The sequence below is a fragment of the Ranitomeya variabilis genome, chromosome 4 (assembly GCF_051348905.1).
Source record: "Ranitomeya variabilis isolate aRanVar5 chromosome 4, aRanVar5.hap1, whole genome shotgun sequence".
Taxonomy (NCBI): Eukaryota; Metazoa; Chordata; class Amphibia; order Anura; family Dendrobatidae; genus Ranitomeya; species Ranitomeya variabilis.
In genome coordinates, this window is record NC_135235.1 from 313,112,935 (window position 1) to 313,401,292 (window position 288,358).

The following is a 288,358-nucleotide window of genomic DNA, read 5'->3' on the forward strand; positions in this document are numbered from 1 at the left end:
AGATCACGGTCAAGTTTCAATACCCTTTACCTTTGCTTTCCGATTTGTTTGCTAGGATTAAGGGGGCTAGTTGGTTTACGAATATTGACCTTCGGGGGGCATATAACCTTGTTCGTATTAAGCAGGGTGATGAATGGAAAACTGCGTTTAATACGCCCGAAGGCCATTTTGAATACCTTGTGATGCCATTCGGGCTCACTAATGCTCCATCTGTTTTTCAATCCTTCATGCATGATATCTTCCGGACTTATATTGATAAATTCTTGATTGTATATTTGATCGATATTTTGATTTTTTCCGATGATTGGAAGTCTCATGTGGAACAGGTCAGGATGGTATTTCAGATCCTTCGTGACAATGCCTTGTTTGTGAAGGGGTCTAAGTGTCTCTTTGGGGTGCAGAAGGTTTCTTTTTGGGGCTTTATTTTTTCTCCCTCATCTATGGAGATGGATCCGGTTAAGGTTCAGGCCATTCATGATTGGATTCAACCCACATCCGTGAAGAGTAGTGTTGAGCATTCTGATACCGCAAGTATCGGGTATCGGCCGATACTTGCGGGTATCGGAATTCCGATTCCGAGATCCGATACTTTTGTGGTATCGGGTATCGGTATCGAAACAACATTAATGTGTAAAAGAAAGAATTAAAATAAAAAATATTGCTATACTCACCTCTCCGACGCAGGCTGGACCTTACCGAGGGAACCGGCAGCGTTCTTTGCTTAAAATGCGCGCGTTTACTTCCTTCCGTGACGTCACGGCTTGTGATTGGTCGCGTGCCGCCCATGTGGCCGCGACGCGACCAATCACAGCAAGCCGTGACGTAATTTTCAGGTCCTGAATGCCTAATTCTAGGCATTCAGGATTTGAAAATTACGTTACGGCTTGTGATTGGTCGCGTCGCGGTCACATGGGCGACGCGACCAATCACAAGCCGTGACGTCACGGGAGGCATTTTAAAATTACGTCACGGCTTGTGATTGGTTGCGTGCCGCCCATGTGACCGCGACGCGACCAATCACAGCAAGCCGTGAAGTAATTTTCAGGTCCTGAATGCAGAATTAGGCATTCAGGACCTGAAATTACGTCACGGCTTGCTCTGATTGGTCGCGTTGCGGTCACATGGGCGGCACGCGACCAATCACAAGCCGTGACGTCACGGGAGGCAGGAAACGCGCGCATTTTAAGCAAAGAACGCTGCCGGTTCCCTCGGTAAGGTCCAGGCTGCGTCGGAGAGGTGAGTATAGCAATATTTTTTATTTTAATTCTTTCTTTTACACATTAACACTAGAAGTCCCAGAGACGGGTCATTTGACATTTCTACCTTTGAAACCCAGAGAAGGGTCAATTGACCTAAAGGATTTTATCAATAGCTTATCTTATCTCTATTCACTGTCTTTTGTTCTGTAATTAAGGCCATTACTGTTGCACCACAGGAGGTTGTTTGCTGTTTTCCATGGAGTTTACCCATGTAGTTTCAAGTTTCAAGTTAGGGTACTGTCACACAGTACCATTTTGATCACTACGACGGTACGATTCGTGACGTTCTAGCGATATTGTTACGATATCGCAGTGTCTGACACGCAGCAGCGATCAGGGATCCTGCTGAGAATCGTACGTCGTAGCAGATCGTATGGAACTTTCTTTCGTCGCTTGATCACCCGCTGACATCGCTGGATCGTTGTGTGTGACAGCGATCCAGCGATGTGTTCGCTTGTAACCAGGGTAAACATCGGGTAACTAAGCGCAGGGCCGCGCTTAGTAACCCGATGTTTACCGTGGTTACCAGCGTAAACGTAAAAAAAAACAAACAAACAGTACATACTTACATTCCGGTGTCTGTCCCCCGGCCTCTCAGCTTCTCTGCAGTGTAAGCGCCGGCTGGCTGGACGTCTGACGTCACCGCTGTGCTTTCCGGCTATGGCGCTTACACAGTGGAGAGAAGCAGAACGCCGGGGACAGACACCGGAATGTAAGTATGTACTGTTTGTTTTTTTTACGTTTACGCTGGTAACCAGGGTAAACATCGGGTTACTAAGCGCGGCCCTGCGCTTAGTTACCCGATGTTTACCCTGGTTACCGGGGACCTCGGCATCGCTCCAGCGCCGTGATTGCAACGTGTGACCGCAGTCTACGACGCTGGAGCGATAATCATACGATCGCTGCGACGTCACGGATCGTGCCGTCGTAGCGATTAAAATGGTACTGTGTGACGGTACCCTTAGTTCTGTTCAGTTTATTGTATTTGATAATATAAAGACTATGCATATTGTATTTAGTTTAGTTTTATTTGAGCAAAAAAGCGCTGAAACAATGAATTATTTTTTATATATTTTAAATAGAGAATTAGAAATTTTAGAGCAAGGTACAGCTGTGAGTAATGACCAGAAGCATTTGTGTCTAAGGCTATGTGCACACTTTGCGGATTCCACTGCGGATTTTTCCGCAGCGGAATTCCAAAATCCGCAGTGAAAACCCGTTGGGGTTTTTACTGCGGATTTATCGCATTTTTTACTGCGGTTTCTTCTGCGGATTTTCATCTGCAGTTTCCTATTGGAGCAGGTGAAAATACGCAAAAAAGAAGTGACATGCTGCGGAATGTAATCCGCAGCATTTCCGCTCGGATTTTTCCGCAGCATGTGCACAGCGTTTTTTGTTTCCCATAAGTTTACATTGTACTGTAAACTCAGGGGAAACTGCTGCGGATCCGCAGCAGTCAAAGGTACCGTTACATGTTACAATCTCGTCGACGATATAGTTAGAAATGTCACGTGATCACATCGTTCGTGCAATCAGTTTCACATCGTCCAAGAGGCGTCACAAGCAACTATCTTGTTAACGATGTAAATTTTGGCTCCGCGTTAGCCTCATTGCAAACGTTTGCAGAACGATTTTTCACAATGGCAGGAATAGGAGAATTTAGACTGACATCGTTCATCTCAGCGTTACACTGAATGATGCTGCACATCTTCTGACACATAATTGGACGAGGATCGTCAGATTTGAGATCCTGACCTCAAATCTGCGATCAGCGATCCAACGATGTGTTCGTCCGATATCTTCACGTTACACGCAACGATGTGAAAACGACATCGCATGAACGACGTGATCACGTGACTTTTCAAACGATATCGTCAATGAGATCGTAACGTTTAACTGTACCTTTAGGCCTCAATCACACTAGCGAAAAAAAAAAACGCAGCATGTTCATTCTTGTGCAAATTTGGCCGCGAAAAAAATTTGCACAAGAGGACTGAATTTTAGTGTGAAAAATATACAAAAGAACAACTGTTATTTGTTTTGATGCTTTTTATTTTTTTTTAAAAACCAATAAGATTTTTTTTTCACTAAAGGGTTATTTCACACCAACATCAAACAAATAGTCACATTTTCAAGATGAGCAGTGTATAAGCGGCATGGCCAAACAAATGTGATAAAACAGTGAACAAGAATAATCAAATTATACAACAGGGAGGGATGTTGGTGGAGGAGTGGGAAGAGGGGAGGGGGGAAAGGGTAAAGACAAATACATGGGGAGTAAAGGAGCACACATCAAAGGATGCTTTTTATTTTTGTTATAAAAATGTACAAAAAATACAAGGAATAAAACAATTCCACACATATTTTCAATAGGCTGCAGTGGGGGGCTGTGTGTGTGTGAGTGGCATGTCCTTGTGTGACTAGCATTTCAGCACTCACTCAGCAGTCTGTCTGAACATGTCAGAACATACCTGGCACTGCCTGGGTATGTCCCTGGTACATTTGCCACACGTGTATTTGTAGCAGTCAACACATCTCTCAGTTGCACAATTGTTCGTGCATTGATGTTTGACCTGACACTTCACCCTTTTGCCAGGGCTGGGTGTGGAAGGAAGTTGCCAAAGGAGTTTCTCCTTGCGTGCCTTCTTTTCAGTCACATGATGGCCACCTAACTCTTTTGCAAGCTCAACCAGGAAGTCCACCCGTCTCTCCCGCACCCCAGTGCATGCCTGATAAAGAACATGAGCATTGAGTGCTGCCATGTCAATCATGTTGTAGAACACGGCGACTGGCCATCTCCGTGTTCCTGCACGCACGCTGTACTCCCGCACCATTTGGTCCATTACATCCACACCGCACTTTGTGTGGTTGTATTGTGTGACCGTGTTTGGCTTCCTTTTGTTGGTATCCTCAGTCTCAACCACGCTGTGCATGCTGCTGAGAATGTAGACGGCCTTCTTTTGTTTGGGTGCATACACTGTCAGTGTGGCACCAGTGGTTGAAAACACCTGAGTGGTGAATTCAGTGCGGTCCATCTGTCTAGCGGATTGAGGAATTTCCCGGCGACTCTTGTTTACTGTGCCAAGGATAGTGGTTTCCCGGCTAAGCAGTCGTTGTGCAAGTGACAATGATGTAAAGAAATTGTCCGTGGTTACAGTTCTGCCCTTGTCCATGAATGGTTCCATCAGTCTCATCACTACAGTTTCGGACAGTCTCTCCCCGCTGGGACGACTGGGGTCCTTGCCAAGATATGGGTGGACATTACAGATGTACTTTGATTTCAAGTCGCAAGCCACCCAAAACTTGATGCCAAACTTGTCTGGTTTTGTTGCAATGTATTGCAGAAAACAGCAGCGAGTCTTTGACGGGAAAAGCTGTTCATCAATAGTGATGTGTCGACCAGGGTTGTAGGATGCGATGAAGTTGGTGACAAACGATCTCCACACATCGGAGATTGCAGCAAACTTATCGGTCTCCACTCGCTCACTGCGCGTGAACATGTCATCAAAGCGTAGGTGTTGCATGATGTCTTGAAAGCGGTTTCGGGTCATAGTGGCAATGATCCTTGCGTTTCCCAGGTTTGCTGACCAGCTGTCACGTAGTGATGGAACCTTGGTCACCCCCCGCAAGATAATGACTGAAATAAATGCCATTAGTTCCGGGAGACCCATGAACCAATCCACCTGCTCCGTGTGACGTGCATGTTGAGTAGTCCATTCTTCAATGCTACGAAGCATGTCAAGACTGATAAAACAGAGGAAGCTCTGAAGGCGACTCTGGACACTTCGTCTGGCCTTAGCACTTGGCTCTCCATCTGTAGGGTACGGTTCTATTGGGGTCAAATGGAGATGTTTCCCCACTTGTACTTCATGCCACACTGTGCCATCTTTTGCGGTCTCTGTCGGCTCACTCGCCAACCGAGCTCTCTTTTTTGGTAGAGGCGGAGTCTCCTCATCTGCAAGATAAATAATTTCAAATAAGCATTTTGTTTTGGTTCAAAATAAAAAAGATAGTCAGGAAATAAAATAGGTAACACACTGCCTTTTTTGGCATCCTGTTCTGTCCGTTTTTGAAACAAGCAGAACAGGATCCCTTTTGGCCCACATGCACCGTGGGTGATGTCCGTGTGCTATCCGTGAATCCACAGATAGCACTGTCTGCTGTCACCACATACTCACCTCCCTCCAGCGCCTCTTCTCCTCTCACTTCCGGTTCACTCTTGGGCTCAGTGAAGTGAATATTCATAAGCCTAATGAGCGGCACCGGAAGTGAGAGGAACTGTCAGCGCTGGACTGAGGTGAATATGAAATTCTTTATTTTTAGGCTTTTCACTTTCCTCCGTGGTCCGTGCACACGGAAGTCACCGACCCTTATCTGCACCAACCCCTGCAAAACATAGGAGCCAAATGAACAGGCAAAAAAGGGAGTGTGAAGCCAGCCTAACCTGAAGACTGCTCAGAGTCCGAATCCGGTTGAAGGACTATGTCTTCTCCATCTGAGTCAGAAGGGTTTATGTTGCTCAGAATCAGTTCCAATGCCTCTTCAATGGTGTGCCTTCTCTCCATTTTCTTTCCTGTGAACAAAATAGGTTTCTCCCCCACAGCACATAAAGCTGCATGCAAATTTGCTAATGCAATGCAGCTGGGGGGGGCAGACACTCAGGAGAAGCTCACATTCTCACAAGCAGCCCCCACACTCAGGAATAGCTTGCATTCTTCTGTTTACACACTCTTATCTTAGATAATCCCCCCTGCAGATTCCTCAGGCAAGAGCACATTTACAAACAAAAGGATGCTAATTAAGGTGTCAATATGGACTGAGGGTCATTTGACCCTCTCTCAGGACTTCAGGGGGGATCTTGAAATTCCCGGGACTTCTAGTGTTAATATGGATCCCAGGGCCTGAAGGAGAGTTTCCTCTCCTTCAGACCCTGGGAACCATCAGGGATACCGTCCGATACTTGAGTCCCATTGACTTGTATTGGTATCGGGTATAGGTATCGGATTAGATCCGATACTTTGCCGGTATCGGCCGATACTTTCCGATACCGATACTTTCAAGTATCGGACGGTATCGCTCAACACTAGTGAAGAGCCTTCAGAAATTTTTGGGTTTTGCAGATTTTTATCGCCGTTTCATTGCTAACTTCTCCAGCGTGGTTAAACCCTTGACTGATTTGACGAAAAAAGGCGCTGATGTGGCGAATTGGTCCTCTGCGGCTGTCTCTGCCTTTCAGGAGCTTAAACACCGATTTACTTCTGCTCCGGTGTTGCGTCAAACAGATGTTTCTCTTCCGTTTCAAGTTGATATTGAAGCTTCTGAGATTGGGGCAGGGGTCCGTTTTGTCTCAGAGGGATTCTGTTGGTTCTTTGATGAAACCGTGTGCCTTCTTCTCCCGCAAGTTTTCGCCTGCTGAACGCAATTATGATGTCGGCAATCGGGAGTTGTTGGCTATGAAGTGGGCGTTTGAGGAGTGGCGACATTGGCTTGAGGAAGCTAAGCACCGTATTGTGGTCCTGACCGATCATAAGAATTTGATTTACCTCGAGTTTGCCAAACGGCTGGGTCCTAGACAGGCTCGATGATCCTTGTTTTTTTCCCGTTTTAATTTCAAGGTTTCGTATCTTCCGGGTTCTAAGAATATTAAGGCTGATGCCCTTTCTAGGAGTTTTTTGCCTGATTCTCCTGAGGTCCTTGAACCGGTCGGCATTCTGAAAGAAGGGGTGGTCCTTTCTGCCATTTCCCCTGATTTACAGGAATTTCAGGCTGATAGACCTGACCGCTGTCCTGTGGGGAAAATGTTTGTTCCTGACAGATGGACTAGTAGAGTGATTTCTGAGGTTCACTGTTCTGTGTTGGCTGGTCATCCTGGTATTTTTGATACTAGAGATTTGGTTGGTAGGTCCTTTTGGTGGCCTTCGTTGTCACGTGATGTGCGTTCTTTTGTGCAGTCCTGTGGGACTTGTGCGCGGGCCAAGCCTTGTTGTTCCCGTGCTAGTGGGTTACTTTTGCCATTGCCGGTCCCTGAGAGGCCCTGGACGCATATTTCTATGGATTTTATTTCTGATGTTCCGGTTTCCCAGAGGATGTCGGTTATCTGGGTTGTTTGTGACCGGTTTTCTAAGATGGTTCATTTGGTGCCTTTGCCTAAATTGCCTTCCTCTTCAGAGTTGGTTCCGTTGTTTTTTCAGCATGTGGTTCGTTTGCATGGTATTCCGGAGAATATTGTGTCCGACAGAGGTTCCCAGTTTGTTTCTAGGTTTTGGCGGCCCTTTTGTGCTAGGCTGGGCATTGATTTGTCTTTTTCTTCTGCATTTCATCCTCAGACAAATGGCCAGACCGAGCGAACTAATCAGACTTTGGAGACTTATTTGAGATGCTTTGTGTCTGCCGATCAGGATGATTGGGTGGCCTTTTTGCCATTGGCCGAGTTTGCCCTTAATAATCGGGCTAGTTCGGCTACTTTGGTTTCGCCTTTTTTTGTAATTTTGGTTTTCATCCTCGTTTTTCTTCTGGGCAGGTTGAGTCTTCTGACTGTCCTGATGTGGATTCTGTGGTGGACAGGTTGCAGCAGATTTGGGCTCATGTGGTGGACAATTTGGTGTTGTCTCAGGAGGAGGCTCAACGTTTTGCTAACCGTCGTCGGTGTGTTGGTTCCCGGCTTCGGGTTGGGGATTTGGTTTGGTTGTCTTCCCGTCATGTTCCTATGAAGGTCTCTTCCCCTAAGATTAAGCCTCGGTTTATTGGTCCTTATAGGATTTCTGAGATTATTAATCCGGTGTCTTTTCGATTGGCGCTTCCGGCCTCTTTTGCTATCCATAATGTCTTCCATAGATCTTTATTGCGAAATATGTGGTGCCCGTTGTTCCCTCTGTTGATCTTCCGTCCCCTGTTTTGGTTGATGGGGAGTTGGAGTATGTGGTTGAAAAGATTTTGGATTCTCGTTTTTCGAGGCGGAGGCTTCAGTACCTTGTCAAATGGAAGGGTTATGGCCAGGAGGATAATTCTTGGGTTTTTGCTTCTGATGTCCATGCTGCTGATTTGGTTCACGCTTTTCATCTCGCTCGTCCTGATCGGCCTGGGGGCTCTAGTGAGGGTTCGGTGACCCCTCCTCAAGGGGGGGGTACTGTTGTGAATTCTGCTTTTGGGCTCCCTCCGGTGGTTGTAGGTGGTAATGCAGTTGCCCCTGAGTTGCAGTCCTGGTCAGGTGTATCTGCTGATTGCAGTTCTGACTGGGGTATTTAGGCGTGCAGGATTCATTAGTCCTTGCCAGTTGTCAATTGTTGTTGGGAGGTGTTGGACCTCTGCTTGGTTCCTCCTGCCTTTCTGCCAAATCAGCAAAGATAAGTGTCTGTTTTTTTTTCCTATGGCACACATGCTATGTGCTTCACAATTCAGTGCTATTTTTTGTGTTTTCTTGTCCAGCTTAGATTGTGTCAGTATTTTCTCAGTCTTGTTGGATTCTCTGGAGTGGCAGATATACATTCCATGTCTTTAGTTAGATTGTGGAACTTTTTGCATTATCTGCTGTGGATATTTTTGGAAGGGTTTTAATACTGACCGCCTAGTAATCTGTCTGTCCTATCCTTTCCTATTTAGCTAGAGTGGCCTCTTTTGCTAAATCCTGTTTTCTACCTGCGTGTGTCTATTCTTCTCCTACTCACAGTCATTATTCGTGGGGGGCTGCCTATCCTTTGGGAGTCTGCTCTGAGGCAAGGTAGCATTCCTATTTCCATCTATAGGGGTATTTAGTCCTCCGGCTGTGTCGAGGTGTCTAGGGTATGTTAGGCACACCCCACGGCTACTTCTAGTTGCGGTGTTAGTTCAGGATTTGCGGTCAGTACAGGTTCCACTGACTCCAGAGAAAGTTTCATGCAGCTCCAAGGTCACCAGATCATAACAAGTATCCCTCAACTGTCTGACACTTCCTGAACCGAACACTAACACTCAGTTATCTTTACCAAACTGGGCCTGCCATTACAGTTAACCCTGCCTAAACTAGACTGCAGCCCCAGTGAATGTTACCCTTCTATAGCATGCATATATATAAAATATATTTAACCTTTTAGAGTGTCAAGGAGCAGAACATCAGTTCCACCACTCCTACATCGATACCAGCTGCCAGTGGAGGCACATGGTGAAAACCCTCCAGTGACCACAATAGAACTGAAGTATTAGTGGCACCAGGGACTGAGCTTCGGTTTGCACAGCTTGGTGAATACTTTGGGGCCCCTTTAACAATATATGTGGCCCCTTTAACACATACCACAATTCATGTTGCACAGATATGGCAGATAAATAGAGATATAGTACAATGCCACAGATTTCACTTCTCACATTACATGAGTGATATCTATTGTGCATTTTACAATAGCTCAGAAACCAGACAGTATAGTTCTCCATACAGTATTATGGGCTTCACACAGAATATTGAGCCTCATATATTGCTCCACACAGTGTTAGGGGCACCACATAGTGCTTCATACAGAATAATGAGCCCCATATATTGCTCCATATAAAATAGTTAGCCCCATATATTCATCCATACAGTATAATGAACCCACATATATTGCTCCATACAGTATTATGAGCACCACATAGTGCTCCATGCAGAATAATGAGCCCCATATAATGCTCCATACCGAATAATGGGCCACATATATTGCTCCATACAGAATAATGAGCAGCATATATTTCTCCATACAGTATATAATAGGCCCCATATATTGCTCCATACAGTATAATGAGCCCCATATATTGCATCATACTGTATAATGGGCCCCATATAATGCTCCAAAAAAGATTAATGAGCCCCATATATTGCTCCATACAGTATAATGAGCCCCATATAATGCTCCATATGGTATAATAAAACCCTTATATTGCTCCATACATAATGGGTCCCATATAATGTTCCATACGGTATATGATGGGTCCTATATATTGCTCCATACAGTATAATGAGCCCCATATATTGCTCCATACATATTGGGTCCCAGATAATATTCTATACAGTATATGATGGGCTCCATAAAATGCTCCATACAGAAGTATATACTGGAGTATATGATGGGCCCCATATATTGCTCTATATATAATGGGCCCCATATAATGCTCCATACAGTATAGGATGGGCTCCATACAGTATAATGAGCCTCATATATTGCTCCATACAGTGTAATGAGTCCCATATAATGCTCTATACAGTAAATGATGGGCCCCATATATTGCTGCATACAGAATGGACCCCATATAATGTTCCATAAAGAATGTGCCCCATATATAATAGTCCTTTTATAATGCTCCATATATAATGGGCCCCATATATGATGCTTCAGTGTATGCTGGACCCATATAATGCTCCTTATATAATGGGCCCCATATATGGTGCTCCAGTGTATAATGGGCCCCATATATGATGCTTCTGTATATGATGGTCCCCATATACATTAATGCTCCAAACATAAAAAAATTAAATACTCACCTCTACCCGCTGGCTGTTACTCTGCCCCTAACTGCTTGGCGTCGGCGTCTTCCGGCTCTCTGCACTGTGACTGCTCAAGCAGAGGACGTATAGACGTGATGTCATCGCGCCCTCTGACCTGAATATCAGAGTGCAGAGAGGAGGAAGACGTCGCAAAGTTGGAGCGGGGAGAGGTAAGTATCGCAAGTGTCGGGGCCCTGAGCAGGCAGGGAGTGCCCACTCACGGGCGCCGACACTGGTACAGGTACACTCCCATGGCACGCTGATCTTTCCAATAGGGAGTGGGTCCCCCGCCTGCTCAGGGCCCTGGCACTTGCCCAGGTGCGACAGGTGCTGACACCAGCACAGGAAACATCAGCTCACAAGGTAAAAAAGAAAAAAAACAAAAACAAGTTGTCACACAGCTTAACTCATGGAAAAGTAAAAAATGTTACAGGTTTTAGAAAATAACAAAAAAATGTAAAATTGGTCATACTGACCTGGAGAATCAGTCTTCCAGGCCATTTGTACCATAAAATCTACGCCATAAAAATAAAGATGGAATTGCTTATTTTTCATCATTGCATCCCACTTTAAATTTTGTTCACATTATTTTGCAAATTGTATGGTATAATGAATGTCTTGTTCAGCCATGTTAGGACACATGCAAAAAAAAGTTATGGCTTTTGGAAGGCAAGGGGTAAAACTGTAAAGGTAAAAAATTTAAAATTGTCTGGGAGTGAAGAGGTGAAAGAGACTATGTATGAAGTCTTAGAGTGTATTCCCACAGATTTAGATTTTGAATGAGCTCAAAAACGATAAGTTTTCAATTGCAAGGGTACATATGGGGTACATATCCTGGTGTACATATGTGGGTTGCAGGGCTATGTGGGGGATACATGTGTGGATTGTAGGGCTGTGTGGGGGTACATATGGGGGTTGCAGGGCTATGTGACGATACATATGCAGGGGTACATGTGGGGGGCACATATGAGGGTTGCAGGGCTATGTGAGGGGTACATATGGGGATTTCAGAGTTTTGTGGGGGTACATATGGGGGTTGCAGGGCTATGTGGGGGGTACATATGAAGGGGGTACATATGGGGGGTTGGAGGGCTATATGGGGGTTTATATGCAGGGGTACATATGGGGATTGCAGGGCTATGTAGGGGGTACATGTGTGGTTTGCAAGGCTATGTGGGGGGCACATGTGAGGATTGTAGGGCTATGTGGGGGGTACATATGGGGTTGCAGTGCTATGTGGGAGTACATATGCAGGGCAGTGGGGTTGCAGGGCTATTTGCGGGTAAAGACTGATTAGTAGTTTGCACCTTGTGGTAAACTCTCTTTGCTGTCATGAAGTCTCCTCTTTATGATAGACTTAGACACTAAACATCTTCTTCCTAGAGAATGTTCTTCCCTTGGGTGGATGTTATGAAGGGGTTTTTCTTCACCATGGAAAGGATTCTGCAATCATCCACCACTGTTGTCATCAGTGGATGTTCAGGCCGTTTTAAGTTCCCAAGCTCAACAGTGCCCTCTTTTTTAACAGAATCTACCAAACTGTTGATTTGACTACTTCTAACATTTCTGCTATCTATATCATGGATTTTCTCTTTTTTTCATACTAATGATGGTCTTTTTTACTTCCGTTGAAAGCTCATGTTGTGGGTTCAGCTTGTAAATGCAAATGCCTCACCAGGAATTAACTCCAGACATTTTACCTGCTTAATTGATGATGGATTAAAGAGGGAAAAGCCCATACAGTCCATTAAAGAGCTTTTGAGATAATTGTCCAATTACCTTTTGTTCCTTGAAAAAGAGGCAGCTACATATGAAAGAGCTGTAATTTCTAAATCCGTACTCTAAATAGTGAATGTTCTCAAATTTATGCTGAGAGTCTGCACTTTAACTTATTTTATGAATATGTGTAATTCTGGACTTGATCATGCAGCCAATCATCCTAAAAGTCACTGATGCAGTTGCTGACTAGCTGCAGTGGTCACAAACCATCTAGACAAGAAGAGAATGAGAAGATAATGCTGGGGACCCAGCTACAGGGAAGGTGGAGTTGAGTGGGTTCTCTTTATTAGTTTCAGACCGCACAGGAGCCATCCAGTAATTACAAAAAAAGGATCGAAAGTCCTCTAACAATATCTTCAATTGGAAAGACAATATAAGACCGGCTTCACCTGTACTGTTTTTTGAAGAAAGTAGCCATGGTTTCCTCATTCATGAAGGAGAATTAAGGCGTATTATATACATTTTTCCTCCACCATGACATTACCTTTTTCTCCAATTGGTCCCAGTTTTCCCATTTGGCCAGGGACTCCCTTATCGCCTAAAGTTAAATAAAATAATTGTAAGAAAAAGATTTGATATATTTTTCATAGCCTCTTAAGGGAAATGAGAAGCCCCCATCACCATCACTAATGAGGTCGGAGACCTTCTACCCTATTCCTCTTGGTCTGAGCAGACATAAGTGCAGGAGTGGAGAGGTCGCCTATCAGAAAAATGTCTCCGCTTTCAATAACATTTTACCTGTGGAATTTATTTAACTCAAAATCACCCTCTGAGTGATCCCAGCTCTCTGGATATATAAATTCATGGGTGCAGGAGGTCTCCAACAAAATCCATGTCCATACACATAGCATGAAGCAGGAGATTCAGTATACAACCTCTGTATTAGAAGTCTACATATCAGGACATTACCTTTCTCTCCAGTTAATCCTCAGTCTCCTGCTTTCCCTGGAGATCCCAGCTCACCTTCACTAAGAAAAAATACATATTAGAATACACTGAAGTAGGCCGAAAGAAACTGAAGTAAAAGCTAAAAGGTGACCTGTCAATTGCCATATATATGTAATTATATTACCTGGTGTAAATACCGCTGTTCTCCTGAATCTGTGGCTGTATTTCTTTTGTTCCTGCGCCTCTCTATTCCTGAGATATGGCCTCTTCTTCACTGCATAAATGTAGTATTTATAGCCAAGTGGGCGTGATCATTAAATCTTCACTGTGGGTGTTTTCTTTAGAAAGACACCCAGTTGACTAATAAAACTAGATCTATATACAAGAAGAGGAGGCCGTATCTCAGGAACAGAGAGTCGCAGAAACAAGAGAAAAGCAATGCCGGATTTAGGGGAGTGTCCACATTTATACCAGGTAAAACAAAAGTGCATTTATTATTTAAAGCAGGGCTTGAGTATCCTCTAATTCCTCTGGCACAATAGTACACAGTGGAAATTCCTACGTGGTCTAGATTCAGGAACGTGGTTACCAGCCACTGTCCATTAATACACATATGACTTCCCTATCTCAGCTACCCCATACACACGAGAGCCAGGCCAAGCGCTTATGTGTTTCACTTGGGCTGGAAGAAAAGAAATCTGCTCCCAGACTCCTCTTATTTCACCTGAAAACAAGAGAATCGGACACTCGAATGTTGACTGCCCAATCCTTATCTCCCCAGGGTTCAGGTCTTCATGGACATCAGATGTCTGGTTACTAGTGTTGAGCGATACCTTCCGATATTCAAAAGTATCGGTATCAGATTGGATCGGCCAATATCCAAAAAATATCGGATATCACCGATACCGATACCCGATACCAATGCAAGTCAATGGGACACAAATATCGGAACATAAATAAGCCTTTTCTGTCCTTCTATATGCTGTTCCACAGGGGGGAAGAGTGTGGGTGGTGCGTTTGCGGACACTGTGAGTGCCTGTGTGTATGGGCGGGGTCTGTGCGGGCCTGCCAGGGATCTAATTCTATGCAGGGCTGTATGTGGGCTGCCTGGGCTCTATGCGGTGTGGGGGGGTCTCTGTGCGGTGTGGGGGTCTCTGTGCGGCGTGGAGGGGTCTCTGTGCGGCCTGGGGGGGGTCTCTGTGTGGGGGGGTCTCTGTGTGGCGTGGGGGGTCTCTGTGCGGCGTGGGGGTTCTCTGTGTGGCGTGGGGGGGTCTCTTTGTGGCGTGGGGGGTCTCTGTGCGGCGTGGGGGGTCTCTGTGCGGCATGTTGGGGCTCTGTGCGTGAGTGCAGGCATCGTCCAATGGGACTACAAGTCCCATCGGACGATGCCTGCTACACTGACAGTGATTGACACATTAGCCAATGATGGGACAGTAATAGTCCCATCATCCGGCTAATGTGTTGAATGAAAAAAAAATAAAAAATACTCCATACATACATGCTACATACATACTACATGCATGCTACATAGATGCTAAATACATGCTACATGCTACATACTTGCTACATACATGCTACATACATGCTACATACATGCTACATGCTACATACATGCTACATACCTACATACATGCTACATACATGCTACATGCTACATACATGCTACATACATGCTACATGCTACATACATGCTACATACATGCTGCATACATGCTACATACATGCATACTACATACATGCTACATACATGCTACATACATGCTTCATACATGCTACATACATGCTACATACATGCTACATACATGCTACATGCTACATACATGTTACATACATGCTTCATACATGCTACATACATGCTACATGCTACATACATGCTACATACTACATACATGCTACATACATTCTACATACATACTACATACACTGTGTTCCAAATTATTATGCAAATTGGATTTAAGTGTGATAAAGATTTAATTGTTTTGTTTTTCAAATAAACTCGTGGATGGTATTGTGTCTCAGGGCTCAATGGATCACTGAAATCAGTCTTAAACACATGGGATAATTAGTTTTCCAGGTGATTCTAATTAAAGGAAAACTACTTAAAAATGATGTTCCACATTATTAAGCAGGTCACAGTTTTCAAGTAACATGGGAAAGAAAAAGGATCTCTCTGCTGCTGAAAAGCATCAAATAGTGCAATGCCTTGGTGAAGGGATGAAAACATTAGAAATTTCCCGAAAACTTAAGCGTGATCATCGTACTGTTAAGAGATTTGTGACTGTTAGTGTTGAGCATTCCGATACCACAAGTATCGGGTATCGGCCGATACTTGCGGTATCGGAATTCCGATACTGAGTTCCGATATTTTTGTGATATCGGAAATCGGAATCGGAAGTTCCCAGTGTATGGTTCCCAGGGTCTGGAGGAGAGGAGACTCTCCTTCAGGCCCTGGGATCCATATTCATGTAAAAAATAAAGAATTAAAATAAAAAATATGGATATACTCACCCCTCCGGAGGCCCCTGGACCTTACCGTTGAAACCGGCAGCCTCCGTTCCTAAGAATGAGGAGTTTAGGACCTGCGATGACATCGCGGCTTGTGATTGGTCGCGTGAGCGGTCACATGAGCAGTCACGCGACCAATCACAAGCCGCCATGTCATCGAAGGTCCTAAACTCCTCATTCTTAGGAACGGAGGCTGCCGGTTACATCGGTAAGGTCCAGGGGCAGCCGGACGGGTGAGTATATCCATATTTTTTATTTTAATTCTTTATTTTTTACATGAAAATGGATCCCAGGGCCTGAAGGAGAGTTTCCTCTCCTTCAGACCCTGGGAACCAACCAGGATAGCTTCCGATACTTGTGTCCCATTGACTTGTATTGGTATCGGGTATCAGTATCGGCGATATCTGATATTTTTTGGGTATCGGCCGATACTATCCGATACCGATACTTTCAAGTATCGGAAGGTATCGCTCAACACTAGTGACAGTATCTGAGCACAGATGTGTTTGTGCTGATAAAGGCAAAATGAGGAAGATTTCTGCCAGGCAAGTTCATCGGATTAAGAGAGCAGCTGCTAAAAAGTCATTACAAAGCAGCAAACAGATATTTGAAGCTGCAGGTGCATCTGGAGTCCCTTGAACCTCAAGGTGTAGGCTCCTTCAAAGGCTTGCTGTGTTGCATAAACCTACTAATTGGCCACCCTTAAACAGTGTTCACAAGCAGAAATGGTTGCGTTGGGCCCACACATACATGAAGACTAATTTTCAAACATTCTTGTTAACTGATAAGTAGTGTTGAGCGATACTTTCCGATATCGGAAAGTATCGGTATCGGAAAGTATCGGCCGATACCGTCAAAATATCGGATCCAATCCGATACCGATACCCGATCCCAATGCAAGTCAATGGGACGAAAATATCGGAATTAAAATAAACCCTTTATAAACTTGTAGGTTCATTCTACATGAAGGAAAACAACTAAGAATAATGTAGGATGTATTGGGGGACGTGGCGGAGACATTAAAGGCACAGAGGTTTAGCCCAATGTAATAGAATAGCAGGATTTTGGGGTTTTTTTATGACGTTCGGCGGTAGAAAGATTTTGACTATGTTAATTTTTTTTTTTATTTTGTCAGATATTGATGTTTCACTACTTCCACGCCCTTCACCTTCTTTTTTACTTCTCCCACACTTTCTTCTTCATTATCCTCATCATCAGCTTCTTTGACATCAACTTCTTCACCTTATTCATCTTCTTCTTCATCTTCTACCTATTATTTTTTTGGTTACATTGTTCATATTCTTTTTATTTTACTATTATCTTCATCATATTCTACTTCTTCATCATATTCTTATTTGTGACAGGCATTCCCGTAGTTGTTATCTATAAAAGTTTGAAGATTACACCTTCCGTTCTGCCTGTCACAAAAGAGTTACATTTGTCCGCGTTCAGTTTGGCCTGCAGCATCAGGCTTTATCCAGGGGCACCACGAGGAGGAACGGACTCACCCCCATACACTGCTTAGTCTTCTTCTGCTTATAATTTAGATAATATTTTTTGCTCTGATATTTAGTGTTATGCTTAATGTTCTTCTGCTCTTTGTTCTGCAGCCTCTTGTTCTTCTGCTTCTCGGTCTTCCAGGTCGTCGTCGTCTCCAGGGTCGTCGTCTCCGGGGTCGTCGTCATCGGGGTGGTCTTCAGGGTCGTCGTCTCCGGGGTCGTCGTCATCGGGGTGGTCTTCGGGGTCATCGTCTCCAGGGTCGTCGTCATCACGGTGGTTGTCGTCTCTGGTGTCGTCGTCATCTTAGGGGTGGTCTTCCGGGTCATCGTGTTTAGTCTCTTGAACTTGGAAATGTAGCAGAAGGTACAAGAAGGCTGAGAAAATGCCGAGAACCAGCTGATGGAACTGGAACTCGGATGGCTACCCGAAGGTCCAAGAGCCAATGGAACTACCGAGGACCAGCTGACGTTACTGGAACCCGGTTACTAAGCAGGAGGTACCCATGCCTGAAAGCACTACCAAGGACCACCTGATGTTGGTGGAACTCGGATACCCAGAGGGAGGCACCTAAGCCAAAGGCTCTGCCCGGAACCAGCTGACGGTACTGGAACCAGGATGGGGAGCAGAAGGTACAAGAGCAAAAGACACTGCCGAGAACCAGCTGACGGTGCTGGAACCCGGATGGGTTGCCGAAGGTCCAAGAGCCAATGGAACTACCGAGGACCAGCTGACGTTACTGGAACCCGGTTACTAAGCAGGAGGTACCCGTGCCTGAAAGCACTACCAAGGACCACCTGACGTTGGTGGAACTCGGATACCCAGAGGGAGGCACCTAAGCCAAAGGCTCTGCCTGGAACCAGCTGACGGTACTGGAACCAGGATGGGGAGCAGAAGGTACAAGAGCAAGTGTCTGCGTGGCAGTTGCAGGACACGTTGCCGGCTGCACAGCAGGGGAACAGCTGGCGGTGCTGAACCCCACTGACACATTGGCTGGTGTTTTTCTCTGTGCAGCTAGCAGTACCGGGCCCCAACTGGCGGTGTTGGAGCCCGGGGTCAGCAGGAGGAGGAGATGGAGCAGAGTGTAGGCCGAAGCCTGCACTGGCGGCAGCTTTTGGGTCTGTTGTGCCTGCGTGGCAGTTGCAGGACACGTTGCCGGCTGCACAGCAGGGGAACAGCTGGCGGTGCTGAACCCCACTGACACATTGGCTGGTGTTTTTCTCTGTGCAGCTAGCAGTACCGGGCCCCAACTGGCGGTGTTGGAGCCCAGGGCTCTGCAGGGGGAGCAGAGTGTAGGCCGAAGCCTAATTGAACCAATTTCAAAGGTAACCTTTAACCCCCCCTCAGGGGTTACAAAGTAGAAGAGCCACAGCTTATGCAGCAGTAGTGCTGCACAAGTCAAAGGTTGCTCTTTTAATTTCGCTCCTTGCACACGCTGAATGAAACACGTATAACATTTAGCCCTTTAAACAGTCAAACTGTGTTGGAGGCGCGAGTTCCCTTTGTAATGAGACGCAGCACAGATGTCAAGAATCCCACCTTGGTGCTGGGTGCAGCCTCCTGAGCGTTGTTATTTGCTGTACAGGAGTCTGCGCTGTCGTGTGATCCCCTGGCCTAGCGCTGTTAGCGCTGCCCATGTTCTGGCATCATTTAATGTCGGCCGGTGCGGTTCGCGATGACCATGAATCCCAGCCCCGCAGTGTCTTAACATTGTTAAAACACTGCGGGGCTGGGATTCAGGGCCTGGCGCAGCACATATGTTCGCCTCTCACACTCGGGTCCTTACACCCGCTTCAGACTGTGCGGCGTCATCTGATCCCTTATCGCATGCCACGGCCATGAAGCCGCACAGTCCGCAGAAGGCGGAAGGAGATGAGGGACAGGCGAACTGATGCACTGATCATGCCCGTCAATCACACCCTCGCAGTCCCAATAAATAAGACAACGCGGGGCGTTGTGTGGGTCAGGGTGGCCGCAGAGGCGCAGGCAGCCAAACAGTGATGCCAGAAGACGGGCAGCGCTACCAAGGGGGTTGCAGCGTGTCATTACAAAGGAAAGTCACACCACCGGGACGGTTAAATGGTCACACAGAGGACACATTTTAGACGTGTTTTCAGTTCCACATGTGCGAGGAGAATACGTTTATGAGCCACCTTGCACACATGCAGCATTACCGCTGTACAAGGTGGCCTTTAAAACGTACAAACGCCTGGGGGAGGGGGGACAGGTTCCCTTCAATTTCAGTTCTTGTGTCTGCGTGGCTTTTGCAGGACACGATGCCGGCTGCACAGCAGGGGAACAGCTGGCGGTGCTGAACCCCACTGACACATTGGCTGGTGTTTTTCTCTGTGCAGCTAGCAGTACCGGGCCCCAACTGGCGGTGTTGGAGCCCGGGGTCAGCAGGAGGAGGAGATGGAGCAGAGTGTAGGCCGAAGCCTGCACTGGCGGCAGCTTTTGGGTCTGTTGTGCCTGCGTGGCAGTTGCAGGACACGTTGCCGGCTGCACAGCAGGGGAACAGCTGGCGGTGCTGAACCCCACTGACACATTGGCTGGTGTTTTTCTCTGTGCAGCTAGCAGTACCGGGCCCCAACTGGCGGTGTTGGAGCCCAGGGCTCTGCAGGGGGAGCAGAGTGTAGGCCGAAGCCTAATTGAACCAATTTCAAAGGTAACCTTTAACCCCCCCTCAGGGGTTACAAAGTAGAAGAGCCACAGCTTATGCAGCAGTTGTGCTGCACAAGTCAAAGGTTGCTCTTTTAATTTCGCTCCTTGCACACGCTGAATGAAACACGTATAACATTTAGCCCTTTAAACAGTCAAACTGTGTTGGAGGCGCGAGTTCCCTTTTAGTCCATGAGCCAAGAACCAAATTTGACGATATCGGTACCAAGCGGAGTGACTAATTCTCTTTGGTATTTTTAGGTAGATGCATGTCTGTAGTTTATTTTTTGATATGATAGCCCTTACATATACGTAGCTTATTAACCCCTTCAGCCCTAGGCCTATTTGTACCCAAGTGCCTAAGCCAATCTGACCTGTGCCACTTCATGGGCTAATAACTTTGGAACGCTTTCACCTATCCAAGCCATTCTGAGATTGTTTTCTCGTGACATATTGTACTTCACGTCAGTGCTAAATGGGAGTCAATATATTTTACCTTTCTATATAAAAAAATGCTAAATATTCGGAAATTTTGGAAAAATCGGCAATTTTTTAACTTTGAAATTCTCTGCTTTTTACAAAAATACTGATACCCCCCATAATAGTTATTAATTTACACTCCCCACATGTTTACTTCATATTGGCATCATTTTGAAAATGAAACCTTATTGTTTTACGACGTAATAGGGCTTATAGTTTTATGCGCAATTTTTCACATTTACAGCAAAACCCACTTTTCAAAGGACCAAGTCACTTCTGAAGTCACTTTAAGGGGCTTACATAACAGAAACCACCCATAAATTACCCCATTTTGCAAACTACACCCCTCAAGCTGTTCAAAACTCATTTTTAAAAACTGTTAACCCTTTAGGTGTTCCACAGGAATTTTAGCAGAATGAAGGCGAAATTTCAAAATTTCATTTTTTTTCCAGATATTACATTGTAATCCAATTTTACCTGCAACCTAGCAAGGGTTAACGGCAAACCCAAACTTGGTTACCCTAATTCTGCAGTTTATAGAAACACCCCACATGTACTCGTAAACTAAAGTATGGGCACACAGCACAGCTCAACACGGAAGGAGCGCTATGTGGTTTTTGGGTGGCGGATTCACTGGAAGAAATCTAGGGGGCCATGTCACATTTGAAGGCTGCCTGAGGTACCCCCACAGTGGAAACCCCAAAAAGTGACCCTATTTTGGAAACTACACCCCCAAGGAATCTTTTAGGGGGTATAGTGACCACTTTGACCCAACCAGTGTTTCACAGTAGTTGGAAACACTTGGTTGAGAAAATGGAAAAAGTGCATTTTTTACATGAAGGTGTCATTTTAGGCTCATTTTTTTATTTTTAAGAGGTGTACCAGCAAAAAATGCACCCCACTATTTGTTCACCAATCTCTCCCGAACACAACAACACCCGATATGTTGTCGTACACTGCAGTATTGGGGAACGGCAGGCCTCGGAAGGGAAGGAGCGCCAAATGACTTTTGGAGTGCAAATTTTACTGGAAGAAATCTAGGGGGCTATGTCACATTTGAAGACACCCTGAGGTGCCCCAACACACGCACACACACTGACACATACACGTTCTGTGCTGAACAGGACTCTCCGGTCTTCTCTGCAGAGCTCCTATCTCCCTCTGTAGAGGCTGACACCTCCCAGGCTTGTGACTGATCACATGGCCGTGACATCACCACAGGTCCTGTAGTCCTGTACTGTGTGCTGCTGCTGGTAAGGAACTTGTGGAGAGAGGGGGAACAGTCACCTAGCACCAGCGCTCCCAGCTCTAAGAACGAGCGCCTCATGAAGGTGGGCCCCTGCCTCCTCCTTCCCTGCGCGGCGGCCTTTCCCCCCGGCGGCTGTATTCGGCGTATAAGACAACCGCCCTCTTGGAGCCATGTTTTTCATGGCTAAAAAGTCGTCTTATACGCCAGGAAATACGGTAAATAAAATTTTAATGTTTTTCTTTGTGTTTGCAGGTGTTTACTGACTATCTAACGGCATGATGGAAGTACCAGCAAGGAAGAAATCACGGATCGACTGTATCATACACTGCTCTAATGATGACAGCGATGATCTGGCGTCCCTTAAGGATTTGGACTCCTGGAAAACATTGCTTAGGGCTGCAGAGATCAGGCAGCATGAATCAGTCCTGGTAGCAGCTAAGGGCCTTGAAGAAGGAGAAATACCACACATACAATATCACCGTAAATGTCGTAGTATCTTTACAATGAAGAAGTCACTGGATTCTATCCTTGGCAAGGGTGTCAATGTCGAAACAGCAAGCAAAATCTCCATGAGGAAGCTACCGAGGGGTGCCCCCAGTGATAGCAGGGTGTATGCCAAAGTATGTATCTTCTGTGAGAAGTCAAGCAAGTACCTAAAAGGAAAACAAACAAGGGAGCCAATTGTCCAGTGTGTTGAGCTACGAGCAGATGAGACGATCCGCAGAGCAGCGATAAGGAAAGGCACACAGAGAATACTTGGTTTACTTAGCAGAGACCTTGTTGCTGCAGAGGGGCACTACCACAAGTCGTGCTACAAACTATTCACAAAAGATGATTCCCAAGTGGCCTGTAGGTCTAGTGCAGCTGAAAATCAGGTCGAAAGCGAGGAAGTACGCTACGAAGAGGCAGAGAAAGAGGCCCTTGAAGAACTCTTCTTGTATATAAGGACTAAATTGTTCCCAAACCCAGAAGTACTGCCTATGATAAACCTCACATCTAGGCTTGAGAGAGAGAGAATTAATGCTACCGATATACAATGTTGGGCAGCGGGGAGAGCCACCCAGGATTGAGACTTCGAATGTTAACACTACCAAGGAGGTCCAGGATTCAAAAACCAAAAACCATATCTGGCTTCTGGCTAGAATGTCAGACCATGAGGATCAGACCACCAGCAGTTGGACTGGGTTCAACATAAAAATCCGCAGCGACATTGTAGTGGCCCAGGACACTGTAAGCTACCTGCCCACTATCAATGCTCCTGCAACAGCCATGTCCACTGTGAATGAAGTCTTGGAGCAAACACATGCCATCATGCAGACCCTGAAGCTTAACAGAATTGTGTGTGTGTTTGATCAAGCACTCTATGCCAAAGCTGCCGAGGTTATCTGGAAACAGGAGAAGTTCAAGAACATTATAATTAGAATGGGTGTCTTCCACACAATCTGTAATCTCCTCTCTATCATAGGGAACAGATTTCAGGATGCAGGCCTTAGAGATCTGTGTGTTGAATCCGGTGTAATCGCTGAAGGATCAGTGTCTGGAGTGATGGACGGCCGGAGGTACAACAGAGCAGTGAGACTACACAAGCTGGTCTATGAAGCACTTATGAGGCTTGCATGGAAAAACTTCCTTCCATGGCTAGAAGAAAACCATGCAAGGGACCTTCACCATCTGGATGAAACACTGAAGAACATCACAAACTTTCGCATCAGTGTGTCGCAGGGATCCTTCGAAAAGCTCTTGGATAATGAATCTTGCACACTTACCCTGAAGCTCTTTCAAGTTTATCTTGAGACCCTCAGAAATGAACAACTCTCAGCATTCTGGATGTCATACTTGGACATGGTCGAGACCATGCTGGCCCTGGTTCGAGCTTCAAGAGAAGGCAACTGGATGCTTCACCTAGGAGCAATCCGACAGATGATACCATGGTGTTTTGCCTATGACAAGGTCAACTATGCCCGATACCTAACCTATTACTATGCCACAATGTCTCGGCTGCCCATAGAACACCCAGAGGTCCATGAATACTTCATGCAAGGTGGCTTTTCGGTCCAGATCGGTAGCAAGAATCCTTTTGGACGAATTCCTGTGGACCAGACCATTGAAGAGACAATCAACAAAGACACCCAGACACCAGGGGGCACAAAAGGCTTCAGCCTCAAAGTTGGAGCTGTTTCCAGGTTCTACCTGACATCAGAGTACCGCAGTATGTACTTGAGGCAGCTGAGGGCCCTGGTAGGCCAACAATATACTGACTTCAGCCATTCAGACCTACAGGTGTCTAGGATTAGAAGAGATGAAGCCGATGTCCAATCTTTCGTTCAACTGCTGGAGACAGGTTGGGTGAACCCCTTCAACAAAGAGCATAATGGTGAACTTATCAGTTTGTCAACAGCGACTGTAGCACCACCAGATGTAGCCAAAGACCTTCAAGGGGCATACAGTATAGGAGAGGATGCATATCAAACATTCAAGGATGAGCGTTTGGGTACCGATAAGCCAACTACATTGTTTCATGACAAGATGACGAAGAACAAACTTAAAACGTTCTCTAACATCCAAATGAAGACACGCAGACAAGGTCTTGGCAAGGAGGTAATTTTGAAGGCTGACAGAAACCTATTTGGCCAGATGATACTTGTAGCTGAGAACAGAAAGCTACAAATGAGTGATGTCTTGACTCATCCCCTGGGTCCATTGCCATGGGCACTTGCCAATGGTGATGGGTCTATCCGCAAGACCAACAAGGCTGCCCTCGCAAGGGAGTTGGAGAGGAATGCTCGTCCTGCAGAAGTGATCCCCGAGCCCTCTGCAACCATCATTGATGGGATGAGCCTGGTTCAGAAACTGAAGGGAAACAATGCAACATTTGGCCAGCTAGCAGGCACAGCAATGAGTCGCGCTATCCATGAGGGTGCTAAGAGCAAGCGCATTGATATTGTCTTTGACGTCTACAAGGAGACATCCATCAAAGATACAGAAAGAGTCAACAGATATGAAGGCACAGGGATCCATTTCAAGAACATTCAACATGGGCACAACATCCAGCAGTGGAAAAAGCTTCTAAGTAGTTCCTCCAACAAGGCAAGTCTCATAAAGTTTCTGGTAGAAGAATGGAAGGCGAAACACCACAGGGAGAAGCTTGAGGAGAAGGAGCTGTATGTCACATGTGAGCAGCTCTGCTTTAAGATCACCAAAGAACAGTGGGAAGAGGCTGCTGACCTTAAGTCAAATCAAGAAGAAGCAGACACACGCCTCCTTCTCCATGCTCTTCATGCAGCAGAATCTGGTTACAAGTCGGTCATCATCACTTCGGAGGATACTGATGTCATGGTCCTGTGTCTGGGCATGTGCCACAAAATCCCATCCCACCTGTTCCAGAAATGTGGTACACAGAACCGGACAAGATTCCTGGATATCACCACTCTGAGCCGAACATTGGGAGGCAGCGTATGTGATTCATTGATTGGTATGCATGCATTTACAGGCTGTGACACCGTCAGTGCATTCGCTGGCCGTGGGAAGATGACGACACTCAAGCAGTTGAAGATGAACAAGACATACCAGGATGCCTTTCAGGAAGTTGGTCGTTCATGGGAAGTGTCTACCGAACTTTTTGAGAAGTTACAGGAAATCACCTGCCACATGTACCTGCCAACTACCCAAACAACTGAGGTAAACAGGCTCCGTTATCAGCTGTTCTGTGCCAGACGTGGAGTGGTAGAGTCAAGTCAACTCCCTCCTTGCCAGGACTGCCTTTTCATGCATGCACTGCGTGCAAACTACCAGGCTGCGATCTGGAGGAGAAGTCTGCAGAGCCAGCCATGGGTTGCAAACCCAACAGACTGCGGTTGGATGATAGATAACGACGGAAAGCTTGTTGTCAAGTGGATGCAAGGGGCACCAGCACCAGAAGCTATTATACAGCTACTGTCCTGCAAGTGTGTGCGGTCATGTGAACTTCCTCAGTGTACTTGCCTCAGCAATGGCCTGAAGTGCACAGACATGTGCAGATTACAGACATGCCAGAACAAGGGTACTGAAGACGAGCCAGTAGAACAACAGTCAGATTCAGAGTCCGATGTTGAAGATATTATGGAGTAACATATATATATATATATATATATATATATATATATATATATATATATATATATGCACATGACATGTTCAGTGTGTATTTACATAACTTGGATTAAATTTTGTTACAAATACTACATCTAGTCACTCCGGGTGGTACCGATATCGTCATATTTGGTTCTTGGCTCATGCTAAAATTCCTGTGGAACACCTAAAGGGTTAACAGTTTTTAAAAATGAGTTTTGAACAGCTTGAGGGGTGTAGTTTGCAAAATGGGGTAATTTATGGGTGGTTTCTGTTATGTAAGCCCCTTAAAGTGACTTCAGAAGTGACTTGGTCCTTTGAAAAGTGGGTTTTGCTGTAAATGTGAAAAATTGCGCATAAAACTATAAGCCCTATTACGTCGTAAAACAATAAGGTTTCATTTTCAAAATGATGCCAATATGAAGTAAACATGTGGGGAGTGTAAATTAATAACTATTATGGGGGGTATCAGTATTTTTGTAAAAAGCAGAGAATTTCAAAGTTAAAAAATTGCCGATTTTTCCAAAATTTCCGAATATTTAGCATTTTTTTATATAGAAAGGTAAAATATATTGACTCCCATTTAGCACTGACGTGAAGTACAATATGTCACGAGAAAACAATCTCAGAATGGCTTGGATAGGTGAAAGCGTTCCAAAGTTATTAGCCCATGAAGTGGCACAGGTCAGATTGGCTTAGGCACTTGGGTACAAATAGGCCTAGGGCTGAAGGGGTTAATAAGCTACGTATATGTAAGGGCTATCATATCAAAAAATAAACTACAGACATGCATCTACCTAAAAATACCAAAGAAAATTAGTCACTCCGGGTGGTACCGATATCTGGCCCGGCTCATGGACTATTTGTAATGAGACGCAGCACAGATGTCAAGAATCCCACCTTGGTGCTGGGTGCAGCCTCCTGAGCGTTGTTATTTGCTGTACAGGAGTCTGCGCTGTCGTGTGATCCCCTGGCCTAGCGCTGTTAGCGCTGCCCATGTTCTGGCATCATTTAATGTCGGCCGGTGCGGTTCGCGATGACCATGAATCCCAGCCCCGCAGTGTCTTAACATTGTTAAAACACTGCGGGGCTGGGATTCAGGGCCTGGCGCAGCACATATGTTCGCCTCTCACACTCGGGTCCTTACACCCGCTTCAGACTGTGCGGCGTCATCTGATCCCTTATCGCATGCCACGGCCATGAAGCCGCACAGTCCGCAGAAGGCGGAAGGAGATGAGGGACAGGCGAACTGATGCACTGATCATGCCCGTCAATCACACCCTCGCAGTCCCAATAAATAAGACAACGAGGGGCGTTGTGTGGGTCAGGGCGGCCGCAGAGGCGCAGGCAGCCAAACAATGATGCCAGAAGACGGGCAGCGCTACCAAGGGGGTTGCAGCGTGTCATTACAAAGGAAAGTCACACCACCGGGACGGTTAAATGGTCACACAGAGGACACATTTTTGACGTGTTTTCAGTTCCACATGTGCGAGGAGAATACGTTTATGAGCCACCTTGCACACATGCAGCATTACCGCTGTACAAGGTGGCCTTTAAAACGTACAAACGCCTGGGGGAGGGGGGACAGGTTCCCTTCAATTTCAGTTCTTGTGTCTGCGTGGCTTTTGCAGGACACGATGCCGGCTGCACAGCAGGGGAACAGCTGGCGGTGCTGAACCCCACTGACACATTGGCTGGTGTTTTTCTCTGTGCAGCTAGCAGTACCGGGCCCCAACTGGCGGTGTTGGAGCCCGGGGTCAGCAGGAGGAGGAGATGGAGCAGAGTGTAGGCCGAAGCCTGCACTGGCGGCAGCTTTTGGGTCTGTTGTGCCTGCGTGGCAGTTGCAGGACACATTGCCGGCTGCACAGCAGGGGAACAGCTGGCGGTGCTGAACCCCACTGACACATTGGCTGGTGTTTTTCTCTGTGCAGCTAGCAGTACCGGGCCCCAACTGGCGGTGTTGGAGCCCAGGGCTCTGCAGGGGGAGCAGAGTGTAGGCCGAAGCCTAATTGAACCAATTTCAAAGGTAACCTTTAACCCCCCCTCAGGGGTTACAAAGTAGAAGAGCCACAGCTTATGCAGCAGTAGTGCTGCACAAGTCAAAGGTTGCTCTTTTAATTTTGCTCCTTGCACACGCTGAATGAAACACGTATAACATTTAGCCCTTTAAACAGTCAAACTGTGTTGGAGGCGCGAGTTCCCTTTGTAATGAGACGCAGCACAGATGTCAAGAATCCCACCTTGGTGCTGGGTGCAGCCTCCTGAGCGTTGTTATTTGCTGTACAGGAGTCTGCGCTGTCGTGTGATCCCCTGGCCTAGCGCTGTTAGCGCTGCCCATGTTCTGGCATCATTTAATGTCGGCCGGTGCGGTTCGCGATGACCATGAATCCCAGCCCCGCAGTGTCTTAACATTGTTAAAACACTGCGGGGCTGGGATTCAGGGCCTGGCGCAGCACATATGTTCGCCTCTCACACTCGGGTCCTTACACCCGCTTCAGACTGTGCGGCGTCATCTGATCCCTTATCGCATGCCACGGCCATGAAGCCGCACAGTCCGCAGAAGGCGGAAGGAGATGAGGGACAGGCGAACTGATGCACTGATCATGCCCGTCAATCACACCCTCGCAGTCCCAATAAATAAGACAACGAGGGGCGTTGTGTGGGTCAGGGCGGCCGCAGAGGCGCAGGCAGCCAAACAATGATGCCAGAAGACGGGCAGCGCTACCAAGGGGGTTGCAGCGTGTCATTACAAAGGAAAGTCACACCACCGGGACAGTTAAATGGTCACACAGAGGACACATTTTAGACGTGTTTTCAGTTCCACATGTGCGAGGAGAATACGTTTATGAGCCACCTTGCACACATGCAGCATTACCGCTGTACAAGGTGGCCTTTAAAACGTACAAACGCCTGGGGGAGGGGGGACAGGTTCCCTTCAATTTCAGTTCTTGTGTCTGCGTGGCTTTTGCAGGACACGATGCCGGCTGCACAGCAGGGGAACAGCTGGCGGTGCTGAACCCCACTGACACATTGGCTGGTGTTTTTCTCTGTGCAGCTAGCAGTACCGGGCCCCAACTGGCGGTGTTGGAGCCCGGGGTCAGCAGGAGGAGGAGATCGAGCAGAGTGTAGGCCGAAGCCTGCACTGGCGGCAGCTTTTGGGTCTGTTGTGCCTGCGTGGCAGTTGCAGGACACATTGCCGGCTGCACAGCAGGGGAACAGCTGGCGGTGCTGAACCCCACTGACACATTGGCTGGTGTTTTTCTCTGTGCAGCTAGCAGTACCGGGCCCCAACTGGCGGTGTTGGAGCCCAGGGCTCTGCAGGGGGAGCAGAGTGTAGGCCGAAGCCTAATTGAACCAATTTCAAAGGTAACCTTTAACCCCCCCTCAGGGGTTACAAAGTAGAAGAGCCACAGCTTATGCAGCAGTAGTGCTGCACAAGTCAAAGGTTGCTCTTTTAATTTTGCTCCTTGCACACGCTGAATGAAACACGTATAACATTTAGCCCTTTAAACAGTCAAACTGTGTTGGAGGCGCGAGTTCCCTTTGTAATGAGACGCAGCACAGATGTCAAGAATCCCACCTTGGTGCTGGGTGCAGCCTCCTGAGCGTTGTTATTTGCTGTACAGGAGTCTGCGCTGTCGTGTGATCCCCTGGCCTAGCGCTGTTAGCGCTGCCCATGTTCTGGCATCATTTAATGTCGGCCGGTGCGGTTCGCGATGACCATGAATCCCAGCCCCGCAGTGTCTTAACATTGTTAAAACACTGCGGGGCTGGGATTCAGGGCCTGGCGCAGCACATATGTTCGCCTCTCACACTCGGGTCCTTACACCCACTTCAGACTGTGCGGCGTCATCTGATCCCTTATCGCATGCCACGGCCATGAAGCCGCACAGTCCGCAGAAGGCGGAAGGAGATGAGGGACAGGCGAACTGATGCACTGATCATGCCCGTCAATCACACCCTCGCAGTCCCAATAAATAAGACAACGAGGGGCGTTGTGTGGGTCAGGGCGGCCGCAGAGGCGCAGGCAGCCAAACAATGATGCCAGAAGACGGGCAGCGCTACCAAGGGGGTTGCAGCGTGTCATTACAAAGGAAAGTCACACCACCGGGACGGTTAAATGGTCACACAGAGGACACATTTTAGACGTGTTTTCAGTTCCACATGTGCGAGGAGAATACGTTTATGAGCCACCTTGCACACATGCAGCATTACCGCTGTACAAGGTGGCCTTTAAAACGTACAAACGCCTGGGGGAGGGGGGACAGGTTCCCTTCAATTTCAGTTCTTGTGTCTGCGTGGCTTTTGCAGGACACGATGCCGGCTGCACAGCAGGGGAACAGCTGGCGGTGCTGAACCCCACTGACACATTGGCTGGTGTTTTTCTCTGTGCAGCTAGCAGTACCGGGCCCCAACTGGCGGTGTTGGAGCCCGGGGTCAGCAGGAGGAGGAGATGGAGCAGAGTGTAGGCCGAAGCCTGCACTGGCGGCAGCTTTTGGGTCTGTTGTGCCTGCGTGGCAGTTGCAGGACACGTTGCCGGCTGCACAGCAGGGGAACAGCTGGCGGTGCTGAACCCCACTGACACATTGGCTGGTGTTTTTCTCTGTGCAGCTAGCAGTACCGGGCCCCAACTGGCGGTGTTGGAGCCCAGGGCTCTGCAGGGGGAGCAGAGTGTAGGCCGAAGCCTAATTGAACCAATTTCAAAGGTAACCTTTAACCCCCCCTCAGGGGTTACAAAGTAGAAGAGCCACAGCTTATGCAGCAGTAGTGCTGCACAAGTCAAAGGTTGCTCTTTTAATTTCGCTCCTTGCACACGCTGAATGAAACACGTATAACATTTAGCCCTTTAAACAGTCAAACTGTGTTGGAGGCGCGAGTTCCCTTTGTAATGAGACGCAGCACAGATGTCAAGAATCCCACCTTGGTGCTGGGTGCAGCCTCCTGAGCGTTGTTATTTGCTGTACAGGAGTCTGCGCTGTCGTGTGATCCCCTGGCCTAGCGCTGTTAGCGCTGCCCATGTTCTGGCATCATTTAATGTCGGCCGGTGCGGTTCGCGATGACCATGAATCCCAGCCCCGCAGTGTCTTAACATTGTTAAAACACTGCGGGGCTGGGATTCAGGGCCTGGCGCAGCACATATGTTCGCCTCTCACACTCGGGTCCTTACACCCGCTTCAGACTGTGCGGCGTCATCTGATCCCTTATCGCATGCCACGGCCATGAAGCCGCACAGTCCGCAGAAGGCGGAAGGAGATGAGGGACAGGCGAACTGATGCACTGATCATGCCCGTCAATCACACCCTCGCAGTCCCAATAAATAAGACAACGAGGGGCGTTGTGTGGGTCAGGGCGGCCGCAGAGGCGCAGGCAGCCAAACAATGATGCCAGAAGATGGGCAGCGCTACCAAGGGGGTTGCAGCGTGTCATTACAAAGGAAAGTCACACCACCGGGACGGTTAAATGGTCACACAGAGGACACATTTTAGACGTGTTTTCAGTTCCACATGTGCGAGGAGAATACGTTTATGAGCCACCTTGCACACATGCAGCATTACCGCTGTACAAGGTGGCCTTTAAAACGTACAAACGCCTGGGGGAGGGGGGACAGGTTCCCTTCAATTTCAGTTCTTGTGTCTGCGTGGCTTTTGCAGGACACGATGCCGGCTGCACAGCAGGGGAACAGCTGGCGGTGCTGAACCCCACTGACACATTGGCTGGTGTTTTTCTCTGTGCAGCTAGCAGTACCGGGCCCCAACTGGCGGTGTTGGAGCCCGGGGTCAGCAGGAGGAGGAGATGGAGCAGAGTGTAGGCCGAAGCCTGCACTGGCGGCAGCTTTTGGGTCTGTTGTGCCTGCGTGGCAGTTGCAGGACACGTTGCCGGCTGCACAGCAGGGGAACAGCTGGCGGTGCTGAACCCCACTGACACATTGGCGAGTTGTTTTTCTCTGTGCAGCTAGCACATCTGGGCCCCAACTGGCGGTGTTAGAGCCCAGGGTCAGCAGGAGGAGCAGGGGGAGCGGAGTGTAGGCCGAAGCCTGCACTGGAGCAAGTTGAAAGGAAACCTTTAACCCCCCCCCCCCAGGCGTTTGTAGCTGGAAGAGCCATCGTGTACACCACTAATGCTGGAAAAGGTAAACTTAGCTCTTTTAATTATGGTCCTTGCAGATGCTGAACCTAACACTTATGAAATGTGTCCCCTCACAGCGTTCAACCGTCCGGTAGGTGGAACTTTCCTTTGTCATGTGACGCAGCACAGCCGTCAATTTTACCCCCTTGGCGCCGTGCGCCGCCTCCTCAGCGTTGTTTGAATCTGTCCCGGAGCCTGCGCTGTTAGGTTACCCCTTGGCCATGCACACATTTTGCGCTGCCCGTCTTCTGACATCATTTGCTGTCAGGCTGGCTGCGCCTGTGTGGGTGCGCTGTCCGAGATTCAGCCTCGCGGTGTCGTCTAATGTAATCCCAGCGCGGGCCTGGGATCCGTGGCCATGCGCAGTGCATATCCTCACCTCTCACTCCCCTCCCTACGGCTTCTTCAGACTGTGCGGTGTCACGGCCGTGGCATGCTATTAGGGATCAGCTGACACCGAACAGTCTTGCCACACACACAGCAGGGGAACAGCTGACGTTACTGAACCCCAATAACAGAGGAGCGACTGTTGACTGTGCGTACAGCACTTCTGGACGGCAACTGGCGGTGTTGGAGCCCAGGGACAGGTGGAGGAGGAGGAGGTTGGAGGAGGTAGGAGGGATTGCCACACACACAGCAGGGGAACAGCTGACGTTACTGAACCCCAATAACAGAGGAGGGACTGTTGACTGTGCGTACAGCACTTCTGGACGGCAACTGGCGGTGTTGGAGCCCAGGGACAGGTGGAGGAGGAGGAGGTTGGAGGAGGTAGGAGGGATTGCCACACACACAGCAGGGGAACAGCTGACGTTACTGAACCCCAATAACAGAGGAGGGACTGTTGACTGTGCGTACAGCACTTCTGGACGGCAACTGGCGGTGTTGGAGCCCAGGGACAGGTGGAGGAGGAGGAGGTTGGAGGAGGTAGGAGGGATTGCCACACACACAGCAGGGGAACAGCTGACGTTACTGAACCCCAATAACAGAGGAGGGACTGTTGACTGTGCGTACAGCACTTCTGGACGGCAACTGGCGGTGTTGGAGCCCAGGGACAGGTGGAGGAGGAGGAGGTTGGAGGAGGTAGGAGGGATTGCCACACACACAGCAGGGGAACAGCTGACGTTACTGAACCCCAATAACAGAGGAGGGACTGTTGACTGTGCGTACAGCACTTCTGGACGGCAACTGGCGGTGTTGGAGCCCAGGGACAGGTGGAGGAGGAGGAGGTTGGAGGAGGTAGGAGGGATTGCCACACACACAGCAGGGGAACAGCTGACGCTACTGAACCCCAATAACAGAGGAGGGACTGTTGACTGTGCGTACAGCACTTCTGGACGGCAACTGGCGGTGTTGGAGCCCAGGGACAGGTGGAGGAGGAGGAGGTTGGAGGAGGTAGGAGGGATTGCCACACACACAGCAGGGGAACAGCTGACGTTACTGAACCCCAATAACAGAGGAGGGACTGTTGACTGTGCGTACAGCACTTCTGGACGGCAACTGGCGGTGTTGGAGCCCAGGGACAGGTGGAGGAGGAGGAGGTTGGAGGAGGTAGGAGGGATTGCCACACACACAGCAGGGGAACAGCTGACGTTACTGAACCCCAATAACAGAGGAGGGACTGTTGACTGTGCGTACAGCACTTCTGGACGGCAACTGGCGGTGTTGGAGCCCAGGGACAGGAGGAGGTTGGAGGAGGTTGGAGGAGGTAGGAGGGATTGCCACACACACAGCAGGGGAACAGCTGACGTTACTGAACCCCAATAACAGAGGAGGGACTGTTGACTGTGCGTACAGCACTTCTGGATGGCAACTGGCGGTGTTGGAGCCCAGGGACAGGAGGAGGTTTGAGGAGGTTGGAGGAGGTAGGAGGGATTGCCACACACACAGCAGGGGAACAGCTGACGTTACTGAACCCCAATAACAGAGGAGGGACTGTTGACTGTGCGTACAGCACTTCTGGACGGCAACTGGCGGTGTTGGAGCCCAGGGACAGGTGGAGGAGGAGGAGGTTGGAGGAGGTAGGAGGGATTGCCACACACACAGCAGGGGAACAGCTGACGTTACTGAACCCCAATAACAGAGGAGCGACTGTTGACTGTGCGTACAGCACTTCTGGACGGCAACTGGCGGTGTTGGAGCCCAGGGACAGGTGGAAAAGCAGAGGAACACAATGTAGGCCGAAGCCTGAGAAAGTCGAAAGGGAACCTTTAACCCCCCCCCAAGGCGTTTGTAGCTGAAAGAGCCAGCTTGTGCAGCACAAAAGATGCAAAAGGAAAAGGTGGCTCTTTTCATCATGCTCCTTGCAAACACAGAACTAAACACTTATAAAATGTGTCCCCTGCAACCGTAAAACCGTCCTGGAGGTGGGACTTTCCTTCGTAATGTGACGCAGCACAGCCGTCATTCCTACCCCCCCGGCGACGCGCACCGGCTCCTCAGCGTTGTTTGATTCCGTCCCGGAGCCTGCGCTGTTATGTTATCCCGTGGCCAGGCACACTTAGCGCTGCCCGTCTTCTGGCATCATTTGGTGTCAGGATGGCTGCGCCTGTGCGGCCGCGCTGGCCGAGAGCCCGCCTCGCAGTGTCTTCTGATTTAATCCCACTGGGGGCCTGGGATCCATGGACATGCGCAGTGCATATCCTCGCCTCTCACTCCCCTCCCTACGGCTTCTTAAGACTGTGCGGTGTCACGGCCGTGGCATGCTATTAGGGACCAGCTGACACCGAACAGTCTGAAGAAGCCATAGGGAGATGAGTGAGAGGTGGAGGTTCAGATATGCACTGCGCATGTCCATGGATCCCAGGCCCCCAGTGGGATTAAATCAGAAGACACTGCGAGGCGGGCTCTCTGCCAGCGCGGCCGCACAGGCGCAGCCATCCTGACACCAAATGATGCCAGAAGACGGGCAGCGCTAAGTGTGCCTGGCCACGGGATAACATAACAGCGCAGGCTCCGGGACGGAATCAAACAACGCTGAGGAGCGGGTGCGCGGCGCCGGGGGGGTAGGAATGACGGCTGTGCTGCGTCACATTACGAAGGAAAGTCCCACCTCCGGGACGGTGTTACGGTATCAGTGGACACACTTTATAAGTGTTAAGTTCTGCGTGTGCAAGGTGCTAAACAAAAATAGCTACCTTTTCCTTGTGCAGCATTACTGCTGCACAAGGTGGCTCTTTCAGTAACAAATGCCTTGGGGGGGGGGACAGATTCCCTTACATTTCAGTTGTTGTGTCAGCGTGGCGGTCGCATGACACATTGCCGGCTACACAGCTGGGGATCAGCTGACGTTACTGAAACCCAATAACACTGGGTCGTATGTTTTGACTGTGCAGACGGCACTTCTGAGCCTCAACTGGCGGTGTTGGAGCCCAGGAATTTAAGTTCAGGTGGTAGAAAGATGAACACAACAGGAGACCTGGATAACGTATACAGTGACCTAATTATTTAATCAGGAGGAGGAGTGGCAAATTCCTGCGAGATCCAGGCCTTGTTCATTTTCAGGAAAGTAAGCCGGTCAACGTTATCGGAGGATAGTCGCATGCGACGGTCAGTTAGTACACCACCTGCAGCACTAAAGACACGTTCCGATAATACACTGGCCGCAGGGCAAGACAGCACCTCCAATGCATACTGGCTTTGCTCTGGCCATGTATCCAGCTTTGAGACCCAAAACTTGAAAGGGGAAGAGCCGTCTGGGAGTACAGCAAGAGGGCAAGACATGTAGTCTGTCACCATCTGACGGAACCGTTGCCTCCTGCTGACTGGAGCCGTCTGTGATGGTGTAGACTTTTGTGGGGGGCACAGAAAACTGTGCCACAGTTGGGCCATACTGGTCTTGCCTTGGGCAGAGGCACTGCTTCTGCTCCCTCTTTGTGCAGAGCCTCCACCACTGCTTGGACGCACTGAGCTGCTTTGGAATGCACTAGCAGAACTTCTCTCAGTTGGAATGGAGAAGATGATGGAATTGACCAGTGTGTCTTGGTACTCCCGCATTTTTCGCTCCCGGTTCAACGGTGTGATGAGGCTTTCTACGTTGTCCCGGTAGCAAGGATCGAGGAGGGTGAACACCCAATAATCAGACATGTTGAGAATGTGGGCGATGCGGCGGTCGTTTCTCAGGCACTGCAGCATGTAATCCACCATGTGCTGCAGACTGCCAACTGCCCAAGAAACGCTGTCCCCTGCTGGAGGCGTGATCTCTGCCTGCTCGTCATCACCCCACCCTCGCTGTACACACTGAGTACTGGACAATTCGGTAACTCCCTCCTCTGGACGGACGTCTTCCTCCTCCATTGACTCCTCCTCATCCTCCTCACAAACTGTCCCCTGCCTACGCATTTGTGAGGAACCACGTGGCGCTGACTGTCCAGAAGATGATGGAAATGGTGAATCCTCATCCTCCACCTCTTCCACAACATCATCCCTTAGCGCTTGCAGTGATTTTTCAAGCAGGCAGATAAGGGGGACAGTCATGCTGACTAGTGCATCATCTGCACTCGCCATCCGCGTGGAATAATCAAAGGGACGCAAAACCTGGCAGACGTCATTCATAGTGGCCCACTCTGTGGTTGTGAAGTCTGTACGGCGCTGACTGCGACTTTTTTGCGCCTGAAGCAGCTGGTACTCCATTACAGCTTGCTGCTGCTCACACAACCGCTCCAACATATGTAACGTGGAATTCCACCTGGTAGGTAGGTCACATATGATGCGATGTTCCGGCAGGCGGTGTCGGCGCTGCAGAGCCGCAATGCGCGCTTTTGCCGTGCTGGAACGCCGCAAGTGAGCACACTCTAGGCGGACCTTGTGCAGCAGTGCATCAAGATCCGGATAGTCCCTCAAAAAGCTCTGCACGACCAAATTGAGCACATGTGCCAGACATGGGATGTGAGTGAGGTTGCCGAGGCCCAGAGCTGCCACCAGATTTCGGCCATTATCACACACTACCATGCCTGGCTGGAGATTCGCTGGCACAAACCACACATCGCTCTCCTGCTTGATGGCATTCCAGAGCTCCTGCGCTGTGTGGCTACGATTCCCCAAAAAAATTAATTTCAACACGGCCTGTTGACGTTTGGCCACGGCTGTGCTCATGTCGGTCGTAACAGGTACACGTTCATCACGGGTCCATGTGGAGGTGGACTGTGACGGCTCCTGCAGCGATGATTCTGAGGAACTGGTGTAAGAGGAGGAGTCAATGCGTACAGAATGGATTCCTGCAATCCTTGGAGTGGGCAGGACACGTCCTGCGCCACTCGCACGGTCTGTACCCGGCTCAACGACATTAACCCAATGGGCAGTGAGGGAAAGGTATCGCCCCTGTCCATGTTGACTGGTCCACGCATCGGTGGTGAGGTGGACCTTGCTACTGACGGCGTTCAGTAGCGCGTGTTTTATGTGTCCCTCCACATGCTTGTGCAGGGCAGGGACGGCTTGCCTGCTGAAGTAAAAGCGGCTGGGCACATTGTACTGTGGGACTGCCAATGACATCAAGTCACGGAAGCTGTCAGTCTCCACCAGCCTGAATGACAGCATTTCCAGTGACAGAAGTTTGGCAATGCCTGCAGTCAGAGCCTGTGCTCGTGGGTGGTTTGACGAGAAAGGCTGCCTTTTCTCCCATGCCTGTACTACCGATGGCTGTAGACTGGGCTGGGAGTGTGTGGATGACTGGGAAAGTGGTGCTGCGGGTGGAATTACAGCGGGTCTCTGGACAACAGGGCCAGAGGTTCTTCCACGGCGATCCTGGGAGGAAGCCGAACCAGCTGCGTGTGAGCTAGAGGAAGAGGCAACACGAGCTGAAGAGGTGGTAGCTGCCGCTGTTGGTTGGCCTACCTCTTCAGTGTGTTTTTCTAACTCCGCCGGGTGCCTGTTGCGCACATGTTTCCACATGTTGGAGGTATTGAGGTTGCTGACATTTTTCCCTCTTTTGACTTTTTGATGACACACCTTGCATCTGACATAGCAAATGTCATCTGCAACTGTGTCAAAAAAGGACCAGGCACTGCAAGTCTTGGGAGCGCCCTTTTTGGCTTTTGGAAGAGACATGCTCCTAACGGGTGCCAAAGCGGAGGCTGCAGGATCCGCAGTCTTCCCCCTCCCTCTCACTCTTTGGGCCGTACGGGGAATCTCTTCCTCAGAGCTGCTCCCACCACCTTCCTGTCCCTCACGCCAAGATGGGTCGAGGACCTCATCATCTACACTACCCTCTGCCCCCAACTGCTCCTCCTGGGTAGTCTCAGCAGCAGAGCACGCACCAGTAAGTGGCACCTGAGTGTCATCATCAGCTGATGCGGCCTGCGATGTGGTGACCGGAGCCACTGGCCCACCCACCTCTTCAGAGGAAGACAGAAAAAGCTGTTGGGCATCACTGCACCCTGCCTCTTCTTCCATTTCTCCAATGCTGCTTGGCTGGCCCCCTGTTTCCAAGCCAAGAGATTCAGAGAACAGAAGTAGAGACGGCTCCTGTCCTGGGCTCTCTGTCTGCCTGGGCAATTTGGCAGGTGGTGAAGAGACAGATGGCTGCTCTCCAGTGCTCTGTGTCTGAGAGGATGTGGCACTAATGGAAGTTGATGCATTAGCTGCCATCCATCCGACAACAGCTTCAATTTGTTCTTGACGCAGCAGCGGTGTACGGCGCTCTGACACAAAGCTGCGCATGAACGACTGTTGCCTGGTGAAAGTGGGTGCTGATGAGTCACCGGTGCCCGCAGCAGGCACAGAATCCCCACGTCCCCTCCCTGCTCCGCGCCCACGCCCACGCCCACGTGCCTTACTCACTGCCTTCTTCATCTTGGTTGACTGATAAAGATAAGCAGAAAAGTACTAACGGATTTGTGTGCTTATTCCTGAGCAACTCCTCCTAACAGGTATAAGAAACACTAATTTTCTAAAGTGTGGACTAGACTTTAATATGAGCTAATGTGGCCTACACAAATGTAAAGTGGTGTAACTGGTGTGTTTGGTGAACTTTATTATTTATTTCTTTTTTGGGGGCTGAACTGACAACAGATAGAGCTGCAGTCACACGGAGACCGTGCAGACAGACGTAAACGGCGCTGCAAGGCCCAAAAACCCTCCTCTACGTTATCCTATGTAGTGTTTTTCCACAAGTTAGCTGGAGACGGGTGGAAAGACACTAATAGGATTTTTTTAAATAAATTAGCAGCAACCTACACTACTTGAAAAAAAAAGAAAATTGATTTGGCGGTATGACGCAGTGAACAACCCTGAGCTGGAGACAACCAGGCTATGGCTGCTCACAGACTACAGGGCGAGCTGCAATCACACGGAGACCGTGCAGACAGCCGTAAACGGCGCTGCAAGGCCCAAAAACCCTCCTCTACTTTATCCTATGTAGTGTTTTTCCACAAATTAGCTGGAGACGGGTGGAAAGACACTAATAGGATTTTTTTTAATAAATTAGCAGCAGACTACACTACTTGAAAAAAAATTAAAATTGATTTGGCGGTATGACGCAGTGAACAACCCTGAGCTGGAGACAACCAGGCTATGGCTGCTCACAGACTACAGGGCGAGCTGCAATCACACGGAGACCGTGCAGACAGCCGTAAACGGCGCTGCAAGGCCCAAAAACCCTCCTCTACTTTATCCTATGTAGTGTTTTTCCACAAATTAGCTGGAGACGGGTGGAAAGACACTAATAGGATTTTTTTAAATAAATTAGCAGCAGACTACACTACTTGAAAAAAAATTAAAATTGATTTGGCGGTATGACGCAGTGAACAACCCTGAGCTGGAGACAACCAGGCTATGGCTGCTCACAGACTACAGGGCGAGCTGCAGTCACACGGAGACCGTGCAGACAGCCGTAAACGGCGCTGCAAGGCCCAAAAACCCTCCTCTACTTTATCCTATGTAGTGTTTTTCCACAAATTAGCTGGAGACGGGTGGAAAGACACTAATAGGATTTTTTTGAATAAATTAGCAGCAGACTACACTACTTGAAAAAAAAAAAAAAAAAAAAGAACAGTATGAGGCAATGAACCACCCTCCCTGAACTGAATACAACCAGCTATGGATGGCCTATGTGGCTGCACTCAGACTAGAGAGTGGGCTGCACTCACACACACACACACACAGACCTTGCAGATCGCTGTGAAAACAGCGCTACAAGGCAAAAGCAAGGTGAATAGTAGGTGAACACAGCGGTTGCTAAATTAGCCTTTGGAAAGCACAAAGAAGCAAATCGCTATCTCTAAACTGGCCCTCAGTCAGCAAACAGCGTCCTGTCACTAACTGAATTCACAGCAGAGTGATCGCAAAATGGCGCCAGCGACTTTTAAACTGCAGCATGACATCATTTCAGCAGCCAATCACAGCCTTGCCAGGAGTTTCATGCCCTCCATGCTAAACAGGATGTGCCCACACTTGGAATCATTCTCATTGGCTGAATTTCTGCATTTTGAATCTTGGAACTTCCGATTCCGGTATCCGATACGCGGCAAGTATCGGAATCCCGGTATCGGAATTCCGATACCGCAAGTATCGGCCGATACCCGATACTTGCGGTATCGGAATGCTCAACACTACTGATAAGTGTTGAGCAACCCTGGATGGTCCAAATGGATGGAGTAGTGGATGGTTGGTGTATGGCCACCATGTCCCAACAAGGCTGCAACAACAGCAAGGAGGTAGACGAGTCATGTTTTTGGCTGGAATCATGGAGAAACAGCTGGAAGGGCCCTTTAAGGTTTCTGAAGGTATGAAAATGATGTCTGCAAAGTATATAGAGTTTCTGACTGACAACTTTCCTCCATGGTATAAAAAGCAGAAATGTGCCTTCAGGAGCAAAATCATCTTCATGCATGACAATGCCCCATCTCATGCTGCTAAGAATCCCTCTGAGTCATTGGCTGCTATGGGCATAAAAGGAGATAACCTCATGGTGTGGCCACCATCTTCCCCTGACCTCAACCCTACAGAGAACCTTTGGAGTATCATCATGAGAAGATCTATGAGGGTGGGAGGCAGTTCACATCAAAACAGCAGCTCTGGGAGGCTATTCTGACTTCATGCAAAGAAATACAAGCAGAAACTCTCCAAAAACTTACAAGTTCAATGGATACAAGAATTGTGAAGGTGATATCAAAGAAGGGTTCCTATGTTAACATGTAACTTGGGCTGTTAGGATGTTTTGGAGTTAAATAGCTTTTTTGTTCAGTGAATGTGACCTCCTAATGCTGCAAATTCCACAAATGAGCATTTTCAGTTCTTTAAAACATATCAAATGTTTAGAAATTCTACTGTGCCTAATCATTTGGAACAGTGCATTTTAAGTTTTTATTCATTTTGGAGATTATACTGTTATCATTGGGAGGTTTATTCAATAAAATTCAATGTATACTCTAACGGGTGATGACTTTTATTGGACTGACTGTCATTTGCACCGACCATTTAGGAAAATCAGAAAAAAATGTCATTTGCATAATAATTTGGAACATAGTGTACATACTGCATACATACTACATACATACATCCACACATACTACATACATGCTACATACATACTACATACATACTTCATACATACATACATACTACATACATACTACATACAATACATTTATACATTACATACAATACATACATATAGACATACAGTACATTAAACATAGATTACATATTCACCATTACTTGTCACTTTGTTCCCTGAAGCCAGTGTCATCTGTAAAAAAAATGAAAAAAACAAACAACCAATATACTCCTTGTCCGCAGAAATCCACGAGTGTCCCACGACGATCTCCCGTGGAGAACGGCAGCAACAGCTGTTGCAACCGCTCTCCAGGGGCCCCAGGAACACAATGACGGGAGGATATTGTGTTCCTCCGCCGCTGTAAAAAAAAGTCCCTAGTCTCACTTTATGGCATTGCTGTATGAGAAATTTTCCCAGGCAGCAATTGCCATAAAGTGAGACTTTGAACTCAGGTAACCTCAGTGATGCACTGCAGGAGCCATTGTCACCTGTCAGTGTGTCACTGAGGGTCCTATAGAGCAGTGACATCACCCGATGTCACTGTTCTATAGGGGAGATCGTCATGGGAGACTCGTTATTAATTGGACTACGGTGGCAGGTAGTATACGGTTTATTATTTTACGTTTTTTTGCAGGCCCTGAATTATGGAAAGTATGGTGAAATTAAGAATATTAAAATACTTTTTCCTAATGTGTGGTGTTTTATTAACCCTTTCTTACTATTGGAATAATAATGGATAGGCTTCTTATTGACGCCTCTCCGTTATTAACCCAGCTTAATGTCACCTTACAATACCAAGGTGACATTAACCCCTTATTACCCCATATCCCACCGCTACACGGGAGTGGGAAGAGAGGGGCTAAGTGCCGGAATTGGCAGGCTACAAATATTGGCCCCCAGCCGTTGGCTTTTCCCTCTGGCGCAGAAAATTGAGAGGGAGCCCACGCCGTTTTTTTCCGTTTTTGTTTTTTTAAAATTCAACGCTCATAAAGGACTGTTTCACACTTGCTTCGGTATGGGTCCATCGCTATGCGTTGGCCCGAAGTACCGACGCACGTTGTGAAATTTGTGCACGACGTGGGCAGCGGATGCAGTTTTTCAACGCATCCGCTGCCCATTCTGAAGTGCGGGGAGGAGGGGGCAGAGTTTCTGCCGCACATGCGCGGTAGAAAATGGCAGATGCGATGGACAAAAAAACATTCACATTTTTTGGTGCCGACGGTCCGCCAAAACATGACGGATCCGTTGCACGACGGACGGGACGTGTGGCCATCCGTCGTGATCTGCCGCTAATACAAGTCTATGGGAAAAAAACGCATCCTGCGAGCACATTTGCAGGATCAGTTTTTTCCGCCAGATCCGTTTTTTTCCGCCAGATCCGTTTTTTCCACCGGATCTGTTTTTTTCCGCCAGATCCTTTTTTTTCCACCGGATCCGTTTTTTTCCGAAAGATCCGTTTTTTTCCGAAAGATCCGATTTATTCTCATAGAGTTGTATTAGCGCCGGATTGCAGCTGATGGCCACAAGTTTCATCCGTTTTTTGCAGGATCCGTCAAAAAAGCTGTTTCTGCCGGATGGAAAACACATACAGAAGAACGGCTTTTCTGTCCGGTGAAAAAAAAGCACAGCGACGGATCCAGCAAAAACGGATGAAACAGATGTGAGATGATGAATCCGGCCTCTGAATCCGTTTTTCCATGCATTTTTCCATTCAAATCATGAAGATTTTCCTTTTATTTATTTCCAAAAACTGCATCAAAACCGGTCAAAAAACGGAACGAAAACTGCACCAAAAACAAGCATCAAAACCTGCACCAAAAACTACATGTCGTGTTTTGGCGGACCGTTGGCACGAAAAAATGTTCAAGTGAACGTTTTTTTGTCCATCGCGTCCGCCATTTTCTACCACGCATGCGCTTCAGAAACTCCGCCCCCTCCTCCCCGGACTTCAGAATGGGCAGCGGATGCGTTGAAAAACTGCATCCTCTGCCCATGTTGGGCACAAATTTCACAACGTGCGCCAATACGACGGCCCGACGCATAGCGATGGACCCGTACCGACGCAAGTGTGAAAGAGGCCTTTATGAGCGTTGAATTATAAAAAAAAAAAAAAAAAACGGTGTGGGCTCCCGCGCAATTTTCTGCGCCAGAGGGGGAAAGCCGATGAGCGGGGGCCAATATTTGTAGCCTGCTATGAATATCAGCCCGCAGCTGTCTGCGTAGCCTTTACTGGCTATTAAAATAGGGGGACCCCCCAAAAAATGACGTGGGGTCCCCCTATATTTTATAGCCAGAAAGGCTACGCAGACAGCTGCGGGCTGATATTCATAGCCTAGAGAGGGGCCATGGATATTGCACCCCTGGCTACAAATACCAGTCCGCAGCCGCCCCAGAAATGCGCATCTGTAAGATGCGCCAATTCCGGCACTTAGCCCCTCTCTTCCCACTCCCGTGTAGCGGTGGGATATGGGATAATAAGGGGTTAATGTCACCTTGCTATTGTAAGGTGACATTAAGCCGGGTTAATAACGGAGAGGCGCCAATAAGACGCCTATCAGTTATTAATCCAATAGTAAGAAAGGGTTAATAAAACACACACACATTAGGAAAAAGTATTTTAATATTCTTAATTTCACCATACTTACCGTACTTCAGCACCTGCAAAAAACCTAAAATAATAAACCGCATACTACCTGTCCGCCGTAGTCCAATTAATAACGAGTGTCCCACGACGATCTCCCCTATAGAACAATGACATCGTGTGATGTCACTGCTCTATAGGACCCTCAGTGACACACTGACAGGAGACAATGGGGCCCCTGGAGAGCGGTCGCATCAGCTGATGCTGCCGTTCTCCACGGGAGATCGTCGTGGGACACTCGTGGATTTCTGTGGACAGCGAGTATATTGGTTGTTTGTTTTTTTCATATTTTTTACAGATGACACTGGCTTCGGGGATCAAAATGACAAGTAATGGTGAGTATGTAATCTATGTTTAATGTACTGTATGTCTATATGTATGTATTGTATGTAATGTATGAATGTATTGTATGTAGTATGTATGTTGTATGTATGTAGTATGTATGTATGTATGTATGCAGTATGTATGTAGTATGTATGTATGTATGCAGTATGTATGTATGGAGTATGTATGTATGTATGTAGTATGTATGTAGCATGTATGTAGTATGCATGGATGTATGTATGTAGTATGTATGCAGTATGTATGTTGTATGTACGTATGTAGTATGTATGTATGTAGCATGTATGTAGCATGTATGTATGTAGTATGTAGCATGTATGTAGCATGTATGTATGTAGTATGTATGTAGCATGTATCATGTACGTAGCATGTATGTATGTAGTATGTAGCATGTATGTATGTAGCATGTATGTAGTATGTATGTATGTAGCATGTATGTAGCATGTATGTAGCATGTATGTATGTATGTAGTATGTAGCATGTATGTAGCATGTATGTAGCATGTATGTAGTATGTATGTATGTAGCATGTATGTAGCATGTATGTATGTAGTATGTAGCATGTATGTAGCATGTATGTAGCATGTATGTATGCAGCATGTATGTAGCATGTAGCATGTATGTAGCATGTATGTAGTGTGTATGTATGTAGTATGTATGTAGTATGTATGTATGTAGCATGTATGTAGCATGTATCATGTAGCATGTAGCATGTATGTAGCATGTATGTATGTATGTAGCATGTATGGAGTATGTATGGAGTGTTTTGTTTTTTTTACATTCAACACATTAGCCGGCTAATGTGTCAATCACTGTCATTGTAGCAGGCATCGTCCGATAGGGACTTGGAGTCCCATCGGACGATGCCTGCACATACGTTTTATTTGCACATACATAAAGACCTCCGGCAGGCCGCACAGACCCACCGGTCAGCCGTACAGACCCCGGAGAGGCCACACAGAAACCCCGGCAGGCCGTACAGACCCCAGAGAGGCCACACAGACCCCCCGGCAGGCCGTACAGACCCCAGAGAGGCCGCACAGACCCCCCGGCAGGCCGTACAGACCCCCCCAGCAAGCCGCACAGACCCTGGAGAGGCCGTACAGACCCCCTGCAGGCCGTACAGACCCCCCGGCAGGCACGCACAGACCACCCACGGTCCCGCACAGACCCCATCCGCTCAGAGACACGCAGTCTCCGCCCACGCACACTCAATTATACTGCATTTTTGCACTGTGGGAACTTCCGATTCCGATTTCCGATATCGCAGAAATATCGGAACTCGGTATCGGAATTCCGATACAGCGAATATCGGCCGATACCCGATATTTGCAATATCGGAATGCTCAACACTACTGGTTATCAAAATCAGCAGGTTTGACGGACTTATTTAATCTGTGTGTGGGGGGAACTTTACTGTAGCAACAATCATAGGGAGCAGAAGGACTTAAAGGGATGCTATAATTAGAAAATGCACTCAATACTTGGTCAGGGCTCCTTTTGCATCAATTACTGCATCAATGCGGCGTGGCATGGAGGCGATCAGCCTGTGGCACTGCTGAGGTGTTATGGAAGCCTAGGTTGCTTTGATAGCAGCCTTCAGCTCGTCTGCATTCTTGGGTCTGGTGTCTCTCATCTTTCTCTTGATAATACCCCATAGGTTCTCTATAGCGTTAAGGTCCAGCGAGTTTGCTGGCCAGTCAAGCACAGTGATATTGTTGTTTTTATACCAGGTATTGGTACTTTTGGCAGTATGGACAGGTGCCAAGTCCTGCTGGAGAATGAAATTTCCATCTCCAAAAAGCTTGTTGGCAGAAGAAAGCATGAAGTGCTGTAAAATTTCCTAGTAGACGGATGCGCTGACTTTGGTCTTGATAAAACACAGTTGACCTACACCAGCAGATGACATGGCTTCCTAAACCATCACTGATTGTAGACACTTCACACTAGACCTCAAGCAGCTTGGATTGTGGCCTCTCCACTCTTCCTCCAGACTCTGGAACAGAGGCGTAGCTAGGGTTTCAACTTAGGGGGGCGAAACATCTGAGTGGGCCCCTAACCAGCAAACCCTGATTACAGTTACGGTTGCGCACTCTAATTGTGAATATAGTGGAACCTCAGAATATGACCGCTCTGTTATTGAAAATAAATCTATATACAAAAACGAGCATTGATTTTCCTGCCATATTGTGACGATATGCAAATTTGATGGTCACAATACTCTGAGTGCCCCTATAACACTACAGTAATGCTTAAGTGCCCACTTTACATTTAATAATGTCCCTTAAAGTTCCCTCATGTACTGCTCCATTATACACAGTATGGTGAGCTCAAAGCTTCCATATACACAGTATAAGGCCCCCACAGCTCCCCTATACACAGTTTGGTGAGCTCAAAGCTTCCCTATACACAGTATAAGGCCTCCACAGCGCCCTTATACACAGTATAATGATTCTATAACTCCCCGATACACCGTATGATGTTCTCACTGGTCCCTTTATACAGTACAATGCTGACAGAGCTCCACTATAGAAAGTATAATGCCCCCCTATATACAGTGTAATGGGCCAATAGCTCCCATATGCACAATATGCCTTCACAGTTCCCTATACATAGTATGGTGGGTCCACAGCTCCCTTATAAACAGTATGATGGACCTGCAGCTTCCGTCAAACAGTATGATGTCCCTCACAGTTCCCCTGTACATAGTATGATGGAGCCACAGCACTCTTATACACAGTATGATTGGCCCACAGCTCCCTTATACACAGTATGATGAGCCCACAGCTCCCTTTTACACAGTATGATGGGCCCCCAGCTCCCTTAAACACAGTATGATGGGCCCGCAGCTCCCTTATACACAGTATGATGGGCCCGCAGCTCCCTGTCATGATTTGGCAGTCTGCAGTCACAAAGTAACTGCAGACATTTATTCCAAGCCTTTATCAACTTTATAGTAATAAATTGCTTATTATTAAATTATTAAAGCACAACTCTAGCAGGGTTTTTTTTTCCACCGCTGGAGTGGTGTTTTAAGCGCAAGTCCCCTGCCCTGGTCATTTACTCATCCTCCGGCATATTCACTATTTTGTGGCACTGCTGCAGTGACGCTGCTCAAACTTGTGAGCGCAGCTTCTGACTGGCCAGAAGTTAGAAGCTATGTCACAAGTGCTCAATGTAAGACTATGAGGCTATGTGCACACATTACGGATTCGTGTGCGGATTTTTCCACACCGTTTTTGCAAAATCCACAGGTAAAACGTGCTGCGTTTTACCTGTGGATTTACCGCGGATTTCCTGGTTTTTTTTGTGAGGATTCCTCCTGCGGTTTTACAGCTGCGGAATCCTATACAGGAGCAGGTGTAAAACGCTGCGGAATCCGCACAAAGAATTGACATTTTGCGGAAAATACAACGCAGCATTTCCGGGTGGTATTTTCCGCACCATGGGCACTGCGGATTGGTTTTCCATAGGTTTACATGGTACTGTACACCGCATGGAAATCTGCTGTGAATCCGCAGCGGCCAATCCACAACGTGTACACATAGCCTGAGAGTGAGCCTTTTGTGGCTTACCCTCCGTGTGGAGTGTGGTAATGACTGCCTTCTGGACATCTGTCAAGTCAGCAGTCTTCCCCATGATTGTGGAGCTACTGAAACAGACTAAGGGACCTCTTTAAACGCTTAGGTAGCCTTTGAAGGTGTTTTTTGTTAATTATTCTAATTTAATGAGATAATAACTTTTGGGTTTTCATTGGCTGTAAGCCATAATCATCAACATTAACAGAAATAAACATTTGAAATAGATCACTATGTTTGTAATTAATCTATATAATATCTGAGTTTCACTTTTTGTATTGAAGAACTGACATAAATTAACTTTTTGTTGATATTCTAATTTAGTGAGAAGCACCTGTCCATGTGCTATTACCTGAAACAATAGGAAGTTAGTGTCTAAAATGCCCAAGTGGCCAGTGTGAATATTGCAAGGTTTATATTTTTATTTTTAATACAGATTGTGATGAGTAAAAAAATGCCAAAAATATAAAAAAACCTGATTTTAACAATTGATCATTTTCTGATGATAGCTTCAATTTAACCCCTTCCCGACCTGTGACACAGCGTATGCGTCATGAAAGTCGGTGCCAATCCGACCTGTGACGCATATGCTGTGTCACAGAATGATCGTGTCCCTGCAGATCGGGTGAAAGGGTTAACTCTAATTTCACCCGACCTACAGGGACAGGGGGAGTGGTACTTCAGCCCAGGGGGGAGGCTTCACCCCCCGTGGCTACGATCGCTCTGATTGGCTGTTGAAAGTGAAACAGCCAATCAGAGCAATTTGTAATATTTCACCTATGAAAAGTGGTGAAATGTTACAAATCAGCCATGGCCGATGCTGCAATATAATCGGCCATGGCTGGAAACCCTGATCTGCCCCCTGCCACCGCCATCGATCTCCTCCCCGGTCCTCCATTCTGTCCCATACTCCCCTCCGTCCTCCTGCCGCTCCCCCTCCTGTCCGCTCCCCCCGTGCTCCAATCCACCCCCCGTGCTCCGATCCACCCCCCGTGCTTTGATCCCACCCCCTCATATTTACCGAGCCTCCCGGTGTCTGTCTGTCTTCTCCATGGGCGCCGCCATCTTCCAAAATGGCGGGCGCATTCATTCCAGGTACATTTTGATCACTGTGATAAAACCTATCACAGTGATCAAAATAAAAAAATATAGTAAATGAACCCCCCTTTATCACCCCCATAGGTAGAGACAATAATAAAATAAAGAAAATATATATATTTTTTTTTACCCACTAGGGTTAGGGCTAGGGTTAGGGCTAGGGTTAGGGTTAGGGCTAGGGTTAGGGATAGGGCTAGGGTTAGGGTTAGGGCTAGGGTTAGGGTTAGAATTAGGGTTAGAACTAGGGTTAGGGTTAGAATTAGGCTATGAGCACACGGTGCGGATTTGCCTGCAGATCTGCAGCGGATTGGCCGCTGCAGATTCGTAGCAGTTTTCCATCAGGTTTACAATACCATGTAAACCTATGGAAAACCAAATCCGCTGTGCCCATGGTGCGGAAAATGCCACGCAGAAACGCTGTGTTGTATTTTCTGCAGCATGTCAATTCTTTGTGCGGAATCCGCAGCGTTTTACACCTGTTACTCAATAGGAATCTGCAGGTGAAATCTGAACAAAAAACACTGGAAATCCGCGGTAAATCCGCAGGTAAAACGCAGTGTAATTTACTTGCGGATTTTTCAAAAATGGTGCGGAAAAATCTCACACGAATCCGCAACGTGGGCACATAGCCTTAGGGTTAGGGTTGGAATTAGAATTAGGGTTGGAATTAGGGCTAGAGTTGGAAATAGGGTTAAGATTAGGCTTGTGGTTAGGGTTATGGTTAGGGTTAGGGGTGTGTTGGGGTTAGGGTTGTGGTTAGGGTTGGGATTAGGATTAGGATTAGGGTTAGGGTTGGGATTAGGGTTAGGGTTGTGTTGGGGTTAGGGTTGTGGTTAGGGTTGAGATTAGGGTTAGGATTAGGGATAGGGTTGGTATTAAGGTTAGGGGTGTGTTGGGGTTAGGGTTGTGGTTAGGGGTGTGTTGGGGTTAGGGTTGTGATTAGGGTTATGGCTAGAGTTGACATTAGGGTTAGGGGTGTGTTGGGGTTAGTGTTGGAGTTAGAATTGAAGGGTTTCCACTTTTTAGGCACATCAAGGGTCTCCAAACGCAACATGGCGCCACCATTGATTCCAGCCAATCTTGCGTCCAAAAAGTCAAATGGTGCTCCCTCCCTTCCGAGCCCCGACGTGCGCCCAAACAGTGGTTTACCCCCACATATGGGGTACCAGCATACTCAGGACAAACTGGACAACAATTATTGGGGTCCAATTTCTCCTGTTGCGAAAATAAAAAAATGCTTGCTGAAAAATAATTTTTCATTCCTCAAAAAATATTTTTTATTTTCACGGCTCTGCGTTATAAACTTCTGTGAAGCACTTGGGGTTTCAAAGTGCTCACCACACATCTAGATAAGTTCCTTAGGTGGTCTAGTTTCCAAAATGGGGTCACTTGTGGGGGTTTCTACTGTTTAGGCACATAAGGGGCTCTGCAAATGCAACGTGACTCCCGCAGACCATTCCATCAAAGTCTGCATTTCAAAAGTCACTACTTCCCTTCTGAGCACCAACGTGTGCCCAAACAGTGTTTTACCCCACATATGGGATATCAGTGTACTCAGGACAAACTGGGCAACAACTATTGGGGTCCAATTTCACCTGTTATACTTGTGAATATAAAAAATTGCTTGCTAAAACATCATTTTTGAGAAAAGAAAAATGATTTTTTCTTTTCACTGCTCTGCGTTGTAAACGTCTGTGAAGCAGTTGGGGGTTCAAAGTACTCACCACATATCTAGATAAGTTCCTTAGGGGGTCTAGTTTCCAAAATAGGGTCACTTGTGGGGGGTTTCTACTGTTTAGGCACATCAGGGGCTCTGCAAACGCAACGTGACACCCGCAGACCATTCCATCAAAGTCTGCATTTCAAAAGTCACTACTTCCCTTCTGAGCCCTGACGTGTGCCCAAACAGTGGTTTACCCCCACATATGGGGTATCAGTGTACTCAGAATAAACTGGACAACAACGATTGTGGTCCAATTTCTCCTGTTACTCTTGTGAAAATAAAAAATTGAGGGCTGAAAAATAATTTTTGAGGAAAGAAAAATTATTTTTTATTTTCACGGCTTTGCGTTATAAACTTTTGTGAAGCACTTGGGGGTTTAAAGTGGTCACCACACATCTAGATTAGTTCCATGGGAGGTCTAGTTTCCAAAATGGGGTTACATGTGGGGGAGCTCCAATGTTTAGGCACACAGGGGCTCTCCAAACGCGACATGGTGTCCGCTAACGATTGGAGCTAATTTTTCATTCAAAAAGTCAAATGGCGCTCCTTCCCTTCCGAGCCCTGCTGTGTGCCCAAACAGTGGTTTACCCCCACATATGAAATATCAGTGTACTCAGGAGAAATTTCTCAATAAATTTTAGGATCCATTTTATCCTGTTGCCCATGTGGAAATGAAAAAATGAGGCTAAAATATTTTTTGTGTGAAAAAAAGTACTTTTTCATTTTTACAGATCAATTTGTGAAGCACCTGGGGGTTCAAAGTGCTCACTATGCATCTAGGTAAGCTCCTTTGGGGGTCTAGTGTCCAAAATGGGGTCACTTGTGGGGGAGCTCCAATGTTTAGGCACACAGGGGCTCTCCAGACGCGACATGGTGTCCGCTAACGATTGGAGCTTATTTTTCATTCAAAAGTCAAATGGCGCTCCTTCACTTCCGAGGCTTGCCGTGTGCACAAACAGTGGTTTGTGACCACATATGAGATATCAGTGTACTCAGAAGCAATTGCCCAACACATTTAAGGATCCATTTTATCCTGTTGCTCATGTAAAAATGAAAAAAATTGAGGATAAAAGAAATTTTTTGTGAAAAAAAGTACTTTTTCATTTTTACAGATCAATTTGTGAAGCACCTGGGGGTTCAAAGTGCTAACTATGCATCTAGATAAGCTCCTTTGGGGGTCTAGTTTCCAAAATGGGGTCACTTGTGGGGGAGCTCCAATGTTTAGGCACACAGGGGCTCTCCAAACGCGACATGGTGTCCGCTAAAGATTGGAGCCAATTTTTCATTGAAAACGTCAAATGGCGCTCCTTCACTTCCGAGCCCTATCGTGCGCCCAAACAGTGGTCCCCCCCCACATATGGGGTATCAGCGTACTCAGGACAAATTGTACAATAACTTTTGGGGTCCAGTTTCTCTTTTTACCTTTGGGAAAATAAAAAAATTGTTGCTAAAAGATAATTTTTGTGACTAAAAAGTTAAATGTTCATTTTTTCCTTCCATGTTGCTTCTGCTGCTGTGAAGCACCTGAAGGGTTAATAAACTTCTAGAATGTGGTTTTGAGTACCTTGAGGGGTGCAGTTTTTAGAATGGTGTCACTTTTGTGTATTTTCAGCCATATAGACCCCTCAACCTGACTTCAAATGTGAGGTGGTCCCTAAAAAAAAAATGGTTTTGTAAATTTCGTTGTAAAAATGAGAAATTGCTGGTCAAATTTTAACCCTTATAACTTCCTAGCAAAAAAATTTTGTTTCCAAAATTGTGGTGATGTAAAGTAGACATGTGGGTAATGTTATTTATTAACTATTTTGTGTCACAGAACTCTCTCGTTTAACAGAATAAAAATTCAAAATGTGAAATTTGCGAAATTTTCCAAATTTTCGCCAAATTTTCATTTTTTTTACAAATAAACTCAGAAATTATCGACCTAAATTTACCACTGAAGCCCAATATGTAAAAAAAAAATTCTCAGAACCGCTAGGATCCGTTGAAGCGTTCCTGAGTTATTACCTCATAAAGGGACACTGGTCAGAATTGCAAAAAACGGGCAGGTCATTAAGGTCAAAATAGGCTGGGTCATGAAGGGGTTATTAAACATGCAGATAAGGAATTCAAACAAATAGTAGCGAATATAGTTTTTACCTTTGAGACTAGGCTGTTAATTTACTAGATTTACCTTTATGTCCCTGGGCATCTCCTTAGAATAGCCAATTTGTCTGATTCCCCAACATCCAACAGTTTTACATCTGATGGGAAATAAGAAAAACTTGTCACATGTTCTATTACTGGTTGACGATGTCTCGTTTATAAAACCTATTTTAAAATACTAATTTTTACCAATAAATGAGTAAAATTAATATTCACTCCTTTACATGCCCATAGGGGTGTGGGGAAGCGTGAATAATCATTTCTCTTAAGCAGCGGGAAGAGGCTCCTGCCATCGGGCAGGCTCTCCTGGCTAAGGGGCCCCATAGCAGCTGGGTGTGCCACTTTTAGAGCCACTAGGGAACCCAGTCCAACCCTGTATATATATATATATATATATATATATATATATATATATATATATATATATATATATATATATATATATATATATATATATATATATATATATATATATATATATATATATATATATATATATATATATATATGTACTAATCATCCTCCCTTTCTCAAGCTAAAACATACTTGGTGCCGCTTCATACTTAAAAGTCAAAGCAGTGTGAAACCATACAGTAAATGTCATAAGAAAAAAATGAAAAGATCAGAATGAACATTTTTTATTTCTGCACCTTGCTTTAAAAAATGTAATAAGAAATAATCCATACAGTCCAAATGTATCCTGAAATGATCCCAAAACTACAGTTCCACACAAAAAAGAAAAGTTCTCATGCAGTTCTGTCTATGGAGAAATAAAAAAGTTATGGGTCTCAGAAAATGGTTACACAAGCCACCCCTTTGATGGATTTAACGTGTTCCACATGTCTGCTAGATTCTTTACAAGCAGATTAGCAAATTGCAGCCACTTGGATAAGACTGAATATGATACAGATAACAGTGGGTAAAGGTTAGCTGATGTTTCAGTGGCAAACAACAAGTTACTGGCTGTTTTTTCTCAGAATACCTTTTATTCATGGCACTGTAAGGCTGGAGCTACCTGGTGACTTAGGCCGCGACACGTCAGGTGACCAACCATAGATAGGTGTTACTGCTGCATCGCAGCATAATACAAGTGAACCAGGTCGCATTGCAACCCTAATGGTAATGTGACCAATGACCATGACAAACAAGACACAAAAATCATACCCAGTTGAATTTTTTGCAATGGGTTTGTCTCAGTACCCTCGCAGTTGTAATGCGATACTTGTGTTGTGATTGTGCTACACGACTGGTGTTGCTGCCAAAGTCACCATGTTTACACGTTGGAGCGGAGGACTGTTCCTCTGGGCCAAAACTTTCAGCGTAGACATGGGCTGTGGCCATGCTTTGGAAGAAAACAAGGGTGGATAGTATGGCGAGCACATGAAGGGCACTAAGGGACTCACTTATGAAGGTCTTGATGTCTAGCGGCAAATACTGGTGACCCCCATTACTGCCAGTGTAACAATCAAAGCCGCTTGTAGAGAATACGACAGCAACATGTCTAGTGTTAAGTGTGGCGGCTATTGAGCTAAGACAGAAAGGCATAAATAATCCTTTGACTTTTGAACAATAAAAATAATGTATACAAATAGAACGTTGAATGAGATATTGCATTTAGATTAGTAAGTGTCTTAAAGTACAGTACCGCTCTTATAGTCATTACCCCTAACATTGTTTACCTGCCTTTATCCATATATATATATTAGTGATGAGCAAGCATGCTCGCCACTACTCGTTACTCGCCCGAGTATCCGTGTACTCAGTGTACTCGCCGAGCACTGAGCATTACCAGGATTACTCGGTGGGAACTGGAGTCTCCACCCAGAATTTTTGGTGGACTTTAGAGACCCAATCACGCTGCAGGGACTGTCTGCCAGGCTATGAAATGCCACCGCCATCTTTGTTGTGGTCGTGCAGTGATTGGCTTGGCTGCACAGCGTCATCCCGAGTATAAGAGACCTGGCGCCGCCCTGCTCCCCGCATTCAGCTCTGGATTCAGAGAGTGTAGGGAGAGCTACTGCCGAGATAGGGTCAGAATAGTGCTTTTAATAGTTAGTGTAGGTCTGCAACTGTTAATTCCACAACTCCTGAGAAACCAACAGTCCTTTTTAGGGCTAATTCGTGGGTCCCGATATTGCAGCGCTAGGTAAGCAGGGCACAGCATATCCACATCAGTGCAAGGCCTGAAGGCACTGTATGTGCGTACATAGCTTCCACTGCATCCTTCCCAAAGCTCCATAATCCATAACTGTCTGCTGCTGCTTATTTACCATATACGTAGCTGTATTTTCTTTTTCTTTTTTTAATTCACCAAAAAAAAAAAAAAAAATGTAGACAGTCTGTTATGTCAGACTGAGTCCTGGTGTATCTGTTTTTGAAAAATCATATTTCCGCAGGCATACGTAACATATTTCTGTGTGCTATCGTTCTTCATTTTTTTTTGTTAAATTCACCAAAAAGCAAAAAACACATTAATACAGTCTGCTAAGTCAGACTGAGTCCTGGTGTGTCTGTTTTGAAAAATCGTATTCCCGCAGGCATACGTAACATATTTCTGTGTGCTATCGTTGTTCATTTTTGGGGGGTTAAATTCACCAAAAAGCAATAAACACATTAATACAGTCTGTTAGGTCAGACTGAGTCCTGGTGTATCTGTTTTGGAAAAATCGTATTTCCGCAGGCATACATAACATATTTCTGTGTGCTATCGTTGTTCTTTTTTTTTTTTGTTAAATTCACCAAAAAGCAAAAAACACATTAATACAGTCTGCTAAGTCAGACTGAGTCCTGGTGTATCTGTTTTTGAAAAATTGTATTTCCGCAGGCATAAATAGCATAGTTCTGTGTGCTAGCTTTGCACCACTCTTTTTTTGGGTTTAAATTCACAAAAAAAAAAAAATGTAATACAGACCGTTATGTCAGGCTGAGGCCTGGTGTCTCTGTGTTTGAGAAATCGTAGCTTTGCAGGCATACTGATCAGATATAATATAGCTACAAATAAATACATTTGTGTTGAGCTTTTGAAATAGTGCAGTAGTCCTTTTAAAATGGGCAAGGCAAGGGGCAAGGGACGGGGAAGTGGGCATGATGCTGATAGTGCATACAGAGGACGAGGCCATGGCCAAACTGAAAGTGGGCCACAATAAAGACCAATCCACGTCCTTGTCCCAGCATAGCCTTCAGTAGTCTATACCCCAGTCATTGGAACACAAGCGGAAATACCCAGCCAACGCCCCACAGGCCACAGTCCTAAATTCTAACATTTCACTTCTGCTTGCGCTCTGAAATTTGCCTTTTAGGCTCGTTGAGATGGAAGCTTTCCGCAACCTGATGACAGCAGCCGTCCCAAGGTTCTCGGTCCTCAGTCACCACTATTTCTGCCGGTTTGCCATACCGGCATTACAGATAGTAGCTGGACTCTAGATAATACAAGAACCAAAATATTCCCTCAAGCAAAAAATCCTGAGTAATAAGTATTAAAATGTAACTTTTACTAAGATTCTAAAAAAGTGCAAACATATAGTGCTGACACAAAGTGCTAGGTGCATACAAACAAACAAAAGACACATAAAAAAGGGAGTGTCACCGCCAGAGAGTAATGTCCGATTTAAAGTTTGATACTCGGTCTGTCTTATATATCAAAATAGTGCTTCTGGATAAATAACCATAATAACAACAAAGCGAACAGTCTATATGTTCACAAAGAAGGTAAATTCACTAAATCTTGACATATATCTTTCATGGTAAAGGGGAATCATGACAATAACACTTGTCCCATTGCACATATAGCTATATTGAAACACATAAAGTGGTTGACACCTCCCAAACTACCACTTTTAAACAATTGTCATGTACCTCCTATTACCCTTCATAGCGGTGGTAACATTTTTATATAACAGCATGCTCATAAATGTGAGAATATATCTCCTTACGTATAGCGACCACACAGCCAAGAAGTAAACAGGATACCCCTTCTGTCATCAAGGGTACATACTTTCACATACGCTGTCACGTGCGCTTCCAGTACATTTGAGGTCATTTTATACTCATCTGCCTTCTAACGGACATCTCACTGACTCGGTACGGCTTGAGTTAGTATAGATCCTTTCAGCGTTTTCAACCTATATCCACATTATTCTTTAAAGGTCCATCTTGATGAATAGTGCCTCCCAACGCATTTCATACAGCTTAGAATCATCAGGGGAATGCGTCACCATCATGTATACCAAATGAGCATCTCGCTATCGCGGCCTCTATCCCGCTGTCTTTTTATGCACTACTCACCGGCGTTTTGCAGCCACGTGCTTCCGGTCGCCGGGAGCCGAGTTTCCGGTCTGTTCAGCTGTGTGCACCCTGAATAACCGTGTGCACATTACTTCCGGGCACACTGATGTCGGCAGACCATGCCGTAACGTCATGTCCGGTGGGCGGACACCTCTACCTTTGTACCGCCTCATCCATAGTGATGTGCACAGAGCGCATTACGCTAAATAAGATACAGAGTACCGCCATTCCAATACGCCTTTCACACCTGTATCTTAATGTAATCTTTCAGAAAGAAGCACTAGCCCCCTCCTGAGCCCCCTAATTGGCATGTACAGGTAAATTAACCATATTTCAATACTCATACCACCGCAGATCGAGGACTATATAGAGCTTCAGAATTGGGTATTACTCTTCACTCAATAAGTACTATCCACAATCAAATGAAATTCAAAGATACAAAAAAGGAGTGAATAACATTACATGACACAGCGGATCTTTACCAGAAGGAAAGATAGAAAAGTAGGCAGCTATCAATAACCCTAAAAGGCCCTCCCTAACCTTACTCCTACCTAACGCGGAGGTTGGCACCCTATTCCTGTGCAGTGGCGCCCCCACTCAACGGCGGCTATCCCTATTACAGGTGTGCCCTATTAGTCCCTGTCTCTATAGGAAGGAAGAAAAGCTAAGTTGGTCATTTAAGCCCCACGGTGTTGCCATTTGGAGGCGGAATATCCACTTGCTCTCCCTTTGCAGAATGCTCTTATCCCAGTCACCCCCTCTCTGGGGCTGGTACACCCTGTCAATGCCCATAAAGTTGACCACTTTTAAGTTACCCTGATGCATTCTGTTTATGTGGTTTGCAACCGGGGTATCTCTTTTATTTATTGTATCCCGATGGTGTTCACCAACTCTTCTTCGTAGCTCCCTACTCGTCTTGCCAATGTATTCTACCCCACAGTCGCATATCATCTTGTAAATCACGCCTTTCATTTTACAATTTATAAAATGGTTGATGCAGAAAACTCTTCCTGTTACGTTCCTCATGAAATCTTTCCCCTGACGTATAGCCCCGCAGCACTTACAGTTTCCACATCTATAACATCCCTCAACCCGGCTACCCAACCAAGTAGGATGTATCTGGTGAAGGGGAGGTAAAATGACTGTGGACACAGGGTCTTTTAAGGAGCGGCCTTTTCTGAAAGTAATCTGTGGGACAGGGGTCAAAATCCCTTTCAAATCATCATCCATCTGCAAAATGGACCAGTGTCTTTTCATGATTTCACGTATATCATCTGTCCCATTGGTGTATCTGGTAATTAGCCTTACATTATTTTCATCCTCCTTCTTAGGTGTTGGGGTCAAAAGATCTTTCCTCTGTCTCTTGAGAGATGACTTATACGCCTCTTTCAGGATTTTTCCGGGGTAACCCCGTTCCAGGAAGCGCTCTCTAAGATCGTTAGCTTGTCTTTGGTGCACCAGGTTGTCAGAGCAATTCCTCCGTACCCGCAGGTACTGGCCTTTGGGGATGCCTCTCTTAAGCATTACTGGATGATTAGATTCCCATCTTAAGAGGGTATTGGAGGCCGTTGAATTCCTAAAGGTACTTGTAACCAGTTGGCCATCTCTCCCCCTCTCAATTAACACATCCAAAAATGGTAATTTCATCGGGTTTGACTCAAAGCTAAAGTGTAAGCCCAGCTCGTTACAGTTCAGGCCTGCTACAAAGGAGATAAAACTGGCCTTGCTCCCTTTCCAGATGACAAAAACGTCATCAATGTAGCGTAGCCGAAATATGACGTTACTCTCAGCCAATGGTGTATCCCCAAAAATGACATTCTCCTCCCACCAGCCCAGGAGCAAGTTGGCATACGAGGGGGCCCAAGGGCTCCCCATCGCGGTGCCCCTGAGCTGGTGGAAGTATTTACCATTGTACAGGAAGTAGTTCCTGGTAAGGCAAAATTCTAAAGCTTGTTTCACAAAGCTGTTATGTTCAGTATATTGCCGCCCTCTCATACCCAGGTAGTAGTCCACAGCCATGATACCTTTACTGTGCGGGATTGAAGAGTAGAGTGCCTCTACGTCTATAGAACTTAACAGCATGTCAGCGTCCAGTTCAACGTTTTCTAGTTTCAAAAGAAGATCCGCTGTGTCACGTGTATAAGAACTTAAAGAGACCACAAAAGGTCTCAAAATCCAATCTACATAAAGGCCCAAATTTTGGGTGAGACTCCCGATTCCCGAATCTATGTCTTCCCTTAAGTGGGCTGGTACCCTTGTGTATTTTCGGTAGACAGTAGAATGTTGTGACTACCGGATGTGTAGGTATAAGGAAGTCTCTCTCGTTCACATCAATAAGTTTTTTATGAAATGCTTCCATTACCATTTCTTTGAGATGATCAAGGTACACCATAGTGGGATTTGACTCGAGTAACTCATAACCCATCTCTTTTTGAAGAAGGGAGTAACATAGGGCCCTGTACTGTGTCACGTCCATGACCACCACGTTACCCCCTTTATCTGAGGGTTTTATCACCCTTTCGTGATCTCTCTCCAATTCGCATAGACCCTCCATCTCTTTTTTGGTCAGATTATGCGAGCGTCTCTTATGGTTTTTCGATTCAAGTTCCAGTAGTTCGTTAGTTACCACATTTAGAAACATATCAATAGGGCTCAAATCCCCTGAGACTGGAGGCATAGAATTACTTTTATTTTTAAGATTTGTAAATGGTCCCTCTCCCATGTCGTTCGGGTCAATGCCTCCCAAATGAAATATTCTCACATTTATGAGCATGCTGTTATATAAAAATGTTACCACTGCTATGAAGGGTAATAGGAGGTACATGACAATTGTTTAAAAGTGGTTGTTTGGGATGTATCAACCACTTTATGTGTTTTAATATAGCTATATGTGCAATGGGACAAGAATTATTGTCATGATTCCCCTTTACCATGAAAGATATATGTCAAGATTTAGTGAATTTACCTTCTTTGTGAACATATAGACTGTTCGCTTTGTTGTTATTATGGTTATTTATCCAGAAGCACTATTTTGATATATAAGAGAGACCGAATATCAAACTTTAAATCGGACATTACTCTCTGGCGGTGACACTCCCCTTTTTATGTGTCTTTTGTTTGTTTGTATGCACCTAGCACTTTGTGTCAGCACTATATGTTTGTACTTTTTAGAATCTTAGTAAAAGCTACGTTTTAATACTTATTACTCAGGAACCCGCTTTTTTGCTTGAGGGAATATTTTATTTCTTGTATTATCTAGAGTCCAGCTACTATCTGTTTAATATTGGGTATGGCAGGTTTTTTGTCCACGGGTATAGATACCAGTGCATGGATAAACGAGGCTAAGAGCGTTTTTTCAGATGGGGCCTTCACTCAAAAAAAGTACACACCATCTTTCAATTTGGCTTTTAAGGAATTGACTAAACTTTATAAAGAGCAAACTACATCATGGTGGGAGGTGCAGAGTCTCGACAGCTACATTAAGGCAGGGATCATACCGAGACATCTGAGAATTCCTATCCCTCTGGGGTATAGGTACAAAAGTACAGAACTCCTTAATAAGTGGGAAAAAGAGGTCACTGACAGCTCAATAAGACTGATGAGATTACTTCTGGAGGAAGAGAGGTTGATGCTTGCAAAACTTAACGATAGCCTAAAAAAACAGATAGAAATTACGAAAAAATTCTCTACCGAGCCAGAGTTTGGCGTGAAAGAGAAAAGTTTACAATATACTATTGAAAAATTTCAATTTCACCTGAAAGAAAAGAAACATAAATTTTTCATAAGGGATTTACAGGACTTCCGGGATAATAAGGCCTACGACAACCGGAGTTTTACATCAAACCCCAAACAGCCTAGACCTCAAGAGACCGATTTGTCATCCTCTGAGGCCAAATTTTCAGATTCGGAAATTAGGTATAAAAATCCAAGGGGTAAATCAAGAGGAAGAGGAGGCACAGGAGGAGGAAGAGGGGCCAATAGAGGTTCACCCCAAGGGGATCGTTTTTTAGACCTCAGCTATCCCTTGAGGAACAGGTTCAATCCCGGAAATCCCATTTAGACAATTAATCTGTCCTCTAAACCTCTGAGTGGGGAACAAATGTCTGTTTTAAGTAAAGGCGTATCCTTCGTTCCCACAACAGACTATGAACGTTTTGAAGCAGTGAAAGATCTCAACCTTTTTGTCCGACGGTTAAAATGGAGAAAGTTCTTCATTAGCGAGGACAAAAAACGTTGTACTGAGCTAGGTATAGATGAAGATCTCCTAAGGGACGTCAGATTTTTATTTCATTTGGGAGACATTGACCCGAATGACATGGGAGAGGGACCATTTACAAAACTTAAAAATAAAAGTAAACGTATGCCTCCAGTCTCAGGGGATTTGGGCCCTATTGATGTGTTCCTAAATGTGGTAACTAACGAACTAATGGAACTTGAATTGAAAAACCATAAGAGACGCTCGCATAACCCGACCAAAAAAGAGATGGAGGGTCTATGCGAATTGGAGAGAGATCACGAAAGGGTGATAAAACCCTCAGATAAAGGGGGTAACGTGGTGGTCATGGACGTGACACAGTACAGGGCCCTATGTTACTCTCTTCTTCAAAAAGAGATGGGTTATGAGTTACTCGAGTCAAATCCCACTATGGTGTACCTTGATCATCTCAAAGAAATGGTAATGGAAGCATTTCATAAAAAACTTATTGATGTGAACGAGAGAGACTTCCTTATACCTACACATCCGGTAGTCGCAACATTCTACTGTCTACCAAAAATACACAAGGGCACCAACCCACTTAAGGGAAGACCTATAGTTTCGGGAATCGGGAGTCTCACCCAAAATTTGGGCCTTTATGTAGATCGGATTTTGAGACCTTTTGTGGTCTCTTTAAGTTCTTATACACGTGACACAGCGGATCTTCTTTTGAAACTAGAAAATGTTGAACTGGATGCTGACATGCTGCTATGTTCTATAGAGCAAACTCCTATAAATATCCCTAGTATGCTGCCATGAAGGAAAAATGCAAAACACCAAAAGAATCAACCTTCACACCAAGGCAAAAAAATAGAATAAAAACAATCTTTATTCCAATATAACACATATACATTAAAATCAATTGTTTTTTTTGTTTTTTTTATGTTCTATAGAGGTAGAGGCACTCTACTCTTCAATCCCGCACAGTAAAGGTATCATGGCTGTGGACTACTACCTGAGTATGAGAGGGCGGCAATATACTGAACATAACAGCTTTGTCAAACAAGCTTTAGAATTTTGCCTTACCAGGAACTACTTCCTGTATGATGGTAAATACTTCCACCAGCTCAGGGGCACCGCGATGGGGAGCCCTTGTGCCCCCTCGTATGCCAACTTGCACCTGGGCTGGTGGGAGGAGAATGTAGTTTTTGGAATACACCATTGGCTGAGAGTAACATCATATTGTGGCTACGCTACATTGATGAAGTTTTTGTCATCTGGAAAGGGAGCGAGGACAGTTTTATCTCCTTTGTAGCAGGCCTGAACTGTAACGAGCTGGGCTTACACTTTAACTTTGAGTCAAACCCGATGAAATTACCATTTTTGGATGTGTTAATTGAGAGGGGGAGAGATGGCCAACTGGTTACAAGTACCTTTAGGAAGCCAACGGCCTCCAATACCCTCTTAAGATGGGAATCTAATCATCCAGTACCGCTTAAGAGAGGCATCCCCAAAGGCCAGTACCTGCGGGTACGGAGGAATTGCTTGACAACCTGGTGTACCAAAGACAAGCTAACGATCTTAGAGAGCGCTTCCTGGAACGGGGTTACCCCGGAAAAATCCTGAAAGAGGCGTATAAGTCATCTCTGAAAAGACAGAGGAAAGATCTTTTGACCCCAACACCTAAGAAGGAGGATGACAATAATGTAAGGCTAATTACCAGATACACCAATGGGGCAGATGATATACGTGAAATCATGAAAAGACACTGGTCCATTTTGCAGATGGATGATGATTTGAAGGGGATTTTGACCCCTGTCCCACAGATTACTTTCAGAAAAGGCCGATCCTTAAAAGACAGGGTGGTCCACAGTCATTTTACCCACCCCTCTCCCCAGATACATCCTACTTGGTTGGGTAGCCGGGTTGAGGGATGTTATAGATGTGGAAACTGTAAGTACTGCGGGGCTATACGGCAGGGGAAAGATTTCGTGAGCAATTTAACAGGAAGAGTTTTCTACATCAACCATTTTGTAAATTGTAAAATGAAAGGCGTGACTTACAAGATGACATGCGACTGTGGGGTAGAATACATTGGCAAGACGAGTAGGGAGCTACGAAGAAGAGTTGGTGAACAACATCGGGATACGATAAATAAAAGAGATACCCCGGTTGCAAACCACAAAAACAGAATGCATCAGGGTAACCTAAAAGTGGTCAACTTTATGGGCATTGACAGGGTGTACCAGCCCCAGAGAGGGGGTGACTGGGATAAGAGCATTCTGCAAAGGGAGAGCAAGTGGATATTCCACCTCCAAACGGCAACACCATGGGGCTTAAATGACCAACTTAGCTTTTCTTCCTTCCTATAGAGACATGGACTAAAATGGCACACCTGTAATAGGGATAGCCGCCGTTGAGTGGGGGCGCCACTGCACAGGAATAGGGTGCCAACCTCCGCGTTAGGTAGGAGTAAGGTTAGGGAGGGCCTTTTAGGGTTATTGATAGCTGCACCCTTTTCTATCTTTCCTTCTGGTAAAGATCCGCTGTGTCATGTAATGTTATCCACTCCTTTTTTGTATCTTTGAATTTCATTTGATTGTGGATAGTACTTATTGAGTGAAGAGTAATACCCAATTCTGAAGCTCTATATAGTCCTCGATCCACGGTAGTATGAGTATTGAAATATGGTTAATTTACCTGTACATGCCAATTAGGGGGCTCGGGAGGGAGCTAGTGCTTCTTTCTGAAAGATTACATTAAGATACAGGAGTGAAAGGCGTATTGGAATGGCGGTACTCTGTATCTTATTTAGCGTAATGCGCTCTGTGCACATCACTATGGAGGAGGCGGTACAAAGGTAGAGGTGTCCGCCCACCGGACATGATGTTACGGCATGGTCTGCCGACATCAGTGTGCCCAGAAGTAATGTGCGCGTGGTTATTCAGGGTGCACACACCCGAACAGACCAGAAACTCGGCTCCCGGCGTCCGGAAGCACGTGGCTGCGAAACGCCGGTCAGTAGTGCATAAAAAGACGGCGGGATAGAGGCCACGATAGCGAGATGCTCATTTGGTATACATGATGATGACGCATTCCCCTGATGATTCTAAGCTGTATGAAACGCATTGGGAGGCACTATTCATCAAGATGGACCTTTAAAGAATAATGCGGATATAGGTTGAAAACCGCTGAAAGGATCCATACTAACTCAAGTCGTACCGAGTCAGTGAGATGACCGTTAGAAGGCAGATGAGTATAAAATGATCTGAAATGTACTGGAAGCGCACGTGACAGCGTATGTGAAAGTATGTACCCTTGATGACAGAAGGGGTATCCTGTTTACTTCTTGGCTGTGCGGTCGCTATACGTAAGGAGATATATTCTCACATTTATGAGCATGCTGTTATATAAAAATGTTACCACTGCTATGAAGGGTAATAGGAGGTACATGACAATTGTTTAACCCCTTAGTGACAGAGCCAATTTGGTACTTAATGACCGAGCCAATTTTTACAATTCTGACCAGTGTCACTTTATGAGGTTATAACTCTGGAACGCTTTATCGGATCCCGCTGATTCTGAGATGGTTTTTTCGTGACATGTTGTACTTCAAGTTAGTGGTAACATTTCTTCGATATTACTTGCGATTATTTATGAAAAAAATGGAAATATGGCGAAAATTTTTAAAATTTTGCAATTTTCAAACTTTGTATTTTTATGCCCTTAAATCAGAGAGATATGTCACAAAAAATAGTTAATAAATAACATTTCTCACATGTCTACTTTACATCAGCACAATTTTGGAAACAATTTTTTTTTTTGTTAGGGAGTTATAAGGGTTAAAAGTTGACCAGCAATTTCTCATTTTTACAACACCATGTTTTTTTTAGGGACCACATCACCTTTGAAGTGATTTTGAGGGGTCTATATGATAGAAAATAACCAAGTGTGACACCATTCTAAAAACTGCACCCCTCAAGCTGCTCAAAACCACATTCAAGAAGTTTATTAACCCTTTACGTACTTCACAGGAACTAAAACAATGTGGAAGAAAAAAATGAACATTTTACTTTTTTTTGCAAACATTTTAATTCAGAACCATTTTTTTTAATTTTCACAAGTGTAAAAACAGAAATTTAACCATAAATTTTGTTGTGCAATTTTTCCTGAGTACGCCGATACCCCATATGTGGAGGTAAACCACTGTTTGGGCGCACCGCAGAGCTTGGAAGTGAAGGAGCACCGTTTGACTGTTTCAATGCAGAATTGGCTGGAATTGAGATCGGACGCCATGTCGCTTTTGGAGAGCCCCTAATGTGCCTAAACAGTGGAAACCCCCCACAAGTGACACCATTTTGGAAACTAGACCCCCCAAGAAACTTATCTAGATGTGTGGTGAGCACTTTGAACCCCCAAGTGCTTCACAGAAGTTTATAACGTAGAGCCGTGAAAATAAAAAATCGCATTTGTTTTCACAAAAATGATTTTTTCGCCCACAAATTCTTATTTTCACAAGGGTAACAGGAGAAATTAGACCACAAAAGTTGTTGTGCAATTTCTCCTGAGTACGTCGATACCCCATATGTGGAGGTAAACCACTGTGTGGGCGCACCGCAGAGCTTGGAAGTGAAGGAGCACCGTTTGACTTTTTCAATGCAGAATTGGCTGGAATTGAGATCGGATGCCATGTCGCGTTTGGAGAGTCCCTGATGTGCCTAAACAGTGGAAACCCCCCACAAGTGATACCATTTTGGAAACTAGACCCCTTAAGGAACTTATCTAGATGTGTGGTGAGCACTTTGAACCCCCAAGTGCTTCACAGAAGTTTATAACGTAGAGCCGTGAAAATAAAACATCTCATTTTTTCTACAAAAATGATCTTTTTGCCCCCAAATTTTTATTTTCACAAGGGTAACAGGAGAAATTAGACCACAAAAGTTGTTGTGCAATTTCTCCTGAGTACGTCGATACCCCATATGTGGAGGTAAACCACTGTTTGGGCGCACCGCAGAGCTTGGAAGTGAAGGAGTGTCGTTTTACTTTTTCAATGTAGAATTGGCTGGAATTGAGATCGGATGCCATGTCACGTTTGGAGAGCCGCTGATGTGCCTAAACAGTAGAGACCCCCCACATATGACACCATTTTGGAAACTAGACCCCTTAAGGAACTTATCTAGATGTGTGGTGAGCACTTTAAACCCCCAGGTGCTTCACAGAAGTTTATAACGTAGAGCCGTGAAAATAAAAAAATCGCATTTTTTCTACAAAAATGATCTTTTTGCCTCCAAATTTTTATTTTACCAAGAGTAACAGGAGAAAATGGACCCCAGAAGCTGTTGTACAATTTGTCTTGAGTACGACGACACCCCATTTGTGGGGGTAAACCACTGTTTGGGCGCATGGCTGAGCTCGGAAGCAAAGGAGCGCCATTTGACTTTTCAATGCAAAATTGACTGGAATTGAGATCGGACGCCATGTCGCGTTTGGAGAGCCCCTGATGTGCCTAAACAGCAGAAACCCCCCAAAATGACCCCATTTTGGAAACTAGACCCCCCATGGAACTTATCTAGATGTGTAGTGAGAACTTTGAATGCCCAAGTGCATCACAGAAGTTTATAATGCAGAGTCGTGAAAATAAAAAATATATATTTTTTAACAATAAAGATTTTTTAGCCCCCAAGTTTTTATTTTCACAAGGGTAACAAGAGAAATTGGACCCCAAAAGTTGTTTTCCAATTTGTCCTGAGTATGCTGGTACCCCATATGTGGGGGTAAACCACTGTTTGGGCGCACGGCAGAGCTCGGAAGGGAAGGAGTGCCATTTTGGAATGCAGACTTTGATAGAATTGTCTGCGGGCGTTATGTTGCCTTTGCAGACCCCTAATGTACCTAAACAGTAGAAACCCCCAACAAGTGACCCCATTTTGGAAAATAGACCCCCCAAGGAACTTATCTAGATATGTGGTGAGAACTTTGAATGCCCAAGTGCTTCACAGAAGTTTATAATGCAGAGTAGTGAAAATAAAAAATATTTTTTTTCCCACAAAAAAGATTTTTTTAGCCCCCAAATTTTTATTTTCACAAGGGTAACAAGAGAAATTGGACCCCAAAAGTTGTTGTCCAATTTGTCCTGAGTATGCTGGTACCCCATATGTGGGGGTAAACCACTGTTTGGGCGCACGGCAGAGCTCGGAAGGGAAGGAGCGCCATTTTGGAATGCAGACTTTGATAGAATTGTCTGCGGGCGTTATGTTGCGTTTGCAGACTCCTAATGTACCTAAACAGTAGAAACCCCCACAAGTGACCAAATTTTGGAAACTAGACCCCCTAAGGAACTTATCTAGATATGTGGTGAGAACTTTGAAAGCTCAAGTGCTTCACAGAAATTTATAATGCAGAGTAGTGAAAATAAAAAAATATATTTTTTTCCAACAAAAAAGATTTTTAGCCCCCAAGTTTTTATTTTCACAAGGGTAACAGGAGAAATTGGACCCCAAAAGTTGTTGTCCAATTTATCCCGAGTACGCTGATGCCCCATATGTGGGGGTAAACCACCGTTTGGGCGCACGGCAGAGCTCAGAAGGGAGGGAGTACCATTTGACTTTTTTAGCGCAAAATTGGCTGTCGTGTTTGGAGACCCCCTGATGTACCTAAACAGTGGAAACCCCCCAATTCTAACTCCAACCCTAACCCCAACACAGCCCTAACCCTAATCTCAACCCAATCCATAATCCTAATCACAACCCTAACGATAATCACAACCCTAACCCCAAAACAGCCCTAATCTCAACCCTAACCATAACCCTAATCAAAACCCTAAATCCAACACACCCCTAACCCTAATCCCAGCCCTAACCCTAATCCCAACCCTAATCCCAAACGTAACACTAATCCCAACCCTAATCCAAACCCTAACCCTAATCCCAACTCTAACCCTAACTTTAGCCCCAACCCTAACTTTAGCCCCAACCCTAACCATAACTTTAGCCCCCGTCGTCACAAAAAAAGTTCAATGTAACCTTTATTTTGTACGTCGCGTCCGCCATTTCCGCGGATGCGTGGCCGTAACTCTGCCCCTTCCTCCCCAGGACATAGACTGGGCAGCGGATGCGTTGAAAAACTGCATCCGCTGCCCACGTTGTGCACAATTTTCACAACGTGCGTCGGTACATCGGGCCGACGCATTGCGACCGCCCCGTACCGACGCAAGTGTGAAAGAAGCCTAAGGCTACTTTCACACTAGCGTCGTACTCGGCCCATCGCAGTGTGTCGGGCCGACGTACCGACGCTAGCGTTGTAAGCGCCGCACAACGGGTGCAGCGGATGCTGTTTTTTCAACGCATCCGCTGCCCCATTGTGAGGTGCGGGGAGGCGGGGGCGGAGTTCCGGCCACGCATGCGCGGTCGGAAATGGCGGACACGTCGCACAAAAAAGTTACATGTAGTTTTTTTTGTGTCGACGGTCCGCCGAAGCACGACGCATCCGTCGCACGACGGATGCGACATGTGGCAATGCGTCGCTAATGCAAGCCAATGGAGAAAAAACGCATCCTGCAAGCACTTTTGCAGGATGCGTTTTTTCTCCAACGACGCATTGCGACGGAAGCCAAAAAACGCTAGTGTGAAAGTAGCCTAACCCTAACCCTAGCCCTAACCCTAACCCTAAATTTAGCCCCAACCCTAACCCTAACCCTAACCCTAACTCTAACCCTAACCCTAACTCTAACCCTAACCCTAACCCTAACCCTAACCCTAATTTTAGCCCCAACTTGTCTTCTCCTGCCGGCCGGCAGATGGCAGCAGATGGCGGGCGCACTGCGCATGCGCCCGCCATGATGAAGAAGCCGGCTAGCAGGAGAAGACAGAAGAGGACCCAGGGACCCCGGGTGAGTATGATAGGGTCCCCGAATCCCCCTATTTCTCTGTCCTCTGATGTGCGATCACATCAGAGGACAGAGAAATAACTGATCGCTTTTTTTTTTTTTTTTTTGCGGTCGCCGGTAAACTGTTAATTACCGGCGATCGCAAAGCAGGGGTCGGTGCAAACCGACCCCGATCATGTTCTTTGGGGTCTCGGCTACCCCCGGCAGCCGAGACCCCAAAGAACATCCGGGTGCCGGGCGGCGGGCGCACTGCGCGTGCGCCCGCCATTTTTTCCCGGAAAAAAGATGGCGGCGCCCATGGGGAGACACGAGGAGCACCGGGGGAGGTAGGTAAGTATTGGGGAGCTATTGGGGGCCATCGGGGACCACATTTCTCTGTCCTCCGATGTGCGATCACATCGGAGGACAGAGAAATTAAACGGCAAATCGCGTTTTTTTTTTTTTTTGTTGCGACCGCTGGTAAACGGTTAATTACCGGCGATCGCAACTCGGGGGTCGGTAAAAACCCCCCGAATCATGTTCTCTGGGGTCTCGGCTACCCTCGGCAACCGAGACCCCAGAGAAAATCCGACTCTGGGGGGCGCTATTCACTTTTTCCACAGCGCCGTTAATTAACGGCGCTGTGGATTAAGTACCCTTAGCGGCCGCCGTTAAAAGGAGTATCGGCGGTCGTTAAGGGGTTAAAAGTGGTTGTTTGGGAGGTATCAACCACTTTATGTGTTTCAATATAGCTATATGTGCAATGGGACAAGTGTTATTGTCATGATTCCCCTTTACCATGAAAGATATATGTCAAGATTTACTGAATTTACTTTCTTTGTGAACATATAGACTGTTCGCTTTGTTGTTATTATGGTTATTTATCCAGAAGCACTATTTTGATATATAAGAGAAACCGAGTATCAAACTTTAAATCGGACATTACTCTCTTGCGGTGACACTCCCCTTTTTATGTGTCTTTTGTTTGTTTGTATGCACCTAGCACTTCGTGTCAGCACTATATGTTTGCACTTTTTTAGAATCTTAGTAAAAGTTACGTTTTAATACTTATTACTCAGGATACTGGCATTACACCAGCATCTGTCCCACAAAATTACCCATTCCCTGTAAATGCTGTTACAGGGAAAATCCACCTAAACCTGGACACATGGACAAGTGCTTGTGGCCAGGAACTGTAAATCTCACCGACAGCACACTGGGTTACCATAGTGGAATCCAGGACCCAGTCAGACCTTGGGATGGAACACATCCTCCCCAGGCCGAGGATTGCGGGCCCTACGTCAATCAGGGTGGCCCCCACAGTCTACAGCTCCTCCTCCTCCTCTTCAGCCTCCAGCTCTGACATCAACACATCAGTCAGAAGCTGGAAGCACTGCAGAACTGCCTCAGCCAAGAGGCAGCAGGCTGTGCTGAAGCTAATCTGCATAGGAGACAAACCGCACAATGCAGAAGAGTTGTGGACAGCGCTGAAAGAGCAGTCAGATATTTGGATGACACCGCTGAACCTACAGCCAGGCATGGTCATGTGTGACAAAGGCCGGAACCTGGTGGCGGCTCTGAGGCAAGGTGAGCTCACACACTTAACTTGCTTGGCCCATGTGCTTAACCTCATGGTTCAATGTTTTCTGCAAAGCTACCCGAATCTGCCGGATCTGCTAGTGAAAGTACGCTGTATGTCTGCCCATTTTACGCTGCATATGTTGGAAAGGATTTGTGAGCAGAAGAGGGCAGTTGTTGACTACCAACATCAACAAGGCCATCGATATGAGGAGGAAGTATGTTGTGCTGCATTTCACGCGACCCTTGCATTATAAAAATTTTTGGTGACACTCATTACTGGTTGGTGACACTTCCAGACCCAACTACAAGGAGAACTTTCAATCTCTTCTGCCAGAGGCCGAGAGGTGTTTTAAAATGTTGCAGTGCCAGAAGGCCCTTGTGAGAACGCTGGCAGCAGACGTCAGAGTTTGTTGTACAAACAAGGAGTCCAAGCGAGAGAGACAGAAGTACAATCCAGCTCAGGCAGGGGAACACTGGCAAAGTTCTGGGTATGTTTTTAATAAATGTATCCCCCTTGGGGAAATGTTTTCCAGCCCATGCACTGCGTGTATGGGCATTACAAGTCTAGGAAACCCAATCCTTTAAATTGGGACTAGTTTTTGATGAGGCCTTCCTCCACCTTTCATCATTTTTCACCACTAGATCACCAGGGTTCACGTGTTCCGTGCTGCTACAGACAGTCAACTTTTTGGAAAGGGTTTCTATGATCCCCATGAAATATTTTTAGAAAATTTACCCCCCATGGGCAAATGCTTGTCAGGTCATGCACTCCATTACAAGTTTGAGACCCACACCCCTACATTGGGCCTACTTCTTAACTCTTTTTCCTGCAATGTCTCTTCCTTACATGCCACTAGATGACCAGGGTGAATGTGCTCTATACTGTTATAGGCCAGTGAATTTTGGGCAAGGGGGCTGTGATGGCACTATTTTATTTATTAAAAAAGTACCCCCCATTGGGGAATTGTATGTCAGCTCATGCACTCCATAACAAGTCACAGAGACCCACACCCCTATATTGGGCCTACTTCTTAACTTGTTTTCCTGCAATGTCTCACTGTTATAGGCCACTGAAGTTTAGGCAAGGGGGGCTGTGATGGCAATAGTATATTTTTTAACCCCTTCCCGACCCATGACGCCACGTAGGCGTCATGAAAACCCATGCCAATCCGACCCATGACGCCTATGTGGCGTCATGGAATGATCGCGTCCCTGCAGATCGGGTGAAGGGGTTAACTCCGATTTCACCCGATCTGCAGAGACAGGGGGAGTGGTGCTTCAGCCCAGGGGGGGTGGCTTCACCCCCCCGTGGCTACGATCGCTCTGATTGGCTGTTGAAAGTGAAACTGCCAATCAGAGCGATTTGTAATATTTCACCTGAAAAACTGGTGAAATATTACAATCCAGCCATGGCCGATGCTGCAATATCATCGGCCATGGCTGGAAACACTATTGTGACCCCCCCACCCTGCCGATCGCCCCCCCAGTGCTCCGTTATGGGGTCCGGTCCCCTCGGTCCTGTGCTCCGCTGCCCCATGCTCCTGCCCGCTCCCCCCGTGCTGCCATGCCACCCCCCTGTGCTCCGACGCCCCCCCCCCGTGCCCCGATCTCCCCCCCTTATACTCACCGAGGCTCCCGGTGTCCGTCCGCCTCCTCGCTGGGCGCCGCCATCTTCCAAAATGGCGGGCGCATGCTCAGTGCGCCCGCCGAATCTGCCAGTCGGCAGATTCGTTAAAAGTACATTTTGAGCACTGTGATAGGTTCTATCACAGCGATCAAAATAAAAAAAAAGAATAAATAAACCCCCCCCTTTATCACCCCCATAGGTAGGGACAATAATAAAATAAAGAAAATATATATATATTTTTTTTCTTTTTCCACTAGGGTTAGGGTTAGAACTAGGGTTAGGGTTACGGGTAGGGTTAGGGTTAGGGGTAAGGTTAGGGTTACAGGTAGGGTTAGGATTAGGGGTAGGGTTAGGGTTATGGCATGTGCGGATTTGGCTGCGGATCTGCAGCGGATTGGCCGCGGATCCGCAGCGGATTGGCCGCGGATCCGCAGCGGATTGGCCGCGGATCCGCAGCGGATTGGCCGCTGTGAATTCGTAGCAGTTTTCCATCAGGTTTACAGTACCATGTACACCTATGGAAAACCAAATCCGCTGTGCCCATGGTGCGGAAAATTCCGTGCAGAAACGCTACGTTGTATTTTCCACAGCATGTCAATTCTTTGTGCGGATTCCGCAGCGTTTTACACCTGTTCCTCAATAGGAATCCGCAGGTGAAATCCGCACAAAAAAACACTGGAAATCCATGGTAAATCCGCAGGTAAAACGCAGTGCCTTTTACCTGCAGATTTTTCAAAAATCATGCGGAAAAATCTTACACGAATCCGCAACGTGGGCACATACCCTTAGGGTTAGGGTTGGAATTAGGGCTAGGGTTGGAAATAGGGTTAAGAATAGGCTTGTGGTTAGGGTTACGGATAGGGTTAGGGGTGTGTTGGGGTTACAGTTGTGGTTAGGGTTGGGATTAGGGATAGGGTAGGGATTAGGGTTAGGATTAGGGTTGGAATTAGGGTTACGGGTGTGTTGGGGTTAGGGTTGTGGTTAGGGGTGTGTTGGGGTTAGGGTTGGGATTAGGGTTATGGCTACAGTTGGGATTAGGATTAGGGGTGTGTTGGGGTTAGTGTTGAAGTTAGAATTGAGGGGTATCCACTGTTTAGGCACATCAGGGGCTCTGCAAACGCAACATGGCGCCACCATTGATTCCAGCCAATCTTGCATTCAAAAAGTCAAATGGTGCTCCCTCCATTCCAAGCCCCGACATGCGCCCAAACAGTGGTTTACCCCCACATTTGGGGTACCAGCGTACTCAGGACAAACTGGGCAACAACTGTTGGGGTCCAATTTCTCCTGTTACCCTTGCAAAAATAAAAAATTACTTGCTAAGACATAATTTTTGAGGAAAGAACAATTATTTTTTATTTTCATGGCTCTGCGTTATAAACTTCTGTGAAGCACTTGGGGGTTGAAAGTGCTCACCACACATCTAGATAAGTTCCTTCGGGGGTCTAGTTTCCAAAATGGGGTCACTTGTGGGGTGTTTCTACTGTTTAGGCACATCAGGGGCTCTGCAAATGCAACGTGACGCCCGCAGACCTTCCCATCAAAGTCTGCATTTCAAATGTCACTACTTCCCTTCTGAGCCCTGACGTGCGCCCAAACAGTGGTTTACCCCCACATATGGGGTATCACTGTACTCACAACAAACTGGGCAACAAACATTGGGGCCCAATTTCTCCTGTTACCCTTGTGAAAATAAAAAATTGCTTGCTAAAACATCTTTTTTGAGGAAAGAAAATTGATTTTTTATTTTCACGGCTCTGCGTTGTAAACTTCTGTGAAGCACTTGGGGGTTGAACGTGCTCATCACACATCTAGATAAGTTCCTTGGGGGGTCTAGTTTCCAAAATGGGGTCACTTGTGGGGTGTTTCTACTGTTTAGGCACATCAGGGGCTCTGCAAATGCAATGTGACGCCCGCAGACCATTCCATCAAAGTCTGCATTTCAAATGTCACTACTTCCCTTCCGAGCCCTGACGTGTGCCCAAACAGTGGTTTACCCCCACATATGGGGTATCAGCGTACTCACAACAAACTAAGCAACAAATATTGGGGTCCAATTTTTCCTGTTACCCTTGAGAAAATAAAAAATTGCTTGCTAAAACATCTTTTTTGAGGAAAGAAAAATGATTTTTTATTTTCACGGCTCTGCGTTGTAAACTTCTGTGAAGCACTTGGGGGTTGAACGTGCTCACCACACATCTAGATAAGTTCCTTGGGGGTCTAGTTTCCAAAATGGGGTCACTTGTGGGGGGTTTCTACTGTTTAGGCATATCAGGGGCTCTGCAAACGTAACATGATGCCCGCAGACCATTCCATCAAAGTCTGCATTCCAAAATGTCACTACTTCCCTTCCGGGCCCCGGCATGTGCCCAAACAGTGGTTTACCCCCACATATGGGGTATCAGCGTACTCAGGAGAAACTGGACAACAACTTTTGGGGTCCAATTTCTCCTGTTACCCTTGCAAAAATAAAAAATTCTGGGCTAAAAAATATTTTTGAGGAAAGGAAACACATTTATTATTTTCACAGCTCTGCGTTATAAACTTCTGTGAAGCACTTGGGGGTTCAAAGTGCTCACCACACATCTAGATAAGTTCCCTTGGGGGTCTAGTTTCCAAAATGGAGTCACTTGTGGGGAGTTCCTACTGTTTAGGCACATCAGGGGCTCTGCAAACGCAACCTGACGGCCGCAGAGCATTCCATCAAAGTCTGCATTTCAAAACGTCACTACTTCCCTTCCGAACCCCGACGTGTGCCAAAACAGTGGTTTACCCCCACATATGGGGTATCAGCGTACTCAGGAGAAACTGGACAACAACTTTTGGGGTCCAATTTCTCCTGTTACCTTTGGGAAAATAAAAAATTGTGGGCTAAAAAATCATTTTTGAGAAAAGAAAAATTATTTTTTATTTTCACGGCTCTGAGTTATAAACTTCTGCGAAGCACTTGGGGGTTCAAAGTACTCACCACACATCGAGATTAGTTCCTTGGGAGGTCTAGTTTCCAAAATGGGGTCACTTGTGCGGGAGCTCCAATGTTTAGGCACACAGGGGCTCTCCAAACGCGACATGGTGTCCGCTAATGATTGGATCTAATTTTCCATTCAAAAAGCCAAATGGCGTGCCTTCCCTTCCGAGCCCTGCCGTGCGCCCAAACAGTGGTTTACCCCCACATATGGGGTATCATCGTACTCAGGACAAACTGGACAACAACATTTGGGGTCCAATTTCTCCTATTACCCTTGGGAAAATAAAAAATTCTGGGCTAAAAATCATTTTTGAGGAAAGAAAAATTATTTTTTATTTTCACGGCTCTGCGTTATAAACTTCTGTGAAGCACCTGGGGGTTATAAGTGCTCACTATGCATCTAGATAAGTTCCTTTGGGGGTCTAGTTTCCAAAATGGGGTAACTTGTAGGGGAGCTCCAATGTTTAGGCACACAGGGGCTCTCCAAACGCGACATGGTGTCCGCTAACGATTGGAGCTAATTTTCCATTCAAAAAGTCAAATGGCACGCCTCCCCTTCCGAGCCTTGCCGTGCACCCAAACAGTGGTTTACCCCCACATATGAGGTATCAACATACTCAGGAGAAATTGCCCAACAAATTTTAGGATCCATTTTATCCTGTTGCCCATGTGAAAATGAAAAAATTAAGGCTAAAAGAAATTTTGTGTGAAAAAAAAGTACTTTTTCATTTTTACGGATCAATTTGTGAAGCACCTGAGAGTTTAAAGTGCTCACTATGCTTCTAGATAAGTTCCTTGGGGGGTCTAGTTTCCAAAATGGGGTCACTTGTGGGAGCGCTCCAATGTTTAGGCACACAGGGGCTCTCCAAACGTGACATGGTGTCTGCTAGCGATGGAGATAATTTTTCATTCAAAAAGTCAAATGGCGCTCCTTCCCTTCTGAGCCTTACCATGTGCCCAAACAGTGGTTTACCCCCACATGTGAGGTATCAGTGTACTCAGGAGAAATTGTCCAACAAATTTTAGGATCCATTTTATCCTTTTGCCCATGTGAAAATGAAAAAATTGAGGCTAAAATAATTTTTTTGTGAAAAAAAAGTACTGTTTCATTTTTACGGATCAATTTGTGAAGCACCTGGGGGTTTAAAGTGCTCACTATGCTTCTAGATAAGTTCCTTGGGGGGTCTAGTTTCCAAAATGGGGTCTCTTGTGGGGGAGCTCCAATGTTTAGGCACACGGGGGCTCTCCAAAAGCGACATGGTGTCCGCTAAAGATTGGAGCCAATTTTTCATTGAAAAAGTCAAATGGCGCTCCTTCCCTTCCGAGCCCTGCCGTGCACCCAAACAGTGGTTTACCCCCACATATGAGGTATCAGCGTACTCAGGACAAATTGGACAACAACATTCGTGGTCCAGTTTCTCCTTTTACCCTTGGGAAAATAAAAAAAATTTCACTAAAAGATCATTTTTGTGACTAAAAAGTTAAATGTTCATTTTTTCCTTCCATGTTGCTTCTGCTGCTGTGAAACACCCAAAGGGTTAATAAACTTCTTGAATGTGGTTTTGAGCACCTTGAGGGGTGCAGTTTTTAGAATGGTGTCACTTTTGGGTATTTTCAGCCATATAGAACCCTCAAACTGACTTCAAATGTGAGGTGGTCCCTAAAAAAAATGGTTTTGTAAATTTTGTTGTAAAAATGAGAAATCACTGGTCAAATTTTAACCCTTATAACTTCCTAGCAAAAAAAATAATTGTTTCCAAAATTGAGCTGATGTAAAGTAGACATGTGGGAAATGTTATTTATTAACTATTTTGTGTCACATAACTCTCTGGTTTAACAGAATAAAAATTCAAAATGTGAAAATTGCAAAATTTCCATATCGACCTAAATTTACCACTAACATGAAGCCCAATATGTCACGAAAAAACAATCTCAGAACCGCTAGGATCCGTTGAAGTGTTCCTGAGTTATTACCTCATAAAGGGACACTGGTCAGAATTGCAAAAAACGGCAAGGTCATTAAGGCCAAAATAGGCTGGGTCATGAAGGGGTTAAAAAGTTACCCCCATTGGTGAAACCACATCCTTGTTGGCAAAGACTTCATAACATTTGTGTACCTTAAAGAGCTCACTTGAAAAGCTCCTTTTTGTGTTGCCTGGTTGCTCACATTGGACACAATACACTTCATATAAATTTGATAAAGCAATGCTGTTAGGCTGGTTTCACATTTGCGTTTTTTGCAGCTGCGTTTTAGCGCAAAAAAAGCATGTGTTTTTTTCCTACATTTAACATTAAAAACGCATGCGTTTTTTTGTATGCATTTTGCCGCGTTTGACAACGCATGCGTCGTTTCTATGCTTGCATTTTGTTGCGGAAATGCAACATGTAGTAATTTCTAGAGGCGTTTTTTGCGGCAAAAAAACGTATTGCTGTCTAGGTAAACACATGCATTTTTAAGCACATGCGTTTGGTTGTGTTTTTAAACACATGCGTTTCCATAGAAAAAAACAAGAATACACACTGATAAGCCACCCCCCACAATCAAGGTGATAAAGGGATCCAAACCCTAACCCTAACCCTACCCCTAACCCTAACCCTACCCCTAACCCTACCCCTAACCCTAGGGATACTAACCCTAACACTACCCTTACCCCTAACCCTAACCCTACCCCTAACCATAGGGATCCTAACCCTACCCCTAACCCTACCCCTAACCCTAACCCTAGGAATCCTAACCCTACCCCTAACCCTAAACCTACCCCTAACCCTAGCCCTACCCCTAACCCTAGGGATCCTAACCCTACCCCTAACCCTACCCCTAACCCTTACCCTTACCCTAACCCTAACCCCAACCCTAGCTATTTCTATTTATAGTGGGTTTTCTTGTTGATTTTGATGATTGGCAGCTGTCACACACTTCTCAGCATGCGTTTCAAAAACGCAAACGCAGGAAAAAACGCATGTAAACGCGGCAAAACGCCGCTTCTTTTACGAAAAAACACAGCGTTTGCACGCGTTTACATGCGTGTTTTTCACCACCAGCGTTTGTGTTTTAAACGCTGCGTTTTTAAACGCAAATGTGAAACTAGCCTTAGTTTGGCTCAGTAGTTCATTAAAAATATTTCTTTATCCACTATATTATTTTCTCTCCTTGAGAGCCATAACTTTGGCTGCATCAATATACAAATGTCGAATATACAAATGGCAATTTGGAATCCAGATTGAAATATACCGAATTCATTCAGACAATTACATAGCTGCATTTCTTGTGATACATTTACAGATGTGACAGACAATGCTCATAGTGACACAATCTTGAGAAATGTTTGTTTATTCACTTCACAAACAGTTCTAAGCTTCTATATGTTTGTTGTTTGTCATTTTAAAACATGAATGTTTACTAAAACTCTGCCTGTGGTGTTTTATCTAAATCCTTGTGGCTTTTATATTCTAGGTATTTATGGCCCCTTGTCTGATGACTCCATGATATATCAGTTTCAACCAACCTTGAAAGCTGGCCACTTGAAGGGCTGGGTGACACTAGAGTTACTACATAGTGTAAATCACTATATAAGACCACAGAAACATGACTAAGGCAGATGCAAAAACTGGGATACCTGTACATGTACAGTTGCTCATACCTGCATAGTTGGGGATGCACATGCAGTGTAGTGAATCTCCCAGGGGTTCTCTGTCTTGGTGTTGCTTCTCTGATATTCCAGATGGATGATGTTTAAAAGCCTCTTGGTGATGATGTAAGTATACTGTATGTAGTTAATCTTTATATATACTTAATCATTATATGTATTTAATCCTTATATGTACTTAACCTTTGTATGTTAACATATACAAAAGTGTAAGCACTCATACTAGTCAATCATACTATTCCTATAGTTTTGTACTTTGCAATAAAATTGCGTTGTATTGCAAGTATTAGCCTTACCGACCTCCGCCGTACTATTACTGTGGAGGTCGGATCCCCTGCTTTGATGTGGGCTCCGGCGCTGAGCCCACCTCAAAGCCGGGACATGTCAGCTGTTTTGAACACCTGACATGTGCCCGCAATAGCAGCGGGTGAAATCGCGATTCACTCACAGCTATTAAGTAGTTAAATGCCGCTGTCAAATGCTGGCAGCGGCATTTAACCGGCGCTTCCGGCTATTGGGCCCATATGAGTGCATCGCCGACCCCCATCACATGATCGAGGGTCAGCGATGCGTCTGCATAGTAACCATAGAGGTCTTTGAAACCTCTATGGTTGCTGATGCCAGATTGCTATGAGCACCACCTGGGGTCTGCTCTCATAGCAATGCAGGAATTCAGCTACATAGGAGCGATCTGAGGATCGCTCCCATGTAGCTGAGCCGATCGAGTTGTGCCAGCTTCTAGCCTCCCATGGAGGCTATTGAAGCATGGCAAAAGTAAAAAAAAAGTTTAAAAAAATATGAAAAAAAAAAAAAAATATAAAAGTTTAAATCACGCCCCTTTCGCCCCATTCAAAATAAAACAATTAAAAAAAAAATCAAACCTACACATATTTGATATCGCCGCCTTCAGAATTGCCAGATCAATCAATAAAAGAAAGGATTAACCTGATCGCTAAACAGCGCAGCGAGAAAAAAATTAGATACGCCAGAATGAAGTTTTTTTTGGTCGCCGCGACATTGCATTAAAATGCAATAACGGGCGATCAAAAGAATGTATCTGCACCAAAATGGTATCATTAAAAACGTCAGCTTGGCACGCAAAAAATAAGCCCTCAACTGATACCAGATCATGAAAACTGGAGACGCTACGGGTATTGGAAAATTGCGCAATTTTTTTTAATTTGTTAGCAAAGTTTGGAATTTTTTTTACCACTTAGATAAAACGTAACCTAGACATGTTTGGTGTCTACGAACTCGTAATGACCTGGGAAATCAAAATGGCAGGTCAGTTTTAGCATTTAGTGAACCTAGCAAAAAAGCCAAACAAAAAACAAGTGTGGGATTGCACTTTTTTTTGCAATTTTACCGCACTTGGAATTTTTTACCGTTTTCTAGTACACGACATGCTAAAACCAATAATGTGATTCAAAAGTGCAACTTGTCCTGCAAAAAAACAAGCCCTCACATGGCCATATTGACAAAAAATAAAAAAGTTATGGCTCTGGGAAGGAGGGGAGTATAAAACGAGAACGCAAAAACGGAAAAGGGCAAGGTCGTGAAGGGGTTAAAGCCGTATCTGAACCTTAGTGTTAAAAACTTGGCTAATAAAATTGCCAAATTCTCCTGTAAATAATTCTGCAAAGAAGGAACCGTCATACCATTTAAGGATAAAAAAAAATTGATCATCCTTTAATGTAGTGCATCCTGCTCTCAATATATTGTCCGGATTTCATTACCTTTTTAAAAGGGTTTGACAGCTTGAGGTTTCATTGTACACAATATATTTTTAAAAATAAAATAAAATAACAGTCTCCTGCCTCCAATCACGTCATTGAGACTGCATTGTTGGGTATTATCAAAATCTTAACTTAAAACAGACATCATTTTGTGTCACATTAGTAAACTTTATAGTCTTGCATGGATTTAAAGTATTCTGTTTCACTTGCTTTTGGACTAATTGGTGATATTTTTATCAGCTACAACTCTGAATTTTTAGCAGGTTTTCGTGGAAGAGTTACAGATTCTTTCCTTTTTTTCCTTGCAGTCAGTTCTCCTTAACTCTGTGTGATTTTATATGTGATTTTTTATTTGAACATTGAGAAATGGATTTGGTAGGGGAAGATTGCACTTTTCTGACATTTGAAAAAAATCTTTTGGAACCATGCCTTGTTTAACGGCCACCATCTTGCAATGTACGATCTTTGCCTACAGTTAAACAGTTCAATGAATGCTTTTCTTTTCCATCAGAAGACGATTTCATGGAATCAACATTATTTTCTTTATCAGATACAATAACAGTCGAATGATCTTCAAGTGTTTCTGTGGAGAAAACTAACACTTTGCATGGAGGTGTCATTAATTTTTTTGGCGTGGAAATGCCATTTACTTATATATGTTGGAAATCTTGCACTAAAGCCCCATTAATAATCACTTGAGTAGATTAACTTAGACCTTTTATGAATATCATTGGTGACTTCTGGATGTACAAAATGCATATTGTGAAGTGGATTTTCATGGGCCCATCCAGTATGTGGGTTCCAAGGCATAATGAGGTGCATATGACTATGCAACAGGGCTGGCCTTGCTGCCAATGTGTGAAACAAAGGAGTACAGGAGTACAAAATGCATATTGTGAAGTGGATTTTTATGGGCACAATGGGGTGGATATGAATTGGTAGCAGGGCAGGCTTTGCATTCAATGCAAAATTTTTTCAGGAGGCCCTCCTGGACATCTTATGAAAGGAGTATTGTGGTGCGTCGTAATTCTTGGTAGTCCATCCACTCACAGCATAGGCTGCAACAGTTTAGGAGACCCACAGTTTAATAATGGCCCTTTAAGAAGATGAATGTCGCCTGATGCACCAGTAAAAATAGTCTCTGTGATTTTAAGAGTCCCTCCTTCATAAATGAAACAAGATGGGTCTGCTTATGTGTCACACACCACATGGCCAGCTAGGGTTGTTAAATGTTACAATGACATTTCCCAGTGAATGCATTTGTAGTGGTTGAAAGCAATGTTAAAGTTGAAAATGCTTCAAAAATGCTGTGTCTGAACTAAGTCCAAGTGGGGGAGGAAATTTTCAGTCTGGGGTTAATTATTTGGCCTTACAGGCAAGTCATTAACCTGCAAATGATGTACCTTAACATATTTCCCAGCAAAATCCGTTTTGGTTTTGTTTTAGTGTGTTTTTTGTGGCACCGGGAAAAATGGCATGAATCTCGGAAAAAATGTTTACAGCTGTGACCTAGGAATAAGGATTGCTTCCAGGGGCGATCCCCATGATGTGCCTGTGTCATTTGAGCAGTGTTTCCATCATTTTCAGATGTTTTAAGACCTTAAAAGGACCCCCGGGGGGATCGCGGTAAAAATACTTGGGTTTCCCATAGACTTACATTGGGCTCGTTGCTCGGGTCGAGCAGATTGGTATACTCATGTACTCGACTCGAGCAACGAGCCCATTGCTCGAGTCAAGTACCTGAATATACCAATCTGCTCGACCCAAGCAATAAGCACCCGAGCATTTTAGTGCTCGCTCATCACTAATAGTTACCTTTTGGTCTTTGTTCCATCGGGTCTGGTCCTTATGTCTGTATGGCTCCTTTTGCTGATGTTGTGGATATGATATGGAGAATTATCGCCTTTGCCTGTCCGAATTTCTAGGTCATGAATTGCATGAACAAAGTTTACATGAGACATCCAACATACATAACTCCATGGACATGTATATATAATATGGAGAAATGTTTCCCTATTTTATTTTGTTTTCTGACTTTGTATTTATATTTCTATGGATATATTCATTATTCATTTGATACTTTTGACCTATCAAGGGAAAGATATAATCCTTAATATATTTCTTTTAAACATCATGCACTTTATCTTATGTATCCTTTTGTCCTTTTTTAATATATAGAAGTATTATACATGATTTTGTAATTACAAATTTTATATCTATATATATATAATTGTCTAAGGTCCACTTCTGCCTGTTTGTCTGTCACGAAAATGCCATGTCGCTGATTGGTCGCGGCCGGCTGGGCGTCACCAATCAGCGACAGGCACAGTCCGGCCGTGAATTGGCCCCTCCCATAGCATTTTAGCAGTCCGTTAAGCATTCTGCGTTACCCCATGGCATAATGCGGTGTAACGCAGTCCATTAACGCTGCCATTAACCCTGTAAATATGACCAACTTTTTATTATGGATGCTGCCTATGCAGCATCAATAGTAAAAACATATAATGTTAAAAATAATAATAAAAAAAAATCATTATATTCTCACCTTCGGCGTCTGCGGCAGCCTTTCCCATTCCTCAAGACGCTCCGGTACCAAGAATGCTACATCATCACGGGTTATTGCCGAAAGGCATTACTGGGAACGGAGCGTCGCGAGGAGCATCGCTAAAAGCCTGTGCTGGTTCCGGGGGCCTCCGGAAGTTGAGTATATAACTATTTTTTATTTTAATTATTTTTTTAATGGGGATATGGTGCCCACATTGCTATATACTACGTGGGCTGCATTATATACTATGTGGGCTGTGGTTTACACTGCATGGGCTGTGTTATATACGGCGTGGGCTGTGTTATATACGGCGTGGGCTGTGTTATATACTACGTCGCTGTGCTATATACTATGTAGGCTCTGCTATATACTATGTGGCTGTGCAATATACTACATCGCTGTGCTCTATACTACGTGGTTGTGCTATATACTATGTGGCTGTGTTATATACTACATTGCCGGGCTGTGTTATATACTGTGTGGGCTGTGCTATATACTGCGTCGGCTGTGCTATATACTACATGGCTGTGCTATATACTACGTGGACTGTGTTATATACTGCTTGGGCTGTGTTATATACTGTGTGGGGTGTGCTATATAATATGTGGTTGTGCTATATACTATGTGGCTGTGCTATATACTACGTGGACTGTGTGTTATATACTGCATGGGCTGTGCTATATACTATGTGGGCTGTGCTATATACTATGTGGACTGTGGTATATACTGCGTGGGCTGTGCTATATACTACGCGGCTGTGCTATATACTACATGGCTGTGCAATATACTACGTGGATGTGCAATATACTACGTAGCTGTGCTATATAATATGTGGCTGTGTTATATACTACGTAGCTGTGCTATATACTATGTGGCTGTGCTATATACTACATGGGATGTGTTATATGCTATGTGGGCTGTGAGACTCTTTTGCCCGGGGCCCTCAAAAACCTGGAGCTCGCCCTGGCTTCAATGATTGATCACGCCTGGCTGACAGATGCAGTGCGGCCGTGAATTGGAGCGGGATTTGAACCACGCTTCTGGAGCACCCCCAAGGGCAGTGGGGTACGTGGTAACGAGCCCTTCGTTTCACGATGGTAGTGCAAAGTAATCACATCATCAGTATTCAAGTCAATTTTAAAGGTGACATGAAGCGAGAGACCCGTGATGAGCCCCCAACGTTGGGCTTGGGTGGGCTACAAGACGTGTATCCTGACCCGGAATTCTGCCACACCAATGGGTTTTTCTTCAGGTCTATAGAGCAAAGCAGTTTTTACAGCAAGATTAACAGCAGTTTCTGTTAGAGGCAGTCTCTGTAAAAGCCTCCTTTGTAAAACCAGTAGGAAGCACCCTTAAGAAGGTGCCAACTATTTACAAGGACAGTTTGTGATCATGCACAGTTCATGATTCTGCAGTTCTTGGAAACAATGATGAAACTTTGTGCAAAAGTAAGGATCCCCTTAAGCATGGGACCCCTTTAAGAGTTAAGCCAGGATGGGTTTGAAGTAGAAAAAGGTAATGTTTATGAACTATGTACACTCTTTTCAGTCAATTCTCACTTGGACGGCTTCCAGGGCTTTACCTGGCATGTAATCCTTCCTGGCCTGGGAAGGGTAGAGTCCAGGGTTACACCCGGTGCCAGATAAACCCCATTGTTCTGTCTTTCTTGGATAGTTAAGTCATACACAGTGATGGAGGTCTGCGTAGCTTGAGTATGGGCATTTGCTGCAGCAGAGGTAGCGGCTGCAACAGGGCCTATCAGCAGTCCCTCTGTCACCGGGGCAGGGTCAGCGTGTTACCTGCCACCTCGGTGTCGGTTGGTTCTGCTGGCGGCGGCATCTGCAGCGGTGCTGGCGGCGGCTCTGGAAGTGGTGCAGGGAGCGGTGTTGGAGGCAGTGCCGATGGGTCCTCCGCAGGCGTTGTCTGGCATGCGGCCATGGGGTTCACCCGCAGCTGCAGGAGCTGGTCGATTTGCTCTTCCACTCCGGTCTGCAGGAAGTCAGCGCCAACTGTGGATGCCTGGTTGTGGTGCCTCTCCAGGTGGCTGGGGGAGTCCTCTGCTCTGACCCCATGCTCTGGTTCCTGGCGGCTCACCATGGCGTCCTCCACATTGCTGGCTCCTTCCTCATCCTTTTCCCGCCCTCTTCTCCGGGGGCAGTTTCGTTTTCTTTGTCTCCGCTCACCATTGAGGATCAGGAGGCGGATCTCGGCTGCTGACGGACACGTCCTCAAGGTACAAAGATATTTAGATTGGGCTGCCATTATTTTTTGCGCTTCTCAGTTAGTTCACACTCACAACACCATGCCCTTCTTCTTCTCCTGTGCTCCTCATGGTGCGATAATGGCGGCAATTTTGGCATGAATTTTGGCGGTCTTTTGCAATACACAGTCTTTTAGCACAAACAGTTCAAATACAATTCTGGCACAGTTCTTAGGCTCACATGACCCGATTTTCAGGCTTAAGTAGATTATGTTCGTGATGCCAAAAGATTGGAGAACCCCCAAGGGCAGCGGGGTACTCGGCTTCACCCCCTGCGGTTCACGATGGGGATGTCACGGTGGCTGACCCGGTCCGTGGCCCTAGGGAAAACCGTTGTAAAATAAGGGAAAGGTCTTTAAAGGGATAATGTTCATGACGCCATCTGTGGTATTCGGTCAGGGTGACCGATGCTGCTTAGGGGTCCGCTGGGGTGATGTTATGGCAGCCAGATGGTATACCTTCCAACAGGTGAAGTATGTCCCCATGGCTTCCCAGTGTGTAGATGGTGAATGATGTAAGGCACGGTGAAGTACGAGGACACAAGGTTGCAGTCTCTTTACCTTTACTGAAGGCTTCAGCATCCACAGTCTAGAGCACCAGATCACAGGGCAGGCAGAGTCCGGCCAGTCCAAAGGCAAATCCAGAATCCCCTTATCAAGGTGGAAATCAGTAGCCTTCCTCTAGCGCCTGGGTGTTGTAGTACCTTCCTGCTGAGCATCTCGGTAAGGTCCTCATAACTGCTATAGATGTTCTAGATGTTATGTCTCTCTCTCTCTGTCCCCCTGATGGTAAGGATAGGACAAACCCGTATGACTGGTGGCCTGAGGCTTTTTACAGGGTCTCTAGCATGCTCCGGCCCCCACAAGTTGCCACCGTGCCTCCTGGGTATGGGTCGGGCAGATAAAATGGAATTAGCTGTCCTGCCAGTCTCTGGAGCAAGGCTTGGAGATGATTACTCCCTCGGTGTTCCGGCTACCGGATCCTGCGCCTCAGAAAGGAGGCAGCCTTTTGCAGGGCAAAACTCCTTCTGGTTTCCTCTCCTTTTGCTATGACTTCGTTTCTCACTCTCTACAATACAATTCGCTGTTCGTGTCTCTTTCTTAGGCCGGGGTCACACTAGACCGTAATACGGACGAGTGCTATGCGATAAAAAATCGCATAGCACTCGGCACAATGTTAATCTATGGTGCAGCTCCCATCATCCGATATTTTCTCCACCGTATTTCGGATCCGAGGGAACTCGCAGCCTGCTGCAATTGTCAGCGTATCTCGGCCGAGACTCGCCAATGCAAGTCTATGGGTGTGAGAAAAAATCGGATTACACACGGACCATGCGTGTGCATTGCGAGAAATACGGAAGACTTCTCCAGGTGACAGGAAATTGAATCATCCATCATCAGGAAGCTTTGGAATGCTAATTTATGCCCCACGCTGGATTGCAAACCAGGAAGCACGCCTCCACGGAGTGTACTGTGTAGCAGCATGGCCAGACATATAAATGTGGAGATGCTGATTGCTCTGGTCCATGATAGACCAGAGTTATGGGACCAACGCGATGCACATTATGCTGACCGCGCACGAAAAGACGCAGCATGGAGGGCAATCTGTCGCCACATGTTCCCCGATTTTGATCAGCGACCTCAAGAGGTTCAGCAAGAAATTTGTAAGTACCATTCTTTACACAAAAAATGTGCTTTAACATTTTTGGAACGATAAAAATAGGCGTGAACACATCATATGTGGTGTGTTTTGGAGTGATGTAAATGTTCCAAGCTCTTGGTTGAGGCTACAAAAACATTAACAAGACACACCAATATGGTTCCAATATATTAGCTACAGTCCTTTCAGATCTTACCAAGGGAGTTTTAGGTCCCCTTAGGCTCCTGGGCCTGTGTGTGCTTGCAAACCCTGAACCTGTTGTAGTTATGTGATTGTGCAGCATGGTGGCTCACTGGATATGAGTCCTGGGTTAAAATTCCACCAAGGCCAAAAGATGCAGAGTTTGGATGTTCTCTCCGTGTTTGCGTGGGTTTCTTCTGGCCACTCTGCTTTCCTCACACAATCCAAAGACATACTCATAGGGAATTTATATTGTGAGCCACATTGGTGACAGCAATGATAATGTTTGTTCCAAACTGCCGAATATGTTATCGTTATGTAAAAATACAGATTCTTTCTTATTATTTGTTATTCCCCAAACAACTTTTTCTTCTTTGCAGTGAATGATGTCACTAGACGCTGGCGGAGTTGCCGGGAACAATACCGGCGGGAACGTCAAGTTTCGGGGCGGAGTGGTGATGCAGCACCCAAAAAAAGAAAATATCTTTATTTTGATAGGCTGAATTTTCTTGCCCCGGTGATGGAGCTCAGACCGTAAGTGGATGCATGTCCAAAAAACTTAGACACATCTTCTAATCGAATCTGTTTATAATTTTTGCCTCTCAAATCATTTTTGAAATACAGAACAGAGTCCAATCTGACAGAAAGAGAGACTGCATCTGACTCGGAGTTGGTGATTGACCCCATTGGTGAGGATTCCGAAAGGGCTGGACCCTCAGAGCAAGCACAAAGCAGCAACCAACCACAACCAGCAGCAGCGTCTTCTGCCACACAGGAGGCCAATCCAGAGGTTGAGGAAGGAGGCCAGAGCAGCAGTCCAACCTTGGCTCTGGATACATCACCACAGCCTACTACCAGACCAAACCGTGGTCGGCGCAGAAGGGTGGCTTCTAACACTGGCACCAGGAGGCAAGTGGATACAGGGGTGTTGGACTATTTGGCAAGGGCTGCACATGACGATGGGGAGGAAGCGTACTTCCGCAGTCTTGCCCGCTATTTACGCCCCATTCCACGTTCGCTCAGGCTGCGTACCAGAGGTTGTATACAAATTGTTATTGATGCGGCAACACCCCCAAACAACCCCATTCGTTTGTTCAACTACCTAGAACAGTGGCAAATGTCACCTACAAATGTTCTGGCGGTGCAAGACCTTCCAGAGGAACCCAACCAAACAGTTGCAGCACCCTCCTTGCCACGTATAGCTCCACCACACCAGCCTGCCCAAAACACCCACCAACAAACAAACAGGGCAATGAATGAATATCCATCCACTGCCCAATCTGACCACTTGAACAGACACATGTTTGGAGGCTGGTCCCACCATGTGTCTGCTCGACATGGCCAGATTGGGGGTTATGACCAAATGGGTCAATACAGTACACAGGACTTTATGCCCTTCTACCCTCAACATCCAGTTTTACCTCACACTCAGGAACGAAACGTGCAACAACACCCTTCATATATATCTGCCATACCACAGGTTGACAGTCTGGTTGGTCCACCACCTAGGCCAAGTTCAGCACATGCTGGACACCCGCCATCATCATCATCGCCACCCCCAACCTACCAGAACCTGTAAGTTCCGGCCCAAAAGTTTCAGCATGTCATTTAGTTTTGTTAATTTTATTATTGTGCGCCATTGGCCTGTTATTTTTTCATTTTGACTCTGGTTACTAGGCCTAAAATTACATATGATGTGAATATGTTTAGGCCAAATATATATATATGCTTGGAGCATTAAAATTGTTGCCCAAAATATGAGTGTTGTGTATTCTTAGGACTACAAAGGTGATGTTGCAACTTTCTCTTTTTTTTGGAAAGTAAAAGAAGATACATACTACACAATTCAAACATGAACATTAAGCTATTTATTACCTAACAATATAAAGAAAATTTAAATCACAACAGCATTGTCTTGCCAATCAGTCGCTCCCTCTGGTGACACAAAATAATTTGTTAACACATCTCGAACTTTTAGGCCTGAGGGCTGACGACGAGAAGGAAGAACACGTGGAGTAGGCAATACAGTATTAGCATAATCAATTTCATCAGCAGCAGATGATGGGCAATCATGTTTTCTAGTAAAGTTGTGAAGAACAACACATGCTTTGATTACACCATTTACATTGCCTTCACTCAGTTGTATTGCGGACTGAAGGACCCGCCATTTAGCAGTGAGAATGCCAAATGAGCACTCTACCAGACGGCGGGCACGTGAAAGGCGCAAATTAAAAATTCGACGCCGGTAGTCCAGGCCTCTCCGTGGATATGGCCTCATGACGTTCCGGGATAATTGAAACGCCTCATCTGCTACCATCATGTAAGGCACCACATCTAAATTTGCCCCTGGTAAGTTACTTGGGGGTGGGAGATCCAAATCATTGTTGCGCAGCCGCCGACCCATTAAGGAAGAACTGAAGACTCTAGAGTCTCCAGTTCTCCCATAGGCCCCAATATCTACAATTATAAACCTGTAGTTGCTGTCGACCAGGGCCAACAGCACTACAGAGAAAAACTGTTTATAATTATAGAATTGTGTCCCTGAGCCCGGCGGCTTACGCACACGGATGTGCTTTCCGTCAAGAGCACCAATACAGTGCGGAAACTGGCAGGTGTCCTGAAATCCTTGGGCAATCCGTAACCAATCGGACATTTTCGGCTCAGGCATCACCTCTTGATGGAGTCTTCGCCATATTTCCGTGCATGTATCCCGCACAATTCCTGAAATTGTAGATTTTCCAAGTAAAAACTCTAAATGCAGTGCCGCATATGATAGTCCAGTGGCAAGGAAGCTAAAAGAAACAAGATAATTTGTTTACCCGACAAAATTCAAACATTCCAGTGTTCTCTGTGGAAAAAATACAATTGTCAAAATAATATGCCAGGATTCCACAAACATTAAGGACATGCGATGGCTTTGATGTTCGATTTGCTCAAATATTCCAAATTTAGCCCAAATTACGTTGTTTTATGGCTGATATGACTAATTTTTAACCCCAGAAAAACTCATAGAAAGTCGGGGGTCGTCTTATATGACGGAAACTACGGGTATGTTGAAGTTTAGGAAACATTTAAGTAGCTATTTTTCACAATGGGCAATACCCTTAAACACAAATCTTTGTTGGGAAACAGAGGATTGATACATACCGTAAAGTAAGGATAAGGCGCTCCTCTGCACAAATTGATTTTCGCATCCTGGTGTCCTTCTTGGTAATCCCTGGTCGCAAAATCTCCAACAAAATATCAAAGGTTTGGATCCGCATCCGACAATAGTTGAAGAACTTGTCTGGATTGGTCCTCAGAGCAGCATACAGACGTTGGAAATGTCCTTTCTTGATCCGTTGCTTCATAAGTGGATGTACCCACATCCGTCTCCGCCTCCTCGGATCAACAATTACTGGGTATGGCTCTCCAAAACGTTGTGAAAGTACCCAGTTGTAAAGCACACGCTCTGTGGTGTTAAAAGTCAGTAGATCCGACATGTTGCTCATCAAGCAGAAGTGCACCAACACAAGCAGGGACTCTGCTGCCTTCATTGGTGGCTGCCACCTGTTTTAGGGCCCTTAAATCATGGTCTGGGTGATGATTTAAATTTCTTCAGGTGCCAAAACCGTTATATGTCCATTTTGCAAGCTTGCGTGAAAATCTCGGCATACGGATGCCATACGGATGTCACACGGATGTCACACGGATCATTTGATGCGAGGAAAACGCATCCTCGCACGGCACACGGATCACTGTTTTTGAAACATTTGTGCGATTCTCGGCCGTGAAAAACGGACCGTTTTTTTATACGTTAAGTGTGTCCCCGGCCTTAGGATGCTGCCGCACGTCGGGCTGACGCAGCTCCGTGGCCTTCTGTCTAGGCCTCTGACGAGATCCCACCCCTGTCAGGGACCCACTACCTGAGTGGAGTTCAGAAAGCAGCTAACTGGGTGAAGCCCAGCCAGCTTCTGCCTAACTTCCTATCCAGACCACCAGTTTTACCTAATTGTAAAGAGTGCCCTAATAGCACTCCCCCTGGCATAGCTCCCCCTGGTGGACTGGGGTGTGAAGTGTGTTGTGTTGTTTGTGATACCTGGTAAAGTGATCTCCTTTATTGCCTTCAGATGTACCATCACTCCCCCTGGTGGAAGAATGACATTACTGCAACGGCCAGGACCCTGGGGCTCTGCACTTCGCTAATTGGTCGCGCCCGGCCAGCTGAATCCTGTGTATTCATTGCATTATTCTGAAATCTTCATAAATAAACTACATGCATATTCTAGAATACCCGATGTGTTAGAATCGGGCCACCATCTAGTTAATATTATAATCACTTAATTATTAATATTAATCACAATTATTTTAATCATATACTTTCACCTCATTAAGCAGTAGCTGATTACAATCACGTTATTTTCTAATTCACGACACATAATACAGTTTTATATATAGACTAGATGGCAGCCCGATTCTAAAGAATCGGGAGTCTAGAATCCATATATACTTTATTTATTCAAATGTAAGAATAATACAATTAATAAATAATAGTAAGAAAGAACAAAAAATGGCTGCACTCACCAGCTCTTGACAATTCTTGTTATTTAAGGTACAGTTACACAGGATCCATGAACATGCTTATGAGGGGAGTGATGAAAGACATCAGACAACAACTTTGCATGTTGTGGCAAATGCCACAACAACGGTTCTTTGCTTAAGAACAATAATGTAAATAATAAATAATATGTATCAATAACTATGTATATTGGTATGTTCTTTCTTGGCACAAATTGCAGGAAGTAGTATTCTAGGCAATTATATATTAGATGGGCATTTCCTGAAGGAAATACATGGTGCTTGAACAGCGCTACCAGCTTTACAGCAGCACTTTTCACACACGGGACTGGGGGGCGCGCTTACTTTTGCACCCGGGGCCAGGGGCGCGCTTACTTTTGCACCCGGGGACTTACTTATGCACCCGGAGGCGCACTTACTTTTGCACCCGGGGCCGCACTTACTTTTGCACCCGGGGGCGCACTTACTTTTGCACCCGGGGGCGCACTTACTTTTGCACCCGGGGGCGCACTTACTTTTGCACCCGGGGGCGCACTTACTTTTGGGGCCGCACTTACTTTTGATGGGCGGGGCTCCTCGGCCTCCGATTTGGTTGGTGGGGCCCCTCGTCCTCCGATTTGGTGGGTGGGGACCCTCGGCCTCCGATTTGGTGGGCGGGGACCGGCCTCCGATTTGGTGGGCGGGGACCCTCGGCCTCCGATTTGGTGGGCGGGGACCCTCGACCTCCGATTTGGTGGGCGGGGACCCTCGGCCTCCGCTTTGGTGGGCGGGGCCCCTCGGCCTCCGATTTGGTGGGCGGGGTCCCTCTGCCTCCGATTTGGTGGGCGGGGACCCTCGGCCTCCGCTTTGGTTGGCGGGGCCCCACGGCCTCCGATTTGGTGGGCGGGGTCCCTCTGCCTCCGCTTTGGTGGGCGGGGCCGCTCGGCCTTCGATTTGGTGGGCAGGAACCCTCGGCCTCCGATTTGGTGGTCGGGGACCCTCAGCCTCCGGTTTGGTGGGCGGGGTCCCTCTGCCTCCGATTTGGTGGGCGGGGTCCCTCTGCCTCCGATTTGGTGTGCAGGGACCCTCGGCCTCCGCTTTGGTGGGCGGGGCCCATTGGCCTCCGATGTGGTGGGCGGGGCCCCTCGGCCTCCGATTTGGTGGGTGGGGACCCTCGGCCTCCGATTTGGTGGGCGGGGACCCTCGGCCTCCGATTTGGTAGGCGGGGCCCCTCGGCCTCCGATTTGGTGGGCGGGGACCCTCGGCCTCCAATTTGGTGGGCGGGGACCCTCGGCCTCCAATTTGGTGGGCGGGGACCCTTGGCCTCCGATTTGGTGGGCGGGGCCCCTCGGCCTCCGATTTGGTGGGCGGGGCCCCTCGGCCTCCGATTTGGTGGGCGGGGCCCCTCAGCCTCCGATGTGGTGGTCGGGGCCCCTCGGCCTCCGCTTTGGTGGGCGGGGCCAGGCCCCTCGGCCTCCGCTTTGGTGGGCGGGGCCGCTCGGCCTTTGATTTGTTGGGCGGGGCTCCTCGGCCTCCGATTTGGTTGGCGGGGCCCCTCGGCCTCCGATTTGGTTGGCGGGGCCCCTTATCCTCCGATTTGGTGGGCGGGGACTCTCGGCCTCCGATTTGGTGGGCGGGGACCCTTGGCCTCCAATTTGGTGGGTGGGGACCCTCAGCCTCCGATTTGGTGGGCGGGGCCCCTTGGCCTCCGATTTGGTTGGTGGGGCCCCTCGGCCTCCGATTTGGTGGGCGGGGACCTTCGGCCTCCGATTTGGTGGGCGGGGACCCTCGGCCTCCAATTTGGTGGGTGGGGACCCTCGGCCTCCGATTTGGTGGGCGGGGACCCTCGGCCTCCGATGTGGTGGGCGGGGCCCCTCGGCCTCCGCTTTGGTGGGCGGGGCCAGGCCCCTCGGCCTCCGCTTTGGTGGGCGGGGCCGCTCGGCCTTCGATTTGGTGGGCGGGGCCCCTTGGCCTCCGATGTGGTGGGCGGGGCCCCTCGGCCTCCACTTTGGTGGGCGGGGCCAGGCCCCTCGGCCTCCGCTTTGGTGGGCGGGGCCGCTCGGCCTTCGATTTGGTGGGCGGGGCTCCTCGGCCTCCGATTTGGTTGGCGAAGCCCCTCGGCCTCCGATTTGGTTGGCGGGGCCCCTCGGCCTCCGATGTGGTGGGCGGGGCCCCTCGGCCTCCGATTTGGTGGGCGGGGCCGCTCGGCCTCCGATTTGGTGGGCGGGGCTCCTCGGCCTCCGATTTGGTTGGCGGGGCCCCTCGGCCTCCGATTTGGTTGGCGGGGCCCCTCGGCCTCCGATTTGGTGGGCGGGGACTCTCGGCCTCCGATTTGGTGGGCGGGGACCCTCGGCCTCCGATTTGGTAGGCGGGGCCCCTCGGCCTCTGATTTGGTGGGCAGGGACCCTCGGCCTCCGATTTGGTGGTCGGGGACCCTCGGCCTCCGCTTTGGTGGGCGGGGCCCCTCGGCCTCCGATTTGGTGGGCGGGGTCCCTCTGCCTCCGATTTGGTGTGCAGGGACCCTCGGCCTCCGCTTTGGTGGGCGGGGCCCCTCGGCCTTCGATTTGGTGGGCGGGGCCCCTCGGCCTCCGATTTGGTTGGTGTGGACCCTCGGCCTCCGATTTGGTGGGCGGGGACCCTCGGCCTCCGATTTGGTGGGCGGGGACCCTCGGCCTCCGATTTGGTGGGCGGGGACCCTCGGCCTCCGATTTGGTGGGCGGGGACCCTCGGCCTCCGATTTGGTGGGCAGGGCCCATCGGCCTCCGATGTGGTGGGCGGGGCCCCTCGGCCTCTGATTTGGTGGGCGGGGCCCCCCGGCCTCCGATTTGGTGGGCGGGGCCCCTCGGCCTCCGATTTGGTGGGCGGGGACCCTCGGCCTCCGATTTGGTGGGCGGGGACCCTCGGCCTCCGATTTGGTAGGCGGGGCCCCTCGGCCTCTGATTTGGTGGGCGGGGACCCTCGGCCTCCAATTTGGTGAGCGGGGACCCTCGGCCTCCGATTTGGTGGGCGGGGACCCTCGGCCTCCGATTTGGTGGTCGAGGACCCTCAGCCTCCGCTTTGGTGGGAGGGGCCCCTCGGCCTCCGATTTGGTGGGCGGGGTCCCTCTGCCTCCGATTTGTTGTGCGGGGACCCTCGGCCTCCGATTTGGTGGGCGGGGCTCCTCGGCCTCCGATTTGGTTGGTGGGGCCCCTCGGCCTCCAATTTGGTGGGTGGGGACCCTCGGCCTCCGATTTGGTGGGCGGGGACCCTCGGCCTCCGATTTGGTGGGCGGGGACCCTCGGCCTCCGCTTTGGTGGGTGGGGCCCGTCGGCCTCCGATTTGTTGGGCGGGGCCCCTCGGCCTCCGATTTGGATGGTGTGGACCCTCGGCCTCCGATTTGGTGGGCGGGGCCCCTCGGCCTCCGATTTGGTTGGCGGGGCCCCTCGGCCTCCGATTTGGTGGGCGGGGACCCTCGGCCTCCGATTTGGTGGGCGGGGACCCTCGGCCTCCGATTTGGTGGGCAGGGACCCTCGGCCTCCGATTTGGTGGTCGGGGACCCTCGGCCTCCGATTTGGTTGGCGAAGCCCCTCGGCCTCCGATTTGGTTGGCGGGGCCCCTCGGCCTCCGATTTGGTGGGCGGGGACTCTCGGCCTCCGATTTGGTGGGCGGGGACCCTCGGCCTCCGATTTGGTGGGCGGGGACCCTCGGCCTCCGATTTGGTGGGCAGGGACCCTCGGCCTCCGATTTGGTGGTCGGGGACCCTCGGCCTCCGCTTTGGTGGGCTGGGCCCCTCGGCCTCCGATTTGGTGGGCGGGGTCCCTCTGCCTCCGATTTGGTGTGCGGGGACCCTCGGCCTCCGCTTTCGTGGGCGGGGCCCCTCGACATTCGATTTGGTGGGCGGGGCTCCTCAGCCTCCGATTTGGTTGGTGGGGCCCCTCGGCCTCCAATTTGGTGGGCGGGGACGCTCGGCCTCCGATTTGGTGGGCGGGGACCCTCGGCCTCCGATTTGGTGGGCGGGGACCCTCGGCCTCCGCTTTGGTGGGTGGGGCCCGTCGGCCTCCGATTTGGTGGGTGGGGACCCTCAGCCTCCGCTTTGGTGGTCGGGGACCCTCAGCCTCCGCTTTGGTGGGCGGGGCCCCTCGGCCTCCGATTTGGTGGGCGGGGTCCCTCTGCCTCCGATTTGGTGTGCAGGGACCCTCGGCCTCCGCTTTCGTTGGTGGGGCCCCTCGACCTTCGATTTGGTGGGCGGGGCTCCTCGGCCTCCGATTTGGTTGGTGGGGCCCCTCGGCCTCCAATTTGGTGGGCGGGAACCCTCGGCCTCCGATTTGGTGGGCGGGGACCCTCGGCCTCCGATTTGGTGGGCGGGGACCCTCGGCCTCCGCTTTGGTGGGTGGGGCCCGTCGGCCTCCGATTTGTTGGTGGGGCCCCTCGGCCTCCGATTTGGATGGTGTGGACCCTCGGCCTCCGATTTGGTGGGCGGGGCCCCTCGGCCTCCGATTTGGTTGGCGGGGCCCCTCGGCCTCCGATTTGGTGGGCGGGGACCCTCGGCCTCCGATTTGGTGGGCGGGGACCCTCGGCCTCCGATTTGGTGGGCGGGGACCCTCGGCCTCCGATTTGGTGGGCGGGGACCCTCGGCCTCCGATTTGGTGGGCGGGGACCCTCGGCCTCCGCTTTGGTGGGTGGGGCCCGTCGGCCTCCGATTTGTTGGGCGGGGCCCCTCGGCCTCCGATTTGGATAGTGTGGACCCTCGGCCTCCGATTTGGTGGGCGGGGCCCCTCGGCCTCCGATTTGGTTGGTGGGGCCCCTCGGCCTCCGATTTGGTGGGCGGGGACCCTCGGCCTCCGATTTGGTGGGCGGGGACCCTCGGCCTCCGATTTGGTGGGCAGGGACCCTCGGCCTCCGATTTGGTGGTCGGGGACCCTCGGCCTCCGATTTGGTTGGCGAAGCCCCTCGGCCTCCGATTTGGTTGGCGGGGCCCCTCGGCCTCCGATTTGGTGGGCGGGGACTCTCGGCCTCCGATTTGGTGGGCGGGGACCCTCGGCCTCCGATTTGGTGGGCGGGGACCCTCGGCCTCCGATTTGGTGGGCAGGGACCCTCGGCCTCCGATTTGGTGGTCGGGGACCCTCGGCCTCCGCTTTGGTGGGCTGGGCCCCTCGGCCTCCGATTTGGTGGGCGGGGTCCCTCTGCCTCCGATTTGGTGGGCGGGGACCCTCGGCCTCCGCTTTTGTGGGCGGGGCCCCTCGACCTTCGATTTGGTGGGCGGGGCTCCTCAGCCTCCGATTTGGTTGGTGGGGCCCCTCGGCCTCCAATTTGGTGGGCGGGGACGCTCGGCCTCCGATTTGGTGGGCGGGGACCCTCGGCCTCCGATTTGGTGGGCGGGGACCCTCGGCCTCCGCTTTGGTGGGTGGGGCCCGTCGGCCTCCGATTTGGTGGGTGGGGCCCCTCGGCCTCCGATTTGGATGGTGTGGACCCTCGGCCTCCGATTTGGTGGGCGGGGCCCCTCGGCCTCCGATTTGGTTGGCGGGGCCCCTCGGCCTCCGATTTGGTGGGCGGGGACTCTCGGCCTCCGATTTGGTGGGCGGGGACCCTCGGCCTCCGATTTGGTGGGCGGGGACCCTCGGCCTCCGATTTGGTGGGCAGGGACCCTCGGCCTCAGATTTGGTGGTCGGGGACCCTCAGCCTCCGCTTTGGTGGGCGGGGCCCCTCGGCCTCCGATTTGGTGGGCGGGGTCCCTCTGCCTCCGATTTGGTGTGCGGGGACCCTCGGCCTCCGCTTTCGTTGGTGGGGCCCCTCGACCTTCGATTTGGTGGGCGGGGCTCCTCGGCCTCCGATTTGGTTGGTGGGGCCCCTCGGCCTCCGATTTGGTGGGCGGGGACCCTCGGCCTCCGATTTGGTGGGCAGGGACCCTCGGCCTCTGCTTTGGTGGGTGGGGCCCGTCGGCCTCCGATTTGGTGGGCGGGGCCCCTCAGCCTCCGATTTGGATGGTGTGGACCCTCGGCCTCCGATTTGGTGGGCGGGGACCCTCGGCCTCCGATTTGGTGGGCGGGGACCCTCGGCCTCCGATTTGGTGGGCGGGGCCCCTCGGCCTCCGATGTGGTGGGCGGGGCCCCTCGGCCTCCGATTTGGAGGGCGGGGACCCCCGGCCTCCGATTTGGTGGGCGGGGACCCTCGGCCTCCGATTTGGTGGTCGGGGCCCCTCGGCCTCCGCTTTGGTGGGCGGGGCCGGGCCCCTCGGCCTCCGCTTTGGTGGGCGGGGCCGCTCGGCCTTCGATTTGGTGGGCGGGGCTCCTCGGTCTCCGATTTGGTTGGCGGGGCCCCTCGGCCTCCGATTTGGTTGGCGGGGCCCCTCGGCCTCCGATTTGGTGTGTGCTCTGCCTGGGGCCACTGTGCTCTGCCTGGGGCCCCATATGCTGCCTGGGGCCCCTGTGCTCTGCCTGGGGCCCCATATGCTGCCTGGGGCCCCTGTGCTCTGCCTGGGGCCCCTGTGCTCTGCCTGGGGCTACTGTGCTCTGCCTGGGGCCCCATATGCTGCCTGGGGCCCCTGTGCTCTGCCTGGGGCCCCATATGCTGCCTGGGGCCCCTGTGCTCTGCCTGGGGCCCCTGTGCTCTGTCTGGGGCCCCATATGCTGCCTGGGGCCCCTGTGCGCTGCCTGGGGCCCCTGTGCTCTGCCTGGGGCCCCATGTTCTGCCTGGGGCCCCTATGATCTGCCTGGGGCCACTGTGCTCTGCCTGGGGCCCCATATGCTGCCTGGGGCCCCTGTGCTCTGCCTGGGGCCCCATATGCTGCCTGGGGCCCCTGTGCTCTGCCTGGGGCCACTGTGCTCTGCCTGGGGCCCCATAGGCTGCCTGGGGCCCCTGTGCTCTGCCTGGGACCACTGTGCTCTGCCTGGGGCCCCATATGCTGCCTGGGGCCCCTGTGCTCTGCCTGGGGCCACTGTGCTCTGCCTGGGGCCCCATATGCTGCCTGGGGCCCCTGTGCTCTGCCTGGGTGTAGGACACTGGTGACGTCACTTATCTCCGGACATTATCTCCGGACATTAGCTCCGGACATTAGCTCCGGACATTATCTCCGGACATTATCTCCGGACATTAGCTCCGGACAAAGCCACGGAAGTTGGCACAAATTGCAGGAAGTAGTATTCTAGGCAATTATATATTAGATTCATAATGTTGTTGTTGTTTCACAAGAACAGATCCGTTTATTGAATATTCACTTTCACTTTAAAATGTATTCATTGTACATAAGGTAGCTTATGAATCCCCTCATAGTCCTTGGTATTGTTCTCATACTTATATTTTCTGTTGGTCAGACTTGCAGTAAATGAGCGCACTTGTTTTTCTGTAAAGCACAGACTTGACCTGTCTCTGGCAACTTGGTCCTGCTGCTAAGCATAGCAGCCATTATCATGACGACCTGGATGCTAGTGGCCCAAACACTGGAGATGACGAGTCTATTTCCGGAGAGTGGTCTGATGACATAGCGCACTGCGTCCTACTGCTGGCAACTCTGACCATGCACGTGAGGCTTAGTATCCTGTTCATTGGCACTCCATACATTTAAAAGGTCCGATGTCCCTCTTCCCCGACACGCCCCCTAAAGAAGTGTGGACAAAATGCGCGTCGGGGTATAGGGACGCAGTATGGACCCTGCATTACTCTGTAAGTTGCTTAGCATGGGCAGTCTTGTCCGTATGTACTAAGCCACTTATTGAGTGTCATTATTCACTTATAGTGTTGAGCATTCTGATACCGCAAGTATCGGGTATCGGCCGATATTTGCTGTATCGGAATTCCGATACCGAGATCCGATACTTTTGTGATATCGGGAATCGGTATCGGGATCGATATTAATGTGTAAAATAAAGAATAAAAATAAAAAATATTGATATACTCACCTCTCCGACGCAGCCTGGACCTTACCGATGTAACCGGCAGCTTCCATTCCTAAGAATGAGCGCTTGAAAGACCTTAGATGACGTCGCGGCCTGTGATTGGTCGCGTGAGCGGTCACGTGACTGCCACGCGACCAATCACAAGCTGCAACGTCATCTAAGGTCTTTCAAGCGCTCATTCTTAGGAACGGAAGCTGCCGGTTACAGCGGTAAGGTCCAGGCTGCGTCGGAGAGGTGAGTATATCAATCTTTTTTATTTTTATTTTTATTCTTTATTTTACACATTAATATGGATCCCAGGGCCTGAAGGAGAGTTTCCTCTCCTTCAGACCCTGGGAACCATACAGGATACCTTCCGATACTTGGTGTATTGACTTGTATTGGTGTCGGGTATCGGTATCGGCGATATCCGATACTTTTCGGGTATCGGCCGATACTATCCGATACCGATACTTTCAAGTATCGGACGGTATCGCTCAACACTATTCACTTACATATAATCTGCCCTAAGTCTTTACATGTATTAGCCCCATTCTAAATAGCTCTAATTTCATAGTTCCTAGTCCTATTATGGCACTGGCTTATTTAGGACGAATTTCTATATGAATTATATACCTAGGATTATGACACTGTTGTGATTACATATTTTTGATCATCGACTCATTTGTCTGCACTTTTTAATCATGTTTTTAATTTTTTCCACCATATGATTTTTACTCCATATGCACAGGCACTTTAGCATATCTTAGAATCCGAATGGATTGTTTGCACTCTTTTTATGGGATGATATTCATATCAAACATTATTGTAATTGCCATCATACATGTTTAGCATTTTATTTTTTACAATTATCTAATCAATGATCTATTAATGACATGCACAATTGTAACGTTTTCTAGAGTGAATGTTTAGTAGGGTCCCTATCCATAGGCGTACTTCACAAAAGAGGCGCTTGTTTTACTAGGTATTTTTTTGTTATATTTTGTTTGTTGCAATAAAGACTGTACATTTTATAATCCTCCGGTCATCGTCTTTGTTGCTGGCCACTATGTACCGCCCAAAGTGGGGAGACATGGTGACAGTCTGGTTTATAATGTCTTAATAACACAATATAGTGTATGGATCACACCCCTTTTGATTTAAATATGTGCATGGAACCTAAAGTTTGAAAGCCTTTTTTGAGGGTTATATACTGTGGAGAAACGGGGTCACTGGGTGCTCTCGTCCGCTGGCCCGGCTGTCTTTAGCAAGACTGCATGGACCACGGCTCATACCACTGAATGCCGACTCTATCTCCCCGTGGGCAATACACTACACAGACAACACAGGGTTAAGGTAAAACAGTGTGGCAATACTTTATTGAACCACAACACACAATAGCAAACAGATCAATCCCACCATGACTGGAATTGTTTGGTTACATGGGCGCATATAAAATATCACCTCTTCTCCACGTATTTCCAGTATGACACGATGTCGAAGCACCCAGGGTCCCATGAGCGCATATAAAAGATCACTGCGTCTCCATGTATTTCCAGTATGACATGATGTCAGAACTCCCAGGGTCGCTACTCCATCTGTGGATGAACGCACAGAGAAGGGGTAACAACAAGCATAGGGAGATGACCAAGAACTGTCCATAGAGTCCATACAAAGTCCACAGCCAGTTGACATGATGTCAGAGCTCCCAGGGTCACTACTCCATCTGTGGATGAACGCACAGAGAAGGGGTAACGACAAGCATAGGGAGATGACCAAGAACTGTCCATAGAGTCCATACAAGGTCCAAAGCCAGGTGACACGAGAGTCACCACCTGGCTTATCTGACCATCTCCATGGATCCAGGTGACCAGCGGGTACCAACCCTGGCTTTCTCCAAACATATCCATGGTTCAGCGATGGTCACTGGATCAGATCAGTGTCCTTCCAACCGGAGCCGAAAACCCCTAGGTTGTATCCTATAGAATCCTAGATCAGTGTCCCTCGTGATGGTGCCATGATGAATTGGCTGCAGTCCTTTCTCTTGTCTGTTGGGTGGTTTTCAGAATGTCTGGCTGGTAGCTCTGTATTACTTCAGACTCCCAGGATGTGATCTCTAAGGGTACTGTCACACAGTGGCACTTTGATCGCTACGATGGTACGATCCGTGATGTTCCAGCGATATACATACGATATCGCAGTGTCTGACACGCTACTGCGATCATGGACCCCGCTGAGAATAGTACGTCGTAGCAGATCGTTTGAAACTTTATTTCGTCGCTGGATCTCCCGCTGTCATCGCTGGATCGTTGTGTGTGACAGCGATCCAGCGATGCGTTCGCTTGTAACCAGGGTAAACATCGGGTTACTAAGCGCAGGGCCGCGCTTAGTAACCCGATGTTTACCGTGGTTACCAGCATAAAAGTAAAAAAAAAAAAACCGTACATACTCACATTCCGGTGTCCTTCAGGTCCCTTGCCGTCTGCTTCCCGCTCTGACTGACTGCCGGCCGGAAAGTAAGAGCAGATCACAGCGGTGACGTCACCGCTGTGATCTGCTTTCACTTTACGGTGGCACTCAGTCAGAGCGGGAAGCAGACGGCAAGGGACCTGAAGGACACCAGAATGTGAGTATGTATGGTTTGTTTTTTTTTACTTTTACGCTGGTAACCAGAGTAAACATCGGGTTACTAAGCGCGGCCCTGCGCTTAGTAACCCGATGTTTACCCTGGTTACCCAGGACCTCGGCATCGTTGGTCGCTGGAGAGCGGTCTGTGTGACAGCTCCCCAGCGACCACACAACGACTTTCCAACAATCACGGCCAGGTCGTATTTCTGGTCGTGATCGTTGGAAAGTTGCAGAGTGTGACAGTACCCTAATTCTTTCTATACCCAAGGCATGTAAGCTATTTTTAGAATTACCCAGGGTCTTTCAGTCCAACATCAAGATAAGGTAAACAATGGTGATGGGATTAAGTAGCACTGTTAGCATATAAGCACACATCAATAAACAAAGCTTAACCCACTCAATGTACAGTCACTATTACAGACTTACACAGTATGTTAGATAGTATATCATTGGGCAAGTCTGTCTTCTTGACCCACCAGACATAAACACTTAAATTCACAAGCCAATATACAGATAAAAAGCCAGTTCTTTTGTTTTTGCAAAACATGGTTGTCTGGGAAATTAAGATACAATCTGGTTTCTTCACATTCCTCCCCCATCTTAATTAACCAGACATGATAGGCCTCCAATCATCCAGTTTCCTTAGAGCATATTCCATATGCTCCTTACGAAAATAAACTCCATACGTAATTGAAGAGTAACAACTTGTGTTACGGGGTCTACCGTGCTGGGGTACCTCTTTCAGCACCACCCTGTGGCTCAGGAGGCCCACTCTGCCCTGGCTGGAGTCTGAATGAAGGACACTGGCTGGAACTCCTTGGACACATGGACGCATATAAAAGATCACTGCTTCTCCACATATTTCCAGTGCGACAACACTCCACTCACAGGACACAGAATATAAGGACGCTGGCTGGAACTCCTTGGTTACATGGACGCATATAAAAGATCACTGCTTGTCCACGTATTTCATAGCTCCTGCATTAAATTCTATTCAATCCGTTGAAGATGGAACATCTCCTGTAGTTTCCGTTTCTTGTTGAGGTCATATAGCTACTCTGGTCCTTTTCCCAAGGCCGATTTAGTGGGGTTGGATATAGTGGCATCCGAAACCTGCTGTGCATGCCTCATCAATGGTCTGCTGGGTCTGTCTGTATACCTCCCTGGTTGTGAAGCCCTGGACGGTGTCTATGAACACCAGTCCCCTGCAGCTCCCCGATTCTGCCGGGCTGAGTAGTGTCCCACTGCTGCCACCAATTGTGGAGAAACGGGGTCATTGGTGCTCTCATCTGCTGGCCCAGCTGTCTTTAGCAAGACTGCATGGACCACGACTCATACCACTGAACGCCCGCTCTATCTCCCCGTGGGCAGTACACTACACAGACAACTTAGGGTTAAGGTAAAACAGTGTGGCAATACTTTATTGAACCACAACACACAATAGCAAACAGATCATTCCCACCATGACTGGAATTGTTTGGGTACATGGGCGCATATAAAATATCACTGCGTCTCCACATATTTCCAGTATGACACGATGTTGGAGCTCCCAGGGTCCCATGAGCGCATATAAAAGATCACTGCGTCTCCATGTATTTCTAGTATGACTTGATGTCAGAGCTCCCAGGGTTGCTACTCCATCTGTGGATGAACGCACGGAGAAGGGGTAATGACAAGCATAGGGAGATAACCAAGAACTGTCCATAGAGTGCATACAAAGTCCAAAGCCAGTTGACATGATGTCAGAGCTCCCAGGGTCACTACTCCATCTGTGGATGAACGCACATAGCTCCGGCTATGTGATTGGTTGCGTCGCAGTCACATGGGCGACGCAACCAATCACAGCAAGCCGTGACGTAATTTCAGTTCATTCAGTATTTTAAAATTACATCCCGGCTTTGTGATTGGTTGCGTCGCAGTCACATGGACGACGCAACCAATCACAAGCCGTGACGTCACGGGAGGCTGGACACGCGCGCATTTTAAAATGCGCGCGTGTCCAGCCTCCCGTGACGTCCCGGCTTGTGATTGGTTGCGTCGCTGTCAACCAATCACAAGCCGGGAGGCTGGACACGCGCGCATTTTAAAATGGCTTCCCGGCTTGTGATTGGTTGACAGCGACGCAACCAATCACAAGCCGGGACGTCACGGGAGGCTGGACTCGCGCGAATTTTAAAATGCGCGCGTGTCCAGCCTCCCGTGACGTCCCGGCTTGTGATTGGTTGCGTCGCTGTCAACCAATCACAAGCCGGGAGGCTGGACACGCGCGCATTTTAAAATGGCTTCCCGGCTTGTGATTGGTTGACAGCGACGCAACCAATCACAAGCCGGGACGTCACGGGAGGCTGGACTCGCGCGAATTTTAAAATGCGCGCGTGTCCAGCCTCCCGTGACGTCACGGCTTGTGATTGGTTGCGTCGCCCATGTGACTGCGACGCAACCAATCACAAAGCCGGAGCGTAATTTTAAAATACTGAATGACCTAAAATTACGTCACGGCTTTCTGTGATTGGTTGCGTTGCGGTCACATGGGCGGCACGCAACCAATCACAAGCCGGGACTTCACGTAAGGAAAGAAAAGCGCGAATTTTAAGCAAACAACGCTGCCGGTTCCCTCGGAGAGGTGAGTATAGCAATATTTTTTATTTTAATTCTTTATTTTACACATTAATATGGTTCCCAGGGCCTGAAGGAGAGTTTCCTCTCCTTCAGACCCTGGGAACCATCAGGAATACCGTCCGATACTTGAGTCCCATTGACTTGTATTGGTATCGGGTATCGGTATCGGATTGGATCCGATACTTTGCCGGTATCGGCCGATACTTTCCGATACCGATACTTTCAAGTATCGGACGGTATCGCTCAACACTAGAGATGACCAAGAACTGTCCATAGAGCCCATACAAGGTCCAAAGCCAGGTGACACGAGAGTCACCACCTGGCTTATCTGACCATCTCCATGGAAGCAGGCGACCAGCGGGTACCAACCCTGGCTTTCTCCAAACATATCCATGGTTCAGCGATGGTCACTGGATCAGATCAGTGTCCTTCCAACCGGAGCCAAAAACCCCTAGGTTGTATCCTATAGAATCCTAGATCAGTGTCCCTCGTGATGGTGCCATGATGAATTGGCTGCAGTCCTTTCTCTTGTCTGTTGGGTGGTTTGCAGAATGTCTGGCTGGTAGCTCTGTATTACTTCAGACTCCCAGGATGTGATCTCTGAGGCCATGTGCACACGTTCAGTATTTTTCGCGTTTTTTTCGCGTTTTTCCGCTATAAAAACGTGATAAAAACGCGAAAAAAACGCTTACATATGCCTCCTATTATTTTAAGTGTATTCCGCATTTTTTGTGCAAATGTAGCCTTTTTTTCCGCGAAAAAATCGCATCGCGGAAAAAAAAGCAACATGTTCATTAAAATGCGGAATTGCAGGGGATTCCGCACACCTAGGGGTCCATTGATCTGCTTACTTCCCGCACGCGGCTGTGCCCACGATGCGGGAAGTAAGCAGATTATGTGCGGTTGGTACCCAGGGTGGAGGAGAGGAGACTCTCCTCCACGCACTGGGCACCATATAAGTGGTCAAAAAAATAAGAATTAAAATAAAAAACAGTCCTATACTCACCCTCGATGTCTTCCCGCCTCCACTGCACGCTGCCGTTCGGTTCCTGTAGCTGGTGTGCGGCGAAAGACCTGCCGATGACGTCACTGTCCTGTGATTGGTCGTGAGCGGTCATGTGACCGCTCACGTGACCGTGACGTCACGGAAGGTCCTGTGCGCACAGACCAGCTATAGGAAGAGGAGCCGGACACCGCTGAGGAGATGTCTGGGTGAGTATAAGCATTTTTTTATTTTTTTTATTATTTTTAAACATTCTATCTTTTACTATAGATGCTGCATAAGCAGCATCTATAGTAAAAAGTTGGTCACACTTGTCAAACGCTATGTTTGACAAGTGTGACCAACCTGTCAGTCAGTTTTCCAAGCGATGCTACAGATCGCTTGGAAAACTTTAGCATTCTGCAAGCTAATTACGCTTGCAGAATGCTTAAAAAACGCGAACAAAACGGAAAAAAACCGCAAAAAAAAAAATGCGGATTTCTTGCAGAAAATTTCCGGTTTTCTTCAGGAAATTTCTGCAAGAAATCCTGAACGTGTGCACATACCCTGAGTCTTTCTACACCCAAGGCATGTAAGCTATTTTTAGAATTACCCAGGGTCTTTCAGTCCAACATCAAGATAAGGTAAACAATGGTGATGGGATTAAGTAGCACTATTAGCGTATAAGCACACATCAATAAGGCCATGTGCACACGTTCAGTATTTTTCGCGTTTTTTTCGCGTTTTTTCGCTATAAAAACGTGATAAAAATGCGAAAAAAACGCTAACATATGCCTCCCATTATTTTCAGTGTATTCCGCATTTTTTGTGCAAATGTAGCCTTTTTTTCCGCGAAAAAATCGCATCGCGGAAAAAAAAGCAACATGTTCATTAAAATGTGGAATTGCAGGGGATTCCGCACACCTAGGGGTCCATTGATCTGCTTACTTCCCGCACGGGGCTGTGCCCACGATGCGGGAAGTAAGCAGATTATGTGCGGTTGGTACCCAGGGTGGAGGAGAGGAGACTCTCCTCCACGCACTGGGCACCATATAAGTGGTCAAAAAATAAGAATTAAAATAAAAAATAGTCCTATACTCACTCTCTGATGGCCCCCGAAGTGTTCCCGCCTCTGTGCTGCACGCTGGCTTCGGTTCCTGTAGCTGGTGTGCGGTGAAGGACCTTGCCGAATGACGTCACTGTCCTGTGATTGGCCGAGACCGCTCACGTGACCGTGACGTCATGGAAGGCCCTGCGCGCACACATCAGCTATACGGAACGGACGCCGGTGAGGAGATCTGATGTCTGCGGGTGAGTCTAAGCATTTTTTTTATTTTTTTATTATTTTTAAATGTTCTATCTTTTACTATAGATGCTGCAAAAGCAGCATCTATAGTAACAAGTTGGTCACACTTGTCAAAAGCTATGTTTGACAAGTGTGACCAACTTGTCAGTCAGTTTTCCAAGCGATGCTACAGATCGCTTGGAAAACTTTAGCATTCTGCAAGCTAATTACGCTTGCAGAATGCTAAAAAAACGCAAAAAAACCGGAAAAAAAACGCAAAAAAAAAAATGCGGATTTCTTGCAGAAAATTTCCGGTTTTCTTCAGGAAATTTCTGCAAGAAATCCGCAACGTGTGCACATACCCTAAACAAAGCTTAACCCACTCAATGTACTGTCACTATTACAGACTTACACAGTATGTTAGATAGTATATCAGTGGGCAAGTCTGTCTTCTTGACCCACCAGACATAAACACTTAAATTCACAAGCCAATATACAGATAAAAAGCCAGTTCTTTTGTTTTTGCAAAACATGGTTGTCTGGGAAATTAAGACACAATCTGGTTTCTTCACATATACCACTAAATGTACCAAAGAAGAATGCAATACCCTAAAAATCAGCAATATAATACTGACAAATTTTCAACAAATTTTTTGAGGGTTATATACCAACGAAATGTACTCCAGACCATGGAATAGTCTATGGGTGATCAATATATTAATGATAAGATTTTGACTATTTTTTTTAGGCTTACATAGTAATGAAAATGTAATACCCTATGGATGAGCTATATAATACCCATTACATTTTGAATGAGATTTGCGAGGGTTATATGCTAAAGATATGTTCTCCAGACCACGGAATAGTCTATGGATGCACAATATAATACCAATACATTTTTGAACAAGTTTTGTAAGGCTTTTAAAGCAAATAAATATACCCAAAAGATATAAAACCCTATGTGTGAGAAATATAATACCAACAAATTTTGAACACGTTTTTTCAGGCTTTTATACCATCAAAATGCACTCCAGTGCACGGAACAGTCTATGGGTGAGAAATATAGTACTGCAATAAATGTGAACACGTTTTATGAGGCTTACATACAGTGCTTTACGAAAGTATTCGGCCCCTTGGAACTTTTCAACCTTTTCCCAAATACCATGCTTCAAACATAAAGATACCAAATGTACATTTTTGGTAAAGAATCAACAACAAGTGGAACACAATTGTGAAATTGAACAAAATTTATTGGTTATTTTAAATTTTTGTGGAAATTCAAAAACTGAAAAGTGGGGTGTGCAATATTATTTGGCTTCTTTAACTTAATACTTTGTTGCAACACTTTTTGCTGCGATTACAGCTGCAAGTCACTTGGGGTATGTCGCTATCAGTTTTGTACATCGAGAGACTGAAATTCTTGCCCATTCTTCCTTGGCAAACAGCTCGAGCTCAGTCAGGTTTGATGGAGATCGTTTGTGAACAGCAGTTTTCAGCTCTTCCCACAGATTCTCGATTGGATTGAGGTCTGGACTTTGCCTTGGCCATTCTAACACCTGGATATGTTTATTTGTGAACCATTCCATAGTAGATTTTGCTTTATGTTTGGGATCATTGTCTTGTTGGAAGACAAATCTCCGTCCCAGTCTCAAGTCTTTTGCACACTCCAACAGGTTTTCTTCAAGAATGGTCCTGTATTTGGCTCCATCTATCTTCCCATCAATTTTAACCATCTTCCCTGTCCCTGCTGAAAAAAAGCAGGCCCAAACCATGATGCTGCCACCACCATGTTTGACAGTGGGGATGGTGTGTTCAGGGTGATGAGCTGTGTTGCCTTTACGCCAAACATATCGGGCATTGTTGCCAAAAAGTTTGATTTTGGTTTCACCTGACTAGAGCACCTTCTTGCACATGTTTGGTGTTTCTCCCAGGTGGCTTGTTGCAAACTTTAAACAACACTTTTTATAGATATTTTTGAGAATTGGCTTTCTTCTTGCCACTCTTCCATACAGGCCAGATTTGTGCAGTGTACGACTGATTGCTGTCCTATGGACAGACTGTCCCACCTCAGCTGTAGATCTCTGCAGTTCATCCAGAGTGATCATGGGCATTGTGGATGCATCTCTGATCAGTCTTCTCCTTGTTTGAGATGAAAGTTTAGAGGGACAGTTGGGTCTTGGTAGATTTGCAGTGGTATGATACTCCTTCAATTTCAATATGATCTCTTGCACAGTGCTCCTTGGGATGTTTAAAGTTTTGGAAATCATTTTGTATCCAAATCTGGCTTAAAACTTCTCCACAACAGTATCACGGACCTGCCTGTTGTGTTTCTTGGTCTCCATGATGCTCTCTGTGGTTCAAACAGAACCCTGAAACTATCACAGAGCAGGTGCATTTATACGGAGACTTGATTACACACATGTGGATTATATTTATCATCATTAGTAGTGTTGAGCGATACCGTCCGATACTTGAAAGTATCGGTATCGGAAAGTATCGGCCGATACCGGCAAAATATCGGATCCAATCCGATACCGATACCCGATACCAATACAAGTCAATGGGACTCATGTATCGGACGGTATTCCTGATGGTTCCCAGGGTCTGAAGGAGAGGAAACTCTCCTTCAGGCCCTGGGAACCATATTAATGTGTAAAAGAAAGAATTAAAATAAAAAATATCGCTATACTCACCTCTCCGACGCAGCCGGGACTTCAGCGAGGGAACCGGCAGCGTTGTTTGTTTAAAATTCGCGCTATTACTTGGTTACGTGAATTCCCGGCTTGTGATTGGTCAGGTCGGCCATGTTGCCGGGACGCGGACCAATCACAGCAAGCCGTGACGAAATTACGTCACGGCTTGCTGTGATTGGTCCGCGTCCCGGCAATATGGCCGCCCTGACCAATCACAAGCCGTGACGTCACGGGAGGCTGGACACGCGCTCATTTTAAAATGGGCGCGTGTCCAGCCTCCCGTGACGTCACGGCTTGTGATTGGTTGCGCCGCGGTCAACCAATCACAAGCCGGGAGGCTGGACGCGCTCATTTTAAAATGGGCGCGTGTCCAGCCTCCCGTGACGTCACGGCTTGTGATTGGTTGCGCCGCGGTCAACCAATCACAAGCCGGGAGGCTGGACGCGCTCATTTTAAAATGGGCGCGTGTCCAGCCTCCCTTGACGTCACGGCTTGTGATTGGTTGCGCCGCGGTCAACCAATCACAAGCCGGGAGGCTGGACACGCTCATTTTAAAATGGGCGCGTGTCCAGCCTCCCGTGACGTCACGGCTTGTGATTGGTCAGGGCGGCCATATTGCCGGGACGCGGACCAATCACAGCAAGCCGTGACGTAATTTCGTCACGGCTTGCTGTGATTGGTCCGCGTCCCGGCAACGTGGCCGACCTGACCAATCACAAGCCGGGAATTCACGTAACCAAGTAATAGCGCGAATTTTAAACAAACAACGCTGCCGGTTCCCTCGCTGAAGTCCCGGCTGCGTCGGAGAGGTGAGTATAGCGATATTTTTTATTTTAATTCTCTCTTTTACACATTTTAACATTAATGTTGTTGCGATACCCGATACCCGATACCACAAGAGTATCGGAATCCCGGTATCGGAATTCCGATACAGCAAGTATCGGCCGATACCCGATACTTGCAGCATCGGAATGCTCAACACTAATCATTAGGCATTTAGGACAACATTGGATCATTCAGAGATCCACAATGAACTTCTGGAGTGAGTTTGCTGTACTGAAAGTAAAGGGGCCGAATAATATTGGACGCCCCACTTTTCAGTTTTTGAATTTCTACAAAAAATTAAATTAACCAATAAATTTCATTCAACTTCACAATTGTGTTCCACTTGTTGATTCTTCACAACAAATTTATATTTGGTATTTTTATGTTTGAAGCATGATATGTGGGAAAAGGTTAAAATGTTCCATGGGGCCGAATACTTTCACACTGTATATACCAAGAAAATTGACACCAGACTAGATTTCAGCAAACCCCTGGATTTTGGGATTCGGCAAACAGATGAAAAAAGGTTCGGTTCGCCTACCAGAACAATACTTGAGCCTGAGCCCGTACCGGAACCCAGACCCCATTCACTTGAATGGGGGGTCAGAAGATCCAGTGATTGCCATGCAGTCATGTGCATGACAGCGCAACATATACTGCCTCTGATCGGCAGTAATATCATTGCTGATCAAAGAGCTGCGGTACCCACGCTGTCAAATGACAATGTGAGAACGCAGCTGTGATCAGAGGAAAAAAGTTTACCTCCGGTTACTGATGTCAGCTATTGGCTGCAACCCTCAGCTGTCAGCGATAGCAAGGCTGAGGGGTTCCCCTCATTTTTGACAGCCAGCCAAGCTAAAGCAGACAGTTGGGGGTTGATATTCTCAGGCTGGTAAGGGGCCATGGATATTGGCTTCCCCAGCCTAAAAATAGCAGCCCCCAGCCACCCAGAAAAGGTACATCTATTACATGCGCCATTTCAGATGCTCTGCCCAGCTCTTCCCACGTGCCCTGTGGTGGTGGCAAGTGGGGTTTATATTTGGGGTACACTGACTTTCCTCTTCTCCTGCCCAGCACCTTACCCACAGTGTCGCAAGGCAGCAGCCACAAATCTAGTTGGGCAACGTTCTCTGAGTCCCCTGGATTCTATACGGCTGCCTTTTTGGTGAAGCATGGGTGGATGTGGCTGTGCTTCTTGCAAATGCCACAGCCTCCGGTTTCTTAACTGAACTTTAAGTATTCCACTAAGTTGAGGCCGGTCCCCTGACTGCGACCTGGCCCCTCCATGTCTGGATGCAGGCCCCATGGGTGGCTTCTGCACTTCCTATGCCCCTATGACCCCTTCTAACCTCCTGGGAGCTTCCTTCAATCTCTCCCTTTTCAATTCTCCCTTCTGCTCTGCTCTCTCACTCCTTCTCCTTCGGTCTCCCAGTACCAACTGCTCTGCACACAGTCTTTGCAATCTCTCTCTAGCTCCCTCTGACAGGGAGCTTCTTCTCTGGTTGTCTGTCAGGAGCTGCAGACCCTCACGTCTGCTCAGCCCAACTCCTCTCACAATCTGACTAACTTTCCCTACTAATTAGCTCCTCCTCCTAATTACTCACAACACCAACACCCTCTACCTAGTTACCCTCTCCAGACTGGGATAAAGCCATCCTCCCTTAGGGTATGCCCAGATGCCCTGACTGGAGTGGTATCGTGTTGGACTCTGGTGTTAGCGTCCTGGGTAGTGATCCCTCCTTACCTGAGAGTTGGATACCACACCTCTGGGTGAGGTGCAGTAAGTCTGTGGTAACTGGACCCCAGGGGCACCACATGGGGCGATGAGACTGGACCGTGTGGTAGACTGGGTAGTGCTGCCAAGCCTGCTTGAAGCATTATCTGCTTTCCCATCGACCACCTGTTGACACTGCTCTGGCTTCAGAAGTTGCGTACCGTGCCTACCTGCAAAGTGGGACAGGAACCTATGTGTCGTGGATGGAAGTGTTTCTTGTGCTCCAGCAACAGGCTTAGTTGCACCTGCCCAACTTCATTGGCATCTGCATGCAACATCATCAGCACTTCCACTTCCCCATCCCTAACTGCACGCTTTACGTGGGAACCACAGGTCTCTGACAGGCAGTAATTATCTTACCATTGATCAGATCGGCCGGTGATTCTCGCGCAGATGACAGCGTGGGAAACACCCAATGTTCTGGGTGTCCCGAACCCGAACAGTAACATGGACTTCATGGAGAAGTCTGTGTACGGGATCCATACCCAAACACTAGGTGTTTGGCACGGAACACTAACTTTACTGTTCGGGTTCGTCCATCTTTAGCTTTGACGTCTTACAATTTGAACCCCTTCACGCCATAGCCATTTTCTGTTTTTTTCATATTAGTTTTCTCCTCCCCTTCTTTCATGAGCCACAACTTTTTTATGTTTAGATCAATATAGCCATAGGAGGGCTTGTTTTATGTAGGACAAATTGTGCTATTGACTCACACATTGATTTTATCATATCGTGTACTAGAATATAGGATAGAAATTCCAAATGCGGAGGAATTGCAAAAAAAGTGCAATTCCTCAATCTTTTTGTGGATTTCTTATTTGTCATGTTCACTATATGGTAAAATTGACCAGGGAAAATTATTCTCCAGGTCAGGACAAGTACGCAAATGCCATATATATAGTTTATTTTTTATTTTATCCCTTAACGACCGCCGATACACCTTTTAACGGCGGTAGTTAAGGGTACTTAAACCACAGCGCAGTTAATTAATAGCGCTGCAGAAAAAATGTATAGTGCCCCCCAGAGTGGGATTTTCTCTGGGGTCTCAATTGCTGGGGGTAGCCGAGACCCCAGAGAACCAGATTCGGTCAGTTTTTACCGACCCCCGGGTTGCGATCGCCGGTAATTAACCGTTTACCGGCGGCCGCAAAAACAAACAAAGCGCGATTTGCCATTTAATTTCTCTGTCCTTTGATGTGATCCTACATCAGAGGACAGAGAAATGGGGTCCCTGATCGCCCCCCGATACTAACCCGTGCCCCTCGGTGCTCCTCATGGTTCCCCATGGGCATCGCTATCTTCTTCCAGCAAAAAAATGGCAGGCGCATGCGGAGTGCACCCACCGGCCGGCATCCGGCATATCTTTGGAGTCTCGGCTGCCAGAGAAAGAGCATGATTTGTGAACGACGGTAATTACCGTATATACTCGAGTATAAGACGAGATTTTCAGCCCAAATTTTTGGGCTGAAAGTGCCCCTCTCGGCTTATACTCGACTCATGATCGGCGGTGGGGTCGGCGGGTGAGGGGGAGAGAGGACTGTCGCATACTCACCTAGTCCCGGCGCTCCTGGCGCTCCCCCTGCCTGTCCCACGGTCTTCGGTGCCGCAGCTCTTCCCCTGTTCAGCGGTCACGTGGGACCGCTCATTACAGTTATGAATATGGACTCCACTCCCATAGGGGTGGAGCCGCATATTCATTCCTCTAATGACGGTAACGGTGACCGCTGACAGAGGAAGAGGCTGCGGCACCCGGAGACCAGCTGTCCGGGATAAGGAGCCAGGGACGCCGGGAGCAGGTAAGTATGTCATATTTACCTTCCCTCGTTCCACACGCCGGGCACCGCTCTGTCTTCCGCGTCCTCTTGCTCTGACTGTTCAGGTCAGAGGGCGCGATGACACACTAGTGTGCGCGCCGCCCTCTGCCTGAACAGTCAGTGTGGAGAGACGCCGAGACGGGACGCTGAGGAGCTGTGGGCAGCAAGAGAGGTGAGTATGTCATTTTTTTTTTATTGCAGCAGCAGCAGCATTATATATTGCACAGATTTATAAGGAGCATCTATGGGGCCATAATGAACGGTGCAGAGCTTTATATATGGCACAGCTTTCTATGGAGCATCTATGGAGCATCTATGGGGCCATAATGAACGGTGCAGAGCATTATATATGGCACAGCTTTATGTGGAGCATCTATGGGACCATAATGAATGGTGCAGAGCATTATATATGGCACAGCTTTATAAGGAGCATCTATGGGGCCATAATGAACGGTGCAGAGCATTATATGTGGCACAGCTTTATGTGGAGCATCTATGGGGCCATAATGAATGGTGCAGAGCATTATATGTGGCACAGCTTTCTATGGAGTATCTATGGGGCAATAATGAACGGTGCAGAGCATTCTATATGGCACAGCTTTATAAGGAGCATCTATGGGGCCAAAATGAACAGTGCAGAGCATTATATATAGCACAGCTTTATAAGGAGCATCTATGGGGTCATCCTGAACGGTGCAGAGCATTATATATGGCACAGCTTTATGTGGAGCATCTATGGGACCATAATGAACGGTGCAGAGCATTCTATATGGCACAGCTTTATGTGGAGCATCTATGGGGCCATAATGAACGGTGCAGAGCATTATATATGGCACAGCTTAATATGGAGCATCTATGGGGCCATACTGAATGGTGCAGAGCATTATATATGGCACAGCTTTCTATGGAGTATATATGGGGCCATAATGAACGGTGCAGAGCATTATATATGGCACAGTTTTATAAGGAGCATCTATGGGGCCATAATGAACGGTGCAGAGCATTATATATGGCACAGCTTTATGTGGAGCATCTATCGGGCCATAATGAACGGTGCAGAGCATTATATATGGCACAGCTTTATGTGGAGCATCTATGGGGCCATACTGAACAGTGCAGAGCATTCTATATGGGGCACAGCTTTATGTGGAGCATCTATGGGGCCATACTGAACAGTGCAGAGCATTCTATATGGGGCACAGCTTTATGTGGAGCATCTATGGGGCCATAATGAATGGTGCAGAGCATTATATATGGCACAGCTTTATGTGGAGCATCTATGGGACCATAATGAACGGTGCAGAGCATTATATATGGCACAGCTTTATGTGGAGCATCTATGGGACCATAATGAATGGTGCAGAGCATTATATATGGCACAGCTTTATGTGGAGCATCTATGGGACTATAATGAACGGTGCAGAGCATTATATATGGCACAGCTTTATGTGGAGCATCTATGGGACCATAATGAACGGTGCAGAGCATTATATATGGCACAGCTTTATGTGGAGCATCTATGGGACCATAATGAACGGTGCAGAGCATTATATGTGGCACAGCTTTATATGGAGCATCTATGGGGCCATAATGAACGGTATGGAACATCTATTTTTATTTTTGAAATTCACCGGTAGCTGCTGCATTTTCCACCCTAGGCTTATACTCGAGTCAATAAGTTTTCCCAGTTTTTTGTGGCAAAATTAGGGGGGTCGGCTTATACTCGGGTCGGCTTATACTCGAGTATATACGGTAACCGTTTACCGGCAACCGCAAAAATAACGATGTGTCTGTCATTCTCTGTCCTCTGATGTGATTGTACATCAGAGGACAGAGAAATAGGGGGATCGGGGACTCTGTCATATTTAGCGGTGTCCCTGGGTCTTCCTGCATCCCCTCCTGGCCGCCGGCTTCTTCCTCAGGTAAGAAAATGGCGGGCGTATGCGCAGTGCGCCCTCCGTGATCTGCCGGCCTGCAGAGGAAGATTCTTCCTCTTGTTTCATTTTGGTCACTGTGATAGATCCTATCACAGTGATCAAAATAAAAAAAATAGTAAATAACCCCTCCTTTATCACCCCCTTAGTTAGGAAAAAATAACTTTAAAAAAAGTATGTATTTCCATTTTCCAATTAGGGTTACAGTTGGGCTAAACTGAGTTGGGCTAAAGTTAGGGTTGGGGTTAGGGTTGGGGCTAGGGTTAGGGTTAGGGTTGGGGCTAAAGTTAGGGTTATGGTCGGGCTAAAGTTAGAGTTAGGGTTGAGCTAAAGTTAGGGTTAGGGTTGGGGCTAAACTTAGGGTTAGGGTTGGGGCTAAAGATAGGGTTAGGGCTAGGGTTGGGGCTAAAGCTAGGGTTAGAGTTGAGATTAGGGTTAGGTTTGGGATTAGGGTTTGGATTAGGGTTAGGGTTGGAATTACGGTTAGGGTTGGCATTAAGGTTAGGGTTGGGATTAGGGTTAGGGGTGTATTGGGATTAGGGTTGGGATTAGGGTTAGGTTTGAGGTTAGGGTTGAGATTAGGATTAGGGGTTTGTTGGGCTTAGGGTTTTGATTAGGGTTATGGTTAGGGTTGGGATTAGGGTTAGGGGTGCTTTGGGGTAAGGATTGTGATTAGGGTTATGGTTAAGGTTGTGATTAGGATTATGGATCAGGTTGGGATTAGGGTTAGGGGTGTGCTGGGGTTAGGGTTGGAGTTAGAATTGGGGGGTTTCCATTGTTTAGGTACATCAGGGGGTCTCCAAACGCGACAGCCAATTTTGCGCTCAAAAAGTCAAATGGTGCTCCCTCCCTTCTGAGCTCTGTCGTGCACCAAAACAGTGGTTTACTCCCACATATGGGGAATCAGCATACTTAGGACTAATTTGACAACTTTTGGGGTCCAGTTTCTCCTGTTACCCTTGCAAAAATAAAAAAAATTGGGGGCTAAAAAATCAAAATATTTTTTATTTTCACGGCTCTGCGTCAAACTTCTGTGAAGCACTTGGGCATTCAAAATGCTCACCACATATCTAGATAAGTTCCTTGGGGGGATCTAGTCTCCAAAATGGGGTCACTTGTTTCTACTGTTTAGGTACATCAGGGGCTCTGAAAATGCAACATGACACCCGCAGACCATTCCATCAAAGTCTGCATTTTAAAACATTACTACTTCCCTTCTGAGCCCCGATGTGTGCCCAAACAGTGCTCCTCCCCCACACATGGGGTATCAGCGTACTCAGGACAAATTGGACAACAACTTTTGGGGTCCAATTTCTCCTGTTACACTTGGGAAGATAAATATGGGGGGCTAAAAAAATCATTTTTGTGGAAAAAAAATATATTTTTTATTTTCACAACTCTGCATTATAAACTTCTGTGAAGCACTTGGGGATTCAAAGTCCTCACCACACATCTAGATAAGTTCCATGGAGGGTCTAGGTTCCAAAATGGGGTCACTTGTGGGGGGTTTCTACTGTTTAGGCACATCAGGGACTCTGCAAACGCAACATAATGCCCGCAGACTATTCTATCAAAGTCTGTATTCCAAAACGGCGCTCCTTCCCCTCCGAGCTCTGCCATGCGCACAAACAGTGCCCCCCCACATATGAGGTATCAGCATACTCAGGATAAATTGAACAATAAAGTTTGGGGTCCAATTTCTCCTGTTACCCTTGTGAAAGTAAAAATTTGGGGGTCAAAAGATCATTTTTGTGGAAAAAATATGATTTTTTATTTTCATGGCTCTACATTATAAACTTCTGTGAAGCAGTTGGGGGTTCATAGTGCTCACCACACATCTAGATATGCTCTTTGTGGGGTCTAGTTTCCCAAATGGGGTCACTTGTGGGGGGTTTCTACTTTTAAGGTACATCAGGAACTCTGCAAATGCAACATGACGCCCGCAGAGCGCAGACCATTCCATCAAAGTCTGCATTTTAAAATGTCACTACTACCCTTCCGAGCCCCGATGTGTGCCCAAACAGTGGTCCCCCCCCACATATGGGGTATCAGCGTACTCAGGATACACTGGACAACAAATTTGGTGTCCAATTTCTCCTGTTACCCTTGAGTAAATAAAAAATTGCAGGCTAAAAAAATTATTTTTGAGGAAAAAAAAGGATTTTTTATTTTCACGGTGCTACGTTATAAATTTATGTGAAGCACTTGGGGGTTCAAAGCGCTCACCACACATCTAGATAAGTTCCATAATGGGTCTAGTTTCCAAAATGGTGTCACTTGTGCGGGAGTTTCCACTGTTTAGGCACATCAGGGGCTCTCTAAACGGGACATGGCATCCGATCTCAATTCCAGCCAATTCTGCATTGAAAAAGCCAAACGAACTCCTTCTCTTCCAAGCTCTGCCATGAGCCCAAACTGTGGTTTACCCCCACATATGGGGTATCGGCATACTCAGGACAAATAGCACAAAAACTTTAGTGGTCTAATTTCTCCTGTTACCCTTGTAAAAATAAAAATTTAGGGGTGAAAAGATAATTTTTGTAGAAAAAATGTGATTTTTTATTTTCACGGTTCTACGTTATAAACTTCTGTGAAGCACTTGGGGGTTCAAAGTGCTCAACACACATCTAGGTAAGTTCCCAAAGGAGTCTAGTTTCCAAAATAGTGTCACTTGTGGGGGGTTTCCACTGTTTAGGCACATCAGGGGCTCTCCAAACGCGACATGGTGTCCGATCTCAATTCCAGCCAATTCTGATTAAATCAGCTGTCATGTGTAGGGAAAGATGTGGGCTCAGCGCCGGGATCCACATCAAAGTCGGGGACAAGACATATGACATAAATATATGTCATATGTCTTGTAGGGGTTAAAACACCCTAAAATGGCTCCTGCATTCGCTGGCCAATCTTTCTAAGGCACCAAAATGCCATGTCCCATACCTGGGCACAAAGTCCGGTAAAACACTTAAACAGCCAAGTTTCTCCTACCCAAATATAATAAAACAAAGCACCCAAAATTTTTTTTATTTAGTTCTGCAATGAAGACATGTTCAACACTAGATGGACATGTTAGATATACAGATACTATCATTCTGTGAAAACAGTGGAACAAACGGCCATATTTTCAAAAATTATTTGTGCCATGATTTGATGTTTATCATTGGTTTGGTCATCCTCATGCAGTTGAAAGAATAATTAAGACTGGGTTATTCATGTTCCTTCATCCGTGTTCTCCACTGTATAATGTATTTTTTATGGCAACAGCCTAGATTTGAAAGTAAAATTAATTAACCAGCAATATAATAGGTTTTAAAATGGTAGCTGACAAGCACAAAAGCCACACATATTTATTTTTAAATGGGGATAATCAAGCGACAGTATTAAGACATTTTTGGCAATTTCAGAAAATATGTTTTGGTCTCCTTGGGACTTAGCACTGATTAAAACCTAACTATAAACCAATGACACTGCAATAAATCAAGGTTAGGTTAATTACAAAATGTCTGCTTTCATTTGTTGTCGAGTATTAGTGTTGTTGTTTCTTTTGTTATTACATTGTGGAATTAGTACAATCTATAAAAGAGAATGAATAAAACTAGGTAAAGCTTAAACAGTCAAACAGATCATCTCATGATTAATATAAGAAGCAATAAAACCCATTCTTGGTACTCACCATATGACAACTATGACATCTGTGCCTCTATTGGTTTAAATCGGGAGTACACTGATGAGCAAAAGGGTAACAATGTTTAGAACTTTTGACTTTCAGACTCCATATTTCATCATCTATTATTGTTTCCAACATGAGACAACCATTATTTTATAGACTATTATCTTTGGCTATCTCATACATAAATGTGACTTATAACTATTTAGCATATGATTAGTTATGCAGATTCTTGTCATGTCACGGCTTTGTTACAGTTTTGCTCCTGGTGGTGGAAAACTCTTTTCTTTTCTGTATTCTACTAAGTACAACAAGTGATGGGCAGACCCCTGGATGTTCGGGACTGAACAGTTAAAAAAAGTTCGATTCGGTTACCAGAATAGTACCCGAACCTGAACCCGGACCCAATTCAGTAAAATGGGGGTGCAAATATTCAGCTCTTGCTGTTATTAGAGGCAGCAGACGTGAGAACCGCAGTGCTCTGACCGGTAGTAATAATTTTACGGCAGATCAGAGCCACCGGTGTTTCTCACACTGTCATGCATATGACAGAGTGAGAAACACTTGGTATTTGGGGTGCCGAACCCGTATAGTAGTACGGAGTTCCTGGTGAAGTCCGAGTTTGAGGTCCGTGCCCAAAAAGTAGGTGTTCAGTACGGATCCCCAACTTTACTGTTTGGGTTCCAATTTCTAATTACAATCTGTTCTCACATTTCCTAATAGATGAGTGAGCTATTAGGTTTCCAAGAGAAAGGTCACTGGTTCAAATAGAGGAGCAGCCATGAAGAAGAGAAACAGCATCAACCAGCTCATCAATAGTGGACTATGAAGTAGAGGTGCTGAATTGGCCCTCATAGTCCCCAGTAGTGATGAGCGAATATACTCGTTACTCGAGATTTCCCGAGCACGCTCGGGTGTTCTCCGAGTATTTTTTAGTGCTCGGAGATTTAGTTTTCATCACCGCAGCTGAATGACTTACATCTCTTAGACTGGTTTCACACTTGCGTTTTGATCTGCAGCGCTTGTAAAAAAAACGCATGTGGTGAAAAAACGCATGTAAACACGTGCAAACGCTGCGTTTTTTAGACGCATGCGTTTTTGCATGCTGTAAAAAAAGCGGCGTTTTTACGCATTTACATGCGTTTTTTCCTGCGTTTGCATTTTTGAAACGCATGCTGAGAAGTGTGTGACAGCTGCCAATCATCAAAATCAACTAGAAAACCCACTATTAATAGAATTAGCTAGGGTTAGGGTTAGGGTTAGGGTTAGGATCCCTAGGGTTAGGTTTAGGGTTAGGGGTAGGGTTAGGGTTAGTGTTATGGGTAGGGTTAGGGTTTGGATATCTAGGGTTAGGGTTAGGGGTAGCTTTTAATTAGAATAATGTCCTGGTCACCAGGTCACTGATAAGCCACCCCCCACCATCAAGGTAATAAAGGGATCCAAACCCTAACCCTAACCCTACCCCTAACCCTAACCCTAGGGATCCAAACCCTAACCCTACCCCTAACCCTACCCCTAACCCTAACCCTACCCCTAACCCTAACCCTAACCCTAACCCTAACCCTAGGGATCCAAACCCTAACCCTACCCCTAACCCTAACCCTAGGGATCCTAGGGATCCACAGGGATTGGCTATGATGTTGACCTGGAGACCAGGACATTCTTCTAATAAAAAGCTTTGTTCAATGTGGACACCCCAAGATATACGGTATTGCTATAGAGTACTAAAAATATAAACTCGGAGAGTATTCACTGTCATATTGTTAGGGTTAGGGTTAGGGGTAGGGTTAGGGTTAGGTTTAGGTTTAGGGTTAGGGGTAGGGTTAAGGTTAGGGTTAGGGTTTGGATCCCTAGGGTTAGGGTTAGGGTTAGGGGTAGGGTTAGAGTTAGGGTTAGGATCCCTTTATCACCCTGATGGTGGGGGGTGGCTTATCAGGGTGTATTCTTGTTTTTTTCGATAAAAATGCATGCGTTTAAAACGCAAGCAAACGCATGTACGCAAAAATGCATGCGTTTCCATAGACATCAATGTATTTTTTGCCGCAAATCAAACGCAAATGAAAGCATGCGTTTTTTTGCGGCAAAAAAAAAGCCTCTGAAAATTACTACATGTTGCATTTCTGCAAAAGAACGCATGCAGCAAAAAAACGCATGCGTCGTTAAACGCAGCAAAACGTGTACAAAAAAACGCATGCGTTTTTAATGTTAAACATAGGGAAAAAAACACATGCGTTTTTTTCGGTAAAAACGCTGCAGATCAAAATGCAAGTGTGAAACCAGCCTTAGCCAGCTTGATTACATATGGGGATTCCCTAGCAACCAGGCAACCCCCACATGTACTTATGCTGGCTAACAGATGTAAATCATTCAGCTGCGATGATGAAAACTAAATCTCCGAGAACTAAAAAATACTCGGAGGACACCCCAGCGTGCTCGGGAAATCTCGAGAAAAGAGTATATTCGCTCATCACTAGTCCCCAGACTTCAATCCAATAGAACACTTGTAGGCACACTTGAAGCAAAGGATGTATACATGGCCAAGTGTGTCAACCAGTATGCACCAACTTTGGGAAAGTGTAGAAGAGATCTAGGATCAGATTTTGATCGAGACATGCTTGAATCAGAGACAAAAATGGATTTACAAAGTACTAACAAAATAATAAAAATGAAAATGCAGTGACATAACAAGAATCTGAATAACCATTTGTATACTAAATAGTTGCAAGTCAATCTTATGTATTAGATAGCCAAGATGATTGTCTATAAAATGATGCAGTCTCATGTTGGAAGCAGTAGTGGATGGTGAGATATGGAGCCTTAAAGTCAAAAGTTAAAAACATTTTTACCCTTTTGCTCGGTAGTGGAAATAGGAAGATTTACTCTCAATCCTACTCGTTTACCGGTGGGCGCGGCCATCTTTCCTGTGGCCGCGCGTGCGCAGATGGAGCGCTCTGCTGCCCGGGCTTCAGGAAAATGGCTGCGGGATTCCGCGCGTGCGCAGATGGAGATCGCGGCGGCCATTTTCCTGAAGCCCGGGCAGCAGAGCGCTCCATCTGCGCATGCGCGGCCACAGGAAAGATGGCCGCGCCCACCGGTAAACGGCGAATAGCGAAGCCCGCGCTGTTTTGAATCTCCTGGGCAGTGGATCTTCGCTTTGGACATGCGCACACCACTACGCCACCAACGTAATGATGAGCAGGTTTCTGGGGGAGAAACAGCGCTGTAACCACGCCCATCCGACCTGACCAACTTGAGTGACAGGACAAAATGGCCACTTCACACAGGTATTTCGGCAGCCTAACGGGGGAATAAAGGCAACAAAAAGGCACTAATGTAAAGCCCAGCTCTGCCCCTATTTCACACTATTTTTATCTAATCTTTAAAAAACGGGGTGATAGGTTCCCTTTAAAGAGGGTGTCCACTATTAGAACAACCCCTTCACAATCAGCATGTTTGCACCCAATAATAATATAGCAACACTCATATTCACCTCCAGTAACAGCACTGTTCCAGGTGTGTCGGCACTCTCTCTCTTCATTACTTATGATAAAAACATGATATTACCCATGATGGAACCCATGAAGTATTTCATAGTAGAACCCATGATTGAAGTCTTAATTGAATTAATGAAGGAATCAATTATGTGGTTCATTATGGAACCCATGGTGATATCCATGGAAGAACCCATAATGGAGGCCATGATGAAATACAATGTGGAACTCATGATGGAAGTCCTAATATAAACCATGATTTAACCCATGATGTTACTCATGAAACCAATTAAGTAACCCCTAGTTAAACCCATAATGAAAGTCATAATGGAATTCATGATGAAACCAAATATATAACCCATTAAATAATCCACGTTAAAACCTATCATGGAGCCCATGATGAAAGCTATGATGTGATCTGATAATTGTTAAAAAAATTTCAATAAAAATGATGTTTACTCATGAAAGAATTCATGATGTAGCCCCTGACTAAAACCATTAATATGGTGAGTAAGGATGAAAATCCACTGAAATTAACCTTTTATTCACTGAAGCAATATTTCATCCAACATGAAAAATACCATTGGAGCTGAAATGTCATATGGGTAAATAAAAGGTTCACTTCGCTGGAGGTGTTGGCTCAATCTCCACACTTGTTGATTGTTGTTAATTGCTGGATCAAGTCCATAGAGACTGGACACCTCTTTCAAAATGGCAATGCTATTTCTTTTCTTTTAATTAATTATGAAAATAAACCATGATGTTACCCATGATGAAACTCATGAAGTACCTTATAGTAGAACTCATGATGGAACCAATTGCCTAATCCATTATGAAACCCATGTTGAAACCCATGATAGAACCCATAATGTAATTCAAGGTGAAAGGTGTAGAATCTTTTATTGAAGTCATGGTGAAACCAATTATGAAATCTTTGATTTAACCAATAATAAAAACCCTTGATGTAAACAGTTCCTGATGAACTTCATGGTATAGTCCACAATAGAATGATGGATTTTACCACTGTACATCAAAAATTTGGATTATTGTTGATTATTTCTACTTTAATGTCCACATTTTGGCTGGATATACACACAATGCTTTCAGCATCTCCTCAGATGTTAGGTATAAGGAGAAAGAAGAATCAGTAACGCTGCCTATCTACATATTTGAATTTGTGTTCCCAGATAATATAAGCCACTGGGAGAAAACAAAAATGTATTAGAGTATTGTATAATTAGAGTATTGTATAATCTTTTATGATATGAAAAAAAGCCTTTACTTGCTGTGACTGTAATATCCATTTAAGGCTAGGCTGCACAAATAATCATTGATACAACTATCAACAAGATGATTTTTTTTTACCAGATAAAGAATTATTGACGATAATGTAATTTAAAGCTACTGACTTTTCATTTTCTATTTTAGTAAATTTGTGTATTTATCGTAAAACAAAGCCAGGAGTGTTAATCCATATTCCTCCTGAAAATATGTGAATAAATGGACAACTGTCCTTCAACAGTGGCATAATTAAAGTCCAATGGGCCCCGGTCGAAAATTTGGACCTCTCGCCCCACCCCCACATGTTGGTCAGATGTGTGGGCCCTTGTAGAATTCTAAATCCTACAAATACATACCCGTAGTAATGTCCCTCATCTTTTACCAATTTATATATGTCCCCAAACCTGGTATCTGCCCCCTTTTCTGCCAATGTTCTCTAACTCATAAAAAATGTAACAATTCTACTCATCTTACCTCCGCTCCCACTCTGCATGGGGTCCTCTTCTGAAACCAGCAGCTGACTTCTGTGTGCAAGCGACGTTCAGCACATGAAGTCACCGCCATGCGCAGAATGTGACTGGATCGCCGATGTCAGCTGCCGGCCTCTGATTGCATGCCGGCATGTATTGCTGCACAGGGAGCCAGAGGGTCTCTGCGCCGCAATATACTGCAGCTGAATGTGTAAACTGGGATGTACATCAAGCTAAATTATGTGCTGGTGTCGGTGTCCTCTGCGACTGCAATCGTTACACCACTGCCCCTCAATTCTTTGAAATAGAACAGGACAAGAGGAATGGTACCACAGTGGTAACAATGAAAGCTCTAAGAAACAGAGTTCCAGAATTGTTGTTTAATGGGGAGTACAAGCATTTCCTAAAGCAAACTTTTCAGAATCTCGTTACATCCTGTGACATCTGTAGCCGCTGTAAGTACTGAGTATTTTACCGCTACACATGTAGTTTGCTCTATATATGACTAGTACGGACAGTTCTGAACTTTAATTTTAAGCTGCAAAAACTTTTCTTTTCCTATCAGAAATCAATTATACATTACGGTCTATTACCAACCCACCTTTTCAGATCAGCCTAACGGGAGAGACATTCCTGACTGCTAAACCTGTACTAATGTGGACATTAAAAATACATCCTCTCTGTTTGGTCAGGCCCGAGGGTTAGGTGTGACACCTTAATCTGAACCTGTTCCTGTTGTCCAGGGCGAGTGACTGTTTTGCATTTTGCCTCTATGTTAAATATTCAATCATGTAAAGATCTGCGGTGCAGCATGAGCACGTTATATATTATTTACTGTCCCTTCCTTCTAATAAAACACATTGTGGCGGCATTTTGCATTTTGCCTACATTTTATTTCCATTAGTCTCTCTTTAAAGTTTAAAATCTGCTTTGTTTCTCTGCACTCGCGATTTACATAACTGCTCTGCCGGGTACATACATTTGTACTTGTTGACGTGACAGAATAACACAGTGTAGCGAAATGGAATCTTGATAGGCCGAAATAAAAGTTAAGCCGCAGTTATGGCTCAGCTGTCATGTTTGTTTAGTGCACTCTACCTTGTTCAGACTCCAGGCTGCAAAGGTGAACAGAAAATCCTACCTTGATAGAGTCAGGGTTTATGCACATGAACATAATATTGTAATAGATCCCTACTGTACTTCTCTATGCCTCTGATTTCATATCATATCCATCCATCTATCTTTCTATCCTACATATCTATCTATCTATCTATCTATCTATCTATCTATCTATCTATCTATCTATCTATCTATCTATCTATCTACAGTTGTGCTCAAAAGTGTACATACCCAGGCAGAATTATTGTTTTCTTGACCTTTTTTTCAGAGAATATGAATGATAACACCAAAACTCTTTCTGCACTCATGGTTAGTGGTTGGGTGAAGCCATTTATTGTCAAACTACTGTGTTTTCTCTTTTTAAATCATAATGACAACCCAAAACATCTGATAACAAGCACAGAAGTTGACACAAATGGGTTTGAATGACTGCTAAAGGTAAAATCTTCACCAGTGACCTCTTTGCTTGTAATCAGTGTGTGTGCATAAAAGCTGAGTGAGTTTCTGGGATCCAGACAGACTCTTGCATCTTTCATCCAGCCACTGACATTTCTGGATTGTGAGTCATGGGGAAAGCAAAATAATTGTCCACGGATCTACAGGAAAAGGTAGTTGAACTGTATAAAACAGGAAAGGGATACAAAGCGATATTCAAGGAATTGATAATGCCAGTCAGCAGTGTTCAAACTGTGATTAACAAATGGAAAATCAGGGACTCTGTAAAAACCAAACCACGGTCAGGTAGACCAACATAAATGTCATCCACAACTGCCAGGAAAATTGTTCAGGATGCAAATAAAAACCCACAAATAACATCAGCTGAAATACTAGACTCTCTGAAAACTAGCGGTGTGGCTGTTTCAAGATGCATAATAAGGAGGCACTTGAAGAAAAATGGGCTGCTTGGTCGAGTAGCCAGAAGAAAGTAATTACTGCGCAAATGCCACAAATATGCAAAACAGCACAGAGACAAGCCTCAAAATTTCTGGAACATGGTAATTTGGAGTAATGAGACCAAAATTTAACTTTTTGGTCACAACCATAAACTATACATTTGAAGAGAGGTCAGCAAAGCCTATGATGAAAGGAACACCATTCCTACTGTAAAGCAAGGAGGTGGATTGATGATGTTTTGGGGATGTGTGAGTGTGAGCTACCAAGGCACAGGAAACTTGGTCAAAGTTGAAGGAAAGATGAATGCAGCACATTAACAGCAAATACTGGAGGCAAATTTGCACTTATCAGCCCGGAAGCTGTGCATGGGACGTATTTGGATGTTCTAACATGACAACGATCCAAAAACACAAGGACAAGTCGACTTGTCATTGGCTACAGCAGAACAAAGTGAAGGTTCGGGAGTGGCCATCTCAGTTTCCTGACCTCAATATCATTGAGCAACTCTGGGGAGATCTCCAGCTCCCAGTTCATGCTAGACAGCCCAGGAATTTACAGGAACTGGAGGCTTTTTGCCAAGAAGAGTGGGCAGCTTTACTATCTGAGAAAATAAAGAACCTCATCCACAACTACCACAAAAGACTTCCATTGATGTTAGAGAAGGCAATACACGGTATTAAGAAATGGGGTATGTGAACTTTTGATCAGGGTCATTTGGATGTTTTAGGTTGTCATTATTATTTAAAAAGAGAAAGCACAGTAGTTTGACAATAAATGGCTTCACCCAACCACTAACCATGAGTGGAGAAAAAGTTTTGGTGTTATCCTTCATATTCTCTGAAAAAAGGCCAAGAAAGTAAATATTCTGCCAGGGTATGTAAACTTTTGAGCACAACTGTATCTATCTATCTATCTATCTATCTATCTATCTATCTATCTATCTATCTATCTATCTATCTATCTATCTTAAACTCTGGCAGCTGTCCAAAATCTGATGATTAAAAAATTTGATTTTAATTAGCCTGTTTAACTGTTTGACACAAATGGCCCTTTAAGTGTTATTGACGCAATTTTTGGAAAAAGGCTCGCTATTTTAAATCAAAACATTGCATAGGCTAATAAGATCCATTTTACATCATCAGATTTTGAAGTGCTACCTCATTTTTTTTAGAAGTAGAAAATCTGGAAAGCAAAAAAAGCGCAAATAGGGTCTTAACTGGTTAAAAACACAGGGGGCATCGGGGGTAGGTATGCTCACCTTGTTTATTTGCAACTAAGCAAAATGTAAGAAGCATGGATCAGCTGCTACAGGACACAGGTCTAAAGACCGAGGATAATGGTAAAACCGGGTGTACGTGTCCAAATCTGTGCTGCTGATAAAGATGGATGGCAGCTGATATTCTTCAAACTTTTATTTGAAAACAGGATAACAGTCAACGTGTTTCGAGGTAATGCAGGACCTGTTCATCAGGACAAGGTAAGGTGAGGTTTTGTCCTGAGGAAGAGTTTCTGCATGATCTCGAAACGCATTGACTGTTAACCTGTTTTGAAATAATGGTTTTAAGAATATCATCTGCCATCCATCTTTATCAGCAGCACAGATTTAGACATATACACCCGGTTTCACCATTTACCTTAATTTTTTGGCGTTTTATATGGATAAAAGTAGTTTGGTGAGAACCTTCACGGATTTGCAACCATCTTTGTATGGAAAGGCTTCTTGAAAAAGACTCTAGTCCGATGTTGAAATGCGTTGTGGAAATAAATAACGTTCAACTCATCTTGGACCTAAGGATTCTTTATTACAGTAGCACAGACCGGTATCGTGTTATCTTCCAAATTGGTCATTCTATTATTCTAATCAGCCATTAGGTATCTGTTAATTTATCAAACCATCTGTAATCATTTTTTATTTCTCTAATTATCTATTCATTTATTTATTCACATGCTGTTTATTTATCCTTACATCTAACAAAAATCTGAAAAAATAACAATAAAAAAGGTACATAATCACCCCCAAAACTCTAATGAGAAGCCGACTTTTGTGTAATACAATTTTATTTCAGGAGATATTTAAACCCTGAATCACAAAAGAACAGCACGGGACAGTGAAGAATGTCTCATGTATTTTCATGTATTCACTTTTACACAAATACAACAGAGACTCATTGTTTCTACTCAAGAAAAGTTGTAGAATTTGACTGTCTTGATGATATATCTAACCTGTACATTTTTCTAAAATTCCAAAAGTTTATTTTTTTGCTCAAAAAAATGTATTTTATATATTATTTATTCACCCTTATATTTCATATCTAATTAAATTACAATACACCTACTATGATTTACTTATATTTATCATGCTATAGTACACTCAAGTAAACCCCCGTATATATAGAAAAATAAAATAATACAAAAAAAACAAAAATAAAATAAATAATGTCTGTTACCCAAAAGGGAACTTTGGTGCACTTATAACAGACAGACAATTTAAAAAAATATACATGGGTGTATTTTTTTAATTGATAAAATATATGTACATATGTATAAGTATATATATATATATATATATATATATATATATATATATATATATATAGTATATATACATATACAAAACTTCCATATGTTATGCATATATAGACTAGTGTTAGGATTTAGTTTCCAAAATATATTATTATAAGAGCCTGGAGCAAGTATAATTTTTTTCCTCCCCGACAGAACAATAGCGAGAGGAAGTCTTATTTTCCCCTCTTTGTGATTCTGGAACAATCATGTTTTGAGGAGAAAAAAACAGGTTTGGGATAAAGGTGGGGAGTGACGTCGAAAATGACAGTGCCTGAATACTACATGCAGAACAAAGGGATTAAATCACATATTTCTCAAGCTTATTGAAGAGAATGGACAGGGAATGCTGGGATAAATTGGGGCCAAGCATGATTATGGGGCGCTTTTACCACAGAGTAATAGTAGAATTTGGAGCAACCTGTCATCTGTGTTGTTTTCCCTGACATGACAAAGATTGAGAACACGGGAAAAAAAAAAGGAAATGTTCCATGTGTCATGAACTCGCAACTCAAAAACAACTACAATTAATCTGTCATAGAAAAGAATAAGTCAACACACTGTAATGTAAATGGGCTCTTATCAAGACAAGCTCAAACCTTTTAATAAGCGCAGATACAAAGAACTTTCTGCCAGAACTTTCCCCGCAGATAACTTTTGTCTGCTATCGATGGTGACCATTAGGTTCCTGCTATAAACATTCATTTCTCATTCATATTGAAATTTTTCTGTTTTTGCATTTGATTGCTTGAATTTTTGAGTCTCTGCTGAAGGATTTTATTAAAAGTTTTAAATTACAGGGATATAACAAAGAAATTTCAAAAACTGTAAAACTTCTCTAAATGTAATATTTCTTTACTTAATTTATATAATAATCATTTATGAGTATTTATTATCTATCTATCTATCATCTATCTATCCATTTATCTATCTATTATCTATCTATCTATCTATCTATCTATTATCTATCTATCATCCATCTATCTATTATTAGTGTTGAGCGATACCTTCCGATATGCAAAGGTATCGGTATCGGATTGGATCGGCCGATATCCAAAAAGTATCGGATATCGCCGATACCGATACCCGATACCAGATACCAATGCATATCAATGGGACACAAAATATCGGAATGGTTCCCAGGGTCTGAAGGAGAGGAAACTCTCCTTCAGGCCCTGGGATCCATATTCATGTATAAAATAAAGAATAAAAATAAAAAATATTGATATACTCACCCCTCTGACGGCCCCGGCTCTCACCGGTCCAAGCGTCTGCCTCCGTTTCTAAGAATGCAGAGTGAAGGACCTTTGATGACGTCACGGCTTGTGATTGGTCGCGTGACCACTCATGTGACCGCTCACGCGACCAAACACAAGCCACGACGTCATCGAAGGTCATTCACTCCCTGCATTCTTAGGAACGGAGTCACCACTAAGAGCAGGGGCCGCCGGAGGGGTGAGTATATCATTATTTTTTATTTTTATTATTTATTTTTTACATGAATATGGATCCCAGGCCCTGAAGGAGAGTCTCCTCCCCTCCAGACCCTGGGAACCATACACACCGCACACTTCCGATTCTGATTTCCGATATCGCAAAAATATCGGAACTCGGTATCGGAATTCCGATACAGCAAATATCAGCCGATACCCAATATTTGCAGTATCGGAATGCTCAACACTATCTATTATCTATCATCTATCTCTCTATCTATCATCTATCTATTATTTATCTATCTATCACTCTATCACTCTATCTATCTATTATCTATCTATCTATTTATCTATTTATCTATCTATTATCTATTTATGAAAATGAAGGCAGCACTACCAAAATAGAAAATTTGAAAAATTTAATAGCCCATAGTGATGGCAATATTTTGGTCCAATTGATGACCTCTCTCAAGCCTCAAGTCCTCGACTGAACCAAAACATTGCCGTCACTATGGGCTATTAAATTTTTCAAACGTTATACTTTTGAATTGCTGCCTTCATTTTTGCATATAGTGGGGGATTGGTTTATGACCTTGAGGCTCTGCACCCCTGCCCTCTATTTTGCCGATGGTTCCTTGATTTTTTTTCTATCTATCTATCTATCTATCTATCTATCTATCTATCTATCTATCTATCTATCTATCTATCTATCTTTCATCATAAAAAACAGCACTAAACAAAACTGATAATAAAAGGGTTGCAATCTATTTATCTGTCGATAAATATGTGGGACAACTGTAATTTCAGATGTATTACCATTTATCAAAGGTTCAACTATTTAACTGGTAACTGGTAAACTGGGTTTTAAGATTGGCTCCCAGGTTCATTTCAGCCCACAATTATTTTATGACCCTAATCCATCAATCCGTTGATAGAGTGGATACTTTACCTATAATTATGCTACCAGTTCCTTTCTTTGTGATCACAGTAGACTATCATGGCACTAAATATCCCCTTTTCGAATATCATAGGCCAAACAAGCCCAATTCCAATGTTACGGGTCAACGTTTACCCAACTTTCTGAGCATTTAGTCAAAACAAAACATGAATAGAGTAACAAAGATTCTTATTATTTGTCTTGAAAAAAAAAAAGGACTTAGAATCTCAATTTTTCTAGTGAGGAGTATCAAACTTCAAATGCCACAGGAATGCCACTTCGTAGCCAACTCATACCTTTTAATTATGGTTTGACATGATCAAGTTATTTTGTATCCATTAAGTTTTTTTATCCTTTTTTTGTGCTTTTCATTTGGGAAAAAATATTATTCATTCTATATTCTTATCCAGAGCTTACAAGGAAGAGGATCTTGGAATCTCAAAAGCTGAAGCAGCAGATTTTTCATTTAGACTAATATTTTTGGTTGATTAAAGAGTTATGAAAACATGGACAAAGTAACGGAATGCCTGGTATAAAAAATGATAGTTTCTCCAAAAGAAGTAAAAAATATGATGGTTCACTGCTAAATACATTAAGGGTCAACTCATATTACGTCACTTTGAGCAGATAATCATGAGAGGCAGGTGCTCCTCATGCCGATATTTGGTAATTAGACAAGGATCAGCCCACTGAAGTGTTTGGGATCTCCATATTCACCTGATGAATCCGTTTTGGAGGAAACGCATTGGGAGGACATTAGGGACATGTAAAAGGTCAAATAAAAGTGCTCCATGGTGGAGTCCTGGTGATAAGAATGAGGAAGAGTAGATGGACTCCGATGAGTCTAGTATGGAAGTGTTATTCCTCGTAAAGATTGCTGCTCCTCCTGTTAAAACCAACAGACTGGCTCATGAGAATAATTGCGAGGCAAAAAATTTGAGAAAAATGTTGTGGTGGGAGCAGTCATGAAGAATGATGAGGATGAGAAGGTGTAGGAAAACAACAAGCATTATTTAAAAGACGGCAACAAGTTTCAAAATCTATCTAAGGAAGAAATCAGATCGGTTTTGAAACGCGTTGCTGTCTTCTAATTAATGTTCGTTGATTTTCTCCACCTTCTCAACCTTGTGTTCATCATGACAGCATCCACCACAACATTGATTTCTAATTTTTTACCTCGCAATTGTTAGGGACAGGTAAATCAAGCAGTTGATAGGGATAGGTGTGGACTGCCATTGTTAAGTGGGAACCTTTGGGGTTTACAGGGATATAACAGCTTCTGAAGGGTAAAACAGGGCGTTTACTTTTACTGGGGGACATCCTGCTAACCAGAAGGAGATCCCGCTAAACCCTGCGGAACCTTTATGTGATGCTCAATATGGAATACGTGTGAGATCATTTCTTTTTCATCGGTTTGACTGCAAGCTGTGGAGTTTGGATGACCTCCAGATATTGCAACACTATTTTTCAGCTCATCGATATGTGACAAAATCACCTCCTCATTACATTAGAGGGGGATAACACTTTTTTCTTTGTATATATAATTGTTATTGTGCCTCTTTAGTAATAAGAGGTAAGGTGTTTTTCTTTGGATCGAGTTTTAATATTTATATTAGAGGTCAAATTTTATTCATCGACCCTTACACTATTGTTTAATTTTACCCCATTTGAGAGCTGCAAAATGTAAGGGTAGAGACCTTGACTACAGCAATGTGTCATTTACTGAGCTGTTTGTTGTCATTTTGACAAAATTACAGTTTTATCTGTTGTAGATCTCTGAATGTTGACTCCACCCACATCAGTGATAGGCAGCTTTCTGCCTATGCACGGTGTACACTGATATCTGCCAATCAGTGGTGTGGGCGGGGTCATATACAGCTCATGCATATGACTGACTAGCTGGAAAGAAATTTACCAATCCTGCTGATAAAACACATCTCTGGCATGAAAGTCGCTGTCTCTGCCTTATGCTGCTCTCAGATTAGGAGGCAAAAACCTGGTAACACAAAGTGGCCCCTGCTAGGACCCCCAGTGATCAGCTATCACCAGTGAGGAAATCTGGAAGCAAGGGTTCAATTTGTTTGTAGGTCCGTTTCTTTTGTTCATTTAATATATACAGTGCCTACAAGTAGTATTCAACCCCCTGCAGATTTAGCAGGTTTACACATTTGGAATTAACTTGGCATTGTGACATTTGGACTGCAGATCAGCCTGGAAGTGTGAAATGCACTGCAGCAAAAAAGAATGTTATTTCTTTGTTTATTTTTTCTTAAAATTGTGAAAAGTCTTTTCAGAGGGTCATTTATTATTCAACCCCTCAACCCACCAGAATTCTGTTTGGTTCCCCTAAAGTATTAAGAAGTAGTTCAGGCACAAAGAACAATGAGCTTCACATGTTTGGATTAATTATCTCTTTTTCCAGCCTTTTCTGACTATTTAAGACCCTCCCCAAACTTGTGAACAGCACTCATACATGGTCAACATGGGAAAGACAAAGTCGCATTCCAAGTTCATCAGAGACAAGATCGTGGAGGGTCACAAGGCTGGCAAGGGGTACAAAACCCTTTCCAAGGAGTTGGGCCTACCTGTCTCCACTGTTAGGAGCATCATCCGGAAGTGGAAGGCTTATGGAACTACTGTTAGCCTTCCACGGCCTGGACAGCCTTTGAAAGTTTCCTCCCGTGCCGAGGCCTGGCTTGTCCGAAGAGTCAAGGCTAACCCAAGGACAACAAGGAAGGAGCTCCGGGAAGATCTCATGGCAGTGGGGACATTGGTTTCAGTCAATACCATAAGTAACGTACTCCACCGCAATGGTCTCCGTTCCAGACGAGCCCGTAGGTACCTTTACTTTCAAAGCGTCATGTCAAGGCTCGTCTACAGTTTGCTCATGATCACTTGGAGGACTCTGAGACTGACTGGTTCAAGGTTCTCTGGTCTGATGAGACCAAGATCGAGATCTTTGGTGCTAACCACACACGTGACGTTTGGAGACTGGATGGCACTGCATACGATCCCAAGAATACCATCCCTACAGTCAAGCATGGTGGTGGCAGCATCATGCTGTGGGCTGTTTCTCAGCCAAGGGGCCTGGCCATCTGGTCCGCATCCATGGGAAGATGGATAGCACGGCCTACCTGGAGATTTTGGCCAAGAACCTCCGCTGCTCCATCAAGGATCTTAAGATGGGTCGTCATTTCATCTTCCAACAAGACAACGACCCAAAGCACACAGCCGAGAAAACCAAGGCCTGGTTCAAGAGGCAAAAAATCAAGGTTTTGCAGTGGCCTAGTCAGTCTCCTGACCTTAACCCAATTGAAAACTTGTGGAAGGAGCTCAAGATTAAAGTCCACATGAGACACCCAAAGAACCTAGATAACTTGGAGAAGATCTGCATGGAGGAGTGGGCCAAGATAACTCCAGAGACCTGTGCCGGCCTGATCAGGTCTTATAAAAGACGATTATTAGCTGTAATTGCAAACAAAGGTTATTCCACAAAATATTAAACCTAGGGGTTGAAGAATAATTGACCCACACTTTTATGTTTAAAATTGATAAAAATTTAACTGAGCAACAAAACTTTTTGGTTTGTAAGATTTATGCATCTGTTAATAAATCCTGCTCTTGTTTGAAGTTTGAAGGCTCTAACTTATTTGCATCTTAATAAACCTGCTAAATCTGCAGGGGGTTGAATACTACTTTTAGGCACTGTAGTTATGTTCTTTGAGAGAGACTGTGGACATAATATATAGAATTGAGGGGTGGGTTTAGGGCAAAAAAATAGTTTGGAAAATACTTAGTATTGAGCACAGCAATGTGACATTGGTGAACTCTACAGACCGAAATGGACCAATATATCCAGAATAGAAGTGTTAAAGAGCTCTGCACATGTCTGTTTAGGAGTGACACCAGAATTTTTTGAATGAAGAAAGTATGCAGCTAAGTGAAATGGGGGGGGGGGGGGTGTCATTCATAACAGTGGCACTTAGACAGCAAGACTTTATGCTTATTGAGTGCAAAATCACTTGTGTGCTCCAGTGGCAATATATCCAGCTGCATCAGGAGGGTATAATTTGCCAAAATTGACCTTGGACCTATTGAGACAAATGTCGTCAGCTAGTATGCTGACTCAAAAATGTGACTGTGCTTCATTTTGTCACAAGGAGGCAATTTCCAACCTAGAGATTGATTGCTGACTAAGTGGCCAAGAAAAGCCTGGGAACTGCGCTCATGACTAAGTCCACTAAATGGTGGTAAGGAAATAGTAAGATTGATATCATGCAGTACAACATGAGCACTAAACCCTACTGAAAGAACTGTGCCCATAAGGCTTTATTGTTTCATGCTGTGGTTTCTAAAGACTGCCAATTTTGTGTGAGCAACCATCAAGATCTGTGCCTTTTTGGAAAAACATAGACTTCTGTAATGTGCACCAATTTTAGGTTTGTGACATCCTGTCGGATAAACCACTGCATCCTGTACTGCACATCACACCACCAACCACCACAGTGGAAACTACGCATTGGCCATTAAGCCCTTCACCCCCAAGGGTGGTTTGCACGTTAATGACCAGGCCAATTTTTACAATTCTGACCACTGTCCCTTTATGAGGTTATAACTCTGGAACTCTTCAATGGATCCCGGTGATTCTGACAACATTTTCTTGTGACATATTGTACTTCATGATAGTAGTAAAAATTCTTTGATATTACCTGCGTTTATTTGTGAAAAAAATGAAAATTTGGCAAAAAAATTGAAAATTTTGCAATTTTCCAAATTTGAATTTTTATGCAATTAAATCACAGTGATATGTCACACAAAATACTTAATAAGTAACATTTCCCACATGTCTACTTTACATCAGCACAATTTTGGAACCAAATTTTTTTTTTGTTAGGGAGTTATAAGGGTTAAAAGTTGACCAGCAATTTCTCATTTTTACAACACCATTTTTTTTAGGGACCATTTGAAGACATTTTGAGGGGTCTATATGATAGAAAATACCCAAGTGTGACACCATTCTAAAAACTGCACCCCTCAAGGTGCTCAAAACCACATTCAAGAAGTTTATTAACCCTTCAGGTGTTTCACAGGAATTTTTGGAATGTTTAAATAAAAATGAACATTTAACTTTTTTTCACACAAAATTTACTTCAGCTCCAATTTGTTTTATTTTACCAAGGGTAACAGGAGAAAATGGACCCCAAAAGATGTTGTACAATTTGTCCTGAGTACGCCGATACCCCATATGTGGGGGTAAAGAACTGTTTGGGCGCATGACAGAGCTCGGAAGCGAAGGAGCGCCATTTGACTTTTCAATGCAAAATTGACTGGAATTGAGATGGGACGCTATGTTGCGTTTGAAGAGCCCCTGATGTGCCTAAACATTGAAACCCCCACAAGTGACACCATTTTGGAAAGTAGACCCGCTAAGGAACTTATCTAGAGGTGTGGTGAGCACTTTGACCCACCAAATGCTTCACAGAAGTTTATAATGCAGAACCGTAAAAATAAAAAATCATATTTTTTCACAAAAAATATATTTTCGCCCCCAATTTTTTATTTTCCCAAGGGTAACAGAAGAAATTGGACCCCAAAAGTTGTTGTACAATTTGTCCTGAGTACGCTGATACCCCATATGTGGGGGTAAACCACTGTGTGGGCGCATGACAGAGCTCGGAAGCGAAGGAGCGCCATTTGACTTTTCAATGCAAAATTTACTGGAATTGAGATGGGACGCCATGTTGCGTTTGGAGAGCCCCTGGTGTGCCTAAACATTGAAACCCCCCACAAGTGACACCATTTTGGAAGGTAGACCCCCTAAGGAACTTATCTAGATGTGTGGTGAGCACTTTGACCCACCAAGTGCTTCACAGAAGTTTATAATGCAGAGCCGTAAAAATAAAACAAAAATTTTTTCCCACAAAAATTTTTTTTTAGCCCCCAGTTTTGTATTTTCCCAAGAGTAACTGGAGAAATTGGACCCCAAAAGTTGTTGTCCAATTTGTCTTGAGTACGCTGATACCCCATATGTGGGGGGAACCACCGTTTGGGCGCATGGGAGGGCTCGGAAGGGAAGGAGCGCCATTTGGAATGCAGACTTAGATGGAATGGTCTGCAGGCGTCACATTGCGTTTGCAGAGCCCCTAATGTACCTAAACAGTAGAAACCCCCAACAAGTGGCACCATTTTGGAAAGTAGACCCCCTAAGGAACTCATCTAGATGTGTTGTGAGAGCTTTGAACCTCCAAGTGTTTCACTACAGTTTATAACGCAGAGCCATGCAAATAAAAAAAAAAATTTTTCCACAAAAAATATTTTTTAGCCCCCAGTTTTGTATTTTCCCAAGGGTAACAGGAGAACAGTGTTCACTGAAGGGGTTATTTAGGAATTTTTTTTTTATTTTTCTTTTACACATGTGGGAATTTTTTTTTTAAACTTTTTTACTTTGTCCCGGGGGGGACATCACAGATCGCTGATCTGACAGTTTGCACAGCACTCTGTCAGATCACCTATCTGAGTTCCAGTGCTGCAGGCTTACCAGAGCCTGGTCTGCACCCGGAAGTAATCCCTGCAGGACCCGGATGCAGCCCCGCGGCCATTTTGGATCCGGGGCCAGCAGGGATAGGAGGTAAGAGACCTTCACAGCAATGCACTCACATCGCGTTGCTCCGGGGGTCTCAGGGAAGCCCGCAGGGAGCCCCCTCCCTGCGCGATGCTTCCCTGTACCGCCGGCACACCGCGATCATGTTTGATCGCGGTGTGCCGGGGTTAAAGTTCCGGGGGCGGTCCGTGACCACTCCTGGCACATTGTCATGTTCTCAATGGCAAGAGAACATAGCATCAGCATATATAGGAACTAGCTCTTGGAAGATGGGAACTGAGCTGACCATGAACTAAACCTAACGCACAACTAGCAGTGGCCGGGTAGCATGCCTACGTTGATTCTAGATGCCCAGCACCAGCCGGAGGACTAAATAATGCTAGCAGAGGAAAATATTAGTCCTAGCTCACCTCTAGAGAAATACCCCGAAAGGAGACAGAGGCCCCCCACATGTATTGGCGGTGAATTAAGATGAAATAACAAACGTAGTATGAAAATAGGTTTAGCAAATTTGAGGTCCACTTACTACATAGCAGAAGACAGAAAGGACACTTTCATGGTCAGCTGAAAACCCTATCAAAACACCATCCAGAAATTACTTTAAAACTCTGGCATTAACTCATAACACCAGAGTGGCAATTCCTGTTCACAAGAGCTTTCCAGACACAGTAACGAAACTACAGCTGTGAACTGGAACAAAAATGCAAAAACAAACAAGGACAAGAGTCCAACTTATCTAATAGTTGTCTAGGAGCAGGAACAAGCACAGAGAGGCTTCTGATAACATTGTTGACCGGCAAGCAACTAACAGAGCAGCAAGGTTATATAGCGACTCCCACATCTTGATGGGAACAGGTGAACAGAGAAGATGAAGACACCAGTTCAATTCCACCAGTGGCCACCGGGGGAGCCCAGAATCCAAATTCACAACAGTACCCCCCCCTCAAGGAGGGGGCACCGAACCCTCACCAGAACCACCAGGGCGATCAGGATGGGCCCTATGAAAGGCACGAACCAAATCAGAGGCATGAACATCAGATGCATTCACCCAAGAATTATCCTCCTGGCCGTATCCCTTCCACTTGACCAGATACTGGAGTCTCCGTCTGGAAACACGAGAGTCTAAGATTTTCTCCACAACGTACTCCAACTCACCCTCAACCAACACCGGAGCAGGAGGCTCAACGGAAGGCACAACCGGTACCTCATACCTGCGCAATAATGACCGATGAAAAACGTTATGAATAGAAAAGGATGCAGGGAGGTCCAAACGGAAGGAAACAGGGTTAAGAATCTCCAATATCTTATACGGGCCGATGAACCGAGGCTTAAACTTAGGAGAAGAGACCCTCATAGGGACAAAACGAGAAGACAACCACACCAAATCCCCAACACAAAGCCGAGGACCAACACGACGGTGGCGGTTGGCAAAAAGCTGAGTCTTCTCCTGGGACAACCTCAAATTGTCCACCACCTGCCCCCAGATCTGATGCAATCTCTCCACCACAGCATCCACTCCAGGACAATCCGAAGATTCCACCTGACCAGAGGAAAATCGAGGATGAAACCCCGAATTACAGAAAAACGGGGACACCAAAGTGGCAGAGCTGGCCCGATTATTGAGAGCGAACTCTGCCAATGGCAAAAAAGCAACCCAATCATCCTGGTCAGCAGACACAAAACACCTCAGATATGTCTCCAGGGTCTGATTAGTCCGCTCGGTCTGGCCATTCGTCTGAGGATGGAAAGCAGACGAAAAAGATAAATCTATGCCCATCCTAGCACAGAATGCCCGCCAAAATCTAGACACGAATTGGGTCCCTCTGTCAGAAATGATATTCTCAGGAATACCATGCAAACGAACAACATTTTGAAAAAACAGAGGAACCAACTCGGAAGAAGAAGGCAACTTGGGCAGAGGAACCAAATGGACCATCTTAGAGAAACGGTCACACACCACCCAGATGACAGACATCTTCTGAGAAACAGGCAGATCTGAAATAAAATCCATCGAGATGTGCGTCCAAGGCCTCTTAGGAATAGGCAAGGGCAACAATAATCCACTAGCCCGAGAACAACAAGGCTTGGCCCGAGCACAAACGTCACAAGACTGCACAAAGCCTCGCACATCTCGTGACAGGGAAGGCCACCAGAAGGACCTTGCCACCAAATCTCTGGTACCAAAAATGCCAGGATGACCTGCCAACGCAGAAGAATGAACCTCAGAGATGACTCTACTGGTCCAATCATCAGGAACAAACAGTTTATCAGGTGGGCAACGATCCGGTCTATCCGCCTGAAACTCCTGCAAGGCCCGCCGCAGGTCTGGAGAAACGGCTGACAATACCACTCCATCCTTAAGGATACCTGTGGGCTCAGAGTTACCAGGCGAGTCAGGCTCAAAACTCCTAGAAAGGGCATCCGCCTTAACATTCTTAGAACCCGGTAGGTATGACACCACAAAATTAAACCGAGAGAAAAATAATGACCAGCGCGCCTGTCTAGGATTCAGGCGCCTGGCGGTCTCAAGATAAATCAAATTTTTGTGGTCAGTCAATACCACCACCTGATGTCTGGCCCCCTCAAGCCAATGGCGCCACTCCTCAAAAGCCCACTTCATGGCCAAAAGCTCCCGATTCCCAACATCATAATTCCGCTCAGCGGGCGAAAATTTACGAGAAAAGAAGGCACAAGGCCTCATCACGGAGCAGTCAGAACATTTCTGCGACAACACTGCCCCAGCTCCGATCTCAGAAGCGTCGACCTCAACCTGAAAAGGTAGAGCAACATCAGGCTGACGCAACACAGGGGCAGAGGAAAAACGGCGCTTAAGCTCCCGAAAGGCCTCCACAGCGTCAGGGGACCAATCAGCAACATCAGCACCCTTCTTAGTCAAATCGGTCAATGGCTTAGCAATATCCGAAAAACCAGCAATAAATCGACGATAAAAGTTAGCAAAGCCCAAAAATTTCTGAAGACTCTTAAGAGAAGAGGGCTGCGTCCAATCACAAATGGCTTGAACCTTGACAGGATCCATTTCAATGGAAGAGGGAGAAAAAATATATCCCAAAAAGGAAATCCTCTGTACCCCAAAAACACACTTAGAACCCTTCACACACAAAGAATTAGACCGCAAAACCTGGAAAACCCTCCTGACTTGCTGGACATGAGAGTCCCAGTCATCCGAAAAAATCAGAATATCATCCAGATACACAATCATAAATTTATCCAAATAATCGCGAAAAATATCATGCATAAAGGACTGGAAAACTGACGGAGCATTTGAAAGACCAAAAGGCATCACTAAATACTCAAAGTGGCCCTCGGGCGTATTAAATGCGGTCTTCCACTCATCCCCCTGCCTGATTCGCACCAAATTATACGCCCCACGAAGGTCAATCTTAGAGAACCACTTGGCCCCCTTTATGCGAGCAAACAAATCAGTCAGCAACGGCAATGGGTATTGATATTTAACAGTGATTTTGTTCAAAAGCCGATAATCGATACATGGTCTCAAAGAGCCGTCTTTTTTTGACACAAAGAAAAAACCGGCTCCTAAGGGAGATGACGATGGACGAATATGTCCCTTTTCCAAGGACTCCTTTATATATTCTCGCATAGCAGCATGTTCAGGCACAGACAGATTAAACAAACGACCCTTTGGGTATTTACTACCCGGGATTAAATCTATGGCACAATCGCACTCTCGGTGCGGAGGTAACGAACCAAGCTTGGATTCTTCAAAGACGTCACGATAGTCAGACAGGAACTCAGGAATTTCAGAGGGAATAGATGATGAAATGGAAACCACAGGTACATCCCCATGAGCCCCCTTACATCCCCAGCTCAACACAGACATAGCTCTCCAGTCGAGGACTGGGTTGTGAGATTGCAGCCAAGGAAATCCTAGCACCAAATCATCATGTAGATTATACAGCACCAGTAAGCGAATAATCTCCTGGTGATCCGGATTAATACGCATAGTTACTTGTGTCCAGTATTGTGGTTTATTATTAGCCAATGGGGTGGAGTCAATCCCCTTCAGAGGAATAGGAGTCTCCAAAGGCTCTAAATCATACCCACAGCGTTTGGCAAAGGACCAATCCATAAGACTCAAAGCGGCGCCAGAGTCGACATAGGCGTCCGTGGTAATAGATGACAAAGAGCAAATCAGGGTCACAGATAGAATAAACTTAGACGGTAAGGTGCAAATGGAAACAGATTTATCAAGCTTTTTAGTGCGCTTAGAGCATGCTGATATAACATGAGTAGAATCACCACAATAGAAACACAACCCATTTTTCCGTCTAAAATTCTGCCGCTCGCTTCGGGACAGAATTCTATCACACTGCATACTCTCTGGCGACTTCTCAGTGGACACCGCCAGATGGTGCACTGGTTTGCGCTCCCGCAAACGCCTATCGATCTGAATAGCCATTGTCATGGACTCATTCAGACCCGCAGGCACAGGGAACCCCACCATAACATCCTTAATGGCATCAGAGAGACCCTCTCTGAAAGTCGCCGCCAGGGCGCACTCATTCCACTGAGTAAGCACAGACCATTTACGGAATCTTTGGCAGTAAATTTCCGCTTCATCTTGCCCCTGAGATAGGGACATCAAAGTTTTTTCTGCCTGAAGCTCCAAATGAGGTTCGTCATAAAGCAACCCCAAGGCCAGAAAAAACGCATCCACATTGAGCAACGCAGGATCCCCTGGTGTCAATGAGAAAGCCCAGTCTTGAGGGTCGCCCCGGAGCAAGGAAATCACAATCCTGACCTGCTGTGCAGGGTCTCCGGCAGAGCGAAATTTCAGGGACAAAAATAATTTGCAATTATTTCGAAAATTCTGAAACCCAGATCTATTCCCCGAGAAAAATTCCGGCAAAGGAATTCTCGGCTCAGATACAGGTGCATGACAAACAAAGTCTTGCAAATTTTGTACCTTCGTGGCGAGATTATTCAAACCTGCAGTTACACTCTGAAGATCCATTACAAACAGGTGGACACAGAGCCATTCAAAGATTAGAAGGAGAAAAAAAAAAAGAAAAAAAATCTCAGCAGACTTCTTATTTCTCTCCTTTCTCAGCCAAGGATTTTAACCCTTTAGTGGGCCGGTCAAACTGTCATGTTCTCAATGGCAAGAGAACATAGCATCAGCATATATAGGAACTAGCTCTTGGAAGATGGGAACTGAGCTGACCATGAACTAAACCTAACGCACAACTAGCAGTGGCCGGGTAGCATGCCTACGTTGATTCTAGATGCCCAGCACCAGCCGGAGGACTAAATAATGCTAGCAGAGGAAAATATTAGTCCTAGCTCACCTCTAGAGAAATACCCCGAAAGGAGACAGAGGCCCCCCACATGTATTGGCGGTGAATTAAGATGAAATAACAAACGTAGTATGAAAATAGGTTTAGCAAATTTGAGGTCCACTTACTACATAGCAGAAGACAGAAAGGACACTTTCATGGTCAGCTGAAAACCCTATCAAAACACCATCCAGAAATTACTTTAAAACTCTGGCATTAACTCATAACACCAGAGTGGCAATTCCTGTTCACAAGAGCTTTCCAGACACAGTAACGAAACTACAGCTGTGAACTGGAACAAAAATGCAAAAACAAACAAGGACAAGAGTCCAACTTATCTAATAGTTGTCTAGGAGCAGGAACAAGCACAGAGAGGCTTCTGATAACATTGTTGACCGGCAAGCAACTAACAGAGCAGCAAGGTTATATAGCGACTCCCACATCTTGATGGGAACAGGTGAACAGAGAAGATGAAGACACCAGTTCAATTCCACCAGTGGCCACCGGGGGAGCCCAGAATCCAAATTCACAACAGCACATAGTGCCAGATGTCATCTGCGATAGGCAGCTGACACCCGGCCGCGATCGACCGCGCTTTCCCCGTGAGTGCGACCAATCGTGCTGGATGTACTATTCCATCCTTGGGAATTAGGGCCCACCGCACATGGACGGAATAGTATGTCCAATGGCAGAAAGGGGTTAAAATGATTTCTTTGTCTATTTCAGAACAGGACAGGAAAAGTGCTGCCAAGTGAGCAGTGTTGTTTGAAACTGCTCGGCTCTCTGGCCAAAAGTTAAAAGGCAAAGCTTTATTAATACAGAACTCGTTTAAAATGTAATATAAAATGCATTCTCTAAACTGGACTACACCATTAATACTCAGTTGTCACTTTCTGAGAAGGGCTGGTCTCGGCTCATTCACTCCTTACAAGGCGTACTGACAGTGCGCTCTGTTATAATGATAATCTTTATTTTTATATAGCGCTAACATATTCCGCAGTGCTTTACAGTTTGCACACATTATCATCGCTGTCCCTGATGGGTCTCACAATCTAAATTCCCTATCAGTATGTTTTTGGAATGTGGGAGGAAACTGGAGAACTGGGAGAAAACCCAGGCAAACACGGGGAGAACATACAAACTCCTTGCAGATGTTATCCTTGGTGGGATTTGAACCCAGGACCCCAGAGCTGCAATGCTATCCACTGAGCCACCATGCTCTGTTGCTGGGTCATCACCTCGAATTCTAATTAGAGTCGGCGAGGGAACGCACTGTCACTGTGCATTAAAAAGAATGATGCACAGTGACAAGGGAGCTTGTACTGAGCATAGGTTGGATATTCACAACCAACGCACTCTCAGTACAGCAGGGACTAGCCCAGCCCCTGAAACTGACGTCATTGATGATATTTCATTGTTTACCGATTCTACATTTTCTTTAATTATTTACTCAAAGCAAGGCAGTATTATAAAAATTATATGTGTACATAGGGAGAAGGATTATCATAATTGTTTTCTTGTCCATAGAAACAGACTGACAAGCAAAAAGTTAACAATGCTTTGAACTTTTGACTTTCAGGTTCTATATTTCGCCATCCACTACTGCTTAGAATGTGAGACTACCAACATTTTATAGACAATCGTCTTGGCTATCTCATACATAAATTTGACTTGCACCTATTTAGCATATGAAATCTCAAAGAGTGTATACCATGCCTAGATCCATGGCACTTCTAAACATTATATAAATAAACAAAATAGACGGGAAGCTATATGCCATAAAATTACACAAAACTTTTTATTGATGCAATATTAAAAGATTAAATGTAAAACCAGTAAGTAATGGGACAGCAATAAGCAAAAAAAAAAAACAGCCAAAAAAGGTGCACAAATTACAGGTGAATTATCACCTTTAAGAATGGAGCTGTTATTAGAATTAAAGTGAAGATTAAGTATTTATAAATTTGTGAAGCAATGAAGCTTCCAAAAATCTTTTTATATATCATACACATGATCGTGTATGGCCAATATGGCTCCTTCTTACCCACAAAAACGGCCAGTTTATTAACAAACAATAACAAACATTTTCTTTAACCCCTTCACCCCAAAGCCTGTTTTCACCTAAGTGACACGTCCAATTTTTAGAATTCTGACCACTGTCATTTTATGAGGTCAGAACTCTAAAACGCTTCAACGGATCCTGGTGATTCTGACATTGTTTTCTCGTGACATATTGTACTTCATGATAGTGGTAAAACTTCTTCGATATGACTTGCATTTATTTGTGAAAAAAACAAAAATTTGTCGAAAATTATGAAAATTTAGCAATTTTCAAAATTTTAGTTTTTATGCCCTTAAATTAGAGAGTTATATCTCATAATACAGTTAATAAACAACATTTCCCACATGTCTGCTTTACATCAGCACAATTTTGGAAACATAATTTTTTTTTTTGTTAGGGAGTTATAAGGGTTAAAAGTTGACCAGCGATTTCTCATTTTTGCAAGAAAATTTGCAAAACCATTTTTTTTACGGACCACCTCACACTTGAAGTGACTTTGAGGGGTCTATATGACAGAAAATGCCCAAAAGTGACACCATTCTAAAAACTGCACCCCTCAAGGTACTCAAAACCATATTCAAAAAGTTTATTAACCCTTCAGGTGCTTCACAGGAATTTTTGGAATGTGTACAAAAATTGAACATTCAACTTTTTTTTCACAAAAGTTTTACTTCAGATCCAATTTGTTTTATTTTACCAAGGGTAACAGGATAAATTGGACCAAAAAAGTCGTTGTACAATTTGTCCTGAGTACGCCGATACCCCACATGTTGGGGTAAACCATTGATTGGACACATGGCAGAGCTCGGAAGGGAAGGAGCGCCATTTGACTTTTCAATGCAAGATTTGCTGGAATTGAGATCGGAACCCATGTCGCGATTGGAGAGCCCCTGATGTGCCTAAACAGTGGAAACCCCTACAAGTGACAACATTTTGGAAAGTAGACCCTCTAAGGAACTAATCTAGATGTGTGGTGAGCACTTTGAACCTCCAAGTGCTTCACAGAAGTTTATAATGTAGAGCCGTAAAAAAAAATTTCATATTAATTTTCACAAAAAATGATCTTTTTTCCCCAAATTTTTTATTTTCCCAAGGGTAACAGGATAAATTGGACCCCAAAAGTTGTTGTGCAATTTGTCCTGAGTACGCTGATACTTCACATATGGGGATAAACCACTGTTTGGGTGCATGGCAGAGCTCGGAAGGGAAGGAGCGCCATTTGACTTTTCAATGCAAAATTGGCTGGAATTGAGATCGGAACCAATGTCGTGTTTGGAGAGCCCCTGACGTGCCTAAACAGTGGAAACCCCCACAAGTGACACCATTTTGGCAAGAAGACCCCCTAAGGAACTTATCTAGATGTGTGGTGAGCACTTTTAACCCCCAATTGTTTCACTGAAGTTTAGAATGTAGCGCTGTGAAATTTAAAAAATCATTTTTTCTTTCCACAAAATGATGTTTTAGCCCGCAATTTTTTTTTCCAAAGGGTAACAGAAGAAATTGGACAACAAAAGTTATTGTCCAATTTGTCCTGAGTATGCTGATACCCCATACATTGGGGGGAACCACTGTTTGGGCGCACGGCAGTGCACGGAAGGGAAGGAGTGCTGTTTGAAATGCAGACTTAGATGGATTGGTCTGCAGGTGTCATGTTGCATTTGCAGAGCCCCTGATGTACCTAAACAGTAGAAACCCCCCACAAGTGACCCCATATTGGAAACTAGACCCCCCGAGGAACTTATCTAGATGTGTTGTGAGAACTTTGAACCAACTAGTGTTTCACTACAGTTTATCACGCAGAGCCGCGAAAATAAAAAATATTTTTTTTCCACGAAAATGATATTTTAGCCCCCACGTTTTTATTTTCCCAAGGGTAACAGGACAAATTGGACCCCAAAAGTTGTTGTCCAACTTGTCCTGAGAACGCTGATACCCCATATGTTGGGGGGAACCACTGTTTGGGCGCACAGGAGAACCCGGAAGGGAAGGAGCACTGATTTAGTTTTTCAAAGCAGAATTGGCTGGAATTGAGATCGGACGCCATTTTGCGTTTGGAGAGCCCCTGATGTGCCTAAACAGTGAAAACTCCCCAATTCTAACTGAAACCCTAACCCCAACCCTAACCCCAGCCCTAACCCTAGCCCTAACCCCAACCCTAGCCCTAACCCTAGTCCTAACCCTAGCGCTACTTTCACACTAGCGTTTTTTTGCATACGTCGCAATGCGTCGTTTTGGCGAAAAAACGCATCCTGCAAAGTCATCTGCAGGATGCGTTTTTTCCCCATAGACTAACATTAGCGACGCATTGCGATGTATCGACACACGTCGCAACCGTCGTTCGCCGGTTGCGTCGTGTTGTGGCGGACCGCCGGCAGCAAAAAACGTTACATGTAACTTTTTTTGTGCCGACGGTCCACCATTTCCGACCGCGCATGCGCGGCTGGAACTCCGCCCCCACCTCCTCGCACCTCACAAAGGGGCAGCGGATGCGTGGAAAAACATCCGCTGCCCCCGTTGTGCGGCGCTTGCACGCTAGTGTGAAAGTAGCCTAACGGGAAAATGGAAATAAATATATTTTTTAAAATTTTATTATTTTTCCCTAACTAAGGGGGTGATGAAGGGGGATTTTATTTACTTTTATAGCGTTTTTTGGCGGCTTTTTATGGTTGGCAGCCATCACACACTAAAAGACGCTTTTTATTGCAAAAAATAGTTTTTGCATCATCACATTTTGAGAGCTATAATTTTTCCATATTTTGGTCCACAGAGTCATATGAGATCTTGTTTTTTGCGGGACGAGTTGACGTTTTTATCGGTACCATTTTCGGGCACATGGCATTTTTTGATCGCTTTTTATTCCGATTTTTGGGAGGCGGAATGAACAAAAACCAGCAATTCCTGAAATTCTTTTAGGGGGGGCGTTTATACCGTTCCGCGTTTGGTAAAAAGGATAAAGCAGTTTTATTCTTCGGGTCAGTACGATTACAGCGATACCTCATTTATGTAATTTTTTTATGTTTTGGCGCTTTTACACAATAAAAACTATTTTATATTAAAAAATAATTGTTTTTGCATCGCTTTATTCTGAGAGCTATAACTTTTTAATTTTTTTGCTGATGATGCTGTATGGCGGCGTTTTTTTGCGGGACAAGATGTCGTTTTCAGCGGTACCATGGTTATTTATATCCGTCTTTTTGATCGCGTGTTATTCCACTTTTTGTTTGGCGGTATGAGAATAAAGCGTTGTTTTTTGCCTCGTTTTTTTTTTTTTTTTTTTACGGTGTTCACTGAAGGGATTAACTAGTGATATAGTTTTATAGGTGGGGTCGTTACGGACGTGGCGATGCCAAATATGTGTACTTTTATTATGTGATTTTTTTTTTATTTAGATAAAGAAATGTATTTATGGGAATATTTTTTTTTTCTTTATTTAGGAATTTTTTTTTTCTTTTTTTTTTACACATGTGGAAATTTTTTTTTTTACTTTTTTGCTTTGTCCCAGGGGGGGACATCACAGATCGGTGATCTGACAGTGTGCACAGCACTCTGTCAGATCACCGATCTGACAGGCACATTGCAGAGGCTTGCCGGCGCCTGCTATGAGGAATTCTCAGCAGATGCCGGCAAGCAGGATCATCTCATGACCCGGAAGGAGTCCCGCGGCCATCTTGGATCCGGGGACTCCTTCCAGGTCACCGGAGCAGCGCGATCTTATCGCGCTCCTCCGGTGGGAGAGCGCAGGGAGCCCCCGTCCCTGCGCGATCCCCCTCTATGCCGCTGTCACTATTGACAGCGGCATCAGAGGGGTTAAATGCCCGCGATCGGCGATAGCGCTGATCGTGGGCATTGCTGCGGGGTGTCAGCTGTCACATACAGCTGACACCCGCACCCGATCACCGCGGCGCTCAGCGTGAGACCGCGGTGATCGGGGCGCCGTACTAGTACTGCGGCTGGCACTAATGCAGTGCCGGCAGCGCAGTACTAGCACGGCGCATGTCGGGAAGGGGTTAAGCATTAACATAATTTATGCAAAAATTCGAGGGAAGTGTTCTTGGAGCCCACCAGGAAACATTCTGGCTTAAAATATTTTGGCAAAACCAAAAACAGAACTTAAACACCTCAAATTACCCTCAGCCGTACCACCAGCTCGAGGGCACCATGATTCCAGTTTCGGGAAAAATTAACCACCACCAGCTCCCAGGGTATAAACCCCATCCAGAGCCTATAACCAAAATGCCAGAACAACAAACCCGTTTAACTGTCAGGAATTTCCTTCAAATTCCTTCCCCGCTGAATCCGCATCAATTCCAAGAACCCCACCCCCCCGCCACAAACTCACAGCCCTGAACACCTCAGGCTCTCAGGCTTGTGAGTGCCCCAATGCCACCACAGTTCTCTCAATTCCTTCCTGTATTGACAGGGCCCACAAGTCAATGCCAATCTCATTCAGGTGAACCCCATCTTCCCTCCAATAATTACCAACACCCGCTTCCAAATCAAAATGCCGAACACTTGTACCCCCATTCCTGGATACAAACTTTGCTACCACCCTGTTAAACTTCACCCGAGCCCTATTGATCCCCTTAAAGGATCGCGCCAACCTCCACTTCTTACGAGGGACAATGTCCGACCAGACCGTTAACACCCCTGGGAATGCCATCCACAACCGGAGAAAATCAAATCAAATGTCCCTTATCAAGTCTCTGACCAGTTTGGAGGCTAAGTCATTTCCTCCCAAATGAACCACCACGATATTGGATGCTCTATCCAAACGGGCAGCTCGTGAAATAAGAAATCACCCTGCTCCAAACCATCCCCCGAAAACCGAGCCACCGAACAACAACTTGCTCCCTACTGAACCCAACTGCCTACCGTCCGGCCTGGCGTCCGCCCGAAGCGCCCCCCAATAGACAAACGAATGTCCAAAAATCCAGACAAGGTATGGGTCCCGACCTGAAATATAACAATAACAGTAACTGTTAAATAAGGACCATTACACTACACAGCTACCGCAATTAGTGCCGAACATAGGACAAATAACGGCCTGAGCTCCAGCGTCCAATCTTCTTGATCACTTCTGACCCCAGGCCAAGGCTATCAGCCTCCGACGCCGCCCCGATCCTGAACGAATGCGATCCGAACTCGTCCCACGGAAAACCCAAGGCCCTTAAACTTTTGTGAAGAATCGCAATAAACTGAAAACGGGACAGGAAAACCTGTCTTGATGGCACAACAATGGCCCCACCCGACCGGCCCACAAACTCCAATAAGCCTTTAAACACTGTTCCGGGCACATCAATGACCCAGCAACTCTGCCCAACACTACCCTTTTTTCCACCCCGGCTTGATCCGTCTTATAATGCCGGATCCAAAACACGATACCACCAGTCCAAAAATCAACGTCTTGAGCCAATAAAACACCCGCACTAACTCTGCTACGGGACACCAACTCCCCTATTCGTAAAGCCCCGAAAAAGGCCAAAGAAAAAGCCAAACAAAACAATACCATTTCAAAATGAGAGCAGCAAATACCATCCAATATGCCGCCTAAACGTTCAAGGACATTAATCGATATAGGCCGGCGCCCGTCAACACATCTAATACCCCTCCGAAAACCTTTCAATGCTTGCAGCACCAGAAAATTTTTTGTCACATCAACCGAGCCCTCTAGCTTGAAACCAAAAGCTAAGCCGGCCACAAATTTATTCACCTTAGAGATCGACCAGCCTGAATCTGCCGCCCTACCAACCAAACACAAAACAGCTAACAACTTGTCGTCCTCAGACCCTAACGCACCCCAGTGTAACACCGAACTCTGCCAAATATTCCATGATGCTTCATATGCCGCCCAAGTCTGACTCGTAACTGAGGCCCAAATCAACTGTCCCGCTCCTCTTTAGGAATAAGCCACAAGTTGCATCTGCTTCTAGTGCCAGCTCCCGGAAACGTTCACACTGTAAACGAGATAAGGCATCTGCTAACGAATTTTGCACGCCAGGTACATGCACCGCTTAAATCCATGCATTGATCTCCAGATAACTTAAGACAAGTTCTCTCACCAACTTTATCACGGGAGTAGTGTTGAGCTATACCGTCCGATACTTGAAAGTATCGGTATTGGATAGTATCGGCCGATACCCGAAAAGTATCGGATATCGCCGATACCGATACCCGATACCAATACAAGTCAATGGGACACCAAGTATCGGAAGGTATCCTGATGGTTCCCAGGGTCTGAAGGAGAGGAAACTCTCCTTCAGGCCCTGGGATCCATATTACTGTGTAAAATAAAGAATTAAAATAAAAAATATTGATATACTCACCTCTCCGGAGGCCCCTGGACATCACCGCTGGTAACCCGCAGCCTTCTTTGCTTAAAATGAGCGCGTTTAGGGCCTTCCATGACGTCACGGCTTCTGATTGGTTGTGTGCCGCTCATGTGACCGCCACACGACCAATCACAAGCCGTGACGTCATTCTCAGGTCCTACATTCCGAATTCTAGGAATTTAGGACCTGAGAATTACGTCACGGCTTGTGATTGGTCGCGTGGCGGTCACATGAGCGGCACGCGACCAATCAGAAGCCGTGATGTCATGGAAGGTGCTGAACGCGCTCATTTTAAGCAAAGCAGGCTGCCGGTTACCAGCGGTGATGTCCAGGTGCCTCCGGATGGGTGAGTATATCAATATTTTTTATTTTAATTCTTTATTTTTTACATGGATATGGATCCCAGGGCCTGAAGGAGAGTTTCCTCTCCTTCAGACCCTGGGAACCATACACTGGGAACTTCCGATTCCGATTCCCGATACCACAAAAGTATCGGATCTCGGTATCGGAATTCCGATACCACAAGTATCGGCTGATACCCGATACTTGCGGTATCGGAATGCTCAACACTACATGGGAGGTGATGACGCCGACAGCGTGTCGATCACTGACACCATGCTCATATTGTCGCAATGGAATCTAATTCTGCGATTCACAAATGCATCACCCCAAATTAAAACTGCCACCACAATGGGAAACAACTCCAACAAAGCGAGGTTTTTTGTGAAACCGCTCTTATGCCAGCCGTCCGGCCACGTTCCAACGCTCCACCGGCCTGCGCAATAGGCCACGTAACCAACGCTGCCTGCTGCATCCATGTAAATCTCGCAATCAAAATTATTCACCAACTGCTGCTGTATCAGAGAGTGACCATTATAGTGCACCAAAAAACTCTGCCATACCAACAAATCATCCCTATGCTCTTGACGCAGTCGAATGAAATGATGCGGGGCCCGCACCCCCGCCGTCACCCTGGACAACCTACGGCAAAAAATTTGTCCCATGGGCATAATGCAACTCTTTCAAAGTCACCTTTTTGAGCCTGACAATGCGACCGACCTCCTGCTTCAAGGACAACAGTTTATCCTCTGGCAACCGACATTCCATTTTTTCCGAGTCTATCAGAATACCCAGAAAACTTTAAACTGTAGGGGCCCTCAGTTTTTTCCTTAGCCAAGGGAACACCAAAAAGCTCCGCCACCCATTCCATGGCGGCCAACGTATTTCTGCACACATTTGAGTCAGGAGGACATATAAACAAAAAATCATCCAAGTAATGAATGATGGACGGAACACCAGCCACCTCTCTGACCACCCATTCTAGAAAGGTACTAAACGTCTCGAACAAGGAACATGAAATGGCACAACCCTTCGGCAGACATCTGTCTAGATAATAACAGTCATTACAAAAACATCCCAACAACAGAATACTGTCCAGGTGAATCGGAAGTAACCTAAAGGCCGACTCCAAATCCGTCTTTGCCAACAAAGCTCCCATGCCGTAACTGCGCACCCAGTGCACCGCCATGTCGAATGACGTATAAACCATGGAACATAACTCCTGTGAAATGCCATCGTTAACAGACAACCGCTTCGAGTATGACAAATGTTGAATTAAACAAAATTTATTCGGTTCCTTTTTCGGGATCACCCGCAATGGGGAGACATTCATCCCTTCAACAGGTAAACATGGAAACGGACCAGCCATTCTCCCTAACTCCACCTCCTTTTTTAACTTTTCACTGACCACTGCTGCATGTAACGCAGCCGACCTCAAATTCTTAACCGAAAATGGAACCACATGGTCAGGGGGAGGGATGTGAAAACCTTCCGCAAAACCCTTACTAAGAACTCCCGCCTTCTCCTGATCGGGGTGCCATCTTTTGAAGCCTCACCGGCATCTCCCCCTTTGACCGGCATCTACTGCCGGCTTACCACTTGCTTTTTTTAAAGCATTTAGAGGCCCCATGGGAACTTCCATTACAGTGGGAGCACACATGTTTGAACTTGCAGGTATTCCCGAATTTGCGCTGGCCCTCGTTAAATTGCCAGCACGTTCCTGATTTTTCCTTTGCTCCCTGTGACCCCTGACCACTATTGCCATGGCCTGCCTGCTGGGTGCCACTGCCTCTGCTCCCGTGAAAGGACTGCCTGTACCTGACTGGCACCATCACTTTTAACCAAAGTCGCATGTCCTTCTGGTCCCAACGTATCTCAGGCCTGACCGCCTTCCTCTGCCTAAACTGTTCATCATAACGCAAACAGGCCTGCCCTCCATAAGTACGGTGGACTTAACTAATAGCAACAAGATAACAAAATAAGTCAGAACAATTTTCCGGAGACTTCTCACCTATTACACTCGCTAGGATTGCGAACGCTTGCAACCAATTAGCAAACGTCTGTGGGATAAGCCGCCACCTCCTCTTTTCCTCATCCTCCTTCCTGCTGTCATCCTTTTTCCCCTTATGCAGATTAAACTTCTCTAATGGGAGTAGGGAAAAAATCTCCACATAGTCGTCGCGCCAAATTTTTTCTTTAACCTCCTTCTTCAAATGAGCCCCCAACGGCCCTTCAAAACAGACATACACCTCACCCTTAGCCCTATCATCCAACTTCACTGTGTCCACTTTATCTTTTTCCATTTGCACGGATACGGATACACCGGACACCGACGGCGACTGCTCAATCACTACCGGTCTACCTGGTTCAGGTATCAGCTGCGCCGCAACCCCCGCCCCCGGGAGCCATGCCCTGACCAGTGGTGCCACCGACTCTCTCGCTGCCCCGCTCTGCAATCTGCTCAAAAGTTGTGACACGCTAACCATGACTTCTCGCAGCCCGGGCTCAACCGACCCACCGATATCTTCTAAATCCGTCACCCTCCCACTCGACGCCTGATTACCCCTAACCTCAACTGCTAAAACCCCCATGGGCAACAAAGTAGACATGGATTGATACTCACCGAGATGCACAGGTGCTGTGTCCCTGCCAGCCGTACGTCCCGAATCTCGACGTCCCCCATCGACCTCTGGATCGTTGTCAGAAAAAGAGTCTTCAGCGCAACTGCGCTGCTCCTGGCCCACGCATCTGGCCTCCACGTCACCTGGGGGACCAGAGCGTCTGCCGTACCCCGCCCGACCGAGCTCATCCTGGATCTGGACCGTGCTTGTTCCGTATACCCTTCCGTATCCCTATCCGGCTCTCGTCCTCTGCGCCTGCCAGGCAGTGAGGCCCCACTGCCCGCCGCACATCCCATCCGATGCATCTCTTCTGAGCCTTGCTGCCTGGACGACTCCTGTAATGCTGTGCCCGCTGGAATCCTTCTGCCCGCGCTCCTGCTAACAGGCCCCGATCCTGCTGCCACGCTGCTGCTGTCCGCCGCTCTGTTGCCCATGTGCCCGATGTCCGCCGCTCCAGGCGTGCGCCTGCCTGGCAGCACTGCAGCGGAGCCGCTCCTGGGGTCCGGTCTCTTCCCAGCAGTGCCCCGGGTCCTCAATGCGGCCTGCTGGGGTGCTGCAGGCCTTACATCCGGTGCAGCCCTTGCTTCCTTTGCAACCCTCTCCACCGCTGCGCTCCTGGGACCTGCGCCAGCTGGCCGATGAGGAGGATTCCTGCCGGAGGGGGCACAGCAGGGGGATGCCGCACCGCTGCCTCCGCAGGGTCCCCGGAGGGGCTCCTAGGCCTGCGCCTGCCGCACGTGCTCACCTCAGGTAAGAGTCTCTGCGGAGGCCTCGTCCGCCTGCCGCACCTGCTGCTGGAGTCCTGCGCTCCTGTGCTTCCGAGCAGTGAAGCAAGCTGCTCCTCCAGCCATCCTCCCCTTCTGGACCAGGCAACATCCCTCAGGCGCCTCACCAATGCATCCACCGACTCCATCCGTGATCAAGTAAGCAGACAGCTAAGGGGGGGTGCTCCTCTCTTCACTCTGGCTTTCCGGTGTAACAGTGACACCTTTCCCTCACTTTTTCCCTATATACCCCACGCCCCCCCACTAAAACCCATCCCTACGCTCCCCTTTTACCCAATCATCTTCCCCCGGCACAATTTTAAATAATGCCTATGTCCAAGCACAGTCATCGGGGGCCTACATTGAGCTGTGCTTATTCCTGCCCCCTCCTGTAAAGTAGTCAAAATATAACAAGCCCCATAACAGTGTTTGCAATATTCTTATATATATTCCATTGTCAATCCATATAATAGCAACTGCCTCCACGTGATTCAGCCACAAAAGAAGTATGAAAAAGTTTTCAATTAGTGGCTAATCATGATGTATGCAGCAAAAAAATCCATAAGAATGGGGCATGATAGTAAGGAACAGGGATAGGAAACCTTAAGTGCATGCACACTCCCTTGGAAAAAGCATAAACACGAAACGCACATCATGGGTGCCACAGTCATTTAAAGGTACAGTACTTACTATCTTTACTTCCATCCTTAAGGTTTCCTATCCCTGTTCCTTACTATCATTCACTACTGCCATTTCCTATCTTAGCCATTTGAAAATTAGTCTTCAGTGAAGACTGAATGAATTAAAAGTAAAACATTAATCAAGGAGGAGAAAGAAGCATATTTCTTTGATAAAATATCAAGGCAGAAGAAAAGCAGTACTCATCACTTTCCTTTTCAAACAGATTTATAGTCTACAGATATGCAAATTGTCTCTGCAGAGTGGAAGAGGACTTGAACTGAAGCGTCACCTACTGGAATCACCGATCCTAAAAGTTAATATCTCAACTGAGATTCTGGTTTGACTTTTATCCTAACTCATATTGCAAGGCTCTTTAAAGAGCCAATATTGAAATAAGGATCACTGCTTCCAATAGGTGGCACTACAGTTCTAGTCCTTTTCCTCTCTGATGGGCCAATATTCATATTTAATTTCCTAAAGGAACATACATGGCTCAAAAGTCTCCTCACTCTGTCATGCCAGGCTTGACTTGTCACACTCCACAAGCAGAAACGTTACCCCTTAGACCAGTGTTTCTCAACTCCAGTCTTCAAGACCCCACAACAGGTCATGTTTTCAGGATTTCCTTAGTATTGCACAGGTGATAATTTCATCACCTGCTCAAGCATTAATTCCATCGCCTATGCAATACTAAGGAATTCCTGAAAACATGACCTGTTGTGGCGTCTTGAGGACTGGAGTTGAGAAACACTGCCTTAAGGTACCGTCACACTCAGCAACTTTGCAAAGAGAAAAACAACAATCCGTGACATTGCAGCGTCCTGGATAGCGATCTCGTTGTGTTTGACATGCAGCAGCGATCTGGATCCCGCTGTGCCATCGCTGGTCGGAGCTAGAAGTCCAGAACTTTATTTCGTCACCAGGTCGGCGTGTATCGTCATGATTGACATCAAAAGCAACAACGCTAACAATGGATGTAATGGAGCTAACAAACAGCGAGAACGAGAAGTGAGTCGCCGTTACGTCACTGGATCGCTCCTGCATCGTTCTGGAGTTGCTGTGTTTGACGTCTCTACAGCGACCTAAACAGCGATGCTCCAGCGATCTAGTTTAGGTTGGCTCGTTGTCTATATCGCCGCAGCGTCGCTGAGTGTGACGGTACCTTTAGACCATAGTCTACAGATGTTGCCGAGAAACAACAAATCAAGCAACAGCTGTTTCATGTGTATTCACGCTCTTTCCAACCCTAATGCAAGACAGTTAACCACACAGCTTTAATTTAAATAATTGTTCAAAACTATATAGAAACACACTAAAATAGGTTGAATTAATTACAAAAAGATTTTATAAAAACAACTTGTAAATGCTAACACTGATTGCAAAAATGGACTCAAATCTTTTCGGCCATTAAGATCCAATGGACTTAATGACTTTGATTTAAATAAAAATTGGGATTTTTTCCTTGGCATCAATTTTTGTATTTTTGTGGCTGTCCTCCCATTGATGGCCCTGGTTCAAAAGTTAAACCTATAAGCTGCACGCGGCTAGGATCACAATTGTGTTCCTACCACATGTGGTCAATGAATTATGGTGAACGTCTACCTGTTTGTAAAGTGTGTACATGGTCACTGAAATGCTTATGTAAGGGATGTATTGTTTTACCAATGTAAAAATATTAACAAAACTTGGGACCACTACGCGCCCATCGCTGTACCCGCTGACTTGGCATATCATTGGCCTGCCTCACAGATGAACTCCATACATTTCACATTGGTATTATTGTCAGTCAATGTCTAAAAGCTTGCTCTCTGGCATCTTGTGGGATATTTGTTTGATAAGAGATTACTTATTTTTATGTGTAAAATTTAATTATTAAATCAAAATTAAAATAATGCTAATGCTTCTTTCACACTTCCGTATTGAGACGGCCGTCATAATGCGTCGGCGCGACGTATCGACAGACGTTGTAAAAAGATTGGCAAACGGATGTAACGCATCCAGTAACCTGATGGATGCATTGAATTTGTTAGTACCTGAATTTCAATGCATAAAATTCTGGAGAGAGAGAGACTTGAAAATCCTTCCTGGCATGCTCAGAATGAAAAAACGTAATACGTCGCTGGATTCCTGTGTTTGATGGTCAGCAACGGATCCGGCGTCTATAGGCTTCCATTATAGCCAACGACGCAGGACCCGTCGCTGGGCGATTTTCCGACGTGTAGAAAAAACATTCCTCTGACCGTTTTCTCCACACGACGGACCGCTATTTTCCGACGAATCCAGTGCACAACGGATGAAACGGATGGCCATCCGTCGCTAATACAAGTCTATGGGAAAAAACTGGATCCTGCAGAAAAATTTCAGGATCCTGTTTTTTCAAAAATCAACGGATTTCGACGGGAGGAAAAAGACAGAAGTGTGAAAGAGACCTTAGTCTTTAAAAACATTGTTTTTGTTGCTTTATACTTTTACATAGGAAAAGTGTTTTAATAGTAATATTTTGCACATAGGGGTTGATATTAAACTCATTTTGCTTATACAAAAGATAATATTATAGTAGATATATTTTTCTCAAAATGGAACTGTGATAGTAGCTTTATTCTTATATATTACATAGGGGCAGTATTATAGTAGTTATATTCTTTAAATAGGAGGCGTTATTAAAGTAGTTATATTCTTCTACATAGGGGTCAGTACTATAGTAGATATATTCTTGTACATAGGGGCAGAATTATAGTAGTTATATTCTTGTACATAGGAGCAATATTATAGTTGTTATATTCCTGTACATAGGGGCAGTATTATAGTAGATATATTCTTGTACATAGGGGCAGTATTATAGTAGTTATATCCTTGTAAATAAGAGGCAGTATTATAGTAGTTATATTCTTGTACAAGAGGGCAGTATTATAGTATTTATATTCTTGAACATATGAGCAGTATTATAGTAGTTATATTCTTGTACATAGGGGCAGTATTATAGTAGTTATATTCTTGTACATAGGGGCAGTATTATAGTAGTTATATTCTTGTACATAGCAACAGTATTATAGTAGTTATATTCTTGTACATAGGAGGCAGTATTATATTAGTTATATTCTTGTACATAGGAGCAGTATTATAGTAGTTATATTCTTGTTCATTGAGGTAGTATTATAGTAGTTATATTCTTATACATAGGAGGCAGTATTATAGCAGATATATTCTTGTACATAGGGGCAGTATTTTTGTAGTTATATTCTTGTACATGGGGCAGAATTATAGTAGTTATATTCTTGTTCATAGGGGAAGTATTATAGTAGTTATATTCTTCTACATAGGGGCAGTATTATAGTAATTATATTCTTATACATAGGAGGCAGTATTATGGTAGTTATATTATTGTACATAGGTGGCAGTATAATAATAGTTACATTCTTGTATAAAGTAGCAGTGTTATAGTAGTTGTAATCTTGTATAGAAAAGACAGTTTAATAGTGGTTATATTCTTATACATAGGAGCAGTATTATAGTAGTTATTTTCTCGTACATAGGAGCAGTATTATATTAGTTCTATTGCTGTAGAAAGGGAGTTATAGTAGTAATATTTTTATATATAGGCCAAAGTAGGATCTAGTTCTATTCTTGCACATAGCAATATAGTAATTTCATTTTTGTACATAAGGGCAATGTGGTGCCCCTGAAGTCTAGTCGCCACAGAGATGCTGCACCTCACCTAGAGGTGTGGAATCCCACTCTCAGGTAAGGAGGGAGCACTACCCAGGATTCTAACACTTACATCCAACACACACCAGTTGAGTTGAGGCATCTGGGTGTACCCTTAGGGAGGAAGGCCTCATCACAGGCTGGATAGGAAAGGGTGTTGGGGAGTGGGTGGGGTAAGTAGAGTAGGAGATTAGGTGGGAAAGTTAGTCAGATTGTGAGAGGACCGTGAAGCAGTATAATGTGCTAGAAGGAGCTCCCTGTCAGTGGGGGGCTAGAGTGATATTGTGAGAGAAGTGGAGCTGAGCAGATGTGTGGGTCTGCAACTCCTGACAGACAGAACAGAGAAGTGAGAGGGAGAAGCAGAAAGAATCTCCCAGAAGGACAGGAGGGGTCCTAGGGGCACGGGTAGTGTGGAAGCCACCCGTGGGGCCCGCATCCAGAGTGGAGGGACCATGTCGCAGGCAAGGGGACCAGCCCCAACTTAATAAAATACTTCAAGTTCAGCTAAGAAACCAGAGGCTGTGGCTTTGCAAGAAGCACAGCCACATCCACCCATAATTCACCGAAAAGGCAGCCGTATAGAATCCAGGGGACTCAGAGAACATCACCTAGCTAGGTTCGTGGCTGCTGGCTTGGGACACTGTGGGTAAGGCACTAGGCAGGAGAAAAGGAAAGCCAGTGTAGTGAGACAGCCAGAGAAAGGTATACGAAAGGAGTCCTGGAAAGGTGCATCCCAACTCCCTTGGGAGTTTGCTGGTCCACTAACCTGAAGAACATAGCATCAGGCTTGTGTTTATGGACTGGAGAACTGTGAGTAAAGCATTGGAAATGGCACCTTGCTGTGTCCTTGTGTCCTTTATACAACACCTGACCGGCCTACTACAACCACAATAATCTCATCACTTACACATACAGTTGCCCTGGGGTCTAGCTCTACCTGTGGAGAGCTGTACCAACTCTGCTGCATCACCAACAATCCCAGCGGACTCTGAAGTAGCGTTGGCTAAAATCTTTATTGCCGAGTACCACAGGTGGCGTCACAAACAATTCCCCTTTTTCCATAAACTTTATTCCTCTTTATTCCTCCTCTTTAATTGGATGCCCAGGGCTAAGGACCAGGTTACTGCTGCCGTGACCACATCCTCTTTAAGAACTGTCCGACCCGGCCCGAGTACCCCATGGCCCTTGGGGTCGCTCCAGCACAATTATAGTAGTTATATTCTTCCACATAGTAGGAAACATTACAGCAGTTATTTTCTTGGCCAAAGAAGTCATTATTTATACCAACTACATAGATGTCCACAAAGCTATTCACAAATCCATTGCTTGCCATGTGATGCAGCATACATCCTATAGCATTTTAAATGTTACCCTTTTTGTAAACTAATGTTACTTGTCACATAATGCTCATACGACAAGTTGTTTATGTATGGAGCGATGTTATAGTGCTATCATGTTAACCCATGGATGTGGTTTACTTCACTTGTTCACTTGCTATGCCATGTACGATAGAGAACGGTATGGCTTCCTATGTTACATATATTATAAACAACAGCACTGCAGTTCTCAGCTTCACATTTGTTCCGCATACTGCTGTGCACATGTATTTATTTAAGTTGCAGTAAACCTTTATAATTCCACAGCGTCCTGTTATACATCATCTCGCATAACTGTTTATACATCACTTTTGCTTTCTTTGACTCTACAAGACATGCATACGGTAGCCAGGTTCCAGTCCTCATTGTTTCGACCCCCGCACTTAACATTCCAAGCTCATAGAACCCAAACAATCTAATTAAGGCTACTTATTGACCTTTCAAGTTGACAATGGTTTGGAAATGAAGACTTATGGGTCCCCCACCAGCAATGCTGCCCCAATTGTGTTTACCAATAAATCACCCCTGTCATTGTTATTTGATATGATGTCTCATTAAAAACATGTTAAAATCAATGAGTCTTCTTAATACAAGTTTACATTGTGGTCTAAGGTTAAAGACGATCAGTATATTATATTATAAGGGGGTGCTCATCTGTACACGGCAACATGGAGCAGAATCTTCTATATAGTTACTGTATATAGAGTATGCACATCTGCTATAAGTTACATATTTACAATGATATGTATATATGCTATATATCTCTATGTACAGGGGGTATGGAAAGTATTCAGACCCCTTTAAATGTTTCACTCTTTGCTTCATTGCAGCCATTTGGTAAATTCAAAAAAGTTCATTTTTTTCTCATTAATGTACACTCTGCACCCCATCTTGACTGAAAAAAAAAGAAATGTAGAAATGTTTGCAAATTTATTAAAAAAGAAAAACTGAAATATCACATGGTCATAATTATTCAGACCCTTTGCTCAGTATTGAGTAGAAGCACCTTTTGAGCTAGTACAGCCATGAGTCTTCTTGGGAACGAGGCAACAAGTTTTTCACACCTGGATTTGGGGATCCTCTGCCATTCTTCCTTGCAGATCCTCTCCAGTTCCATCAGGTTGGATGGTGAACGTTGGTGTGCAGCCATTTTCAGGTCTCTCCAGAGATGCTTAACTGGGTTTTGGACAGGGCTCTGGCTGGGCAAGTCAAGAATGGTCACAGAGTGGTTCTGAAGCCACTGTGTTGTTATTTTAGCTGTGTGCTTAGGGTCATTGTCTTGTTGGAAGGTGAACCTTCGGCCAGGTCTGAGGTCCAGAGCACTCTGGAAGAGGTATTCATCCAGGATATCTCTGTACTTGGCCACATTCATGTTTCCTTCAATGGCAACCAGTCTCCTGTCCCTGCAGCTGAAAAACACCCCCATAGCATGATGCTGCCACCACCATGTTTCACTGTTTGGATTGTATTGGGTAGGTGATGAGAAGTGCATGGTTTTCTCCACACATACCGCTTTGAATTATCACCAAGCTCTCATTGTCTGGGAGTCTTTCATGTGTTTAATAGCAAACTCTGTGCAGGCTTTCATATGTCTTGCATTGAGGAGAGGCTTCCATTGGGCCACTCTGCTATAAAGGCCAGACTGGTGGAAGGCTACAGTGATAGTTGACTTTGTGGAACTTTCTCCCATCTCTCTACTGCATCTCTGGAGCTCAGCCACAGTGATCTTGGGGTTCTTCTTTACCTCTCTTACCAAGGCTCTTCTCCCACGATTGCTCAGTTTGGCAGGACAGCCCAGTCTTGGAAGATTTCTGGTGGCCCTAAACATCTTCCATTTAAGGATTATGGAGGCTACTGTGCTCTTAGGAATCTTGAGTAGTGCAGAAATTATTTTGTAACCTTGGCGAGATCTGTGCCTTACCACAATTCTGTCTCTGAGCTCCTTGGCCAGTTCCTTTGACCTCATGATTCTCATTTGGTCTGACATGCACTGTGAGCTGTGAGGTCTTATATAGACAGGTGTGTTCCTTTCCAAATCAAGTCCTATCAGTTTAATTAAACACAGCTGGACTCCAATGAAGGCATAGAACCATGTCAAGGAGGATCATAAAGAAATGGACAGCATGTGACTTAAATATGAGTGTCCGAGCAAAGGGTCTGAATACTTATGACCATGTGATATTTCAGTTTTTCATTTTTAATAAATATGCAGAAATTTCTACATTTCTGTTTTTTTTAGTCAAGATGGGGTGCAGAGTGTACATTAATGAGAAAAAAAATAACTTTTTTGAATTTACCAAATGGCTGCAATGAAACAAAAAGTGAAAAATATAAAAGGGTCTGAATACTTTCCGTACTCACTGTTACAAGGACTTTGATTAGGGAATGTGATAGGCCGCCCTAAACAGATGTATTTTTAGTGTGCACCTAAAAATGTCTAAGTTATGGTTATACGTGTTATATGTGTAATTTCATGGGGGACAAAGGGTAAGAGGTGAGTTATCTAGGTAGGAACTAAGCTGGACAAAGTTCAGATCAGGGGTGTTACCATCTTTTTGTGTCTCAGAGATTGAAAGTTGTGAGAGGCCATAAGAATTGGCTAGAGATAGAAGCTGGGATGCAGTTGGGGAGGTGCGGCTGTTGAAGTCTCCCAGGATAAGGGTTGTCAATTCTGAGGACATGAAATGTGGCAGCAATGCATAAAAGTGGTCTAGGAATTGTTTGAGTGAGCCTGGAGGCCGGTATATGACAGCTACTCTGAGTGAGAGGGGATGGAACACCCTGATGGTGTGAACCTCAAAAGAAGAATGGAGTCCAATTGACCTGTATTTATGTATTTGGTTAAAAACAGGATTGCTATTGGCAGCGAAGAGTATAGGATTATTTTGGAGTTAGCAGTGATCGTAAAGCGGGATATACACATATTCCATGTGTTCTAATCTGGATGTCGATCAGCCATGTGCTCAGTATTGCTTTTCTGAGAACTAATTATTGTGAACAGCCTGCGGCCTCCTCGGATGATTCGCCGCCCGATCGTGTCATTGTCTGGACGATAGGGACCAGCTGAGAGCTATTCGTTACAAAGACCACAGCGCTTGTTTCTGTATGACTCATGGTCTGTGATCTCTGTGATTATTGCATGACCACTCCAATCTGTTGGCAAAGGAAATGCAGCCTTTCCACCTTGTGGATACAGGCGGTTTCCGAAAGCTGATGGCTGTTGCAGTCCCCCAGTACCAGTTGCTCAGTCACCATTTCTTCTCTAAGAAAGATGTGCCTGCACTACAGCAACAAGACGCAGACAACATTGCCTATTCCCTGAAAAATTCTATGTCTGCCAGGGTGCATTTCAACAATGACACCTGGACAAACAAGCATGGACAGGGGAGTTACATCTCAATGACTGGGCACTGGGTGACTCTGGTGCCTGAGGGGGCAGTTGGGGAAGGGGCTGCTCCACAAGTCTTGCAATCCCCATCTTGGGGATGGAGAAATAAGACACTATACAATATAAGATGGATAACTGAACTAAACTAGAAAACAGGGGTTGATGAACTAAACTACTAAACAGCTAGGATTATAGAACTAAACCACTACACTTCAAACAATGGATAAATAAACTAATAAATATCAGGGGTTGGAGAACTAACTACTAAACAGCTATGATTGCAGAACAAAACAAATTAACACCAGAACATGAAGACCAAAAGTAATAGACAACAGGGGTTGGATAACTCTACTACTAAACAGTTTGGGTTGGAGAACTAAACTAGTATACACCAGGGGATGGAGAGCTTAAGCAGTAGACACCAAGGTGTCACTAGACAGCAAGTCTGGGAATCCCCAGGGCTTGCGGAACAAACAACTGTGTGTAACAGTTCTTCCAGTACATCTGCCTCCTCTACCTCCTCTAGGGCCTCCACTTGCACCTTCAGCCTCTGCCTTAATTAAACACACGTTCCAACACTGCAGAGAGAATCCACCCCACCACCGTATTGCGCAGCCAGGGCTCACCGTAATCAGGCAGTGTTTACATTAGTATGCCTTGGCGGTCACAGTCATACAGATCAACAGTTGTAGACTGTCCATGCCGAGTTTGAGCAATGGCTGTCTACACTCAACTTGGAGCCAGGGAAGACTGTGTGCGATAACAGTGCAAACCTGGTGGTGGCCCTACGCTGGGCCAACCATGCACATATGCCTTGCATGGCTCGTATCCTCAACCTGATGGTACAGCAATTCCTCTGCCACTATCCCAGCCTGGATGCGCTGCTGAAGATACCACTGTCATTGTGTACTGACTTCCGCCATTCCACTTCATTTTGGTATAGAGATCTTTCGGATTACCGGTTAGCCAGTTGATATGCGATATGACCACACCATGGAATTAAACTCTGCACATGTTGCAGCAACATTGGCAGCAGCGCCAAGACCTGGTGTAGTATGACATTTTTCACAACCTGGCACAACGCAGTACGTACATTGTGCAATTCACACTCGCGTAGTGGACAGAGATGACGGTTTGACGGAGAAATATGGCCAACGTGTTGTTGCTTGAACTGATCAGGAAAAGGGGAATGGTGATGCAGGAATGGGATTGTACAACAGGATCAATAAAAGGGTGGCTATGGGAGGTATGAGATCTAGGATCCAACCTACAACGATTGCTCGTATACCCAACACTAATTACCAGAGAGCGTTTGATGCACGTCAGAAGATAGATGTAACAGATGCGCCCCTCAAGCTAGGCATAAAAGATGTCCATGGGAAATTGGATGTCAAAGATGCACATATTCTAGAAGATTGGCTCAAAACTATTGCAAACTCAGATCTCTGCTGCTGTATCACGGTTGATAAAAAAATAAATAAATACATTTTAATGTGCAACCGCTCTGCACACAGAACAATTTCAGTGCCACTAAATGAAAAAGTTGGATATAGCGGGCTGTATCACATGTAGCAACAGAAAAAAATAAATATTTTATTGTGCGTGAGGTCTGCAGACAGCTTCATGTCACCGCCACAAAATTACAATGAGGGCTACAGCGGGTTGTATAACATTTAGCAGCAGAAAAAATTATACATTTTTGTTATGTGCATGAAGTCTGCAGACAGCTTCATATCACCGCCATATAATTAAAACGTGGGATACGGCGGGCTGTATCACGTTTTGCAACTGAAAAAATTATTATTTTTTTTAACATGCGTTAGGTCTGCAGACAGCTTCATATCCCCATCATAAAATTAAAACGTGGGATACGGCGGGCTGTATCACGTTTGCAAATGAAAAAATGATAATTTTTTTAACCCTTCCTGACCACTGTCGTACTATTATGGCAGAGGTCGGGTCCCCTGCTTTGATGTGGGCTCTGGCGGTGAGCCCGCATCAAAGCCGGGACATGTCAGCTGTTTTGAACAGCTGACATGTGCCCACTATATCGGCGGGCGAAATTGCGATTCACCCGCCGCTATTAACTAGTTAAATGCCGCTGTCAAATGCTGACAGCGGCATTTAACCGGCTCTTCCGGCCGCGTGGCCGGAAATGCGAGTATCGCTGACCACGTCACATGATCGGGGGTCAGCGATGCATCACGATAGTAACCATAGAGTTCCTTGAGACCTCTATGGTTACTGATGCCGGCCTGCTGTGAGCGCCACCCTGTGGTCGGCGCTCATAGCAAGCCTGCAATTCAGCTACATAGCAGCGATCTGATGATCGCTGCTATGTAGCTGAGCTTATCCAGTTGTGCCAGCTATTAGCCTCCCATGGAGGCTGTGCGTATATTGTAGCATAGCGACTGGTCATGTGAATGATGGATGGTATGTATTGGAGAGATGGGTGGGTTCAGTCACCTACAAACCCAGCCAAAGAGGCTTGTCTGAACACGTAAGATGGTTTTGTGTGTAAGGACCTGTGGTGATGTCACACTCACCTGACTAGCCATGTGACAGGTACCTGGGTGTGGTTACACCTATGTAAAGGAGGTGTGTGTAGCACATGGTAAGAGAGAGATTGAGTGAGTGTGTGAGTGTCTATCAGGGTGGACACACTTCTGTGTGTCCTGGCAGGACACTGCAGAATGGCCTGTGTGTTGGACGGTTCCAAGTGGGGACATCCTGGAAGCACACAGAGACCATTCCAGGCTGGAGAGCCTGCGTGCTGGACATAGCACGGACGGTTGGTGTTGGAGACTCCTGGGAGTGGAGTCGTCCTGGAAGCACCTGGAGGCCGTAGACCTGGACGGTCTGTGTTGAGGACCTGGGACTGACCTGAAGTCAGTGTAAGGAGTGGAACTTCTGAGAGGTAACCCCGGACAACGGGATTATAATATACAGCAGAGAAGCCTATCTGCTACTTGAACTGTCTAATGTTTCATGGCTGTAATGAAATGGACTGTACCCTGTCTGGTTTATGCGGAGTTTGAATAAACCATATGGATTGATATGTGTGAGATATCGTGCCTGAAGTGTTTATCCTGCTGCCAAGCGAGTATCCCCAAGACCCGTAGCGGGTGAAACGCTACAATATATATATATATATATACATACATATATATACTGTATACTAGCTATTGAACCCGTTCTACGCCCGGGTGGCGAGCATTTATATTGGTATATGGTCTCCATCCTGGTATGTGCTGCTCCCATCTTGCTCTCCCATCCTGTCATATGCTGCTCCATCCTGCACCCCCATCCTGTCATGTGCTTCTCCATCCTGCATCCCCATCCTGTCATGTGCTCCCATCCTGCGTCCCCATCCTGTCATGTGCTCCCATCCTGCGCCCCCATCCTGTCATGTGGTGCTCCATCCTGTGTCCCCATCCTGTCATGTGCTGTTCCATCCTGTGCAGAGTGCGGGCGGCTCTGCAGAGTGCGGGCGGCTGTGCAGAGTGCGGGCGGCTGTGCAGAGTGCGGGCGGCTGTGCAGAGTGGGCGGCTGTGCTGAGAGCGGGCGGCTGTGCTGAGAGCGGGCGGCTGTGCTGAGTGCGGGCGGCTGTGCTGAGTGCGGGCGGCTGCGCGTGGCGGAGGTGAGTGCAGGCGGCTGCGCGTGGCGGAGGTGAGTGCAGGCGGCTGCGCGTGGCGGTGGTGAGTGCGGGCGGCTGCGCGTGGTGGTGCTGAGTGCGGGCGGCTGCGCGTGGGGTGCTGAGTGCGGGCGGCTGCGCGTGGCGGTGCTGAGTGCGGGCGGCTGTGCGTGGCAGTGCTGAGTGCGGGCGGCTGTGCGTGGCGGTGCTGAGTGCGGGCTGCTGCGTGTGGCGGTGCTGAGTGCGGGCGGCTGCGTGTGGTGGTGCTGAGTGCGGGCGGCTGCGCGTGGCGGTGCTGAGTGCGGGAGGCTGTGGGGAGTGCGGGCGGCTGTGTGTGGCGGTGGTGAGTGCGGGCGGCTGCACGTGGTGATGCTGAGTGCGGGCGGCTGCACGTGGCGGTGCTGAGTGCGGGCCGCTGCGCGTGGCGGTGCTGAGTGCGGGCGGCTGCGTGTGGCGGTGCTGAGTGCGGGCGGCTGTGGGGAGTGCGGGCGGCTGTGTGTGGCGGTGGTGAGTGCGGGCGGCTGCACGTGGTGATGCTGAGTGCGGGCAGCTGCACGTGGCGGTGCTGAGTGCGGGCGGATGCGCGTGGCGGTGCTGAATGCGGGCGGCTGCGCGTGGCGGTGCTGAGTGCGGGCGGCTGTGGGGAGTGCGGGCGGCTGTGTGTGGCGGTGGTGAGTGCGGGCGGCTGCACGTGGTGATGCTGAGTGCGGGCGGCTGCATGTGGCGGTGCTGAGTGCGGGCGGCTGAGTTGGCTGTGGTGAGTGCGGGCGGCTGAGTTGGCTGTGGTGAGTGCGGGCGGCTGAGCGTGGCTGTGGTGAGTGCGGCTGTGCGTGGCGGTGGCGAGTGCGGGCGGCTGTGCATGGCGGTGGTGAGTGCGGGCGGCTGTGGTGAGTGCGGTTGGCTGTGCGTGGTGGTGGTGAGTGCGGGCAGCTCTGCGTGGCGGTGGTGAGTACGGGCGGCTGTGCGTGGCGGTGGTGAGTGCGGACGGCTGTGCGTGGCGGTGGTGAGTGCGGGCCGCTGTGCGTGGCGGTGGTGAGTGTGGGCGGCTGTGCGTGGCGGTGGTGAGTGTGGGTGGCTGTGCGTGGCTCTGGTGAGTGTGGGCGGCTGTGCGTGGCTCTGGTGAGTGTGGGCGGCTGTGCGTGGCTCTGGTGAGTGTGGGCAGCTGTGCGTGGCTCTGATGAGTGTGGGTGGCTGTGCGTGGCTCTGATGAGTGTGGGCGGCTGTGCGTGGCTCTGGTGATTGTTGGCGTCTGTGCGTGGCTCTGGTGAGTGTGGGCAGCTGTGCGTGGCTCTGGTGAGTGTGGGCAGCTGTGCGTGGCTGTGGTGAGTGTGGGCAGCTGTGCGTGGCTCTGATGAGTTTGGGCGGCTGTGCGTGGCTCTGGTGAGTGTGGGCGGCTGTGCGTGGCTCTGGTGAGTGTGGGCGGCTGTGCGTGGCTCTGGTGAGTGTGGGCGGTTGTGCGTGGCTCTGGTGAGTGTGGGAGGCTGTGCGTGGCTCTGGTGAGTGTGGGCGGCTGTGCGTGGCTCTGGTGAGTGTGGGCGGCTGTGCGTGGCTCTGGTGAGTGGCTGTGCATGGCTCTGGTGAGTGTGGGTGGCTGTGCGTGGCTCTGGTGAGTGTGGGCGGCTGTGCGTGGCTCTGGTGAGTGTGGGCGGCTGTGCGTGGCTCTGGTGAGTGTTGGTGGCTGTGCGTGGCTCTGGTGAGTGTGGGCGGCTGTGCGTGGCTCTGGTGAGTGTGGGCGGCTGTGCGTGGCTCTGGTGAGTGTTGGTGGCTGTGCGTGGCTCTGGTGAGTGTGGGTGGCTGTGCGTGGCTCTGGTGAGTGTGGGCGGCTGTGCGTGGCTCTGGTGAGTGTGGGCGGCTGTGCGTGGCTCTGGTGAGTGTGGGCGGCTGTGCGTGGCTCTGGTGAGTGTGGGCGGCTGTGCGTGGCTCTGGTGAGTGTGGGCGGCTGTGCGTGGCTCTGGTGAGTGTGGGCGGCTGTGCAGGGCGCCGAGTGCTGGCGGCCTGAGCAGGCGGGGACACCGGCGCGCTGGGGGGGTCAGGTGCCGGAGTCGCCGCTAGCTCAGGCCCCCGGCACTTGCTATATTTACCTGTCCAACATTCCACTGCTACGCGCCGCTCCATCTTCCGGGTCCTCTGCCTGTTCAGTCAGAGGGCGGCGCGCATTAAGTGCGTCATCGCACCCTCTGAACCGTTCAGGTCAGAGGGCACGATGACGCGTTAATGCGCGCTGCCCTCTGACTGAACAGTCGCAGGCGGAGGATGGAGCAGCATGCATCACTGGAACGGGGAGAGGTAAATATCACATACTCACCCTCCTGGCTCGTCCCTGCTTCTCCGTTGGAGATCGCGGTGTGCGTTCACTGCTTACGCATACCGTGATCTCCTCCTGGGAGCGTCACTCTGTGGGATCCAGACTGCGCCGGCGCTTGCGCAGTCTATAAAGGCTTCGGACAGAGTGACGCTTCCAGTGTTATATTATAGATATATGAGAGAGAGAGTATAATTTACATATCTTCTTGTAGATAGTAATATGGACCATGCTGGCATAACCTGGGTATCATATAGTATATAATTAAAGAGTTACAACTTGTATAAGTTCATCAACTTCTTGCATAAATTGATATAAATCTTGCTGGTATGACTTGGGTATTTTAGTGTGTACACGTAATTGCATATAATTATAGAATGACAGAATGTTAAAGTTGGAAGGAACCTCCAGTGTCATCGTGTCAATCCCCTACTCAATGCAGGATTCACTAAACCATCTCAGACAGATGTCTGTCCAGCCTCTGTTTGAAGACTTCCATTTACACACGTGGTCAAAATTGCTGGTACTCCTCGTTTAATGACAGAAAAACCCACAATGGTCACAGAAATAACTTGAATCTGACAAAAGTAATAATAAATAAAAGATATATGAAAATGAACCAAGAATGTCAGACATTTATTTTAAACAATGCTTCCATAGAGTTTAAAAAAAAAAAAAAACTTATGAAGAAGACCTGGACAGAAATGATGACAGCCCTGAAAATAATGTGACTAAAGGGACATATTAAATCACGGTGTGTCCACTAACTAGCATCACAGGTGTCTACAATCTCGGAATCAGTGAGTGGGCCTGTATATAGGGCTACAGATACTCACTGTGCTGTTTGGTGACATGGTGTGTATCACACTCAACATGGACCAGAGGAAGCGAAGGAAAGAGTTGTCTCAGGAGATTAGAAAGAGAATTATAGGCAAACATGTTAAAGGTAAAAGTTATAAGACCATCTCCAAGCAGGTTGATGTTCCTGTGACTACAGTTGCACAAATTATTCAGAAATGTAAGATCCATGGGACTGTAGCCAACCTCCCTGGACGTGGCCGCAGGAGGAAAATTAATGACAAATCAAAGAGATGGATAATACAAATGGTAACAAAGGAACCCAGAAAAACTTCTGAACAGATTAAAGGTGATCTTCAAGCTCAAGGAATATCAGTGTCAGATCGCACCATCTGTCGTTGTATAAGCCAAAGTGGACTTCATGGGAGACGACCAAGAAGGACACCATTGTTGAAAAAAATCATAAAAAAGCCAGACTGGAATTTGCCAAACTACATGTTGACAAGCCACAAAGTTGCTGGGAGAATGTTATATGGACAGATGAGACAAAAAATTGAACTTTTTGGCAAGGTACATCAGCTCTATATTCACAGACGGAAAAATGAAGCATATCAAGAAAAGAACACTGTCCCTACTGTACTGCGAAACATGGAGGAGGCTCTGTTATGTTCTGGGGCTGCTTTGCTGCCCCTGGCACGGGGTGTCTAGAATCTGTGCAGGGTACAATGAAATCTCAAGACTATCAAGGGATTCTAGAGAGAAATGTGCTGCCCAGTGTCAGAAAGCTTGGTCTCAGTCACAGGTCATGGGTCTTGCAACAGGATAATGACCCAAAACACACAACTAAAAACACCCAAGAATGGCTAAGAGGAAAACATTGGACTATTCTGAAGTGGCCTTCTATGACCCCTGACCTAAATCCTATTGAACATCTTTGGAAAGAGCTGAAGTATGCGGTCTGGAAAAGGCAACCTTCAAAACACAAGACAACTGGAGCAGTTTTGTCTTGTGGAGTGGGCCAAAATACCTGTCGAGAAGTGCAGAAGTCTCATTGACAGTTGCAGGAATTGTTTGATTGCAGTGATTGCCTCAAAAGGTTGTGCAACAAAATATTAAATTAAGGGTACCATAATTTCTGTCCAGGCCTATTTCATGAGTTTTATTTTTTTAAATTATGTGGAAGCATGGTTGAACAGCAACTGACTTTCATTTGTTCATTTTCATATATTTTTTTTACTTATTATTACTTTTGTCAGATCCAAATTATTTCTGTGACCATTATGGGTTTTTCTGTCCTTAAACGTGGGGAACCAACAATTTTGTCCAAGTGTGTAGATATACAGTAGTTGCAGGCATAAATTGTCCATCTTTTTATTCATAGTTTTATAGTACATGATGGTATAATCTAGGTATCATCATGTGTATCATTATATATGCACACCTGACATAAATTATATACCTTCTCAAACATAGTGATAAGGACCATGCAGGTCTAACCTGGGCAACTTGACAGCTTACAAATCAATATCATCTGCATACAAGTTGAATGACTTGAAATACAGATGGCTGTATTAGTTTTTACTGATACTAGAGATCGTAAATCCTTGTAACAACCAGAGACCGTTTAACACAGGGCTGGGAAAACTGTATTAAGCCAAGGGTTATTTTGATATTTATAAATAGAGATCAGCGAACTTGTTAGGAAAATGTTCGCCAATCGTAAATTCGGCACGAATATTGCACATTCGAATTCGTGTTTGGATTCCAGAGGATTTTTCCTAAAAATCATCAAAATTCAGCCAAATTTTGGTAAATCATCGGTTTTTCATTAACCCCCTTAAGCCCCAAGGGTGGTTTGCACGTTAAAGAAGTTGTCCACTACTATAACCTTTTTTTTTTTTTTTCATAAATCTTGCTATTATGGGCCACTGAAAACATCTACTGTGTTTATTTTAGCAATATTACCTTTTATCATGCTGTAGCAGCACATCTTTAGTGCTGGATTCAGCTCTCATGGGGTTAATCGACAACTTCCTTTCTCCTGAGTTACTGTGCTCTAATACTACAAGTTCCATGATGCATTGCACTGCTACTAAGCACGAACCTAGCACACCCACTCCAAAACCCACCCAAACCCCTCCCTCCTCTCCCTCCCCTAGCTTCAAAAAGATTTGTGATGTCATTTCTGTCCAACCTCCTCTTTTACATTTGTCCAACCCACACTCCATTACACACAGATAAATGGACAGATAGATAGATAGATAGATAGAGATAGATAGATAGATAGATAGATAGATAGATAGATAGATAGATAGATATGGGATAGACAGACAGACAGATAGATAGATAGATAGATAGATATGGGATAGACAGACAGATAGATAGATAGATAGATAGATAGATAGATAGATAGATACAGATATATCTATATATCTATGTCTATTTCCATAGATATGTCCATATCCATGTTTCTAAACCCCTTCACCCCCTGGAGCTTTTTTGTTTTCATTTATCGCTCCCCTTCTTTCCAGAGCCATAGTTTTTCCGTCAATATGGCCATGTGATCTTTTGCGTGACAAGTTCTACTTTTGAACGACACCATTGGTTTTACCATGTCGTGTAGCAGAAAATGTGAAAAAAATTCAAAGTGCAATGAAATGGCAAAAAAGTGCAATCCCACACTTGTTTTTTGCTTGGCTTTTTGGCTAGGTTCACTAAATGCTAAGGCTGTGTGCACCCGTTGCGGATCTGATTGCAGATCCGCAGTGTTTTTTGCTGCACTGAATTGCATCAAATCCGCAGTGTAGTGTACAACCAATGTAAGTCTATGGGAGCTGCAGACTTGTTGTGCACATGCTGCGGAAAAAGCCGCACCAAAATCACACCAAGAACTGCATCAAAACTGCACCAAAAACTATCAAAACCGCACCAAAACTGCAAAACTGCAAAACTGCACCAGGTTTTGATGCAGTTTTTGGTGCAGTTTTGATGCAGTTTTTGGTGCAGTTTTGATGCTTTTTTTGGTGCAGTTTATGCGCAGTTTTAATGCCGTTTTTGGAAATAAGTAAATAAACGGAAAATGTGCATGATTTGAATGGAAACATGCATGAAAAAACGGATTCCAAGGCCGGATTCATCATTTCACAGCTCAGTTTCATAAGTTTTTTTGCCGGATCCGTCGCTGTGCGTTTTTTCGACGGACAGAAAAAACGTTCCTCTGTATGTGTTTTCCATCTGGCGGAAACAGCTTTTTTGACGGATCCGGCAAAAAACGGATGAAACTCTATGAGAAAAAAACGAATCCGACGGAAAAAAATTGATCTGTTTTTTTCAAAACTCGCCAGATTGTGCCTCACGGCAAAAACCTGATGTGTGAAAGCACCCAAATATATGGATAGATACATCTATGTATCTATAGATATATCTATAGATAAATATATCTATAGATAGATATATCCATAGATATATAATAGAAAGGCCGATGTTTCTATAAGGCTACTTTCACACTTGCGTTTTCCGCAATCCGTCTTTTTGGGAAAAAAACGGATCCTGCAAATGTGCTTGCAGGATGCGTTTTTACCCATAGACGTGTATTAGTGAAGGATCGCGACGGATGGCCACACGTCGCGTCCATCGTGCAACGGATGCGTCGTGTTTTGGTGGACCGTTGGCTCGTCCATCGCGTCTGCCATTTTCTACCGCGCATGCGTGGCCAAAACTCCGCCCCCTCCTCCCCGGACTTCAGAATGGGCAGCGGATGCGTTGAAAAACTGCATCCGCTGCCCACGACGTGCACAAATTTCACAACGTGCATCGGTACGTCGGCCCAACGCATAGCGATGGACCCGTGCCGACGCAAGTGTGAAACAGGCCTTAATGAGCGTTTAATTTAATAAAAAACTGAAAAAAACGGCGTGGGCTCCCGCGCAATTTTCTGCGCAAGAGGGGGAAAGCCGACGGCCGGGGGCCAATATTTGTAGCCTGCTATGAATATCAGCCCGCAACTGTCTGCGTAGCCTTTACTGGCTATTAAAATAGGGGTACCCCCCCAAAAAAATGACGTGGGGTCCCCCTATATTTTATAGCCAGAAAGGCTATGCAGACAGCTGCGGGCTGATATTCATAGCCTAGAGAGGGGCCATGGATATTGGTCCCCCCCCTGCTACAAATACCAGTCCGCAGCCACCCCAGAAATGGCGCATCTGTAAGATGCGCCAATTCCGGCACTGAGGCTGGTTTCACACTTGCGTTTATGGACGCTGCGTTTTAGCGCTAAAAAACGCATGCATTTTTGTATGTGCGCGTTCATTTGCAGAAATGCAACCTGTAGTAATTTTTAGCTGCGTTTTTTTGCCGCAAAAAACCGCATGCGTTTATTTGCGGCAAAAAAATGCATTGCTGTCTATGTAAACGCATGCGTTTTTAAGCACATGTGTTTGTTTGCGTTAAAAACGCATGCGTTTTTATAGAAAAAAACAGAAAAAAACACTGAAACACCACCCACCATCATCAGGGTGATAAAGGGATCCAAACCCTAACCCTAACCCTACCCCTAACCTCACCCCTAACCGTTTAATGAACATTTTCTGACAGTCATAGTGCCACGATATTTCAGTGCCACGTATTTCAGTGCCACGTATTTCAGTGCCACGTATATAAGTGCCACGTATATAAGTGCCACGTATGTAAGTGCCACGTATTTAAGTGCCACGTATGTAAGTGCCACGTATGTAAGTGCCATGTATGTAAGTGCCACGTATGTAAGTGCCACGTATTTCAGTGCCACGGATTTAAGTGCCACGTATTTCAGTGCCACGTGCCATGTATTTCAGTGCCACAGATTTAAGTGCCACCTATGTAAGTGCCACGTATTTCAGTGCCACGTATTTCAGTGCCACGGATTTAAGTGCCACGTATGTAAGTGCCACGTATTTCAGTGTCAAGTATTAAAGTGCCACGTATTTCTGTCACGTTTACGGTTAGGGTTAGGGTTGGTGTCACTGCTCTATAGGACCCTCAGTGACACACTGACAGGAGGCAATGGCTCCTGCAGTGAATCACTGAGGTTACTAAAGTTCACTGGTCTCACTTTATGGCAAAAAGCTGCGTGGGAACTTTCTCATACAGCATGCCATAAAGTGAGACTAGGGACTATTTTCTCACAGGGGCGTAGGAATACATTGTGGGGAATACATTGTGGAAGGATACCTTCCTCCCCTCATTGTGTTCCTGGTGCCCCTGGTGAGTGGTTGTGTCAGCTGATGCTCCTGCTCTCCACGGGAGATCATCGTGGGACACTCGTTTTAATTGGATTTCTGCGGATCAGGGAGTATAGTGTTTGTTTATTATTTTAATATTTTTTACAGATGACAATGGCTTCGGGGATCAAAGTGACAAGTGATGGTGAGTATGTACTCTATGTTATATGTACTGTATGTCTATATGTATGTACTGTATGTAATGTATGTATGTATGTATGTATGTACTGTATGTATGTACTGTATGTATGTACTGTATGCGCATGTCGTCGCATGCCGCATGTCGTCGCATGGCACATGTCGTCGCATGTTGTCGCATGGCGCATGTCGTCGCATGGCGCATGTCGTCGCATGCAGCATGTCGTCGCATGGCGCATGTTGTCGCATGTCGTCGCATGCAGCATGTCATCGCATGCAGCATGTCGTCGCATGCAGCATGTCGTCGCATGGCGCATGTCGTCGCATGCAGCATGTCGTCGCATGGCGCATGTCGTCGCATGCAGCATGTTGTCGCATGGCGCATGTCGTCGCATGACGCATGTCATCGCATGGCGCATGTCCTGTATGTGTTCTATGTATGTATGTACTGTATATGTGTTTTTTTTTTCTTTTTACATTCAACACATTAGCCGGATGATGGGACTACTACTGTCCCATCATTGGCTAATGTGTCACTCACTGTCACTGTAGCAGGCAGAGCCCGATGGGACTTGTAGTCCCATCGGACATGCCTGCACACAGAGACAACGCCGCCGCCACCACCACCGCACAGCCACCTTCAGCACCGGCCGCAGCCGCCGCCACGGCACCGGACGCCGACACACCAGCCGCCGCGGTACCGGCCACAGCCATGGGATCAGCCGCTGCCGCAGCACATCCCAGCAAGCAGATCCCAGCACCAGACACCTGCAGTGCACAGCCCCGCCCGCCCCCAGCAAAGCCCCGCCCGCCCCCAGCACAGCACAGTCCCGCCCACAGCCCAGTCACTCTTGAGTGACTGCTGACTGTGTGGCTGGGACACGCCTGTTACTGATGTCACGTCAATTTCCAGAGTCTGGAAATTGACGTAACATCGGCGGAAATTAGCGGTGGCTGCAGCCTGGGGGACACGTGACCCGGACTCAGCCACCAGAATAGCGCCGCTCACAGGGGAAAAAGGCAATGCAAGGTATTTACACAATTCATCAGGGGCCCCGGGGGGATACATTGGGGGGATAATTGAAAGTAGTGGACAACCTCTTTAATGACCGGGCCAATTTTTACAATTCTGACCACTGTCCCTTTATGAGGTTATAACTCTGGAACGCTTCAACGGATCCTGGTGATTCTGACAACGTTTTCTTGTGACATATGGTAAGTCATGATAGTGGTAAACTTCTTTGATAAGACTGGCGTTTATTTGTGAAAAAAATGGAAATTTGTTGAAAAATGTGAAAATTTCGCAATTTTCCAACTTTTAATTTTTATGCCCTTAAATCACAGAGATATGTCACACAAAATACTTAGTAAGTAACATTTCCCACATGTCTACTTTGTATCAGCACAATTTTGGAACCAAAATTTTTTTGGTTAGGGAGTTATGAGGGTCAAAAGTTGACCAGCAATTTCTCATTTTTACAACACTATTTTTTTTAGGGACCACATCACATTTGAAGTCACTTTGAGGGGTCTGTATGATAGAAAATACCCAAGTGTGACACCATTCTAAAAACTGCACATCTCAAGGTACTCAAAAACACATTCAAAAAGTTTATTAACCCTTCAGGTGTTTCACAGGAATTTTTGGAATGTTTAAATAAAAATGAACATTTAACTTTTTTTCACACAAAATTTACTTCAGCTCCAATTTGTTTTATTTTACCAAGGATAACAGGAGAAAATTGACCTCAAAAGTTGTTGTACAATTGGTCCTGAGTACACCGATACCCCATATGTGGGGGTAAACCACTGTTTGGGCGCATCGCAGAGCTCGGAAGGGAAGGAGCGCTATTTGACTTTTCAATGCAAAATTGACTGGAATTGAGATGGGACGCCATGTTGCGTTTGGAGAGCCCCTGTTGTGCCTAAACATTGAAACCCCCCCACAATTTACACCATTTTGGAAAGTAGACCCCCTAAGGAACTTATCTAGATGTGTGGTGAGCACTTTGACCCACCAAGTGCTTCACAGAAGTTTATAACGCAGAGCTGTGAAAATAAAAATTATTTTTTTCCCACAAAAATTATTTTTTAGCCCCCAGTTTTGTATTTTCCCCTGATGAAGACGCTCTCATAGCGTCGATACGTGTGGGGTTTCAGTCTTTCTTCTCCCCCCCAGCACTAGCAACTTATTTTCGACCGCTTTATCTCTGCCTGGCTCTTGTTCGCACCTGCAGGATTTGGGGCCATAGTGTGTATTTTACCATCTGCCTTTTTACTTACTTACTCTTACTTATACTTATACTTATACTTACTCTTTATAACTGTGTGACTTTGGTATTCGCATGGCTCTGCTTGGTAAATATACCTGCGTTGCGGCGACCGCATTTAAACTTTTGTAGCATGTGTATTATCTATGATGCATAGCTGGTAGCAGATAATTGTATTTCATCTTGTCATATATTTGGTGTGTTTTATTTATTATCTTTGTACTATTGGGTGCTTGGTGGTATTTGTTCCATCTGTCTGGGGGGATTGCATGTGGCCTATTAGCCATTTTTGCTTGATCTCTGTTTTTAAATGTTTTTAAACGTGTGTTTTGCCTTGCTGTGTTGCTATTTGCACAAATAAAGTTATTTTTTCGGTGGATCCCATTGGAATGCATATTTTTTTCTGTTTAATCAATAATTGTTTCTTCTATATGCATATGGTTGATCCCTGAGTGATATTCCTCTTTGCGGTGCCCGCTTGTTTTTTGTATATTCATGTATTTTCCCAAGAGTAACAAGAGAAATTGGACCCCACAAGTTGTTGTCCAATTTGTCCTGAGTATGCTGATACCCAATATGTGGGGGGAACCACCGTTTGGGAGCATGGCAGAGCTCGGAAGGGAAGGAGCCCCATTTGGAATGCAGACTTAGATGGAATGGTCTACAGGCGTCACATTGTGTTTGCAGAGCCCCTAATGTAAGTAAACAGTAGAAACCCCCTCAAGTGACCCCATATTGGAAACTAGATCCCCCAAGGAACTTATCTAGATGTGTTATGAGAACTTTGAACCCCCAAGTGTTTCACTACAGTTTATAATGCAGAGCCGTGAAAATAAAAAATCATTTTTTCCCACAAAAATGATTTTTTAGCCCCCCAAATTTTTATTTTCCCAAGGGTAACAAGAGAAATTGGACCCAAAATGTTGTTGCCCAATTTCTCCTGAGTATGCTGATACCCCATATGTTAGGGTAAACCACTGTTTGGGCGCACGGGAGAGCTCGGAAGGGAAGGAGCACTGTTTTACTTTTTCAACGCAGAATTGGCTGGGATTGAGATCGGATGCCATGTTGCTTTTGGAGAGCCCGTGATGTGCCTAAACAGTGGAAACCCAAAATTCTAACTGAGACTCTAACCCTAGCCTCAATCCCTACACTAACCCTAGCCCCAACCCTAGCCCTAACCCTTGCCCTAACCCTATCCCCATCCCTAACCCTAGCCCTAACACTAGCCCTAATGCTATCCCTAGCCCCAAACCTAGCCCTAACCCTAGCCTTAACCCTAGCCCTAACCCTAGCCCTAACCCTAGCCCTAACCCTAGCCCTAATCCTAGCCCTAACCCTAAGACTAGCCCTAACCCTAACCCTAGCCCTAACTATAGCCCTAACCCTAGTCCCAACCTTAGCGTTTATCCTAGCCCTAACCCTAGCCCTAACCCTAACCCTAGCCCTATGTCAGGACTCTGAACATTTTTTACCTTTTGTGCATTACTACCCTCTTCCAAGATGGCGTCTTTGGTCTCATGTGCACTGTGTCTTCCTGCTATAAAACTCCACCCCAGCCTTCAGTCTGTGCTAGAGTATTCTGCCTTGCATCCAGCTCCTGACCTCTGATTACTCCCTGGCTATACACCTGCTCCTGTGAACCTGTGTGGTGATCCTGCTACTCTGCTCTGAGTTCCTGCTGCATACACAAGTTTCCAGTAATCCTCCTTCATCTGCTGCTCAAGTTTTCTTCATCTGCATTTGCTGGACATGTAAGCTGCTGCTGCTTTGCTATAACCTGAGACTATTAACCAGGCCTCCCTGGTTGAGCTAAGATATGATTTGAACTGCCTATAAGCATATCTGTTATGACCCCAATGGCGAGGGTCTCAGAGATATCAGCAAGTCTGCGAAGCACAAAAATCGAGCTCATAGGGCAGTGGTAACTGGGTTGACCATATATCTACTCCTAACGCCAACACTAGAAGTAGCCGGGGAACATGCCTACGTTGGTCGCTAGATGTCTCGCGCCAGCCGGAGAGCTAACTACCCCTAGAAGAGGAAAACAAAGACCTCTCTTGCCTCCAGAGAAAAGACCCCAAAAGTAGGATACAAGCCCCCCACAAATAATAACGGTGAGGTAAGAGGAAATGACAAACACAGAGATGAACTAGATTTTAGCAAAGAGAGGCCCGCTTACTAATAGCAGAATGTAGTAAGATAACTTATATGGTCAACAAAAACCCTATCAAAATCCACGCTGGAGATTCAAGAACCCCCGAACCGTCTAACGGCCCGGGGGGAGAACACCAGCCACCCTAGAGCTTCCAGCAAGGTCAGGAAACAGATAATATACAAGCTGGACAAAAATGCAAACAAAAACAAATAGCAAAAAGCAAGAAAGCAGACTTAGCTTAATCAAGCAGGAACCAGGATCAGTAGACAAGAGCACTACAGATTAGCTCTGATATCAACGTTGCCAGGCATTGAACTGAAGGTCCAGGGAGCTTATATAGCAACACCCCTGACCTAACGACCCAGGTGAGCATACAAGGGATGAATGACATACCCAGAGTCAAATCACTAGTAGCCACTAGAGGGAGCCAAAAGGTAAATTCACAACAGTACCCCCCCCTTAGTGAGGGGTCACCGAACCCTCACCAAGACCACCAGGGCGATCAGGATGAGCGGCGTGAAAGGCACGAACTAAATCAGCCGCATGCACATCAGAGGCGACCACCCAGGAATTATCCTCCTGACCATAGCCCTTCCACTTGACCAGGTACTGAAGCCTCCGTCTGGAGAGACGAGAATCTAAGATCTTCTCCACCACGTACTCCAACTCGCCCTCAACCAACACCGGAGCAGGAGGCTCAGCAGAAGGAACCACAGGCACAACGTACCGCCGCAACAAGGACCTATGAAATACGTTGTGAATGGCAAACGACACCGGAAGATCCAGGCGAAAGGATACAGGATTAATGATTTCCAATATCTTGTAAGGACCAATGAAGCGAGGCTTAAATTTGGGAGAGGAGACCTTCATAGGAACAAATCGAGAAGACAGCCATACCAAATCCCCAACGCGAAGTCGGGGACCCACACCGCGGCGGCGGTTGGCAAAACGCTGAGCCTTCTCCTGTGACAACTTCAAGTTGTCCACCACATGACTCCAGATCCGCTGCAACCTATCCACCACGGAATCCACCCCAGGACAGTCAGAAGGCTCCACATGTCCCGAGGAAAAACGAGGATGGAAACCAGAGTTGCAGAAAAATGGCGAAACCAAGGTGGCGGAACTAGCCCGATTATTAAGGGCAAATTCAGCCAACGGCAAGAAGGTCACCCAATCATCCTGATCAGAAGAGACAAAACACCTCAAATAAGCCTCCAGAGTCTGATTAGTTCGCTCCGTTTGTCCGTTAGTCTGGGGATGGAAAGCGGACGAAAACGACAAATCAATGCCCATCCTTCCACAAAAGGATCGCCAGAACCTGGAAACAAACTGGGATCCTCTGTCCGACACAATATTCTCAGGAATGCCGTGCAAACGAACCACGTTCTGGAAGAACACAGGAACCAGATCAGAAGAGGAAGGCAGCTTAGGCAAAGGAACCAGATGGACCATCTTGGAGAAACGATCACATATCACCCAGATGACAGACATGCCCTGAGACACCGGAAGATCCGAAATGAAATCCATAGAGATGTGTGTCCAAGGTCTCTTCGGGACAGGCAAGGGCAAGAGCAACCCGCTGGCACGAGAACAGCAAGGCTTAGCTCGAGCACAAGTACCACAGGACTGCACAAATGACCGCACGTCCCTTGACAAGGAAGGCCACCAAAAGGACCTGGCCACCAGATCTCTGGTGCCAAAAATTCCCGGGTGCCCTGCCAACACTGAGGAATGAACCTCAGAAATGACTCTGCTGGTCCATTTAGCAGGCACAAACAATCTGTCAGGTTGACAAGAGTCAGGCCTACCAGCCTGAAATCTCTGCAACACACGTCGCAGATCTGGAGAAATAGCTGACAAGATAACTCCTTCCTTAAGAATACCCACAGGTTCAACGACTCCAGGAGCATCAGGCACAAAGCTCCTAGACAGAGCATCGGCCTTCACATTCTTAGAACCTGGTAAATACGAGACCACAAAGTCAAAACGGGAGAAAAACAATGACCAGCGGGCCTGTCTAGGATTCAGGCGTTTAGCAGACTCGAGATACATCAGATTTTTGTGATCAGTCAAGACCACCACACGATGCTTAGCACCCTCGAGCCAATGACGCCACTCCTCAAATGCCCACTTCATGGCCAACAGCTCCCGATTGCCCACATCATAATTTCGCTCTGCCGGCGAAAACTTCCTCGAGAAAAAGGCACAAGGTCTCATAGTAGAGCAACCAGGGCCTCTCTGCGACAAAACGGCCCCTGCCCCAATCTCCGAAGCATCCACCTCAACCTGAAAGGGAAGTGAGACGTCAGGCTGGCACAAAACAGGCGCCGAAGTAAACCGGCGTTTCAACTCCTGGAAAGCCTCCACGGCAGCAGGAGCCCAGTTAGCCACATCAGAGCCCTTCTTGGTCATATCCGTCAGCGGTTTAACAACGCTAGAGAAATTTGCGATAAAACGACGGTAGAAGTTAGCAAAACCCAAGAACTTCTGAAGACTCTTAACTGACGAGGGTTGAGTCCAATCATGAATAGCTCGGACCTTGACTGGATCCATCTCCACAGCAGAAGGGGAAAAAATGAACCCCAAAAAGGGAACCTTCTGTACACCAAAGAGACACTTTGAGCCTTTTACAAACAAAGAATTTTCACGCAGAATCTCAAAAACCATCCTGACCTGCTCCACATGCGAGTCCCAATCATCAGAAAAAACCAGAATATCATCGAGATAAACAATCAAAAATTTATCCAGATACTTCCGGAAAATGTCATGCATGAAGGACTGAAAAACTGAAGGTGCATTAGAGAGCCCAAATGGCATCACCAAGTACTCAAACTGACCTTCGGGCGTATTGAATGCGGTTTTCCATTCATCGCCCTGCCTAATGCGCACAAGGTTGTACGCACCACGAAGGTCTATCTTGGTGAACCACTTGGCACCTTTAATCCGGGCAAACAAATCTGACAACAGCGGCAAAGGATACTGAAATTTGACAGTGATCTTATTTAAAAGCCGATAGTCAATACAAGGCCTCAAAGATCCGTCCTTTTTGGCCACAAAAAAGAATCCCGCACCAAGAAGGGAAGAAGAAGGACGGATATGCCCCTTCTCAAGAGACTCCTTGATATATGAACGCATCGCGGTATGTTCAGGTACCGACAGATTAAACAGTCTCCCCTTAGGAAACTTACTGCCAGGAATCAAATCTATTGCACAGTCACATTCCCTATGAGGAGGCAGTGCACTGGACTTAGACTCGCTGAAGACATCCTGATAATCAGACAAATACGCCGGAACTTCCGAAGGCGTAGAAGAAGCAATAGACAAGGGCAGGGAATCTCCATGAATTCCATGGCAGCCCCAACTTGACACTGACATAGCCTTCCAGTCCAAGACTGGATTATGGGTCTGTAATAGTGATGAGCGAACACTAAAATGTTCGGGTGCTCGTTGTTCGAGTCGAACATCTCCCGATGTTCGAGTGTTCGTTTCGAATAACGAACCCCATTGTAGTCAATGGGAGACTCGAACATTTTTCAGCGGGACCAAAGCTCTGCACAGGGAAGGTCGCCTAAAAACCTGGGAAGCTCAGAAAATGATGGAAACAACACTGGAATGGACAGGAAACAGCAGGGGCAGCATGCATAGTTGCCTCTGAGGCTGCCCAAATGCACCATTACGCCAAATTATGGCCAACAGCTTTGTGGTGACAGAGTGACCCACTTTGATGAGGTAGCAGGTGAAACACACCGAAATTGAGCCTGACACAGCATGGCAGCTATGGGCACGGCATGCGGAGGCAGCATCAGGCCGGAGAGCGGCACAGTGACGGACCCTTGAGGAGGCGGCAGCAGCATCATTCCTTACACATTGAGGCCACAGAGTGGCACAATTACATAGTTTGGAGGTAGCGAAGACCCAGCATGTGGAGGCGTCAGCACGGAGAGTGGCACGGTGACGGACCCTTGAGGAGGCGGCAGCAGCATCATTCCTTAATCCTTACACATTGAGGCCACAGAGTGGCACAATTACATAGTTTGGAGGTAGCGAAGACCCAGCATGTGGAGGCGTCAGCACGGAGAGTGGCACGGTGACGGACCCTTGAGGAGGCGGCAGCAGCATCATTCCTTTCACATTGAGGCCACAGAGTGGCACATTTACATAGTTTGGAGGTAGCGAAGACCCAGCATGTGGAGGCGTCAGCACGGAGAGTGGCACGGTGACGGACCCTTGAGGAGGCGGCAGCAGCATCATTCCTTACACATTGAGGCCACAGAGTGGCACAATTACATAGTTTGGAGGTAGCGAAGACCCAGCATGTGGAGGCGTCAGCAGCGTCAGCACGGAGAGTGGCACGGTGACATGACAGACTTCAGTTTGAGCTGCTTTAACACGGTGGCGAGTGGAAATCTGTAGAAATCCATGCTTTATTCATCTTGATAAGCGTCAGCCTGTCAGCGCTGTCAGTTGACAGGCGTGTACGCTTATCGGTGATGATGCCACCAGCTGCACTGAAGACCCGCTCTGACAACACGCTAGCGGCAGGGCAAGCCAGCACCTCCAAGGCGTACAGTGCCAGTTCTGGCCACGTGTCCAGCTTTGAAACCCAGTAGTTGTATGGAGCAGAGTGATCATGCAGGACGTTGGTATGGTCACCTAGGTAGTCCTTCACCATCTTTCTGTAAATCTCGCCTCTACTCTGTCTAGACTGTGGATTGGTGGCATACTCTTGCATGGGTGACATAAAACTGGCAAAGGCCTTGGAGATTGATCCTCTGCCAGCGCTTGACAAGCTGCCTGCTCCCCTCCTCTCCCTCGCTTGTTGGCCCTCAGAACCACGTCCTCTGCCGCTAGCGGTGTCAGATGGGAAGGCTATTTTCAGCTTGTGCACCAGGGCCAGTTGGTATTGATGCAGTCTCATACTCCTTTCCTCTATAGGAATTAGAGTGGAAAAGTTGTGCTTGTACCGGGGGTCCAAGAGGGTGAACACCCAGTAATCGCTGGTGGAAAATATTTTTCTCACGCGAGGGTCACGGGAAAGGCAGCCTAACATGAAGTCAGCCATGTGCGCCAGAGTCCCAACACGTAAGAATTCCCCCTCCGCAACAGGCCGACTCTCCATTTCCTCCTCCTCCTCCAACTCCTCCTCCTCAGCCCAAACACGCTGAACTGAGAAGAGGGAATGGGTACCGTCTTCAGTCTCGCCCACAGTCTCCTCCTCTTCATCCTCATCTTCCTCCTCCCTCTCCTCAGTTACACTCTGAGAAACAGACTGGCTGGTGTTCTGGCTCTCAGTCAACTCTTCTTCCCCCATCTCCTGTGACAATCGATGCGCCTCAGACTTCATGCTGAGCAATGATTTTTTCAGCAGACAAAGCAGCGGGATGGTGACGCTGATTATGGCGTCATCCCCGCTGACCATCAGTGTTGACTCGTCAAAGTGGCTTAACACCTTACATATATCAGACATCCACGTCCACTCCTCATTGTAGATTTGAGGAAGCTGACTAACTTGACTACCGGTTCTGGTGGAAGTGGTCATCTGACAGTCTACAATGGCTCTGCGCTGCTGGTAAACCCTGTTTAACATGTGTAGGGTGGAATTCCATCTCGTTGGCACGTCGCACAACAGTCGGTGAGCTGGCAGTTGTAAGCGCCGTTGCACTGCCCTCAGGGTGGCAGCATCAGTGGTGGATTTGCGGAAATGGGCACAGATGCGTCTCACCTTGGTGAGCAAATCTGACAGATTGGGGTAGGTCTTGAGGAACCGCTGAACCACCAGATTGAACACGTGGGCAAGGCATGGAACGTGTGTGAGTCTGCCCAGTTGCAGAGCCGCCACCAGATTACGCCCGTTGTCACACACGACCATGCCTGCTTTCAGGTTCAGCGGCGCCAGCCAAAGATCCGTCTGAGCCGTCATGCCCTGTAACAGCTCCTGGGCAGTGTGCCTCTTGTCACCTAAGCTCAGCAGTTTTAGCACCGCCTGCTGGCGCTTGCCCACTGCGGTCCTGCTGCGACTGCAGCTGCCGACTGAAGGTGGCGTGTCCACGGATTGAAATTTACAAGTGGTGTTTGTGGAGGAGGAGGAGGAGGAGGAGGAGGAGGGGGGAGAAGTATAGTAATCCTGGGAAACAGTCACCGAGGTAGGCCCCGCAATCCTGGGTGTGGGCAACACATGAGCTGACCCCGGTTCAGACTCTGTCCCAGCCTCAACCAAATTAATCCAATGTGCCGTCAGGGAGATATAGTGTCCCTGCCCCCCAGCACTGGTCCACGTGTCCGTGGTTAAGTGGACCTTTTCTGTAACCGCGTTGGTCAGGGCACGGTTGATGTTCTGAGACACGTGCTGGTGTAGTGCTGGGACGGCACATCGAGAAAAATAGTGGCGGCTTGGGACGGAGTAGCGAGGGGCAGCCACCGCCATCAGGTTGCGGAATGCCTCCGTCTCCACCAGCCTGTAGGGCAGCATCTCCAAACTCAGGAGTTTGGAGACGTGGACATTTAAGGCCTGTGCATGTGGGTGGGTGGAGGCATATTTGCGCTTGCGCTCAAATGTTTCATGCAAAGACAGCTGAACACTGCGCTGGGACACATTGGTGGATTGTGGGGGGGATGGTGAAGGTGCAGGGGTGGTTGCATGGCGGGAGTCGCTGGTGCCGGGCTCCTGGGCTGGGGAGTTACTGGCAGAGCCAGCATGTGACACAGGGGAAGGAGCAGCGGTGCGACCAGAAGGAGGTGAACGGCCTTGATTCCAATGAGTTGGGTGTTTAGCACTCATATGCCTGCGCATGCTGGTAGTGCTTAGGTTGCTAGTGGTGGCTCCCCTACTGAGCTTGGTGTGGCACAGGTTGCACAACACAGTCCGTCGGTCCTCCTCACTTTCTTTAAAGAAGCTCCAGACTTTAGAACACCGAGGCCTCGACCAAACTGGTTCACTTGTTGAACCTCTGTCTGATGAAATTACTCTGGCCCTGCCTCTCCCTCTGGTCGCACGTCTACCTCTTGCAACGTTTTCTGATGTTACACTTGCCTCCCCCTCCGAAGCACTCTCTTGACTAGGCCTAACAACCCAGCTGGGGTCAGTCACCTCATCATCCACCGGCTCCTCCTCCTCCCATTCATCAGCCTGCTCCCCCCTGGGAATTACTGCACTGACAAGCACCTCACTGTCTGACACCCGTGTCTCATCCTCAGACACCTCTCCACAGACTATTTGTAAATCCCCACTTTCATCACCCACAGACTGGGAAAGCTCTCTATTTTGGGCATCGGGACAGACCCACTGGTCAGGTTGCTGCTCAGCAGTGCTTTGTGAATCTAGGAAGGGTTGGGAAAACAGTTCCTGGGAGTATGCAGGATTTGAATCACTAATTTCCAAGGAGGGGCCAGGCTGGGCGGGAGGAGGTTGAGCTGAAAGATCCTGAGGTCCACTCCCTTGGCTAGCGTTGGTGGACTGCGTGGAAGACTGGGCGGTGGATAAACTACTGGATGCATTATCCGCTATCCAGTTGATCACCTGTTCGCACTGCTGGGGATCCAATAGGGGTGTGCCACGTGACACTGTAAATTGGGACAGGAAGCTAGAAAAGGGTACTCTGCGGCGTTCCAGTGCTCCATCAGAAGCAGGTACTGTGTCACCCTGCCCAGGACTACGGCCTCTGCCTGCAACCTCACTTTGACGCCCACGACCACGTCCTCGTCCTCGTCCCTTACCCCTGGGGTTCACCATTGTAAAGGTTATGCTAGAAAAGCTAGTTATGAAGGTGAAATACACTCTATTTGTCCAAACAGAGGATATATTGCGTGTTGCAAAAAGGACTATTCGGTAAAGAGCGTATTTTATGCAACCAAACCTTGGTTTACAGCAAACTGATGTGTATCAGTAACAGATATAAAACTGTGTTTATATTTGTGGTATTTCTTCAGATCAAATACCCCTTCTTTATGTAACTATTAGATATGGCGTGCACAAAACTGGCCACAGGCCTAGTCACTAAATACAGAGCTTATTTTTGGACCACAAAACTTGGGTACCAGTAACAGATATAAAACTGTGTTTATATTTGTGGTATTTCTTCACATCAAATACCCTTTATTTCTTTAACTATTAGATATGGCGTGCACAAATCTGGCAACAGGCCTAGTCACTAAATACAGAGCGTATTTTTGAACCACAAAACTTGGGTACCAGTAACAGATATAAAACTGTGTTTATATTTGTGGTATTTCTTCACATCAAATACCCTTTATTTCTTTAACTATTAGATATGGCGTGCACAAATCTGGCAACAGGCCTAGTCACTAAATACAGAGCGTATTTTTGAACCACAAAACTTGGGTACCAGTAACAGATATAAAACTGTGTTTATATTTGTGGTATTTCTTCACATCAAATACCCTTTATTTCTTTAACTATTAGATATGGCGTGCACAAATCTGGCAACAGGCCTAGTCACTAAATACAGAGCGTATTTTTGAACCACAAAACTTGGGTACCAGTAACAGATATAAAACTGTGTTTATATTTGTGGTATTTCTTCACATCAAATACCCTTTATTTCTTTAACTATTAGATATGGCGTGCACAAATCTGGCAACAGGCCTAGTCACTAAATACAGAGCGTATTTTTGAACCACAAAACTTGGGTACCAGTAACAGATATAAAACTGTGTTTATATTTGTGGTATTTCTTCACATCAAATACCCTTTATTTCTTTAACTATTAGATATGGCGTGCACAAATCTGGCAACAGGCCTAGTCACTAAATACAGAGCGTATTTTTGAACCACAAAACTTGGGTACCAGTAACAGATATAAAACTGTGTTTATATTTGTGGTATTTCTTCACATCAAATACCCTTTATTTCTTTAACTATTAGATATGGCGTGCACAAATCTGGCAACAGGCCTAGTCACTAAATACAGAGCGTATTTTTGAACCACAAAACTTGGGTACCAGTAACAGATATAAAACTGTGTTTATATTTGTGGTATTTCTTCACATCAAATACCCTTTATTTCTTTAACTATTAGATATGGCGTGCACAAATCTGGCAACAGGCCTAGTCACTAAATACAGAGCGTATTTTTGAACCACAAAACTTGGGTACCAGTAACAGATATAAAACTGTGTTTATATTTGTGGTATTTCTTCACATCAAATACCCTTTATTTCTTTAACTATTAGATATGGCGTGCACAAATCTGGCAACAGGCCTAGTCACTAAATACAGAGCGTATTTTTGAACCACAAAACTTGGGTACCAGTAACAGATATAAAACTGTGTTTATATTTGTGGTATTTCTTCACATCAAATACCCTTTATTTCTTTAACTATTAGATATGGCGTGCACAAATCTGGCAACAGGCCTAGTCACTAAATACAGAGCGTATTTTTGAACCACAAAACTTGGGTACCAGTAACAGATATAAAACTGTGTTTATATTTGTGGTATTTCTTCACATCAAATACCCTTTATTTCTTTAACTATTAGATATGGCGTGCACAAATCTGGCAACAGGCCTAGTCACTAAATACAGAGCGTATTTTTGAACCACAAAACTTGGGTACCAGTAACATATAAAACTGTGTTTATATTTGTGGTATTTCTTCACATCAAATACCCTTTATTTCTTTAACTATTAGATATGGCGTGCACAAATCTGGCAACAGGCCTAGTCACTAAATACAGAGCGTATTTTTGAACCACAAAACTTGGGTACCAGTAACAGATATAAAACTGTGTTTATATTTGTGGTATTTCTTCACATCAAATACCCTTTATTTCTTTAACTCTTAGATATGGCGTGCACAAATCTGGCAACAGGCCTAGTCACTAAATACAGAGCGTATTTTTGAACCACAAAACTTGGGTACCAGTAACAGATATAAAACTGTGTTTATATTTGTGGTATTTCTTCACATCAAATACCCTTTATTTCTTTAACTATTAGATATGGCGTGCACAAATCTGGCAACAGGCCTAGTCACTAAATACAGAGCGTATTTTTGAACCACAAAACTTGGGTACCAGTAACAGATATAAAACTGTGTTTATATTTGTGGTATTTCTTCACATCAAATACCCTTTATTTCTTTAACTATTAGATATGGCGTGCTATAAAAATGCAATTTTTATCTAATGCGGTTTTTTGGACACACAAAACCTTGGATTAGAATGTAGGGTATTCTATACTATATATATCTAATATATAAAGCTGAATGTGTGTGTGTGTGTATGTATGTATGTATGTATGTATGTCCGGGATTGGCATCTGAACCGTAGCAGCTACAGCCACAAAATTTTGCACAGTCACACGTCTGGACCCCGAGAGCGTCATAGGCTATGTTGTGAGGTGAAATTTTAACCCCGCGCTTTCCAATTCACCAAACAATTTTGCCCCTATCTACATAATGGGGAAAAAGTGAAAGGAAAAGTGTTGGAGGCGTCGCAGCTACAGGCACAAAATTTTGCACAGTCACACGTCTGGACCCTGAGAGCGTCAAAGCTATATTGTGAGGTGAAATTTTAACCCCGCGCTTTCCAAGTCACCAAACAATTTTGCCCCTATCTACATAATGGGGAAAAAATGAAAGGAAAAGTGTTGGAGGCAAATTAACAGCTGCCAGATGTGAACAAGGGGGACTTAAAGAATGACAGCGATGGCACCAAAGAGTATATACTGTACAGTTGCTAAGGTGGGGCCCCAACATGGGATAATCACACCACCACGGGGATATGAACACACACACAAAATGCGCCACACACTACCACGTGCTCGAACACATATACCACCCTCAGTGCACATTTCACCACACATACACCAACCTCGCCACATAAAAGTAGAAACACAAAAGTCGCCGCTCAAAACTCGCCACGCGCAAAACTCTCCACATGCAAAACTCGCCACACGTGCAAAACTCGCCACACGCAAAACTTGCACACGCAGAAAAATTGCCACACGCAGAAAAATTGCCACATGCACAAAAGTTGCAACACATGCAAAAGTTGCCTCACACAAAACTTGCACATACTCAAAAGGCACCACACATAAAACTCGCCACGCGCAAAACTCGCCATGCGCAAAACTTGCTGCACACAACTTGCTACACTAACCTGTCACATGCAACTCGACACACAAAAAGTTGCTACACGCATGTCGCCACACAAAACTCATCTCACAAAAGTCCCTACATGCATGTCGCCACACGCAACTCAACACACACAACTTGACACACGAAACTCGCCCTAAAACACACACAAGTCTGGTATCCTTCAAAAATAAAAATCTGATTAATAAGCAGACAAACTACAAGAGCAACAAATGTACCATATAGGAATCCGGCAGCTGTCAGTCACATGACCAGTCTATTATGTGTATGTGTGAGCTAATATATACTGCCAGGGGGTGGGCTTACTGTTGGCTGGGGATTTATCAGGCTGCCATTTTAGCTTACAAATACTGAGGTAAAAATACTGACCAAATAACGTGTGAACGAGGGCTAATACAGGAGGAGATGGCATACAGCTATATACTATATACAGGAGATGACACACAGGTATATACTATTTACAGGGGAGATGACACACAGGTATATACTATATACAGGAGGAGATGACACACAGATATATACTATATACAGGAGAGATGACACACAGGTATATACTATATAGAGGAGGAGATGACATACAGGTACATACTACATACAGGAGGAGATGACATACAGGTATATACTATATACAGGAGGAGATGACACACAGGTATATACTATATACAGGAGCAGATTACCTACAGGTATATAGTATATACAGGAGGAGATGACACAGGTATATGCTATGTATAGGAGGAGATGACATACAGGTATATACTATATACAGGAGATGACACACAGATATATACTATATATAGGTGAGATGACACACAGGTATATACTATATACAGGAGATTACATACAGGTATATCTAATATATAAAGCTGAATGTGTGTATGTATGTATGTGTGTATGTCCGGGATTGGCATCTGTACCGTCGCAGCTACAGCCACAAAATTTTGCACAGTCACACGTCTGGACCCCGAGAGCGTCATAGGCTATGTTGTGAGGTGAAATTTTAACCCCGCGCGTTCCAATTCACCAAACAATTTTGCTCCTATCTACATAATGGGGAAAAAGTGAAGGGAAAAGTGTTGGAGGAAAATTGACAGCTGCCAGATGTGAACAATGAGGACTTAAAGAATGAGAGCGATGGCGACAAAGAGTATATACCGTACAGTTGCTAAGGTGGGGCCCCGACATGGGATACTCACCACACACGGGGATATGAACACAAACACAAAATGCGCCACACACTACCACGTGCTTGAACACATATACCACCCTCAGCACACATTTCACCACACACACACACCAACCTCGCCACATAAAAGTCGAAACACAAAAGTCACCACTCAAAACTCGCTACATGCAAAACTCGCCATATGCAAAACTAGGCTCACGCAAAACTCGCCACACGTGCAAAACTCACCTCATGGAAAACTCACCTCATGCAAAACTTGCACACACAGAAAAATTGCCACATGTACAAAAGTTGCACCACATGCAAAAGTTGCCTCACACAAAACTTGCACATACTCAAAATGCACCACACATAAAACTCGCCACGCGCAAAACCCGCCATGCACAAATCTTGCTGCACACAACTTGCTACACTAACCTGTCACATGCAACTCAACACACAAAATGTTGCTACACGCATGTCGCCACACAAAACTCATCTCACAAAAGTCGCTACATGCATGTCGCCACACGCAACTCAACACACACAACTTGACACATAAAACTCGCCCTAAAACACACACAAGTCTGGTATTGTCCTTCAAAAATAAAAATCTGATTAATAAGCAAACTACAAGAGCAACAAATGTACCATATAGGAAATACGGCAGCTGTCAGTCACATGACCTGTCTATTATGTGTATGTGTGAGCTAATATATACTGCCAGGGGGGAGGGCTTCCTGTTGGCTGGGGATTTATCAGGCTGCCAATAGCAACCAATCACAGCTCAGCTTCTATTTTGCTACAGTTAATTAACCTGAGCTCTGATTGGTTAATATAGGCAACAAAGACATTCTCAGTATAACAAAGCTAATATATGTTGTGAAATGCTTCTATTTGCTTAGTTTTTGCCTTTTAATAATTACATTTCTATCTATTTGTTTTGTGGTTTTTGTGTGCAGAATAAATTTTTGTTAACACATTCTATTTTGCTAACAGCAGTCATTAACCCGGGCGAAGCCGGGTAGTACAGCTAGTATACTATATATGTGGCAGAATTGCGTATTCTGTACACTGCGCTTGTGTGTACGCTAAACAAATATTTTTGGGCCAGGTGTGGTATATCTGTATCACTCAAAAATGCATTTTTATATCTTATGCGGTTTTATTTTTAGGCCGCAAATATTTCCTTTTTTAATTTATTAATTATTGTTATTAATTAATATTATTATTATTAAATGAGGTGACAGCGTGTGCTGTACCACTCTACGGAGTCTGAGGCACTACAAGTCCCAGACAGCAGCACAAATGAGGTTACAGCGTGTGCTGGAGTCTGAGGCACTACAAGTCCCAGACAGCAGCACAAATGAGGTTACAGCGTGTGCTGGAGTCTGAGGCACTACAAGTCCCAGACAGCAGCACAAATGAGGTTACAGACAGCGTGTGCTGGAGGCTAAATGGAGTCTGAGGAACATCCAGCAGCCGATATTCTAATAGTGCGGCATTCGCCCAAAATGGCGGACGCCGCACTATAAAGCCCAGCCTAATGCACACACGATCCCTGCCTAATGCCTAATGCCTATAAAGATTGACTTGGAGACTGAGATTGAGACTTGGCACTGAGACAGTGAGTGCGCAGCTAAGATGGCGGCCGCTGCACTCCTGGTCCCAGCTGCCACACAGCTAGCCAGCAAATACAAGAGAGGACTAGTAGTAGTAAACGTAGATTAGCCCTGACAAGGGCTGTTGATTTCTGCACCCTGCCTGCCTGATTAATTCTGGTCTTTGTCCCTGCTCTAGTCCCTATCAATTCCCAGTCCCCCCAGCACGTCTGTCCCTATGCTCTTTCACACTGCAAATGGCTGAAAGCGCCGAACATAATGAAAGCAGTCTATTGGCTGGTCAGGTCACCTGATCTGGCCAGCCACTCACTGCTCTCGTCTTGTACATGTCCCTACGTCATGCTAGTAGCTTAGAAGGCTCACCTAACATGATTGGCTCCTTGAAAAACCGCCAAAAATGAGAAAAACAAAAACGAGATTTCACTCGAGTACCGCGAGATGTTCGGCCGAATACCGAACACCTTCGAACGCCCTAATGTCCGATCGAACACCAGGTTCGAGTGAACACGTTCGCTCATCACTAGTCTGTAACCATGGCAAACCCAAAACAACCAAATCATGCATTTTATGCAGAACAAGAAAACGTATTACCTCCCGATGTTCGGGAGTCATGCACATGGTAACCTGTGTCCAAAACTGCGGTTTATTTTTTGCCAATGGCGTAGAATCAATACCCCTAAGAGGAATAGGATTTTCCAATGGCTCAAGAACAAATCCGCAGCGCTTGGCAAATGACAGATCCATAAGGCTCAGGGCAGCACCTGAGTCCACAAACGCCATGACAGGATACGATGACAATGAGCAAATCAAAGTTACAGACAGAATAAATTTAGGTTGCAAATTACCAATGGCGACCGGACTAACAACCTTAGTAAGACGTTTAGAGCATGCTGAGATAACATGTGTAGAATCACCACAGTAGTAACACAAGCCATTCTGGTGTCTATGAATTTTCCGCTCATTTCTAGTCAGGATTCTATCACATTGCATTAAATCAGGTGCCTGTTCAGACAACACCATGAGGGAATTTGCGGTTTTGCGCTCCCGCAACCGCCGGTCGATTTGAATAGCCAGGGCCATAGAATCATTCAGACCTGTGGGAATGGGAAAACCCACCATCACATTCTTAATGGCTTCAGAAAGGCCATTTCTAAAATTTGCAGCCAATGCACACTCGTTCCACTGGGTCAGCACGGACCATTTCCGAAATTTTTGGCAATACACTTCAGCCTCGTCCTGGCCCTGAGACATCGCCAGCAAGGCTTTTTCTGCCTGAATCTCAAGATTGGGTTCCTCATAAAGCAAACCGAGCGCCAGAAAAAACGCATCAATGTCAGCCAATGCCGGATCTCCTGGCGCCAGCGAGAAGGCCCAATCCTGAGGGTCGCCCCGTAAAAAAGAAATAACAATTTTTACTTGCTGAGCGGAGTCTCCAGATGAACAGGGTCTCAGGGACAAAAACAATTTACAATTATTCCTGAAATTTCTAAATTTAAATCGGTCTCCGGAAAACGGTTCAGGAATCGGTATCTTAGGTCCTGACATAGGACTTCTGATAACATAATCTTGTATGCCCTGCACACGAGCAGCAAGCTGGTCCACACTTGTAATCAAGGTCTCGACATTCATGTCTGCAGCAAACGCAAGCCACTCAGAGGTAAAGGGGAAAAGAAAAAAAAATGAGAGAGAGAAAAAAAAACTCAGAACTTTCTTTCTTATAATCCCGCATCTGCAATGCATTTAACATTTAATACTGGCCTGGCGAACTGTTATGACCCCAATGGCGAGGGTCTCAGAGATATCAGCAAGTCTGCGAAGCACAAAAATCGAGCTCATAGGGGAGTGGTAACTGGGTTGACCATATATCTACTCCTAACGCCAACACTAGAAGTAGCCGGGGAACATGCCTACGTTGGTCGCTAGATGTCTCGCGCCAGCCGGAGAGCTAACTACCCCTAGAAGAGGAAAACAAAGACCTCTCTTGCCTCCAGAGAAAAGACCCCAAAAGTAGGATGCAAGCCCCCCACAAATAATAACGGTGAGGTAAGAGGAAATGACAAACACAGAGATGAACTAGATTTTAGCAAAGAGAGGCCCGCTTACTAATAGCAGAATGTAGTAAGATAACTTATATGGTCAACAAAAACCCTATCAAAATCCACGCTGGAGATTCAAGAACCCCCGAACCGTCTAACGGCCCAGGGGGAGAACACCAGCCACCCTAGAGCTTCCAGCAAGGTCAGGAAACAGATAATATACAAGCTGGACAAAAATGCAAACAAAAACAAATAGCAAAAAGCAAGAAAGCAGACTTAGCTTAATCAAGCAGGAACCAGGATCAGTAGACAAGAGCACTACAGATTAGCTCTGATATCAACGTTGCCAGGCATTGAACTGAAGGTCCAGGGAGCTTATATAGCAACACCCCTGACCTAACGACCCAGGTGAGCATACAAGGGATGAATGACATACCCAGAGTCAAATCACTAGTAGCCACTAGAGGGAGCCAAAAGGTAAATTCACAACACATATCTATCTGTATCTAGACTAAGACAAGGATTTATTCGTGTCAAGTTTCCTCAAGAATAACTGTGCTTCATAGACTTTCTGCTTGATTGCATTTTTCTCTGAAGACTGGTAAGCTGCGTTTATTATTTGCACCAAGTGTTGTGGACTTGAGTTTCTCTCTGCACCTGTTTGAATCACCGTGTGATAATATAAACTCTACCACTTATAAAACTGTGTCCTGTAGTTGTCTTGTTCCACGCAAAGAGTCTCCTGAGTAGTGTTGAGCGATACCGTCCGATACTTGAAAGTATCGGTATCGGAAAGTATTGGCCGATACCGGCAAAGTATCGGATCAAATCCGATACCGATACCCGATACCAATACAAGTCAATGGGACTCAAGTATCGGACGGTATTCCTGATGGTTCCCAGGGTCTGAAGGAGAGGAAACTCTCCTTCAGGCCCTGGGATCCATATAAATGTGTAAAAGAAAGAATTAAAATAAAAAATATCGCTATACTCACCTGTCCGACGCAGCCTGGACCTCAGCGAGGGAACCGGCAGCGTTGTTTGTTTAAAATTCGCGCTTTTACTTGGTTACGTGAAGTCCCGGCTTGTGATTGGTCAGGGCGGCCATGTTGCTGGGACGCGGACCAATCACAGCAAGCCGTGACGAAATTACGTCACGGCTTGCTGTGATTGGTCCGCGTCCCGGCAACATGGCCGCCATTAACCAATCACAAGCCGTGACGTCACGGGAGGCTGGACACGCGCGCTTTTTAAAATGGGCGCGTGTCCAGCCTCCCGTGATGTCCCGGCTTGTGATTGGTCACGGCGGCATGTTGCCGGGACGCGGACCAATCACAGCAAGCCGAGACGAAATTACGTCACGGCTTGCTGTGATTGGTCCGCGTCCCGGCAACATGGCCGCCATTAACCAATCACAAGCCGTGACGTCACGGGAGGCTGGACACGCGCGCTTTTTAAAATGGGCGCGTGTCCAGCCTCCCGTGACGTCCCGGCTTGTGATTGGTTGCGCCGCGGTCAACCAATCACAAGCCGGGAGGCTGGACACGCGCGCATTTTAAAATTTTAAAATGCGCGCGTGTCCAGCCTCCCGGCTTGTGATTGGTTGATCGCGGCGCAACCAATCACAAGCCGGGACGTCACGGGAGGCTGGACACGCGCCCATTTTAAAATGCGCGCGTGTCCAGCCTCCCGTGACGTCACGGCTTGTGATTGGTTGCGTCTCCCATGTGACTGCGACGCAACCAATCACAAAGCCGGGACGTAATTTTAAAATCCTTAAGGACCTGAAATTACGTCACGGCTTGCTGTGATTGGTTGCGTCGCCCATGTGACTGCGACGCAACCAATCACAACGCCGGAACGTAATTTTAAAATCCTGAAGGACCTGAAATTACGTCACGGCTTGCTGTGATTGGTTGCGTCCCGGTCACATGGGCGGCACGCAACCAATCACAAGCCGGGACTCACGTAAAGGAAAGAAAAGCGCGAATTTTAAACAAAGAACGCTGCCGCTTCCCTCGGTAAGGTGCAGGCTGCGTCGGAGAGGTGAGTATAGCAATATTTTTTATTTTAATTCTCTCTTTTACACATTTTTACATTAATGTTGTTTCGATACCGATACCCGATATCACAAAAATATCGGATCTCGGTATCGGAATTCCGATACAGCAAGTATCGGCCGATACCCGATACTTGCAGTATCGGAATGCTCAACACTACTCCTGAGTTATCCCCTATAATTATTACAGGATACTCTAGCCTAAAAAAAAAAAAAAAAAAAAGGAGACTGCTGGAACAATGACTGCAGAAAGCAGATTAGAGCAGGTGTTTTCCATAATTAGATCACTGCAGATAGATGTGGAAGGTCTGCAAAAGAAGTTTGGAAGCTTTGAACTCAATCAACAAGTGTTTGGACAGACTTTGCAGGACTTGCGCAACCGCATGGCAGCCCAGGAAAAAAACTTGCTGGCATAGAGTCCCAATATGGACGGGCTTTTCAGGACATAAGCACGCAAATAGCTGCACAAGTGACTTTACCCTCTGGGCAACCGCCACCAGCTAGCCCACCTAAGTTGCCCCCATTCAGATTTAATGGTGATCGCGACAAATTTTGTGGCTTTGTGAATCAATGTATGCTATATTTTGATTGGCATGCTGACCGTTTTCCTACTGATAGATCCAAAGTATTGTGTGTCATAATGCTACTGACCTCACAAGCGCTCGCCTGGGCGAATCCGATGATTGAGTCTCGTGACCCACGGTTAAATGACTTGGATGATTTCTTGGCCACTATGGCATTAATGTTTGATGACCCCAATCGCCGTGCAACTGCTGAATCTGCTTTGTTGTCTTTACGCCAGGATAAACGTTCTGTTATTGAGTATGCCTCTGAATTCAGGAAATTGGCGGTAGATACCAATTGGGACAGTTATGCCCAATTGCCTATTTTTAAAAGGGGTCTGTCTAGTATTGTAAAAGATGAACTAGCTCGCTCTGAGTCCCCACAAGAGCTAGAGACATTTATACAGCATTGTGTGCGCATAGACATTCGCCTTACTGAGCGTAGGCAGGAGAAATTTGCTGCATATAACCGTGTTTCTAACTTTTCCCTTCCTTCCAAAGAGCCTGCGGGTAAAATCTCTCGGGAGGTGGAGGAGGTGCCCATGCAAATTGATTCCGTTCAGAGGCTCGAGATCAATAAGCGCTGGGAGCATCGCCTTCGTGAAAGTCTATGTTTCTGCTGCGGCCAGACTGACCACTTCTTAATCAATTGTCCTAAGTGTCCTAGACAGCCTAACAAGGTGCTAGCAGCAATAGAGGAGTATGACAACTGTGATGATGACAAAAATAGAAAAAAAGACAGCGCCACAACGGACAGTGATGATAGTCTTACGTTTTTTAATCTGCCTCCTGCGGCGACGTTTCGGTCCAATGACCTTTATCAAGCACAGTGTACAAACTTTCCAACCACCATTATATACCTATAGTACCACCCCCTAATCAGTGAAGCCACCAATAGGGATGTGGCACAATACTTAGAAAAAACATGTCCACATAAATACATATAAAACCACATTTACAAAAATAGTAATCCTAACAGTGTCTAATCTAACAGAGATCTGCTAACCCTGATCGCTCTAACAGCCAAAATCCAGCATACAACAATATAATGAAACTCCTCACCGTGGAATTGTAAACAAACGGTATTCTTCCAATGAATGTATAGCATACACGGTAACCAAGGCAATAACCCCCACCCCCTAGCCGCAGTCCAATGGCACTCCCAAAGTCCGTATCATGTAGGCGTATCTCTTCAACACACAGCGCGCATTACTGCGCAAGTCCAGTCCACTCCTGTGTCACTATGGAGGTCATCTCTACTGCGCAAGATCAAGATCTTGGATGGTATCCACAGAGGTCCAAATTCAGAGCGGTAATGCGCAAACTCCAAATCCTCTTATATCGTCCGCCTAGTAAGACATGCAAAGATGGCAGTGCGCATGTCACGAATGGCCGTTCATTGCAAACATTCCTGTCCCATCTGCACATATCTCCCATGGATCGCAGATCAAAATGGGAACATCCACAAATTCCTCCTACATATCCCCTCTATTCCAATTATCATGGGGGAATCCGGCAACATAAAAAATAAACCTGGGGACTCATATTAAAGAGAAATCAAGAGAGGATGTTCATCAATTTACACAAACATAAGATTTTTCTACCATTTAGAGATCAAATAGTACAATATCCTAAAATTGAAAAATATGTCAGAAAATCACCAACAAATAAATATAAATATAAATATATGTTCATAAAGACATTATAGCTAAAACGACCATACATTTATGTTACACATAGTATCATAGTGCACATGTTCAAACAAACTTCTCTTATTTATAAATATAGAAATTAGGGACTGAAACCAAATGATACATAATATACAGCTAGAGCACTACTAAAAATAACCCTATATATAAGGGACAACAGTTATTCAAAAGGGGGGGGGGGGAAGGGGGGAAATATCCCATAACAGAAATTATCCCAACACTACATATAGAGCAAGCCGTCTATCGCATACAATTCCTCAAAAATTGCTGGGTCAGCTAATCTATGGGTTAGCGAACATTAATTCCACCAATTACAAAATATGCAACTAAAAACATAACCCCAAAAGAAAGGTACCTAAACAAAAGAAAAAAGTATATAACACAGTTAAAAACACTATACCGATAAAAAACCACAGAAACATTATCGGATGCTAAAGAAAACAGCTCTGTTGGTATTCAATGTTCATTCCCCTAGGATAAAGGGTGTCAAGCTCAAATATCCATCTGAGTTCCTTTTTCTTCAAGAGGGCAACACGGTCTCCGCCCCGTCGCATAACTGGTACATCATCTATAACTCTATACCTCAATTGATTGACTGAATGGCCCTTTTCCTTGAAGTGTCTCGGTACAGGAAGCTCCAATAATTGAGTCCTGATCGTACTTTTGTGCTTGCTGATCCTTGCCCTGATCTCCATCGTGGTCTCTCCCACATAGAAGAGACCACAAGGGCAGACCAGGACATAAACCACAAAGCTGCTTCTACATGTATATCGTCTCAGGATCTCATATTTTTTAACAGTATGAGGATGACAAAAGGAAGATCCCTTAATCATATTGTTGCAGCATGCACACCCCAAGCATGGAAAATTGCCAAGACTCGGGCGGCTCAATGTAGTTTGTAGATCTTTTTTAAAACTACCAATATCAGATGTAACCAATTTGTCTTTTAAGTTCTTATTCCTCCTATACGAAAATAATGGGGGCATTTGAAATTCAACAACATTGGCATGGCCCTTGTTTAACAAAGGCCAATGCCTCCGTATAATATCTGAAACCCTTGTACTCATACCATTATATGTCGTTACGAATGGTATTCTCTTATTCGACTCCACCCTCTTCCTAGGTACCAGAAGGTCAACACGTCTCTCAGCCAAGGCCCGCCTTTTAAATTTATCCAGGTCGATCTTAGGATAACCCCTTAACAAAAATGTTTTGCACATCTCATCTAATCTGACATCAATGAGGGTTTCACATGAAACAATCCTTCTCACCCTCAACAGTTGGCTCCATGGTAAGGACTCTACCATCCTACGAGGATGGTCACTGGAGAAATACAAAAGATTATTTCTGTCCGTTTCCTTAACAAATAGGTCCGTATGTAGAGACCCCCCCATTTTGTAAACACAAGTGTCAAGAAATTGAATCCTATCTTGAGAACAGTCCATGGTAAATCCAAGACCAGGATAAATATTATTCAAATGGTGAAGGAAAAGTTCAAGCTCATCCCTGTCACCATCCCATACCAGGAAAATGTCGTTGATGTAACGCCGCCAGCACCTAACATGGCTCCAAAAACTGGATCTGTACACGTGCTCGTCCTCCAGGACAGCCATGTAGATGTTAGCGTAAGTGGGGGCCACATTGGACCCCATGGCTGTCCCGCGGCGCTGCAGGAAATAATCATCACCGAAGAGAAAGAAATTTCTCCCCAGGATGAACTCCAGCAGCGCCAGGACGAACCGTGCACAGTCCGGAGCCATGTCGGAGCCAGCAAGCGTCACACCGACAGCGGACAATCCCCTGGTATGCTCAATGGAGGTGTACAGGGATGTTACGTCAAAGGAAACTAACCATGTGGATTCAACCACACATATATCCTCAAGGGATTTAATGAAGTCACTCGTATCCCTCACATAAGAGGGAACAGACATAGCATATTCCCTCAGGAGACGATCCAAAAAGATGGCCACTTTACTGCATAAAGACCCCCTGCCCGATACAATTGGGCGGCCAGGAAGTCTCCGTAGATCCTTGTGGATCTTAGGAAGGGTATACATTACAGGGACAACCGGATGTTCAACCTTTAAATATTTAGCTAGTTTCACATCTATTAGACCACTCTCCAAGGCCCCATCAATCAATGTCTCCAGTTCCAGTTTAAACCTCTGGGTGGGGTTCACACATAACTAGTGTTGAGCGATACCGTCCGATACTTGAAAGTATCGGTATCGGAAAGTATCGGCCGATACCGGCAAAGTATCGGATCCAATCCGATACCGATACCCGATACCAATACAAGTCAATGGGACTCAAGTATCGGACGGTATTCCTGATGGTTCCCAGGGTCTGAAGGAGAGGAAACTCTCCTTCAGGCCCTGGGATCCATATAAATGTGTAAAAGAAAGAATTAAAATAAAAAATATCGCTATACTCACCTCTCCGACGCAGCCTGGACCTCAGCGAGGGAACCGGCAGCGTTGTTTGTTTAAAATTCGCGCTTTTACTTGGTTACGTGAAGTCCCGGCTTGTGATTGGTCAGGGCGGCCATGTTGCCGGGACGCGGACCAATCACAGCAAGCCGTGACGAAATTACGTCACGGCTTGCTGTGATTGGTCCGCGTCCCGGCAACATGGCCGCCATTAACCAATCACAAGCCGGGACGTCACGGGAGGCTGGACACGCGCCCATTTTAAAAAGCGCGCGTGTCCAGCCTCCAGTGACGTCCCGGCTTATGATTGGTCACGGCGCCATGTTGCCGGGACGCGGACCAATCACAGCAAGCCGTGACGAAATTACGTCACGGCTTGCTGTGATTGGTCCGCGTACCGGCAACATGGCCGCCATTAACCAATCACAAGCCGTGACGTCACGGGAGGCTGGACACGCGCGCTTTTTAAAATGGGCGCGTGTCCAGCCTCCCGGCTTGTGATTGGTTGACCGCGGCGCAACCAATCACAAGCTGGGACGTCACGGGAGGCTGGACACGCGTCCATTTTAAAAAGCGCGCGTGTCCAGCCTCCCGTGACGTCACGGCTTGTGATTGGTTAATGGCGGCCATGTTGCCGGGACGCGGACCAATCACAAAGCCGGGACGTAATTTTAAAATCCTTAAGGACCTGAAATTACGTCACGGCTTGCTGTGATTGGTTGCGTCTCCCATGTGACTGCGACGCAACCAATCACAACGCCGGAACGTAATTTTAAAATCCTGAAGGACCTGAAATTACGTCACGGCTTGCTGTGATTGGTTGCGTCCCGGTCACATGGGCGGCACGCAACCAATCACAAGCCGGGACTCACGTAAAGGAAAGAAAAGCGCGAATTTTAAACAAAGAACGCTGCCGCTTCCCTCGGTAAGGTGCAGGCTGCGTCGGAGAGGTGAGTATAGCAATATTTTTTATTTTAATTCTCTCTTTTACACATTTTTACATTAATGTTGTTTCGATACCGATACCCGATATCACAAAAATATCGGATCTCGGTATCGGAATTCCGATACAGCAAGTATCGGCCGATACCCGATACTTGCAGTATCGGAATGCTCAACACTACACATAACCTCTCATAAACGTCAACATCTGAGAGCTGCGACCTTATCTCACCAATATATTGTGAGGTATCCATCACCACCAACGCTCCGCCTTTGTCGGCTGGCTTGATGGTGATGGATTTATCTTTCTTAAGCATGTCAATCTCCTTAAGCTCAGCAGAGGTTAAATTGGATTTACCAAATCTTACTTTATTTTGTCTTAACCTGGCTATATCAGCCTTCACAAATTTTGAAAATGTCTCTATAATCGGATCATGCTCAGGAGGAACAAAATCACTCTTGTTATAGAGACCCAATTTGCTGAGCGAAAGGCCTTCTTGTGGAGCCAAGGTCGCAGATCCCTCCTTATTTGAGAAAAACAATGCCAAACCCAACCGCCTGAAAAAGGAAAAAAGATCATTGTCAAGGTTGAACCAATTGGTACTACTTGTGGGGCAAAAAGATAACCCCCTAGATAGTACTCTAATCTGTATGTCTGAAAGAGAAAGCGAAGATATATTTACCACCAATGAAGATGATTCGCTCACTTCTTCCTCCCCTTGGATCTCGTTATCAGACCTTGGTTCTCTTTTCTTGTGTTTCCTGCCACCCCTGTGGCCACTCCGTCTCCTTGGGATACCAGTCCCGCCTCCTTGGCTAAAAAACTAGCAGAGCCGGCATTCATGGCGCTTCCTTCATCCGTAGAATCTGATTCCCCACCAGTAAAGCCAAATGATGTTTGTGAAGCCAACTGCTTCTGGGGTTTCCTCCATCTCCTAGGCTTGTCTTTAGGCCGGCCAAACCCCGGTCTTGTTTTATCTGGCAGGTGATTCCTAAACTGCCAACCATAAATCCTGCCGTTGTTATAATCATCGAGATCCCTGAACCATTTGGACCTCTTAGTGTCCTCTAGTCCGGTTCTATATTTAGAGAGACTCTCCTCAATTTTGGAATTAATCAAGCCAATATCATCGGCTGAGGCAGCAGACAAAAGTCTATTCTTAGTTTCATCCTGTTTCACCTTAAGAGTTTCAATTTCCTTTTTTAAAAACTCTATATTAAGTAGCATGATGTCAAATGCATACTTATTGCCAATCGCCTCAAACTTGGCACAACACTGGGTGTTATTAGGCAACAAGGTGGGTCTCAGATTCGGCCTTAATCCCCTCGGGATCCTCTTAGCCTTAAAATACTCCACCAATGTGCCAGCATGCAATTCCAATGAGATAAGTTTTTTCCTCTCCGTCTCCCATCTGCTTTTAAGCATATCAACAGATGGTTGACTCAAATATGAATTGTCCACTCCAGCATCCGAAATGATTCGTGCAGCATCTTCCTCGGTATAATAAAAACAGGCAGAAGCTGGTTCACTGCCACTTGTACCAGCAAGTGTATCCATAATTATTAAGGGGCTGGGTGCAGGTAAAACAGAGCCCACACATGCAACAAATCCAAAAAGAAGTTAAACCGCACCCAATAAACAAACAGCCTCCGTGTGCATAGTGGCGCACGTCATATACCAGGGGGCCCAACCCGGTTACAAGTCCATAGCAAAAATAGAAAAATAGACAGCGCCACAACGGACAGTGATGATAGTCTTACGTTTTTTAATCTGCCTCCTGCGGCGACGTTTCGGTCCAATGACCTTTATCAAGCACAGTGTACAAACTTTCCAACCACCATTATATACCTATAGTACCACCCCCTAATCAGTGAAGCCACCAATAGGGATGTGGCACAATACTTAGAAAAAACATGTCCACATAAATACATATAAAACCACATTTACAAAAATAGTAATCCTAACAGTGTCTAATCTAACAGAGATCTGCTAACCCTGATCGCTCTAATAGCCAAAATCCAGCATACAACAATATAATGAAACTCCTCACCGTGGAATTGTAAACAAACGGTATTCTTCCAATGAATGTATAGCATACACGGTAACCAAGGCAATAACCCCCACCCCCTAGCCGCAGTCCAATGGCACTCCCAAAGTCCGTATCATGTAGGCGTATCTCTTCAACACACAGCGCGCATTACTGCGCAAGTCCAGTCCACTCCTGTGTCACTATGGAGGTCATCTCTACTGCGCAAGATCAAGATCTTGGATGGTATCCGCAGAGGTCCAAATTCAGAGCGGTAATGCGCAAACTCCAAATCCTCTTATATCGTCCGCCTAGTAAGACATGCAAAGATGGCAGTGCGCATGTCACGAATGGCCGTTCATTGCAAACATTCCTGTCCCATCTGCACATATCTCCCATGGATCGCAGATCAAAATGGGAACATCCACAAATTCCTCCTACATATCCCCTCTATTCCAATTATCATGGGGGAATCCGGCAACATAAAAAATAAACCTGGGGACTCATATTAAAGAGAAATCAAGAGAGGATGTTCATCAATTTACACAAACATAAGATTTTTCTACCATTTAGAGATCAAATAGTACAATATCCTAAAATTGAAAAATATGTCAGAAAATCACCAACAAATAAATATAAATATAAATATATGTTCATAAAGACATTATAGCTAAAACGACCATACATTTATGTTACACATAGTATCATAGTGCACATGTTCAAACAAACTTCTCTTATTTATAAATATAGAAATTAGGGACTGAAACCAAATGATACATAATATACAGCTAGAGCACTACTAAAAATAACCCTATATATAAGGGACAACAGTTATTCAAAACTGTGATGATGAATCTGACATCTCTGAATGTAGCCTGCCTTTAAACGCTGTATTCCATTCACTTTCTATGACTTCACCCCCCAAGGAGCTGAAGAAAAAGAACTGTCACTGTTCTCTCCCTATTAAGATCCTGTGTTCAAGACAGTGGATTTCCAGTTCAGCAATGATTAACTCTGGTGCAGGTGCCAATTTCATGGATATCGCATTTGCCAAGGAACATGGTATTAAAATTCAGCAAAGAGCCTCTCCAATTACCATGGAAACAGTGGATAGGTCACCTTTAATCTCTGGGCCTGTGGATCAGGAGACCGTACCCCTTGAAATTTTGTTGGTGCCTAATCATTAGAAACAACTTTCTTTCTTGCTAATTTCTTCTCCTCATTTTCCTGTGATTTTAGGCATTCCTTGGTTGCGTTCTCAGAACCCAATTATCAACTGGGAGACCAAGGAGATTATCTTCCCAACAAGGAGCAACTCAGCGTTAACAGAAGCTGTCCCTGAGTCCACGACTACGGAACCACATGTACAGGTATTTTCTTTACCTCCAGCTTATAAAGAGTTCCCTGACATCTGTGACAAGAAGAATGCAGATCAGCTTCCTCCACACAGGCATTATGACTGTCCCACTGAGCTGCTTCCCGGGGCAGCCATTCCTTTTGGTAACGTATACCCTTTTGTTATGATCCGGTGGTAGGATCACCAAACTGACCTGATAGGTAAACCTGAATTGTAGGACTAGCTCCGGGAATGTGGGAACTATACCGACCGCAATCCTGAACCTATCCACACACACTAAAGGCAGCCGTGGAGCGTTACCTAAAAACCTAGACGCCTCTTCACAGCCTAAGAAACTGGCTACCCCTAGAGAGAAAGCAAAAGCTTCACTTGCCTCAGAGAAATAACCCCAAAGTTTAGACAGCCCCCCACAAATAATAACGGTGAGTTAAGGGGAAAATACAAACGTAGGAATGAAAAACAGGTTTAAGCAAATAAGGCCCGCTAACACTAAATAGACAAAAGAAGGCAAGGGATCTGTGCGGTCGGTACAAAAACTATAATACAACGACAGCAGGCAACAAGTAAAGGTCCAGGTGGAGTTAAATAGGAACCAGCATAGCAGGAAATGAGGCAGCTGAGCCCAGCTCCAGACCCGCAGTATCGCTAAAGGCCACCAGAGGGAGCCCAGACGGAATTCACAACAGTACCCCTCCCCCTTGAGGAGGGGTCACCGAACCCTCACCAGAGCCCCCAGGCAGATCAGGATGAGCCGAATGAAAGGCACGAACCAAATTGGCCGCATGGACATCAGAGGCGACAACCCAAGAATTATCCTCCTGACCATAGCCCTTCCACTTAACCAAGTACTGAAGCTTTCGTCTCGAAACACGAGAATCCAAGATCTTCTCCACCACATACTCCAATTCTCCCTGGACCAAGACCGGAGCAGGAGTATCAACAGAAGGAACCACAGGCACCACATGTCTCCGCAACAATGACCTATGGAACACGTGAATGGCAAATGATGCTGGGAGGTCCAAACGAAATGACACAGGGTTGAGGATTCCCAAAATCTTATAAGGACCGATGAAACGAGGCTTGAACTTAGGAGAGGAAACCTTCATCGGAACATAACGAGAAGACAACCATACCAAATCCCCCACACAAAGTCAGGGACCCACACAGCGCCAGCGGTTAGCAAAGCGCTGAACCTTCTCTTGTGACAATGTCAAATTGTCCACCACGTGGTTCCAAATCTGCTGCAATCTATCCACCACAGAATCCACCCCAGGATAGTCAGAAGGATCAACCTGACCTGAGGAAAAACGAGGATGAAAACCAGAATTGCAAAAAAAAGGCGAAACCAAAGTAGCAGAACTAGCTTGATTATTGAGGGCGAACTCAGCCAATGGCAAAAAAGTCACCCAATCATCCTGATCAGCAGAAACAAAACATCTCAGATAAGTCTCCAAGGTCTGATTAGTTTGTTCGGTTTGGCCATTCGTCTGAGAATGGAAGGCCGATGAAAAAGATAATTCAATGCCCATCTTAGCACAAAAGGACCGCCAAAATCTGGACACAAACTGGGATCCTCTGTCAGACACAATATTCTCAGGAATACCATGCAAACGAACCACATTCTGAAAAAACAGTGGAACCAAATTGGAAGAGGAAGGCAGCTTAGGCAAGGGCACCAAATGGACCATTTTAGAAAAATGATCACAAACCACCCAGATAACAGACATCTTCTGAGAGACTGGAAGATCCGAAATAAAATCCATGGAAATATGCGTCCAGGGCCTCTTCGGGACAGGCAAAGGCAAAAGCAATCCACTGGCACGAGAACAGCAAGGCTTGGCCCGAGCACAAATCCCACATGACTGCACAAAGGAATGCACATCCCGCGACAAGGAAGGCCACCAAAAGGACCTAGCCACCAAATCCCTGGTACCAAAAATCCCAGGGTGACCCGCCAACACTGAAGAATGAACCTCGGAAATGACTTTACTGGTCCATCTATCCGGGACAAACAGTCTCTCCGGTGGACAATGATCAGGTCTATTGGCCTGAAATTCCTGCAGTACCCGTCGTAAATCAGGGGAGATGGCAGACAAAATCACCCCTTCTTTGAGGACACCAGCCGGTTCAGAAACTCCCGGAGAGTCAGGCACAAAGCTCCTAGAAAGAGCATCAGCCTTCACGTTCTTCGAACCCGGAAGGTATGAAACCACGAAATCGAAACGGGAGAAAAACAGCGACCATCGAGCCTGTCTAGGATTTAGCCACTTATCAGACTCGAGATAAGTCAAATTCTTGTGATCCGTCAAGACCACCACACGATGTTTGGCTCCCTCAAGCCAATGTCGCCACTCCTCAAATGCTTACTTCATTGCCAATAACTCCCGATTACCAACATCATAATTCCGCTCGGCAGGCGAAAACTTTCTTGAAAAGAAAGCACATGGCCTCATCACAGAGCCATCAGAGCTTCTCTGTGACAAGACAGCCCCTGCTCCAATCTCAGAAGCATCAACCTCGACCTGGAAAGGCAGAGAGACATCCGGCTGACGCAAGACAGGAGCCGAAGAGAACAGACGTTTGAGCTCCTGAAAGGCCTCCACGGCCGCAGGAGACCAATTCGTCACATCAGAACCCTTCTTGGTCAAATCCGTCAAAGGCTTAACCACACTGGAAAAATTAGTGATGAAGCGACGGTAAAAATTAGCAAAACCCAAGAACTTCTGAAGACTCTTTACCGATGTAGGTTGAGTCCAGTCATAAATAGCCTGGACCTTGACTGGATCCATCTCAATGGTAGAAGGAGAAAAAATAAAGCCCAAAAAGGAAACCTTCTGGACTCAGAAGAGACATTTAGAGCCCTTCACAAACAAGGCATTTGCTCGCAGGACCTGAAATACCATCCTGACCTGCTTCACATGAGATTCCCAATCATCAGAAAAAAACAAAATATCATCCAGGTACACAATCATAAACCTATCCAGATACTCTCGGAAGATGTCGTGCATGAAAGACTGGAACACAGAAGGGGCATTAGAAAGCCCAAAAGGCATCACCAAGTACTCAAAATGGCCTTCGGGCGTATTAAATGCTGTTTTCCATTCATCGCCCTGCTTTATATGCACAAGATTATACGCTCCACGAAGATCTATCTTGGTGAACCAACTGGCCCCCCTAATCTGAGCAAACAGATCAGACAACAGTGGCAAAGGATACTGAAATTTGACCGTGATGTTATTTAGAAGGCGATAATCTATACAGGGTCTTAGAGAACCATCCTTCTTGGCCACAAAAAAGAACCCCGCACCCAAAGGGGACGAGGACGGGCAAATATGCCCCTTCTCCAAAGACTCCTTGATATAACTCCGCATAGCGGCATGTTCTGGTACAGACAAATTAAAAAGTCGTCCCTTAGGGAACTTACTACCAGGAATCAAATTTATGGCGCAATCACAATCCCTATGAGGGGGTAGGGCACTGGACTTGGGCTCATCAAATACATCCTGGTAGTCCGACAAACATTCAGGGACTTCAGAAGGAGTAGAAGAAGCAATTGACACCAAAGGAGCATTGCCATGAATTCCCTGGCAACCCCAACTTGACACAGACATTGCTTTCCAATCCAGGACTGGATTATGAGCCTGCAGCCATGGCAGACCTAACACGATAACATCATGCAAATTTTGTAACACAAGAAAGCGAATCACCTCCTGATGTGCAGGAGTCATGCACATGGTCACTTGAGCCCAGTACTGAGGTTTATTCTTGGCCAATGGCGTGGCATCAATTCCCTTTAGTGGAATAGGGAATTGCAAAGGCTCCAAGATAAAACCACAGCGCCTGGCAAAAGACAAATCCATCAAATTCAGGGCAGCACCTGAATCCACAAAAGCCATAACTGAGTAGGATGACAGAGAGCAAATCAAAGTAACAGACAAAATGAATTTAGGCTGTACAGTACCAATGGTGACAGACTTAGCGAAGTTTTTTGTGCGCTTAGAACAATCTGAGATAACATGAGCAGAATCACCACAGTAAAAGCACAACCCATTCTGACGTCTGTGATTTTGCCATTCAATTCTGGTCAGAATCCTGTCACATTGCATAGACTCAGGCTTCTGCTCAGAAAATACCGCCATATGGTGCACTGGTTTGCGCTCCCGCAAACGGCGATCAATCTGAATGGCCAAAGACATTGACTCATTCAGACCCGCAGGCGTGGGGAACCCCACCATAACATCCTTAATGGCTTCAGAAAGACCCTTTCTGAAAATCGCTGCCAGGGCACACTCATTCCATTGAGTGAGCACAGACCATTTCCTAAACTTCTGACAGTAAACCTCTGCTTCATCCAAACCCTGGGAGAGAGCCAGCAAAACCTTTTCTGCTTGGTCTACCAGATTAGGTTCCTCATAAAGCACTCCAAGCGCCAGAAAAAACGCATCCACATTTTGCAATGCAGGATCTCTTGGCGCCAGAGAGAATGCCCAATCTTGAGGGTCACCACGCAACAAAGAAATAATAATTTTAACTTGCTGAACCGGATCATCAGAGGAACTAGGTCTCAGAGAAAGGAATAATTTGCAATTATTTTTAAAGTTCAAAAACCTAGATCTGTCTCCGGAGAACAGCTCAGGAATAGGTATCTTAGGCTCTGACATAGGACTGTGAACTACATAATCCTGAATGCCTTGTACCCTAGCAGTGAGATGATCCACACTAGAAGACAGACTCTGAAGGTCCATAGCTGCAGCTGAATTCTGAACCACCCAGAGATTAAGGGGAGGAGAGAGGCTAGACACACTGCAGAGGAAAAAAAAATGAACTCAGGATTTCTCTTATCCCTCTTTTGCGATGCATTAACTCTTTACGGGCCTGCTGTACTGTTATGATCCGGTGGTAGGATCACCAAACTGACCTGATAGGTAAACCTGAATTGTAGGACTAGCTCCGGGAATGTGGGAACTATACCGACCGCAATCCTGAACCTATCCACACACACTAAAGGCAGCCGTGGAGCGTTACCTAAAAACCTAGACGCCTCTTCACAGCCTAAGAAACTGGCTACCCCTAGAGAGAAAGCAAAAGCCTCACTTGCCTCAGAGAAATAACCCTAAAGTTTAGACAGCCCCCCACAAATAATAACGGTGAGTTAAGGGGAAAATACAAACGTAGGAATGAAAAACAGGTTTAAGCAAATGAGGCCCGCTAACACTAAATAGACAGAAGAAAGCAAGGGATCTGTGCGGTCGGTACAAAAACTATCAAAAACTATCCACGCAGAAAGTACAAGAACCCCCACACCGACTCACGATGTGAGGGGCGCACTCTGCACCCCAGAGCTACCAGCAAGCGAAAAATCACATATAAGCAAGCTGGACTGAACACATCATATACTGAGAAACATATTCAAGGAAACAATGAGCAAAAAGAACTAGCAAGACTTAGCTTCTCAGAAAGAGACAGGTCACCAGGGAGATCCAGGAGAGGTCAGAACCAGTACTGAATACAACGACAGCAGGCAACAAGTAAAGGTCCAGGTGGAGTTAAATAGGAACCAGCATAGCAGGAAATGAGGCAGCTGAGCCCAGCTCCAGACCCGCAGTATCGCTAAAGGCCACCAGAGGGAGCCCAGATGGAATTCACAACACCCTTTGGCGGCACCTGAGCTTCAAGCCTTAAAAGAGTATATTGATGAAAATCTATCCAAAGGCTTCATACGACCTTCTTCCTCACCAGCAGGGGCACCTATCTTTTTTGAAAAAGAAGAAGGATGGGACCCTGAGACCCTGTGTTGACTATCTGGAACTCAATAAGGTAACCGTATGAAACCGTTAACCTTTGCCTCTGATTCCCGAATTACTGGAAAGAGTCCGCCATGCTAAGGTGTTCTCTAAACTGGATCTTCGTGGGGCTTATAATTTGGTGCGTATTCGTCCAGGGGACGAGTAAAAGACAGCATTCAGATGCCGGTATGGACACTTTGAATCTCTTGCGATGCCCTTCGGGCTTTGTTACGCCCCTGCAACATTTCAACACCTTGCTAATGACATTTTCAGAGATTTGATGGACCAGTTTGTAGTGATCTACTTGGATGATATACTAATCTTTTCTGACTCTCTACAGGAACATGAAGAACATTTCAAAACTGTTTTAAGACGTCTGAAAGAGAACCATCTGTATATTAAGCTGGAGAAATGCGAGTTCCATCATTCTGAGATGCAGTTCTTAGGTTATATCATCTCTCCCCAGGGGCTGAACATGGAATCTGGTAAGATTCAGGCAATCCTTGACTGGCCGGTACCCAAGAACGTTAAGGAGGTCCAACGTTTTATTGGTTTTGCAAATTTCTACAGATGCTTCATTCGAAATTTTTCTGATATTGTCCGTCCCATTACTTCCTTGACAAAGAAGGAAAAGCCCTTTAAGTGGTCATCATAGGCTCAAGAAGCTTTTGATCGGCTTAAGATCTGTTTCACATCAGCACCACTGTTGATACACCCAGATCCAACACAACCTTTCATTGTGGAGGTGGACGCTTCTGATAATGCTTTGGGGGCTATTCTCTCCCAAAGAACTGGAGAGAAGGGTCTGCTACATCCTTGTGCTTTCTTTTCCCATAGACTAAGCTCAGCAGAGAAGAATTATGACGTGGGAGACAAGGAATTGCTGGCTATTATTGCGGCTTTCAAAGAATGCAGGCATCATCTGCAAGGAGCTGCACCACAGATAATAGTACTAACTGACCATCGCAATTTAGAGTTCCTTAGATCCGCTAGATGTCTTTCTCCTCATCAGGCTCGTTGGAATCTATTTTTAAATCAATTTAACTTTGTTATCTCGTACCGTCCAGGTTCTCGTAATGGGAAGACTGATGCTTTATCCCGAATCCATGCTGCGGATTCCGTACCTGGAGCCCCGTCCAATACCATTCTATCTGATGCCAATTTCATCGGAGTTATCCACGATCAGGACTTGTGGAAGGAGTGGAAGGAGTGCAGGGAGGCCTATAAAGGTGAGGTATTTCTGGCCAACCCATCTGTGGATATTAATCTTGTTTTTAAGGGTGGCATGTGGTTCAGAGATCGACGTATCTCCGTCCCGGAGGTCGTCCGCCTGCAGATCCTCAAGTTGGCACATGACTCCAAGTTGGCTGGTCACAGGGGGGTACAGAAGACACAAGAGTTCCTGAGCCGATTCTTCTGGTGGCCAACATGCCTGGAGGATACCAAGGACTATGTTCTCTCTTGCGAGGTATGTGCCCATTACAAGACTCCTCATGTGGCACCTACGGGTCTTCTACAACCATTACCAGTTCCGTCCCGCCCTTGGGGGTCTATATCAATGGACTTTATTGTGGAGCTGCCTACATCAGGGGGCATGAATACAATCATGGTGGTAGTTGATCGCCTGACTAAAGCTGCTCATTTTGTTCCGTGCACCGGCCTCCCCTCAGCTAAAGATACAGTGAACTTGGTTATACAGAATGTCTTTCGGTTGCACGGGGTTCCGGATGAGATCATCTCTGACCATGGAGTACAGTTCACTTCAAGATTCTGGAAGGGGTTTTGCTCTGCACTCAATATTAATGTCTGTCTCTCTTCTGCTTACCATCCCCAGACAAATGGTCAGACTGAGCGTACCAACCAGACGCTGGAACAATATCTAAGATGCTATGTCAGCCATCTCCAGGATGATTGGTTGGAGTTGTTGCCGTTAGCCGAATTTTCATATAATAATTCTCAGAGTGCCTCCACTAAATTTACACCTTTCTTTGCCAATCTGGGTTATCATCCGTGTATTTTACCTAGGTCTCCAATTAATTCTCCGGTTCCGGCAGTGGAGGAAAGGCTGACTGCGATGAGACAAAATCCCTGACCACAGCTCAAGAACGTTATAAGAGATCGGCTGATAGATTCCGTAAACCTGCACCCATGTTCAAGGTAAGAGATTCCGTGTGGTTAGCAACTAAGAATCTGAAGTTAAACGTTCATTCACAAAAACTTGGACAGAAATTAATTGGCCCTTTCAAGATCAACGGTATTGTGAGCTCTGTGGCCTGCCGGCTGAAGCTGCCTAGGACATTGAAGGTACACCAAGTTTTTCATGTATCTTTACTAAAGCCTGTATCTCCTAATACCTTCCAGGGACGTGTTGTGCCACCTCCGCAGCCTGTGGTGATTGATGGGCAAGAACAATTTGTGGTGGAGGAAATTATTGATTCCAGGATTCGCAGGAATTGGCTCCAATATCTGATAAGATGGCAGGGATATCTCCCTGAGGAAGACTCTTGGGAACCTGTGGAAAACATCAATGCCCAACAGAAGATTTCTCGTTTTCATCAAAGATTCCCTGAGAAACCAGGTCCAGGATCGTCCTGAGGCCACTTCTAAGGAGGGAGTAATGTCAGGACTCTGAACATTTTTTACCTTTTGTGCATTACTGCTCTCTTCCAAGATGGCATCTTTGGTCTCATGTGCACTGTGTCTTCCTGCTATAAAACTCCACCCCAGCCTTCAGTCTGTGCTAGAGTATTCTGCCTTGCATCCAGCTCCTGACCTCTGATTACTCCCTGGCTATACACCTGCTCCTGTGAACCTGTGTGGTGATCCTGCTACTCTGCTCTGAGTTCCTGCTGCATACACAAGTTTCCAGTAATCCTCCTTCATCTGCTGCTCATGTTTTCTTCATCTGCATTTGCTGGACATGTAAGCTGCTGCTGCTTTGCTATAACCTGAGACTATTAACCAGGCCTCCCTGGTTGAGCTAAGATATGATTTGAACTGCCTATAAGCATATCTATCTGTGTCTGGACTAAGACAAGGATTTATTCGTGTCAAGTATCCTCAAGAATAACTGTGCTTCATAGACTTTCTGCTTGATTGCATTTTTCTCTGAAGACTGCTAAGCTGTATTTATTATTTGCACCAAATGTTGTGGACTTGAGTTTCTCTCTGCACCTGTTTGAATCACCATGTGATAATATAGACTTTACCACTTATAAAACTGTGTCCTGTAGTTGTCTTGTTCCATGCAAAGAATCTGCTGAGTTATCCCCTATAATTATTACACCCTAACCCTAGCCCTAACCCTAAACCTAGCCATAACCCTAATAGGAAAATGGAAATAAATAAATTTTTAAAATTTTATTATTTTTCCCTAACTAAGCGGGTGATGAAGGGGGGTTTGATTTACTATTTATAGTTTTTTTTAGCGGATTTTTATGATTGGCAGCAGTCACACACTAAGGCCATGTGCACACGTTCAGTATTTTTTTTTTTTCCGTGTTTTTTCGCTATAAAAACGCGAAAAAAATGCTTACATATGCCTCCCATTATTTTCAGTGTATTCGGCATTTCTTGTGCAAATGTTGCATTTTTTTCCACGAAAAAATCGCATCGCGGAAAAAAAAGCAACATGTTCATTAAATTTGCGGAATTGCAGGGGATTCCGCACATCTAGGAATGCATTGATCTGCTTACTTTCCACACGGGGCTGTGCCCACCATGCGGGAAGTAAGCAGATTATGTGCGGTTGGTACCCAGGGTGGAGGAGAGGAGACTCTCCTCCACGGACTGGGCACCATATAATTGGTAAAAAAAAAGAATTAAAATAAAAAATAGTCATATACTCACCTTCGATGGCCCCAGGAATGTCTTCCCGTCTCTCAGCGGTGCATGCTGCCGCTTCCGTTCCTATAGCTGGTGTGTGTGAAGGACCTGCGATGACGTTGCGGTCACATGACAGGTCCTGCACACACACACCATCTATAGGAACGGAGACCGCTGAGGAGATCGGCTGTCTGCAGGTGAGTATAACCATTTTTTTTTATTATTTCTAAACATTCTATCTTTTACTATTGATGCTGCATAGGCAGCAGCAATAGTAAAAAGTTGATCACACTTGTCAAACACTATGTTTGACAAGTGTGACCAATATGTCAATGAGTTTTCCAAGCGATGCTACAGATCGCTTGGAAAACTTTAGCATTTTGCAAGCTAATTACGCTTGCAAAATGCTAAAAAAACGCGAAAAAAACGGGAAAAAAAATGCGGATTTCTTGCAGAAAATTTCCGGTTTTCTTCAGGAAATTTCTGCAAGAAATCCTGACGTGTGCACATACCCTTAAAGATGATTTTTATTGCAAAAAATAGTTTTTGTGTCTCCACATTTTGAGAGCTACAATTTTTCCATATTTTGATCCACAGAGTCATGTGAGGTCTTGTTTTTTGCGGGATGAGTTGATGTTTTTATTAGTAACATTTTCGGGCACGTGACATTTTTTGATCGCTTTTGATTCCGATTTTTCGGGCACGTGACATTTTCGGGCACGTGACATTTTTTGATCGCTTTTGATTCCGATTTTTGTGAGGCAGAATGACGAAAAACCAGCTACTCATGAATTTCTTTTTTTTTTTGGGGGGGGCGTTTATACCATTCCACGTTTGGTAAACTTGATAAAGCAGTGTTATTCTTCGGGTCAGTACGATTACAGCGATTCCTCATTTATTTTGTTTTATGTTTTGGCGCTTTTATATGATAAAAACTATTTTATAGAAAAACTAATTATTTTTGCATCACTTTATTCTGAGAACTATAACTTTTTATTTTTTTGCTGATGATGCTGTATGGTGGCTGATTTTTTGCGGGACCTGATGACTTTTTCAGCGGTACCATGGCTATTTATATTCGTCTTTTTGATCGCGTGTTATTCCACTTTTTGTTCTGTGGTATGATAATAAAGCGTTGTTTTTTTGCCTCGTTTTTTTTTTTACCGCGTTCACTGAAGGGGTTAACTAGTTGGACAGTTTTATAGGTGGGGTCGTTACGGACGCGGTGATACTAAATATGTGTACTTTTATTGTTTTTTTTATTATTTAGATAAAGAAATGTATTTATGGGAACAATATTTTTTTTTCTTTATTTAGGATTTTTATTATTTTTTTTACACATGTGAATTTTTTTTTTTACTTCATAACATTGCCCCAGGGGGGGGGTCATCATGTTATAGGGTCAGAACGCTGATCTGACTCTTTGCAGAGCACTGTGTCAGATCAGTGATCTGACATGCAGGGCTGCATGTTAACCAGCGCTTGCTCTGAGCAGGCGCTGGTAAGCCACCTCCCTGCAGGACCCGTATGTAGCCTTGTGGCCATTTTGGATCCGGGGCCTGCAGGGAGGAGACGCTCGGTACAAGGTGAGCACATCGCCTTGTACCGAGGGTCTCAGGGAAGCATGCAGGGAGCCCCCCTCCCTGCGCGATGCTTCCCTGTACCACCGGAATGCTGCGATCATGTTTGATCGCAGTGTTCCGGGGGTTAATGTGCCAGGAGCGGTCTGTGACAGCTGACATCCGGCCACGATCGGCCGCACTCCCCCGTGAGCGCGGCTGATCGTGCTGGACGTACTATCCTGTCACTGGGAATTAAGTCCCAGGTCACCTTGATGGGATAGTACGCACAATGGGATTAAGGGGTTAAGGGCACTTTCTCTCGTGAGTGCTTCTGGTAGCAGCGTGGGCCACAAAACGTCCAACACATATGCACACTGATGGCACATGGATTACATCACAGTGTCATCAGTGTGACACGTACCGGCACCTGGGAATCAGCATTACTATTCACGCTGTTCCTCGGTGCGTGGTGGTGAAGACTATTCAAATCACTGTCCCGTGCGATCAGTGCTAGCTTGGGACAATGTTGGGAGTTATATTTAACTGTTAACAGCAAGAGCAGGTGGCGGATGATGGGAATATTCATCAGCCGCCACCTGCACTATAAATAAATATATTTAAAAAATGACATGAATTTTTGATAACCAGCCAGACAAAAAAACACACACCTAGAATAAAGTCCTTTAATTGAAAGAATGAAACAGAGTCCTTTAATGAAGCTAAATTAAACCATGTTTCATGTCATCGCCCAGTCCACAGAAGCCAGTGTCCCCTGTAACAGAATTAAAATAGAAAACAACAATATTCCTCACCTGTCGGCCAAGAAGATAATAACTCATTTGTCCTAAGATGTGTCTAGCTCAGCTTCATCTAGATGGCAGGTTGCATTGTTTCATGATGCTACTATACAGCCTGCCATCCAGCAGAGACACTGAGCAGCTAGTGATAGCGAGTACGCTCATTACTCCAGTTTTCTGAGCATGCTCTGGTTTTCTCCGAGTATTTTGGGCATGCTCATAAATTATGTTTGAGTCAACGCAGCTGCATGATTTGTGGCTTCTAGACTGCCTGAATACATGTGGGGATTCCCTAACAAACAGGCAATCCCTGCATGTGTCCAGGTAGTCTAACAGCCATAAATCATGCAGCTGCGGGGACTCAAACACAATTTACGAGCATGCCCAAAATACTCAGAGAAATCCCGAGCATGCTCAGAAAACTCGATTAACGAGCACACTCACTCATCACTATGAGCAGCGTGTGCTACCACTGCTCAGTGTCTCGCAGTAAACTCCTATGACCTGACTGATGTCACTGCTCACAATGAAATCAGTCAGGTCATAAGAGTTCATGGCGAGACACTGAGCAGTGGTAGCAGATGCTGCTCAGTGTCTCTTCTAGATGGCAGGCTGTATAGGCGCATCATGCAACAAATACAGGATGCCATCTAGGTGTAGCAGAGCTAGACCAAGGTACTGATCCAGCATCCTCCATATACTGTACATACAGCAACAATGACAGCACTCAAGACATGAGAAAAAGTGTGCTCTGTATTCATGCATGCACAGTATGTGCAACATTGCAGCTCTTTAAACTGTGAACTTAAGAAATGCTCATAGTTTGGAGAGCTGAACCGTCACACATACATGAGTGAATAAAGACCACAATTTTTTTCAGTATTTCATTTTTGGGGTACTGCCATTTTTGCTGTCTATCTATCTATCTATCTATCTATCTATCTATCTATCTATCTACCTATCTATCTAACATGTAATAGCACCAAAATTAAATTAAAGGTACAAGACCTCTTGGACAAAAAGCTAAATCCTCCAACAACATAGGAAAAAGAGGCAGTACTCCAACAGGTTCTTGGAGTGCTGCCTTCTTTTCTTTTTCTGGCTATCTAACGATATATCTGTCTGTCTGTCTGTCTCTATCCTTAAGTTTATGTTTAGTTTTTTTCTCTAATTCTCTTCCTGCTATTTAATTGTATGGGGCTCAAAATTATCTAAAAAATATCTATCATATGTCCATATGTCATTCTATTTCTCTATTTCCTGTTCTCTTTCTTAAATCGTCTGTGTATGTCTAAATATATACATATATACCTTGCTTTTCATATGCAAAGAAATTATTCTGCGTGAAAGCATACATCTCAGTAGGCGCTCTCACCCGCTTCCTTCTACAGAGCCGTTCTGCTACGTGTTCACAATACCCAGTATTCTTTTCCTGCTCAGCCATTATTTCTAATGCCATTAAGTTCCCCACGAGCAGTTAGAGTAGTGAGAAACGTCCATCCGCGTGGAGTGATTGATTTAATAGGACGCTGATGAGATAGGCCGGCTTCCATTCTCCCCAACTGTTGTATTATCTTTCCCGAGCATTACACAACAATGTAACAGTGGGCTGTGATAGAAGCCATCTGTTATTAGAAAATTGAACTGTCACCTTGGGTGTCATGATTATTATAGCTTATTAAAGAGATATTAATCTACTGTCACCTCCGCCATATCTGTCGTCCGCAATCACTGGATTATTCAGATGCTCCATCCTGGGAGCGAAGACAAGAATGAATTGTAATGGATTCTTACAGAAGTGTAATATTTTATAAGGCAGAATATAAATATTGAGCCGGTTAGAAGCCATCACTTTTTTTCCTCCCTTTCCCAGATTGCAATAGAGTTGATAAACGTCAGGCTCCGGTATTGACTGAAGTTGCAGAAGGAGAGAATCATTTTCAGTAGAGACGCATTTTTGCCCTTTTAAAGTCATAATGCAGAAAATAATTCAGCTGGGGAATGATAGCTATTTGCTTCACCGACAGCTGTTCTCCCGAAAACGATATAACAGTATTTTATTTGGCTATGAACCATAAACTGAGCGACAGCAAATCTGGATCTAGCAACTTCTGAAGTGTCAATCCATTTCTGCCAATCCAACATGGCAAAGGATATCATGGTAATGGCGCCCAAGTATATGTTTCACACTGACAACTCCCATATTTATGTTAACCCCTTTGGGTTCTACCATTGACAGGAGTTATATCTTGTAGTCCTTGTGGTCCCTTTTTTTATTTGCCCAAAAATACGTGGTTCCCAAGCTTTGGGGAAACTATAGAGCCCAACATGGGCAAATAAAATATTTATTTATTTATTTTACTCGCTTATATAGCACCATTAATTACACAGCACTTCACAGACATCATCATTGCCGTTACCATTGGGGCTCACAATCTAAAGTCCCTATTAGTAAGTCTTTGCAGCAGATATATCATTTCCTCAACCTCACAGAAGCCCATTTCCACCTTCAAACCAGGTGAAATTGTGCATTATGAGTAGCTATTGGACTGTAAGGGGCCTTTATATAGTATTGTTATTGCACAGGGGCCAATTTTTGTCTCTGTCCTCCGCTGCATTGGAGTAAGTGAGAAAACCGGAGTACCCTCACGCATGGGAAGAACCTACAAATTGTTTGTAGATTTTTCTCTTGCTGTTATTGGAAGCCAAGACCCAAATGCTGCATAAGCAGAAGTTCTAACCACTGAGCCACCATGCTCCCCATATGTCTCTTGAGGTTGCAATGATACTGATCAATAGTAAAAGGAAACTTTTAATAAAAGTAGATATAAAATAGTCAAAGTAATGATCACATTAATAAAAGCAACAATAGTTCCTGATTCACAGGTTTCGTTCATCTCGTTCATACAGTGGTGGACAAGATGAATCAAAAGAAAATAATTAAGTACCAGTAGGTTAACATGACAATGGTCATAAAATTGGATAGGCATTGTTATCACATAAACCGGTCGGAGATCCACAGTGTGGTTTGACGATTTAAGGATTTCTCCTGTTTTGAATGAAACTATGGTGAGATTTTTCCATATTTATTTTCTATAGACTAGCATTAACCTTTGAACTCTGTGTATCTTAGAAGCACTACACACTCGCATGGACCAGTTTATGCAGTAACAATGCCTATCTAATTTTATGACCATTGTCATATTAGCCTACTGGTATTTAAATATTTTCTTTTGATTCATCTTTTCTACCACTTGTCATGAGGGTGTCACATCCCCCTGGGACACCTGGAGTTAGAAGGTCACAATGAGTAATGAATTGCAGGTCCTCTTTAGAGATGGTGTGAATCATGTCCTAATTTAAATGGATTTCCTTTCCTTAAGTGCTAAAGAGGTTAAGGACCCTTTCTATTCTGGCTGGGAACATTCAGCTTTTGTGCACACAGTTGTTGCTTCTGCTAATCATCTCTACTCCCTACATATACATTGGGGAAAAAGTATTTAGTCAGCAACCAGTTGTGCACATTCTCCGACTCCCACTTAAAAAGATGAGAGAGGCCTGTAATTGACATCATAGGTAGACCACAACTATGAGAGTCAAAATGAGAAAACAAATCCAGAAAATCACCTTGTCTGATTTGGCAAGATTTATTTTGCAAAATATTGTGGAAAATAAGTATTTGGTCACCTAAAAGCATGCAAGATGCACAATTGGTGGCTGACTAAATACTTTTTTTTCCCCACTGTACCTGTTCTGGGCATCTCTTCATTTGCCCTTGTAAGATTATTTTTCCTGTGCTAAGCTGAGGACTTGGAGTTGGAGTGGAAGTTGTAGTTGTAGTGATCTGTAGTTTGCTGAAGTACGTGAGTGTTTATCTCCGGGACCAAATTCCTATTTAATTAATTTCTCCCTTTTCCTATCCTCCTCCCTATTTTTGGTGAGTGCTGCTGTGTGATAGAGGTTTTCTGTTATCCCTGCTTTGTCTTTGATTCTTGTTTATCTTAAATTTCTGTCCCATGCCCCATGAAGTAAGGTAGGGGACAGATTAGAGTTTAGCATGAGAATAGTAGGGTTGGAGACCCGGTCCTTTCTACCTTCAAGAGTATCCCTGGGACAGAAATACTTAGGGTCCCAGTTTCAGGGACACTTTGAAGCCCCTCTTCTCTACTTAAGACCGTCACAGCATGACATTTTCACTGACACCACGTTTTTTTAATCTTGTTATGGATCCTGTCGCAGTTATTGCAAAACAGTTTCATAGTATGTTGCTAGAGCTGTCAGACCTGCAGTCTAGGGTCTCACACCAGTAGATTGTTGGTCTTGTTGGCAGTCAGGCTGAACCGCAACCTTAGGTGGCCTTCTTGGATAGGTTTTCTGGGGGATGGGATACATTTATTGGGTTCCGTTAAGGCTGCAAGCTTTATTTTAGACTTCGTCCTCATTCATCTGGGAATGAGGAGCAACAGGTTGGGATTGTTATTTCTCTCCTTCAAGGGGTCCTCAATCCTGGCCCTTTTCATTTCCATGAGAGTTGCTTTCCATCCGGTGAGGTGATGGCTTTTTTGTGGCTCTAAGCCTCGTGTTTAAGCTATGCAAGGTCCAGCATCGAGACCGGCTGGCAAAGGAATTTTGCTCAGAGTTCTGTAGATGGGCTGCTGACACCCAGTGGAACAATCCTGCTCTTGGGAGTCAGTTTTGTCAAGGTCTGTCTGAAAGATTACAAAATGCACTAGGGCTTTACGAATCTCCTGAGTCGTTGGAGGCCGTCATGGCTCTGCCCATAAATATAGGTAGACGCCTCAGGGATAGACCTTTTGTGATCCTGCTCCCTATGGTACTCCCTAAAACCAATGTTCTCCCTGTGTGGTCTGAAGAACCGATGAAGTAAGGAGGGGCCTCACCTTGGTATGAGTCTTTTGCAGTTTGCTACAAAATAGGTTTGTGTTTTTTCTGTGGTCAAAAGGGGCATTTCATTGTGATCTGTCCTTCTTTACCAAAGCACAAAAAGCTGTCTGAAAACTTCTAACCCCAGATTGTGTGGCGGATAACAACCTAGGTGTTTATATCTCCTCTGCACATGTATCTGTTTTTCTTATCAGTGAACGTGGTTATTGGCATGAAAACTGAGAAAATATCTATCCTCTTGGAAAGAGGGGTGGGAGGCAATATGGTGGATGCTCATTTCACACGAGAACATGGTCTTCCCTGTAGTACTCTGATGAAGCCCATCCCCATATTTGCGATTGACTCTGCACCTCTCGTTCAAGGAACCTGCAGATAGAGACTCTTCACAGGGAGCTCCTGTCTTGTTTTATCTTGGAAGGTCTCCCTACTCCAATTGTGTTATGCCTTCCCTGGCTAACTGTGCATAATTCAGTTATTGACAGCCAGTCCAGAGAAATAGTCAAATGGACTTATTTTTAGCATCATTTCTACTGATTCCACTAAAAGCATACCCTTTTTTCTGTCTGATTTTGTCGATGTATTCTCAGAGAAGGGATGCCAGGAACTGCCTCTCCACTGTGTTTATGATTGCTCCGTAAACTTGCTCCCTGGAGCAAAATTACCCAAGACCAGATTGTACAATCTGTCTGGCCTGAAAAGCCGGCCATGAATGATTACGTCTCTAAGAGTCTTGCTAAGGGACTGTTGTGAATTCCGTTCTCGAACTCCCTCCTGTGGTCATGAATGGTACTTCGGCGAGTTCTGTTCGTGGACTCCCTCTGGTGGCTGTGAGTGGAACTGCTGGTTCTGAGGTTGCGTCCTCAGCTGCCCTCGTTTGCGGCTAGGCTGGCTTCTCTATTTAACTCCACTCAGATCGTTACTCCATGCCAGCTGTCAATGTATCAGTACTGGTTCAGATCTCTCTCGGATCTTTCTGATGACCTGTCTACTCCAGCATAAGCTAAGTCCCTGCTAGTTCATTTGTTGTTCATTGTGTACTGAATATGTTTCTTAGTGCTTGCTAAGTTCTAGTCCAGCTTGCTAACATGATATTGCCTTGCTAGCTGGAAGCTCTGGGTTGCAGAGTGGCACCTCCACACCGTGAGTCGGTGCGGGGGTCTTTTTGCACACTCTGCGTGGCTTTTTGTAGTTTTTTGTGCTGACCACATAGATCCCTTTCCTATCCTCAGTCTATCTAGTAAGTCTGGCCTCCTTTGCTGAAACCTGTTTCATCCCTGTGTTTGTGACTTTCCTCTTAACTCACAGTTAATATATGTGGGGGGCTGCCTTTACCTTTGGGGAATTTCTCTGAGGCAAGGTAAGGCTTATTTTCCTATCTTTAGGGGTAGTTAGCTCTTAGGCTGTGAAGAGGTGTCTAGGGAGAGTTAGGTACGCTCCACAGCTATTTCTAGTGTGTGTGTTAGGATTAGGATTTGGGTCAGCAGAGTTCCCACTTCCCAGAGCTTGTCATGTCTTCTAGTTTAACCATCAGGTCATTCCAGGTGCACCTAACCACCAGGTCCATAACAGGGACATATTAGACCCTTGTCTTTGCCCATAGAGGCGGGGTTCTTCTATGTTAAAAATTAAAATTAAAGATGGGATGCTACGTCCCTGTTTTAATTTTTGTGAGTTAAATTGTATTATCATCTGAGACCCATATCCCCTCCCACTCATTCTTGGCTTATTTAATCAGATTGTTAGGGAAAAGTAGTTCTTTAAAGAAAACCTGTCACCCCCAAAATCGAATGGAAGATGAGCTAGACCCACCAGTATCAGGGGCTTATCTACAGAATTGTGGAATGCTGTAGATAAGCCCCCGATGTATCCTGAAAGATGGGAAAAAGAGGTTAGATTATACTCACCCAGAGGTGGTTCCGCTGCGGTCTGGTCCGATGGGCATCGCGGTCCGGGGCCTCCCATCTTCTTATGATGACATCCTCTTCTTGTATTCATACTGCTGCTCCGGCACAGGCGTACTTTGTCTCTCCTGTTTAGGGCAGAGCAATGTACTGCAGTGCGCAGGCGCCGAGAAAGGTCAGAGAGGCCCAGCACCTGCGCACTGCAGTACTTTGCTCTGCCCTCAACAGGAGAGACAAAGTACGCCTGTGCCAGAGCCGCAGCGTGAAGACAATTAGAGGACGTCATCCCATGAAGAGAGGAGGCCCCGGACCGGACCGCGATGCCCATCGGATTGGCCACCCCCAGGTGAGTATAATCTAACCTCTTTTTCTCATCTTTCTGGATACATCAGGGGCTTATCTACAGCATTACAGAATGCTGTAGATAAGCCCCTGATGCTGGTGGGCTTAGCTCATCTTCGATTTTGGGGGTGACAGGTTCCCTTTAAGTTGGACCTCTGGGGAGCCTCTAATCTGATTAGTATCAAGGAAGGGAATGAGTGGAAGATGGCATTTAGCACTCCTGAAGGACATTATGAAAACCTTGTCATGCCTTTTGGTTTGACTAATGCCCCCGCCATTTTCCAACATTTTGTTAACAACATTTCTTGGCACCTGGTGGGTAGATTTGTAGTGGTGTATCTTGACAATATATTAATATACTCACCTGATCTCAAGTCATATCAGATACAAGTCCAGCAGATGTTACAGGTTTTGCAGGATAATAAACTGTACGCCAAATTAGAAAAATGTGCACTGATTGTACAAGAGGTTCAGTTCCTAGGTTTCCTAGTGGTGTCTGCTGCAGGTTTCCAGATGGATCCTGATAAGGTCTGTGCAGTACTGGAATGGGATCTGCCATAAAATGCTTTCTGGGGTTTGCTAACTACTATCGAAAGATTATTGAAAGATTATCAAAAACTTCTCGTCGATTGTCAAACGACTCAATGACATGACAAAGAAAGGTATGGACTTATCAAGGTGATCCGACTGCGCCCATAAGGCATTCTTTTCTTTTAAGAAATGCTTTTCCACTGCTCCTTCATTTATTCACTCTGATGTTTCCAAACCATTTATTGTTGAGGTTGATGCATGGGGGTCGGGGCTGAGTTGTCTCAAGGGTTGTCCCCTGAAAACTTTTTGCCATCAAATTGGCTTTTGAGGAGTAATGTCACTTTTTGGAAACTTTTTGGAAGGGGCAGTCCACCCTGTCAGTGTCATTACTGATCATAAAAATCTATTGTACCTTGAATCCTCTGAATGTCTTAATTCTAGACAACCTAGATGGTCTTTGTTTTTCACCAGGTTTAATTTTATTGTTACTTACCATCCTGGGATTAAAAACATCAATGCTGATTATTTGTTTTGAAGTTTCTCTGAGAGTAGTAGTTCAGATGACTCTGTCCCTATTTTACATGAAGGAGTGGTCATTAGTGATGAGCGAATATATTCGGCTCTATTCGTTACTAGCACGAATAGTACAGTATTCTGGCTATTCACTACTTGGCGAGTAATTTGGTATTCGCATCAATATATTTGAGTGATCCCCCCAACATGTTTGGCATGGGTTACGAGCTTGCGTATTTTGGCCAAAATATAAACTAATACCTCACATATTTTTTTTTATATGTGTTTTTTGCACTTTTTTTCGGGGTGCAGTTGGGCCCATTTTGTCTTGTAAACTGTGATGTCTGTTCACATGGGGTGCATTTGGATAGCGCTGGGCAGCCCGCCTGATCTAATAGAAGGGTGTAACTACTAGGCTGTTAACCTGGATGCTGTGCATCTCCATTGTCTGAACAGCGCCACATACAAGTCTTTTATGTGCAGTAATAATGCCAAGCAGCCACCCCCTCCATTAGTTTGGTAGGTTGTGAGTGGTTGCCTCATCGATAATTCTGTACCTGTGTTGCCGCCATCTTAACCACATGGGTCCACTGCATCCTGATAGTGTATTTGTTTTGAGGCCTAGGCAGGTAAGCATCTCTGCCTTTTTTCAGTTTTTTTCCGCTTTATTTGCTTGCCAATCACAGTAATGCTGGCACCATCTTTGGTGTATCATTACTGTGATTGGCTGCCCGAACACCGGGTAATAGTTGTGTTGTCATATGCATAACAATGTTGCAAACACCGCTTCTGATCGGCGGTGAAATCATGCCCTCCGATCAGAGAGCCGCTGTTCTCACGCTGTCAAAAGGCAACGTGACTGCTCAGCTGTGATCAGAGGTTAAAAACTTACCACTGATCACTAGTGTCAGCTGAAGGGACTACAGCTCCCAATAGCTGCTGCCTGCTGCCACTAATAACACTGACAGCAGGAGCTGCTGTGACACCGGACACCTGATTATCGGGAGCTATCCCGCTGCAGCTATTCGGTAAGCTCTGTTAGAGAGCTGAATAAGGAGGGATCCGACAATATTCACTCATGTCTATTCGGCACGGATCCCAAACTTTGCTGTTCAGGTTCCCCCATCACTACTCTGTATCTTCAAGAGTACCCCCAGGAGAGAGATAGTTAGGGTCCCTGTTCCAGTGACAGTTTTAAACCCCTCTCCTTTACTTAAGACCATCACAGCATGACACCACAATGGTTCACATAGAATTAAACCTGTGAATTGAGATTTATTGATGTTTTTATTGATGTCTGTGTTACTTTGATTATTTTATATCCTTTTTTATTAAAAGTTAAGTTTTGCTATTGATACTCACCTTGGTGATACGAATTGGATGAAAAGAGATATTTTGAAAGTATAGACAGCCAGGAGGTCCGAGTGCCCTTGCTTTTCTTTTTGCTATTGAATACTTTTTTTAAATGCTTTTTAAAGGCTGTTTTTTCTATATCTCACCAAACTTATAGCAGTATCTCCAAACTGTGTCCCGCCAGCTGTGAGGAAAATAGACCTCCCAATATGCCCTGATAGCAATAGGTAGTCTAAGGGTATGATGATGATCCTGAGTTCAGGAGTAATATCTCGAAGAACATATGGGTGATTTTGTTTTTTAGGTCCCACCAAACTTAAACATGAACTGATATAGTTGGAAGAGTATATTTCCCTCCGCGCTTCCCAAACATCACCTGATCAAGAGAAAGCCCAATCATTCGACTGATGGCTGCTGACCAGTTACCAATCCCAGTAGCAGGGGTAGTATGGATGGACATACCTGTCTGCAGATGGAATAAAGGAAAGAAGGGGATCATGCTGGTGAGGAATCCCATCAGAGACATACCCATTGAGACATTGGGGATGGATGTCCTGAAAGAAGTAGGACAGGTAGGCTGCTAATCAGTTACTCATCCGAGCAGCAGGGGTGATATGAATGGAGATATATGTCATTGGGGATGGATGTCCTGAACAAAGGAGAACAGTTAGGCTGCTAATTAGTTACCTTTCCCAATAGCAGGGGTGGAATGGATGGAGATAGGCTGCTAATCAGTCACATATACTAGTAGCAGGTGTGGTGTGAAGTCAGATACGTGTCTGCAGATGGAATATAGGAAAGAACGAGATTGTGCTGGTGAAGGTCCATGGACCCATATTGTTATTGGGTATGGAAGTCCAGAAGGAAGTAGGACAGTTCCTGGCAAACAGATGGCGAGGAAGCGACTGGAGGGACTTGACACGGCATTGTCATAGTAGAGGAATATTCCAGCAGCTAATCCGGGCCAGAAAAATACCCACGCAGGTGTTCTATCCAGAGTTACCCATGAGTGACCAGAGAGGAAATGGATGAAGAGTGGGAGAAGGATGATATCCCAGATTTCAGATGTTTTGCTTCAGTTCTTGTGGCTTCTCAAGAATCAGTAAAACCCTGACTGAAACGAGTGCATGGATGCCCAACAGACAAACGGGTGCAGCTGCAACAGTTAGACTCAGACCTATAGAAGCTATGGAAGTGACACTAGGCCAGACGTTTAGCAGGGGAATGAGGGCAGCCTTATCTTTCTGTGCCTTACAGACACTAGGAAAAAGGGAGTGTCACTGTTTGAAAAATGACCTGTTATTCAGGTCGACACAGTTAAGGTACCTTCACACTAAGCGACTTTACAACGATAACGATAGCGATCTGTGACGTTGCAGCGTCCTGGATTGCGATATCGTTGTGTTTGACACGCAGCAGCGATCAGGATCCCGCTGTGAGATCGCTGGTCGTTGCTGAAAGTCCAGAACTTTATTTCGTCGCTGGATCTCCCGCTGACATCGCTGAATCGGTGTGTGTGACACCGATCCAGCGATGTCTTCACTGGTAACCAGGGTAAACATCGGGTTACTAAGCGCAGGGCCGCGCTTAGTAACCCGATGTTTACCCTGGTTACCATTGTAAAAATAAAAAAAAACACATACTCACATTCCGGTGCCCGGCATCCGCTTCCCTGCACTCCTCCTGCATCCTGTGTAAGTGCCGGCCGTAAAGCAGAGCGGTGACGTCACCGCTCTGCTCTGTGGGAGATGCCGGAGATGTTCGGCGCTGACACAGGATGCAGGAGGAGTGCAGGGAAGCGGACGCCAGGCACCGGAATGTGAGTATGTGTTTTTTTTTTTTACTTTTACAATGGTAACCAGGGTAAACATTGGGTTACTAAGCGCGGCCCTGCGCTTAGTAACCCGATGTTTACCCTTATTACCAGGGGACTGCGGCATCGTTGGTCGCTGGAGAGCCGTCTGTGTGACAGCTCTCCAGCGACCACACAACGACTAAACAGCGAAGCTGCAGCGATCGGCATCGTTGTCTGTATCGCTGCAGCATCGCTTAGTGTGAAGGTACCTTTACCCAGAGAGTTCTGGATTACAAGGCAACTAGTAATTCCATAGCGGGTGGTGCTGAGTTTGGCAAAGGAAGATTGTACCTTCGAATTGGAAAGGACCTTCCAATGGTTTCAACAGATCATGTATTGGCCTCCAGAACAGAGGGCACCCACTCAGATGACAAGGATGTCTGAGTCGCTGGAATTGTTGATAATGAACTAATTAATGATCAACCAGTCCTATAACGATTGTGAATATTGCCTAGTGATGACATACCATTTCACTAAGTTTGCAGTCATGACCCCTAGCAGGGATCAGATTGCAGAGTCAGTGGCCAGAGCCATCTGTATCGACTTCAACCGGGTATACGGGTGCCCAAAGAGGAGTCAATCTGATCAAGTAGTGTGTTTCCAAGTCACAGTCGTGGATGAACTGCACCAACCCTATGGCATTGAGAAGTCCATGGTAATGCCCTATCACCCCCCAAGCAGATGGGCAAGGGAATATTTAGCAAAATGTACTTGCAGATACTAAGAATATTGGAAGACAATAGAAAGATAAAGCGGCCTGAATTTGTTCTGGAGTTGGTGTGGGTATACAACAACCAGGCTCACACCCCAGCTGGGTCACACCCTGCATGTTGCTGTTTCACCGTAACAGCCACAAAATAACTGAGCTGGAATTTGGCCCAGAAAAATATTGCACTAGAATGAGTACATCAACCTGGGTGCAGGAACACCTGCATTATGTGTCTGGTGGGGAGAGAGTAATGGAGTCTTCACAGGAACAGGGGAACCCTGCACTATCAGTACTCATGGATGATGAAGGAGAGAGGTAGGTAGCAAGAGAGGCGACACTAACACATCCAACTGTTTCAGGGAACAGATTAAGGGCTAAACCCACACGAGGAGTACCAGAAGGCCCGAGTGCTTTGGAAGAGACAAGTCATGAGGGGCCTAGCAAAACTGAGCATGCCAACTCTGCTGTCCCACCCATGAGGTGTCAATATATTATGCGAGAGAGAAACAAATGGAGCCTGAAGTGATCCTTCTCACCCAAAGACCAGCAAGTTTAAAGGAGGAAGGAATGTAAGGAGATGGACAAATGGAAGATTTCCACTGTTAATGCTGACTGTCTGCAAGTAAGTGCCACCATATACTGGCCAAAGATGGTAGGAAAAGAGAAATTGGAAAGAATTGCATCAGCAGGAGATGTATAACGAAACACATGGTTTCAAAGAGGAAGAGATTGGAGGAGACACTAGGTCAGATGATAGCTGTATCATAGTTAGTAATTATAAAAGGCCCCAGAGGGCAGTGAAGGGGAGGAGTCCGCACCTGAACCTGTAGCTGGACAGATATGTGGTGCAGCGAGGCTGGCTTATAACTGCCATTACTAGTGACCTGATACAAGTGAGAAATCGATTGACCAGATCCAAGAGAAGAATCGAGTGACCAGACCGGAAGCAGAACCAGGAGAAGAACCGAGTGAGCAGACCCGAGTGAGGGATCGAGTGACCAGATCCAAGTGAAGAACCGAGGGACCGAGACTGGAACTAAGTGAATGGAGCCAGAACTGAATGAGTGGGACTAGTTCCATGAAAAGCGAGTGGACTCTGTTAAAGGGACATTCGTGAGATCTGTGATGTGAGGTGCAGACATACAGTACAAGGGAGATTGGGGCTGCACTTCAGGGGATTAAGGCGGCCAAAACAACGTGAACTAGAAGCAACTCACCAAGAAGGGACTTGTGGCCTAATGGTGTAGTGACATAGACTTTCATCAGGGCTTGGACGGAGTATGTCTTTACCACCAGAGTGATGGGGTAACAACGGTGACGGGCACAAGGCTGACTGTGATGCACCTTAGGATAAAGTAATAGAATAGAGACTCTTGTATCTATTCTAAATTTTTAGTGCCTTGTAAGATCGGGTTTAATTGTTAAAACTGTTACAGCTGCTTCTATCTGAAGAAATGACATATTTAAATTGTAAAATATTTTATTGCACTCTAATAATCTTCTAACCTTGTTTAATTTTGTATCTGTATCATTCAAATTGATGTGTTAGGGTAATAAAAAACCATTGGTTAAGTTACAGGCTGTGTCCCCATCTTCTGCACAGTTGCATCCCAAGAACTTGCTTACATATGTACTCAGATCATGAAAAATAGATAGCAGGAGGCCAGTGGTTAAGTTTGTGGTATTGTAAATGCATTGAAATGCATAATACATTAGGACATCTTGACGTACTGATACCATCAGGGTGTGCTTGTAAGGGTACCAATACACTAAATTAAATACGATTTACCAATGAGCACGACCAGCGATACGACCTATATAAATTACTATACTATTACTATATAAATAGTAAGAAACTAAAAAATGACAGTGTTGGCCCCCTTAAAAATAGTCTGGGTGAAATGGTGGATGAGGATGAGGAAAAAGCCAATATGCTAAATGACTTTTTTTCATCAGTATTTACAAAAGAAAATCCCATGGCAGACAAAATGACTAGTGATAAAAATTCCCCATTAAATGTCACCTGCTTAACCCAGCAGGAAGTACAGCGGCGTCTAAAAATAACTAAAATTGACAAATCTCCGGGCCCGGATGGGATACACCCCCGAGTACTGCAGGAACTAAGTACAGTCATTGATAGACCATTATTTTTAATCTTTAAAGAGTCCATAATAACAGGGTCTGTACCACAGGACTGGCGTATAGCAAATGTGGTGCCAATATTCAAAAAAGGGGCAAAAACTGAACTCGGTAATTATAGGCCAGTAAGTTTAACCTCTACTGTGGGTAAAATCCTGGAGGGCATTCTAAGGGATGCTATGCTGGAGTATCTGAAGAGGAATAACCTCATGACCCAGTATCAGCACGGGTTTACTAGGGACCGTTCATGTCAGACTAATTTGATCAGCTTCTATGAAGAGGTAAGTTCAGGACTGGACCAAGGGAACCCAGTGGACGTAGTATATATGGACTTTTCCAAAGCTTTTGATACGGTGCCACACAAAAGGTTGTTACATAAAATGAGAGTAATGGGGATAGGGGAAAATATGTGTAAGTGGGTTGAGAGCTGGCTCAGGGATAGGAAACAAAGGGTGGTTATTAATGGAGCACACTCGGACTGGGTCGCGGTTAGCAGTGGGGTACCACAGGGGTCAGTATTGGGCCCTCTTCTTTTTAACATATTTATTAATGACCTTGTAGGGGGCATTCAGAGTAGAATTTCAATATTTGCAGATGACACTAAACTCTGCAGGGTAATCAATACAGGGGAGGACAATTTTATATTACAGGATGATTTATGTAAACTAGAAGCTTGGGCTGATAAATGGCAAATGAGCTTTAATGGGGATAAATGTAAGGTCATGCACTTGGGTAGAAGTAATAAGATGTATAACTATGTGCTTAATTCTAAAACTCTGGGCAAAACCGTCAATGAAAAAGACCTGGGTGTATGGGTGGATGACAAACTCATATTCAGTGGCCAGTGTCAGGCAGCTGCTACAAAGGCAAATAAAATAATGGGATGTATTAAAAGAGGCATAGATGCTCATGAGGAGAACATAATTTTACCTCTATACAAGTCACTAGTTCGACCACACTTAGAATACTGTGCACAGTTCTGGTCTCCGGTGTATAAGAAAGACATAGCTGAACTGGAGCGGGTGCAGAGAAGAGCGACCAAGGTTATTAGAGGACTGAGGGGTCTGCAATACCAAGATAGGTTATTACACTTGGGGCTATTTAGTTTGGAAAAATGAAGACTAAGGGGTGATCTTATGTTAATGTATAAATATATGAGGGGACAGTACAAAGACCTTTCTGATGATCTTTTTAATCATAGACCTGAGACAGGGACAAGGGGGCATCCTCTACGTCTGGAGGAAAGAAGGTTTAAGCATAATAACAGACGCGGATTCTTTACTGTAAGAGCAGTGAGACTATGGAACTCTCTGCCGTATGATGTTGTAATGAGTGATTCATTAATTAAATTTAAGAGGGGACTGGATACCTTTCTGGAAAAGTATAATGTTACAGGGTATATACACTAGATTCCTTGATAAGGCGTTGATCCAGGGAACTAGTCTGATTGCCGTATGTGGAGTCGGGAAGGAATTTTTTTCCCCATGGTGGAGTTACTCTTTGCCACATGGGGTTTTTTGCCTTCCCCTGGATCAACATGTTAGGGCATGTTAGGTTAGGCTATGGGTTGAACTAGATGGACTTACAGTCTTCTTTCAACCTTAATAACTATGTATATGTAACTATGACCTGGCCGTGATCGTTGGTAAGTCGTTGTGTGGTCGCTGGGGAGCTGTTACACAGACAGCTCTCCAGCGACCAACGATGCCGAAGTCCCCGGGTAACCAGGGTAAACATCGGGTTACTAAGCGCAGGGCCGCGCTTAGTAACCCGATGTTTACCCTGGTTACCATCGTAAATGTAAAAAAAACCAAACAGTACATACTCACATTCCGGTGTCCATCAGGTCCCTCGCCGTCTGCTTCCCACACTGACTGTGAGAGTGGTAGATGATAATCTGTCCCTCACCACGGCTTTTGTTGATTGTGGCTTTACCATCAACCTCATTGACTCTTGCTTGGTGACTCAATGTAAGATAGGGACAGTTAGGCTTGAGACTCCAGTCAAAATTGTGCTCTTTGTCTCAGAGGCCTTCTCACTCAAGGTGGGTCCAGATCATGTTGAAAATATAAGTTGCTTTGTGTTGGAAAAGTTACCTGCAAGGTTAGTATTGGGAATGCCTTGGTTACAACATCATAGCTCTGTTATTAATTGGGAAACCGGGGAAATTGTTCAATGGGGGTCAAACTGTACCAACCATTGTAAATCTGTCCTTAGCTAAACCCTTGAGATCTGTATCTGTGTCATCTGTCGGTCTGGAAGGTATTCCAGAGTACCTGAAGGACTTTAAAGATGTGCTCTCCAAAAGTGAGGCTGAGGTTCTACCGCCACATCGACGTTTTCATTTCACCATCGATTTGATCCCTGGGGCTAAGTTGCCCAAAGTCCAGTTGTTTAATCTGTCTAGTCTTGAGCGACTGGCCATGAAGGAGTATATTGCTGAGAGTCTCTGTAAGGGGCATATCTATCCTTCTGTTTCTCCTGTGGCGACTGGCTTTTTCTTTGTAAAAAAAAAGATGGTGATTTGCGTCCTTGCCTCAACTTTCGGGAACTTAACAAAATCACTGTGAGAAACATGTTCCCACTCCTTCTCATCCCTGATCTCGGTAGCCAATTATCGGGAGCAAAGTGGTTTTCTAAATTTGATTTGCGGGGAGCCTATAATTTGATAAAGGTTTGAAAGGGGGACGAGTGGAAGACAGCGTTTCTCACATCAGAAGGTCTTTTTGAGAATCTGGTTATGCCTTTTGGCATGACAAATGCTCGGGCCATTTTCCAAAATTTTATTAATGTGGTGTTTGCGGACCTTATCAATCACTTTGTGGTTATTTACCTTGACGACATCTTAGTTTACTCCTCTGATAGTCAGACCCAATTGCAACATTTATGTACTTTTCTTCAGAGACTCAGGGAGAACCGACTCTGCAAAGTTAGAAAAATGTTCATTTTTTGTACAAGAACTGTCATTTTTGGGTTTAATTGTTTCTAGTGAGGGATATTGCAGGGATCCCAAGAAGGTGCAGGCCATTAGGGATTGGGTTCAGCCCCGGGATTTGAAGGGTTTGCAATGCTTCTTGGGGTTCGCAAACTATTACCGGAAGTTCATCACGGCTTTTTCTGAGGTGGTTAAGCCGCTTACTGATCTCAAGTTGAAGGGGGCAGATGTAAAAAATTGGTCAATGTCCGCTGTGGAATCTTTTTTGAAGTTGAAAGAGTGTTTTCAGCCGAATCCATCTGAACTTTTTATTGTGGAGGTTGATGCTTCTGAGGTGGGGTTGGGGGTGGTTTTGTCCCAGGGACCCGCCACTTTGACCAATCTCAAACCATGTGCCTTCTTTTCCAAGAATTTCTCTTCAGCGGAGAGAAATTATGATGTCGGCAATAGAGAACTTCTTGTGGTCAAGTTGGCTTTTTGAGGAATGGAGGCACTTTTTGGAGGGGGTGGCTCATCCTATTACTGTTTTCACGGATTATAAAAAATTAGCCTACATCGAGTCTGCCAAAAGATTGACTCCTGGCAGGCTCAGTGGTCGCTTTTTTTTTCTCGGTTTAAATTTTCCATTACATTTTGCCTGGGGTCTAAAAATGTTAAGGCTGATGCTTTATACTGGAGCTTTGATCCAGTGTCTCCTCCCGAGCCTCCATCCTCCATTCTTCAACCTGGCATGGTTGTGGCCGAGACTTCGTCAGAATGGGAGCAAGAGATTCTTGAGGCCCAGCCTCTTGCTTCTAGTTCTAAGCCGGTTGAGAAATTGTGTGTCTTGGAACAATTTAGTCTTAGGGCCCTTTGGGAGTTCCATGAATCAGTGTTAAGTTCCCATCTGTGAATTTCGGCCACTCGAGAGGCTGTGGCAAGGGTTTTTTGGTGGTCCTCACTGGTTGCTGATGTCAGGAAATTTGAGTCTGCATGTGAGGTTTGTGCCCGTTCTAAGAGCTCTCATTGCCGGCCGGCCGGGAAATTGGTGCCTTTGCCAGTTCCTGATAGACCATGGACTCATTTGTCCATGGATTTTATCACCAATCTTCCTTCATCAGGGGTAATACTGTTGTGTGGGTCATGGTGGACAGATTTTCTAAAGAAGCTCATTTCGTACCCTTCTACGCTTTGCCCTTAGTGGAAATCTTGTCCAGACTGTTTGTGCAACACGTGGTCTGACTGCATGGTGTGCCGATGAATGAGGCATCTGACAGTGGTGTGCAGTTTGTGGTCAAGTTTGGGAGGGCATTTTGTAAAAAATTGGGGATTTCTTTGTCTTTTTCGTCGACTTATCACCCCGAGTCTAATGGCCATACCGAACGCACTAATAAATCCCTGGAAAAAATTCTGCAGTGTTTGGCCTCTGCCAGGCAGGATGATTGGTGTGATGCTTTGCCTTTGGCTGACTTTGCTTTCAACAGTTGCGTGAGTCTATCCACATAGATGTAACCAACCTACAGGCTACCGGATTAATAATCTCTACAAATTCGTATGGACCAACGAACTTCGGAGCCAACTTGGCAGAGGGAACCTTGAGCCTTATGTTACATGTGGATAGCCAAACCTTCTCCCAAACCTGAAACGTAGGACTTGAGATCCTTTTCTTTTCTGCAAAAAACTTATACCTCCCCTGAGCCTTGGAGATGTTTCGATGGATGTCAGCCCACAGACCATTCAAATGCTGCACAGACCCTTCATCCCCAGGACAACCAGAGTCCAAGCATGAGAACTCCCCAAAATGCGGAATAAACCCATAGTTAACAAGGAAGGGAGACATACCAGTGGCCTCTCTTTGGCTTGGGGAGAGCTATAAGTAATCACACTGGTGCTATGCTTGTTGCCAGTGATTCGTCCGTTCCTGGCTGAGTAGCTGACTCTTGTATTCCTGAGTATATTGCCTGCTTCTGTATGACTGCTCTGTGTATGACCCGGTCTGTTTCCCATTTGATATTTGTCTGCTGATTCTATACTTTCTGTGTTACTCTTGGGTTTCAGAAAATTGCGACAGTAAACAATTTTTTTTTACAAAGCCCTGAATGTTTTTAAACCATACAAGTTTGGTATGACTGTAGTCATACTGACAAGGAGAAACCCCCCAAAACACTGGCAGAATTGAGGTTTTTATGTCATTCACCCCACTTGAATTTTTTCCCCATTTTCATCACATTATATGATAAAGTGAAAGATGGGAGAAAAAAAGCAAAAGCACAAACAATGAAAATTGGCTCCATCTAGTAAGGGACAATTTAGCTGTGTTGCCCCTCTGTCCATTGTTCCATGCTCACCAGTGCTTCATCAAAGGGGCCTTGGTATTTGGTAAAGTGCGTGGTTGTTTGATGATTTAATTAGTAAGAAAGATAAATATTTTCACAACACTATTTTATTAATGAGAAATGCTCCTGAATGTCACAAATATAAAATGTAAGACATTGATATTGCAGCAAGAATGTGATGAGGCCACATGGGGTAAACATTCTGTGTGGATGTGGTTGATATCACTTCAGGGTTCCTAACATTTTTGAGAACCTTTATGTAATGATTTCTAAAGGGTTGTCCCTCATAACAACTTATCACCTTGACATTTAGGATTGCTACTTCTGATAGGTGGCACTAGAGCTTTAGTCCTCTTCCTCTCTGAAGAGGCAACTTGAACATGCATAATGTAATGCACCTACATCTTTAGGTCATTACTTTTCCAGCATTTTGGTCACCTATATCCCACTTCTAAACAAAACCCATAGTGTCATAGAGCTCCTTTTGGCCTACACACCCCTTTTCATGCCCGATTGTCAGCATAAAATAGTATCCCTTCTGCTTTCAGTTCACAGTAATAGTAGCCCCTTTGGAACCCCCATAAAGTAGTAATGCCCTACTCTGTGGCCATTAAACAGGAAAAGTGCCTTTCTTCGTGTCCCTCATAGAACTCATAGAATAGTAATACATCTGACTCTTGTAATGCAAAATGACTGTTTTTGCTTCCATACAATAGTAATGTGCTCTTTTTTGCACCCCATAACAGAAATGGACGTCCCCCTGTTTGCCTCTATGCATTAGTAATGTCCCCTTTTTTACATCCCATAACAGTTGTAACATCTTCCTTTGTGATCCCCATTCTCCAGTAATGCCCCTCTTTGTGCTGCCCGTACAGTAGTAACATCTCCCTTTATGCCCCTACATAATAATGTTAGTAATAGTTCCTACAATTGGTATTCCTCTTGGTAATTCCCTCCACAATTAATAGTTGTCATGGGGAGACTAGGTGAGCGAGAGCTAATAACCCGGGCCCCTGCAATTTCCCTCAGACTAGGGAAATCCTGACTGACCCTCTACCTGGAGTTTACACTGATGGTGTGCATGTCCAGGCCTCGAACCTCACCCTGTCTCCTGTTTCAACCCTAGGCTGAAACCACCGCCCACCACCCAGTGAAGAGGTAATACACTAATACCCACAGTTAGCACAGACAAGGATAAAGGAAAATATACACTATGCCGCAGTCACTCAGGAATACACTATAAATGTGCAGGGCAAAATAAATACAAATATAGGAAGGAGTAAATAAAACAAAGGAAAATACACCAGCAACGCATCTCCAACAACCAGCTCTCCACTCCAGACTGAGATAACAACGCACAAGACAGAAGCTATAATCGGCGATGCCCAATGATCAGGAGAACTATTTAAAGGCAATGGGCATGGCCCAGCTTCCAATCCGAGGATCAGGTAAATTAACCCCGGAACAGCTAGATAAAATCTAGCCGACGCCAATGAGCAAATAGTGGTCAAAAGCGGAATTACCGCTGTCTGTCGAACGACCTGGTCTGAACAGCGTCCGATATGACAATAGTGCCCCCACAGTTGTCCTCCTTGTTATTCTCTCCCTTGTCCTACCTGTTATTTCCTCCCTCCATTACTAGCACTCCCACAATTGTCCTTTACTCAAACACTTGATAAGTATTTGATGATGAGGATTTTTTGCAACCCATACAGTCATGACAATAGGGGTCATGCATCCCCTATCAGTCCCATAGACAACAATTTAGGTTATGTTCCCTTGTCCAGTAGTGATCCAGACTCAACTTTTTGGGCCGTTTTTAAATAATTGCTCTCTGCTGGATCCGGTTTTTTAACTTTGAAGTATATGGAAAATGGATCCGTTAATCAGCCATCATTTGTAGAGGATCCGTTTTTGCCTACTGGATCCAGTACATTCAATCAGGGGATATAGGACTCCAGTTCTCATCAGCAGTGAGGGACCCAGCGATAAGCTCAACAGCGATCAGATTTGGTCCCAGAGGTTCTCTCCTATTGGGAATTTTCAGGGCTTCCGCCTCACAGGAGTCAGTGGAGCCCAGTTAAATGAATAGGTTGAGGTCCCCTAAAGTATCAGACTGTTATAGCAGTTGCTCTAAATGTGCAATAAATCCCTGTTAAGAAAAAGTCTTTAAATTATTTTTAAAGCAAAATATTTGTTTATATTTTGAAAAAACATTGAAGAAATACAAAACACAAAGGGCGGATTATTTAACCAGATGAAGAAACTTTCATTTACATTTCATTCGTGCAGCACACTGCCATTAGAGGAGAGAGTCCTGCTGGGTACAGCTGATTAAATATTTAGATGAATTCTATTACTGAATTAAGTATTTATTGATTTATAATTTAAAAGATTCATGATTTGCCATTAAATCTGGAAGCCGACTTTTTTCTGTGATGTTAAGTTGTGCGCTGTCTAAATCCACTGAAAGAACTTAAAATACTGCCAGTAAAAGAGGTTTATTGCAGAAAACCATGCAAGGTCTGTAGTTTAATCACCTCGTCAACTGCTCAAGGTATTTTTTAAAATATTTTTCCTGCCGACATTTTTAAAATGGTACAATTTAAACTTTTAGAGAAATGAGGGTAAACATAGAGACAATGTCCAATCAATGTTCAGATTACCGTATGGTATGGTGCCCAAATAGCAATGCTATACAGTGGCGCAAAAACAACTCTGTATTGTGTGCCCTAAAAACAATACTATACAGTGACATGATAATAAGGCTATACAGTTATACATATAATATTGTTAAATTATGTCCCAATAACAGTGCTGTATTGTGTCTCAGTAACATTGTCTATGGTGTCCAAAAAAGAGGGCTATTCAGTGTCTAAATAATAGTAATATAGGGTGCCCAACACTAATTATATATTGTGCATCAATAATGCAATGCAATATATAAAGAACACTGTATATGATCTAATAGCTGCCTCAAGAACGAGTGCTATGTTACCTACATGTATACTCAATAGCAGTTTTATATGGTATTCTAATAGCAGTGCAATGCAAAGCACTAGTAGCAGTGCTATCCACTGGCATTCAGTGCTGAACAACAATTTTTATATGGTGCCTCAATAATTGTGTTATGTGATTGCTCAAAACTATGCTGAATAATAGTGCTTTGTGGTGCCAAATAACAGTGTTACACCATGCCCCAATAATGGTCCTACAAAGAGCTTCACCATCTGTGACATATCTCTACGCCAATAATAGTGACACACAGTGTAACAATAATAGAGCTAAACAATTCAAATCATTTCTAAAGTTTACAATCTGTGATAGTACAAACTTTAGTACAACCAATAAACTGATACTGTGCCAATATTGATGTAGTAATTTTTCTCCTTAGTTCCCAGAGAAAGATTGCATGGCCTAAAAGTCTCCTTCCTCCAACCTTGGCGCTCTCAACACGAAGAAATATTACTCCTTAAAAAAACCTGTCAGAGATTTCTTGCTTTGTGCTGATAAGGGGCAAACACACTGAAACATGTGTCTGCAAATGGAGTGAATGGTTTGGCTTCTTATCCTAAGTCATAGGTCAAACCTACAGGGAATCTGTCAGCGGGTTTCTGATACCTCATCTGAGAGCAGCATTACGTGAGAGTATTATAAATCTAAACTTTTACTAATGAAACATAAGATATTAGGTGCTGCCTAAAAAGGAGGAAAAATTCCCCAGCCAGAGTGTAAGTGACCTTTATTTTTACTGGATGGATATCTGTCTCACTTAATTGAAAATATGATCTAGATTGTCCTACAGTAAGACATTCGAGATTATAATATTGAAACTTTTTGGGCCACTCATCTAGCAAGAACCAGTAGGACAATAGTGAGTCCTCTGTCCAACGACCTACTACAATCCAGGAAACAACTGTATCTTAATGCTATGTGATTTTTAGGACAATTGAATTTTACTGACAGTGGTCAGACTCAAATGACTATACTGGCTAAGGCACTTCTTGCGCATTCCTTGTCCTGTGCTGTAGGTCGGGATACACTTCATCTTGGAAAAGATGAAACAGGAGAAGGATGGGGTTGAGCCTTTCTAGCCCTATAGATCCCTGTTGGGGCTATGCTAGGCTGATTCCTCAAAAGCTCCCACCCTGACAATGGCAGTCCACAACTAGCCCTAATTGGAAGCACTTTTCTTATGTTGTCCTGACACGCTTCTTCCAGAATGGATTCATCAGGGGACTTGTTCCATTTGTAAGGTCTCTAAAATGCTTTGTGCAGAGTTAAAACGGGTCCCTCCTGTTTATAGCTATTTTGCATAGAATAGTCTGGTAAAATGACCGTGCATATATATACCTATTGGACAATCACTTAGATCTATTTAGTGACTTACCTCCCATTGTCCAGCCCATTTCCAGTGATCATGTTGTGAATATATAAATACATGCTGTTGTGTGAAAAAGTGATTGTCCCCTTCCCGATTTCCTATTTTTTTGCAGGTTTGTCACACTTAAATGTTTTAGATCACACAAAAGTAACACAAGTAAACACAAAATGCAGTCTTTAAATGTAGGTCTTTATTAGTAAGGGAAAAAGAAATCCAAACCTACAGGGCCCTGTGTGAAAAAGAGATTACACCTTAAACCTAATAACTAAACCCTTAGCAGCAACAACTGCAATCAAGCATTTGTAATAACTAGAAATTAGTCTTTTACAACGCTCCCTGAAATCTGTGTTTCAGCCTCTATCTCTTGTTGTCCTCAGATTATGTAGCAAAAACCTACTGACAGATTCCCTTTAAATAAAAGGGGTCGATACTGACTTTTAGGATTGCTACATCTAATAGTTGGAACTAGAGTTCTCATCCTCTGCCTCTTTGAATTAAACTAATGAAGTTGATGTATAAATTTGTTTTAAATGTTGATACTAAAATTTTAAAGAATGGAATATATTCCCATGCAGATTCATTGAGGTGTTTTTCTATTTCAAATTAAGTAGTTTTCACTCAGTTTTCGATACCATAAAACACATTGGATTTTCTGGTTATGGTAGGTGTAAATCCCTGTAGATAATGACTATCTTAGAGCCCTAGTTGAGATACAGTACTTTACTTAGTGATGGGGATTAGCCTTAGGAAAATAATTAGCAGATTCTGAAAACTGTAATAAGACCCATGTTGGCACTACAATGGAACCAGCGCATTATGGATGAAAACTGCCCTCCATTATAATTCTTTACCAAATGATAAGTTTGGAATAGTTTTAACAGTGCATTAGAAATAGCTGTTTTACATTTTTGAAGCATGTAAAGTTCCATAATTATATACACATCCTGAAGTAGAGAGAATGTATCTGCTGCAGAACACGCTACATCAAATGGGATTTTGTGCTTAACCTCCATATAAATTAAAAACATATTAAGCAAATCAGATCTACTGAAATCTGTGGTTTTCTCTGTACTTCCTCTAAAAGCACATGATGGAGGAACAATTGCAGAAAACGTTAAAGAGCTTTAGGCTAAAGCTACATCAGAGACAATTAGTAGAAGGCTTCACGTTGACACTCTCTCTTGCCGTGCTATCTACAAATGCTGACATGTTAGCCAAATTGATAAGCTATAAAGTTGTTGAGTGTTGACTAAAGATGTAAATGTACCTATCATCAAGCAGGAGATATGTAAGAAGGGTGAGAACCATCATCATGTAGGACTACCCCAACTTAGGGAACAGGTTAAGACATGTTTAGATAACTCAAACAACATTGTTCTTCTGTCCAAATGGACCACTCATAAATACCCCATGCAAATTAGGTTGACATAGGCCAAACTCACTGATATCAGTAGACTCGAGCAGTCGGATGTGTATCGTGGCCTTCCGAATCTCCCCCAACAGAAGAGAAGGATGCAGTATGTCCTATTTTTGGACTGCCGAGCCTTTCGTTCTTTGCTAGATAAGCAGCTGCCGGATATAGCAGCTATCTCATAGAGAGCAAGGAGCACTCAACAGAGCGCTCTTGTATAGAGGAGTCGGAAGAGATAGATGCCAGCTGAAGGACATACATTTTAGTCACTTTGACTAAAGTGCGTCCCCAGGACTGACAGTCTACTTTGCGGTGGGTAAATTCGGCAGCGTCTTTTATTGTATTATGGCCTACTATTGAGTGTTTTCACCACTGGCCCTATATTGAATTTACATCTATTTTTTGTCTATGGTTATGCCTATGGTGACTCTAGGATTGTGGTTTATAGGGATTTTTCCCTGGCCTCCGCATGCAGATTTTATCCCCTACCACCGTACACTACCCTGTGCATTTATCTCAATTTTGTTTCATTTTTATAATTTTTTTTGTTCTTATTTCCGTATTTTTTTCATTTTTTTCATATTGGGTGATACCCTATGGGTATTAATTAAGTCATCGATACTAGGAGTGGTAGTTACTTAACTCTTTGTGGAATTACATTCCTGTGTACGTGCCTCCTGCTATTTTTACAATGTCCTCATATATGTCGCCAATTTTTGTATCGCCTCTTGCACACTTGTTTTAATAATTGTTAATAAAGTGTTTTGGTTATGGTATTTGGTCTGACCTTATGTCATCTTTCTTTGGGTCGCTATTACTGTATATTTTGTACAGTCATTAGTCAACTCACTTAAGAGTGTTAGGGCAGCTCCAAAGGAACCACAAGTTCTTGGATAGGTAGGACATTCCTTACTGTTTAAGGCTGTATTCACATATATCTAATATTACCTCAAGCTGTTTTTTTCTTTAGAACTTACTGCAAAACTGATGCGAAAGCGCATCAGGTGTCTTCACTCTTTTTCTAACGTTTACTCCAATGGGCTAGTTCGGGGCTGGCTTCTTACGTTACATGAAACATTGCCATAAGGCCACTGGACCGACATCTGAACCTGTCCCGTACTGAAATTCGTGCACCCGACAGGTGTTGATTAGGCATGAGTGAATCGATCCACGAAGGATCGAGTTAAATTCAAATTTCTTGAAATTCTTGGCTTCACTCAAATTCAAACATTTTGAGACTCAATTCGCAGATCAAACAAAAAATAATTTTGCCAGACCCCTTTTACCAAACTGATAAAGCATCAAAGAGCAGGCAAATGTAATTTTGCATTGCTGCATGGGCTTCCCCATAATGCCCTGCAGCTATGACATCTAGGAAATTATAATACTTTGTACAGTGGTGGCCAGTATCCGGGACATCATAGATCAGTGGATCCCAGAAGATCACAGTTTGTACAGCAGAGTCTTTTTCCATCTTCGGAATCACTGGGTAAGTCTCTCTTTTCTGTAGAGTGTAAGATCTTATGCTCATTGGTGTCCGCTTTATCTCTTATATAGAGTGTAAGCTGTTTTGGTCAGTGGTGTCCTATCTTTCTCTTCTATAGCATCTAAGCTCTTATGGACAGAGAGGTCCTCTCTCTTTGGTCTGCAGAGTGTAAGCTCTTATGAATAGTGGAGTCTTCTCTCACACCTGTAGAGTGTAAGTTCTTATCGTGAGCGGGGTTCTCTCTCTCCCATATGTCTTTTCCAAACAATTAAAAGCCTTCCGCTATTGATATTCTCTGAAATTTCTTCACTGCAGATCAAATTTGAGGGGAAAAATTGTAGAAGTTAGCGAATTCCAAGTTCAAAAGAACTGATCTGTCTAATGTCAATGATTCCATTGTAGACAGTGGAATCAGTTACTCCATTAGTGTCCATTCAGAATTTATGTTAATCTTCGGGTGAAAACGATGACACAATGCTGGTCAAATGTGAATTTAGCTTTAGTGTAGGGCCTGCAAAAAAAAAATAAAAAACAACTGCATGTGATAAACACTCTTCAAACGTATTTTGAATGGTCCAAGAAGTATAGCTTTAAAATCATATATATAATACAATATCCATAATATGTACAGCAAAGTATTGCATATGCAATTCAGCCCAGCATAGTGTACAAATTAAATTCAGCTTGGTGATGGTCTTAAGTGCCACTGCAAATTTGTATTTTTTATTCGATATTCTAACCTGTGGTCTCTGATCTGTGAATCTACAACAAATAGAGAGTTGTGGTTTTGCAATAGCACACAAGGGATGCCATCATTCACACGATTGTTTCAAAGAGACCAGTTACATTGATTTAGAGTGATTAACTATGGCATCTTTGACATCAAAATGCTCAGTCTAAATCTCGCCATACACACCAGGTGGCTGCCCACAGCCATATCGGTCGTCTCTCCAATACACTGGAGATCTCATTCAGCCGAGTGCTCCTATGTTCTCTATTAGAAAGTCACCGAAAGACATCAGTGCTAGTAACTTATCTCCTGAAGAACAATGGGATCCACAATTTCAAATTGGACATGCCTGATCAACATCTCCATGACAATCACTTATCCGTGGCCCCCATACAGATTAGAGTATTGGACTAAGCCAACAATATCAGCTGGTTTGGCAACATTAGTCTAAGGGTACCGTCACACAGTACCATTTTGATCGCTACGACGGTACGATTCGTGACGTTCTAGCGATATCGTTACGATATCGCTGTGTCTGACACGCAGCAGCGATCAGGGATCCTGCTGAGAATCGTACGTCGTAGCAGATCGTATGGAACTTTCTTTCGTCGCTTGATCTCCCGCTGACATCGCTGGATCGTTGTGTGTGACAGCGATCCAGCGATGTGTTCGCTTGTAACCAGGGTAAACATCGGGTAACTAAGTGCAGGGCCGCGCTTAGTAACCCGATGTTTACCGTGGTTACCAGCGTAAACGTAAAAAAAAAACAAACAGTACATACTTACATTCCGGTGTCTGTCCCCGGCGTCTCAGCTTCTCTGCACTGTGTGAGCGTCTGCCAGCCGGAGAGCGAGCACAGCGGTGACGTCTGACGTCACCGCTGTGCTTTCCGGCTATGGCGCTTACACAGTGGAGAGAAGGAGAACGCCGGGGACAGACACCGGAATGTAAGTATGTACTGTTTGGTTTTTTTACGTTTACGCTGGTAACCAGGGTAAACATCGGGTTACTAAGCGCGGCCCTGCGCTTAGTTACCCGATGTTTACCCTGGTTACCGGGGACTTCGGCATCGCTCCAGCGCCGTGATTGCAACGTGTGACCGCAGTCTACGACGCTGGAGCGATAATCATACGATCGCTGCGACGTCACGGATCGTGCCGTCGTAGCGATTAAAATGGTACTGTGTGACGGTACCCTAACATTTGCAATCTCCTTTTCCCATGAAAATACTTTATTATCTAATGCTTAGAGTTGAGCAAATTTTTCCAAATTCGATTCCTATTATGATCGATGATGAATATTGTTTTTGCAATATTCGCCAAACACAGCCGAACGTCATTGGATTAAATAGGAGTAGAAATGAACTAATATGTTCGGAACCGATCATCAAACATAAATTTGGCACAAATAACGTATCAATATGGCAAGAATATGGCAAATTCAGATTTGGTGACCGATTCCGAACATATTCGCTCAATTCTACTAATGATTACTATAGTTTTAGTTTATATGTCTACATGTGTGGGGTATAGGGTATTGCATAAAAATATACATTTTGATACAATTCATACATCTCCAGAGCTTTTTATATGAAATGAAATTTACCCAAGTTTTGATTCACTTGCAGCAAAAAAAAATCTGCCAGAGCTTCTTAGTATATAAACATCCATCATAAAGTATTTCCAAGACAGTGTAAGGTGATAGACATGGTGAAGCATTCATATGTCAGATGTAATGGTGTGTAAACAGGAGATGGCTTTATAAAACAACAGAATGATGCTGGGCTGTCCTCGGAGACTGCACTATCAAGTCAATTCAATGACAAGCTGTCTGAAGTGTCACTAAGAATTACACGATCCATTGTCTGTAGTCAGAGGAGAGAATGAGTCTCAGAGCTCTAGTAACCATATAATGGAGTAAAGGAAATGTACAGACGATTTGTATCAAGCTGATCCGCACAAACAAGATGAGTACTGTACTATGAAGGGTCATATTTAGCCCAAACACACTTCACCACTAGAAAATGAACAGCAACAGTGGCAGCTTATGGTACATAGTTACATAGGTATTTTTGGTTGAAAGTTAGCATGCATCGATCCAGCTCAACTGAGTTTGTTTTGGGAAAGATTTAGAGAAAAAAATGTTTCTCAGGAGGGATTGATATATGTTTTACTTTTTAATGATTTACTTTATTTACTTGACTCTAATTGCTATTGTCTTTTTATCCGCAATGACTTTCCAGCTAAGTTTCTGGTAGGCTTGTGTTTAGACATAGTAGTCAGATATACAAAAACATATCCTTAGAACTGTGCCAAAGGTAAGTGATGTACAGTATTTGACATTTCTTCACACAATTGCATTTGTCCTTTTCTCCAAGATGTCCTGTTTTTAACATGTGCAATTTTTAATTTTAGCCATCTCAATAAATCATATTTTTTAATTAATTGGAATTAAACTAAGTGGTGTATTATTCTCTTCGATTTTTTCTTATCTGCAACCATCCCATACTGCATGGGATTCCTCATCCTTGCACTCCTCATGGGTTAACTAGGTTTTGAGAGGTGAGCTGAACATATACTTTTTTTCACACTGCTGAGATCATGTGAGCTTTCTGTCACTGATGGAATCTTCTGAAATTGGTAAAATGGAAGTGGAGATTTTATTGGCAATTCTTACAAACTGAATTACAGTTTCTTTTAATTTGACAAGATTTGCGAATTTCATAAAATTCTACATGGATTCAATTTCCATCGAATCACTTCGCTCATCTCTAGTTCTGGAATTAAAAAACAAAGTGAAGGATAGAAGTAAGGCTGGGGAAAACAGAAAAAAAAGTAATTAAATAAGGAAGTAGGAGTGGAAGAAGGTAACGGGAAATTGAATGGGGAAGAATGGAAGAAGGAAAGAAGGAAGTAAGAAAGAAGGTAAGGAAGGGAGGGAAGGAAGGGAGGGAAGGAAGGATTGTAAGGAAGGAAGGAATAGAGGAAGGAAGGGAATAAAGGAAGGAAGGAAGGGAAGGAAAGGAAGGAAGGTAAGTAGGAAGGGAGGGAAGAAAAGGAAAAGAAGAAAGGAAGGAAGCAAGGAAGGAGAAAGATGGAAAGAAAAATGTATTAAGAAAAAGACAAAATTAACAAAGAAGCAAAGGAAGGAGTTAATGAAGCAATTGAGAGTGGAAAAAAATGAAAGGGTGGAAAGAGAAAGGTAGATGGAAGAATGGAATTAAGAATGACAAAATTAAGGAAGAAGCAAAGGAAACGAAGGATTTAGTGAAAAAACTGAAGAACAGAATCAAGTAAGGAAAGAAGCAAAATGGGGAAAAAAAACAAAAGAAGGATGAAAAGAAAAAAGAATAAAGAAAAATGAAAGAAGAAAATGGAAGAAACATCAAATTTAGAAAAAGGAAATAAGGATCAAAGTGATGATGGAGTTAATGAAGATGTAGAGAAAGGGGAGGGAGGAAAGAAGGAAAAATGGCTGAAGAAAAAGAAAGTTCATCAATAAATGTAGAAAAGCAAAAAATAGAGTAAACGAAGAACATAAGCACATAGTGCAGATAGGATGAACGGAAGGAAGGAACATATTAAAAAAGGATGGAACAAGTGCAATTTCAAATGTTAAAGCTGAATGGGAACACTGGCCATCGGAGAGGAATCAAACATTCTGCAGTACAGCGTCTGTAGAAAACTCAAGCAGAGAAAAAGGAAAATACATTGAAATAAAAAAGCTCCATGAAAGGCAATGTTTCTCCAGGAGGGGGCCTTGTGACAAACACTTTGTACTCACCAGTAGTGTGTTGTATTGTTCATGTATTAATATTGATTTGTGCACACGTGGTATTCCTCAGCATACAGGAACATCGGATCTGTATGTACACAGTTTTCTTTTTATCAGTCCAGAGTCTTTGTATTTTGTTGGAGTGCAATTCAATACATTTTGTGCAGTGGTGGGATGCCGCCTGCAGAACAAGTGTTAAAAGCTGTGTCAATGTGCTACCCTGTAAAAGATTGCAGTGAAGTCTAATCCACACTCCAGGATAGCATTTAAACTTAACAGGTTCTTACTCAGCCACATATGGTTCAGCAACCAAGCAAACATTTAATGTTCTTTTCTTCTTTATCCATTTTTCCTCTCTTTTTGTAAACTATAAAATGTCCTTACCTCTCCCAGTGGCTTAAGATGTCTGTCTAATTAACCGTAGCCTCCTGTTGTCTTTCTGTGATAAAAAGCAGCAACGCTCAAGGAAAAATGAGCTCTCCATTTTCTTTGACAGTGCACTTTAAACATATGGGTTGTGATCTTGCTTAATTAAAAGCACATTTGTATTCCAAACAAATTAAGTGCGATTAAGGTCTCTGAGTTATGAGTGTCTATCACTGGACCATGTTTTTGCAAAAATTACCATGTTGAGATCAAAGTAGTTAGACCCTTTTCTTGATTGCTTCATTAGAGCCCTCAAAGTGGACTTTATAAATAAAAGACTTAAAGTTACCTTGGGGATTGCCAAAATAGACATCTTTATGATCTAATTGTTCCCATACATCTTTCACAGATTCACATGAGGACCTTGAATTTACCAAGAGTAGCACCAACAACATTATCAAAGTTGTAACTAGTAACCTAAGGATGGGGATAGGTCTACATGGATCCTTACAGATAATGAAATGGGGCTTGATTTCTTATGTACCATGCATGGAGAGAAGGTCACACTTGCAGTCACTATATGTTGAAAAGAAGACTTGTGTAACGTCCTCTTCATGTATTTTTACAAAATTATGTAGCTCTTTTAATTTATAATTTTCTTCATCAATTTCTTGGTCTTTTTGCTGCTTACAACTGATCTAAAAATGACCATTCTATCTAAAAAATGCTACATCGCTAGCTTTAAACTTGGCAAATAAGACCAACCTTAGACCATTGCAACCATTATATTGCAGATCCAGAAGATGTAAATTGATTATTCATTAGAGAACATCACCTCTCATCATAACAGATACAACAATTTTTTTTAAAAGGCACTTAGACTATCTTTAACCCCTTCATGACCTTGGGATTTTTCATTTTTCCGTGTTCGTTTTTCACTCCCCTCCTTCCCAGAGCCATAACTTTTTTATTTTTCCATCAATTTGGTCATGTGAGGGCTTATTTTTTGTGGGACAAGTTGTACTTTTGCATGACATCATTGGTTTTAGCATGACGTGTACTAGAAAACGGGAAAAAAATTCCAAGTGCAGTGAAATTGCAAAAGTGCAGTTCCTCACTTGTTTTTTGTTTGGCTTTTTTGCTAGGTTCACTAAATGCTAAAACTGACCTGCCATTATGATTTTCCAGGTCACTACGAGTTCATAGACACCTAACATGACTAGGTCATTTTTTACCTAAGTGGTGAAAAAAAATTCCAAACTTTGCTAAAAAAAAAAAAAAAAAAAAAATTGCGCCATTTTCCGATACTCGTAGCGTCTCCACTTTTCATGATCTGGGGTCGGTTGAGTGCTTATTTTTTGAGCGCTGACCTGGCATTTTTAATGATAGCATTTTAGTGCAGCTATGTTCTTTTGATCGCCCATTATTGCATTTTAATGCAATGTCGCGGCGACCAAAAAAACATAATTCTTGCCTTTCAAATTTTTTTCTCGCTACGCTGTTTAGTGATCAGGTTAATGCTTTTTTTTATTGATAGATCGGGCGATTCTGAATGCGGCGATACCAAATATGTGTAGGTTTGATTTTTTTTTATTGATTTATTTTGATTGGGGCGAAAGGGGGGTGATTTAAACTTTTATATTTCTTTATTTTTTTCACATTTTTTTTAACTTTTTTTTTTACTTTTGCCATGTTCAATAGCCTCCATGGGAGGCTAGAAGCAGGCACAGCACAATTGCCTCTGCTACATAGCAGCGATCTGCTGTTCGCTGCTATGCAGCAGAAAATCAGGTGTGCTGTGAGCGCCGACCACAGGGTGGCGCTCACAGCTGCCGGGGATCAGTAACCATAGAGGTCTCAAGGACCTCTATGGTTACAATACTGAAGCATCGCCGACCTCCGATCATGTGACGGGGGTCAGCGATGCCGTCATTTCCGGCCGCCCGGCCGGATGCGGTAGTTAAATGCCGCTGTCTGCGTTTGACAGCGGCATTTAACTAGTTAATAGGCGCGGGCAGATCACGATTCTGCCCGTGCCTATTGCAGGCACATGTCAGCTGTTCAAAACAGCTAACATGTCCCGGCTTTGATGCGGGCTCACCGCTGGAGACCGCATCAAAGAGGGGCTTCTGACCTCGGACGTACTATCCCGTCCGAGGTCAGAAAGGGGTTAAGATAAAAGGTGGAACAAGTAATAGAGCAATCCAAACATGGAACACTAGAGTCTCAATCCCAACACACAGGTGTGTTTAAGTGGGCCTAAAATAGGTCTACGGAGATAAGGTTATTGATTCACTCCATGCAATCTGCAAAATCCGATGTGGAGCACAGCAGAGGGCAGTGGACTCAGGGGAAGGAAGTGGAACAGGTTTGTAACATTCTGTTAACGTATGACGATACAGTCCCGAGAACGGTGATCTTTTGTGCTTTCACCCAACGTACGAGCACTTTGCTCATCATCCGGAGATTGGCAGCCTGTTTTCACAGCAAAATAATCGTGAAACCGTTTAATGCTCATTCGTGATTATCTTGCAGTGTAAATGCCGATTAAGTTAATTTCTATTTGCAACCAATTGATATCTATATATGGATGGCACTTTTGCTCCTGGGTTCAAACTCATCCAGACCCAACATCTCAATGAAATATAAATTTGTACATCTCCCATATGCTTACTGTATGTTCATTGGCGCTTACTCATATCCAAAACATGGCAAAAAGTTTTCTTATTTCCACATTGATATTAGCACAGATGTGTGACCTGAGCATCTATGTTGGTAAAATGCCTGTTCTCAAATCCTGTGGAAAATAAATTGTGCCCTCTTGTGGTCTCATGTGATATGGGAAACTGTGGAGGACTACTGTACTGTTCAAGGTCAGATCAAGGGCATGAGGGTAAGGAGATGATTGTGAATGTTGCTACATATACTGTTATAATGCAATTATCTTTTGAACTTTGTAAATCACTAAGAACGACGATATTTATTTTTAGTCGTCATCACCTAAAACACGCAATAATTTTTATGCTCTGACCCCATATTTTCAGCTTGCCTGGTGCGTTTCATTAGGATGTTTAGGTAAATTGATAAGGTGATAACACAAAGAACCGGTGCATGCCTGAAAGCCACAACTGTTTTTCCATGAGAATGTACCTCTTATCTTACATTGACAATGCTAATAGAATATGCATAGTCCTATTAGCATACAAGATAATAGCACCCTGGAGGGAATAGAATCATAAAACTTTAAGTAGAAATCAAAACAGAAGGAGGGAGCAAGAAAGAACATTGTCACAAGCAAAAAAAACATTGCCAGGGGCTACACTTTGCAGGAACATACGGATGTACTCATATTTCTTGCTCTAGTCACCATGCAAATGGTAATAGGCTGTACTCCCATGAATACTATCAATGTCATGTTTTATGTGAAACATTAATTGAGATAATGTGCCCCTTCTGCAGGAACGACAGCGTCGTATGTCATCGTGCACCACAATAGGATGACATCTGCATTTGAAATGGGAATATACATCTTTCTGAGCTGTTGAGGACAGAGAAACTGCCTTATACTTATTCACGGGAAATGTGCTGTGACTATTACTTATGGGTTTGCTTGTTATACAGTAGGGTTACTTCAGAAAATTGTGCAAAATATTTAAAAATCTTTCTATAGGGGTAGGCATGGTTTTCCTTTCAATTTTAAGTATATACAGTATTTTACCCCCAAATCAGGTTTAAACTTGACCTTCATTTTTCCAGAGCAGAATTTATAGCAAGTAAAAATGGTGTAGAAATAGGAAGTGTGGAGATAAGTTTGACCCTGAAGTGGACACAAACAGAAAAGGGCCCTGTGCAAGAACAATACATGGGCCTCTTGCAGTCCAATAGTTCATTATTATGCACAGTTGTCCCTGTTTTGGAGGTGAAAATGGGCCCCCTTACTTAAGTTGCAACAGTGCCCCTGGTTTCACATACATTAAGTCATAGTTTCTGAGGATTCTTATTGGGCCCTCTGCCATTTAAGAATACACTGGTGGTAGGTAGGACTTAAAGATTTTTTACTGAAGACCTGGAGTCTCAACTACACCTTTGGTAGTTTGTGCCATTAGGATACATTGGACTAAAGTTGGCCAAAACAGAAGATTCAATGCCAGTTGACATCAACATCACGTACAGGTCTCTGCTGAATATTTTTCAAAGATTGTTTATAAAAAGTATCTAGAGACATTGCAACTAGAGTCTAAAATATTCTCTTTTTGCTAAATCTATGGGAAATAGAACAGTCTAGTCTGATGGAAGCAGGTGTACAGATAAACAAAAGAAAGACCGGGGTCCAATATCCAGGGTGCTATATGGACAGCAGGTAAAAGTGCAAAAGATGAAGCTTAAGTGAATTTACACTACCCAATCAGCTTGCTTACATATTTGCTTATCTGCTGTCTTTTAGTATCTTTAGACAGGCAGACCACAGTGAAAACAAGCATAGAACAATCTGTAATACATCACTCAGTGCACATACAGTAGACGGCAACTGATCTCGGCAGAACAGGTTAGGTTTACACAGGATGATGAGCTGCCAAGTGCAAAGATCTTTTGAGCAAACCAAAAGATAATTTCATCTGGCGAATGAGCATTTAACTGATTCTTTGGGTAATCATCAACCTTTTTTTAATGCACGATTATTAGCAAACAAGCAAGCTTAAGAAATATGCTAAAAAGTCATCTTCTACTAACAAATAGAGATTGGACGATCTTTAGAAATTTGAAATTGATGGCTTTGCTGAATTTTCCACAATAATTCAATTTCTAGTGAATAAATGTGCACAAATCTCAATATTGGAAAGCTTGTAACTTCTTGGAAAATACACATAGGGAGAGGAAAGAGAGAGTACCCAGCTTATCATAAAAGCTTACACTCCACACAATAGAGAGGACCCTGCTGACCATAAGAGCTTACACTCTACAGAAGAAAAAGGACCCTGCTGACCATAAGAGCTTATACTCTACATGCAAGAGAGAGAGGACCCTGCTGACCATAAGAGCTTACACTCTACAGGAGAGAGAGAACCGTGCTGACCATAAGAGCTTACACTTTACAAGAGGGAGAGGACCCTGCTGACCATAAGAGCTTACACTCTACAGGAGAGAGAGAACCGTGCTGACCATAAGAGCTTACACTCTACAGGAGAGAGAGAACCGTGCTGACCATAAGAGCTTACACTCTACAGGAGAGAGAGAACCATGCTGACCATAAGAGCTTACACTTTACAAGAGGGAGAGGACCTTGCTGACCATATAAGCTTACACTCTACAGGAGAGAGAGGACCTTGCTGACCATAAGAGCTTACATTTTACAGGAGGGAGAGAACCTTACTGACCATAAGAGCTTACACTCTACAGGCAAGAGAGAGAAGACCCGCTGACCATAAGAGCTTACACTCTACAGGAGAGAGAGAACCCTGCTGACCATAAGAGCTTACACTGTTCAGGAGAGAGCAGACCTTGCTGACCATAAGAGCTTACACTCTACAGGAGAGAGAGAACCTTACTGACCATAAGAGCTTACACTCTACAGGAGAGAGAGGACCTTGCTGACCATAAGAGCTTACATTTTACAGGAGGGAGAGAACCTTACTGACCATAAGAGCTTACACTCTACAGGCAAGAGAGAGGACCCCCCTGACCATAAGAGCTTACACTCTTCAGGAGAGAGAGAACCTTGCTGACCATAAGAGTTTACACTCTTCAGGAGAGAGAGAGAGGACCACGCTGACCATAAAAGCTTACACTCTACAGGCAAGAGAGAGAGAGGACCCTGCTTACTATAAAAGCTTACACTCTACAGGTGAGAGAGAGGACCCTGCTGAACATAAGAGCTTACGCTTTACAGAACAGAGAGAGAAGTACTCTGCTGACCATAAGAACTTATATTCTACAGAACAAAGAGAGGACCTCACTGATTTTAAGAACTTATACTCTACTGGAGAGAGAGAATTACCCTGTGACTCTGGAGATGGAAATCGAGTCTTTCACAAAAACTGTGCTTTGCTGGGAACCTCTGATCTGTGATGGCCCAGGTCATGACCATCGCTGTACAAGGTAATCCACTAAATGTCACACACATAGGTCATTATAGGAAAGCTCATGTGACAACACAAAAGGACTGAGTGTTTTTACCATATCTAGTGACTGTCCAAGGCTGTCATATTACATTTGTGCTTCTTAAAGTCAATAGATCCCAATATTCTTGTCTTATCGAACCAAAAGGGTATGATATCAGAAGGACCACTTTACTAAAATGTCATACATTATGCAATGAATGTCGCTGTAATGGAATACTGATCTCCAGAAAGAAAACGTGCAAATTCTCCCAACATTACCACCACATTGAATTTCTAAATTGAATTACTGGCATCATATTTTATTTTTTTTAAATAAAATAAACTTTAAAAATTCCCAAAATAATTACAATATAGGCATAGCAAAAAGGCAATGGTATTTACCAGCCAAAGTCCATGGACTGGTAGACTGAGAGTGGTTGTTTCATCCGTATTTTCCACCTGTGTTAAGTCCTCCTTTAAAGGGGTCAACTGCATCCTGTTTGTGCATTTCCTTTGGTGATCTTGGTTGGTAAATTGCCTTTTTGCTATGTGTAAAACATCATATTATTTTTTACCTGATAATATTTGACTCGTCTTCAACTGAAGTATGTTTTATGATATTGCGGCGCCCCCACACCGCCGCAGGGCCGAGGGGTACCCGGAGCCGGGCCTCTAGGTCTCAGTCCTGGGGTTGTCACGGTGGCTAGACCCGGTCCGTGGCCCTGTCCGTCAGTGGGGGACGTCCGGTGAAATAAGTGGTGCTAATGGTGGTGTAGCGGTGCAGTTGTGGGGTGCAGGTCGCGGTAAATAACGAGGACACCAGGTTGCAGTCTCTTTACCTCTTTACTGGAGATCTCTGAGTCCTCAGTCCAGAATACGGTTCACCAGGCTACGCAAGTCCGGCCGGTCCAATGGCACCTCCAGAGTCCTCCTCTCAGGTGGAAATCTGTGCCTTCCTTCTAGTGCTATGTGTTGTAGTCCTTCCCTGCTGTGCTCACGGAAAGTGACCCCACAACGGTTGTGTCTGTTTCTTAAGTTCCCTCACAACTCGATTTGATGTTCCTCTGTAATCCACCCCTCCCTGTATTCAGGTTGGAATGGCACCCGTTTGTCAGGTAGGCCTGGAGTTCTTCCGGGACCCTAGAGACGCCCCTCTCCCGCAATTGCCCCCCAAGACTTCATAGGTGATATGTGGTAGACAGCCCGCCTGAGACCGACTGTCCTGCCGCTGTTTGGAGTATGGCTTGAAGCTGAATTCTAATCCACTCCCTCGGCGTTCCGGCCACCGGTATTGCGCCTCAGCAGGGTGCTGCCTCTTTCAACAAAACCCCTGCTGGTATTCTCCTTCTGCTTGATCTCGTTTCTCACTCAGCACAATCTGCCTCGCTTCTAGTCCTTTCTTGGGCACCGCCGCTAAGCTGAGCAGGCACGGTCCCGTTACGTTCTCTCAATGCCAAGCCTCTGCCAGGATCCCACCCCTGGCAGAGACCCTACAGTCTCTCCCTTCACAACACCCTCTGCCACAAGGTGTTGCTCCGTTCAATCCCGTCAGCGTTCTCTCTAACTTCCTGCCTGACCCCCAGTTTACCCACTATGGTGGGGAGTGGCCTAATGAATAGCACCCTTAGCTCCCCCCGGAGGCCCTGCTGTGAAACATATTGGTGTCTGTGATACCTGATTGGAAGAACTCCTTCAGTGCCATCGAACGTACCATGGCTCCCCTTAGTGGCGGAGCCACAGTACTGCAACGACCAGGACTCTGGGGCGCTACACTCCCCCCTGGTTAAACACAGTACTCCGGGACTGGGAAGAAAAACAACAATACAGATTAGCAAAAAGACATACAATTTTGTTGAGTGCAAAACAATAAGCATACTTGAACAGGCTTCCCTTTATGGGAGGTGAGGACACTTTTAATGTTACAAACATAGTCAACTTTATAAATTACAGGCTATACATAACTCCTGTTACCCAACCGGGTATTCTACTTAGTGCAAATTCTGGAACAATAAATTAACATTGCCTTTAAGAAACATACACTCTTAGTTTACCAAAGGCCTTCCTATAATCACATTACAGGGTAGGGTAACTTCACATTCTCCTACTTTGAACCTGCAGGACCGCCTGTCCCTATGGCACCAGACCTACTGCCTCTCCTTTCTTTTACAGGACCGCCCCGTTCAGCCAGGGCCTACTGCCTTTCGCTACTATACATAGTATAGACATAACATTCCTTTCGTTTAAAGAACTCTGAGCCAGCTCTACTCGGCTCCTTTAAGGACTCACTCTCTAACCCCTACGGGTTCGCTTTCTGTCCTTAGTAACAAAGTAACTTTCTATGGGGACGCAGGGTTTACCTTCTATCCTCACCTTCATCATTACTTCTTTACTTTCAACTATGCAGATCTCTACTTCTACCCCTGCGGGCTCTCTGCATCTTTTCCTTTCACAAAACATTATTTTCAAATTTCACAATTCAAACAATTTAAACACATATAACTTTTCATGTAAAACAGTTACATTCTTTTTTCAAAGCATCATCATGGCATTACTGTTCTGCAACAGTATCTTTCTCAAGTTCAATTCTTCACATCCCCTTTAAGAGGGGACCAAGTCTTTCTGAGGTAGCTCGTCTTCTCAGCCTACCAGTCCATGCAAAGGTTCCAGCATTGATATCTTCGCAAAGTGTCTTTTAGCTAAAACCAGTAGGAAAGGTATCTTCGCAAAGTGTCTTTTAACTAAAACCAGTAGGAGGCACCCTTAAGAAGGTGCAACTATTTACAAGGAAGTTCGAATCATGCACAGTCCATGATTACTGCAGTTCTTTAAACTTGTGCAAAATTTTAGGAAAACTCAGAACAAACACAGGGATCCCGGGTCAACAAAGGGATCCATTAACCCTGGACGGGTTCTAGCAGCAAAACAGCAAGGAAATAAACAGTTAACTATTTACAGTTTCAGGTTTCCGAGGTTTAGTGGGACGGCTTCCAGGGCTGCACCTGGCACTTAACCCTTCTTGGCCTGGGCAAAGTGGGATCCAGGGTTACACCCAGTGCTGGACAAATGCCGTTAATCCGTCTCTCATGTACGGTTAGGTCATGCACAGCGATGGAGGTCTGCGCAGCTTGAGTATGGGCATTTGCTGCAGCAGAGGTAGCGGCTGCTGCAAGATCAGTCACTGGAACGGAGTCAGCAGCTGTGGCACCAGCAGTCACGGGAGTGGTGTCGGTCGTCAGGGCAGGGTCGTCCTTCATACCTGCTTCAGATGCGGTTCCTCCAGTGCCGGTCTGCTCTGCCTCCGCTGGGGTCTGGAACGCTGGCTGCGGGGCCTTGTGCTGCGACGCTGTCATCTCTGCTTGCAGCACCTCGCTTTCCGGCAGGGCCTTGCTTTCCAGCTTCGGAGCGCTGGGACTTCTTCCCTGCTCCGGACCAGATGAGGCTGCCGACAGATGTCCGGTGAGGCTCCTGATGATGGCCTTCTTCCACCCGGCCTCGGTGCTCAGCTGCGTCCGCCGGGGTCGGTCGCTGAGCTCGTCCACTCCGACCTGCAGGAATTCAGCATCAGCGGTGGAGGCCTGGTTGCGGTGCCCCTCCGGGTGGCTGGGGGAGTCCTCTGCTCCGACCCCACGCTCCGGCTCCGGGTGGCTCGCCATGGCGTCCTCCATGTCGCTCGCTCCTTCTTCCTGGTCCTTTTCCCGCTCTCTTCTTCGTGGGCGGTTTCGTTTTTGTTGTCTCTGCCCACCATTAAGGATCAGGAGGCGGATCTCGGCTGCTGACGGACACGTCCTCAAGGGGCCGAGATATTTAGACTGGGCGGCCATTGTCTTTCGCGCTCTCCAGCTCGTTCACGCCCACTTCCACGCCCTTCTTCTTCTCCTGCGCTCTCCTTAGCGCTGTAATGGCGGCGGTTTTGGCGGGAACTTCTGGCGGCAAGTGGCAACACACAGTCCTTGTAATAAAGCACAGTCCAAGCACGATAAATCACAGTTCCAAGGCACACATGACCTGATTCTTCAGGCTTAAGTAGATCCTGTTCGTGACGCCAAGTCTGCGGCGCGCCCACACCGCCGCAGGGCCGAGGGGTACCCGGAGCCGGGCCTCTAGGTCTCAGTCCTGGGGTTGTCACGGTGGCTAGACCCGGTCCGTGGCCCTGTCCGTCAGTGGGGGACGTCCGGTGAAATAAGTGGTGCTAATGGTGGTGTAGCGGTGCAGTTGTGGGGTGCAGGTCGCGGTAAATAACGAGGACACCAGGTTGCAGTCTCTTTACCTCTTTACTGGAGATCTCTGAGTCCTCAGTCCAGAATACGGTTCACCAGGCTACGCAAGTCCGGCCGGTCCAATGGCACCTCCAGAGTCCTCCTCTCAGGTGGAAATCTGTGCCTTCCTTCTAGCGCTATGTGTTGTAGTCCTTCCCTGCTGTGCTCACGGAAAGTGACCCCACAACGGTTGTGTCTGTTTCTTAAGTTCCCTCACAACTCGATTTGATGTTCCTCTGTAATCCACCCCTCCCTGTATTCAGGTTGGAATGGCACCCGTTTGTCAGGTAGGCCTGGAGTTCTTCCGGGACCCTAGAGACGCCCCTCTCCCGCAATTGCCCCCCAAGACTTCATAGGTGATATGTGGTAGACAGCCCGCCTGAGACCGACTGTCCTGCCGCTGTTTGGAGTATGGCTTGAAGCTGAATTCTAATCCACTCCCTCGGCGTTCCGGCCACCGGTATTGCGCCTCAGCAGGGTGCTGCCTCTTTCAACAAAACCCCTGCTGGTATTCTCCTTCTGCTTGATCTCGTTTCTCAGCACAATCTGCCTCGCTTCTAGTCCTTTCTTGGGCACCGCCGCTAAGCTGAGCAGGCACGGTCCCGTTACGTTCTCTCAATGCCAAGCCTCTGCCAGGATCCCACCCCTGGCAGAGACCCTACAGTCTCTCCCTTCACAACACCCTCTGCCACAAGGTGTTGCTCCGTTCAATCCCGTCAGCGTTCTCTCTAACTTCCTGCCTGACCCCCAGTTTACCCACTATGGTGGGGAGTGGCCTAATGAATAGCACCCTTAGCTCCCCCCGGAGGCCCTGCTGTGAAACATATTGGTGTCTGTGATACCTGATTGGAAGAACTCCTTCAGTGCCATCGAACGTACCATGGCTCCCCTTAGTGGCGGAGCCACAGTACTGCAACGACCAGGACTCTGGGGCGCTGCACTATCGCGATATTCACATATTTTATGTTGCATCATTTATTGTAAATAGATTCACATCGCGGGCAAAACTATCACTTAGTCAACCATAACGGACCTCACTCCTGTTACCGTAAAACTTTATACTGTGCCCTTATCGTAGCTGTGATCTGGGAGTGTGACGGCTCCTGTCTTCAGTGTCTCTACATGAGTTCCCTTTTCCTGCACTAAACTTCTTCATTCTATCAGAGCATTCACAGTTCACTTAGATCTGGACCAGAGCCACGCATTCATATCTCCTCTATACCACACCGATAGCCAAAGTAAATCTTTCAATGCTTGGCACAAGAACATGACCTCAGATTCAAACAAGAAGCAGATGGTTTGTCCTCATGGCTGATGGTGAACAATGCCCTTTAATATTAGGAATCTTAAGAATAGTGAGCATCAGATGACCCTACTTTGTTCAAAGTAATGCACAATATTCTATGGAATAAACGGTAAGCAAAATGAGTAAGGGGTTATACTACTGTGTATGAATGGTTAAGAGGAAGAAATTCACGTAAATTGTGGCTTTGTTATAATATTTTTTGACAAAACAGAAATAGACTTTGAAAAACTGCCTAGAGGAGTGTGGGAGGGAAAGTGACAAATGCTCAGTGTGCATTAAAGGTTCTAAAAAGTCATCGTCACCAACGAAATTGTTTCATAAATTGGTTTCAAAAGCAAAGAAGGTCTTCTTAATAACAGCAGCATAAACTAATGTCACTATGAAAAAGAGTACAGCTAGTGCAATACTGCGCCTTAGGAAAAATAGTGGACATGCTATAATAGTACCGCCTTTGTACGAGAACATCAGCAGTATAATACTGCCTTATGTGTACTACACTATAGCACTACCCCTATGTACATCAAAATAACTACTATAATACTGCCCCTGTACATCAGAAACCTCAAGAAAAAATATATATAAAATATAATTTTTAATACAATAATGGTTAAAATTCCACACAGACACCATACATAAATAGTGCACACTGAGTTCACCCTATGTATAGGACCCTCACCTTGACCACTACCTACGAGTGGAGGTTGGCACACTAAATTATATAGATACGAGACTGGTGCCCCCGCTCTTTAACGGCTGACCCTAAATTTTGTATTACACCCTGCAAATAAGTGAAGTCAATCACACACTCATTATTGTAATAGTAGATATATTTTATATAGCATTTTTCCTTGGGGATTCCCATGTATGCTATAACTGTGATTTTGAACCTCTTTAATATAAATTATACTGAATAACCCCTATATACATCAATATAACTACTATAATGCTGCCCACTATGTGCACAAATATTACTACTATGATACTGCCTCTATGTACAAGAATATAACTATTATATTACTGGCCCTATATATAAGAATTATAACTACTATAATACTGCCCCTCTGCACAAGAATATAACTACTATAATACTGCCCCCTATGTACAAGAATAAAGCTACTATAATGTTGCCTCCTATGTACAAGAATATAAATACTATAATACTGCCTGCTATGTACAAGAATATAACTACTATAATACTGCCCCATGTACAAGAATATAACTACTATAATACTGCCTCCTAAGTACAAGAATATAACTACTATAATGCTGCCTCCTATGTACAAGATTATAACTACTATAATACTGCCTCTATGTACAAGAATATAACTACTATAATACTGCCCCTATGTCCAAAAATATAACTACTATAATACTGCCCCTATGTCAAAAATATAACTACTATAATACTGCTCATATGTTCAAGAATATAACTACTATAATACTGCTCCTATATACAAGAATATGGCTACTATAATACTGCTCACATGTTCAAGAATATAACTGCTATAATACTGCCCCTATGTACAAGAATATAGCTACTATAATACTGCTACTGTATAAAAGAAAATAACTACTATAATACTGCCCACTATGTTCAAGAATATAACTACTATAATACTGCTCCTAGGTACAGGAATGTAACTACTATAATACTGCCCCTATGTACAAGAATATAACTACTATAATACTGCCAATACATACAAGAATATAACTACTATAATACTGCTGCCTATATACCATAATATAACTACTATAATACTGCCCCCTATGTACAAGAATATAACTACTATAATGCTGCCTCTATGTGCAAGAATGAAACAACTATAATACTGCCTCCTATATACAAGAATATAATTACTATAATACTGCCCCTATGTATAAGAATATAATTACTATAATACTGCCTACTATGTACAAGAATATAATTACTATATTACTGCCCCTATGTATAAGAATATAACTACTATAATACTGCTCCTCTGTACAGGAATATAACTATTATAATACTGCTCCTATGTACAAGAATATAACTTCTATAATACTGCTCCTATGTACAAGAATATATCTACTATAATACTGATCCCTATGTACAAGAATATGACTACTATAATACTGCTCCTATGTACAAGAATATAACTACTATAATACTGCTCCTCTGTACAAGAATATAACTACTATAATACTGCTCCTCTGTACAGGAATATAACTACTATAATACTGCTCCTATGTACAAGAATATAACTACTATAATACTGCTCCTATGTACTAGAATATAACTACTATAATACTGATCCCTATGTACAAGAATATAACTACTATAATACTGCTCCTATGTACAAAAATATAACTACTATAATACTGGTCCTGTGTACAAGAATATGACTACTATAATACTGCTCCTATGTACAAGAATATAACTACTATAATACTGCTCCTCTGTACAGGAATATAACTACTATAATACTGCCACTATGTACAAGAATATAACTACTATAATACTGCTCCTATGTACAAGAATATAACTACTATAATACTGATCCCTATGTACAAGAATATGACTACTATAATACTGCTCCTATGTACAAGAATATAACTACTATAATACTGCTCCTCTGTACAAGAATATAACTACTATAATACTGCTCCTCTGTACAGGAATATAACTACTATAATACTGCTCCTATGTACAAGAATATAACTACTATAATACTGCTCCTATGTACTAGAATATAACTACTATAATACTGATCCCTATGTACAAGAATATAACTACTATAATACTGCTCCTATGTACAAAAATATAACTACTATAATACTGGTCCTGTGTACAAGAATATAACTACTATAATACTACTCCTATGTACAAGAATATAAACATAATAATGCCCCTACATACAATATAACTACTATAATGCTGCTCCTATGTACAAGAATATAACTACTATAGTACTGCTCCTATATACAAGAATATACCTACTATAATACTGCTCCTATGCACAAGAATATAACTACTATAATACTGCTCCTATTTACAAGAATATAACTACTATAATACTGTCCCTATGTACAGAATATAACTACTATAATACTGCCCCTATATACAAGAATATTACAAAGAAGAAAAAAAGAAACATGTACAAGCGCAGGGATCAACAAAAATTATAATAAATTTTATTCAATGTCTTCAGACCACACAACTTGGATTTAAAAACATTTAAAACCGCAAACAGTACAAAAATTATACCCACAAAAACAATAAGGGAAGACAAATATGATATACATTGGGGAACAATTCCTTAACAGATCTCCTCACAGAGAATAAACCTTAGTTGTTTCTAATCAAGACCATAAGCACCCCTATTTTTTGGATTGGTACCCAATATAGGCAGAAAGGTGCACAGTGCAATATCAATTATAACCTGATGGTCAGGAAAATTGCATTAAATATACCTAACCTAGCAACACAGATGACAGCTTAGTACCGCACCCATATAAACATATCAATGAAAAATCAACATTGTTGAGTAAAATAGGTTAAACAGACAAAACTGCATGGAATAAATTCATAGACATGCTCACACTCTATGTATGGCGAGGAGATTAGGATGGAAAAAAGGAACCGGCTCCCATGTGGCCCACCCAATGCGTATCGTCACCTATGTGACTTCATCAGGGGTAAAGTAGTGTGGTGATTTACAGACTGACATATAAATAGTTACATAGTTAAATAGTTATTAAGGTTGAAGGAAGACTTTAAGTCCATCTAGTTCAACCCATAGCCTAACATGCCCTAACATGTTGATCCAGGGGAAGGCAAAAAAAAAACATGTGGTAAGAGTAAGCTCCACCATGGGGAAAAAAATTCCTTCCCGACCCCACATACGGCAATCAGACTAGTTCCCTGGATCAAGGCCTTATCAAGGAATCTAGTGTATATACCCTGTAACATTATACTTTTCCAGAAAGGTATCCAGTCCCTTCTTAAATTTAAGTAATGAATCACTCATTACAACATCATACGGCAGAGAGTTCCATAGTCTCACTGCTCTTACAGTAAAGAATCCGCGTCTGTTATTATGCTTAAACCTTCTTTCCTCCAGACGTAGAGGATGCCCCCTTGTCCCTGTCTCAGGTCTATGATTAAAAAGATCATCAGAAAGGTCTTTGTACTGTCCCCTCATATATTTATATATTAAAGGGAACCTGTCACCACGTTTTTGGAAGATGGGATAAAAATAGCGTTAAATAGGGGCAGAGGTGGGCATTACATTAGTGTGTTTGTTATGCGTTTATTACCCACCTAAGTTGCCGAAATACCTTTGCAAAGTCTCCGTTTTCGCCTGTCAATCAGGCTGGTCTGGTCAAAAGGGCGTCTTGTCTTCCCCCAGATTTTGCGTAGTTTTCCGTTGGTGGCGTAGTGGTGTGCGCATGCCCAAAGTCCTGAATCCTCTGCCAGGGGATTTAAAAGAGCGTGCTGTTCGTTTTCATTGGTGATCGGTGGGCGCGGCCATCTTCCTTTGGCCGCGCGTGCGCAGAAGCGGCGCTCTGCTGGCCGCGGCTTCAGGAAAATGGCCGCGGGATGCCGCGCGTGCGCAGATGGATATCGCGGCGGCCATTTTCCTGAAGCCGCGGCCAGCAGAGCGCCGCTTCTGCGCACGCGCGGCCAAAGGAAGATGGCCGCGCCCACCGATCACCAATGAAAACGAACAGCGCGCTCTTTTAAATCCCCTGGCAGAGGATTCGGGACCTTGGGCATGCGCACACCACTACGCCACCAACGGAAAACTACGCAAAATCTGGGGGAAGACAACGCCCTTTTGACCAGACCAGCCTGATTGACAGGCGAAAACGGAGACTTTGCAAAGGTATTTCGGCAACTTAGGTGGGTAATAAACGCATAACAAACACACTAATGTAATGCCCACCTCTGCCCCTATTTAACGCTATTTTTATCCCATCTTCCAAAAACGTGGTGACAGGTTCCCTTTAAAATAAGATCACCCCTTAGTCTTCGTTTTTCCAAACTAAATAGCCCCAAGTGTAATAACCTATCTTGGTATTGCAGACCCCCCAGTCCTCTAATAACCTTGGTCGCTCTTCTCTGCACCCGCTCCAGTTCAGCTATGTCTTTCTTATACACTGGAGACCAGAACTGTGCACAGTCTTCTAAGTGTGGTCGAACTAGTGACTTGTATAGAGGTAAAATTATGTTCTCCTCATGAGCATCTATGCCTCTTTTAATGCATCCCATTATTTTATTTGCCTTTGTAGCAGCTGCCTGACACTGGCCACTGAATATGAGTTTGTCATCCACCCATACACCCAGGTCTTTTTCATTGACGGTTTTGCCCAGAGTTTTAGAATTAAGCACATAGTTATACATCTTATTACTTCTACCCAAGTGCATGACCTTACATTTATCCCCATTAAAGCTCATTTGCCATTTATCAGCCCAAGCTTCTAGTTTACATAAATCATCCTGTAATATAAAATTGTCCTCCTCTGTATTGATTACCCTGCAGAGTTTAGTGTCATCTGCAAATATTGAAATTCTACTCTGAATGCCCCCTACAAGGTCATTAATAAATATGTTAAAAAGAAGAGGGCCCAATACTGACCCCTGTGGTACCCCACTACTAACCCACGACCCAGTCCAAGTGTGCTCCATTAATAACCACCCTTTGTTTCCTATCCCTGAGCCAGCTCTCAACCCACTTGCACATATTTTCCCCTATCCCCATTATTCTAATTTTATGTATCAACCTTTTGTGTGGCACCGTATCAAAAGCTTTTGAAAAGTCCATATACACTACATCTACTGGGTTCCCTTGGTCCAGTCCAGAACTTACCTCTTCATAGAAGCTGATCAAATTAGTCTGACATGAACGGTCCCTAGTAAACCCGTGCTGATACTGGGTCATGAGGTTATTCCTCTTCAGATACTCCAGTATAGCATCCCTTAGAATGCCCTTCAGGATTTTACCCACAGTAGAGGTTAAGCTTACTGGCCTATAATTTCCGAGTTCAGTTTTTGTCCCCTTTTTGAATATTGGCACCACATTTGCTATACGCCAGTCCTGTGGTACAGACCCTGTTATTATGGACTCTTTAAAGATTAAAAATAATGGTCTATCAATGACTGTACTTAATTCCTGCAGTACTCGTGGGTGTATCCCATCCGGGCCCGGAGATTTGTCAATTTTTGTGATTTTTAGACACCGACGTACTTCCTGCTGGGTTAAGCAGGTAACATTTAATTGGGAATTTTTATCACTAGTCATATTGGCTGCCATGGGATTTTCTTTTGTATATACTGATGACAAAAAGTCATTTAACATCTTGGCTTTTTCCTCATCCTCATCCACCATTTCACCCAGACTATTTTTAAGGGGGCCAACCCTATCATTTTTTAGTTTCTTACTATTTATGTAGTTAAAGAATATTTTGGGGTTATTTTTGCTCTCTCTGGCAATGAGTCTCTCTGTCTCAATCTTTGCTGCCTTGATTTGCTTTTTACAGAATTTATTTAATTTTTTGTATTTATTTAATGCCTCCTCACTACCTACTTCCTTTAATTCTCTAAATGCTTTCTTTTTGTCACTTATTGCGCCCCTTACAGCTCTATTTAGCCATATTGGTTTCCTCCTATTTCTAGTATGTTTATTCCCATACGGTATATACTGTGCACAGGTCCTATCCAGGATGCTAATAAACGTCTCCCATTTTCTTTGTGTACTTTTATGTCTCAGGTTATAGTCCCAGTTAATTGCACCAAGATCCTCTCTCATCCGTTGGAAATATGCCCTCCTGAAGTTTAGTGTCCTTGTCACCCCTCTACTACACATCTTATTAAAGAAGACATGAAAACTTATTATTTTGTGATCACTATTCCCCAAGTGACCCCCAACCCTTATATTTGCTATGCGGTCTGGCCTGTTGGTTAATATTAGGTCTAGCAGTGCCCCCCTCCTTGTTGGGTCCTGAACCAGTTGTGAAAGGTAATTGTCTCTCATAGTTGTCAAAAACCGATTACCTTTACTGGAACTGCAGGTTTCTGTTCCCCAATCTATTTCAGGGTAGTTGAAGTCCTCCATAATAATGACTTCTCCTTGAGTCGCAGCTTCATCTATTTGCTTTACGAGGATATTCTCCATTGCTTCCATTATTTTTGGAGATTTATAACAAACCCCTATCAGTAATTTATTATTTTTTCCCCCTCCCCTTATCTCCACCTACATTTTCATTAGATTCACCTATATTATCACGCAGGATGGGTTTTAAGGTCGATTTTACATACAGACACACCCCACCCCCTCGCTAATCTGTATGGTCATTTCTGAAAAGGCTATAGCCCTGCAAGTTAACAGCCCAGTCATGGCTCTCATCCAGCCATGTTTCAGATATCCCCACCATGTCATAATTATGTTCCAACATTAGTTCTAATTCGTCCATTTTGTTGGCGAGGCTTCTGGCATTAGTATACATGCACTTGATGTTCCTCTCTGTACCTCTATTCTTACTTAAATCACTAACTGTTCTAACCCCACCCCCTTGCCACCGCCACCCCCAACTTCCTTATTTGTGCCCAGGTCTCTATCTGCACTATCTTCCCCTCCTATAAGATGAATACCCTCCCCCCAATCCCTAGTTGAAACACTCCTCCAACCTTCTAGCCATTTTCTCCCCCAGCAGAGCTGCACCTTCCCCATTGAGGTGCAGCCCGTCCCTAGCGTAGAGCCTGTAGCCAACTGAGAAGTCGGTCCAGTTCTGCAGGAACCCAAACCCCTCCTTCCTACACCAATTCTTGAGCCACTTATTAACCTCCCTAATCTCCCGTTGCCTCTCTGGCGTGGCACGTGGTACAGGCAGTATTTCGGAAAATACAACGTTGGAGGTCCTTGCTTTCAGCTTGCAGCCTAATTCCCTGAAATCATCTTAAAGGACCTTCCACCTACCTCTAACTTTGTCATTTGTGCCAATGTGCACAATGACCGCTGGGTCCTCACCAGCCCCTCCCAGTAATCTGTCCACCCGATCAGCGATGTGTCGGACTCGAGCACCAGGTAGGCAGCACACCGTTCGACGATCCCTGTCTTTGTGACAGATTGCCCTATCTGTTCCCCTAATAATTGAGTCCCCCACTACCAGCACCTGTCTGGCCTGCCCTGCTCTCCTATTTCCCTCCTTACTGGAGCAGTCACTCCTCCGGTTTTCAGAGGACATGCCTGGCTGCAGCAGTGCTACCCCTGTACTGGTACCCCCTCATCTGCCAACTTAGCAAACTTATTGGTGTGAGCCAGATCAGGACTAGCCTCCCTGGCACTCTTCCCTCTACCCCGCTTTCTGAATGTCACCCAGCTACCTACTTCACTGTCCTGCAGCTCCATCCTACCATCCCCCTCCTCATCTATCCCATTGAGCATCTGCTCAGTGAGCAGAAGACTCCTCTCCATATTGTCTATGGATCTCAGTGTTGCCAGCTGCACATTTAGATCCAGAATCTGGGATTCCAAATGCACAACGTGCTCACATCTCGCACAGCAGTATGCACCCTCGACCGGCTGATCAAGGACTGCATACATGTGGCAAGATGTGCACTGGATGGCATTAACAATAGTGGAGCACATTTCCTAATGGGGATTGCACCACACAAAAACGTGAAATAAAAAATAAATACAAGTATTAATTAAAAACAGACAGCAATTCCTCCCTTGGAAACTCCCTGATTCCAAAGTCACTGAATCACAAGTCACACTTACCGCCGTCCACACTTACACTCAGCTCACACTCGCTATGCTGAAGATTTATAGATTTTTTTTTCCCTCTATTTCCCTTCAACAACAAGCCACCTTGCTGTTCAAATGCACTTCCAAAAAAAATAAATATATAAATAAATATAATAATATATGTATAATATTTATAATATAAATATAAAATAGCACTTACAAATTGAGGAATTCATTGCAGCTGTGACACGAGTAACGCTGGGGTGCAGGCACAAGCATATTGTCTCCTTAGCGTCCTGGAAATGAGCAGTGCGCATGTCAAAGATTCCCCATAGAGACGCAGTAATGCCAACCCTATTGCGCAAACGCGGTCACCATGGTTACCGCTCGGATATAGAGCAGCACAGAATTGCCGCATCCCAGGAAATGCTGAGGCGCATGACCAAAGGTCCTTATGAAAATAGGACACCAGCCCTATTATACAGGTGTGGTCACCATAATTACAGCTAAGGTCTAAAGCCGCACAGGATCGCCAGATCTCAAAAAGCGTTAGTGCGCATGACTAGGGTTGAGCGAAACGGGTCGGCCATTTTCAGAAGTCGCCGACTTTTGGCAAAGTCGGGTTTCATGAAACCCAACCCGACCCCTGTGTGGGGTCGGCCATGAGGTCGGCGATCTTCTGAATCTGGTATCGGAATTCCGATACCGAGTTATGATATGTTTGCGATATCGGAACTCGGTATCGGAATCCACATTTAAGTGTAAAATAAAGAATTAAAATAAAAAATATTGATATATTCACCTCTCCGACGCAGCCTGGACATCGCCGCTGGTAACCGGCATCTTCCGTTCCTAAGAATGGCGCTTGAAAGACCTTTCGATGACGTCACGGCTTGTGATTGGTCACGGCGGCCCACGTGACCGCTCAGCGACCAATCACAACAAGCCGTGACATAATTCTCAGGTCCTAAATTCCTCATTCTAGGAATTTAGGCCATGAGAATTACGTCACAGCTTGTGATTGGTCGCTGAGCGGTCACGTGGGCCGCCGCGACCAATCACAAGCCGTGACGTCATCGAAAGGTCCTTCACGCGCTGATTCTTAAGAAGGAAGGCTGCCGGAAAGAAGCAGGGTGCGTCCGAGGGTGAGTATATACCTAATAGGAATATACTCACCCTCGGCTTCTTTACACTTAACCCCTTCCCGACATGTGACGGAATAGTACGTCACATGTCGGGACCCCCGCTTTGATGTGCGCTCCGGCGGTGAGCACACATCAAAGTCGCGACATGTCAGCTGTTTTTTACAGCTGACATGTGCGCGCAATAGCGGCGGGTGAAATCGCGATCACCCGCCGCTATTAACTAGTTAAATGCCGCTGTCAAACGCAGACAGCGGCATTTAACTACCGCATCCGGCCGTGCGGCCGGATATGAGCGCATCGCCGACCCCCGTCACATGATCGGGGGTCGGCGATGCTCCTCCATTGTAACCATAGAGGTCCTTGAGACCTCTATGGTTACTGATTGCCGGTGGCTGTGAGCGCCCCCCTGTGGTCGGCGCTCACAGCACACCTGCATTTTAGCTACATAACAGCGATCTGATGATCGCTGTTATGTAGCAGAGCCGATCGGGCTGTGCCTGCTTCTAGCCTCCCATGGAGGCTATAGAAGCATGGCAAAAGTAAAAAAAAAAAGTTTTTAAAAATGTGAAAAAAATAAAAAATATATAAAAGTTTAAATCACCCCCCTTTCGCCCCAATCAAAATAAATCAATAAAAAAAAACCCAACCTACACATATTTGGTATCGCCGCGTTCAAAATCGCCCGATCTATCAATAAAAAAAAGCATTAACCTGATCGCTAAATGGCGTAATGAGAAAAAAATTCGAAACGCCAGATTTACGTTTTTTTGGTCGCCACGACATTGCATTAAAATGCAATAACGGGCGACCAAAAGAACATATCTACACTAAAATGCTATCATTAAAAACGCCAGCTCGGCACGCAAAAAATAAGCCCTCACCTGACCCCAGATCACAAAAAATGGAGACGCTACGAGTATCGGAAAATGGCGCAATTTTGTTTTGTTTTGTTTTTTGCAAAGTTTGGAATTTTTTTTCACCACTTAGGTGAAAAATAACCTAGTCATGTTAGGTGTCTATGAACTCGTAGTGACCTGGAAAATCATAATGGCAGGTCAGTTTTAGCATTTAGTGAACCTAGCAAAATAGGCAAGCAAAAAACAAGTGTGGGATTGCACTTTTTTTGCAATTTCACTGCACTTGGAATTTTTTTCCCGTTTTCTAGTACAAGACATGCTAAAACCAATGATGTCGTTCAAAAGTACAACTCGTCCCGCAAAAAATAAGCCCTCACATGGCCAAATTGACGGAAAAATAAAAAAGTTATGGCTCTGGGAAGGAGGGGAGCGAAAAACGAAAACAGAAAAACGGAAAAAGCTCCGGGGGTGAAGGGGTTAAATATGGATCCATAGTATCCCATTGCACTGCATTGGGTTTCGCGTTTTGGCCGACCCCGACTTTTTTATAGGATCGGCCGATTTCACTCGACCCGACTTTTGAGAAAGTCGGGTTTCGTGAAACCCGACCCGATCCTATAAAAATAAAAGTCGCTCAACCCTACGCATGACCAAAGATCCCCATGAAAGTAAGTCAGCGCCAATACTACTGCGCAGGTGCAGTATCCAGGGCAACACCTAAAACCAAAATAGCTCAAGAATGCTGCAAGGCTAAGCAAGTAGCTCCATTGTGCACATGGACTATAATCCCCATGGAAACAAGCACATCACAACAATACTCGCGCAAGCACAGTAGATTATATCTGGCATAATTTGTGGAACGCAAACATTTAGATCTAATTGTTCTAACACCTATATTTACAATAGTGTATTAAATAACTAAAAATCAGAGTCATAACTATGTAAATTAGCCGAGCTGCCCCCATTACGTACATTCACTAATCCCACAGTTGTGAAAGAGTTAATAAAACACACACACACTTAGAAAAAAGTAGTTTAATGAAATAAATAAACACACAGATTTTATTACCTTTATTGTATGCTCAATTCAACCGAAGACCTCGTTCTCCTGTAAAAAATTCCAAAAAAAAAGGCAATAATATCCCATACCTGTCCACCGTACAGTCAAGTCCCACGTTGCAAATCCATCTCAAGGGGTAAAATCCATTTACAACCAGGAGCTCTGCTAATGTGAGCGCTCCTGGCTGTAAAAGACTGGGGAATGAATGAAATGCAGGGGGCGGAGCTTAGGTGACTAGTGGTGCCGTCACCGAAGCTGCGCCCCCTGGCGGCATGAACTCATATGAACTCTGTAGCGTGGGAAAGTATTCAGAAACTATCACACGCTACAGAGTTCATGCTGCCAGGGGGCGCAGCTTTGTTGATTGCACCGTTAGTCAGCGAAGCTCCGCCCCCTGCATTTAATTCATTCCTCAGTCTTTTACAGCTGGGAGTGCTCATATTAGCAGCGCTCCTGGTTGTAAATGAATTTAACCCCTTGAGATGGATTTACAGTGTGGCACTTGACTCTACGGCGGACAGGTATGGGATATTGTTGCATTTTTTTTTTATTTATTACAGGAGAATGAGGGTCTTTGGTTGAATTGAGCGTACAATAAAGGTAATAAAACCTGTGTGTTTCTTTATTTCATTAAAGTACTTTTTTCTAAGTGTGTATGTTTTATTAACTCTTTGACACCTCTCCATTACTAATCCGGCTTAATGTCACCTTACAATAGCAAGGTGACATTAACCCCTTATTACCCCATATGCCAATGCCACAGGGCAGTGGGAAGAACCGGGCAAAGCTCCAGAATTGGCGCATCTAATAGATGTGCCTTTTCAGGGCAGCTGTAGGCTGCTGTTTTAAGGCTGGGGGCCATAGCCATGGCCCCTTACCAGCCTGAGAATAGCAGCCCGCACCTGTGAGTTTTGCCAGGTTGGTTGGAAAATATAGGGGGACCCCACATCGGGTTTTCTTTGATCCCTTCTCCCCTGCTCACGCTGCTTTCAGCCGAGCAGGGGAGAGCGGATGACAGCCGGCTTCAGCACCACAAGCAGGGGAACAGCTCTTACAGTAGCGCTGTTTCTCCCGCCGCGGTCCGTGCGCACAGAGGTGAGTGTACACTGTTCTCCGTGTGCACGTGTGCGGGACGTATTAAGGTATGTGCTGCCAGTAAAAAATGGACATGTCTCCGTGTTTTGCACATGGACACACGGTCTGTGAAAAACTGCTGACATGTGCATAGACCCATTCATTTGAATGGGTCTACGTGTGTCAGTGTCTCCGGTACGTGAGAAAACTGTCACTACACGTACCGGAGGCACTGATGTGTGAAACCGGCCTAAGAAACATTCCTTCTGCAGATCATCTACAAAATAAGTAGCCCAGTTATCATCAGCTTTGACCAATAAAGTAGGTGAATCCTGAACACTTTTATACAACTTCAGAATTACTATAGGAAAAATATTTTTCTTTGTAAAAAAAACGATAGATACATTTTTTTTCATTCAAAATTTTCAAAATTCTGTTCCAAACCTTTATTTTCCCATCATTCTTAGCAAAAATTAGCATATATTTTGGATGCTTTTTCAGTTATTTAAAAAAAAATATCCATTATAAAAATTTCCTCTACAAATGATTTTATAAAGCAGCAGCTGATAATGTGACGGCGCTGTCACTGGAAATAGCTGACATTATTTTAAAGTTTTGTGTTCAGAAAGGTCCCTGCTTTTTCATTTATATTTTTGTTCCAATTATGTTGTTACGTCTCCTTGTGTGTAGGGTTTCCTGGCTAGGTCAGCGGGTGGCCATGCAAAGAAAATGAGTCCCTGGAGCTGTAATAATGCTATGTGTCACGGAATAAAGTCAGGGTCCCTGATAGCACAATGGTGTGGTGTGACTCTTGACCAGAAAAGCTACTGCTTTAGGGCACTTTGTGAAAGGGAGAAGATTTAACCACTTCTTTTTTTTTACAGTGGAGAGAAATCTCAATATAGATATAAATATATCTAATATAATACCTAATATATATATATATATATATATATATATATATGTATACGGTATATATATGAATATACACATATATATATATATATATATATATGTATACGGTATATATATGAATATACACACATATATATATATATATATATATATATATATATATATATATATATATATACTGTATATACATATATATATTATTTTATTTTATTTTTTTTATTTATTTATTTTCTATTTTTTGTTTGGAAGGAAAACATTATTTAAAATGTTTTTGGTGGACAAAAATATTTTATAATATTTCTAAAACTGTAAATAGTAAAAATGAACTGTATATACTGGCTATTATATTATAATATTTATATTAATAAAATATATAATAATAATAATAATTATTATTATTACTAAAGTATAATTAAATAATAAAAGTATTTTACTGCTTGGAGAATAACTAGATATTTTTTTGCAATATATTAACTTATCATGCTTCCTCTTTGTATTTATTTTTCTTACTTTTCTAAATCTATTGTTTTGCACAATAAACTTTCCTTCAAAGCAATTAGTGCTTCAGTTCATTCCAAAGCAGTTGCAACTTGTTAAAAGTTTTGCACACCTTACTAGAGATACAGATTTGAAAAGCAAATAGCTTTGCACCTTAAGTGCTTGTTTTTAATGAAAGTCTAACCTACCCAGGACCTCAATGTCACCAAATGGCACAAGAAAAGTAAACAGGAGGCCAAAACTGCAGAACACTAATGTCAATTTTCTGCATCAAATATTTTGATAATTAAACAAAGCTGATCAAGAGAGCAAAACAGCGTCCCCCCAGAGCACGGGAAGCAAAGGCCCATAAAATAGAGTAGGCAGAAAATGCCAGAGGCGGCAGCCTCAGATTAATGATACTCCAGTAATAGATTTTTCCCAGGAACAGTCACACACACAGGAGACACAGTGCAGCCACAAAGGCGATAGGGCCATTAAAGGGACAGAGATGTTATATCAAACGGCAGCCGATCCAAAGTCCTTTAAATAATTTAGACCTTATAATTCAGAATGCACAGATGCAGCAGGACTCAGTTAGATTCACTGTGTGTCCCATCTCATAGTCTTATCCTAGTGGCTAGGACTGGTGATCCAGATTTCAAGACTCTTTTGAATCTGACTGTGCACATAAGCCAAAGCCCCCATTCACATCAGCCTAATCTTGGCTGAACCCACCAATATATACAGAGGCCGGTCAAAGTTTGGGCATCCTTAGTCAACATTACTGTTATGTTGAACAATTAATCAAGTTGAAGATAAACTATCTCTAAACGCCTAAAGTTAATATGACACATTTCCTTTGAATTTTAGGCAACAAAATATATATATATTTCCATCTTTTACATTTAAAAAATTACAAAAAGGAAACTTGGCCAATGTCAAAGTTTGGGCACTCTGCATGATTAGCACCTAGTAGCACCCACTTCTGAAAATATCACAGCTTGTAAATGCTTTTTGAAGCCAGAGAAGAGTTGTTTGAGGGATTTTCATCCATTCTTGGAAAATTCTTCCAGTTCTGTGAAATTCCTGGGTCATCTCATGCACTGCTCTTTTGAGGTCTTGCTACAGATTTTCAGTGATGTTCAGATCACGCACCTGTGAGGGCCACTGTAAAAGCTTCAACTTGCACCTTTTGAGGTCGTCTATTGTGGATTTTGATATGTGTTTACTTAGGATCGTTATTACTGATGAGCGAGTATACTCGTTGCTCGGGTTTTCCCAAGCACGCTCAGGTGGTCACCGAGTATTTGTCAGTTTGCAACTGCTAGACAGGCTGAACACATGTGGGGATTCCCTAGCAACCAGGCAACCCCCACATGTACTCAGGCTGGTTAGCAGCCATAAATCATGCAGCTGCGACAGCAAAAACTAAATCTCCGAGCACTGACAGATACTCGGAGACCACCCGAGCAAGCTCAGGAAAAGCCGAGCAGCGAGTATACTCGCTCATCACTAATCGTTATCCCTTTGTTGAAGCCATCCTCTTTTCAATTTCAGCTTTTTTACAAATGGTGTTATGTTTGTATCAAAATTTTGTTGAAATTTCATTGAATTCATTCTTCCCTCTACCCGTGAAATGTTCCCTGTGCCATTGGCTGCAACACAACCCCAAAGCATGATTGATCCACCCCCACGCATGATGGTTGATGAAATGTTCTTTTCTTGAAATTCTGTGCCCTTTTTTCTCCACACATACCCTTATTATTGTGGCCAAGGAGTTCTATTTTAACCTTATCAGTCCACATGAATTGTTTTCAAAATGCATCAGGCTTGTTTAGAGTTTTTTGCCTACTTCTGATGCTAAATTTTAAGGTTGAGAATGCAGGAGACATTTTCTTCTGATGACTCTTCCATGAAGTCCATATTTGTGCAGGTGCCTCTGAACAGTAGAACAATGTACCACAACTCCAGAGTCTGCTAAATCTTTCTGAAGATTTTTTGCAGTCAAGCGGTTGTTGTGATTTTCCTCTCTAGCCATCCTATGAGTAGTGTTGAGCATTCCGATACTGCAAATATCGGGTATCGGCCAATATTCGCTGTATCGGAATTCCGATACCGAGTTCCGATATTTTTGCGATATTGGAAATCGGAATCGGAAGTTCCTATAGTGAAATTATGCAGTAAAATGAAGTGTGAGCGGTGCATGGGCGGTGTGTGGGCGGAGACTGCGTGTGCACGTGTGCGGGTGGTGTCTCTGCATGACCGTGGGGCTCTCTGCGTGTGTGCCGGGGTTCTATGCGACATGCGGGGGGTCTCTGTGCAGCCTGCGGGGTGTCTCTGTGTGGCATGCGGGGTGTCTCTGTGCGGCGTGCGGGGTGTCTCTGTGCGGCATGCGGGGTCTCTGTGCGGAGTGGGGGGTCTCTGTGCGGCGTGCGAGGGTCTCTGTGCAGCGTGCGGGGTGTCTCTGCGGCATGGGGGGGTCTCTGTGTGGCATGCGGGGTGTCTCTGTGGCGTGGGGGGATCTCTGCGGCGTGCGGGGTGTCTCTGCGGTGTGCGGGGTGTCTCAGTGTGGGCATCGTCCGATGGGACTACAAGTCCCATCGGACGATGCCTGCTACACTGACAGTGATTGACACATTAGCCAATGATGGGACAGTAGTAGTCCCATTATCCGGCTAATGTGTTGAATGAAAAAAAAATACTCACATGCTACATACATGCTACATACATACATGCTACATACATACTACATACATACATGCTACATACATACTACATACATACATACATACATGCTACATACATGCTACATACGTACATGCTACATACATACTACATACATACATACTACATACATGCTACATACATACATACATGCTACATACATGCTACATACATACTACATACATACATACATGCTACATACATGCTACATGCTACATACATGCTACATACATACATACTACATGCATACTACATACATACACACTACATACATGCTACATACATGCTACATACATACATACATGCTACATATATGCTACATACATACATACATGCTACATACATGCATGCTATATACATACTACATACATACATACTACATACATACTACATACATGCTACATACATGCTACATATATACATACTACATACATGCTACATACGTGCTACATACATACTACATACATACATACTACATACATGCTACATACATGCTACATACATACATACTACATACATACATACTACATACTACATACATACATACTTACTACATACAATACATTCATACATTACATACATGACATACATATAGACATACAGTACATTAAACATAGATTACATACTCACCATTACTTGTAACTTTGTTCCCCGAAGCCAGTGTCAACCTGTAAAAAATATGAAAAAAACCAAACAACCAATATACTCCCTGTCCGCAGAAATCCACGAGTGTCCCATGACTATCTCCCATAGAGAGCACAGAGACCCCCCGCACGCCGCACAGAGACCCCACCACGCCGCACAGAGACCCCCCATGCCGCAAAGAGACCCCCCATGCTGCACAGAGACCCCCCATGCCACACAGAGACCCCCCATGCCACACAGAGACCCCCCCACGCCGCACAGAGACCCCCCCACGCCGCACAGAGACCCCCCACACCACATAGAGCCCGGGCAGCCCACATACAGCCGGACACACCGCATAGATCCCCCAACCAGCACACACAGACACTCAGTGTCCGCCCACGCACCGCCCACACTCTTCCCCCCTCCAGAACAGCATATAGAAGGACAAAAAGGGCTTATTTACGTTCCGATATTTGTGTCCCATTGACTTGCATTGGTATTGGGTATCGGTATCGGCGATATCCGATATTTTTTGGATATCGGCCGATCCAATCCGATACCGATACTTTTGAATATCGGAAGGTATCTCTCAACACTACCTATGAGCTGCTCTTATTGAAATTTTGCTTGACTATCCAGACCTTATCTTGACCTCCACTGTTCCTGTGAACTACCATTTCTTAATTACATTTCAAACTGAGGAAAGGGAAACTTGAAAACGCTTTGCTATCTTCTTATTGCCTTCACTTGCTTTTTGGGCCTCCACCAGTTTCATTTTCACAGTGCTATGCAGCTGCTTAGAAGAATCTATGGCTGCTGTTTTTTGGTACAAGGTTGGAGGAAGATAGGTTTTTATAAAGCTGGGAAATTGTCATTACATAGCTTTTCCCAATGATGATGATCAATAAGACATAACCCTAACGGGCTAATACAGGGGTGAAACCATGGTGAAAGTTATATGAACACACAAATCTCCAAGGGTGCCCAAACCTTTGCAGCAGCCCATTATACTTTTATTAATTTTTAAAATGTAAAAAATGGCTATATATATATATATATATATATATATATATATATATATTTGTTTAAAATACCTTAGTTTCTACCCATAGTACCAGTTTGTTTAGATCTTTTTGAATCCAATCCCTCTGTTCTCTAGTATTAATCAATTTACCCTCAATTCCTTCATCTAAATCATTGACAAATGTTAAAAAAAACACATGACAGAGCCCTGTAGCACAACACTTGAGACATTCTTCCAAGTGGATGTGCAGCCATTTACGACCACTCTTTGGGTCTGATGTCTAAGCCAGTTATGAATACACCTAATCGTAGCCTTGTCCATTCCAGAGTTGGTAATTTTTTCAATAAGGATGGTATGAGATACTTTGTCAAATGCTTTGCTGAAGTCAAAATATACAGTACTATATTTACTGCATTTCCCTGATCCACCGAGTCAGTGATTCTATCATAGAAGGAAATGAAGTTAGCCTGACATGACTTATTAGTTACAAACCCATGCTGGCTCTGGTTAATCACTTCATTTTCATCCAAGTACTTGCATACATTTTGTTTAATAATTTGAGATAATTTAATCTTCAAGTTGCTTAACTGTTCATAATAACAGTAATTTTGACCAGGGGTGCCAAATTATTACATGCTACTGTACAGTATTAGCCCCCACATAGCAACCTATATGCAGTATGAGCCCTTACACAGTCCATATATGTAGGCACACATCCCATACACATATTAATTAAAAAAACACATACTCGCCTTGCTCCCGTTCCCCTGAAGCTCTGCTCCGGTCATCCCCGAGGCTCCACTTCTGCTTGTTGCCAATGCTTACATGCTGGCGAGCTCTGGATGATGACATCATCACCCTAGCACGTTTTAGCAGAGGTGACGGTAGCTCCTCTGGAGCTGTGCTGCCATTCTTTATTGTTGGTAGTGGAGCTCCAGGAAAGCTACCTGCCAGTATATATGCACCGCTATAAGTGGCACACAAAACATTATAATCAGTGAAATCTGGCCATTGGCCTCCCCGGAGACTAGGACTCCGGGCAGTAGCCCAGATTGCCCTCATTATAATCCGCCTATTTCCCCATTTGAGACTTGACATGTATTCACCAAACAATCTGGAAAAACATAATTAGGAATTAACTTGGCCGATTGTAGAAAACAAAACACAAAAGAAAAAAAGTCAACTTATGTAAAGAAATCCATAACAATAAATTCTAAGGATCGTATATATTCTCTTTGGCTCTATCCACGTCCTATGCTATAAGTGAAGACAGAAAATATATACAGCTCTGTAATAAAACCAAAAATCCCTTCTGTTTTTGTCTGAATCTTTTCTTAGTGAGGATTATTGACTTGGAATGTGTGAAAAATGCAGATCAGAATCAAATCCTTTAAATTCCAGGTGTGAAGGAATCAAAAAGCACTTAAACAGTGGTCCATGTGAGAAGCGTGTTCTTTCCACCCCCATAATGGCGTAAATCTTTCTGACGTTCCCTTACTTTTAGCACTTGAAGTGGAGAACTGTGGATAAGAAAGAACGCGAGGAGGATTTAGAAGCAGTAACCTCGGCTTACTTAGATTTTAATCATGATTTAATGGAGCATATAATCAACATTTTGGAAGTGTAGTACGGTTCTATAGCAAATCCCTCGAGCACTTTTCTAGCTAAACCCCGTATCCCTCATTTTCACACAGTGCAGTGTACTGTACAAGACTTTCAACAATACCAACCTGCCGTTTGTTTCAGAGGAAGGCAATGCAACATGATATCCTGGATTAACCCTCATGTTCCTGCAGGGTTGGCTGCTATCAGTAAATTTACTGACTAATGTTAACAAAATTCCTAAAAACTTAGCTTTCCACTCCACTCAGATTCAAAATTAACAAGCTTAATATATCACGGAAATTGTGTAATGCTGCGCTATACTTTAAGTTTAAATTTCTTACTATTTTTAGGATTAGTGACATTTTTCCAATGCACTTTTCAGTTTGATTCCTTATGATTTTTAAGAGTCCAGGTTTTAAAGTGGATCTGTCATTAGATTTGACATATTGATTGTGTTATTAAATAAATATTTTAGACCTGCTGAGGCTGATGTACTTATTTTAAAAGCCAGTGTCAGAATGTCTGTATAATCCTCATGTAAGTAGGTAGACAAGAGAAAAGATGGGTATAGTTAGTGCCTAGCTGAGTAACTGCAAGCGAACACCGCTATCTGCTGGTCAAGGGCTATAAAGAAAGTGAAAGCAAATAGGATCACAGTAGTAGGAACCCCAAATTGGAAAACGTTGTCCCCCTGGTGAGAGTTTGAAGGCAATGCTGGGTCAGATGACAGTTGTTTTACAGTTACTAAATGTAAAAGGCCTGACTGGGCTGAAAAGGGGGCAGTTGATGCCAGAGCCTATACCAGGTAGGTCATGTGGCTGCAAAGTGAGCCTACAGAACTGTGCCAGTAGAAGACTGTGACGTGCGCCAGTAGAAGATCATGACCTGTGCCAGTATACCAAGGTTGAACCAGGCATGAGAGACAATCTGGCTGTAGCAGAGGACCGTTCCTGTGCACCGTTACTTCCAGCATAGACGTACGGTACAGGGTGCGGGCCGGAGGCGTGCTTCAGGGAATGAATGCTTCCAGTGTGACTTGAACATTGTTCATCAAGTGGCTCACATATCAAGGACTTGCGGCAAATACTAGTGACCCCCGTTAAGGCTAGGGTAGCAATCAGAGAATATGACAGTGACGAACCTGATAGTGAGAGTGACATCCATTAACCCCTTCATGACCGTGGGATTTTCCGTTTTTCCGTATTCGTTTTTCACTCCCCTCCTTCCCAGAGCCATAACTTTTTTATTTTTCCGTCAATTTGGCCATGTGAGGGCTTATTTTTTGCGGGACAAGTTGTACTTTTGAAGGACATCATTGGTTTTACCATGTCGTGTACTAGAAAACGGGAAAAAAATTCCAAGTGCGGTGAAATTTCAAAAAAAGTGCAATCCCACACTTGTTTTTTGCTTGGCTTTTTTGCTAGGTTCACTAAATGCTAAAACTGACCTGCCATTATGATTCTCCAGGTCATTATGAGTTCAAAGACACCTAATATGACTAGGTTATTTTTTACCTAAGTGGTGAAAAAAAATTCCAAACTTTGCTAAAAAAAAAAATTGCGCCATTTTCCGATACTCGTAGCGTCTCCATTTTTCATGATCTGGGGTCGGTTGAGGGCTTATTTTTTTCGTGCCAAGCTGGCGTTTTTAATGATACCATTTTGGTGCAGATATGCTCTTTTGATCGCCCGTTATTGCATTTTAATGCATTGTCACGGCGACCAAAAAAATGTAATTCTGGCGTTTCGATTTTTTTCTCATTACGCCGTTTAGCGATCAGGTTAATGCTTTTTTTTATTGATAGATCGGGTGATTCTGAACGCGGCGATACCAAATATGTGTAGGTTTGATTTTTTTGTAGTGATTTATTTTGATTGGGGCGAAAGGGGGGTGATTTAAACTTTTATGGTTTTTTTATTGTTTTCACATTTTTTTTAACTTTTTTTTTTTTACTTTTGCCATGGGAGGCTAGAAGCAGGCACAACTCGATTGCCTCTGCTACATAACAGCGATCATCAGATCGCTGCTATGCAGCAGAAAATCAGGTGTGCTGTGAGCGCCGACCACAGGGTGGCGCTCACAGCTACCGGCGATCAGTAACCATAGAGGTCTCAAGGACCTCTATGGTTACAATACTGAAGCATCGCCGACTCCCGATCATGTGACGGGGGTCAGCGATGACGTCATTTCCGGCCGCCCGGCCGGATGAGGTAGTTAAATGCCGCTGTCTGCGTTTGACAGCGGCATTTAACTAGTTAATAGCGGCGGGTGAATCGCGATTTCACCCGCCGCTATTGCGGGCACATGTCAGCTGTTCAAAACAGCTGACTTGTCCCGGCTTTGATGCGGGCTCACCACGGAGCCCTGCATCAAAGCAGGGGACCTGACGTCGGACATACTATCCCGTCCGACGTTAGGAAGGGGTTAAGCTGAAACAGAAAGGCTAAGCATTACTGATCAACCGTTGTTTATTTGCTATATAATGCAAAACCGAGTCTGCCTAGGAACGGGTGTAGCTAAGCATATTCCAGGTGTTCACTGGAACTCCTGATGGTGGAGACAGACTCGGTTGCAGGTAGCTGCCAGTTACCGCTCCTAGGCCAATCCCGATACTGCAGCTGCTGATTCCAGGGGTCAGGTTCGGTCACACAGATAAGTGCTATGTTCAGACACACCAGTTTAGGTTACAAGATCAGGGACAGGGACAAGGGGATTTCGGAAACAGGACACTGGCAGCACAAGGACCGGGGGACTTTAGATTCTGGACTGGTGAGCCAGGACCAGGTGACAACATTCAAGCACTGGACGGACTGGGAACAGGGGCTTTCGGAGCAGGACTGGGTGCATCAGGACAAAGGGACTTTACAACTGTACTGGTAGAACACTACACTACTTAATGACTAAACTCATTGCTTGGCGACTCCCTAAGGGGGAAGGAGGATTTTTTTTATATAAAGGATGACTCCCAGAAATTGGCTGTGAGCCATCCTGTAAGTGTAATCTGATACTAAATGCCTCACAGCCATTGGCTGGGGTATTTTACTATGTGCACTCGTTGCCCCTTAGAACGAGGAAGCACTTGCCCGCACACACTAGACATGCCACCCGGAAAAGCAGCATGCACAAGCAGGAGACATGCTAGCAAATGGGGACCAGGCAGCGGGGCCAGAGCAGTGAGTATGCCAGCATCCCTGCATGGAGGGGGAAGGAGACTATGCAGGGATGCAGGCAATAGTGTAACATACAGCTGGACTCATAAAATGCTCATTTTATTGCTAGCTATTGAACCCGTTCTACGCCCGGGCGGTGAGCATTTATATTGGTATATGGTCTCCATCCTGGTAAGTGCTGCTTTCATCCTGTGCCCTAATCTTGTCATGTGCTGCTACCATCTTGTGCCCCCATCCTGTCATGTGCAGCTCCCATCCTGTGCCCTCATCCTGTTTTGTGCACCTCCATCTTGTCATGTGCTACTCTCTTCCTGAGCCCTCATCCTGTCATGTGCTCCCTTCCTGCACCCCAATCCTGTCATGTGCTGCTCCCATCCTGCGCCCCCATACTGGTATGTGCTGCTTCCATCCTGTGCCCCCATCCTGTCATGTGCTGCTCCCATCCTGCGCCCCCATCCTGTCATGTGCTACTCTTTTCCTGAGCCCTCATCCTGTCATGTGATCCCATCCTGCGCTCCAATCC

General features: G+C 45.1%; 1 protein-coding gene across 1 annotated transcript; it reads left to right on the plus strand.

Moving 5' to 3' along the window:
- Nucleotides 1–88,032: 88,032 nt before the first annotated feature.
- LOC143768893 (uncharacterized) lies at nt 88,033–89,291 on the plus strand. Its single transcript, XM_077257509.1, has 2 exons — nt 88,033–88,131; nt 88,222–89,291. The coding sequence occupies exons 1-2, from the start codon at nt 88,118–88,120 to the stop codon at nt 89,174–89,176; spliced, it is 969 nt and encodes a 322-aa protein (XP_077113624.1). The 5' UTR covers nt 88,033–88,117; the 3' UTR covers nt 89,177–89,291.
- Nucleotides 89,292–288,358: the final 199,067 nt, after the last annotated feature.